The 274,439-nt window shown below is 36.0% G+C and overlaps 4 protein-coding genes, 1 non-coding gene and 2 pseudogenes across 21 annotated transcripts; 5 read left to right on the forward strand and 2 right to left on the reverse strand.

Annotated features, from left to right (window-relative positions):
- Positions 1-579: 579 nt before the first annotated feature.
- LOC113196603 (protein nucleotidyltransferase YdiU-like) lies at positions 580-43,561 on the reverse strand. Its single transcript, XM_077802467.1, is given in 18 exon segments — positions 580-846; positions 4,495-4,574; positions 10,516-10,559; positions 11,969-12,048; positions 17,504-17,596; positions 17,685-17,766; positions 17,872-17,916; positions 22,096-22,225; positions 22,992-23,075; positions 24,989-25,061; positions 25,786-25,833; positions 25,835-25,856; positions 31,416-31,514; positions 31,604-31,660; positions 31,740-31,804; positions 36,121-36,249; positions 36,871-36,989; positions 43,298-43,561. Coding segments are annotated over 18 exon segments (1,620 nt in total). The 5' UTR covers positions 43,545-43,561; the 3' UTR covers positions 580-723.
- Positions 43,562-43,873: 312 nt separating this feature from the next.
- Pdss1 (decaprenyl diphosphate synthase subunit 1) lies at positions 43,874-78,469 on the forward strand. The gene is made up of 11 exons (XM_026408592.2): positions 43,874-44,068; positions 47,709-47,773; positions 48,074-48,194; positions 50,523-50,653; positions 57,221-57,362; positions 59,989-60,100; positions 60,198-60,307; positions 69,085-69,165; positions 69,302-69,415; positions 74,849-74,929; positions 78,324-78,469. The coding sequence occupies exons 1-11, from the start codon at positions 43,940-43,942 to the stop codon at positions 78,462-78,464; spliced, it is 1,227 nt and encodes a 408-aa protein (XP_026264377.2). The 5' UTR covers positions 43,874-43,939; the 3' UTR covers positions 78,465-78,469.
- LOC113196611 (small nucleolar RNA SNORA42/SNORA80 family) lies at positions 48,859-48,993 on the forward strand. The gene has a single exon (XR_003302572.1). It is a non-coding gene; the product is annotated as a small nucleolar RNA SNORA42/SNORA80 family (small nucleolar RNA).
- Positions 78,470-80,509: 2,040 nt separating the features above from the next.
- Positions 80,510-188,117, reverse strand: Abi1 (abl interactor 1). Of its 13 annotated transcripts, none has more exons than XM_026408579.2 (12): positions 187,895-188,117; positions 151,703-151,870; positions 109,951-110,127; positions 105,056-105,070; positions 104,243-104,343; positions 102,626-102,766; positions 97,566-97,666; positions 96,440-96,520; positions 91,788-91,961; positions 88,711-88,797; positions 84,795-84,980; positions 80,510-80,685 (listed from the first exon to the last, which is right to left on the reverse strand). In XM_026408579.2, the coding sequence occupies exons 1-12, from the start codon at positions 188,009-188,011 to the stop codon at positions 80,510-80,512; spliced, it is 1,524 nt and encodes a 507-aa protein (XP_026264364.1). In that variant the 5' UTR covers positions 188,012-188,117. The 13 variants fall into 13 exon arrangements, with proteins under 13 accessions (XP_026264364.1, XP_026264363.1, XP_026264365.1 ...); XM_026408578.2 differs by having other exon boundaries at positions 91,788-91,964; XM_026408580.2 differs by lacking the exon at positions 105,056-105,070 and having other exon boundaries at positions 91,788-91,964.
- A 17,485-nt stretch (positions 188,118-205,602) lies between these two features.
- LOC113196609 (small nucleolar RNA U3) lies at positions 205,603-205,780 on the forward strand (annotated as a pseudogene).
- A 14,537-nt stretch (positions 205,781-220,317) lies between these two features.
- LOC113196586 (myelin protein zero-like protein 1 pseudogene) lies at positions 220,318-221,020 on the forward strand (annotated as a pseudogene).
- A 3,384-nt stretch (positions 221,021-224,404) lies between these two features.
- On the forward strand, positions 224,405-269,714 carry Acbd5 (acyl-CoA binding domain containing 5). Of its 5 annotated transcripts, XM_077802437.1 has the most exons (14): positions 225,482-225,678; positions 225,870-226,041; positions 231,143-231,263; positions 232,864-232,936; positions 238,576-238,690; positions 238,790-238,822; positions 242,305-242,436; positions 244,450-244,650; positions 245,884-245,990; positions 251,127-251,394; positions 258,706-258,905; positions 264,174-264,218; positions 264,531-264,640; positions 267,836-269,714. In XM_077802437.1, the coding sequence occupies exons 1-14, from the start codon at positions 225,664-225,666 to the stop codon at positions 267,846-267,848; spliced, it is 1,605 nt and encodes a 534-aa protein (XP_077658563.1). In that variant the 5' UTR covers positions 225,482-225,663; the 3' UTR covers positions 267,849-269,714. The 5 variants fall into 5 exon arrangements, with proteins under 5 accessions (XP_077658560.1, XP_077658563.1, XP_077658559.1 ...); XM_077802434.1 differs by lacking the exons at positions 225,482-225,678; positions 238,790-238,822 and adding an exon at positions 224,405-224,482; XM_077802433.1 differs by lacking the exon at positions 238,790-238,822.
- Positions 269,715-274,439: the final 4,725 nt, after the last annotated feature.

The following is a 274,439-nucleotide window of genomic DNA, read 5'->3' on the forward strand; positions in this document are numbered from 1 at the left end:
AATAATTGGGCCTTAGAAACTTTTAAATTTCTTCATTTTTGTATTGGTTCATATTAGTTATACATAATGTTAGGATTCATTTTGACATAATTATAAATGCATGGAATATAATTTGGTTCAATTAAGTCCCCAATACTTACCTTTCCCTTCCCTCTCCTCCCTCTCCCTGTTCCCTTTCCTCTCCTCTACTGATCTTTCTGCTGTTTATATATATATATCTTGAACCCAGTGGCTATATAGGTGAGGGAAGATTGGTCATGCACTTATAATTAGTAAGATGGTTAAATATAAATTGGAGTCATAAAAATATTTTCTCTACTTCAGGAAATGTTTCCATAACAGAAAAAAAATCTAGGAGTACAATTAAACTACATGCTTATCAATGTACCCCAAAATGCATAATACTTAGTAAGTACTAGATGAATACCTACAAACCATTTTGATTAAAATACTGTCATAAGATTTCTTAGTCATTGAGGTTAACTCATTGTTTTGCTAAAAACATTTTGTTCTTCCATTAAGTTATTGATTAGAACAAAAATGATCACAGAGATGTTTCAAGAATAAGGTCCAATTTATTTGGTTAAAAATATTTTTGCATATAATCATTATTATTAAACATGGGATTGTCCTCAAAATGTAGATGATAATTAAGAATTTACTGAATAGATTATTCCATGTTAAGTTCAATAATAGAAGTATTTTTAATTGATTTTTCCCAAATTAAGATGAGCAACTGACTCTGAGATCTTTAGCCCAAGAAGGAGTTGGTAAGGCGTAGCCTGCTTTCTCAGCTGCGAAATGCTTCTGGAAAGGACGCCGAAGTACTTGATGGAGAAGACGGACCTAGTTAAACAATTCAAGTAGGTAAAACAGATTTTCTTACTCAGGACCCTTGTTAATTTTCTAAATTTCGAAAGTGGCAAGGTACATTTTAAATGTATTTGCAAATCTTTATATATTTTATCTTTTATCAAAACCTCAACTATAATTATTTATTTATTATTCCACAGAATTTTTTTAAGTACTACTTTAGACCAAAATGATATATATATATATCTCCATAAAGACTACAAATATATCCCAGTAATTTCAAGATTCCTTCACAGCATTGAGGATTATAATTTTCTAAAATATTTTGAAAAATAAAAGGTTGTTAATGATTTGCAAACTTTCCAAATCAAGGGCATAGATTCCAACTCATGTTGCTTCCTCGTGTGGAATTTTGCCCTATGAAAATAAACGGAGGCTCTAAGACACATCTTTCAACAAAGTCCAAAACCACAATGTATATTTTCGGTGATTTTGTGACTTCCTTAGGTATTATGAAGGAAATGCCTCATTCTGATAGAAAAAGGTGATTGAAGCTGAATGTGGTGGTGTGCAGTTATAGTCCTAGCTATTAAGGAGGCTGAGACAGGAAGGTCACTTGAGCTCACAAGCTTGAGCCACGCTGGGCAACATAGTTGAGACTTGTCTCAAACTAAACAAATGAACTAACTAAAAAGGTGGATGATTATCTACACTAAGACAGTAAAGCCAAAAGGCCATATTATTATATTACTAATTTTTTTTTTTTTGAGATAGGGTCTTGCTATGTTGCCAGGCTGGCCTCAAAGCCCTGGGCTCAAGCAACCATCCTGCCTCAGCTTACTAGACGGGACTACAGGCAGGTGCCACTATCCTAATTTTTATTTTTTAATTAATTTTTTTATTGTGCATTATAATTATACAAATAGTGGGACTGACTATGACATATTATTACATGTATATAATATAATTTGGTCAGTTTCGTTTCCCAGTACCTCCCTTCTCCCTCTTCTCCTCTTTCCCCCTGATCCCCTTCCTCTACTCTACTGTTCTCCCTTCTAATTTCATGAGTTCCTCCAACTTTGTTTTCCTTTTTTCTCTCTAGCCTCCACATATGACAGAAAAGACTTAATGAGTCTTTACTCATTTCACTTAACATAATACTCTCAAGTTCCAACATTTTCCTACAAATGACATAATTTCCTTCTTCTTTATGACTGAATAAAACTCCATTACATACATAACCATATTTTCTTTATCCATTATCTGTTGGCAGGCTCTATAATCTGGATATTGTGAATCGTGCTGCTATAAACACAGTTATGTGTACATCGCTATACTATGCTGACTTCAATTCTTTGGGATAAATAACGGGGAGTGGTATAGTTGGGTCACATGATGGTTCCGTTCCATGGAACCACCATGCTGATTTCCATCGTGGTTATACTAATTCACAATTCCACAACAGTATATAAATGTTCCTTTTCCCCCACATCCTCACCAGCATTTATTACTATTTATATTCTTGATGATTTCCATTCTTACTGGAGATGAAATCTCAGTGTAGGTTTGGTTTGCATTACCTTAATGCCTAAGAATGTCGAACATTTTTTCACTTATTTCTTGGCTATGTGTATTATTGTTTAAATAGGAAGACTGCCTCATAATAAACATAATGCTCTTAGAGCCCCTCCTGGAACTTTCCCCCAAATATTTACTAACCATGTCCTTTTACTGAAGTTAGCTGCATATCTATCAATCTCACCTACTAGTTTAAAAACATCCCAGCTAGATTTTTACACTTCTTTCCAGTGCCTTGCATTGAGTGGATTCTCAAGAAATATTTGATGAAAGAAGAAGAAAACCAGTTGCAGATATAAAGGGCTACATGTACAAAGGTTTAACAAAATCTTTTCCCTCTCCTGAGAAGGAAATGAGAATTTGACCTTTAGTTTAGTTTCTAGGTCTGTTCCCCTGCTAACCTGATATATGGTATATGAATAGTATCACCATACAATATTGACTATGTTGACAATTGCTTAAGGACTGGTAGAACTGGAAATACCTGATATAGTGCTTTGGGCTTTCCTAAGTGTGGTACCTGTAGGTATAGTCTGTTGTGCAGACTTTGGAAACTCTATCAAGTTGTGATGAGAGACTGGTTTCTGTGCAGTATGAATCTTTTAAGCCAGGGATACCCCTGAATCTTCCCACTGTGGCTCTTGTCTCCTTGCACCCAGGATTCACTGTTGGGCCTTACTGCTGGTGTGTACTGCTGTAAAAACTCCTGAACACAAGGAACCTGATGTTGCCCTCTTGGAAGCTATGTACCTGTCCTATATCATTCTGTGGTGATGGCGGCCAAGTGTGATCTATAATAGTCACATCAATCTGGGGATATAGCTCAGTGGTAGTGTGCTTGCCTAGCATGTACAAGGTCCTGAGTTCAATCCCCTACACCAGGAAAATAAATAAAAGTCATTGAACTTAAGAAATCCTATCCTTCCACTCCACCCAGTAGGCAATGTATTATTACTCAAATATAATTTGGAGGAAGAGAAAGAATATAAGCTAGGGAAAGAAGGAGAAACAGGCCAACAAAACAACTTCAGTTTCCCCAGCTCAGATAAATTTATCAAGTGATAAATGCTGAGTTATTTCCTTCTCTTTGTTTTCCTTAGTGCCATAAAAAGATTACATTTAAAAATATTCCATTTTCTGAAATGAAAACCTAAAATTGTCAGGCTAGTTAGACTACTGAAATAAAAAGTTAGTGCAAGTTCTGAATTAGAAATAGCAAAAATAGTTTCCCTTACATGCCAACTCTTATCAGTTGATAGTGACTACACAGCATGCTGTGAGTACATCTTAGGCTGTGATAAGTTTAGAGAAAAAGAGGGCCATGACCATCAATATTATCTGTTTCAGGTATAGGATGGTCATTGACAACTTCAGTGCCAGGGCTATTTTTGGCCTAAAAGAATACATTATGTGTAATGTATCTTTAAACAATTAATTATGAAAGATTTGAGGTGGAGAAGATATACAGAATAATATAACAAGCACCTGTGTATCCTCTATTCAGTTTCATAAACCAAATACTTCCAATATGGTTGAAGCCATATTGCATGTTACTAGTATGTTTTTGCATGTTTTTCTACTGTATTTAAATGATAACACAATGTAAAATTATTCTGCTTCCTGCTTATTATGTTTCACATTATATGTAAGATTCGTTCATGCCGATATGTGTAGCTCTAGCTGATTAATTTAAAATGGACTCAGGTTGGCAGTGCCATGGTAGAAGCACAGGATAATTCTAACCTGATAGGACCAAATGCTAACTATGCCCTCTGAAATGACATACCCTCAACTACATTTCAGAGATTGAAACTCAAAAATGCCCAAACAAAAACAATAAACAGCAGAATCAGTCCCTCAGAAGTTCAAATATTATACATATGAATTTTTAAAATGAAAATGAATAATTAAAAATGTGAACACATTAAAGTAGAAATAAGAGAAAAATGATTCTCTGATATACAAGAAAAATGGGCAGAGTGAAATGTGGGAAGCTGGTGTTGGTAATGGTATGGTTGAGAATGTTTATAAAAAAAAAATAAATGTTTAAATATGTCACATTTAAAATTAATAAAAATAAACCAGGGAAGTCAATCATCTTACCTCTGAAAAATCATTTCTTTCTGCTTTCTGTACTGCAGATTCAGCCATCCAGTTCTTCAGCACATACCTAGGGTTCACAGCTTAACCCAGAGGAGAAAGTAATCTTAGAACAATAAATTACTGAGTGAACAAAGGCCACGTTAAATCACCAGTGAAATTAGTTAATCTTTTAAAAGTTTACTGGCTCAAAAGAGAAGTGTCAGTGTCAGACAATATTGAATGTTTCTAAATATTGTTGAATATTTATTATGATATATAAAAACATTTTAGCATCATGATCATTATCTGTTTTATTTAGTTTCATCATTAATTTGTTTTTTTCCACCATTGTAAGCTTATTAAGCATTCCATAAAGCTAAAGGAAAGTAGATAGTTCATTTGAATTAGGCCTAGCTGCCCATATGGAAAGTGAAAGAATAAAACAGTTTCTGCCTTTAGCATCTGTAGGCATAAGAACTGCAGTCTGACTCAGTTGCACTGAGTGGATTATGCCGAGGAGCAAACAGGAAAGGTCACGTGATAAAACCCTTTATATACCTGTATTTTTTTTACAATAATGTGCATTTTTTTCATATTAAAAAAGTATTTCAGGGGCTGGGGTTGTGGCTCAGTGGTAGAGTGCTCGCCTAGTGTGTGCAAGGCCTTGGGTTTGATCCTCGGCACCACATAAAAATAAATAAACAAAACAAAGGTATTGTGTCCAACTACAACTAAAAAAAATGAATATTTTTTTTAAAAAGTATGTCAATAATAGTACATTTTGAAAAATTCTAGGAACCATGTCTTTATTTGAGATGAGCATTTTCTAAAAAGATTTATCAACTGGATCGGGAGGAGGCATGCTCTTTCCATTGGCCTAACAGATCTTCTGAGAATTCTGAAGAGATCAGTTACATGATTCCCAGCTTCAGTTTCCAAATTACTGGAATGAAGAGAACATACCTATTCCATTTCAACTTTTAAAGATCTGTCATTATAATAGATAATCTAAAAAGTAAGGATCCTTTGATCCAGTAATTCTACTTCTTTGGAATACAGTCTAAGGAAACATATTTAAACATAAAAGGAATTATTTGTATTAAAGGAATACTAAAATCTACTGAAATATTTAATAATATGGGAATAGGTTAAGTAAACATTACATATGTTTTCAAAGTAATATTATGCAGTCATAAAACATATATAGTATATAGCTGGGAACATAACTCAGTGGTAGAGTGATTGCTTAGCATTTCCAAGGCCTTGGATTCAATCCTGAGCACTACAAAAATGCAAAAAAAAACAAAGGCTGAATGTTCTCTCTAATATGCAGATGTTGACTTATAATAAGAGGTGAGGGATAGGGAAGAATAGAAGTACTTTGGATTAGACAAAGGGGAATGAAGGGAAGGGAGAGGGATGGAAATATAAAAGACAGTAGAATGAATCAGACATAACTTTCCTATGTGGATATATGACTACACAACCAATGTAAATCCACATCATGTACAACCAGAAAAATGGGAAGTTATACTCCACATATGTGTAATATGGCAAAATACATTCTACTGTTACATCTAACTAATAAGAACAAATAAAGATATTTAAAAATGAATGAAATAGCAAGAAAATATGCTTAATTTATTTTTAGTGAAAAAAATTATACGATAGGGGCTAGGGATATAGCTTAGGAGGAGAGCATATGCTTGGAATGTTTAAGGCCCTAAATTCGATAGAAAGAAGGAATAAAAGAGGCAAAGAAAGAATATTACCCCATATTATGACACTATTATATTTTCTCCTAATCACAACACACAGAGTCGGGGGCAATGGCACATACCTGCAATCCCATTGGCTTCGGAGGCTGAGGCAGGAAGATCACAAGTTCAAAGTCAGCCTCAGCAATTTAGGGAGAACCTAAGCAACTTTAGTAAAACCCTGTCTCAAAATCAAAAATTTAATAAAGGGGATGGGATGAACTTAGTGGTTAAGTGTCCCAGATTCAATCCCCAGTACCAAAAAAGAAAAAAAAAACCAACACATAAAAAAAGATATTAGAGGCAAATGCATCACAATGTAAGTAGTAATTGTATTTAGATGAAGGGAATATAGGGTTCTTTTAAAATTCTTCTGCAAGATTTCATTTTCATACAGAATTCCTTTATAATAAAAACACATATATACAAATAGTGTATTTGCAGTCTTTATAGAAATGGGTAACTGATATGTAAAGTGAATTGTGGATACATTCAGCTTAGGCTGAGAGGGAGAGTACAGTCACCCAGTTAAGAGTCACAAATATGACAAATGCTTTATAGGAACCTAGCAAGGAAGTACTATTAAAAGACGCTAGGAATTGCAGCTGCAAGCAGAAATACTCAGGATAAAATTTAAGATGTCAGATTTTTGATAGGTAGGTTCACCCAGTTAAATCTATGCAAACATTCCAAAATGTAAAAAATCTGAAATCTGAAAAAAGCATTTTGAATAAGGGACGTTCTACCTATATAAGAGTCTTTGAGTAGTTACTTGATTCTGTACAATCTTATCTGGTTTGGAAACTTCTGTTTGAAGTTATTTCTTTTGGCAATAAAATTTTAAGCAGTGCTTAATGAGAATTATATCCCAACAAAGTCCAACCAGAGTTTATATAATGAGATAAGCACTGATTCACTAGATCACTGCTCTTTGAGGGCAGAAATCTAATTCATCCTGGAGACTTCAGCTTTAAATAATGTGACAAGTGCAAAAAGGTACATAATTGGGCTTAGTAATGAGTGCTGGATAAATCCATTTGGTGCTGGAGAAGAATTACAACCAAACAAATTTTAATGTAGATAATGCCAATGTAGGTATTTCATGGCTTTAAGAAAATATTCTTGGCAATATAAACTAAATCATACAATGCCAGAGCTAGTTAGGTAACATATTTTAAATAAATGGATATCATTTGGGGATATCAGCTACTTTCCTCTGAAAGTCTGACAATCTTAATTTTTTCCATTACAACTGTAGAATAGACTATTCATCATCAATCTTTACAGTCACAAAAGACTAAAACTATTCCTAATCAATCTTAAGTCCCATAAAATTAAACATTATCAGAAGTATCACCTTTGAACAACAACAAAAAACCCCAGTGGTTGTCCTGAGTGTCACAGGAAGCTAAAAAAAAAAAAACTCTTTTTTTTAATGTTTTGAAATTATTCTAAGTGGCAACATATTTCTAGTCTTCTGGTTTCTAGAAAATACTGTACTCGCCAGGTACAGTGGCACATACCTAAATCCCAGTGGCTAGGGAGGCTGAGGCAGGAGGATCACAAGTTCAAAGCCAGCCTCAGCAACTAAGCAAGGCCCTAAGCAATTTAGTGAGACCCTGTCTCCAAATAAAAAATAAAAAGGGCCAGGGTTGTGGCTCAGTTCTCAAGTTCCCTTGGGTTCAATCCCTGACACCAAAACAAATAAACAAACCAAAAAATACATTATATTCATCCCAGGGTTGCCTACACTCCTGTGACAAAGATAGTTAATGTGCTCTGTAATAATGCAGTAGTTGAGTACTTACTATATGCCACTAATTTAATTTCTGCAATAATCTAAATGCTTTGTATAGGTGAGGAAACAAAAGTTATGTCAGGATAAGTGGAAAATGCTTAAAAACTAGATCATAATGATAGCACAGCTTTTTTAATTTTGGGGGAAAATCATTATAATTTCAAACGGGCAAATTTTATGGTTATCAAGTTATAACTGAATAAAGAGTTAAAAATTATATACCAGAATATATACAAAGGCTTTAAAATCAGTTACTACAGTGAGGCAGCCACATCAATGTTTATAGCAGCTCAATTCACAAGAGCTAAGCTATGGAACCAAGCTAGGTGCCCTTCAACAGATGAATGCACAAAGAAATTATGGTATATATATATACATAGTGTACTATTACTCGGCCATAAAGAAGAATTTTATAACATTTGTCAGTAAATGGACAGATCTGGAAACTTCTATGCTAAGTGAATAAGCCAGTCTGGAAAAGCCAAAGGTCAAATGTTTTCTCTGATATGTGTAAGCTAACCCACAATAAGGGGCAGGGAGAAGAGAAGTTCAGTAGATTAGACAATGGGGAATGGAGGGAAGGGAGGGGAATAGAAAAAAGAAAGAGTGGAATGAATCTAACATAATTTTCATGTGTACATAAATGAGAACATCACAGTGAATCCCACCACCATATACATCCATAAGAATGGAATCTTAACTAGAATAAGATATACTCCATGCTTGTATAATTATATCAAAATGGATTCTACTGTCATGTACAACTAAAAAGAACCAATAAATAAGAAATAATTACACACCAGAGAGAAAAAGCAGTGAGGTGTCCAGTGACAGGCTGACACCGTCTAGCGGGCCTATTTCCGGAGCCCACACTATACTGCTCCTCTGAGGACAATAAATCCAGGCCAGGAATGTGCTCAGAAGGGAACTGAGGACTCAGATTTCACTGACCTGTACATTCCTTTAAGATGTTTATTTCTTCATGCCCATATTATTCTTTAATTCTATATCCCTGGTAGACATTGTTACATAAATTCGTGCAACCAATTTTTTAGATATTTCAATATATAGATCAGTTAAATATAATATATGGGAGTGTAACTTAAAAATAAATAAACTGCTTATTATGCCACTGTCTTTTGTGGAAATTGATTTTTCTCACTTTCTTGAGAGCATACTGTTTAACATTTATTATTTCTCTAAAATAACAGAAGCAAAACTGCAACCTTGAGCTTACAAAATTTCTTTTCATTTTACCATCTCATCCACTCTGTTATAACCAAACAAATCTAAATATGACAGACTGCCACATTATTTTTCTTTCAATTTCTTCTTTCTCTTAACTGCTGAGATTATTGATATTCTGGGCTGGCCTATGAGTTCTGAATGATTGTCCAAAGGGACCTAAGTGATATTATGGTTTATATATTAGGTGTTCCCCAAAAGCTCATATGTGAAATAATATAAGAAAGTTTAGAGGTGAAATGACTGGGATGTAAGAGGTTTAACATAATCAGTGCAGCAATCCCCTGATAAGGAATAATTTGGTGGTAACGATAGGTAGGTAGGGTGTGACCGGACGAGGTGGGTACCTGGGGGTGTGCCTTTGGGATTTATAATTTTCTCCTTGTTGACCAGATCTCTTTTTCTCTGCTTCCTGTTATGTATCCCTAGCTCCGTTCCTCTACCACACACTTGTGCCATGATGTTCTGCCTCACCTCAGGTCCCAAAGAATGAAGCTGGCGATTTATGGACTAAGCTTTCTGAAACCATGAGTCCCCAAACAAACTTTTTTTCTTCTAATTATTCTTGTAAGGTTTTTTGGGCCACAGCAACGAAAAAGCTGACTAAAATAAGTGACCAGCAACGAAATCCAGATGATACACATTAGCTCCTGATACAAGTCTCAAGGCAGTGTTAGGTTCTTCTGTCATGATTTCTTTCATCTTGCTAGATCCTGCATTACAAAATGAACTAACTTTCATTTTTTTCCATCTCAAGCCAGGTATGAAGTTACATGGTAAACTGAAAATCAACACATAAAAGATATCTATTTTTAAAGCTATCATTTATTAGATGTGTGTTATGTCCAGACACAAGATACTTTCTACATATTATTGCTCATCCTTATAAAATATCCCCCATTTTACTACAGTTAAGACCTTGAGAGTTAGAGAGTTAAATACCTTTCAGATCAGGTAGCAAAAACTGGCAGAGATGAGATTTATCTGCCTTATTCCAAATCCACGTACTTTCCACCAGATCCCAAACCACTTACTTGTCTATTATCTTTTAAAACAACATTATTTAATATTAGTATGAAAACTTACTGATAACAGAGCTATCATACTCTTAAAGACATCTGCTAAAATTAGGGAGACCCATATGTGACACTTAAATCCAACTAAAATGCTTTTTGATTTTTCTATAAATGTTGCTTTCGTGTGATAATCCTTAAAATCAAGAAAATCAAAAGGATTGCTTACTTATCATTCTTTTTCTTCTTTCAGAATCTGAGTCATTCATGTTACTAAAAATGAACAGAAGACAAAATTAACCATTATCTCCCCAAATTATATTCTTTTTATAAACAGGAGGAAATAGAAGCTGGGGATACAGCTCAGTTGGCAGAGTGCTTGCCTTGCATGCACAAGGCCTGGGTTCAACCCCCAGCACCACCACCAAAAAAAAAAAAAAAAAAAACAGGAGGAAATTATTTGACAACATAAATAGTGAGGCGAAACTCAAAAATCACATTGAATCAGTGTGTGAAAGGATGATAGGAAGGGAAGAAAAGATACTACAATATACAACCAATACAAATATATTTGTATTGGTGGACTAGGGATGTAAATCAGTGGTTGAGTGCTTGCCTTCATGTGTGAGGGTCTGAGTTCGATCCCCAGAACCACAAAAAAAGAAAAAGGAAACAATATTCGAACCAAGTTTGAATAAACACTACAAAATACTACCTTTTTTGGTAGTTTTAGATAACACCAAACCTTCTTTTATTTTATCCAATGAAAACCTAACATTTTGCCAAGTGTGGTGGTGCATGTCAGTAATCCCAGCAACTCAGCAGGCTGAGGCAAGAAGATCTCAAGTTTGAGGCCAGCCTTGGTAATTTAGCAAGTCCCTGAGCAATTTAGCAAGACCCTCCCTCAAAATAAAAAATTAAAAAAGGAGCTGGGGATGTAGACTCAGTGGTTAAGTACCCCTGGATTCAATCCCTGGTGCCCCTACCACCCCCCAACAAAACCATTTTGTCTAAAAAAAACTACATTAATACTTTTCCTTGTCTTGAACATAAGTTTTCTGAACATAATTTAACTTTTTCTTGATTACATAGGGTTTCCTTTTGAGGGTTCCTTTTATAAATAGCTAGCAAGGGCCATTAAGTGGCAAAGTCCTATTCTGTCCTGAACATCTTGTGGTTTTCCTGGCTCTTCCTTCTCCCCGTACCTGCTACTACCTTCAACTCCTTTACTCTTTCGTGTTGGCTGCTTCTAATTCATTATGAGGCATGATGTGACAATAAATAGACACTGGACAGAAGCCTACAGACCCTCCTCCATGGCTCAGGGTGTGAGCTGTGTAATCAGAGTTGAATGACTAGGTGAATGCTCTCTGCTCAGGTGAGGTGTTAACCCTAGGTGCTTCGGCCAGGATAAAAAGAAACACTGAAGGCCGAGATTGTGGCTCAGTGGTAGAGTGCTTGCCTAGCATGCATGAGGCACTGGGTTCGATCCCTGGCAACATATAAAAAAATTAAAAAATTAAAAAATAAATAAAACAAATAAAATAAAGGTACTGTATCCATCTACAATAACAACAAAGAAACGCTGAAAAATGAAACTGAAGGGAGGAACCTGATAGGTTAACAATGATAAAATATGAAAATATCACATACTTTTTGGGGAAGTGATTAGATGACTTTACCTCTTCAGTCTCAAAATGTATTTGGACACCCACGTAGGAAAGAGTTCATGCTTTGAAATTGTCTTCAGTGCCCAGAATTGCTAAAGGAAATATGTCAATATATTGGTTATTATATTAATATTTGCTCAGTTTGTTTTAATTTCATGTTTATTTACATTGTTTATGTCCTTTAATAATAACTCACCCAGATTTTTATAAAGAATGCTATTTCTAGTGGGATTCTCACAAAAAATTTTTTTTCCTTATTTAAATTTAACTCTAAAATTCTACTTCATAGAAATCGAGGTAATGGCATGATTTAAGAGGAGAGCAACTAAAAACAGAGCAGGGAGGAAGAGCATGAGAAAAAGATTAACATTAAACAGGAACAAGAGGTGGGAGGCAAAGGGAGAGAGAAGGGAAATTGCATGGAAATGGAAGGAGACCCTCATTGTTATACAAAATTACATATAAGAGGATGTGAGGGGAAAGGGAAAAAAATCAAGGGAGAGAAATGAATTACAGTCGATGGGGTAGAGAGAGAAGATGGGAGGGGAGGGGACGGGGGATAGTAGAGGATAGGAAAGGTAGCAGAACACAACAGTCACTAGTATGGCAAAATGTAAAAACTTGGATGTGTAACCGATGTGATTCTGCAATCTGTATACGGGGTAAAAATGGGAGTTCATAACTCACTTGAATCAAATGTATGAAATATGATATGTCAAGAGCTTTGTAATGTTTTGAACAACCAATAAAAAAAATGGACGAAGTTCTTATAAATAGAGATAAGAGATTACATGCTGAATACTTACATTAAACAAGTCTTTTTTTACATAGGGAAGTCTTTTATTGTATAAAAATCTTAATCTGCAACCGCATTTTATTTAGTTATCCATTAATTTACTTAAAAAATATTTATGAAATGATGGCTATGTGCTGGGAACTACAGTTAATGCAGGATATAAAAATTAGTAGGACACCGTTTCTAACTTTAAGAAAATAAGTATATAGTTGGGCATCGTGGCACAACCCTATAATCCTAACAGCTCAGGAGGCTAAGGCAGGAGGATTGCAAGTTCAAGTCAGCCTTGGCAACTTAAACTTGGAATGGAACCACCATTTGACTCAGCTATCCCACTCCTTGGTCTATAGCAAAGAACTTAAAATCAGCATACTATAGTAATGCAGCCACATCAATGTTCATAGCAGCTCAATTAACAACAGTTAAATTGTGAAAGCAACCTAGATGCCCTTCAATAGGTGAATGGAAAAAGAAACTGTGGTATATGTACACAATGGAATATTACTCAGCACTGAAAGAGAATAATATTATGGCATTTGCAGGTAAATGAATGGAGTTGGAGAATATCATGCAAAGAGAAGTAAGCCAATCCCCCAAAACCAAAAGCCAAATGTTCTCCCTGATAAGTGGATGCTGATCCATAATGGTAGTGGGGGGGGGCATGAGAAAAATGGAGGAACTTTGATGGGGCAAAGGGGAAGAAGTGATGGGGAGGGGGAATGGGGGCAGGAAAGATGGTGGAACGAGAGGACATCATTACCCTAGGTACATGAATGACTGCACATATGGTGCAACACTACATCATGCACAACCAGGAAATGAAAAGTTGTGCTGCAATTGTGTACAATGAATCAAAATACATTCTGCTGTCATATATACTTAATTAAAATTAATTAATTAAATATAATATCAGGGAAATACACCTTGAAGAAAATCACAATATTTTCTTTTCCAACATTTATTTTGATCTTTTTCTTTAATAAATTTTTCCCTCTTAAAAATAGAGGCAGTTGGGGCTAGGGTTGTGGCTCAGAAATAGAGTGCTTGCCTAACATGTGAGAGGCACTGGGTTTGATCCTCAGCACCACATTAATAAGTTAATAAATAAATGAATTAAATAAAGATATAAAAAATAAAAGCAATTGAGCTGGGCGGGGTGGTGCATGCATATAATCTCAGTAGCTCAGGAGGCTGAGGCAGGAGGATCAGAAGTTCAAAGCCAGCCTTAGCAAAACTGAGGACTAAGCAACTCAGTGAGACGCTGTCTCCAAATAAAATACAAAAAAATAGGATTGACGATGTGGGTCAGAGATTCAGTGCCCCTGAATTCAATCCCTAGTACCAAAAAAATTTTTAAAAAAAAGGCAGTTGGCCCTCCTTATCTGCAGATTCCATATCCATGGAATCAATCAACTGCAGATCAAAATATTCAGAAAAAAAATAGGTCTGTACTCAACATGTGCCAACTTCCTGTTCTTGTCTTTATTCCCTAAACAATACAGAATCATAACTATTTGCAAGTATTAACATTATATTAGGTACTGAAAGCAACCTAGAGATTACTTAAAATTATGTGTGAGAGGACTGGGGTTGTGGCTCAGTGGCAGAGCGCTTGCCTAGCATGTATGAGGCACTAGGTTCGATTCTCAGCTCCACATAAAAATAAATAAATAAAATAAAGGTCCATCAGCAACTAAAAAAAAAAAAAATGCTCCATCATTTTATAGGACAAACTTGAGTATCCACAGATTGTGGTATCCATTGGGGTCCTGAAACTAGTTCTCCACAGTTACAGAGGGATAATGGCATATTTCTGATGAAAATACAAAATATTAAAGCCTATAACAATTTGATAAGATCTAGCAAAATTACAAATGCATATGTCCTAATCCTAGATCTGATTCCTGGAAATTCCCTACATCTGTACCAAATGAAATACCCTATATTCACTGTAATAGCAGAAGTTTGGAACCAACTGAAATCCCAATGTAGAGAACTGGTTAGATAAAATATGGTACTTCAACAGACTGTTTTTGCACTACAAGAAGAATAAAAATTATTCTATTTATTGATGTAGAAAGGTCTTCAGGATATATTATATTATTAAAACCTATATTATATAAATAGGCTCTTTTTATATGAAAAAATACAATATACTTTCATTTGCACCAAGAAATGCTAGAAGGACATATAAGAAATTAATAAAAATGGTTTCTCCCAGGAGTAGCGTGAGGAGAATGTGTGGGTGGAGACAAGAGTTTTTAATTAGGTGACTACACTTCATCAAGGAGGAGGAGGGGAAGGGTTGAGGATTGAGACTGATGGCCTGTGTTACTGATGAGGCACTGGGACCTGGAAATGCTCAAGTGTATTCAGCTACTAGGTGAAGACATCTAGACTCAAATTCCACAGGACCCTAATACTACATCCTCTGACTTATACTGCCTTTCTTTTGGTGACTATGACTGGACGTAGGGCCCCAAAGAAAAGTTGTCTGCCCTTGGCTTCCTCCCTGGACTCCACATCTGCATTTAATTCAAGACACAGTGATGGGAGAAGGAGCTGTTGGTACAAATGAGCTAGCAGACCCAGTAAGGGCTTACTCGCTGCTCAGAGCACACTTCACCATGAAATTCTGCAGCCAAAACATCATACAAAGTGCTCTTAGCATGAAAATGCCTTCAGATGAGCTTCCTCGGGCATGAGGAATTCAATCCTGCTGTTTTTCTATTAACAGAAAATAAGTTAAAGACTAATGAAAATTTTACCATTATTACTATATTGAGCTACTCCCTCAAATGACAAGGACTTTAGGATTTTGTTTTCACTTCTGATACAAAATTAGTAGTTTCTGTTCCCTAGGTTTAATAAACCACAATATCTAGCAACTTCTAGATTCTGAAAGTGTCTTTATGAAAAATCACTTTAAAATCCACCAGATTTCTTAAATGTACTATTGCCATATAGACAAATACCAATAAATAGGGCAGAAAGGCCAAGTGGTAAGTACCCACCCCCAAGAGAATCGAAGCTGGAGGAACGACAGGCATATTTACAGTATTCACAAGTTGTTTTCTTTCACCAATCCTTGCCAATAGGCAAAAAACATTTAGTGAGTGCACACTATTTGCTAAAGTCTTTCCTACATTTGAAAGACAGAACTGATTAAATTTTGGTCTCTTCATAACCAAAGAAGTATCCAGTGGAAATGCATCATTACAAGACCAGTGTGAAAAGTGCCAAGATCAAAACAGGCAGCAAGCTGTTCAGGGAGCTACGAGGAAGGACATCTAAGTCATACTGGGCTGTCAATGAAGGTTTACTGAAAGAAGTAAAGTAACACAACTAAAATTTTCTAGATACATGAAAATGTTTGAATTGTTCTAAAAGTCCATAAGAGTTAAGAGTGGTTTCATGAAGAAAAACTGAAAGCAGGAAAAGTTCTGATGGGCTTTACTGACTCCATGCTACCTAGATCAAAAATGACTATGGAAGCCAGTAGGTAGGAATGGAAGATGCTGCCCCACCCAAGGTTGCTGGCGTTGGAGGGGCAGTCTTATCTCCTTATTGGTAACAATGTATCTCACCTCCCTAATAAGCACTCAGTAAATGATAGCTACTATTATTAATAATTTTTCATTATTTTATAAAGTATTTATTATGATGCCTAACCCTAAAGCTCTCAACAATAGTGGGCACTCAGTATTTGCTGAATAAATGCATGAGTAGGCTGATTTCAACACAAAGTTATAAAAAGATAACATTAACTATACAGAGAATGTCATAAAATGTAATGGAACCAATCTAGGTGCCCTTCAACAAATAAATAGGTAAAGAAATTTAAATTATAAAAATAAAATTGGGCTTTAATCTCAAAAATAATCTAAAAAATGGTTACAATCTAAAAGACTTGAGACTTATAAATAGATCTATGGTTCTAAAATTCCACAACAAATAGGAATCTTCTGATAATACCCATACCATTCCATAAATCCAATGTACTAGCACTGAAATGAAAAGGCAACACATTCTTAACACTGAATTAAGTGCAGCCACTTTGGAAATAGTTTAGCAGTTTATTAAAAAGTTAAATTTAAATCTATTAAACAATCCAGCAATTCTACTCCTAAAGTCTACCCAAGATAAATAAAAACATATATCTACAAAAACTTGTATATCATTATTTATAGTAGCATTTATTCATAATGGCCCAAAAATGGAAACAACAAAAATGTCTATCAACTAGTAAATGGATATGAAAAATGTGGTATACCCACATATGGATAAAGCCATACAGTCAATAAAGAGAAAAGAACTACTGATGTACATTACGACATGGATGAACCTTGAAACTACACTCAGTGAAGAAGCTGGACACAAAAGATCCCATATTGTGTGGTTCCAGGTGTATGAAATATCTAGAAAGCAGATACCTTTAGAGACAGAAAACAGGTTAGCAATTGCTTGGAAGTAGAAACAAGATTGACTGCAGAAGAACACAAGGGATCTTTGTAGAATGATAAAACCGTTCTAAAACTGTTTTGTAACTGCATTTAATTCAAGACACAGTGATGGGAGAAGGAGTTACAATTGTTATAATTAAATTGTTACAATTACACAAATCTGTTAATTTTTAAAAAGAACTGAATTATACAGTTTATGAGTGGGACTCTGTGATATATAAATTGTATGTCAATAAACCTGGTAAAGAAAACTGAATTAAGAAAGAAGCCACTGTCACAAGTTAATACCTGAGGAATGTTGAGTTCCTGTAACTGGCTCTCAGTAATCTCACTGAGCTGCAGAAATGTCATTGTAAAGTCAGCTTCTGTCTTTTCCATGAGCTGATGAAAGTTAATACATTTAGCAATCTCAATACTTCAAAAATATTCTGCAGAGTAATGCAAATGTTAACAAAGGTGATAAACTCACATGTAAGAGAAATGCAATTAACTCATCATCACCCTCCTTTTCTCCAAGTAATCCCAGTTTGGCTTTGAACAATTTTCTAAACCTACAAAGAGAAACGTCAATTCAATTTGTTATTAAAATCCTCGCTATTTTAACAACTGTCAAACTAACCAAGATGTTTTAATATCTGTATTCAAGACTCACAAACCTTGCATAATAATGAGCAGGGTACTGATGGAGAATCTGAGCAGCACTGGGTGAGGAGTAAAAAGGAAAGAGTTAAACTTTGATTTAAAATTAACATTCTCAAATTATTTTTTACAAGAATAAAGAGTGCAATGAATCAAAATGCATTCTGCTGTCATATATACCACATTAGAATAAATTAATTAATTTAAAAAAATTGTAAAAGAGTAAAGAGAACCTTCACATATATTCAGTAACATGGAGATTACATGCTACTAATTATAGCTTAGCAGTTTAATTATATATTAAAGCTCAAAGAAATTATCACTATAAATATAATGTCTCAAAGATTTGGATATAGTATAGGTCAAATTATGTCATAAACAATTTGCTTAAGGATAAATGTGGATATGTATCTATAATACCAACAGAGTAACAGACTTTCTTGGTGAATTTAAAAAATCATCTTAGAACCAAATTAATTACAAATACCTCACCCAATTTGATAACATTTTATTTTTCTGAAAGTCTAATAGTAAAATGTTTTATGGAAATATAAACTTAAAGGTTCTTCACCTTAAGCTCATCTTTAAATAAATTGGCTCTTAACATGCCAAAGTGTATCTTACATTATCCAAAAGCTTAATGCATTCTGAAGTCCCACTCCCTTTACCTTTCTAACCTCATCTCCTGTAACCTCCCCCTGCTTATTTTGTGCAGCCACACTGGCATCTTGCTGTTCCTTAAGCACACACATATACTTCCACCTAAGGACCTTTGCACAGGCTGTCCCCTTGCCCTTAGTGTCCTACCCCACATATTTTCATGGTTTGTTCCTACAACTCCTTCAAGTCTTTGCTCAAGTGCTGACTATCCTTTAAAAATTCTAAATGCCTCCTTCCCTGTACTCACCACCCCTCACTTCATTTTCCTCCATAGTGCTCCTCTCCTAATATACTATATAATTATTTTATTTTTTGACTGTCTACCCTCCAAAAGTAAGCTCTAGTGGGCTTTTTTTTCCTGCTGTTTTATTCATTGCTATCTGCCTTAGCATTTAGTGTCAGGAACACTTTGAATGCCTAAGACTCAATAAATATTAGTTGAATCAATGAACTCTGCAGAGCAAATCAGATATAAAATTGATGGGACACAGGGTGGCAGTGAGTGCTTAATGTCCATCATTTTACACCACTTCAATTTTTAACTATATGACTGTATGACCAATATTTTTATTAAATTAAGGAAATCATAGAAGACCTGTAAAACATTTATCTTCTTTATAGTAATATTTCTGCTACCTATGGTTAATAAAATCACTATATGCCTTGACTTCTGTTTGGAATCGTGTATTGGAAAAGGTAAATTTTAGATTTTGTAGGGATAAAGGTGGTGGGAAGAAAAACATATTTTAGAGCTGGGAATATAGCTCAGTGGTAGAGTACTTTCCTAACCTGGGCAAGGCTCTGGGTTCAATCCCAGTACTGCACTTAATTTTCTTAACTTCCAGCAAATACATTTGAGACATAGAAATCATTAAATTGTTGTCCTTGCTCTTAAGGTGCTCAATGTCCAGTGAATAAATCAATAAATATCTAAACATTCTCCTTTATTAATGTTCTCAGATTACCATTCATGCATACTCACATACATACATGATATTTCCATTTGAATAATTGTGAACATTGCAAATTTGTCTAATCATTATTTACTCTTGCTTTAAACAGACAAACATGTTCCTTTTTTAGTATAAATTCAGAATGAGAAACCACACAATTGATAGATGGAGATTAAAATTTCACCTTATTACCCAAAAAGCTAGTCTGGAGAACATGGCTTAGGTCTGCAGATAAATATGAATGATAAAACACTGCTACATATAACTGAACCCATACTAGCTAATATACTGATGGCAATCATTTACCAGAGTAAAATTAAAATACTAAAGGTTACATAATTTAGTGAATGTATTGCCTATATTTCCTGTATGAGTGAAATACTTGGAAAGTAATTGAGGCAGAGATTTCAAGATGAAACCATAAAAAAAATGGTATTAAGCAGTGAAATGACTCTAAATGGAGGGATGAGAGGATGAGAGAATGCTAAAAACAGAGGAGGTACTGCTGGGTACAATGGCTCATGTCTGTAATCCCAGGCTGAGGAGGAGGATTATGGGTTCAAAGCTAGCCTCAGTAACTTAGCTCAGTAACTTAGTGAGACCCTGTTTCAAAATAAACAATAAAATGGGCTGGGGATGTGGCTAAGTGTTTAAGTATCCTGGGGCTCAGTTCCCAGTACTGGGGTGGGGGATAGATGAGGAATACTTTAAAGGAACCTAATAATCTAAAATTCAAAATATTAAACTCTAGAAGTCAGGTAACTGGAGGTAAAATGTGAAAACATTCTAAAAAATAAGTCTCATCCTATTGGGATGGAAAGGAAAGCAATGGGCATATAGAATCTTAGTATTTTAAGACTTTTAGAATCAGAAAATATGCTGGAAAATATTTGGAAACTTGTTTTCATATAATAATAGAGAAAGGGGCAGAAAAAGAAAGTAATTAGCAGTAGAGAAAAAAATTGTTTTTTTTTTCCTTCAGTAGAGTTTCCAAACCAACAGGGGAATGAATATTTCAAATTAAAAAAAATAAGAAGAAGAAAAGAGAGGTTGGGGGTTGTGACAGTAAAATAATGATAAAGCACAATGAAAGGTAGAAGATATTTTTTGGGGAAAAAAAAGGTAAGTAAAAACCTGTATGTACCAATAATAAATAATAAATATGCAAATTTCAAACAATGTTTTAAAACTTGATTAAAAAAAATACAATTAGCCAGGCATGGTAGTGCATGCTTGTAATCCCAATGGCTGGGGAGGCTGAGGCAGGAGGATCACAAGTTCAAAGCCAGCCTCAGCAACATAGTAAGGGCCTAAGCAACTTAGCCAGACCCTGTCTCAAAATAAACAATAAAAAAAGCTGGGGATGTGGCTCACTGATTAAGTACCTCTGGGTTCAATCCCTGGTACTAAAAAAAGAAAAAAATTGCAATTAAAGTAGTTGTTCTGAATTTTTGTTGTTATTGTTGTGTTTTGTATTTTGCTGCAGTGCTAGGTACCAAATGCAAAGCCTCACACATGCTAGGCAACATTCTACCACTGAATCACATTCCCAGCCTAAAGAAGAAGCTCTTAATATGCATCTCTTAAGAATCAAACTTTTCTAATACATAAAATAGGGTCATAAAGGACTTGAATAACACAATTAACACCCTCATTTTGATATATTAAACCCTTTAACTATGGAATATACATTTTTACATGTGTTTGTTAAACATGTCCCAAAATATTTTATTGGCCCACAAATAATAGAGATTTTACCAAACACATTCTTTGGTGATAAAAATATGAACAAGAGATGAAATTGTAACTCAGGGCTTGAGTACTTGTCTAATATGCTTAAGGCCCTGGGTTCAATTCCCAGTACTATTTAAAAAAAAAAAAGCACAAATAAAAATATATATATATATTTTTTTAAAGAGAGAGTGAGAGAGGAGGGAGAGAGAGAGAGAGAGAGAGAGAATTTTTATCATTTATTTTTTAGTTCTCGGCGGACACAACATCTTTGTTGGTATGTGGTGCTGAGGATCGAACCCGGGACGCACGCATGCCAGGCGAGCGCGCTACCGCTTGAGCCACATCCCCAGCCCACAAATAAAAATATTGACAAAATAATTCTAACTAATTAGAAATTAAGAAACATAGTGATAAATCACCCTTGGATCAAACAGAAAATAAACTAAGGTTTCATAACATCTCAAAAGCAATACACAACAAAAACTTTATCCTAATAATTATGGAAAAAAGTCCAAATTGTCCTAGAGAAAATTACATAACTTGATCCAAGCAACACAGCGCATACACAGCTGTAATTCAGATATTCAGGAAGCTAAAGCAGAAGAATCACAATTTTGAGGCCAGCCTGAGCAACTTAGCAAGAGCCTATCTCCAGATGAAAACATAAAGCCATGGATGTAGCTCAGTGGTAGAGAGGCCCTATGTTCAATCCCTAGTGCCACAAAAATAAATACATAAATTTTTATCATAAATATTATACAAAGGGTATGTATACACCTTTATTATTAAATAATAAAATATTATTTAAAATGTTAATTTCTTGTTTTTCAAAAAGTTATCATTATACAATATATTTTCACATAGATTTAATTAATAGATTTAGGATTTACTCACATCTGCTTTTGCCCAAGATCCAATAATGGGTTTAGAGCTTGCAACAACTTGTCTAAATTAAACGTTCCAATACTGGCTTGATTTCCTATTTTATACCTTCTTTCATCATCTGATGTGTTTGGTACAAAATCTGTTTAAAACAGATTTCACAGTTTAACAATGGGGATAATTATAAATAAATAGCTTCTTTCTGTTTAAAGGTTACATTTAAACTTAATAAATTTACATTTATTAGATAAAAATTTTTCTGACATTAGATATTTAATTCAAAAGTATTTATTACCTATTTACACTAAAAGTTTTAAAAATATGAATATTTGCCTAATATAGGAATACATTTCTAACCTATAAGAATGTATAGTTTATCACATATCTATTTCCTTTTTTGATGGGGAAAAGAGAGGGTACTGGGGATAGAACCCAGAGCCTTATTCAAGACAGCAAGTGCTCTACCACTGAGCAACATCCCCAGCCCACGTGTATATTTCAAACTCTAACTCAAGGTGCATATCCTCCACAAAGCCCTCTCTGAACCATCCAGTTGTTAGTGGATTACTGCTACCTGCATTTTATATATTAGTGAAGTGAGAAGTTTCCAAATGCTCAGAGACACTAAGGTCCAGACACCAAAGCTTAAGCCCAGGTCTGCCTGACAACATATTCCCTGAAACACTTTATATCATCTCCGCTAATATATAATTCAGAGAAGCAGAAACCACCAAAGGATTCACTGTATCATTAATGGTACCCAAAAGATCTACTAGGCATAAAACTAACCATTTTATGAATGAACCCAATTCTTTCTACTACTTCATCATTGTATTATTTATAACCATTTAAAGTAAACCTATGGTTTAAAAAAATTAAATACATACACATATGTAAATCATACATACCTGGATTATAGGCCTCCATAAAACCAAATGGACCATAGTCAATTGTAATGGATAACAAACTGAAGTTATCAGTATTACAAACACCTAAAACAATAACAGAAAATTCTGAAAAAGCAATATTAAAATAATAACCTTTTATTTTCACTCTATCAAATTATCCAGAATATAAAAGGTCACAGGAATGCCATGTTTTCCAGAGATGAAACAAAATTAGGTTACAACTGAATTTAACTGGTAACATTAAATAACTTAATATGTTTAGACCCGCTGGGTATTATATGCTTGTAATCCCAGCTACTCAAGAGGCTAGGGCAGAAGAATCACAAGTTCAAGGTCAGGTTCAGCAACTTAGAGAGACCCTCTCTTAAAATTAAAAAATAATAATAATAATTTAAAAGGGAGGCTGAGAATGTAGGAATATGGTTTGATGGTCAAATGTCCCTGAGTTCAATCTCCAGTACCTCAAAACAAACAAACAACAACATGCATACACACACAAAAAATCTATATTTTAAAATTAAATTTAGCCTATTATTTTATAGTCCCCCCAAAAGCCTTCAAATATTATAGGAACAAAACTCCAGAAATGGAACTTCATCTTTTATTTATCCTCAATTCTAGCATTTGTTTAAAAGCACATATTGATATAAGGAGAGTAACTAAGAACAGAGTAGGGAAGAAGAGCATGAGAAGATGACTAACATTAAACAGGGATGAGAGGTGGGAGGGAAAGGGAGAGAGAAGGGAAATTGCTTGGAAATGGAAGGAGACCCTCAGGGTTATACAAAACTACATACAAGAGGAAGTGAGGGGAAAGGGAAAAATAATACAAGGGAGAGAAATGAATTACAGTAGAGGGGGTAGAGAGAGAAGAGGGGAGGGGAGGAGAGGGGGGGATAGTAGAGGATAGCAAAGGCAGCAGAATACAACAGACATGAGTATGTCAATATGTAAATCAGTGGAAGTGTAACTGATGTGATTCTGCAAGCTGTATAAGGGGTAAAATGGGAGTTCATAACCCACTTGAATCAAAGTGTGAAATATGATATATCAAGAACTATGTAATGTTTTGAACAACCAATAATAAAAAAAATAAAAGCACATATTATTTGAAATTAGACTAATAAAGGAATATGATAAATTAGTTTTCAAAGGTTACAAAAAGAAAAAAGAAACTAAGACGTGTCCCCTATGATAGTCATGAGCTGCAGAAGATTGGCAGCATGGGGAGCCTTGCCCTTTTTTTGTTGTGGTTTTTTGGGGTGTTGTTTGTTTTCGCTGGAGACATCTATATAGCTTAGAAAAAAGGTCTGGAAGAACTGATTTGGAATGTTTAACAGTGATTACCTTGAAGAATAAAACTCACAGTTACTTCTCTGTACTTTATCATAAGTATTTATAATTTAAAATTTTAAAATAGCCTTAAAGAGCTTTAAACATAATACATACATATTGATACACATCATAATTTAAATTTTTAGAAAAGCCTTAAAGAACTCTAGGCATAATCCATACTGATACACATTATAACTTTGAGGTTGGAAAGCTTTACAAGTAACTTTGTCCTAGTTTGTGATTACTGTTCCATTCAAAATTATTTTAAACATGAAAAAAATCTTTCTCTGTTGCTTGCTAAAAGCAAGTAAACGTTAAGCTCATCCACAAGAATTTTTTCTTCTTCTTTATTTTTATTTTTACTTATTTATTTGTTTGTTTGTTTTTTGTTACCAGGGATTGAACCAGAGTAGTGGGGAGGAGTGGGTACTAGGCACTGAGCCATATTCCCAGCCTTTTTTAAATTTTAATTTCAGACAGGGTCTAAGTAAGTTGCTTAGGGCCTTTCTAGGTTGCTAAGGCTGGCCTTGAACTTGCAGTTATCCTGTCTCGGTCTCCTGAGCTGCTGGAACACAGGAATATTTTTAACTATATAAAAATACAATTTTTACTTAAAAATTTAATTCTACTTTCCCATCAGAAGAATGCAATAGATAACTTACCATGAGCAAAGCCAACAAACATCCATAAGGCAATAAGTTGTGCTGTCTCAAATACCACAGTAGAAAAAAAATCCTAAAATAAAATTCAGGAGTTTTTCAGGTTTCTATAGCATATGGCATAATCTTTTATGATACTTAAGATAATGTACATCTTCAAGGAGAACATGGGAAGAATTCAAACATGGATCAGAAGGTAATTGAAGAACAGAAATACATACATATAATTAAAACAGAAGAAAGTAAAATTATTCATCCAGAAATAATATATTTAAGAGCCTCAGATATTATGTTTAACATTCTCCATGAGCAAGAAGAAAAGTTAAGTAGAATTTATAAGAAAGTTCAATTAAAGCATTGGGAGTTACTAAATTTTGCAATGTCACCAAGAAAAATAACAGAATTCCCTATTCTGTAACTGCTGAAAGAATGAAAAGGGCTATGAAGATCAAAAACCTTCCAAAAGAATAGGAAATCATGTTTTCTTATTATGTATAGGGTTTGCTTTTTAACTATTACTATAGAAATATCTATATACCTAATGTGTGAGGGAAGAAAATATGTGATCAAATTATAAATGCCACTCAAAAAAAATAACATACATAGTCAGGATGTAGACACACCTGCTCTTTTCTAGGCAGCTTTCAAACAAAACAACTATCTTGTCTATAATGTGGTTCATCTTCTTTTCCTCTAACAAAATGTTCAAAGTGATCTATACTTCCTTTCCCAGCTTTACTTTTGTAAGTTATAATATCTAACATTGGTGGGCCAATGCGGGAAAAAGAAGTCAAACTTACCACATATCTATTAGGTTCTTTGACATCTATTGAGGGGAAAATGTTCCTGTATAATGAAATCTAATAGTGTCCTGGGGAGAAAGATATAGTGTCAATCTTCCTTATAATACAGTACTGCATATCCAAGCACCTAAATCCACTCTCAGCATTTATGAATTCATTATATCAACCTTAAATTTTAAAAACTTTAAGCTTTTACTCAAAACTGGCAAAAGAAAAATATTTCTTCAATATTTAGCACTCCTGCACCTCCTCCTTCCACCATGATGTTCTGCCTCACCTTGGGCCCAGAGCAATGCACTTGGTCAACCATGGACTAAACCTTTGAAACCATGAGCCAAAATAAACTTCTCCTCCTCTAAATTTTTCATGACAGGTATTTTGGTCACAGCGATGAAAAGCTGACAAGCATGGAGAATCCAAGCAGTAGTGACCCCCAAAAGTAAATAGATGGTTAGAAACAATGCCCAGTGAAAATAGACAACTCTATTCAACAGCAGGAAGACCATAAACTCAGTAAACATTTGTTAAAAAAAAGAGAGAGAGAGAGACTCAAAACAATCATAATAAATGCTGATGACTCATTTCCTTCTTTTTTTTTTTCTGGATTTCCTACACCAATAACTACAATATTGGATCTACATTCCAAATGATACAAAGGGTCTAGCAAAATTTTTCTTCTGCATTTATAATGATTTTTTAAAACGTATTTGTATTAACATGGAAACAGAATTCCTCTTAAAGGAGGAAATATTTTTGTCTGAAGTAACATCTAGCTAAGTTTGCTTTAATAAGATGGAGTTTTGTGTACACAGACACAGTAGGCACCAAGATAAAAGAGAATGATGGAAGCTGAAACAACTTCTCCTCTGGCTCCCCAACAGAAATATTCAGAAAGATGCACCCTGTCCTAAAGACTCTGTGTAAATCTGGACTGTTGCTTGTCTGTGCTGTTGGAGGGCTGAACTTCATTGTGTGAAGGAACAGATGTGAGAGAGGTGCACCCAGGAATCCTAGCATTGGAGGAGAGCTATGGATTTATGGAGGCTGCAGAATTGGGGAGTTTCAGTTACTTGCCCCATGGCTCTAGGTGGCATGAAGACCCTCAGCTATAACCCAGGTTGCATATTACATAAAAAAATACCTTGAGAAAAGGGACTACTGGTTGTTATCCTTCTTCTTTTTTTATGTTTTTTAACTTCCTAGAAACCTCACAAGGTATTTGGCACATAGCAAGTGTTAAAAATAGTTATTAACTGAGGGCTGAGCGTGTAGCTCAGTGGTAGTGTTTGCCTAGCAGACATGGGACTCTGAGTTTGACATGCAGCAACACACACACACACACACACACACACATTGTTAATTGAAGTTCTTGGCTTTACTTATAAGAAAATACTTAATTTCTCAGCACATAAATTAGCATTTCCCCAATATTTTTGTACCATTTTTTAAAATGTAATTTTCTTAGCTTTAGCAACAACATGGATAAACTTGGAAGACATTAAGTGAAACAAGGCAGGCACAGAAAAACAAATCATCACATTTTCATGTGGAATCTAAAGAAGTGGACTTAATAGAAGTAGAGAACAGAATGGCAGTTACCAGGGGCAGGGACTGGGGGAAATGGGGAGATGCTAGTCAAAGGGTACAGAGTTTTTGTAATAACATAAATAAGTTCTGTGGACCTCATGTACAGACCAAGGTTAATAATAATATAATGTACACCTGAAATTTGGAGTAGATCTTAAGTATTTTCATCACACACATACAAACAAAGTAACTGTGAGGAGATGAATATATTAATGAGCTTGGTTGTGGTAATCATTTCACAATGTATACATATGTCAAAACATCACACTGTATACCTTAAATATGTACATTTTTATAGTTAATTACTGCTCAATAAAATAAAAAGCAATTTTCTAACCTCAATAAATCCAGTTCACCATAATGAGCCAAAATTTCTAATGATCCGATTCTAAACCATGATTTCGCAGCACGCAGCACTACTGCACCTTAAAAAGAAACATTTATTTTAGCTGAAAACTATATTAAGGGCTGGGGTTGTAGTTCAGTGGTAGAGTGATTGTCTAGCATGTGTGAGATCCTAGGTTTGATCCTCAGCACTACATAAAGATAAATAAATAAAATAAAGGTAGTGTGTCCATTTACAACTTAAAAATATATATTTAAAAAAACTATGTTAAGCTATGTCAATAATAGCAAAATGTTTGCCTGAAAATTAAATGTTAATAAAAGAAAGAAGAAAACCACTTAATTTACCAAAAAAGTAACTAATGTCTACTGCATGAATGGTCTCCAGTTTTTCTCAGAATGCTTAGATCCACTAAGCTTTTAGAAACAGCATAGCTAAAGGCTGAGAAGTGGTTGTTATCTGCAAACTACAGATTCTCCACTGACTCATCAATTGTGGCCCTTTCCCTGTATCTCATCCTGAAGTAAGGAATTAATACATTATTTATTTTGCTTAGGTCATTATAAGTGCCTCCCAGACCTGTAATTAATTGAGAATTAACTCTAACAAAGAATCTTACATATGTTCTATCTTAAAAATATACTGAAAAAAATAAATCTATGCATTTGGTCTTTTTAGCCTTCTATTGCCTTCTTCTATTTTGATTATGGATGTTAGTAATAAAATTGGTAGACAGAATCCATGTTTCTTTCTTATAAGAAATGCTGTAGTTTACATGGTTAGCTGTCAAGGTGAAGTCTATGCTAGAGTGAAGCAAGCCCTGTTCTGTTGTGCTGTCCTCCCTTCAGTAGACTACCAGGCTCACTGCTACCTCTTTGGTCTTTGGCCTTTGCCTGTGCTGGTCTCCCCTCTTCCACATACCCGACTCCTTCTTCTCTCCTTACTAAACTCCTACCTAACTTTATGCTCAGGATCAATTCCCACTTCCTCTATAAAGCTCAACTGATCCCCCTTTTATTGACCTCTCTCTTTTTTATTATAATTTGTTCCATGAGTTTAAGCCTTTTCTCTACAAAGACTCTTGAGTTTCTTAAGACCAGGGACTATGGCATACTTATTAATTTTGTACCCACTAGAGTTTAGTCCAGTGGTAAACACAGAAAGCGTAGTTTTTCTGGGTTGAATGCCTTATCAAGGGTCAACACTTATTCACTATACTAATCTGGACATTTATTTTCATGTGCTTTTTTAACAAAAACTATGTAAAAACCTCTAGGAAAAACTCAAAAAATTACTCTGTCTCCTTAATGATAGTCATTGAATCACTGAATTTAGCACTAGAAGTATCATTAAATCTAACCTCTTAATTTTAGGTGAAGAAACTAAGGGGCAGAATGTTTAAGTAACTTGCCTAAGTCACAAAGCTAGTTTCTGTAGAGCCAGTTCCAGTTTTCATATATCCTTTTTCTTGTCCAGTATACTAATCTTGCTATGTAACAGTGGTTCCTGGGCAAATATTAGGATAAAAGTACTATCAAAGTATCTGTATTTGGGGGGGTGTGGGTACTGGGGATTGAACTTAAGGACACTCAATTACTGAGCCACATCCCCAGCCCTATTTTGTATTTTATTTAGAGACAGGGTCTCAATGAGTTGCTCAGCACCTCTCTACTGCTGAGGCTGGCTTTGAACTCGCAATCCTCCTGCCCCTGCCTCCTGAGCAGCTGGGATCACAGGCCTGCACCACCTCGCCCAGCAAAGTATCTGTATTTATGTAAAGACTTAAATATGGAAATTATCTTAATGGACTAATAGAAGAAATTCTTGGGATCATTTGAAACCATTAAGATTGTGGCTCAAAATTCAAATAAACAATGTACATAAGTCACAGCCACAAAAGTAAATAGCACTGTACTAATCATTCTAAAAGTCTGTGGTTTGAATTTCATATCCAATCCTCATGAACAAGAAGATAAAAACAGGGAGCTGGAGTTGTGGCTCAGTGGTAGAGCCTAGTGTATGTGAGGCCTGGGTTCAATTCTCAGCACTTCATATAAATAAATGAATAAAATAGAAGTCTGTCAACATGTAAAAATATATTTTTAAAAAAGACAACAATACTTGCTAGCAGCCTATGTACAATAGTATCATTTTGTTCCAATGACATAAAAAGAGAGAGAAAGATGCTGCAAGATAAATAATCCTTAATTCCTTTATGCATGAATACTTTTATGGGACTGTTTTTTTAGGAAGATCTTATAAAAATGTATTGCAGGGGTTGGGGTTGTAGCTCAGTGGCAGGACGCTTACCTAACATATGTGAGGCACTGGGTTTAATCCTCAGCACCACATAAAAATAAAATAAAGATATTATGTCTACCTATAACTAAAAAGTAAATTTTTAAAAAATAAAAGTATTGTGTCCATCCACAACTAAAAAAAATTTTAAAAATGTATTGCAATAGTCTGAAAGTTTGTATCCTACTAAAATTCAGATGTGAAATCTAATCACCAAGGAGGTGGGGTTTTGGAAGGCTATTAAGTCATGGGGGCTCAGTCCTCATGAATGGGATTCATGCCTCTATAAAAGAGCCTCCAGAGATCTGCCTTCCCTTTCTATCATTTGAAGACATAGTAAGAAAGTGCCATGAAGCAGAGAACCCTCATCAGTCACAGAGTCTGCTAGAAAATTCATCTTGAACTTCCAGGTCTCCAAAACTGTGTGTAATAAAATTTCTATTGTTTAATGAATTACCCAGTCTAAAATGTTTTGTTATAGCACCACAGACCAAAATATGCATCATGCACTAAGTACAAAGTACATAAAATGTACTCCTAGTGAATCACTATGAACATCAGAAAGACAAACACAGTGATATCCATAAGACCCACTAAAGCACAACGGAGTGTCAGTAGTTCTTGATAGCTTCACTTTTAAGCTCTTAAATGTTAATTGTTAATTTTTAGGTCTCCTCTCTTCCCCAAAGATTCAGTCAAATCTCTCTCAGTCTCTTTGGCCTCTCTAAATATGCAGTCTACCTCTACAGCATACTTTCTCACTCCCCTCTCTAGTTTTTATTTCTAAACTACTAAATGCAAAGTAAAAAGAAAATTCAGCTTATTGATAGAGAACATAAAATCAGAGAAATCAGGCTCCATGGAAAGATCTGTGGGGCTCTCCTGGGAATGAAATGTAAGAACCTTCCTGTATTGGCTTTGTAACATTTTTCCCAGCTATTCCTAAACATTTTTTGTTCACTTCCCAGATGTTTGCCTCAGAAATGAATGGGTTGGTGATATAAGGATACAGGAAAGGCTACTCTATTCTGATACTGCAATGCTGAAATTATATCTTGAGGAACCATGGGTTGTTTTTAAGGTGACCACAAAGATGTCTAATAACTGTTGATCTTAAAGAACTTAGTTCAGTTTTCTGTAAGTATTCTAAAAACAATTACCTCGTTCTTTCGTAATATTTCCATTGTAGAACTGATCTCGCCATACTTCATCATCACTTACAACCAGGCTGAAACAAACAGAATCCAAACATTCATCTGCAATCAAGAAATAACTTAAGTGACAAGAAACTATAAGAGATCATATTCTCAGAGATTTATCTGCTCTATTTTCCTAACACATTTCTGGAGATAATATGATGCAGTCCTGAAAGTTACTTGAAGGAAAAAGGAATTACCTTACAGCCCTGCTAGTTGGAATTCCAAGGTAGTGCATAGCCTCACTACACAGAAATTCTCTCACTGAGGAACGAAGTACTGCTCTACCATCACCATTTCTATAGGAAATACAATTTAAAAGAATTTCATTTTTAATTAAGACAACATAATTCTTACTTAGATGTCTAAACATATTACCAAACTATACCGGGAATATGGGGTCTTTCCTGAGCCTTTTAACTGGAGCTCCCATTTTTCACCCTGTCTTCAAAAAAAATTTACATATTAGAAGATTTAGGTTCAAATATAATAAATAAGCTATTATATAAGAAAAAATGTGGTACCTGTTTGTGTAAGTTCCAATAAGGTGAGCTCTTCCATCTCCAAGCTGATCTGCCCACATCCCAAACTAAAAGAGGGAAAGGAAAATTATTCATGCATATTATCTTTAAAGCTTTGATAATAATTTTTATAGTCAAAGTCATTTAAGGTGTTCTATTTCTAGAAATAATAACTTAAAATTACAACTGCAATAATGGTGAAAATAAATTCAATCAATAAAACAAGTGAAATTCACTTTAAAAAATACAAATTTAAACCAATTCATTCTTATGTAAGTGTATAAAGCACCAATTTAAAAAACAATAAATTAATAGAGGGAAGACCAATAAAGTAGAGGAAGGGATTCAGGGGAAGGGAGGAAGAAAGGGAAAGGGAAAATATTGGGGATTGAAATGAAACAAATTATATTATATGCACATATGAATATGTCAAAATGAATTCCACTATTATATGTAACTATAACACATTAATAAAAACATTAAAAAAACATAATTATTTTATTATCTAGAACTCAGATTAAATTTGTTAGTGTAGAACACTTAGAACTGATTTATTTAGTTAGAGAATATAAACTAGGGTTGCACATGTAGCTCAGTGGTAGAGCATGTACAAGGCCCTGGGTTCAATCCCCAGGACCAAAAATATATATATCTGAGTGTGTGTGTGTGTGTGTGTGTGTGTGTGTGTGTGTGTCTATGACAAAGAGAGAAAGAGAGAACTAGGAGCAATTTATTAACAGACTATACCTATATTATATGTCTACAATACAAAATCATGATTATACTTGTACTAAAAAATTGCTCTGAACTTGGATGATTACTTTTCTCAAATTTTTTTGTTAAAATTTATATATGGTTGTTCAGCCCATGACTGACCTTACATTTCTGTAAAATGGGATAACCCTTGTCATGTTGCTGCTAGAATGAACACTAATATATGAGAAGTAACTTGTACAATGTCTGACATTTGCCAGTGTCCATAAGACAGTAATAATTATTATGGCCAACAATCATTTGCTAATATAGACAACATTCCATTTTCAACATGGATGTTACTCCACAACACAAGAGTCATCTCTGACTTTGCAGACTAACAAGGTGGTCCTATAAGCTCCCGTAACTCCTATACTTGCCCAAATCACTACCTTGATGTTCCTGAAGTTTATTACTTATCTATCATCTTCCATAAACTACTGCCATTTGAGGAAAAGGGACAGATTTCATTCACCATTATAGTTCCCAGCACACACAGGAAGTTCTAAAAACAGCTATGGAATATTCAAATGATACTTAAAGTTCCAGAATTGAGAAAAATTCATCCACTATTTTGTCATCCTCACCAGGAAGAGACCACCACAAATTTTGAGTATCCATAAGACTACAAGTCTGAGAGGTGCTCTCACCATCATCTGGAAAGGTTCCAAAGTGAACAATACTTAAGTATATTCCACTCCATGAGTGAAAAGGACAAAGAATGATTAATTCAGTGCTAGGAAGGAAATCAGGATACCAGGAAGTTAGTTTTCCATCATTAAAAGAGAAATAAATTTAAACTAAAGTTCAGAGTGGCAAAGACATTCTTATAAACAAATATCTATAACATCAACATGAAATTGATAAAAGTTTTAATTTACTAGTCTACCTATTATACTACAAAAAAGAAAAACCCACAAAAAGAATGCTTTAATGAAATTCCACAGAGCTTGAGTTTTGTTTTTGTACTTTGGCAGTATATGTAAGCAATGGTATAAAACAATTTCAAATAAATTTAATCCATACAAGATTACTTTTTGAGCCTTGACATTCCTGCATTTGAGTGCTAGAAAAGACCAAAGGATTGTTTAGTACAGAAGTTTCTCAACTGAGAAACACAGTTTAGTAAAACGTTGTTATTCCTTGAAAACAAAATAACAAACCCTGTAGTATGTCTACAAAATGGTATGTTCAATAAAACTTGGCAGATTTCTTTGCTGGCTCATTTCTCCCAGCTTCTGGAATGATCTTTCAAGATCAACAAACTGAGGTGCAAGTTTATCACAGATGACCCTTAAAAATCCTCTCTAATTCTGGGCTGGGGTTGTGGCTCAGCAGTAGAGTGCTTGCCTACTACCTGTGAGTCCTGGTTTCGATCCTCAGCACTACATAAAAATAAATAAATAAAATAAAGGTGTGTCAAATTATAACTAAAAAATAAATCTAAAAAAATCCTTTCTAATTCTAATGGTTTCAGTTACCTTGCTTCTTAGTTTATGAGCCTTTAAAGAAGAAAGGAATTCATTAACCCAACAAACCAGAGCTTGATCTCATAACTACTGTTCTGTAAGTTCATATGTAAGCACTTTTCATAATTTCCTAATTTAATCCTTATACTATTACTGTTATACATTAGTGCTGATTCCAAAAATTATTCCCTAATTAAAATCATCATTACAAAAATAGCCCCTAAATAAACAGGCAACATTTCATTGTGTTTAGCCTACAGAAAAAGACAGAAATTTCAACAACTAGTCCTGCATTTTTTTATCTGTTCTTATTTAGACACCATGCCCTGAACTTCTCTCAACATCTTGCTTCATTGTTACAGTGTGCCTTAATTATTTCCTTATTGCTACAGCATCTATTACACCCTCCAATGAATCTTTATTTCCTTATTTATTGTCTTTCTAGCAGTTCTACTACTCTGATTTACAGCTACTCTCGCAAAATTATAATGTTTGTCCTCCTGAGACTTTTATACTGACACATTGTGCTACTTGGCTTTGCTTAAATCCCTTGCCAATATTGCACCGAGTTCTCTAGTAAAAATTCATGTGAATTTTATATTTGTGCTGACCCAGTTTTCTCAATTCCATTTTTTAAAGCTTCGTTTTTTAAGTTTTTCTGTTTGTTTGTTTTTTTGATGCTAGGAATCAGACCCAGGGCCTGGCAAATGCTAGGCAACCTACCACTGAACTATCCTCCACCCCCTATTTAAAAAGATCAGGCTCTAACTTCTCTCCCATAATCTCCCCTTTTAAAATACTTTATTTTTCAGAGCAATTTTAGTCTGACAGCAAAATTAGGAAAGTACAGGGATTTTCCATACACCTCTTCCCCATTCCATGTGTATCCTCTCTATTATCAACATACTCCACCACAACAATACGCATTGGCATCTCACTATTGTCCAAAGTCCATAGTTTAGAATTCATTCTTGGTGCCATATTTTCCATGGGTTTGGACAAATGTGTAATGATGTGTAGCCACCATTTATAATATCACAAATAATAATTCAATTGATTTAACAGTCCTTCATGCTCTGCTTATTCATCCCTTCCTCCTCCTAACCTGTCAACCACTGATCTTTTTACTATCTCCATAATTTTGCCTTTTCCAGAGTGTCATAAAGTTGGAATCATACAGAGCATAACCTTTTCAGATGGGCTTTGTTCACTTAGTAATATGCATTTTAATGACTTTTAATTAATAGCTCATTTTGTTTTAATGCAGAATACTATTTCATTGTCAGGACACACCATAGGTTATTTATCCATTCATCTACTAAAGGAAAACTTAGTTGCTTCCAAGTTTAAGCAATTATGAATAGAGCTACTATGCAATGTATGTGCATGTTTCTGTGTGGACATAAAGTTAAACGCATTTCAACTCAAATGCCAAGGAGTATAACTGCTGTATCATATGGTAGAAGTAAGTTTAGCTTTTTAAAGAAATTACTAAGCTATCTTCTAAAGTCACTGTACTATTTTGCATTCCCACAGCAATGAATGAGAGTTTCTATTGTTTCACATCCTCACTAGCATTTTTTTTCCATTCTAATATCTCTTTCTGATTTGCAATTCCCTAATGATATGACATTGAATATCTTTTTATATACTTGTTTGCTCTCTCTTTATATTCTTTGGTTATATATTCAGATTTTTCACTTCTGACATATGCATCTTTTAAAATTTTTTATTTTTCTTTATTTTTTTAACTTGTAGTTGAACACAACACCTTTATTTCACTTGTTTATTATTATTATTTTTTTATGTGGTGCTGAGGATCGAACCCAGGGTCTTGCACGTGCGAGGCGAGCGCTCTACCACTGAGCCACAACCCCAGCCCTAATTTTTTAATTTTTAATTGTGGACACAACACCTTTATTTTATTTATTTATTTTTATGTGGTGCTAAAGATCAAACCCAGTGCCTCCTATGTTCTAAGCAAGCAATCTACCACTGAGCCCAACCCCAGCCCCAACATATGCATCTTATGATGACATTCTTCTACAAACATCTTGTTGAACCCTCAATATCATAATATTAGAGAAAATAATTTAAAATAATTTATAGCATTTCAACCAAATGTTTCTATTTACATACAGGAAATGATGTTGTACTCTTACCTGGTGGCCACCATATCGGTGAGCCAATGGAACAGATCCAGATACTATCTTTCCACCACTAACAAGCTGGATAAAATCATCCGTTTCTGATACAGATACATCAAGATCCAAAATATCTTCTAGAACTTCCTGAGGCAGAGGAAAAACGTCTTCTTACAAACCTAAGTAATCTTTGAATAATTTTTAAGAGACCTAATAGAAGAAAATTACAAGAATAGACTTCTTCCAAAAATACATTACATTTTTATAAGAGATATACCAGACTTTCTATGATTATTTATGATATTTGCAGAAAATTAGTTCTATGAGATAGTTCTAAAATTTTCATGGATTTCCTGTGATGCATCAAAAAATAATATTTTTCCTAGCACGTATTCTTTCAAAGAACTAGAAAAAAGTAAATGCCCTATTTTTATATCAAATACATTTGTATCATGAGAGAACAATTTAGAATTTGTTATTAGAGATAATTTCTAAAAGTTATGTAAAATAAAAATTTAACTCATTTTCCTCTTTTCCACAAACGCATATCTTTCTTGTAAGATAACTTCAGGATGAAGCTGAATACTATGCTCCAGGAACAAGTATTGAAAAGTGAGCTCTAAGAATGATATTTTCCAGGTGTCTGAGCTTTAAATATAAAAAGTTATCAATAGATTAACAATAAAAACTCAGAACAATTTTTATACTTTGTTAGACAAATGTTTTAATGAGCTAAGTATTTGTGGTAAGAAAAAAATTAAGCCTAACCTTTGAGACTGCTGCAAGAAGTACTCTTGATTTGAAGGGAGTAGGGAAGGCAATTGAAAAAATACAGTTTTTCACTTTACGAACATAATTTTCCTGAACAGGATCAACTGGCAACACAGCTGTCAAAACAAAACAAAACCCTTTTTATTGTTCTCATTTGTTGCATACACAGCATAAATATTCTTTTGAAAAACTATGGTTCTTCAAAATGCCTACCTAAACTACTATTTTCTTCATATTTTTATTCAGAAGACTATTTTCTCATTTTCAACATTATCCAATATTCATATTATGTACAGGGCGAGCATCCCTAATCTGAAGATCCAAAATCCTAAACTTTCTGAGCACCTACATGATGCCACAAGATGATTCCAGATCTGATTTCATGTGACAGTCACAATTAAATGCAGGCACACTAAAAATATTTATAGAATTGTCTCAGACAACATGTATGAGGGCATATGAAATATAAATGAATTTTGCATTTAGATTTGGGTCCCGTCCCAAAGGTATTTCATCATGAACATGCAAACATTCCAAGAGCTGAAAAAAAAAATACAAAATCTGAACTACTCCTAGTTCCAAACATTTCAGATAAGGGATACTCAACCTATATATGGATCTGTCCAAGAAGATGGGAAGTGGAAAATGTTTAAAACAAGACACATATTCTGTCTATAAAGATTTTCATTTTGGGAGACAAGAAGGATATACAACATGTTTATAAGTAATAGAAATAAATAAAATGAAGGTGAGTGGCATTACTACATTAGTCAACTCAAAAGAACCAAAATATATTATACACTTAATCATATGAATTCTGTCCTTAGGAAACTCAAAATAATCAAAACAAACACATATATACATAAATAACTCTAAGATCAGGAAACACATGGTTTACTAAATGTACAAACTTGTTCTGGATCCCACTACAAACCCTGAAACATTTGATTCATGCCTGCTCAGAAGGATAAAAGTTTAAAATTGCTCCTAAAACCAACTGACAAACTGTTTCGTAAAGTTCATGCGATAAAGCACATGTACTACACTAAGAATCTGTGAAAGAAGAGAGTTTTGAACTTGCTTTGGATACTCAAGAATATATTTATTCTTGTTTTAGAAAAATTCTTAAATTCTTCATCTGTTTTCCTAATCCAAAGCAATTAAAACAAAAAATAGAAGAAGAGAGTTAGCATGTTAATAAAGTCATAAGGAAAGTGGGTACAGCTCAGTGGTACATTACTTGTCTAGCATGTAGTAGGCCCTGGATTCAATCTCCAGTACCACAATGAAATCAATCAGTCAATCAATCAATTAATCAATCAGACTAAGGGGCACAAAAATCAATGTTTCCAGATAGAGCTTATAGTCAAAATGTGTCACCAAATTATTTAATAAACAAATAGGAATCTAATAAAAATTCTAGTAGGAGTTTTTTTTTTAAAAAAAAAAAAAGCAGATAAATTGCAAACCTGGAAAAAGAAACAGGAGAGATGTTTTTAAGTAAGAGAAATTAATTTGCTTATCATATTAAATATTCTAGGGCTGGGGCCATAGCTCAGTAGTAGAGTGCTTGCCTCGCACGTGTGGGTTCAATCCTCAGCACCACATAGAAATAAATAAATAAAGGTATTGTGTCCATCTACAACTAAAAAAAATTTTCAAAAATTCTAAAAGTACTTTTGTCTAAAAAATAAAAACAAAAATCAATGGAACTGAAATTAAAAGCACAAAAACAACCCAAAGTTATAACCGAATTTCCTGTATAAAGAAAATGTTATAATAGAATTTCCTATATAGAAATTTTTTAAAAAGTGAATAGAATAAAAAAGGATTTCCTATATAGAGAAAATGATATTTCAAATCAGTAGAGAAGAGTGGTATAAGAACAATTTGCTCAACTGTTTGGAATAACTCCAATTTATTCCATCCAAGCCTAGCTTAAGTACATGCTGCTTGTAACAACAATAAGAGTAATAATGTTTCTGTCTTACAGGAGCAATAAAGTCAGGAAAATAGGGCCCAGAGTTAGTTCTTTATATTTTTTCTTTAAGTACATGTTGACTCATGGGGGAACACATGGGTAGTCAACCAAAAAATAGTTGATTTGGAGATGAGATGTAGCTCAATCCCCAACATGCACAATAAAAACAGATAATCTCAGAAAACCTGACAATCAAGAGTAGAAAATTCAACAGTCTATTTTCTTCTTTCAGAAGAGCCTGAGTGTAAATTGACTAAATTATATAATTAATGCACTCTCCTTTATGATGCATTAACATATTAATAAAGCATGAACAACATAGAATGATTTTTTAGCAGTTATGATATGTACCAAATAGAGCACATTTTGACAAGGTGACCACTGGCCTCAGAACAGTGAAGTCTGATCTTGAAAGACCCTAGCCCAGTTAGTCCAGTTACCTAAGGCCAAGATATGAAATCAAGATACCGGGTTTGTCATAAACAGGCTCAGGCGCTGGATGTGCGGATGTGCTTTCCATATAACCGGTTGAGAAAGGACAGAGCACCCACATCCTGAGGCATGAATGAATAAACAGGAACAGATAAGCAGGAACAGAAAGAATAGAATGCAGACCTGTGGTTTTTGGAATGCAGATCTGTACCCCTTAGGTGGCCTTATATGCTAGATTTAAACAAACCAATAAGAAACCTGTTGCTTCCCGCGCGCGCGAAACCTGTCCCAAACCCTATAAAAATCTCTGTATCCCCAAGAAACAATCTATAAAAACCTTTAAAACAGACCAGATAAGAAAAATCTCTCCAGGTTTTGAACTTCCATTTAATTATGACTCCTATCAGTGGCACCTTAGATTTCCCATGAGTGGACCAGATATTCTCACATAGGGTCTCAGTGTGACTGACTTTACTGCATTTAGGTGGGGTAATCCTTACAGTGAAGAGAAAAAATGAGGAAATTTCCCCAAAGCAAAAAACGCTCTGGCAGCTGCTGGGAATTCCTCAGTTTTCCCTTGCACTTACAGGATTGATTAGCTTCTCTAGTTTGGTTTGACCTTAGGCACTAGGCATATCTCTTAACCTTCCAGTAAAGTCAGTTTTTAATTTGCCTTAGGTCTTAAAGGGGGAAGGGGTGGAGACAGACAGGACAACAGAAACAAAAACATAAAACACAGAATTTGCAGCGCGGCCACAGAATTTGCAGCGCGTCGTGGATTGCTACTAAAGGCTCAGGCGGATCTCGGATCCGTCAGCTACAAAATACTTTACCAAATACTTCACCAAATACTTTACTACAGGCAATCCACTCAGAACCCAGAAAGGGGCTGGGGACGTCTCCCGACCATGGGGGATGGACCCGGAGGGTTATTGGTGGCTGGATCTACTTGTTCTTCTTCTTCCTCCGAGGAAACCTGGATGGAATCAGGAGCCGGTATGGGTTGGGGCTGATAGGGTAGGGGTGGGGCTTTGGAAGGAGATCGTGGAGCAGGCTTAGGCGGAGAGAAAGGGGCGACCCAAAGGGGGGGTCAGAGGCCAAATTTTCCCAGGTAACGATGTAGGGTCAGAGTGTCCCTGAGGACCTTGGATGAAAACCTGGGACTTCACCTGTAATATAAGATCAGGTTAAATGTACCTTCCTTTGGCCAACCCACATTGAGTGTTGGCCATTCTGCAGTACAAAGCGTTACCCATTTTTTCTTCTTGACTTCTACTGAAAGGTTATCTGCCCGATTCTGGACGTCTCGCCAATGATCGAGGGTGAGACTCAAAGGGGTCGTGATTGATTGCCCCATGCTAGTTTTAGATGAGGAGATAGAATACAGAGACAGAAACAATAACACAACAATCACAATAATACTACAATCAGACCGAATAGAAAGAGCGCTGCCAGATCAGATGGCTTCGGTGCTGCCCCACGGTTGCCTACAAATACAGATGGCTTCGGTGCTGCCCCACCGTTGCCTACAGATACAGATGGCTTCGGTGCTGCCCCACCGTTGCCTACAGATACAGATGGCTTCGGTGCTGCCCCACCGTTGCCTACAGGTACAGATGGCTTCGGTACTGCCCCACCGTTGCCTACAAAAATCCCTGGGACGTCTCCCGGGGTGGCAGGGGAGAAGTCTGAGTTCGTCAACTCCTTCTCAAGCTGCCCAGAATACAGAGCGACTACCCGTAATCATACAGATGCAGCACATAGAAACAAAGTATCAGCCAAGAGTTACAAACATTACAGACATAGAAGTGACACCCAGACAACACGACAAACACGACATGAGCTGGCCAGCTTACCTCCCAGTGATGCTGGTGGTCCTCGGGCAGGGATCCGGACGGGGTGGGGGAGGGGTATCTCGGTGGGACCTCCAATGAAAAGCACCCCGTTTATGAAAGACCCCCGTATCCCTGTCCAAGGAGAATCACACGAAACACTGGCTGCAAAAGCACGAGGTGGTTTATTGGGACACAGGCGCCTGCAGGTGCCAGTTCACCAAAGCTCCGGCTGAGGTTCTACTGGGCACCCGCAGGCGCCTGTGTCCCAATAAACCACCTCGTGCTTTTGCAGCCAGTGTTTCGTGTGATTCTCCTTGGACAGGGAAACGGGGGTCTTTCATAAACGGGGTGCTTTTCAATCTCTCACTCTGTGACACTTAAATGGAGTAATCTGTCATACTAAAAATCTCAGAGAAGGGCTGGGAATGGTACAGCACTTGCCTACCATGCAGAGGCTCTGGGTTTAGACCTGGCACAGAGGAAAACAATCTGCTAATCTTTCAGTGTAACTGTTTGAACTTTTTCTCTCAATAAATACTCTTGCTAGAATCATGTTGATAGTCCATTGATCTTTTATCTAATAACATCTGGAAGAGATATTTTATGCAGTACTATATATCAAAACATCGTAACAGCTGGGCAACGTGGTACCTGCCTATAATCCCAGCAGCTTGGGATGCTAAGGCAGGAGGATCTCAAAGTCAGCCTCAGCAATTTAGTGACGCATGAAGCAACTCAGGGAGACCCTGTCTCTAAACAAAATACAAGAGAGGGCTGGGAATGTGGCTCAGTGATTAAGTCTCCCTGAGTTCAATCCCTGGTACCAAACCAAACCAAACAACAAAAAAAATGGTAACACACAGTATTATGTTTATAATCCCTTCTTTGTATAAAACCTCCCTTAGGTAATGTTTTGAACAGTGCCATTAATATGGCAAGAAAATGTCTTGAAGTGTAGCCAACGCTCCAACGTTGAAATGACAACTTTGAAAATATTTCCAATGACCCACTTCATCCATTTTTATCCATAAGTACTGGTAGTTTCATTTGCCTCAGTTAAAAAAAAAAAAAAACAACGAAATTATTTCTAGACTCTGAACAAGATAAGTCTGTTCTTTAGCAGTTACCTACCTGCACAGCTCAGTTTTTGACCACCTAAACTGATGGTTGGCTTAGTTGGGCCAAAAGAACTACCAGAACTACCTTTGAATTCTACATGTCCTATTCGTGGATGGTTGTTCCTCAAGAGTTGAGCCATACAATAATGTTGGAAGCCTTAATGAATTATAACTGTTTTCCTTACTTAGCCTTGCCGTATCACAACATCTTAATAGCAGGATTTATAATCTGGCCAAGCAATCTCTAAATGCAAATGGCCTGGCAGAATTGTGGAGTACTATACTTGCCAACAGTGGTTTAATTTCTCTGCAACTTTCCTTATCTGTAAAAAAGGGCAAATGATAGTATATTAATAAAGGATTTCTAAGTACAATAAAAGTATGTAAGACTACACTTGACTTTGGCAAATTATGCCTGTTGGATGTTTAACATAAACCTAATCTCCATCAAGATAAACCATATGTGCATATTAACAATTTTTACTTGTAAAGCACTTTACATGGTTTTATATATTATTCTTCAAGACTGGGGGGAAAATGAGACAAAATTGGTTTATTTTGATAAGTTCTTTTCTATAATATTTTTACTCAGTATTTTTTTTAACTTTTTAAGATAAATATAAAATTAATGTGCTCAGCTCTAGGGCTACCTCATTCTTTAATGCAAGTGTTTTTCAGAATAAGAAAAAAAAATTCATATCAGAGAGTTGCAATCATCTATTTTACTGGTCTATTTCTTCCCAACAGTGAACTTTCTGAGGAAAGCGTTTCTTTTCAGTATCCCGGATGCTTACACTTTCTCTTTTGACTCTGTGTATGAATGTTTAATCGTATCAGATTTCTGTTATTAACATGCTGTCTCAACACCAGAACAGATGTGACAATAGAGCTAAGGAAAGAAGATCTTTAGTGCACCAGTCCTGTGCATTCTCAGTACTTCCTGAGCTGGATACAAGTAAATTTTGACATTACCAAATATGTTTTAAAAGTATGCAGCCTCAGTACCCCCAAGCGCGGGACTCGATATATCCAGATGTGAGCAAGATGTCAAACTATACCTATTAGGTTTTCAGAGGAGAGAGTCCAAAAGTCGAGAGAGAGGGCCAATTTAGTTTCTCTTTCACAGTAGCTCTGAACGTGGTTGGACTTGTTACTGGAAAGTGGCAGAAGGTGGACACTTCCTTCTGCGGCAGATTGTAAAAGACAGCCCACGACAGCGTGGCAGGTCACCCTCAAGAGAAGCAGAAGGGGGAACTGTGGTCTCCGGGTTAGGCCACAGAACCAGAACCCTGTGCTCTGAATCATTTCTGCCAAAATACGCAGAGCGAGACTTTCGTGGCTGCCGAGTCCGGCGCACTGTGCTATTTCTTGCCAACAGCTGGGCCACCAAAGGTACACTTTGGAGTGACCGGCCGTCCCCCGAGCGACTCCGGGGAAGGGGTGGGGACAGAGCGTTCATCCCGCAGGAGGCCAGGTTTGGTGGCCCCAGGGCTGGCCGCCGCCTCCCCGGGACACCGGGCGTTCCCCGCGGGCTGCCGGGCCGCCGACAGCCGGAAAAACGAGCCCGGGAGGAGCGGGAGGCGGAGGCCGGGCGGGGCCCAAGCGCTTCCTGTACCAGGTTTCCGGCTCCGGGTCCCCGGAGGAGGGCCGCGGGGCCAGAGGCGGAGCTGCCGCCCGGCCGCGACTTTCAGACTCGGACCATGGCCTCACGCTGGTGGCGGTGGCGGCGCGGCTGCTCCTGGAGACCGGCGACGCGGAGCCCTGGGCCCGGTTCCCCCGGCCATGCGGGGCCGCCCGGGCTGCGCGCCGCTTCCGACGCCCTCGCGCAGGTGAGGACGGGAGGCGCGTGTCCCGATCGGGCGCAGAGGTCACGGCGCCAATGACAGCGGCGCTGCGGAATGAATGGGAGCGAGGAGCACGTGCGCCGAGGCCGGGGGCCCGGGGTCGTCCAAGGGTGGGACACCGGGGTAGCGGGCGTCCCTGGTGGGACCGAGCTGCGCGTTCTCCTGAGGTAGGGGTGTCCCGAGACCCGGGAGCTGTGACAACCGGTTGGTGGGGGAGTGGGGATCAAGTTGTGAGGAGCCTGGCCCCCCCGGGAGACTCAGGAGCGATCAAATTGTCTCGTGGTGTGGACGAAGAGGAAATTCCTGGAGGACATTGCCCTTAATCCCTTTGCACCTTAGAACCGGCTCCAAGAGGACAGACCTTTTTAAAGCAAAAGGGATTCCTATCTCATTCTCCAAGATAGAGGATCAAATTGACCTAGGAGTAGTTGCATGGAAAGGGTCTTAGGGAGCAGGCAGGTTTGATGCTCTCTGGGCCTGGACTTAAGTGGTTCCATACGTAAGGGCTTCGCAGTAAGGGCTTTCAGGAAGCGCATATCTGCATGGAGCTAGAAGGACTTCAGAAGGAGGGAGAACTTGGAGTCTTTGAAATCTCATGGCAGCTTCTTGAAGTAAAGCCAGAGTCTCAGCAATAAGATGATTCCTTGAGGGTGTCTCCTGCTCCCTTGGGTCCAATTTCTTTTTTCATGTATTTAGTCAGTTTAGGAGTTATAAACCTGTTCTAATGGCTCTGTCAATCACTTTGTAGTGACCCATTCTCAGGGTGCCACCACTTAGGCCCATACTGTAAGCATATCTAGGCACTGACTCGTTTTTAGAGACTTCTCCAGTCACCCAGTAACTGTGTTCACCTTGCATCTGCAAAGTCCCCACCACTTTTTTTTTTTTTTTAAGAGAGAGAAGGGAGAAAGAGAGCGTTTTTTAGTATTTATTTTTCAGTTTTCGGTGGACACAACATCCATATTTTTTTATTTTTATGTGGTGCTGAAGATTAAACCCAGCGCCCCGCGCATGCCAAGTGAGCGCATTACCGCTTGAGCCACATCCCCAGTCCCCCCACCACTTTTTATTTGAATTTAGGATTCAGTTTGTATTCACATTTCGTACATTTCATTTATCCATGTACTCATCAAACACCATTTATTTACTAGCATGAAATATGTAGCATTCACAAATGTCTACTTTGTACCAAAGTGGATGCATATCACACATTATCTAAAAATGTTTGGAAAAGGAAGGCAACTGGGCTTGAACACAACCTAGACAGTTAAAAAAGGAATACTAAATATGGGGTGTAGAAAATGGGAGAAGACTCTTAGGGGAAGGTAAGTGCTGTCTTAGTTGGACTTCAGATTTTTCTAGCTCTGAAGACCATGACCTTATTTGAAGATAGATGTATACACCATGTAATGCCACTAGACAGGATCTCACTAAGTTGCTGAGGCCAACCCTGAATTTGATCTCCTTGCCTCAGCCTTCTGAATAGCTGGGATTGTAGACATGTGCCACCATGCCTGGCTAATACTTCTTTCTTTGAAGTTTACCTTTTAAGTTTACCATTTGCTCCATGGCTTCCATATTTACCTCCTAGGCCACAAGGAGGGACAGTGCTGATGATGCCAACCTAAGTATTTCTGGTTCATGTGAAAATAATATTTCTCACTATAAATTAACAGATTAGCATTCAGGTGTCTACTTCAGGCATGTGTACTTTGGTTATTTCAAGTCTTTCAGGGCCTAATGGACCTCAGGGACAGAGCAACAATAATTAAGCCACATTTGGCTTTTCAACACAGTGCTGTTACTTCTTAATGTTTGTATATTCTCCTTACTCTCCACAAGTATTATTAACAAATCTTGCAATGGGATACAAGCCAGTGTGCATTTGAGCATGCCAAATCACTTGTCAATGTGTCTTTGATTCTCATCAATCATTTTCTCTTATTTTAAAATGTGAATTCATGAGAGTAAAGGTTGACTTTCAGGGAGAGTAAGTGATTGAGAGGGAATGGAAAAGAATCGTCATTAGTACTAGCAGTGTGCTTCAGCAGTAGTTTTGCAGCTTCCTTTTAATACCTTATTGCTCTTCTGAGAACTTTAAATCTCCCTTTGGAAAATATTGCTGTACGGTACTCCTAAAGTAGAACACAGCTTGATGGAATAAATGCAGTATTAAACGTTTCTTGTGGAGCTAGGGATGTAGCTCAGTGGTAGAGGGCTTGCTTAGCATACACGAGGCCCTGGGTTTCATCCCAGTATCATAAAACATTTAAAAATAAATATGTTGTGTACTAGATTCTGAGCTAAGTGCTATACATACACTGTACTCTCTAATCTCAGCATCTCTCCATGGGTAGTTTTTAATTAGAAAAGTGTCACAAAGTAGCATGGCCAGGAAATTTGGGATCAAGCTCTGTCCCCCAAACACTATGCTATTAACAACTGTTAGGAATTAACTATAATTTTAATCCTTAACCCTGAGTTAGTCTCAAATTGAATAGTTGGTCCTCCTCCTCTTCTTTTTTTCTTTTGGGTACTGAACATTGAACCCAGGTTTTTTTTTCCCCCCTCTAAAAAAATTCCCAGTTCTTTTTATGTTTTGAAACAGGTTCTCACTAAGTAACCGAGACTGACCTCAAACTTTTAATACTCTTGCCTCAGCCTCCTGAGTTGCTGGGATTACAAGTGTGTACCACCTAGCCCATCCTCCTCTTTAAGAAGTTCTATTTATAAGTATCATAATAAAGTAATTGAAGTTGTATGAATTAATTACCCAGGAAGACTGAACAAAATAAGTTGAGTAAAGGTCTTGCTAAGTTGTCCACATTGACCTCGAACTTAAAATCTTCCTACCTTAGCCTCCTGCTGGGATTACTGGCATTTGCCTTCACACACAGCAAATGAGTAATTTTTAAAGTGCTAAAATCCCTGAATTCAAGACTAAAAACTCCATATCCTTAAGTCCCTCGTGCTTATCACAATATTTCTAGCCTATAACAGTAGTGCTCAGTAATTATTAGAAGTAATATTTGTTACTACCTCTTAATTTTTTTAGATCTCTGATTAAGTTAATACTGAATGTGCTGCTTGAGGTGATTGTTAACTCCACCACCACAGAACTATATCTGCAACTCATTTTTTTTAACATTATTTATCCAGAAGCATCATTTTCAAAATATATTATAACTTAAAATAGGCAATTTGTATAAATGTAAATACCTTCCTTAATATTGAAATCTTTCACCTTTTTGCCATCTCAGGTGATGCTTTTTGGGACCTTTAAGAATTTAAAGTACTGCTTTTGTAATAAGGAAAGGAAACTTTTAAAATTGTCCTTTTTCTAAAGTTTCCATTTACCTATAAATGGATGATTAAAAGATATAGATTGGGGCTGGGGTTATGGTTTAGTGGTAGAGCACCTGTCTAGCATGTGTTAGGCTCTGGGTTTGAATCTCAGCACTACATATAAATAAATAAAATAAAGGTCCATTGGCAAATAGAAATTTTTAAAAAAGATATAGATTATATTTATTATGAATTATTGGGGGACGGTTATTATCCAGTGCTATAAACAAGTTTTTCAGGATATGATTTTTACAAGTTTCTTGTCACTTTTATTTTCTAGATGCCGTGTTTTAATCTTCTGAAGAGTTTAACATCTGCCTTTCCAAGTGTATATACTATGTCACGGTAAGTTTATAATTTGTATTGAACTACTAAAAATACTATGTTGCCATTAAATTTCTGTACTTAATTATGGTTGACTAAGACAACAAATTTAATGATAGTTAAGTACTTTACATGATTTCTGCTTTTCAAAAAATAGAAATATAATAAAATTTGAACTCAACCTAGAACACAATGAATATAGCTTAGTTATTCTTTGATATTGTCAGTTCTCATGGTCCTGTTTATAAAAATGATCTATTGCCAGACATGCATATAATACTTAGTTTGAAGTGAAGTTGTGTGCATTTTTCCTTTTCCCAGGTTTCATCACATGACACCAGCAGTGAGCTGTTGTAGTAAAACACAGAGTGGTGAGAAATACACTGATCCCTTTAAACTTGGTTGGAGGGACTTGAAAGGTCTGTATGAGGACATTAGAAAGGTAAGTTTTTTTGATTATGCTATGAAGTATGTTTTAGTTTACTGGAACTTAGTAGTTTTACAATTTTGAAAACAGAGCAGGTCTTCATATATGTATGATGCCATTGCAAACTTTTTACTTGCATACATCAGGCTTCAAATATTACTTGAGCAAAAACCATATTGCAACCCAGTTCTGGGCAATATGGAGGATGCAGGGGCTGGGGATGTGGCTCAAGCGGTAGCGCACTCTCCTGGCATGCGTGGGGCGCTGGGTTCGATCCTCAGCACCACATAAAAATAAAATAAAGATGTTGTATCCATCGAAAACTAAAAAAATAAATATAAAAAAATTCTCTCTCTCTCTCTCTCTCTCTCTCTCTCTCTCTCTCTCAAAAAAAATATGGAGGGTGCAATACATGTTATTGTTCAGAAAGGCATTATTGCAGAGTTCAGAGTTTAGAAACTAAAAAAAAAAAAATGGTACAGGGAGCATAAAGTTGTGTAGTGAATTATCTAACCTTTCCTTTTCATATCTATCACCTCTCAGTGATTCCTATGACTATCTTTCCTAATTCTGAATATCATCATTAACTACCCTAAATATTGCTTTCTTCATTTAACTCTTTTTCCTATAAACTTTTCATGGATCCTGACCTCAGGTGAATTCTAAGATTCTGTCCAGTGCATGGATTTTAATTTATGGTAGGCCTGTCCTTCTGGGCCTCTCATAGTGTCCCATGCCAGAGTAAACCATGGCCCAAACCATTGCCTGGCCTCTGTGTCCATAGGCTGCTGGCACTGAAGTGGGTCAGACAATAGGAAAATAAAATAAATTAAATGCTGCTGAGAAATCTTCACATGCCCCTTGTCAGCTTCCTGGCCCAAAGTTCTCCACTTTTCCTTCAAACTTCCAACCATAGGTTCTCACAGTCTTCCAGCAGCTATCCCTTTTTTTCCCCTTGCAGTGCTGGAATTTAAAAAAAAAAAAAAAAAAAAAGTATCCATGACTGAGTCTAACTTAACATTTTTTAAACTCTTCTTTTCGCTCACAAACTGTTTTGTCTCCTTGTGTCCCTGGTCACTGATAATACCACCTAGGAACGTAGGAAAGATTCTCAAGTTGTTCCTTTTCTTCCCCCACTTGCCCTTTTAGTTTGTCTCTTACCTTCAGTCCCCACTGCCTTAGGTCAGCTCACCCCTATATCTCATGTCCTTTCTTGCTGTGTTTTCCCTATCTCAGCCTGAGCCAGAGGCTCCCCGTGTTTTTCCCAGGGTGATCTTGCTTACCTTGATGACGGCACTCATCACATTGTAAGGTGTTGATGACTATTACTGGTTTACTTCTCTCCATCTAGAACCTGGGTTCCTTGTTGGCAAGGCTGTCTTGCTTATCTTTGTGACCTCTGCCTTTATTACAGTGTTTGGCACTGAATCAGTAATCTAATGAATTAGTGACAGGCCTACAGTATTGCCTTCCCCTGGGTCCACTGTTTCCAAGAGATAAGCTCTGATTCAGTCTAGTGCACCCTTGAGCAGGACAGATACACACCCATGGAAGACCTGTAAGGCCTTCTCTCCTCTTTACAAATCAAAACCCTACTAGTCCTAATCCAAGTCAAAGCTTACCTCCTCCATGAAATATTTGAGTTTTCAACCCTCATTAATCTCTTTTTCTCTGAACTTTTAATGTATTTCATGCACAGCATTGCTGAGGTTACTTCTGTGTTGTCTATTACATGGTTCATATTTTTTAAATGTCTCCCTAACACAATGTTAAGCTGCTTGTAGTTAGGCAAACTATGCCTAATACTTCCTTTATGAACCTTTGAAATATCTTCTGCTAAATATAGGCCCAACCAGACTTACTGACCTCTGCTTCTTCTTGCCCATCATCTTGTCTGTTTTCCTTTTCTTGATATGCAGCATCCGCATGCCCCTTACCTGCTTCATAGGCTCCCACACCCCCCTGACATTCTCTTCTTCCTCCATCTTCCAAGCTACCTACCAGCCCCTGTTTCTTTCTCTGTCCACCTGTTACTAGCCCAAAGTTCCTGGGCCACTCAGTGCTCCCTCTAATCTGCTGCTGCATCCTGGTATCTGATATTATCCCTGAGGCAGTTAGCAGTGCAGGAGACCACTTGGGGCTGAGCCAGGCATCGTTTGTGTTCTGGCCCACAGCTCATCCAGGTTTGTGTCCATACAGTGTCAAAGACTTGTCCAGCTGAGTGTTCACTTTCTTAATTGAAGGAGACATACTGAAATTGAACCAAAGTTTTGTAAAAATAGATCCTGTTGACTTTGTTGTACAATTAAAATGTCTTATTGATGCAAAGAATCTTTATTTCAGGAACTGCTCATATCTACAACAGAACTTAAGGAAATGTCTGAGTACTACTTTGATGGAAAAGGAAAAGCCTTTCGACCAATTATTGTGGTGCTAATGGCCCGAGCGTGTAATAGTCATTATAATAACTCCCGGTGAGTTCCATACTTTCGCACCCTATCATTGTGTTATATTTGGGATTTTTCATTCCCCAGGTTACCATTTTGTTCGCATTTTAAAAGTAACATATATCTAGCTAGATGTGGTAGTGCACACATATAATCCCAGTGACTTGGGAGGCTAAAGTGGGAAGATTGCAAGTGCAAGGTCAGCCTTAGCAATTTAGCAAGGCCCTAAACAGCTTAGCAAGACTCTGTCTTGAGATAAAAAGGGGCCGGGGATATAGTTTAGTGGTAAAGCACCCCTGTGTTCAATCCCCAGTACCACAAACAAAAGCATATATCTAAGAATTTGTTCTGTTATGTATAGATTCTGACTTTGAATCACTGATGTCACTCTGGACATCTTCCTTTTGCAGACTTCTTCATGTCCTTTGAAGAATAACTTAAAGTTACAAATAAAAATCCAAAACCATATTTGTTTTTCTCACTGGGAAGTAAAGAATACCGGGATGTGTATTTAATCATTATACATGTGGATGGTTAGTCCAAAGGTTGATTGTTCTGAAGTTGAGCAGGCCATTATTATGGGCAGTGGATGCACACACCCAGGGTTGCTGCTTCCTGTAACTTTTTAAATCGTGCAGAAGAGAAATCTTCAAAGAAGACGTATTGATTTATTTTCAAATAGCTGCACCATTTTAACATTACAGGAAATCTTAAAAGGAAAAACCATTTCCCCATTGCTTTGTGCAGCCCTGTTGCTCATTCTGCTTCCCTTTCTTCTTGCATTCAGTTATTCGATATATATAATTTTGTGTTCTGCTCTGCTTTCTTGCCATTGTTTTTAAACTCTTTACCTTATTGCTGAAGTATCTTCATGTAACCGATCAATGGCAATTCCAGTAGACCATAATGTACTGATAAGCATCCCTAGAGTTGAACAGTTACTTCTAAGGAATTCCTAAGAGTTGTCAGCACTAACTTTAATGCTGATGCTGTAAGTATGAGCACCAGATGTTTCTTAGCAAATGCAGGTGCCACCTCTGCCTGCAGTCTTGTGTCCTACAGCCATGCCTCTTTATGTCCAGCACAATCACAGTGCTCAGAATCACCTTAAGATTTTAAAAGAGATTTTAAGATTTTAAAATCTTAAGATTTTCAAAGAGCTCACAAAGTATTTTGAGCATGCAGTAAAACCTTTTAGCTGTTATCTAGACCACTTTGACTTTACCTAGAAGGCAGAACAGCAGAAATGATCCCCTTGAACCAAACTTAAAACACATCTCATGTGGTTTTAGAGCAAAGTTTCTCAGCCCCATGACATCCTGGGGCCAATCATTCTTTGTTGGTGGGAAGAGATTTAGACTGTCTGGTGCATTATAGGATGTTTAACACTATCCCTAGTCTGTACCTACTAAAGGCCCCCCAGTTGATAGTAACCAAAAATGTCTTTAGCATTGCCAAATGTCCCATGGAGTGCAAAAATCCCCCCTGGTTGAGAACCACTAGTCTAGGGAAAGTATATTTATATTTTAAATTCTCAGACTAATATATAATACATAGGCAATGTCTAGCATGGGGACAAGTCACAATCCCAGCCTGCATTTGGGTGATCTAGTACTCTGCTAGTATTACTCTCCAAGTTGCAACTTCTTGAGAATACTTCTTTCCCAGAGACTTTTCTGAATTGGGCCCTTAATGAACTAAATATGTGGCTATTGTTTCTATGCCACTTGAAGAAAAAACGGGCAGCAACATCTGAAGAGCTGGGCCATTTGTGATTTTACTTGCTCATAAAGGTCCAGAACAGCATAGAAAAACAACATTTTAAGATTCAGGAGCGGGGGCTGGTGTTGTGGCTCAGCGGTAGAGTGCTCGCCTGGAGTGTGCAAGGCCCTGGGTTCTATTCTCAGCACCACATAAAAATAAATAAATAAAAATAAAGGCATTATGTACAACTAAAAGAAATTTAAAAAAAAAAAAAAGGTTTAGGAGCAGGACCATACACTGCCTCCATTTTAGCCAGTGCCACCAGAGTATCCTTTCATCCCAGTGACACTCTGTGTATTCTTGTGCCTCACATGCTTGCTTCTTGGTGATGGCACAATGGAGAGAGACCCTCTTTATCATTTGACAGTCAAAGTTTAACAGCTGTTTATGAACCTTATCAGACATCTTATTTCTAAAGTGTGTATTAAATCACTTAGTAACATGGTGAGGATTTTAGAAGACAGAACAGGAATCTTAAGAAGTAGTGAAGGAAGGGAAAACCACCTATTGATTTTTCTGCCTTTATTAAGCTTTTCAGCTATCTATTAAATGTTCTCTGCTGGATGACTTAACTGGGAAAATTTTAAACCTGAGGTCTATAGGAGTTGTGGGGGTCGGTGAACCCTTGAAATTGTGTACGATTTATTTATTTATTTATCTATCTATTTATTTTGGTTCTGAGGATTGGACCAAGGGCGCTTAACCATTGAACCATACCCTCAGCCCTTTTATATATTTTATTTAGAGACAGGATCTTGCTGAGTTGCTTAGGGCCTCACTAAGTTACTGAGGCTGGCTTTGAACTCACTGTCCTCTTGCCTCAGCCTCCCAAGCTGATTACAGGCATGTGCCACCATGCCCAGCTAAAATTTTTTGTGTATTTGCATTTATCTGGGGAAGGGTATCCATGGCTTACTGTATACTCTTGAAGGATAATATGGCCCTGAAAAGATTAAGATCCAGTTTTTTTCTCCCTATATCCTGATAATCACCATACATAGGAAGGTAAAGTGGGAATACAGACTCAGGTTTCAAATGTCCAATAAATAGAGATGCGGTAGATTCTAATATGTTCCTCCTCTATTGCCCTTCACTGAAATGCTCTTTGACCCAGTTGTTACACCAGGTGCTGTTAATGCCTATTTGCCTTCATTTCTCAGCCTTGTCAAGAAGTGCTATTGTCCTTTCTGGAGGCAGCTCATGTCTAGGGATTGATAGATAAAGGACCATTCCAGTTGCAGAGCTCCTTCTGGGCTAAGTCTGTTGGGTCTGCCTTGCCTTCCTGTTCTGCCCTCCTTCCCCTGGGTGTTGATCCCAAAGGCTCTTCTAGTAAACATCCAGTTCATTAACTTGTTTGCTTTTTTGGCGGTACTGGGGACCAAATCCAGGACATCACACATGCTAGGCAATTGCTCTACCTCTGAGCTATATCCCCAGCCTACATCCTGTAAATTAGGCTCCATCTCAGAATGCGTCCCAGATAATTTAACTTGTAATAGAATTCAACACAACCTAAACCAACACTTAGGTCAGCACTTAGGTTTTCAAAGAATTTTGAGCTTTATCGGGGATTGGGCAACATACTGAGACCCCTACCTCAAAAAAAAAAAAAAAGATGTGGGAGGGGCTTTATATTAAATACATTTTTCTAAAATTGCTCTGCTGTATTTATAGCACAATATGGTGTCTACATCTTTCTCCCAAACCTCTCCTGGTAGCCTTGTTGAAGTGACCTACTACCATCATTGGCACCATCCATTCCTGTGTGAAACTTCCAGCACTGGAAAGTAAAGGCCACTGTTAATGATGAGGAATACCTGGGGAAAAGTATGGGTTTGACCAAGGATAACAGCCCACAAGTGTGAGCTCACAGGCATCCCTCCTACATCCTGTGCCACCCCTTAGATTATGGGCACTGTGATGTTGGTGCCAATAACATCCCCCCACACACACACTTTAGGTTTGCTTGTAATTTAAGACTTCACATTATATAATAGTATGAATGGGGAGTGGTTTTAGTCATACCTATCTGGTCACTGTGGTACATTCCTGTAGTCCCTGCCACTCCAGAGGCTGAAGCAAGAGGACTGTTTGAGCCCAGCAGTTCTAGGTCAGCATCGTAGTAAGATGCTGGGCAACATAGTGAGATTGTGTATCTCACAAATAATTAAATAAAAGTAAAGTCACATGTAAGCTGGATAAAGGGTGTGAGGAGGGTCATTATAGTCATCCATCTTTTGTATGTTTGAAATTCTTCATTTAGAAAATTATTTTAATCTAATGAAGGGGAAAAGCATTCCGAGGGGCTTGCTCAATCATAGCACACAGGACAAAGCCAGCTTTCAAAACTAAGGGCTTCTTTTTCTCATGATACCTTGCCTGTCACCTCTCCAGGGAGCTGGGAAAGTGTGGCAGTTATTTCACAGTAGGAAGTAGGAATGGTGCCCAGCTTTTCAAAGGCATGACTCGGTTTGGCACTTCAAAGATTTCATCTTAAAGATAGTGTGAGCTTTTTCTGTAATCTGTAAATTTCAGTCATCTGTCCCCATAGGATGCTGCATTAAGGATAAGCAGTGGCAGTATTTTGCAATTACAAGCTGGCACACATTAAAGCCTAATTGTGTAGGAAAAAAATACATCAGACTCATAAAGCATCTAAAATCTGGTGTAGAGGCTATGTCGAAGTGCCAAATAGCCTTCTAAGCAAGAATTCTGATTTCATTAGTCAGTAATTAAGCCATGCAAAATGACATTTTTGTATGCATAGCCAGTCTGGAATTTCAGAATATTAATAAGTCTTTGTTTTAATATCTTCAAATGACAAAACAAAACAAGCTAGCCTCTGAATGAGCCCTTCCATTTCATTGTAACCTCCCAGCGGGAGCCCTGTCGGCTGATAGAACTTGTGATAATGGAAGTGGTGCCCAACTTAGGAATGCTGAGAAAAGCTAGAGGCCTTGACAGTTTCTTTAAGGTAAGTTCCATCCTTAGTTGATAAGAAAAGTATATTTTATTAGACTGAAACCTAGTTGAGAAAATATTCTTTTAAAATAGCCTTATATTTAAAACCAACTATAAGAGTCTATCTTTCCCTGTGCTTTCAAGTCAAAGAAGACAAGGCCTAGTGACTTTACCTGAAAAACAGCATAGGTTCCTAATATGAAGTCTGAGTGTCTCACTGAGGAATTTAGTGCAAGCTCCTGAAAGCCATCTGAACCTCTGTTTTCTCATTTACCAAAGTAGTTTATTGTTGCAGTGCTGGAGGATCGTACCTAGGGTCTCGAACAGGCATTACTGAGCCACACCCCCTAGCCCAATGAAGTAGCTTTATATGATGATTTGTCTCCATCCTCTGTTGCTTTTTTTATTCTTAGTTGTTGATGGACACAATACCTTTAATTTATTTATTTTTTATGTGGTGCTGAGATTTGAACCCAGTGCTCACATGTGCTAGGCAAGCGCTCTACCACTGAGCTATAGCCCTATCCCTTCGTTGCTTTTTTTGTTTTACTTTTTCCATCTTGGAAGAATCTGTCATGATCTGGAAGTATTAAGTGTTGTGTTGTGGCTTGTGAAATATTAATAAATGATGAGCATCATGTAAAATTGATTTTCAAGCTGAAAGCATTTGAAAGGTTGTGAGGCTTAGTTCTAAGGCCTCGGGTAAGAGAACCCAGCAAGGAGTCATCTTAAAATTCTATTTAAAGAAAGAGCAGAAGATAGTCACATGCTTTCTTAGTGTCTATTGTTGATTCCTGCATCTTTTCTGTAATTACACTGCATTTTTAATTATATTCTGCAAGATATAAAGAATGAGCACTCTCTTATACAGATGTTCAGATTAAATTTTTAAATAAAAGGGTCATTTCAGTAGGACACTCCATTTCCTTCCCTCATTAGATATAACCTAGCTGCGCATGGTCGAGAATGCCTGTAATCCCACTAACTTAAGGAGACTTTGTCTCAAAATAAAAAATCAAAATAGGGCTATAGCTCAATGGTAAACACTGTAGGTTCAATCCCCAGCACCTCCCCACCCACAAGGTCGAGTAAACAGAATGAGTGAAACGTGGTTAGTGTGTGTTTAAGTCAGGCATATGTATGAGACTGAAAATGAGTTAGCTATTTCTTTAGTTTGATTTTTTTTTTTTTTTAATGCCCATAGATGGAGATAGTGAGCCAGGCACAGTAGCACATGCCTATAGTCCCAGCTGCTCTAGAGGCTGAGGCGAGGCTGAGGCAGGAGAAGCACTACAGCCTAGGCCTGGGCTCCTAGCAAGACAAAAGTGCTAAAAATTCATATTTAATGAATTAGAAGACAATCTAAAACATTCTATCTTGGTTATTGATGTTGTCATACTGACCATTTAATTTAAGACTATTAAGAGCTTTAAACATAGTGACAGTTGATTCTTTAAGACACTTTAAAAATATTTCTTATGTTTTTTCACCTTGCAACCCTGAAATTTAATTGTAACCTAAGTATAACTTGGACAACTGACCAAGTCCACTGCTAAAGGACTTAAAGATGATTGTTCACCCCAGTGGCCAGACTTTTGAGATGTTTATCCTTTTTTTATTAACTATGCAAATTCTACTCCTTAATGTAGAGTCCATAAATTAGAGTCTTGGCAGGATCTTTTGTGCATTTTTAAAATGTTCTCCAAGTGATGGAAATGGCTCTGTAGGGAAGCCATCATTTTTATACAGTTTCTCTTAGAGAAATAAAATTCTTTGTCCTAGATCCGATGTCCAGTTTTCACAAGATGATTGCTGAGAAGGTTCTAGGCGGCGCCTCTGTTAAAAAAAGCATTGCTTTCTGTTAACTAGAGATATGCAAGCCAGCCAGCGCTCCATAGCCTTAATTGCAGAAATGATCCACACTGCTAGTCTGGTTCACGATGACGTTATTGATGATGCAAGTTCTCGAAGAGGAAAACACACAGTTAATAAGATCTGGGGTGAAAAGAAGGTATGGCTTTTAAAATTCCTTCTTACCAAATCACGTGCTTTTTGGATTAGATTTGTTTTTCAGATATGTCTCTAATTCCAAAGTAAAACATGCTTGTTCAAATACGGTCTTAAAAATTTCAAAAAAGTATTCATGTCACTTTTGTATATAGATACTTCATAAACAAGAGAAAATGCCATAGAAAATAAACTTAGTATTTCTGGTTCCTCACCATTTCATATAGCATTTCTTTTGGTTGTAAGGAAAGGGATATTCATGGGTTTCCAAAAAGTGAATTTCATAACGAATCATACTTTTTTTTTAATATTTATTTTTTAGTTGTAGTTGGACACAATACCTTAATTTTATTTATTTTTATGTAGTGCTGAGGATCGAACCCGGGGCCTCGCATCTGCTAGGCACATGCTCTACCGCTGAGCCACAAGCCCAGCCCAGGAATCATACATTTTACTTTTGGATTCAAATTACTCAGACTCTGTCCAATTCTTTAAACATTTATTGATTGACTACTGTATACAAGAGTGTTAAGGCAAATAAATAAAACTAAAAAAGAAAAAAAAATCTTAGATACTATTCTACCATAAAAATCTTAATCTTTTTAAATACAGTCAATACAATAGGGTTTGGTTCATATGAGTATGTATTTTTAAAATGTAATTCCATATTAGTTTATTAGCACATTAGGGACTTCAGTTTGAGGATATATAAATTATAGGTTGAACAATGGGAATAAAGTTTTAAAAAGGAACAAATAAGGATGCACAGGCCTTTTAAATTAAAAGGTTTTTATCCTGTTGACTGAAGTCTAAACATGAGAATGCTGGCAAAAAGAAGATGGAGTTTTGTTTTGGAGAGGACACGGGTAACTTCATGACTCATTCCTGCCATCAGCTGTGTCTGTTTTCAGGCAGGGCCAGTCCTGAGCCTTATTTGTTTGGAGCTGTTGGGCAGGGAAGGACCATCAAGGGAACAAATTATGGTCTTCTCCTTGTGTGGCTGCCACTGCTGATGGGGGCTTCTGAGTGCAGGTAAAAGGAGGTGTTTCCTGCCATCCTCTGCCTCTCTCTGCTACTAGAGGGGCCTGCTCAGCAGGAGTCTGCCTGCTAGTCAACTTTTTCCTGCTTCTGAGCCACATGACTGTATTATTGCTACAAGAATCCATTCACCTGAGCCGTTGTTACCCCTGGTTCCATTTAATTCTTCAAACCTAGCTATCTAGATCCTTGTGGTTCTAGTTTCTAGTTTCTGTTATAACTTTTGGGCCTCTAGGATCCTTAGGGCCAGAAAGGAAAGAGGTAAAGACCCAGGAATCTCAGGCGTCAAGTTGCTAATGCTGTGGCGGGTAAATGGGTGGGTATAAGTGTGTACATATATGTCATGATGTGTCAAATTACTTTATAAGTGTATACTTACATGGTGCTAGCTTATGTGATATGTGTATTATATAAAAATGGTGATTAATTAGTAAACATACACTGAATGTTACATGTCTCTCTTTTAGATACAAGAGAACAGACAATAAATACCTAAAATGGTTATGTTGAAAATTCTATGGATTAAAATTTCTGTGAGCTCTAGCATTTATGACTAATTCCAGTAGGACTTAATAACACTTAAGCCATATCTTTAAATATGTAAATTAATGTGAGTACATGATTACAGCATGTTATTCAACTACATATAATTTGTGGTTATTTGCTAATACTTTGTGGACATCTCATGATCTAAAGTTTGAGAAAGTATTGATTACCTAATAATCAGTGAAAACAATATTTAATTGGGCTGGGAGTATAGCTATGTGGCAGAGAACTTGACTAGGAGGTGCCAGGACCTGTGGTTGATGCCCAACACTAAAAGAATTTGGGGTGTGACCTATGAATGAAGGGCAGTGTAAAATACTGCAAAGAGTATTGAACTTGGAGCAAAATATCCTTAGTTTAATTCTCATTGGGAAAAAAAACATGCTGGGATGCTAAGTACTAGCAGAAATGTTCCTTGTCTGGGTCCTCCAGGAGTGAAATGAACAGGACAACGCTGCTTGGGGTGCAGAGTTCAATGGTTGTGCTTACTTAGTCAGAGGCATCTGATCAGACTGCCATAGCAGAGAAGACTTCTTGGAGGTGGTATTTGAGCTAATTTTGCAAATTGAGTTTGCAAAGTGAAAAAGGGGAGTGTGTGTGTGTGTGTGTGTGTGTGTGTGTGTGTGTGTGGCTGAGGATCAAACCTAGGGACTGGAGTATGCTAGCCAAGTGCTATATCACTGAGTAACACCCCAGCCCCCAAAGAACTTTTTGAGCAAAAGGAACATTAAGTGAAAAGGCAGAATGACGTGGTTTGAGGGAAGAGCAAATGATCCAGTATAGCTAAAATGAAGGCAGCTGCATTTTGGTGGCCTCTGGGGAATGAAGTAAGAAGGTAAATTCCATTCCCTTTCCATGACTAAGGTAATATGTGAGTCAGCTCAGGTCAGACAGTGGCCCAAATCTGTAACTGATTATTATGTAATCCTGCTGAGAAAGGAGGAAACTTACTCTTTCCTATTCTGCATTCATCCTCTTGACAAGACAGCTTCGTCATTGACTCCATTGCTCTCATCTTTTTATTTGAGTTTTTCCTCTTTTTCTAGGCTGTTCTTGCTGGAGATTTAATTCTTTCTGCAGCATCTATAGCTCTGGCACGGATCGGAAATACAACTGTTATATCTATTTTAACCCAAGTTATTGAAGATTTGGTGCGTGGTATGTTGATTTTAACTCTTTTTTTTTAATTTATTCAATCCTGGTATTTAGCAGGCAGTAAAACCATATCTCAAGAGACCTTTTTCCTTCTTTTCAGGTGAATTTCTCCAACTAGGGTCAAAAGAAAATGAGAATGAAAGATTTGCCCACTATCTTGAAAAGACCTTCAAGAAGACCGCAAGTCTGATAGCCAACAGTTGTAAAGCAGTATGTACGTTCTGTCTCTTTTCAAGTTAAAAAAGTCTCATAGCTCTTTCTTGGAGCTAATTGTAGAAAATATATCACTGGAAAACTGTGGCAAAGTGCTTGCCTAGCATGCACAATGCCCTGGGTTACACACACACACACACAACTTCTACTATGGGCTATGGTTTTTAATTTTTGCTTTTTTTTTTTAATATTTTTTAGTTGTCAATGCACCTTTATTTTGTTTGTTTATATTTGGTGCTGAGAGTCGAACCCAGTGCTTCACACATGCTAGGCAAGTGCTCTACACTGAGCCACAACCCCAACCCCATTGCTATCTTCTTTTGATATGCAGCCATTAACTATTCTTTTTATCTTGCCTCCTAAGAATTGAATCAAAATAAGCTTTATATTATATCCCCAATTTATTGTTCAAACTGTAACATTCTGAACAATTTATGGCAATTTTTTTCACATTTGTTGTCACATTATTTCTGACATTTTTACCTTTAGAAAGTTATGAAGTGTGTTCTACATATTTTTTTAATAGATAGTAGATCTTTCCAATATTATTATATGAAATATAAATAAGCCTTATTTCTTCAGACTATAAATTGATGACTTTTTTGTTTTGTTTTGTTTTGTTTAGTACCAGGGATTGAACTTGGGGGCACTCAACCACTGAGCCACATCCCCAGCCCTATTTTGTATTTTATCTAGAGACAGGGTCTCACTGAGTTGCTTAGCCCCCTTGCTTTTGCAGAGGCTGGCTTTGAACTCGTGATCCTCCTGCCTCAACCTCCGAGCTGCAGGGATTACAGGCGTATGCCATCACACCTGGCTACACTGATGATATCTTAACATTAGTTAACATCTTTAATCCATAGCCTAAAAGGTGTAGTATTCATTGTTAAGCACACCAATGAAAACCAATGTCTCCATACAATTTCATCTGAGCGTCTCTCAGCCTAAGGGATACAGAGATAAGTAATCATCCCATGTGATTACTGCAACAAGAAAAGAAGACCTCTGAGGGTCAAATGGAAATTGCTTTCGTGACATGCTTTTAACATGACTACAATTAAAGAGAGCTTTTTCTCAGAGTTCTCCAGTGAATAAGTCCCTTGCTAATACCATCTCTGTTTGATAAGTGTCAAGAAATGTGTAATTGTGAGCCGGGAAAGAATGAGGACACCACTCTCTTCCTAAAAAAGATCTAATTGAAACCCTAAGGAATGTGAATTATGTAGAACATGCTGGCCACAATCTCAGCCATATTTGTCTTTTTATTGAAAGGGCTATTATGTTCTTATTTCTAAGAAATTACAAGTGTGGAGTTTTTTATTTTTTAAGAGATGAAAATATGATAGATACCGAATGTTAAATAAAAGAATTGCCTATTTAAAATGGGTGCTTTAAAGCTGTTACATTAATCCTTCATTGATTATTCCACCCCAGATGACCAAAATCTGCATCAGGACCCATCATAAGACACTCTAGTATGTTAAGTGAGAAGTTCATTGATAATTCCTAAGTTTGAGACTGCAGTTTAGAGGCATGAGCAGGTGGGGGGGCTATTGGAATTAGAATTGCACAAAGTGGACAACCGCAGGCACAAAGGAGCAGTACTGCCTGGGGCCAGAACTGGGACTGATTCACTCAGTGCCAGAATCCGAGGAGATGTATCTAAGTTATTTAAGTTATTAAGGAAAGATTTAATTATGGTCACTATCCTCTGCTTAAGAAGCCAAAGATAATGCACAGGTATTCTTTTATAAATAGTACCGAATTCTTCAAAGATTTTTAGCAAGTAAATAATGAACGTATGAACATGACTCAACCTTTTATTAAAAACAAAATACTCTTAAGCCCTCCACTAGGAGTCATGCTGGCATCGCCCCAGAACCATCTATTTTTCCATGTAATTTTTTCCTAAACCCCAGAGCTGTTAGAATAATAAAACAAAATCATAGTGTGTTCTCTGAATAAAAGCTTCTATATTTAAGTGCCCATGGGTGGAAATATTCCAGTGGTGTTATGTATTGAAAATTGCTATTTTTATGTACTCTTGGTATTTAAAATGCAAAGACGTGAGCTCCGAAGAAATGCATACAAAGCAAATTAAACAGGCCAAAAGAGGGAATCAGAATGTAAAGATTGGTATTATTATAGAAGAACTAGCGGGTTTCCAAAATGTTTTAGGAATTGGAAAGAAATTTACCAGCTTCTAATTCATTCTACCAAGGACACCATTTTTCCCCTACCATCTTACCCCAAGCCACCTTATCCTTTTTAACCAACCACTTTATTATAAACAGGAATAATATGGAAATCTAAGAGAGGACTATCTAGGGAGATTGTTTTTGTGACTGATGTTAATTCTAAAAATAGAATTAATTAATCTTATGTTCAAAAAAATGACTGGGCATTTATTTAGACAGTCGTGCAAAATACATTGTATAGCTTACCAGTAAAAATGATGACTTGTCCAGAATATTGTTTGGAATGAGAGCTGACAAGTCGTGTTGTCTGGCCAGTGTTCTTCAGCTAGACAGTGGTTAAGCTGGGACTTGAACCTAGAACTAGGTAATCCTGCTTTGTTGTTTTTCTTTTTTCTTTTTCTTCTTTTTTTTCCCCTGGTTTGGTTTGGTTTGGCTTTGTAGTACTGGGGATTGAACTAGGACCTCGTACATACAGGTGCTCCACCAGTGAGCTATATCCTTGGCCCTTTTTCCTGGGTTTCTTTTCTCTCCAGCAATATGTGTGTCCTGGAATCATTGGGGTTTCTTCTTGCTTTATTTTCAAAGCTCTAGAGTGCTACCACAGAATTTTGTGTTCTGGATCATATTAGCAGAATGCTGAGTTTTTGTTACTGTATATGAATAGACCTTAGTCAGATTTTGTGAATTGTCCAAATACAAAATAACAAAAGGGAAAAAATCTTTTCCCCCAGGATCCATTCCAGGATCTCACGTTGCCTTCAGTTGTCATGAGATCTTAGTCTCTGTTGTCTAAAGCAGTTTCTTAGGCTTCATGTTGTGTTATTACCTTGATGTTCTGAAGAACACAGGCTAATTATGTTGTTGAGCCTCTCAAGGTGTGTTTGTCTGATGCGTCTCAAGATTAGATTCAGGTTGTGAATGTGGCAGGAGTACAACAAGCAGTGCTGTCCTCTCAGTTTATCACCTCAGGAGATGCCTGATGTCTCTAGCTCCTAACTACTGAGGTGCACTTTGATCACTTGGAGAGGGTGCTATCTGCCAGGAGTCTTTACTTTAAAGTTAATATTTTGCCCTATTTTTAAGGAGGCATTTTCATATTATGTAAATATTGTTTCTCATCAAACTCTCACCTGCTGGTTTTAGCATCTTCTAATGATTCTTTCCTGAGGCAGTTATTACTATGGTGGTTGCCAAATGGTGGTTTTCCTGTCGTTCCTTCCAAGTCACTCTTCTACAGTAGTGTTAGTCTTCTGTTACAGGTAGCTCTTGTCTGGATGAGTCTTAGGTTGTTATTCTACGGATTATATATAACCCTTTATCAAGGTTTAAAGCTTAATTGTCCCATATTTGGCCACGGGGGGGGGGGCGGGGGGAGGCGCTTTAATCTTGCTTCTACATCTTTTAATATGTTTCCAACATTCTTTTGGCACTTCCTTAATTTATGGCAGGAGATATTCCAGGCGCATCTTGTGCTTTCCAGCCCTGGCTTCCGTGGAGCCCAAATTCTTTTTGGTGGAGATGATATTTAGAAATCAGAATTTGGGACTGTGTGTCACTGTTTCTAGGCCCTGTCGGTGGAATAGCTGGGACATACCTGTGTATGTGTTGTGTATGTATGTAGTGTTACGGTTTAAATCTGGATTCTCCCCCAAAGGCTCATGTGTTGAATGCTTTGTCCCTTGCTGATGGTATCATTGGGTGGAAACCTTGGGAGATGGGGTGTGTTTGGAAGAGGTGGGTCACTTGGGGCACACCTTTGAAGGGTATGCTTTGTCCCTGGACCCTTCGGTCTCACTGCTTCCTGGATGCCCTGAGGTGAGCACTTCTGATCCACTGTGTACTCTCCACCATGATGTTCTGCCTCACCAAAGTGACCATGGACTGGAACCTCTGAAACTATGAGCCAAAATAAATCTTTCTTCCTCTGCGGTTGATTTTCTCAGGTATTCCTTTATAGTGACAAACAACTGACTAACACATATGGATATGTACATTTCTGTATCCACCCAGATTTCTTTGAAACCTTTAGGTATCCTACTGGTGGCTCCAAATCCACCTCATCCCTCAGGATTCATGATTTATTCTAGCATTCCATTTTTCCATATTTGTAACTCTTCCCCAACTGTGAGAAACTTGGTTCCCATTCTCCACAATGTATTTATATGCTCAATCCTACAGTATCCATAGGACTTTCAAAATCAAAATGTGAAAAACAAGCCCAGTGGCTAGCATTTAGTGTTTTGTTTACAGATCCTTTTGTTTTTAGCTTGAGGATAAATCAAAGCACTGTTTAAAAGTTATCTCTCCCAGCAGTGTGGTGGCACCTGTAATGCCTGTAATCCCAGTGGTTCGGGAAGATGACGTAGGAGGATCACAAGCCCAAGACCTGTCTCAAAAATTAAAAAATGAAAGGAGCTGAAGATATGGCTCAGTGGTTAGGCATGCTGGGTTCAGTCACTGGTATCAAAATAATAGTAATAATAATTCCTCTCTCCTTTCTGGTGTGGTTATTATTTGAAAATTTGGATCATTTTAATTCCATGTTAGGGGTTCCTTCCCGTTGTTACTGATTTTGTTTGTTTTGTGTGAGGGTCTTGTTACTCTTGTTATTTTGAGTATATGAGACATTAACATTGCTCCAAAAGTCAGAACTTACAAAAAGCCAGCTCCCCTTTCTTTTTCTTTTATGCCATCGTCACTCCCCCATCTGCTGCACCCAGCTTGTGGGTGACTAGTCTCATTATTTTCTGATTCCTCCTTCCTGTGTTTCATTTTGCACAAGCGAACAAACACATGTCTATCTTTTCTTTCTCTTTCTTACAACAAAGAATGCACGGGTCTCTGTGTTTGTTTTGCTTTTGCACCTTGCTTTATTCACTTAATAATATATTCTGAACTGATACCATGATGATTATAGAATCTGCCTCATTTAAAAACAGCTGCAACTGTATCTATTGTGTGGATGTACCATAGTTTATTCAGCTACTTTCCTATGTTTGGGCATTCAGGTCTCTGGTATTTTATCATTATTAATAACATTACAATGACTAACCTTATGTAAGAGTATTTTTGTATTGTGAGAGGTATGTGTTTTGGGTTAATTTAGGGACAGTTGCATTTGTGGCTTTGTTAGACACATAAGCAAATTCCCTGTACAGGCTATAACAGTGTGCATTTCTGTCAGAGTTGATGAGGGTGTCTTACTTCTTTCCCACAGCCTTCCTAACTGAATACGGCATTAGACTTTTTAGTTGTTCCCAATCCAATATATGAGGAATGGTATCATGGTGATTAATTTGTATTTCTTCTAAGTGAAGCTGCACATCATTTCATATGGTTAAGGGTCGTTATTATTTCTTTAATTTTGGAGAATTATCTGTCCCTATCTTTTGCCTATTTGATCTTTTATCCCCTCAGTTCTTAAGAGCTCTTTATAAGTTATTAGTTATTTTTCTGTGATGTTATATGTATTTTCTCTGAATATTTTCAGTTGGTTTTGACGGTATCCTCTTTTGATATTTTCTGTGATAGTAGAGTTTCAGTTCTGTCTGCTGTTTTTAACAAATAAGATTCAATGTGTACATTCCTATCCAAATATTTCTCTTAATCCATGGTGAAGAAACAGACTCTTCAAAGATAGAAATCCTTGCCAGGTGCAGAGGCACATGCCTGTAATCACAGGGGCTCAAGAGGCTGAGGAAGGAGGATTGCAAGTTCCAGACCAGACTTGGCAACTTGAGCAAGACCCTGGGTCAAAATAAAAAGGGCTGGGCATATGGCTCAGTGGTAAAGTGCCCCTGGGTTCCATCCCCAGTACACCAAAAAAAGATAAGAGATCCTTATTAAATATCAAATATTTTGCCCTCTCCAATATGAACAGTATTTCCCAATTTTTCTGAGAATCTGATGCAAGGTGTGGCCCTTCCCCAGAAAGAAGCATATATACACACACAGCACAACATGGCTGTGGCATCTGCTTCGACCAAAACAATCAGTGAAGCTCTACTTTCTTTGACTTACTCATTCTCCATTTTCTACCCACTTTCAGAAACGTGAGCATCTCTGATGCTGAGCAGTGTCCTTTTACATTAGCTTACCTCCTTGCCACACATGTGTTGTGCTTTGTTGTATGATTTTCCTATTTGTAGTTGTTTTCGGTTAGATTGCCACAGATCCCAACAGTTCTTAACCTAGTTAAGGGAACAGGACTCTGAGGAGGTCTTTGTGCTACAGGAGTTGAAATGTGAACAGAAATGTTGACCCTTCACTGTGTGTGAGGTAGAAGCTGCCCGCTAGTGAGGAGCTCATGGCTGTTTGGGCAGATGTGAGTGGGGAGGGGACATGGCAGGCAGACTTCATGGCTTTATGCTGACTTGGGGCATGTTCCTTGACCTCTTTGAGCTTCTGTTGTTCTGTCTGTTGGAAGCAGTATTACAAAAGGATATAAAAAAAAAAATGGTATCTGAGGCCAGATGCTTGGATTTAGATTCTGATTCCAGCATGTCTTTGAATGTAACTCCTGTTCCCTTGGCATCTCAGTTCCTCAGACCTCACAGTGACTTCCTGTGCAGTGAATCTTAGAATGGTGTCTGGTACAGAGCGAGTGATCAGAATTTGTCAGTTTTTCTCATCATCAGCCACGTAATAGTATTTATGGGATGTTGTGAGCTTTAACCAAGATGATACAAGGTGCTAACAATATATGCTCCGTGTTAATCCATTAACAATAACATTAGAAGTAGAAGACCTTTTTAAAAAATCTTCCATTTTTTCAGTTTGTATTTCTGAGGGGCTTTATGTTAAGAAGACAGCATTAATGTAGCTACAGGAGTGTGCTTCATTGTCAGTTATTTCTGCCCAGTTCAGCATATCCCAAGCTGCCCAAATCTTGCCATGCTCTCATTCTTTAAGCCAATTTGATGGATATCTGAGCTTCCTTCAAAGTTTCTAAATTGTTTCCTATGTCTCATAGAGAGTCTTTAATTAAAACTTGGAGCCCCAGATAGGTCTATTGAAAGCAGTTACAAGCTTATTATTCATTCAAATAAATGAAAAACTGACCCTTTATGGTGTGGGCAGTTTATCCTGCACTTTCAGCTAAGCATTCTAGTCACAGACTTAACATTGTCAAAAAACATTCTCCAGGCTCAGGAAGTTATATGATCTAACTTTAAAAAGCAGAAGTGAGTGGACCCTGCCCAGGCTGCTGGTTCTGGATCCAGTGGACAAGGGGGATGAGGGGTAGATTATAAACACAAATTGAGTTCTAACCAGATGCCAAGCAAAATTACTGAGGCTTAGGTGCAACATCACATTTACTTCTCAGCACCCCTGTGAGGAGTGCTTTTAATACCTACATTTTACAGAGAAAGGAACTGAAACATAGAAAGCTTAAATAGTATGCCATAGTCACATGGTTGGGGTAAGGGGCATAAATCAAACCCTGCTGGCAAACTGCAGAGAGTGCCCCACTGTACCATGCTGATGCCTGAGCAAAATGGGTTCTCAAGCACAGAGGTAGGGACTAAAGGTTGGGGACAGGATTATTTATCACCAGTGATCATTACATGAAGACCTCCATCTGACTTTCTCATTGAGAGTCAATGTAGACATTTCCTCTCCAGTAAAGCAAAATGAGCACCCCCTTCCCTCTTTGTATTTTTACCCAGTCTTTGTTTTCTGAAAATGTGGCCAAGCCTGCTTAGCATGCTTAACAGAGCAGTGGGAAGTACACTCAAGCAGCTGGCTAGTTATCTTTTGAGTATTAAAAAAGACTTTTGAAGCTCTTTTTCTCCAGAACCCCACTAACAAGGGGATAAAACACTTGTTACACAATTATATTAGTTCTTGCAAGAGAAATATAGGAAGAGTAGAACCAAGGACAATCCTTCTGATAATGAAAGAATAGAATCTGAATGTCTGAAGCACAAGGCTCGAGACTGTTGCAGACAGAGCAAGAAACAACTGCATTCAGAAGTAAGTGGAATAACCAAAATTTATTAAAAGAAAAGAGTACAGATGGGGAAATACACATCATGTGAATGATTTGATGAGATATCTCCCCCTAAAATGAAGGGTAATCTGTAGAGGTTCTTTAAAGCCAACAGTATATTGGGCCAGTGTGCTGAGTGCTGGAAGCCAGTATTTCACATAATGGAATCTGTTTCTTTTTCACATCACAAAGGTTTACTTAGCCTGATAGCAGAACTGTCTCCTAATAGCTCAGTTTTTCCCAGGCAATGAGAAAGACTTTATTCTGTTGCAAAGAAAGGGGGAAGGGTAAGGTTGTTTTCTTAGTATTTAAGTAAACAGAGGGTGGGCTAGCTCAGTGATAAGAGTGGTTGCTTAGCATACATAAGGCTCAGGGTTCTATCCCTAGCACCACCAAAAAAAAAAAAAAAAAGGTAAGAAAAAGAACATTTATTTTGTACTTGTTTTGTATCCTTTTGGGATTCCTGGTTCTACATAATCTAGCCTCACAACTTCTTATTTAAGAGAATCTTCATCTGACTCTTTGATCTAGGGTTTGGCCTTGTTTCTGGCTGCCAGCAGCTTATCTGAGAATCTTTGTTTCAGGTCTCTGTCCTAGGATGCCCTGACCCAGTGGTGCATGAGATTGCCTATCAATATGGAAAAAATGTGGGAATAGCTTTTCAGGTTGGTGTGTTTCTTATTTAAAAGAATGGCAATGTGTTGGGACAGCAAGTACTCTCCCCCCAGTGTAAAATCCCTACAGAGTAGCAGTGATGTGGGCACTGTGGTGCTGTTTACATTGCCTTTTTCTTCTCTCTAGCTTATTGATGATGTATTGGATTTCACCTCCTGTTCTGATCAGATGGGCAAACCAACATCTGCTGATCTGAAACTTGGGTTGGCCACTGGCCCAGTCTTGTTTGCTTGTCAGCAGGTAAGTTTTACACACTCCCTTTGATACACTGTTATGTAGCTTTACAGAGCCAATGTCTCTGGTCACATCTGATGGAAAGGCTGAGATAAGGAGTAGCTAAGGAGACAGATAAGAGACCACAGATCTGGGTTTGATCCTGGTTTTAGAACTGAGATACTGGAGCCAGTCATTTTTACTTCTGAGCCTTATCTGTAAAATATAAAAGATTACACACTTCTTCCCCAGGTTGTTTCGAGGATTAACTGAGAGAATACTTACTATCTTGTAAATTGTTAGGTACCATAGGTATTTTATTTATTGTAGTATTAGGATTTATTTCATATATTGGGCACTGGCTAGGTGACTGGTTCCCACATCTTGATTGTAGGACTGGGCTTTGGGTGTGCCTCAGGGCCCATTAAAAAGGGGCCTGTAAGCCTGAGAAATTCTTCAGTTCCAGAAGTTTAATGGGACTGTTCACTGCTATGAGGCATCAGAGCCTCAGCCTTTGCCTCAGAATGTCAAGAAGTCAATAGAATCCACTAGAATCACAGTTCCTTCTTTCTCCAGATTGAGGGATGTAAGGAAGTAAGTAAAGCTGCCTTCATATTCTCCTTAATATGGATGAAAGATGCTGCTGTGACTCGCAAGGCAAGACATTTCCACCAGGAACCATGTTTTGGTTCCTGGCGGCACTGCTTTCGGCTGTGCCAAGTGTTATCTGAAATAAGTGGGACACTGGCTGGTGCTTGGACCATTTTTTAAATAGATTTTCACTTAGAGGCATTGGGTATTTAGCAAAGCAATAAGATATTCATCACCATTTCATTAAATTAAATACTACCTTTTTGATTTAAAATTTATAAAGGTAAATCATGTCTTTTGTAGAACTCGTTGATTCCATTTTGATCTAGAGAAGAGCGATCATCTTGCAGCTATTATCTAGCAGAGCTGCTGCCAGAGTGATTCAATCCCAAGGGAGGCTGATATCCTGGGTGCTTGATCAGGTTGCCTTGGGCAACAGCAGTCAATCAAAGAATAAAGGCTGTGAACAGAGATGTTGGGGCATTTGATAGAAACACCATTATTACCAGGCTTCGTTCTCTTGAAAAAATTTGAGGCTGAAGTGAGAAGTGTGCTATAAACGGGTCCTTTCTCTCACTGAGACTAACCAGTTTCAACCTCAGGGAGATTATTAATATGTATGCCAAATTCTGCCAAAAATTTATAAAACTCCCTTTGACACATTAAAGCAGGAGTGAGGAACATTTCCTGTTTTGCCATAATCCCACACAAAAAATACTCATTAGCCGTGTAAATGTGAGGGTAAGCCTGAGGTTAGAAAAAATTAGTCACTGGCTACCAGGACTGGTAAAACTACATACAGTCTCCTCAGACAGTGGCTGGTAAACATGGGTGAAGAAGGACACGGCAGAAGTAGGCTGACACAGCTAGTTTGGCAAAGATTCAGTTGGGCCCTGAGATTATCAAGATAACTAAGAGCATGCCTTTCCTTATAAAAAGCCTCCAATCTGCTACAATGTTGTGGTTGCTATATTTTTAGAAATCTCAACAGTTACACTTTTCATAAGCCCCATCATACTAACAGTTGAGTTCTACTAAAACCTTAAGATGACTGGTTCAAGAAGAGACTGGCCTTTTCTGATTGTTTCACTGTGAACATATTTCAAAAGAAATTAATTTTCTCTACACAAGGAAATAATGGCTAATTTTGCCTTTAGATATAATGGTGCAAAGTGGGGAGCAGTTTGAATGAACTCCTCCTACATATTGATCTGTCGATAATGTGTGATAAAAAATAGTGGGTTTGGTGGGAGTTAGGGGCAAAGAAAAGGAACAAACAGAGTTTCGAAGCCCCAAACCATGATTTTATGTGTGTCTCAGTGGGAAATCCCAGGGTCATGAGGCATCCACTCATTGTCACCAGACAGCACTTTCCTCATCTGCCCATAAGGCAGCTGGGAAAGAGAGTTAAAAAGGCACATTGTAGCCTTAAAAAAGGGAACACATGATGAAGCCAAGCAGGAAGTAACTCTGCATAAGACTCATTTCATAAATAGATTGGTTTTTGTCTGGTGGTACAAGGGCCAGAAGTTAGTCAAATGTGTATTCATAGTTAGTTAAACATGTAATTGTTTTCAAATAAAACAGCAAAGTTAGGCTATACTAATGGATTACAGTGTCAAAAAGGGATTCTTAGCAAGAAATTTGTCAGAAAAATTATGGGAGCCATGCCCAGTGGCACATCCCAATGGTTTGGGAGGCTGAGCGAGGAGGATCGCAAGTTCAAAGCCAGCTTCAGTAAGACACTGTCTCAAAATTTAAAAGGGCTGGGGATGTGGCTCAGTGGTTAAGCACTTCTGGGTTCAATTCCCAGTACTCCCACCTTCACCCCCAAATTTATGGGGCTTATCATTTTGAAATTTTGGTTAAAACAAGTTTCAAACATAACATGAGGAAGTACAGTATCTTCATTTAATGAAAATGCATTCTTTTTAGTTTATAAAGGACTCTTTCATACATTATATCTAATCCTCTTTGTGGTAGATATGGTGATGTCTGTTCTACAAATAAGAAATTGACGCTCAAGCCTGGCCAAAATCAAACATCTGGTCAGTGGCACAAAAGGCAATTGAACATGGCCAAGTTTTCTAGGACCAGCATTCATTTTACTACATCGTGAATTATTATTACCACTGATAATGTTGCCAGAAGTTATTACCTGATGAGCTTGTGTAATACCCAATAGGTCTCCCCACAGAGCAGATAACCAGTGTGCCCGGCATTGAAAATGCAGTGATAATGCTCTGAAGTCTACTTTTTCTTATTTGTGATTAACATGCCCATTTAGTAGAGTAGTTCTAAGGTGTTTGTAATCCTTCTCCATAGGTAGGTGAATTTTTGTTTGTAGATTAGTCTTTGACCTTAACCATTTACAAACATCTGCTGAGTCTCATTGGTATAGCACAAGCAATATTGGGCAACTGCCTTTTTAAGGCATGCTGGGTTATCTTGAAATTAGAATTTGCTGGATTCTGCAATTGTCAGAAATTCCCTGGGTTTGGGATTCTAATATTCTTGGTATCTCTCTAAAGATGTTTTCTGATAATAGTTGATACAGGGGATTTAACAAGTTTAGGGGGTTGTAGCTCAGTGGTAGAGCCCTCATCTGGCACGTGCAAGACTCTGGTCTGTTTTCAGCACCACCAAAAAAAAAAAAGAAAGAAAGAAAACTTTCAGTATTACTGGACAACAAAAACCTTGTTAAATTTCTCAAGAATATATTGATTAGACCCTCATCTTCAGAAATAAGATGGAAGTGTTTTCTTCAGTGAGACTACATTAGTTTGCAAGATCTTTTTGAAAACTTTCTTTTCTTCTGTTTCTCTTACTTGATGTCACCTAAATGTCAGCATGTAGCTGTACTTTCAGCTGGCATCACCATCCCCTGCACCAGCTGCACAGGCTTTTGCTGTTGTGGTGACTAGTTGGTGCCTTAGAGTTACCCAAGTTCTGTTTGGGTAAACACTCCAATTTACTGATCACCTTTGTAGGTTCATTTATGGGCAGATTTCACAGTTGGACTCATCCACAGGTTTTCCTACTCTTAAAAACAGCCTAAACAAACAAAAATTTTCTTATGTTTTCATTAAATCTGCAGACAGGCAGCTGTTCTTCCTGTTTCTCATTTCTTCTCCACACACACACTTTAAGGGGGATGGGGAGTAGTGCCTAAAAGAAGTTTGATATTTGCATGTTAAAACAAACAGTCACATTCAATGCAAATATTTTTAGTATAAAAAAAGCATCAGAGAAACCACCAATCAGCACATTTTACCACTTGCTATGTTGCAGATAAAGTTTATACACTGTAAACAAGGTAAAATTACTCGAAGCCTAGTGTCTCAATCAACATTATAAAGATAAAGCATTCTAGCTGCCCAGTTTGGGGATGTGCTATTGAAGAATGTAAACAAATGCCTGCCTCATTTGGCTTTTTACAACTAATATTGAGGCTTTTCCTGAATTGTTTCCAGTAAAGCTTAAATTATTTTATTTTTAAAAGACAAATAACTAAAGCAAATTGTTGGTTTTAAGAACTAGCCAGTTGTTGGCTCCTTAGTTTCTAGAAGCATGTTAGCAGCCTCTACACTTTTAGAACTTTGTTCTAATGCATACTTCACTGTTAGAAAAAAATCTTCCTCATGTGTCATCATTTGATTGAGTTTTTTCTATGTGTGCCCTTTTTTCTTCCAGGATTACTAATATCAGGGTGATGGTTGCAGGACAATTTATTTCATCCTTCAAGTTCACTGCCAGGGAAAAACTGGCAACTGCTGTAAGCACTGACGTGTCTAAGACCAAACACATCTTACCTCTTATTCCATGGAATGACAGACTGTTAGAAATCAAGGATTTCAGATCACAAGATAGATGAGCAAGCCAAGATAGGAGATTAAGGAACTCATTCAGCTGTGGCACCTGGTGGCAGACCAGGACTAGTGTTTAGGAAGTGAAGTGATATTTCTCCTGGTTTCCTTATTATTCCTGGAGGCAATTCTCCAAAATAACTGCTAAGTACTATAGAATACAGTTTATATCTTCAGAATCTTTTGTGCCTCCCTGCTTTTTTCCTCTAATTACCATCAGCTTTATTCTGACCTTTTTCATAGTTCACTACAGTAACCTGATTAAGATCTAATTATTAAGGTTCTCAACCTGGGCTGCACATTAAACATGCCTAGGCCTAAGCTAAACCCTAAGCCAATAAACTGAATGAAAATCTTTGGGAATGGGATTCAGGCAATGGTATTTTAATTTCCTCCAAAGACTCCAATATGCAGTCAGCACTGAGCACCACTGCTCAGAGCCACTCCACACACTGCTTAGGGCAGAGCTCGATACCCTCTGCTCAGAAACCTCAGCAGCTTTCATTTCCACTTAGTTGAGTACTAGAATGCCTAATTCCTACTCTCATCCTAGGCCAGTGCTTCTCAAAATGTCAGCATGGACCAGCAGCATTAGTTAGCATCATCTGGAAATTTGTCTGAAACGCATGTTCAGGCTCTACACTACTGAATTGGAAACTGAGGAAGAGCCACAACAGGCAGTACAGGTGATTCTGCTGCAGTCTGAAGTTTCAGAATCATCAGAGAAGTCAATGAGATTATTTTAGAGATGTACTTTGTTGCTTCTACCTCTCACTCAGCAGTAGACTAATGACCAATGGCTCTTCTTCTCATGTGCACCTACATAGCTCCTGGGCATGGACATGGCCCCCTTGTTCAGCTTCTTTAATGCTACAACTTACTGCTCCCCTACATCACAGAATTTGATCACCTTTGTTTTTTATTATTTCCTGTTGTTACAAACGAGTGTTAGAACACTTGATTCTTCAAGAACAATAAATACATTTTCTTTCTTTATGGTTAGTTCCCAGAAATGAATGCAATGATAATGAGACGGTTCAGTTTGCCAGGAGATGTGGACAGAGCTCGACAGTACGTATTACAGGTAAGATTATTTTTACAAGAAAAAAGGCAGCAGCATATACAATGTGGCACAGCCCTGCACCAAACAAATCATGTAACACTAATGAAAAGTTACATTTCAGATACAAGACCAAGTTTAAGTTTTGATTTAATAGAAACTGGGAAGAAAACACTTGTTGTTCATTATTTTCATCTTTCTTCTATAATACTACTCGAATATTTTAATTGGTCACAAGTTCAGCGTGCACATTAAGTTTTTACAAGTTACCCAAGTAATTCTACTGTGCAGTCATGGTTGAACCCTGATGGTTGAAAACTACTCTTCCCCACACCTGTCACACTGCTATGCTCCAAGGTATCCAGACTGGCCTCCAACCTAGTCCAAACCCTCATCCCTACAGCTAGACTACAGTAGTCCACTCACAAGTGGCCCATGCTATCTAGTTGTTGGGTAACTAAAGAAATACTCATTTAAAAAAATTTTTATCGGGCTGAGGCTGTGGCTCAGCGGTAGCACACTTGCCTAGCATGTGTGAGGGACTGGATTCAATTCTCAGCACCATGTAAAATAAATAAAGGACTATCAACAACTAAAAAAAAAAAAAATTTTTTTTTTAAATTTTAAAAATAAATTTTAATCAACACAGGCAAACTTTAGACTTATGTTTTCTTTTAAAGTAAGAAACATTTAACTGTGTTCAGGGGCTAGAGGCTTGTTTCAAATATACTGCCATGTATCTTCGGCATTATTCTGTAGAAACCAGATCTTTTTGCATATTTTCAATTTGGGTGACTGTCTTTTGAGAATGAGCTTTGCACATTCAATCATTTGGAGGCCGCAGATCTAGTAAACAAGGTAGAGTAAGCATAACAATTACTAAAAAAAAAGTGGTCTGAAGTTCAAATTACTCTCTCTCAGATTCTTAAATGTTCAAAAGCAGAAAACCCTTCCAAAAAGGATATATTTCTCTTTAACTAATGCATAATAATGTTATGTTCTACAATTTGCAAAGAGGGTGGTTTGGCAGTTATTTAAAAACTCAGTATAAGAGGGAGCTATAGCTGATAAAGAAACCTGAGAGAGGTTCTGGCTTCAGAAATAATTATAGTCACCCCTCTATGTCCCTGGGATACTAGATACAAGACACCCTGCCCCAACCTCAGATATGCAAAAGCCCCTTATTTAAAAAAAGAAAAAAAGGCAGCTTTCACATATAACTTATACATTCTTTCATATACTTACTTAAATCATCTCTAGATGTAAATGATATGTGTATTGTTTTTATACTAAAGCACCTTACTTTTGCTGAGGCTGGCTTTGAACTCACAATCCTCCTGCCTCAACCTCCCAAGCTGCTGGGGTTACATGCGTGTACCACCATGCCCCACTTGCTGTGCCTTTTTATACAGAAGCCTGCCTACTTTTTCTTCCTGAAGCATTCCTAGCCAGAAATGCACTTAGACAAAACTCCACAGGAATGTTCTCTAAGCAAATTGCCCAAAGGCCTCAATTATAGTTCCCTCTACACTCAGAGAGCTTTTAGACCCATTCCTTCGTTAAATATGAATAGACAACTCAGAATTACTGAGGAGTTGATTGAATCTTGCTAAGCCAGAAAGACCAAGATGAATAGAAATAAAGACTCAGGAAAAATATAAATAGGATGACCCAAAAAGTACTTCATTTATAAAACAAAAAAAAGCAAAACATGTTTTAAAAATGAGTTAGAACAAGCTCTAAGAAATTTAAAATGATTTTGGAAAACTCCAAAGAACGGGTGCAAAGTAATACTAAGGAAATCTAATAGTTACAGGAAAAATAAGAAAGAAAATTAGTATGATTATCTAGCAAACATTTCAGAAAGAGAATCAAATAACAAAGAAGTGTTCTACAAAAGGAAAAGATACCAAAACTGGCTTAGTCAACAGAAAAAATAGTGGATGATGCAAGGCAATGGAACAAGGCCTTTCAAGTGATGAAGAAACATTTCACACCTACCTAGACTCAGTTAATTCATCTGTTAAATCTTTTTTTTTTTTTTTAAGAGAGAGTGAGAGGAGAGAGAGAGAGAATTTTTTTTTTTTAATATTTATTTTTTAGTTCTCGGCGGACACAACATCTTTGTTGGTATGTGGTGCTGAGGATCGAACCCGGGCCGCAGGCATGCTAGGCGAGCGCGCTACCGCTTGAGCCACATCCCCAGCCCCATCTGTTAAATCTTAAGGCAAACTAAAGTTATCACACATAAGGATGCAAAAGTTGACTTCCCATTCACTCTTTTCTGGGTAGGTCATTTGCATCTGGCAAGGCTTCTGTACAAAAAGGCACAGCAAACTGAAATGTGTCATATTTTGAGCAACTGGTAGAGAAAATCAGGCCTTTCAATCATGATGTTAGGAATACTTAAGTGGAAAAGGGATCGTTAACTAAGAAGATGGAAATAAAATTAGTCATGACTTAATTTCACAGTAAACATTTTTGCATCATAGAAATAGTATTTTAATTGTGTCCGCTTTTAGAAAGCACCAACAGTAAAAAGACTACAGAATAGAATGTAAACCTCTGTCTGAAGTGCAGTGATGTAGTTAAGAGAAGACAGGAACACTGGTATCCTCAAAGGTAACCAACAGAAGTAAACACAGCAATATAATGACCAAATTAAGAGACATTGTATGTGTGGGCCAAATGTCTGTCTTTGTTAACAGAAAGGCAACAAAATTGGTAACCAAGAAATGAGAATACTGACAGATTGATGTCTCACTCTGGAGGGTACCTGAATTCTCACTTGAATATATATTCCTTGCTTCATCCCAAAGGCATCTCTCGGTATTGCCTCCATTCTCCTCATTTTTTAAAAAAATTATTTCTTACTGGGGATTTAACCACTGAGCCACATCCCTTGCTATTTATTATGTTTTCTTTAGAGACAAGGTCTCACCGGGTTGGCGAGATTTGCTAAATTGCTAAGGCTGGCTTTAAAGTTGCAATCCTCCTGCCTCAGCCCCCTAAAGCTACTGGGATTACAGGCTTTGTGCCACCATGCCCATCTCTCCTTAGATTTTTTTTTCATTTAAAATTTTGTGTGTAGGTATCATATAGGTAAGATGTTTAAAAAACCTCTAATAATTAAGTAAAAAAATAGGAAGAAATAAATGGCTACTTGATATTAATGAGCCAGATACTTTGCTAATAGACTAAAAATGTGCTCCAGTCTGAGAAAAGAAGAAGTAAGTAGGGGAAGCTAGAATTATGAGTTGGAAAGAAAACATATGAGAAATGTAATGTGGTTATTAACTATGACTGATCCTTGGTTCATTTGACCTCAAAAGTATGTTTTAATTCATCATAGCAGAAACCTAAGACCTGATCCAGTCAATGACATCTGTTCTCCTTTTGTTTTGTTCTGTATCTGTAGAGTGATGGTGTGCAACAAACAACCTACCTCGCCCAGCGATACTGCCACGAAGCAATAAGAGAGATCAGTAAACTTCGACCATCCCCAGAAAGAGATGCCCTCATTCAACTTTCAGAAATTGTACTTACAAGAGATAAATGACAACTCTTTCTGTTCTATCTGGCAGCTATTTTACCAGACTGTGCCTAAAGAATTTTGTGGAATACACTTTGTTTGCTTCATATGCAAATAACCAAAAATCATTTTAAAAAATAATTCTGATCTTATTGATGGGTATTTTTTTTTATTGGCAAAGTTTTCCAGAAATCTTTTTAAATGTAATTAATTTAACTGCCTGAATCTGTCATAGAGTCCTTTAAATTCTGAGGTATCTTGATGACTATTTGTGGTATTGTTTACACTGTTAATATCCACATGTGAAGCCATTACACAAATAAATAATCAATGTTAAAATTCAAACGGTTTGTCCTGTTTCACCATAGGAGTAGAGGTCAAAAAATTGTGAAGTCAGGTCTGAAATCCACATTATTTATATTTTAACAGTATCCAAAATTTCATATAGGAGAATGGTTTATTATAAAAGATTGTACATAAAATTTAGACAACAGGTTATATACAAATTAAGAGAACATTCCACTTGAAAAAAGAAAAGTAGAAGGTAGCTAGTTGGTCGTTGATGATACTTTGAAATTAACAAAGGCAAAATGCATATGAAACAGTCACATTGAATTGGTAGTAATAATGGTCTTTAATTTTCAGAAATAAAATGTTTTGCACTAGTCTCACCATTCACTATGCTGATAAGTCTGTAACGCCCAGTACATAACTGTAATTTGAACTTCAAATAAATCCTCAATACACAGAAACCCACACTGAGTGCTCTACTTTAATATTCTAAGCAATACAGAATTATACACAAGATAAGAAAACATCCCTCTAACTTTCCCTTAAATTAAGAGGAGACGCACAAAGTGCATGTGTTGCATTTCAATACAAATCTGTTGGTTAAGTATATCTCTGTTCACTGATTAATACATGACCCATCTTCTTTCCCAATTATTTTAAAATCTTATGTTTCTTTCTAGTGCCAGGTAATGGATTAAATAGTACCTATTCACAAATTAATCGCATACACTTTTACAATATGTAAAAGATATTTATAATTTCCTTTCATTGAACCAGTGTACTAGAATAGTCCACTGTAAAACTGAAGGACTAATATGGCAATCTTTAAGACTTTTACCTATAGAAGGATGTGCACACTTTGACACATTTTCTTAGATTCAAAAGTTACTTTAAAAAAGTAATTCAGTAGATTGACTTGTAAATAATTACCTCAGATTTTAAATCTGCAAACATCCGTCACATTACCATTGGGACAGACTGAGATAAGGCTAAAAATTTTTTTCCAAGTTAATATGTTGAGAAAATAGAACCATAATTCTGCAATAAATTGGTTTTGTATTTTTTTTTAAAGCAAACCAGTGAAGGAAAGGACAAAAACCTTTGGTTCACTTATGTATTTATGAATGGAAAAAAAATTTATAATGCAAATTCACTCATTAAAAAACTTAGGTACAAATTACAACATTACAGATAACCCCTTTTGTTTTGTTTCACATATAGACCTTAGAGACCCACCTAGAATGAGTATACTAGGTAGGTAAGTATTACACAAATTGGAAGCATCTTGGAATTTTTAAGTACATTTCAATACATAAATTTTATGCATGCTTTACACTTTTTAAAAATGAGAATCTAAACAAAAAGTATGACCAGCACCAGCATTTAAGTTTTCTGATTTTAATATTAGTTTGACATAGTATTATTAGTAACCATGCTGCACTGAAACATGTAATGGTACAATCTGAATCATCATTTGTTAAATATACCCCAATTCCCCAGAATATTTAAGCTGGTCATAAAATTAACAATGTGTAAGTAAGTACATAAGCATAATCAATTATAGGCAGCCTCTTGTATAAACTGTTGTTTAGCAATACAAAAACTGCCTCAAAGATTTATGCTTACAGGTAGACATTCAAATATACCAATAAAACAGCATGTCCTGAAAATATGGGCACATTTTTAAAACATTAAGACAATTCTGTTAACCATAAGAGTCCCACAGTATGACTGAATAATAAGAACCTACTTTAAAAGAAAAAAAAAGGAAAAAGAAATAATTAATCAGCATAGTGCATGATTGATTCAACATAGTTCCCAGGGAAGAGACCAGTCACTCGATTGCAGACTCCTTCATACCAGCCATCATCATTCTTCTTTATAACATAAATGATTGCACCCTCCATAAATGACAGCTCATCATCCTTGTCTTTTGTATAATCATATATTGCAACAACTATGGAGAAAACAGATGCAATACTACATAAGTATACTGCACCCAACATTTAGCTTGAATTTTGATGCCAATTAAGTCTATAATGTAGCAAACAAACTATTTTTATGAAGATTTTAAATTGTGATATGTATCATTATAGATAGGTCAATGGTTAGTTACCCAAGTGCCTATATCAATGACTTCATCTTGAAGCTAAACTGCCGATCTGATTAGATTAAAGAAGACAACAGGTTCTACCATCTCTATTACTCAGGAGGCTGAGCAGAAGGATCAAAAAAGTTCGAGGTCGCCTCAGCAATTTGGTAAGACTGTCTCAAAAACTAAAAAAAAAAAAAAAAAAGCTGGGTCCATGGTGCACACCTGTAATCACAGCCACTCAGGAGGCTGAGGCAGGAAGATCACAAGTTCAAAGCCAGGCTCAGCAGAAGCAGAGCGCTAAGCAACTCAAGGAGACCCTGTCTCTAAAAACTAAATTTAAAATAAAGGGGGGGGGGCTTAGAATGTGGTTCAGTGGTCGAGTGCCCCAGAGTTCAATCCCTTGTACACCACATAAATAAATAAATAAATAAAAGAATGGGAATGTAGATCAAGTGGTAAAGCACCTCTGCATTAAGGCCCAGTGCTGGAGCCCCGCCCCCCCCAAAAAGGAAGAAAAATCTCTGAATTTTAGGATTAAGTATTTTAATTCACCCATTCAAGTATCTATCAAGTGCCTACACCACATGCAAAGATCCATTTTCAAAATAATTACTGGATAAAGCTGCAAAGCCACTCAGTAAACCAGGTAACAAACCAAGTTTTCTAAATTTAAAAATACTACATTATTATTGTCATTTATTGTTATTGAGAGGTTAAATCTCATCCTAGGATCCACAGTAAGTTACGGGAGTATACCTATACATTTTTATTAATTGGAGCATTCTAATAATGCATTATACCTACACTTACCTTAAAGGTAAGAAGGACTATTTTATTTTTCTTTTTTTCTTGGTACCAGGGATTGAACCCTGTGCTAAACCAGTAAGTCACATCCCCAGCCCTTTTTTAAAATATTTTATTTTGAGACAGGGTCTCACTTAGTTGCTGAGGCTGGCTTTGAACTTGTGATCTACTGGCCTCAGCCACCAGAGACACTGGGATTACAGGCATGCACTAGAAGGACTATTAAGGTGGCAAATGTAGTTTTTGAAAAAATAAATAAATAAATAAAACTTGTTTTTAAAAAATCTTACAATTTTGTGGTATCCGAAATTCAGTTTAAAACATTCTCTTCCACTCCCAACTATTCAAGTTCAAAAAAAATTTATTTTTGCAAACAGTGTTATACAAATGAATAGCAAACAAAAAATATTAGTTTTCCATACTACTGGTTTATGAATTTAAATATTACCTTCAGTCTACCTTTATTCTAAAATTATACATAATCTTCTAACATGAATAATATCTGATATGTATTTTTTTCATTGACTTACCTCATTTTTATTTGCTGTCATTTTTTTTCTTAAAGTAAGCATTTTTTATAAAGATACTTAAAATACTCTGGAATTCATTTTCCCCTAAGAAAGACTGCATCTCCCTATAATTATTCTGAATTAGTAACTTTTATGGAAGAGATCTGAAGTACTGTTCCATAGCCATCATTTGCTATGTTAAAACAGGCATTTTTAATTTTGCAAAACATTGTATTAAGTAGACTCAATAAGTTCATTTCTCTCCTTTTAATTCTGTAACAGAATCACAGCATTGTGATTTTGAGTTTAATGGCATACAAGTTTCAAAAATATACAAAATAAATAGTATTAATTATCTTAGAATTATTTTTGGCTACATAACAACCTAACAGGACCAAGTAATTGTTAGAGACAAACCATAAGAAAATGGAATAAAAATCAATTTAATAATTAATACAATTATTTATTGTTTGAAATTAATAATATTCCTTTCTTTAGATCTAGATCCAAAGTGGCTTAGATTCTGAGTATTATAGATCATGTTTACCCTGATAATGACAAAGGCCTGAACAAAAATTTTACTTCACTGTGTTCTTAGATCCACTGAGGCAAAAAGATGATAAAGGTACTAAACCAAATTATATTTCTGTTTCCTAGGTTGCCCTTTTTAAATAAAACCTAGTGCCACCCAGCCCTCCTCCCCAGTGCATACTCCCTCATATAATTTCTTATCCTGCTAAAATATTTAACCATTAACAATTTGATTAGCCAGGTACAGTGGCCCAGGAGGCTGAGGCAGGAGGATTTTAAGTTCAAAGCCAGCATCAACAACCTAGCAAGGCCCTAAGCAACTCTGTAGGACCCTGTATCTAAATAAAATATTAAAAAAAGGGCTGAAGATGTGGCTCAGTGGTTAAATGCCCCTACAATCCCTGATGCCAAAAAAACAAAAAAACAATTTGATGTCCATTCTGCTCTAGAATCTAATCCATATTAAAGGCCAAATTCTTCTCTCCATATGTACTATAGGGTTCGTTGGAACTCAAAGGTCTATTAGTCTAACATACACAATATATACATGTACATTGGTACATTTAATGTATAAAGGTATATGGGTACATTTTAGGCTGAAGTTAATAAGAATAGGGTTTTTGGAAAAGTTATGAAATTAACTGTTTTTCAAAATTTCAGGATTCCTTCATTTTTGTAATTACAAAGATAACATGATGGGTTTAAGTATAACCCTACTAAATCTCAACTTTTGATTTAGACCAGGGGTCCACAAACATTTGCCCATGGACAAATTCAAGCTACTGCTCTCCCCCCCGCCCCCCCAAAAATAAAGTTTTATCACAACAAAGGCAGATCGACTCACATATTATCTATGCCTGCTTTTGTGCTGCCAAAAGGCTGAGTTTTAAGAATAGCATATTAAAATATTTACTATTTGGCCTTGCTTTAAGGAAAAAAAAAGTAACCCCTGGCTTAAGACTCATTATTTCAATGTGTGAAGAAATTCTTTAATCCTGCTCTAATATCAAATATATTAATCAATATATTATCCCAAATTTGTCAGTTTATGTAAATATAACAGTCCCATATACATAAAGTTAAATTTACTTACCAAAGTAAGAAAATATGACTAAAAACATCATCCAAACCTAAAGTTTAAAAACCTATCTCTATTTGAAGGTAATGGATCTCCAAATACGAAGAACATTGAAGACTTCCTTAAAATATGTAAACTATTTATTGTTTAAATATATTAAAAAAAAATATTTTGCTTTTGCCATAGGTTTTAAACACTGGCAAGCAAGAATGTCACTGGTCTCAGAGCTACCTAAAGTTATTTGCTTTAAATCAGTTAATAAAGTAAATGGAAGGCAATATTTTTCAAAGACAACCAAAATTGATCAACTAAATTATAAGCATTTTAAAAACTCTAAAAAAACAAACTCTAGAAACCTGACTTTTTTCTTTCCCATCCACATTTCTTTAATAAATAATCACAATGAATATCAGGCACAGTAGGTTAATCTGGACTTTAGAAGTTCATGAAAACAATCCTAGTGATTTATCTTCTACACGAAATCACATAAAGGAATCTTAAGTTAGGCTTTTTCTCATGATAGTGCCAATAAATTTTTAAATATTCAGATGTGAAATCTATTTAAATTAAGAGCTTGTAAAACTTCTTAAATTTTTACCAATTATATATGATTTTAGTTAGTCAATTAGCTCCTTTTTGTGCCTTATTTGTTTTATCTATAAAATGTAGACAGGCTAGTTCATCTGCAAATGAAAGCATGTTTTTTGTAACTTTTTATTTATTTTTTTAATGTGGTGCTAAGAATCGAACCCAGTGCCTCACTCGTGCTAGGCAAGTGCTCTACCACTGAGCCACAACCCCAACCCCTTGAAAGCATATTTTAATTTAAAATATGAAGAATGAACCCTCATTTTATTTTGGGAAATAACACAAAGTAAAGGCAGTAAGGTTTAAGTAAATCATCTTGGTGAGTAATGAAGTTCAAATTGAGAAACACTGGACAAGGTGGTACCAAAAAAAAAAAAAAAAATTCTAAAATTAAAAAAGTTCTAAAATTCTGTAATTAGGTTATTGTCCTGTGCACCAATTCCATATTGATAGTACCATACCTTTCTCAATATAATTCTTGGGGGCCCAGGCAGGATCCCCATCTGCATATGGATCATTATACTGAACTACTGCAGCTTCTTCATCTTCATAGTCCACTGGAGGAGGTGGGGGCGGGGGTGGAGAGTCATCAAACATGGGAATGTCATCTGGTGGAGGTGGTGGAGGTGGAGTTGGACTATCAGCAACTAAAAAGATTCAGATAATTAATTTGAAGAAAGTATTCTAAATGAAATTTATAAATTAACAATTAAAGAAAGCTTATTCATTCATATATAGCATGCACTATAGTAACATGCAATGATTAGAAATAAAAGCTTGGTATGTTAAGTTTATGCTACTCTTAAGAATAATTTTGCAATATTAAAATGAGCTATAAGGTATCAAAAAGTACTGCAAATTAATGAATGCAAGAGGTTGTTAGATCACAATGTCACTTTTTATAAAGATTATAGGATAAAGAAGTTTCCTTATTCCAAGGCTTAGGTCAACACCAATGTTGCTCTAAAATTAAGCTTATTCCTCTGTCATTTAGATTATAATAAAATGCTGATAACATTATAACAGTGGCTTAATAATAACTTTTGATCATGCTCATTCGTGCCCCTGATTTGGATTTTCAATAGCATCAGTGCCCTAGAAGTTAAATCTCAAGTGGGCATATTTTTATTTATTTGCATATTTTACTTCCTTCAAGGGGGAGAAACGCAAAAGTTGGTAGTTTCAGGTCTGCTGTGTTTCTAGGTTTTCCACTATTTAAATTTTAATATAAAAAGCTAAATTAAAAATAATTCAACAAGTAGATAATCACATTCTTTTAAAAAAATGTTTATACTCATTATCAATTTCTAATGTAGAAAGGAAGCTAACATTTTCCATTATTGCTAATAAAACATAAGCATGAGATGAGGGAAAGATCAGATCCTAAAGATCCAATTTTCTAAGAATACAACCACAATTAAGACTTAAACATAAAGTGTTGAGGGAAAATGTAATAAAAGAAAACAAGGAACTAATATCAAACAAAACAATAAAAATGACTCATACCTCAAATTCTATATGGCCTTGGTGGGTGGGTGGGTGGGTGGGTGTGTGTGTGTGTGTGTGTGTGTGTGTGTGTGTGTGTGTGTGTGCGCGCGCGCTTTCCACTTCACTACAGTGAAGAGGAAGTGGAAAGTGTCAAATTAGAACTGTATTCACTGAACCAATGAGATACCAAGTAACAAATGCTTCCAATATTAAGGAATTCAAACCTGGAACACAACTAATGCTTAAATTTCTGACCCACAAATTTCCATAAGAGTTCAAAAGAAAAATTAAAATATTTTTATGAACTCTAATACAGGTTTTAAAGTTTACCTGATTTGTAATAAATGTGATGAAAGTATAACCAAAAGGTCCATATCTGAAACATTTGCAGATAATAGTTCTACTTGCATCATCACTTCAACTGTGATTTCTATTTTATCCTCTTAGAGGATGAAAAGGGCTTTAAAAAAATAACTCGTGGGTGGTGATACTTACTCTAATAGCTATCAAAAGGGTCTACAATTCATTTTTCCACCACATGAATAGATCCATTTTCTTTGCCCATTCCTCCTCCATAAAGCTTTCTAATATTGAGAAGAGGAAAATAGGTATGAACCCATCCTGACATCAGATAGCCATAGTTCATATCCTTAATTTGGCTTAATGTGCAAATTACATATGCCTGCCTAACTCTCTTAATAGCCACCTCTCTTGATTCATACGCAACTTACTAACATAATGTTTTTACTCAAAAGTCGAACTGTTCTAAATATATATTGACTTATCTTCAAATTATGGCAGAAGTCTGGTGGACTTAATTCTCTGAATTATGCTAAATTTGCACCATGCTTTATACTAAATATGCAAAAAGGCTTTCTGATGTTAATCATAAAGAGATATAAACATAATGCTGACTTAGAAGCTCATGTCTTAAACCAATACTTATCGCTACGTGCATTCATTATCACCCACTTTTGAGTCCCAAAGAAACCAGGTATTTAAGAAAACAAGAAATCTATATTTCGTAAAACATCTCAAGTGCTGATACACAGTTTATTCTTACATTTTTAAACTTGCTTTTATAGAAAAAAGATACCAAATGAAATTTGGGAATCTATAACACAAGAATAACTCACTGAGTCAAGTTCATGTCTGGTAAAAAAGAACTAAAAAAGTAGTACTAATGGCCTCTTAAGCAGATCATGCATGCTTAATATAACGTACATTAATGCTAAATTTCTATTTTTAAAAATTACTAAAGAGTGAGTCTATGATCTCTGGACCCAAAAAACTGATATTCACTATGGCTATTTACCACCTATTAATTCTTAGCAATATGGCAGCTCAAAAAGATGAACTGGTTTAGTTTGTAAATTCCTGCAGGCTGTTTTTAAACTGCTGTAGCATTAAAGACCAGTAGTTTACCATTCACTTACTTTTAAAAGTTGTCAAACTTTTAAGAGTTTTCAACAGAATAATAAAGACAGTTTACACACACTCAGAAATTTTAACATTTTAGGCTATAATATTTTATAATAAACCCAGTAGATTATATATTTCTTGAAGGAAGGGACTTTGTCTTAAACGATTTGTATTCTTCCCAGAGCCTATGGAACACTGAATAAACAAATATTTCACTGGTGGAGGGGAGAAAATAGGGAAGGAAAATAGACTGAGCAAATGTTGAAATGGAATTTGCCACAATATATTCTCCTGAACGATGGGCTAGTCATTTGTTTAAACCATTCTGAAACACATTTTCATAGTGACAGTCCCAAAAGAAGTAAATTAGAAGTAGATCAATTTCCATCTTATTTTCAACAGCTTTTTGGCATAATGTAATTCAATAGTAGTGGTTATTTTTCATTTTCCCATAGAACATTCACTGTGATCGTGTAGTTAGGATTATATATCTTCTACAAATTCAAAAATAATCAGGCAGTAATATAAACTAGTGTGTCCTGATTGAAGCCATATATTAAAAACAACAAAAATCATTAAACCTGATCTTCATTCAGCGATGACCTAAAAAATTGGCAGATTTACATATTCAGAAATAATCCTCATGGGCCCACATGTAGTCCAAATGGAAAGCAGGCTCTATAATCATTATCACTCACCTTTAAATGAATAGCAGGAATATAATTTACTTTTTCCTGAAGATTCATTTTTAACAATGAACTTTATATATATATATATGTTTAAAATCATTCTATGTACAAAGATGTTAGGCCAAACTTTCTGTAAAATATTTTTGTAATTAGACCAGGTGTGGTGGCACACCTGTATTCCAGAAGCCTGAAAGGGTGAGGTAGGAAGACCTCAAGTTCAAAGCCAGCTTCAGTAACTTAGTAAAGTGGCCCTAAGCAAATCAGTGAGACCCTACCTCAAAATAATTTAAAAGGGCTGGGGATATGGCTCAGTTGGTAAGTGCCCTTTGGTTCAATCCCTAGCACCAAAAAAAAAAAAAAAAAAAGTAATTAAAAAGGAAAATAATTTGTCCCAATTTCATAATAGATGTAATCTCACAGTACATCATGATAAATCTGTTAGAATACAAAATGTTTTCTAATTTCAATAACTACTAGAAGTTTCTGTACAATTTGTATTTTTGTGTAATTACTCTTTCCTTAAGAATAGGCAAAGATTAGATCTCGTGTTTTAGATCATATAAAAACTTAAGTAAATTGCAGTTTTGAAACTTATATGGGTCAGTAATCATGCACAAGAGAAGAAACTGAAGACCGTGCTCTTCAGTTTCGATCATATCTGCACCTATTTTCAAGATAAGATTAGCTTCTCAATAAAAGGAAAATGATGACTCATCAGCCATGCATGCTATAAGAGACAGCCTCTATTCTTTGATAGCTCAGTTTTTTCCAAACTTACTGTTTTCCTGCACCCTGGCCACGAAGCCTGTGAGAGGTATCTGTGGAGTCAATTGAGGCATAGGGGGAGGAGGTGGAGCAATAGAAACTGGTAGCAACAACACAGTATGGGGGAAATAAAACAGATAAAGGAAAGAAAAGGAAACAAACAAAAAGCAGAAGTCAGTTACAAGGACCACAAACATAAGTATGCAAAGAACAGTTTGCAAATGAAACAAAACAAAACAAAAGCAAAACAAAAACCTGCAGAACCTTCTTCAAGTTCATGTCCCAAAAATAAACCTAAAGAAGCCATGTTGTGCTTAGCCAATTGGTTAAATGTACAAAAGAACAAACATACCTAATTCAGTTCTAATGTTATAGAGTTTGGGGAAATTTTTAATTTACCATTACATTCACTTTAATGCAATGAAGTTTTCAAAGTCTAAGGAGAGACTTCTAAAATAGATAATGATTACCTACAAAAGTTTCCAGAATATTGCTTTTCCTATACCTATAAAACAGGTCTATTTAACATTAAGATAATGTTGTAAATTAGAAGTCAAATAAATAAAATGAATGTATTCTGTAATAGCTGTTGACTGCATAGATAAATATATTAATTTAGATTTTCTTTAAAGATAGTTTTTACTATACATCTAAATATACACACAGGTCTCCAGGAAAAACTCTCGTTTGGAAAACAAGGTTATTTTTTTTTAGTTGGCAATTTTATTTTTTAAAGATATCATTACTAAATTTACTAAGGAATTAGTCTTCCATATACCATATTGATTCAGAGTTTCAGGAAACAAGGTATCTCAAAAGGGTAACCTTTTTATCAATGTTCTGAAGAAGGAAACCTCATCTCCAGTAAGTTAAAATGTACAACTATTTATATTAAATAAATTTTTCACAAATCATTGGCTAGCTTGAAACATACTCAAACTTCTTTCAGAGAAAGGACATAATTTATGGGAAATTGATACCAACTGCTCATGTGGACAGCAAATGTATGAAAAACTCTAATAACATAAGTTAGGAAAAAACATTCAAATTTTTACTATTTTGTCTCATTTTAATAAGAAAGTAACTTCCAAAGATGATTCAGAAAAATTCAATAAGACTAGATGGCAAAATTCAATTTATTGGTGGTTACCAATAAATGACAATAAATTGACAAGAAGAACAATTTATTGGTTTCTCAAGATAATTTCATTAAAAGGTTGTTTCAATTAATCTAATAATATAAATTTTGTTGGTAAGTATAAAAATTTGAAAGAGGTTCAGGGTTCAAAGAAGCAACAACTTAACAAAGCAATATATTTACAGTAATATTCATTGTATAGCCCAAAATAACATTCAATTCACTAAGAAAGTGGTCCTCTTTCATTCTGATACTCTGTATATAAAAGGCTGTTAAATAAATAAAAGGTTAGAGGTTTTAAATTAAAAAAATAAATAAAAAAGCTTCCACAAGCCTGAATGATTTTTAGAAACAACCCTTAGTGTCTAGCCATGCTGGTTAGTATGTAAAGGAAAAAGAAAAGCTATGCTGTGAAGATACTTGTCATTAGCACCACATTTAGACAAAAAGAAAAATATGCACATCAAAACACTAAAAACATTTACATACTACTAAAACACCAACAGTAACTCATAGGATAACCAGACAAAACATGATATATTTAAAATTTCAGGTCAAATTTGCTTGCTAATATTCAAAAGAAGACAATTACTAATGAAAGTGTCTTATTCGAAAATAATTTTCAAATATTACTAAAATAAAACTATACAAACATGTTATAAGGTAAAATACCTATTTGCAGAGTAACTTAAATGTCTAGGAGGGAAAAAGGAAAATGATAAAGATGGGATCTAAAAAGGCAGAACATGAAAATTAAAGTTCATGAAACAAGTGAATTATGAATTTGTGGAATATTCAGACACTATCTTTTCATAACAAAAGAAAACGAGGGAAACTGTGAGGTAAAATTCTGATTGGTAGTTCAATATTTGGGGCAGCTTGAATGAAAATTTTAGTCTGGAAAAAGACTATATAAGTTTGAAATTATCTTAGAATTTCAACATTTCTGCCAAAGTTCTTTTCAATTTCTAGGAGTTTATGTTACATAATAATTAATCTTAATCTCTAAAATTTAAACAAAAAAATGAGTAAAAAAATTTTTCCTAGCTCCACTTTAAAATACATATTTAGGACATGCATTATAAATAAAAAGTACTTAAACCATGCTTCTATGGAAATATGGAGCATTCAACACTTTTTAAGTAAAATAATATAGTATGCTGGTCTAGAAGGTAGCTACAAAATCTACAGTCTATGCTTCGTAACCACAACTTTGAGCCAATAACAAACACTGGGCAACCAGCTCATCTGAGACTTTGCTTTGCATTTTTGCTATTTTTCCTTTTTGAATTAAGCATCTAAATATGGAAAGTGAAATGAATGACTACCCTAAGCTATTCAAACTTTCTAACATCATATCCTAAAAACCATTTCCTAATCTTATCAGCTTTAAATATTGTCTGTGATTAGTATTAAGATGTGCAATTCAAAGGCAAACAAAAGGCAATCAAAAGAAAACCCTTCCTTCCCACAGTTAGAATTATTCAAAGATGGAGTAGTTAAGAAGAAATCACAAATGTTTTATAACTTCAGTATAAGTTAATGGCCTTAAAAGTGATAGCCAGCAATTTAATTTTATTCTTTTAAAGGAAAATTTCTCACAATGTGTCTTTAATTTTACTATTCTGAACTACTGCAAGCATGCCAATAAAAATTAATTCATTTATTTCAATGATATTTTTGTTCTCCAGTTCTATTTACACTGTAGTGATAAAAACAGAATATTGAAGCACTCAATTTTAGTACAGACTCGATACTTAAGTCTGAATTTTGGAGGAGAAAGTGATAAGTAATTACTCTTAAAATGGTAGGATTCAAGGACTAAAGCAAAAGTAAACATGAAATAGCATGGTTTCTCAATTGTTGTCTATCACTGGCAAAGCATAAGTTGCAAATAATTTCCTTCAAAAGGAGCTCCACTGTTGCTGAATGCCTGCAAAGCACAAGCTTACTTGAATTTTGAGAATAAAGTGGACCTCCATTAACATGAGGCTGAGCAGAAAATTGAGCAGTCACAGAGGGAGTCCGTCTGTATCCACCAGAAGATGTCGAAGAAGTGGTAGAGTTGTGTCGAGAAATCTGCCTGGTCATTGTGCCATACTGGGAACCAGGAGCTGAGCCCGGGGCTGCTGAAAAGCATTAGTCAAAGGCAACCAACAAAGAAACTTGAGCATTATGATCACCTCAGATGTCAGAACAAAGAGGGGGGGAATTCTCAATAAGAAATACTTATTTCTTTGTAAAGCTCAAAGCACAAAATAAAGGGAAAAGTAAAGATAAAAATCAAATAACTACTCTGAAGTTAAGAACAAGTAAAGACAGTTCCTGTGTAGAAAGCTACAAAAGTAAAAAATGCAACATTCTAAACCTTTCAAATAAGGTGCATTTTAGAATACAGTTGGCTCTCTGTATGTATGAGTTCCATATCTCTGGATCCAATCAACCTCGGATGGAAGATATTCAGAAAAAAAAAATGCATCCATAATGACCATGTACGAACATTTTTTCTTGCCATTATTCCCTAGACAATACAGTGTAAGTATTCATAGCACTAACACTGCATTAGATCTAATAAGTAATCTAGAGATGATTTAAAGTATACTAAGAATGTGTGAAAGTTATATGCAAATACAATGCGATCTTATATAAGGAACTTGGGCATTGAGGATTCTGGTATCTTTGGGAGATCCTGAACCCATGGAAATAAAGGCCAACTTGATATAACTTTTATATACAAACTGTCTCTCCATAAAATTAATAGCAAAAGGGCTGGGGATGTGGCTCAAGCGGTAGCGCACTCGCCTGGCATGCGTGCGGCCCGGGTTCGATCCTCAGCACCACATACCAACAAAGATGTTGTGTCCACCGAGAACTAAAAAATAAATATTAAAAAATTCTCTCTCTCTCTCTCTCCTCTCTCACTCTCTCTTTAAAAAAAATTAATAGCAAAAGATACTATGAGGTAGAAAGCATCATCTTTAGATGTGAATGTATTCATATCTGATTTACAAATTTCTTCCTTTTCATTGCCAAAATTTTCAAAATTTTGATTAATAATATATAAGAATCTATCTGGTCAGGTCTAAGTTAAATGATAAAATTTAAACTGCTAAGCATAACTTCTACATTTACTACTATTTTCATTTGAATTATTATTGTTCTAGCAGATAATATTACCAATACATACTCTCATTTTTGAGAGAAGCACAATTTTTAGTTTTAAAACACATATAAAATCAGATTTGTATGCCAAGCACAGTACTATACACCTGTAATCCCAGCAGCTCCAGAGGCTGAGACAGAAGGATTACAAGTTCAAGGTCAGCCTCAGCAAGTTATTGAAACCCTAAGTTAACTTAGTGAGACCCTGTCTCTAAATAAAAAATTAAAGAATTAAATTTTTTATGTAGCTCAGCGGTAGAGTACTCGCCTAGCAAATAGGAGGCCCTGGGATTGATCCACAGCGCCACATAAAAAATAAAATAAAGGTATGTGTCCAATTACAACTAAAAAATAATTGTTTTCTAAAAAATTAAAGAAAGGGCTAAGGATGTGGATCTGTGGCAAAGCACCCTTGGGGTTCAATCCCCAGTATTCAGGGGAGGAAAAAACAAATCAGATTTTTTATGGAAGATTAACATACTTATCACAGCCTTTCCATATTTAGGAGACTTTTCCCTCTGTGCAATGCCCAAAGCAAACCTGTAATTTTAACTACACTTTTCAAAGTCAACTTCAGGAAAAATATTATCCTCTTTGCCCTACCCAAATGCTCAATGAACCATGACAGAGTAATTAAAAAGTATCTTAGATTATCTTGATTCAGTACTCTAATTTAATCTCTTTTAGAGATCCTACAAAGTAGTAGAAATACACAGGAGAGGTTGTTTATTTCATAAGAGCTGATATTTTTGCAACTCTCAAGCCATAGGTGGTCATTAATTATCTGAATCATCCACGGATGCATTTTCTAAATAGAAACACATTTTTAAAATAATAATCTATTTAGGAAGCCTTTGTGAATGAGTAATATTGAACAGACAGGTGGTTCTATTACTAAAGTAAACTTTTAGTAATTTCTACATAAATCTCTGTAAAATGATTTCTATGTTCGACTTGTATAAAAAAATATAAAATATCTAATCTATTTTTCTTGGTGAGTCAAAACTGAAAAACAATTATTGAGCAGTTTCAACTGTCTATTTTAGAATTTATTTAATATTTTACTGTGAAATAAATCATTATGTCAAAGGGTATGACTGATATATATATATACATATTTATGTTACATATTAATTGTATATAAAGAGTACATATGTGTATAGACGAATTTTTTTTAAAAAAATAAGACAAACACCTGGCTAAAGAAATAGAATATTAACAAAATCACTAAAGCTTTCCGTGTGCCCCTCTCCTGGATTCCCAACCCCACAAGGCATGTGTTAAACATTCCCTTTTTTTTCTATGCAGTTTCATATATGTATATATAATCTTAAGCAATAAACATAAAAGAGTTTTTACAAATTTATAATTTTTTTGCAATGGAATGAATCTATACATATAACTGAAGTACTCTTTCCTCTGAATACTATTTTTCATCCATGTAGGTAAGCATACCAATGTGTCTGTCATTCATTTCTGTTACTCTATTCGTATGTGAATACACTATTTATTGATTCTGTTATTAAACATTTGGTTGCCATAATAAAATAAAGGTATGTATCCATACAACTTATGCCATTACTATTACCATTACTACAAAAATTCCTAAATATGATTCCTGAATTTCCCTAGGACAACTGTTCTCAAACTTCAACAATAATCAGAATTTCACTTTAAGAGCTTGTTATACAGATTGCTGGATCCCACCTTCAGAGTTTTTGACTAAATATGAAATGGAATGAGATCTAAGAACTTACATTTCTAACTAGTTTCTGGATATAGATAATTGGTGTCTAACTCTGCTCAAAGACAGTGGTTTTCGATTTCTGGTCTTAGGGTTGCCCTAAAAAACTAGAAAACCTCAAAAAGCTTTTGTGGATATGGGTTATAAGTATAGATAATTACTATATTAGAAATTTTTCTGATAAATTTTTGAAACACATGAACAGCCTAAGCAATTTAGCAAGACCCTACTTCAAAATCAAATGTAAAAAGAGCTGGGGAGGGGGCTCAGTGATAAAGCACCCCTGGGTTCAATCTTTAGTACTCAAAAAAAAAAAAAAAATAGGACAGAAAATGAATCTAAAATATTGTTTAATTTGTTATTCCATAATGACGAATTTAATAAATAATTATAATATGACTAACTTATTTTATTTTATTCTATCATGTAGCAATGACTTTATTATACTTTATGTAGCCCCTGGAAAAGTCCACTGTATACTTCCAATAGAATGTTAATGAAAAAGACAAACAATGAATATGGTAATAACCTCAAAAACTCTTAAGAAAGGATCATGGCAACTCTCAGGGGTCACTTAACCATATTTTGGGAAATAATGCTCCAGTGTAAATATCTAGAAATGAAATTGATAAATCTAGGGTAGCAACATGTCCAACTTGACCAGGTTTAACAAAAAATTATTTTATAAAGTAAGTATATATCAACTAAAATACCCACCAGCAATGTACATTTCAACTATGACACATCCTTACCAACATTAATACCAGTGGACTTGTACATTTTTTACCTATCCAGTGGTTATAATACAGTGTCTCAATTTGGTTTTATTTTCCCTGATTAATAATTAGGTTGAAGGTATTTTATTTTTACACAGAATTCCTGTCAACAATTTCTTTTATCAAGCTCTTTTCTTATTGCCTACTTTCTTCCTTTTTCCTTTTATATATGTGCAAATGTTTTGAAAAGATGTTGCCACACAGCTATATTTTACCTAAACTGAAACTTACATCTCATTATTTGAAATACTTCATTATCCATTTCTACCCAGATTACTACTAAAGTGTATTTCTATGCTGAACAGTTTTTATACTGAGTATATGTGTGCAACTACTTATATGTTCAATCTAATCCCTCCCCAACTTGGAACAATTAAATGCATTTTATTGAGAAGATCATTTCATGGCATTCTTAGCTATCATATAAACAAGGTTATATCAGAGTTTTTCAAACTGTAGTCCACAGAAAATCATCAGAGCATCCCACATCAAAACATTTTCCTTTCAATTTTCTTCCTCCCGTCACTACCTTCACCCCAATCCTTTGGTATATATACCAAACCAATCTTCACTCTTGGGGAGAGGGAATTCTATTGTGGACTTTTAGAAATTTCTTTTTAACAATCGTTGTTATAATTCTACAAAAATCTATAAATGACAAATAAAAACCAAATTAAATTGGTTATAAACAACACGTAGAAATGTCTAATATTAGAAAAAGGTTACTATATATTTGTTTACTATGTAAGTTCAGAGGCTTTTTCCTGAAGAAATTAGTGTAAATTAGATTTCATACTTTAGCCTTTGTATTAACAACTATAATCTATTAACTATAATAGCTACCAGTCTATTAGCTAAAAAGGAGTTTATTATGAAATTTTACAAAGTAAGTTCAATGGCTCCAGTGGTTATGCAATCTCACCTATCACAGTGCTCACTGGGAGAACTGGTGGCAGAGGTGGTGCTGGTGGAACTCCAGAAGGAGGAGGGACAGAAATGTTTTCTAATAAAATAGTTTATAATTCAGGTCAGAGTGCAAGAAAAGAGAACTAAACATTCTATAGCAGAAAAACACAATGTATTGGAAAGAAAAAAGAGACACTTATACATAAGTTTGCTCAAATAAGTCTTTTACTATGTAAAAAGGCCACTGAATTTATAACTGTATTAACTGTAAAACATGCCTGTTAAAAGTACCTGTTGCTCCTTCAAAAGTATATTTGAGAAGCTAAGATTTTTTTCCCCAAAATATTTCTCATTATCATATTTACTTTTAAAATGTACACTTTAACACTATCAAAAGTCTCCATTTCATTTTCTAAATTTCAGGAGGCTGATTTAATGTTTCCCAAGGATATCTTAAATTTGTGTATTTTCTAAAAAGGAAAAGAACTTTTCCTATTTTAACCTCACTTTATATTCACTGCATTTCACAGAAATATATAGTGAAAGTTATAATAGAACAAGCATCAGAGTTAAAATACACAAGGCAACATAAAATCTCTTGGAAACAAGTGACCTTTATATACTGATCCTTTGGCTGAAATATCATACAATATTGATTTGCTCTTGAAATAATATCATTCTTGATTACTGACAAAGACAAGATAAAGCAAAATGGTCAAAAAGTTACTTAATGAAGCTATTTAATACATAAGAAATAGCTGGTAAAATCCTAATGACTTTGTGGAAATGAATCTAAAAGCCAGGTGTGGTGGCGCACGCCTGTAATCCCAGAATCTCAGGAAGCTGAAGTAGGAGAACCACAAGTCAGAGGCAAGCATCAGCAATTTAGCAAGACCCTACTTCAAAATCAAAAGTAAAAAGGGCTGGGGAGGGGGCTCAATGGTAAAGCACCCCTGGGTTCAATCCCTAGTACTCAAAAAGAAAAAAAAAAAATAGGACAAGAAAATGAATCTAAAATATTGTTAAATTTGTTATTCCATAATCATGAATGCAAGAAATAATTCTAACATTACTAATTTATTTTAACCTTTCATAATAAAATTCAGAAATATTACCACATATTAAAGTAATAAATGACATACCTGGTCCAATAGTGGGTGGTGAAGGTGTAGGCACAGCAATGGGAATGCCAATACTACTGCTTCCACTATTTTCTCGACTTCCACTTCCTCCACTACTTCCACTGCAAACAAGAAAAAAAAGCCTGAAAGCAGCAATTCTACAGATTAAAAATAAGAATCCCCCACTCCCCTGCCAAAACCCAACAACAACAAAGGTTAACCAACAGTGGCTGTGCATGCCTGCAGTACCAGCTACTCAGAAGGCCAAAGCAGGAGTATCACCTTGAGAACAGGAATTCAAATCCAGCATGGGCAACACAGTGAGAGACATTTAAAAAAAAAAAAAAGTAATTATCAACCCACTAAAAGCTTCTTTTATGATTGTGTGTGTAAACTTTAAAACTGTTTATTATAAAACATCACTCTTACACTTGAAGTGAGTGGCTCTTGTGTTTCACTCTAGTTCTCAACATCTGAAACCAATGCAGTAACACACTACCTGGAACCTTCTCTGTTGAGAAAGGTATGGTCAATAAAAATCTCACAGTACAGGGAGTTGACAAGTGTATTTAAAACATGCAGTTAGCAATGTGGAAAAGAACCACACTATCATGGAATTCATAGTGAAGCATAAAGAAACATATTTTTCAAACAGTGTAATATAGGGTTAGGAATGTGGCTTGGTGGTAGGGCATTTTCCTAACATGCATGAGGCCTTGGATTCAGATCCCTAGCACTGGGGAAGGAAAAAATAATAATAATTATGGACACTAACAAAGAGAATGTATAAGATACTAGCAAACAAAATAAGAGTAATTAATCATGGTCTGAAATTTATATTAAAAACTCTATTCACCTCCTAAAGAATTAATTGCTTCTATAGCAGGAAAAGTCTAAAAGAATATCTAATTTTTGTGTTCACTTTTTTTTTTTTTTTTTTTTGGTACCAGGGATTGAAACCAGGGGATTGACCACTGAGCCACTTCTCCAGCCTTTTTTCTTTTTTATTTTGAAACAGGGTCTCGCCAAGTTGCTGAGGCTGGCTTTGAACTCGCAATCTTCCTGCCTCGGCCTCTCAAGCCACTGGGATTATAAGTGTATACCACTGCGCTGTGTTTACTTTTTAAACAACTATCTTCTTCCCTACTAGTCTAGACTCAAAAAGATGGTATTAGAGAAATAATTGGTAACTTGACCTTAATTTTTAAAAAAATCTGATAAAATAGAAATTTTATTAGAAAGTAAGCATAATATCAACAGAAAAAAATAGTAAAGTTCAGCATAAATATTCTGGAATAACTGTTGTTGGTAAACTCTAATCAATCCCCTTGTATTCTACTTACTAAGGATATACTGTCCTTTTAGCTGTGAGACATACATGTGTGAAAACATGTTTATATACACATGTAGCCTTTGGCTCTGGATTTTATTTGCTTAATTTTGAGACACATTCCCACTAGATTGCCTAGAATAGCCCTGAATTCCTTGTGTTAAGCAACCCTCCTACCTTACCTTCCCAAGTACTTGGCGCAAGCCACAATACCCAGTTCATGTTGTATTTAAAAACGAACATTTGCACAATAAGCCCACAAGCCCAAAAGAGCAAAGATTTGCAGTGCTTGGATAAGATTTTTATTTTCTTCTCCAATATGATAAATCTATCTTTACATTATTACATTTTAATGGGGAGGGGAGCCACTGAGCCAGGAGAAGTGGTCCACACCTACAATACCAGTGATCAAGGAGCTGAGGTCACAAATTCAAGGCAAGCCTCAGAAACTTTGCCCCTCAGCAATTTAAACCCTGTCTCAAAATAAAAAAATAAAATAAAGAAGATTGGAGATGCAATCAGTGGTAAAGTGCTCCTTAGTTCTACCCCATTACCAAAAGAAAAAAAAATACCATTGATATAATAAAACAGCTTAAATGTGAGGACCTTCCAAAACTCCCCCAAGACAGATGATCAATACTAAGCTTTGTACCATCACTGCATCACAGGCATAAATATATTTTTGCATTTATTATGATCTACAATTGCTGTCTTAAATACCTTTTTTATAAATATGGGTTGGTAAGTTATGGATTAGGCTAAAACTGGCCCACTTCCATTTATTTATTTATCTATTTATCTATTTATTTATTTTGTACCAGGGATTGAACTTGGGGCTACCCGACCACTGAGCCACATCCCCAGCCCTATTTTGTATTTTATTTAGAGACAGGGTCTCACTAAGTTGCTTATTAGCACCTTGCTATTGCCAAGGCTGGCTTTGAACCTGCGATTCTCCTATCTCAGTCTGCTGAGCTGCTGCGATTACAGGCCTGGGCAACCGCGCCCAACCCACTTCCTGATTTTTGCCTGGTAGATAAAAACATTTTTTACATTTTAAAAAGGAGTTTGGAAAAAAATCAATTCAAATTTCAATGACATAAATAAAGCCTTACTGGAACACAGCGATGCTCATTTATATACTCGTTTATGGCTACTTTTGCACTACAATGACAAAACTGAGTAACTGCAATAGAGATCATGGGGCCCTCAAATAGTAAAATACTAGCAATCTGGCTATTAATAGAAAAAGTATGTTGACCCCTGTTCTAACAGAATGAGCGCCTGAAAAACAAGAACAAAAACACCCTATCACTTATTGGTATATGCTTAGTATCTAATAAAGTAATTCTTAGTATTCCCTTGTTGAATACAATTAAACTATTACTATTTCCACTAGAAGGGAAAACCATACTTTGATCAAGTAACTCAATAACAAACACAAAAAGAGAATAATTTTGGTCCTCACTGAATTTGACCTGGCATGGTATATGCAGTATCATCACAATAATGCATTTACCATAAGAGCAACAGCAACAATTAGCAATTATCTAGCATTTATCAATTTCATGTGCCCTACTTTGTTGAATCCTCACAAATAATTTTGGTAGTAAGTTAGCTCTAATTCACCAACCTAAAAGTCAAGGCAAAGAGAGGTTCCTTGCCCAAGTTACTGAGAGGTAAAATTGAAGAAATAGTTCAATTTGAATTAATCAATCAAGTTGGCTACTTAATACATACCTTACAGAACATATATTACACTCCCTAAGTTTTTAAAACACCCAATGGGGTATTTGATTTCTACATTTTTTTAATACTACATATAATAACATACTCTTAAAAACATCAACTCTCTTAGAAATTCTTTTTCAGAAATAAGTGAAATCATCTTTCTTCAACTTCTTTAAAATTTAAATCATGCTATGTAACTTCTGTGGTATTTAAGCTTTTGTTGCCATGTGGGATTTTGGGGGAGGTGAAATATGGGGGTATGCTGAACCCAAGGCTTCAAGAAATGCTAAGCATGCACTCTACCACTGAACTACGCCCCCAGCCCTACATCGTGCTTTTTAAAAAACTTTTATCTGTTCTTTTTAGTTATATATGACAGAAGAATGTATTTTGACATACATATATGGAGCATAACTTACTCTAATTAGGATCTAATTACTGTGGTTGTACACAATGAGTGTCACTGGCCGAATATTCATATGTGAACATAGGAAAGTTATGTCCGATTCACTCACTTTCCTATTTCTATCCCCCTCCCTTCTTTTCATTCCCTTTTGTCTAAACCAATGAACTTCTATTCTTCCATCCTCTGCCCCACCCAGTTATTATGCATTAGCATCCACATATCAGAGAGAACATTCAGTCTTTAGTTTTTTGGACTGACTTATTTCAACTTAGCATCATAGTTTCCAGTTCCATCCATTTACCAGCAAATGCCATAATCATTCTTCTTTATGGCTGAGTAATATTCCATTGTTAATATATACCATGTTTTCTTTATCCATTCATCTGGGTTTTTTTAATATTTATTTTTTAGTTTTAGGTGGACACAATATCTTTATTTTATTTTTATGTGGTGCTGAGAATCGAACCCAGGGCCTCATGCATGCTAGGCGAGTGGCACTACCACTTGAGCCACATCCCCAGCCCCCATTCATCTATTGAAGGGCACTTAGTTTGATTCCACAGCTTGGCTATTGTGAATTGAACTGCTATACACTGATGTGCCTGTGTCACTACAATATGCTGATTTTAAGTCCTTTGGGAGTGGCATAACTGGATCAATCAAATGCTGGTTCCATTCCAAGTTTTCTGAAGAATCTCCATACTGCCTTCCAGAGTGGTTGCACCAATTTGTAGTCCCACCTGCAATGTCTGAATGTACCTTCTCCCCTACATCCTTACCAACATTTATTGTTACTTGTATTCTTGATAATTGCCATTCTGACTGAAGTGAGATGGAATCTTGGTGTCGTTTTAATTTGCATTTATCCAACTGCTAGAGATGTTGAACATTTTTTCATATATTTGTTGACCATTTCTATTTCTTCTTCTGTGAAGTCGTACTTCTTCGGTTCCTTTACCATTTATTGACTGGGTTTTGTTTGTTTGTTAAGTTTTTTGAGTTCTTTGTATATCCTAGATATTAATGCTCTATCTAAGCTGCCAGAGGCAAAGATTTTCTCCCATTCTGTACCTTCCTTGTGTTTTGTTTTGTTATTTTTTAACTTTTTTAGGGAGGCACAATACCATTATTTTATTCATTTGTTTTTATATGGTGCTGAGGATCAAACCCAGTGCCTCACTCAAGCTAGGCAAACACTCCACCACTGAGCCATAACCTCGGCCCCTTCCCTCATGCTTTTTTGAAAGACCACTTTAAAAAAACATTCTTTAGCTTTAATTCAAATATACAACTCTATCTTTGTCAAATGGGAGAAATATTAACAATTTGTTAATAGTAAAAACATATATTGAAAAAAGAAAAGCACCCTAGGTGAGTAACTCAGTGGTAGAGTACTTGCCTAGCATATGCAAAGCGTCAGGATCAATCTCCAATACCACAAAAAAATTAAAAATCTAAAATTCAGGAATTATAACACCAATTTGTAGAAGCACATATATTATCATCACTCTTGACTTTCACATTCAATATTAACATTAGAGTAGTACTTCACCTTAGCACCTTTTACATTATCAATAACACTCAAATGTTCAAATGCTGAACCTGAAGGTTTACCTGTGTGTCCTTGGTCTCTGATTTAAAGAAGCTGTCCTGCCTGGACTATGCTGACTTCCAAGTCTTGCAGGACTGGTCATATAATCATTAGGAACTGTTGGGGGTTTAACAGGTTCCAGGGTTTTATAAGGAGTATTTCGTCTAAAGAAGAAGAAAACAAAGAAATAAATGAATAAGAGAGATAAAATAATATCCCTTCTAACAAATCTGTGACTGTCGCTTTGTGAATAAGTATAACAGATTTTTTTTAAAAAAATTAATAAAAAGCTTATAAAAAAATAATTCTTAGCTGGGGCATATGAATTTTTGTTACTATTACAAAAAAACTAAAATTTGCTACTTTAACATAGGAAAACTAAAGGAAAGGGTAATTTAAAGTTTTTTATTTCTAAAAATAATGGTTACAATTTTTATGCTCAATAATATAAAACTTTGAAATGTACTTTATTCCCACTTCAGTCACCCACAAGTCCTGTCCTTTACATAGGAAGCTAAAATATTTCCTTTGTAATGTTTCCAAACCTCAACATGAGAAGTATATGTGGAGAAGTACATTTTGACTCTAACTGCAGTCACTGATATCTAAATAAATGATCTTTACTTTTGTAATAACTTCATTTTTTTAAGAGACAAAGAGTTTAAAGACTGAAAATAGAAATTAAGCTCCAAGTAAAGAATGAAAATAGAAATTAAGCTCCAATTCTTGGTCAACTTCTCTACCAAAACCAAAAAATCTAATATAATATCTCCTGTATTAAGGTCAATAATTTTTCAGAAATGTCTTAGAAAGCCAGGTGTGGTGGCACACACCTATACTCTCAGCAACTAAGGAGGCAGGTGCATCATAAGTTTGAGGCCAGCCTTAGCAACTTAGTGAGGCACTAGGCAACTTAGCAAGACTATTTTAAAAAGGTGCACAGCCATTCTGCTGTCATTTATTTTTAAAAAATCAATTTAAAAATTTAAAGAAAAAAAAAGAAAAGTGTGCAGGGCAGTGGGTAGCTTAGTCATTTAAAAAATAAAACTGTCTTGGTAAGTATTCTGTATATTTAGTGCCATGAGCACTGGGAAGAAAGAAACCATCCTTACTTTTTCTATTTCTCCAAAGAGACTTCTCATAAAGCTACTCTAGTGTAAAGGGGCTCAAGATTACCAGCCAATGCACATGCAGAAGTACTCCAAGTAAAAAGTACCTAAGTCTCAGGTGCCATGTAATAAGGGAAACAGAGGAGCTACAGACTACTAAGTAAAACTACACAAAGTAGACCACTTATTAGTTAAATAAATACTATAAATATAAGCAAAGACAACCATTTATATGCAAAATTCACTCTATCTGAAATAAACTAAAGTTAGATTTATATTTAATTTAAAAAAATGAAAGACAAAAAATAAATTTATACATCCACAAAAGAACTAACTTTTCTAGTACAGACTTCAACAAGGAATATTATTAAGCAGGGAGATTCATTTTGGATTCTATTAAGGGAAATAAGAATCAAAAGCAATTTATAAAAGATAGTGTCACATAAAATGTGTCCCAAGACAAAGATCCATACATTTAAGAAACATCTTTTAACACAGAAATTCTTTTGTAAAATGCAGTTGAATTCTTACCCCAACGTTCCCCGGCCTGACATGGGAGGACTTGGTGGTTTCTGAGTAGGAGGATTTGTTCTAGACAGTGTGCCAGTTCTTGCAGGCTGGTTATTTCCATGCTAAAATGTGGAAAGAAAAGCATTTATTTTTATATCAAATTGTTCTCTTGATGTTTTAACACCATGTATTATTTTTTTTAATATCAGAATGTGAAGTAAGGATTCCCAGACAGATTTAATAAAGACTTTGGTACATTTTAATAACTCAGGAACCACCTGCACTCAGTCTTTCCTATTATTTTATGCCATTTACATCAATTTATGTTAAAATACAGGTATGATTATTGAATTTTATATATTATTTTATTGTTAAACATGTTTGTGGAAATCAAACTTATCTGTACTCAAATACTTAATTGCTTTGAATTTCTGAAATGTATGCATAAACATGAACTCACTGTCAATTTGTTAAGATACCCATCTGAAAAATTATCTAATAATTCAGTAACAAAGTCACATATGATGTCTGGGAAACCTCCTAATTGTAAGTCAATGAAAGCAAGGCAGCTATCAAAAAAAAAATGAGCAAAGCAATAAATGTTAGCAAAATTAATGTTCCTATGTAAATGCAAATGTCAACATATCTTTGATATATTAACACAGCCAAGCTAAGTGTTGCTGATTTGAACCGAGTTTGAGTATATTTAATCTACATAAATCCTATAGGGAAAAGCAGACAGACATAAGAAGAGTTTTCAAATTTTAGTGGCTCTGCAGTCTCTATCAATATAGAGGAAATACTGTGGATCAAGTGATAAGTAGTGTCTCTTACCTTGGCTTTTAGCCACTTTACGTTGGCATAAAAAGGGGGGAAAAAGTAGAAATTAATTCTAGATGTTATATTTGATAGGACAGGTTTACATTTATAGTTATTCAATTTTTGTTATTAAGCTTAAATCCAGCCACATTTCAAATATTTTGTTAAAAAAAGTTATCTATAATTACTAGGAAAATACTTATGCATTTCATATAGTTTTCAAAAGAAAGAAATCTGTAAGGAAACCACAACTTAATTATGTCAAGCTCATATGAGCCCAATAATTTCTTAGATCAAAATTTTATCCTATGGAACTAATTCAACTGATTAGTTCATAAGATGAAGTTTAATCACAATAATTCATTAGATGTAAACCTATTTTAATACATCATTCTACAAGTCTTAAGACCATTGGGTAGTGAGTGTTCATGTGTAAGCATTACTTCAATGGTAGTATATTATAAAAAGTGCTAGACTGTTATGTGTAACTATGGTGCACTAATCAAAGCAATTCAAAACCACAGGTTGCTTCCAAATTCAGTAATGGACCCAATTCAGTAAAGCAAACGGGGTCTGGAAAACCCTCTCATTTCTAGCTTATAAAGTCAAATCCTGAGTAAGCCAACACTAACAGAAAGTTGTTTTGTTGCTCTTAGTCCTGAGTTTTCTTCTGAACCAGTTTAACCAGAATTCAAAATGCAAAAAAGTATGCTTTGATTCTAAGGACTACTTCTTTGAAAGATTACTAGCTTACATGTATCAAACAATGTGTATAGCTCTAAAACACTACTACTTATACTATGCCATTAAGGAAAAAAAACTTCAGTTTCTAGAATCTTACTTTTTATAGACTTTTTGGGGTTTCAAGTTTTTGTCCTTAACATGTACCACTTTTCAGGTGACTCTAAGGAAATCATCCAATAGAAGAATTTACTTAGATATGTTCTCATTTATAGAAACTGTGCCAGAAATTTGGTATTCTTTAATGTTTGCATAAAATAATAGGGCTCACAATGAGTGAAAAACAATGTCTGGAACCCTACCTAACCACTTCATTTCACACCTGGATTTAGGAAAATAAATGTGACTACTATTAGGATCTTGATAAGATACACAGATATATATATCTCTTATAATGCATATGCATTACAATACAGTAATCATTATCTTTAACCAAAAATATTCTAAATATGATCACACATCTCTTCTCATTTATTTCAAGTAAACAGGAAACCAAAAACATTAACATCCAAGGGTAAGCTTGTCACAAGGGAAAGAAAAAAAAGAGAACTGGATTGGGAATGAAAAAACTAATTGAACTCTGCTTCTATGCAATAGTGTAATCTTTAACATTTTATGGAGCTCAGCCTCCTCTATTAAGTGTGTTATAAGTAGATAGAAAATCTGAGGCTGTAGGAAATAACCTAATTCAAAATATTTTGATTGTGAATAACCTGAAATAATGTAAGTTAAATATCTCCTTAAATATACCCAAAACATATCCAAATTAAGACCTTTCTTATTTCCCTAAGATTTCTACTTCATTTTCTTAACAGTTAAATTTTTTTATATACCTTTATTTTATTTATTTATTTTTATGTGGTGCTGAGGATCAAACCCAGGGCCTCGCACATGCTGGGTGAGTGCTCTACCACTTAGCACAACCCCAGCCCAACAGTTACATTTATGAAAAAGTAATTTTACCATTTCCCTGGAATCACAGGTTAAAAACTCTCTGGTTCCTCTCTTTTTCTATCCCTAAATAGATCAGAGATTTACATATGACAGCTATTAAAGGTATGTAAAGCCAATTCTTTCTTTGAAATGACTAATTAGCTCAACTCATTTTTAAAAATAACATCCCTATGGAAATATTATAAAGCTTTGGCAACTACACTGTTAAATGAACTGGGAGGCCATTATGCTTTAAAAAAAAACTGGTGTTCTAGGTTCTGACAAAGCAAACCAAAACCAACTCAAAATAATCAGAAAATTGACAACTAATCTCTAGAGATTTTACCAATCCGAAATTGCCAAATAACCTCTAACTAACAAAACATTTTCGTTGTCTTACTTCCGTGAATTTCTTCTCACATGCCCTTTGGTCTGGAATTACCAAATTTTAATGTTTATCATTTAATACCACCAATAAAATCCAACAACTACTGTATCACATTGTCTTTTTGAAGCATAAAAATAAGTACAGGGTGTGACTCTATTTCATGCACAACCAGAGAAATTAAAAATTCTGCTCCATTTGTGTACAATGAATTGAAGAATTTTCTATCATCATGTATAAGTGATTAGAACCAATAAATAAATAAATAAATAAGCAAGCAAGCACAGGAACACTAATATATATGGAAAGTCCTTGTAAACTTATGAACTAGGCCATAAATTTGTTATTTTGTTTATCAATAATAACATAAACTTCTCTGCTAAGTGTCCCAGCCTTTGCCTATCTATTACTCTGAACTTTGTGCTCACTTATAGTTCATCATCTTTCATTCCCTTTATGCACATATTCTGGTAGTTTCACTATACTGGGATTCTTTTATCCATATCTTACATTGTTTCCAAAACAAAATCAAGCCAGATTTAAATTCCTATTAAGTTTGTGTATACCATCTATTTTGCCACATAAAATGCATTAACTAAATAAACACTATTTAAATGAAGCCCAAGTGTATGAAATACAAATTCCAAACACTTAAATTTATAACAAAAAATAGTAAAATATGAAACAACATTAATTTTGAAGTGTGGAAGTTTCAAGCATAAAACCTGGTATAGGATTATTAATCTACTTAGATGCAATTTTTAAAATTCTGTATATATTTTGAAAAATGCTAAAACATCAAAGTTAAAAGCCAAACAGCAATATGAAGAAATAATATTTGACAATTTATGAGAGACAAATTTCCATAACAGAAAAAGAACTTTTACAAGTCAATACGAAATCAAATTGCTAAAGAGAAAAATAGGCAAATAATAATAAAATAGCTTTAGAGCTCGTAGTATTTCCTTATACTTAAAATACTAATTTTATGATAGCTTCAACTTCTCCTTCTCATAATTTTGGCCCTGATATTTGTTCATTAACTATTCTCCAAATTTCTTAATTTCATACACCTCTACAGTCCTATAGAAATTTTAAGAGCAAAATGATCTTTTACAGAAATCACAAAACTAGGAAAATAAAACAGTAATGAGACCAAAAGGGGAAATAACTGTTTGTGTGTGTATACCACAGAAACAAATATGGGCAAATACACAATATCACAGCTTCTAAGGTATAGGATTTTCACATACTCCTACCAGTATCCAAAAGTATATTAAATATAGACAGTCCAACAAATGACTGTACTCAGTCACAGATTTATACACTTAAAAATAGTTAATGGTAAATTTTGTGTTACATGTACCTTACCACAAGAAACAACTTTAAAACAAATCTCTCAAAATATCTTATAGCTAGAAAGCATCCTGCCAAAATTCACATCCATGCCATTTCAGCATATTATGCTATGTTTACATGGACTACCTGCACACCTGATGCCATAGTTAAGTTTTCTCACCCAAAACTTTGTTTTAAAATTAGGACTCACCTTATATTCTGCTAAGTAATGCATTTTAAATACACAATTAGTGGAAGGATGAGATAAAGGAGGTTATTCACTTCTAATGAGACAGAATTTTTTTAGTTTTAGTAGGAAGAAAAATCAAGATGAGACAAAAGAAAGCAAAGTGAGTGAATGAGTGAGTATGTGTATGTGTGTATACAGGTAAACATATAACTATGCATAGAGTACGTGTGTGTCTATTTTAATCCCAAGATGGGTAATAATACAAAATAAGGTTTTCCTAGACTCTCAAAACGCAATTCTGCCTCTTTTATAACCACAGTCACATATCTGGAAAAAGGTACAAGGAACAAGCAGTCTCCTCTACATTTGGAAGTATTCCAACTTTACATATAATTCCTACTAATGAAAATGAAGAGAAGATTTCAAAAGTCTTAGATAAGAGTAAAATGTGACCACTACTGTTGGCTATAGTTCTTTCTGGATCAGGAACCCCAGAAAATTGAGGAATGCAACAGATCTAGCAATAGCCAGAACAACAAGGTAGAAAAGTTCCACTTTCACTCATTAAAAATCATTATAAAATATTCTAAAGACCAGAAACAAAATCAAATAATGGTCCTCAAACAAAGGGACTATCATATTTCAGAGAAATAATTTGTCTTAAGCAGAGATGGCTAAAGAATATGGGTCATTCCAGATGCTTGCAAAATGACACATGAATATCCAAAACTGAAAAACTATAGGTATCCATCAAGATCAGCTAATTCTGCCATGCTTATTTCTCTCCTAAAAGTCTGTTGTGGTTTGTTGTTGTTTTTTTGATTTTGGGGTTTTTTTCAGGGAGGGAAAGGAGCAACACAATATAATGAAGAAAATTTCATGAATTTTTCAATTTTTTATAAATTGCTAGAACTATATCAACGTACATATGTGCACAAATATGCATACATATTTAGGATTAAAAAGACAAAATAATGTATAATTTATTTGCTAAATCAATTTTGGAAAGCACTTAATTTTTTATTTTTAAATATTATTCAGTAGTAAAAGCATTTACAATACAAATTTATAACAGTAGTCTAGGACTCAAATGATTTACTTAATGAACAGCTTTTTCAAGTTTTCTTATCTTTCTGAATATAGCCTCTTTCAAAGGTAAAATTCTGTTCCAAGCTTAGTAAAATACACAATTAATATTAAATACATATAAAATTATAATGTTAGTTACTAAAGAGAATCTATCAATTAAGAAAATTATCTTATCACCATATCTCCTATCCAAAATTAATTCAAGTTATGTACTTTGTACTTTAAAATGCTTACCTTCACACCATGGCCAACATCATCAAGAACTGTGTAGTCAATAGGTTTTCGAATATATCTTACAGGGCGCTCCATATTTGCAGGTGCTATTATTTTGTGAGTTCTTGATGTATTCTTATTTGTGGTCAAAATACCGATCTCTCTTCGAGCCACTTTCTCTTTATGAATATCCACAGTCTGTATTTTAAATTTGAACAAAGCAAGAAAGTGTTATGTGGAGTAAATAACATTCATGAGAGTCCATCTATATTGGGCCACATATAGATTGGACCATGGGACTGACTGTACCACATATCTATTTTCTATCTTTACTATCTTTATCTTCAAAATTAAACAAATAAATTTCCTCAAGTCTCAAAGCAAGGTATACTTACAGGTGATTAAAACACCAATTTAATAAATTTGACACTAAAACAACTTGTCAGAAAAGCAATATCTTAAGGAGTTCTGCACTGAGTATCTTACACTTTACCACTTTACACAGCAGGGATGCAGATCAGAAAAAGAAATTGTTAATTATAACACAACGAAGGTAAGCACTATAGTGACATATGCACAGATTACTAGAAATTACAGAAAAGTGTTCAGAGCAACATACTTAGAGTGAAAAGAATTCACTTAGTCTTTACATGATAAATATATTTTATTAAACATATGAATAGGAGTAAGGGACAAACATGGAAATTATTAAAAGGCAGAAGGACTGAACACAGCAGACAAAAACATGAGAGGAAAAAATAAAAGGCAAAGGTTATAAACTATTAACAAGAAGCCTTCTACTTACTTAGTACAGACTACCTACTAATGGCCTATGACGTTTTTAAAAAAAAAAAATTATTTTGGGGGAGCTAGAAATGTAGCTCATTAAAAAATATTTGGGGGGGGTCTTGGGAATATAGCTAAACGGTAGAATACTTGCCTACTACATGCAAGGGCCTGGGTTCCATCCCCTGTACCATAAAGTAATAATAACAACAACAATAATAAAATTTTACGTATTTTTATTTAGTTATTTTATGTTTTTTTATTTAGTTGTGAACATTTAAAAACTGGATAACAGAGTGATTCCAAGAAATAATCATTCAACTGCTTAACAATTTAAACACTGTCTAACAATAATGAGATACTGATGACAAATTTAAATTAACATGATCATATCTCCATTTTAAAAGATCCCTCTAGGGCTGGGATTGTGGCTCAGTGGTAGAGCGCTCACCTAGCACGTGCAAAGCCCTGGGTTCGATCCTTAGCACCACATAAAAATAAATAAATAAAATAAAGATATTGTGTCCAACTACAACTAAAAAATAAATATTTTTAAAAAAAGATCCCTCTGACACAAATGTTGAGGATAGAAAGAATAAGACAATCGACAGTAAGGCCAGTTGATAGGCAACTATCGTTGACTAAAAGACTAGTTAGGAGGTAACTATAGTTGATTAGATGAGAAAATGCTAGAATTCTGAACTGAATTAAAGCAGGAAAAGAGGAAAGAAGAGATACTGTCAGGAGAAAGAAAGCTTAATGTTATGCCTATAACAGATCCATTATGATTCTATTTCCTAGCCAGGTACCCTGACGCATGCCTGTAATCCCAGCAGCTTGGAAGGCTAAGGCAGGAGGATCCTGACTTCAAAGCCAGCCTCAGCAACAGCTTGGCACTAAGCAACTCAGTGAGCTCGAGGATGTAGCTCAGTGGTCAAATGCCTCTGAGTTCAATCCCTGGTACCAAAAAAGAAAATAGAAAAAAAAAGATTCTGTCTTATTTCACCAGAATTTTTAAATTGGTTAGGAAAGAACCTATATTCAAAAATGCTAGCCCAACTCCAAAATAATTCCATATATTGTAAGAAGATGTACTACCTCCCTCTGTTCTGGTTGACTACACATAGAACATATAACAAACAGTGTCTTCTTAGAAAGCAAAAGGCAAGTTTGCTTATTGTCCAATATAATAAAGATAATACAGGCATTCAAGGCAATGGTAAGAGTGGCCCCTTGGGCTAGGAATGTGGCTCAGTAGTAGAGAACCTGCCTAGCATGCTCAAGACCCTAGGGTCAACCCCAGCTGTGTGTGTGTGTGTGTGTGTGTGTGTGTGTGTGTGTGTGCGTGCGCGCACACAAACACACACACACAGCGTGGCCCCTTACACTGGGAGTCCTTTTCCTGTAATGCATCCAAATTTGTGTGCAAGCATCACCTGTCTCTCTTTGACATATCCTGCAGAAACTGGGGCTTTACAAAAATGCTGACTCCTTGGCTATTGCAATTGCCATGAGTATTGATGTCCTTTGTCTCTGATTCAGGAGTCCTATGTCTTCCAGCAGAATCCATAGAACTGTGGAAGCTATTAGCTTACAAGGGTAAAATCTTATCGACTTTTCACAATTTTTAACTGTTCTGGCAATGAAGATGGAATATTAACAAAGTTTTTCTAGCAATAGAAGTAAGGCCAGTTAACATGAACTGAGAAAAGTCCAAGAGAATGTAAGTGAATGGTCCTTTACTTTGCTGTTAATGAAGCTGAACTGAAGAGATATTTCAGGCTGAGTATCAAAAGTAGGTAGATTCAAAGACAAGGCCTAATAATGTACTGGTTATTGCCAACTATCCTCCAGATGGAAGAGCTTCCTCTCACCAGGCTGACAGCCTCAGGAGGTCTGTCCCATGAACAAGAACTAATATCTGTCTGGTGAGGGGGGAAAACATAAGGTTCTGTCCTTTTCAGACAACTGTTAGAGATGAGTATCTGTACTGAGTGTGTAAAGGAGGAAAATTTGCAGCTACTGTGAACAGAACCAATCAAATCTTTGGCTAACATGCTTGGAAGACAAAGAGTAAGGCATATAATGCTTATTTTCCTTAAGGCTAGTTTCTGGGCTGAGGACTTTAAGATCCCTCCCAGCCCACTGCCAACAAAGAACACAAATCACCCTGAAGGGGGAATTTTGTGACCTTTATACAGACTTAAAAAAAAAAAAAAAAGGACAATTAAAAGTGAAGTCCACCAAAAATAACATCTGTAAAAATAACAAGTTCCAATTAGAAACAGTCCAAGTGGACCAAGGTGAATGAGAGTGCCTTAGATCTGTAGCCTATCATTTTAATCTTATTATAATAGCAAAATTCCCCCCACCTCATGGGGTTCACTTTGGGTACCCTGGATAAAACAGTGTGCAGTAGGCATTTAAAAATCTGATGCAGGGGCTAGGGCTGGGGCTCAGTAGTAGAGCGCTTGCCTAGCATATAAATAAATAAAATAAAGGTATAAAAAACAATAACAACAATAAATTTTTAAAAAAAAATCTCTCGCTCTCCCTCTCTCTCTTACTCTCCCCTCTCTCTCCCCCCTCCTCTCTCTCTCCCCCTCTCTCTTTTCTCTCTCTCTCTCCCCCCCTCCCCTTCTCTTCTGTGACTGTCCTGCTAATAAAATCTTGGACAGGTAAAAAAAAAAAAAAGAAAGAAAGAAAGAAAGAAACTAAGAGCCAAGAAACACAACGAAAACCTCAGATTCCCAGGACCCCTGCCAGTTAACAAAAAGATTACCATTTGGAGTAAGTAAACTCAAACCCAATGACCAACAAGATGAGAAAAGCCCAGGGAGCTAGTCTCATTATATGGAAATGGCATATTCAAGAATGCAATCAACCTAACCCTACAGTATCTCAGCTCTACATGAAAAAGTAACTGGCACCCCCCTTTCTGGAAAACTTAATTCTATGCTGCCACATAAAACAAAGCTTCTGGTTCAATTAGGCCTTTGATTCAGAGGTTCCTTAAATGCCTGGGCCAAGGTCACTGATGATTCAACTATGTTAAAACCCTATGTGCCCAGTGGACTTCTGTATTGTTCAACCTTGGTGCCAACCATGCAGAACTCAAAATGTGTGAGGCTGCTTGGTTCGGCAGGCAAAACTCAAAGATGTTCTCTTTTCTGGCCAATATTTCCTTTGAAAATATTGTTTTATTCTTACTGACCCCTTGACTGTTACCAATAGACAAGCTATTTGGTCTGCTACTTGGAAAACTATAAAAGATTACCCATAAAATATGGAGATCAACTTTGTTGTAGATTGAACCATAAGGGTCACTAATATAATACTCATAGTAAAGGACCATTGACTCATACACCAACTGGTATCAAGCTACCAGATTTAAGTCTGCATGTCCATAATGTCACCACTGATTGCTGCCAATTGATCACCATACCAAAGCAATGACACATCATCATAGACACATTTCATAGAGTAGAAAACAGTGTAAAAGACTATATTCCTGATACTGGAACTAATCTCAGACTTGTGAATCTCAGAAAATGAGTCATTTTATATACTACTGACAGACTACCTAAATAAGACCTTTGACATTTCTCTTTTGGCTATCAGTGGTGCCTCACTGTTGGTGACATTTGCAGGGTCTGATAATGCTATCCCAACCCAATCAGCTGACTCTAGCCACGACAATGTAACACTTGACTGTGTCATGATTTTTATTTTTTATGTCATTCATTATCTGATAATGGCATGCTTACTGGAGGGAGGGGGGGGGAGAGATACCAGGGATTGAACTCAGGGGCATAACAAGGATTGAACTCAGGGGCACTCAATCACTGAGCCACATTCCTAGACCTATTTGGTATCTTATATAGAGACAGGGTCTCACTGAGTTGTTTAGCACCAAGCTGTTGCAGAGGCTGGCTTTGAACTCTCGATCCTCCTGCCTCAGGCCTCCAAAGCCACTGGGAGCCACTGGGATTTACAGGCATGCATGCGTAACCATGCACAGTATAGTTTGCTTTTAATCACAAGAGTTACTCCACAGGGCTGGGGACGTGGCTCAAGCGGTAGTGCGCTCTCCTGGCATGTGTGCAGACAGGGTTTGATCCTCAGCACCACATACAAACAAAGATGTTGTGTCCGCCAAAACCTAAAAAATAAATATTAAAAAATTCTCTCTCTCTCTTTAAAAAAAAAAAAGAGTTACTCAACAATGGGCTGTTACTCAACAGTTATCTGATACCTTTCATATTTTCTACCAGCCACAAGCATCTTCCTTTCTTTTTTCTTTTTTTTTGGAGTGGTGCTGGGGACTGAACCCAGGGCCTTAAGCATGTAAGGCAACCACTCTACCAACAGAGCTATATCCCCAGCCTCCACAAGCATCTTATATTGCTAAGCAATAAAACAGCCTCCTCAAAAATAAAGTTAAAAAAAAAAAAACTCACCACCAACAACAAAAGAAATAAAAACCCAAAGAAAAAGTGGGTAAAAGAGGGCTGGGTGTGGCTCAAGGGTAGAGTACATGCTTAGCATGCACAAAGCACTGGGTTGAATTCCCAGGAACACAATGGGGGCAAGGGTAGACACTTCAATAGACATCTCTTCTTAAAAAAAAAAAATGGGAAAGATAATGGCCATTTAGTTAAGATAATGGCCATTTGGTTAAGTACACTGCTCACCAAGTTTCCCTATGGTGACCCGTGTGGGCCAACGTAAAAGACAGAAGAGGGTCTCCATAAATTTAATAGAAATGTCCTGTCCCTCTTATACCTGACTGCTCCAGGAAAAAAAAAAAAAAAGTATGAGTATGTCCATAATGACTGAAGAAAAAGATAAAGTTAGCTACTGGAATGAGATACCAATGATATCTGTGGCAGTAGAAAGAATATGTCAACCCTGGCACCTATTGGAGAAACATTTAGCTCTTAGGAGATAAAGAAAAAGAAGGGATATTTGTGAACTCTGTCTTTCAGAATCACTACTGGAGTTGTCTTCACAAAGGAAAATTTCCTGATACAGCTCCCACAAACTGCGTAAACATTCTAAATTTAACTGCAGGTCCAACATACACCTGGTCGAACATGCTCTGATCACCATTCTCTTTAATCTCATAGCAGAGGTTGGAAGCAGCAGCAGATGGTCCAAGATTCTTTGTCTCTCACATAAAACACCTGTCAAGACCTCTATCCCCATTCCTATAGCTATCATTCAGACATTCCAAGGGGCAGATGAATACCACCTGGCTATTAGCACAGATAAATGGGACAGATTGGATAGACTGGACCAATTGCTTTCAGGTACTGAGAAGCCTAAGGCTAAAAGCCACAGCGGAGAAACTGTCATCCTGAAACTCTTGACTTAAGTAGTGTGTGTGTGGGGGGGGGGGGAGGGTGATCTGGACAACTACACACAATTGTAAACAACATATTCTTTATAGAAGTAAAAGCCTGATGAGGAATATGTAGCCTTGAGAGTACTTTTTGTGTAGAAGTCAAGAACTTGCCTTCTTCCAAAAATGTGGTGACTTGCAACTTAGAAGTAGTCACAGTTGACCTTCAAGTGTTTAAGGAAGTACCAAAAAGAGGATAATGTAATTCAAAGACAACTGTGGTCTCTCCAAAATTAGGCTATTCTTGATTGGAAGGGAGGCTCCTACTAGAAAAACTGATGAGTTAATTATCTTTAAACACAAGAAATCAGTTTCCTTCTGTTTTTAACACTTTAATCCTAAACCATTATCCTCTTTCAACTTGGCTACTACAATATTCTTCTAACTGGTCCACTTGAATCCTATATGGCCTTTTTCCAATCAGCTCTGTTATAATTATGTGATCTTTACCCCCACCTCCCAAAAGAAAAAGGCCAGAAAGAAAGCAAAATAAAAAGAAAGTTGTATCTCACTTGCCTAAATTCTATTGAAAAGCATTCCACATGATCCTCGGTCTTCAAGAGAAAAATAAATTCAAAAATGGCTCAAGTTCTTTTCCTATATTTCTCAAACATCATGGAGTCCACAACTCTCCTTCTTTTCACATCTTTTTCTCATCCTTCTTACTTTCTTCAAGTACTTAAAGAAATATTCAGTACACTGTTTCAAATTGCTTGAAAAATTCTCTTATGGTTACACTCCCTCCTCATTTTTCCAATTTTGAATCACAAAAGTCGAAATTATAGCCCATCCAGTAATGTACAACCTTCCATATGGCAGGGTAAGCAAATAACGTGCGGAGGAGGAGGAGAACAGGTCTGGAACATTTGTATAACAACAGCATACATATGTTCACCAAGTGACAGCTTTTACAGTAAAACTAATTCTTTCTCATATTTGAATTTCCTTAATTTCACACTTTTTTCTTTAGATAACAAAAGAAGCAATTCGATGCAAAGAAAAATAGTTTTTAATCTTATTATACTAGAGACAAAATCAGTAACCCTAGTTGAAAGAAAAAAGAAGGCTCAAGGTGAGCACCCTAGAGAAGTCTGTAGATCCACTGGGTTTTTTGTTGTTGTTGTTGTTGTTTGTTTTGGTTTGGTTTGGTATGAACCTAGAGCCTTGCACATGTTTATCAAGTGCTCTCTATACCAGCCTAACCCATTGTTTTTTTAAAAAGCATGTAAACCAGGCATGGTGACAAATGCCTGTACCCAGCAAGAGGAAGCTGAGACTGCAAGTTCAAAGCCAGCCTCAGCAACCTAGTAAGGCTCCAAGCAACTTAGTTAGACCCTGTCAGAAAACTGGGGGGAGAGAGGGATGTAATGTGGCTCAGTGGTTAAGTGACCCAGGGTTCAATCCCTGGCAGCAATAAAAAATTCAAATTAACATGTAAGCTTGAAATCATAAAACCTAAGACTGAATACTGGCTCTTTCACTTATTATAAAATTTTATACAAGTTTTAACTTATTAAGACTTCATTTTGCTAGGGCTGGAAATACAGCTCAGTTGTACGGTATTTGCCCTTGTCCTTGGTTTGATCTCCAGCACAAAAGAAAGGAAGAGAAAAAGCGAAAAGGAGAAAAATTAATTCCTGGAGCAGCATCCACAGACTCCACTAATGAAATGTCATTTTAGCCAGCTACATTTGGCAGGTTAAGGAAGCAGATCAGGGAAAAGAGGAAAATTCAAGCACAGCTAACAGCATAAGCAAAGAGGCAGGAAGATATGAAGATAACAAAGAATGAATAAAAATAAGCTGGGCATCTGTTCTTTAAGTTTAATAAAGTTAATGATAAGACTGTAGAAATTAGGAAACAAAACTTGATATTTTAACTGATACAAAAAACAAAAATTGTTTTCACAGAGTTTCATATTTCCATACATGTATATAACTGGGGAAAAAAATCCTTTCTTCAAGTTTTTTAAAATGTGCAATACACTTTTTATTCACACGCTACTGTTCAATAACACTCTAGAACTTGTTGCTCCTACCTAACTGTAACTTAGTACTCACTGATCAACTGCCAATTTTTTTTTAAAGGGTCAAGCAGGACCTTTATAAATATGAGATAACTAGAAATTGAATAAATAAAATAAATTGTGTGATGAAGTTCTAATGGAGTGAGAAAATATTCCAAAAGCAATTCTATTTAGATAAGAAAACATTATGTTCTAAAACAAATGTGGATATAAAATGAATAGATGACTTTCAAATTATATTTTAAGATTTGGTTATTTTGGGGCTGGGGATGTGGCTCAAGCGGTAGCGCGCTCGCCTGGCATGCGTGCGGCCCAGGTTCGATCCTCAGCACCACATACCAACAAAGATGTTGTGTCCGCCGAGAACTAAAAAATAAATATTAAAAAAAAAAAAAAAAGATTTGGTTATTTAAAACTACTACGTAGAGAGATGTTGTTTTAATTGTGTTCTCTTTGCCTTGTCCTTTTGTTGGGGAAAAAACAAGATAGATGCTTCTTTTAAAGGTCTTCCAGAAAAAACTTCCTATTTTCCAAAAGATGGAAAGGCAGACAGGAAAGAAGTACGGCACAGCAACACTACTTAATGTTTCACATATTTTCTATAATATTATATTAGGATGCCTACTATCCTCAACAACTGTCACTGTCACTGTAGGTAAAGAACCCTAAATATAAGTAAAATACAATAAATTTTGCCAAGGGAAAAAAAACTACAGGAAAAAAAATTAAAATACTTTTGCCTTGAATAGAAAAAGAAGAGTAGAAAAAGCATAAAAGAATCCTGAATAAGCTACACAGAGAAAGCCTTCAGCCAACAAAAAGACAAGCTTTGTTAACTGCTTATTTGGACCAGACTCTAGAAATGGCCCCATGCCCAAATTCTGTTACAGAGCTTTGTTCGATGAGCTCAAAACAAGGTCCCAATCAACTCTGAAGTTAACTTGATTCAGAATGACCTATATACATATACTATAAAATAGATTTGTTTAGAAGAGTTGCAAATCAGACTGGTGGGAAAGCATACTATAAAACACTTGAATCAGAATTGTTTTGAAATATTTTATCCTTAGAAAAACAAGATCTGACACTTTGGGCCATGCTAATTTTTCAGTATTGATCAATAACATTTTCTGCCTCCTGCCCACCTTTTTTTTTTTTGGTATGGGGAATTGAACTCGGGGAGACTCCACCCCTGAGCCACATTCCCAGCCCTATTTTGTATTTTATTTAGAGACAGGGTCTCACTGAGTTGTGTAGCGCCTTGCCAATGCCGAGATTCTCCTGCCTCAGCCTCCTGAGCCATTGGGCTCCCCACCTATTTAAGAACATAAATAAGATAAAGTATAGAACACTTGCATGGTAAATACCCCTTTTTTGCAGTGCTAGGGATCAAAGCCAGGCCCTTGAACATGCTAGGCACTCTACCAGTGATATATTCCTCTAATCCAATGATAACCATTTTATTAATATTTTTATTAGTTACACATGGACACAATATCTTTATTTTGTTTACTTATTTTTATGTGGTGCTAAGGATCGAACCTAGTGCCTCACATGTGTATGGAAAGCTCTCTGCCACTGAGCCACAACTCCAGCCCCAATCATAACCATTTTTTATTCAAACTAGGATATAAGCTAAATACAAACTTTTAAGACAACATTAAATCAGTTTATCTTCTAAAAATAAGGTCATACATTTGTAGTTATGTCTCATCGTATTACTTTATCTAATAGTTAACTCTGTGTATGTGTGTGTTACTAGGGATGAGGCACTCTACCTCTGAGATACATCCCAGCCCTGTTATTTGTTATTTTGACACAGGGTCCCACTAAGTTGTTACAGCTGGCTTCAAACTTGGAACCCGGTCTCAGCCTCCAGAGTTGCTGAGATTACAGGTGTGAGCAAAAATTAATTTTATTTTAATATTTCATGAATGTTTCTCTCTCCTTAAAAATGTAATTCATTTTAACTTCTCTAGAAATATTAGGCATATACTCTAACAACTAAATGAATAGGCTCAAGAACCAAATAGCACAGATTTAAAAGTTGTTAGCCATCTATCTTGGGGGAGGGGGCAGTTTCTTCACCATACAGATGAGATTTTTTTTAATATTTATTTTTTTAGTTATAGGTGAACACAATATCTTTATTTTGTTTCTATGTGGTGCTGAGAATCAAACCCAGTGCCTCACGCATGCCAGGCAAGCGCGCTGAGCCACATCCCCAGCCCCAGATGAGATTGTAAAACAAACAAAAAGTCCTTTTATTTCCATTCTGTCCTTTTTCCTTTCCTTCATTTCCTATTTCTTTTTTCTCCCCTTTTCCTTTCCTTCATTTCCTATTTCTTTTTTCCCCCCTTTTCCTTTCTATTCTGGTCTTTTTTTTTTCCCCTTCCTCTTCCCTTTCCTTTCCATATGTCCCTGTGAACTATGGCAAGAATTAGGCTGTTATCTCCACAGAAAAAAAGTGTGTTCCTCCAGGCAAGCTCAGGCCCAACTTCTATGGTGATGTGAAAAGTGTCCTTGGGCTCTGAAGACTAAGAGATGATGTAACCCCAGCTCTGGTCCTGTCACTGTGAGACTCAGCACCTTACCTGCACAAAGGAGGCTAGTGATATATAGTATTGGACCCTCTATGATGCTAGGCACAGGAGAAAGCTGCAGTTCCTAGTTAGCCACATGATCACCTACACACCAGCAGACTCTGCTGCTAAGCTGTGATGCTCAGAGGTGAGGGCCACTGTGAGGGGCCTAGGGAACCTTTGATCCATGTCCTGAGGGGGTCTGACCACAGAAAAAGGGAGGAAAGAACAGCTAAGAACCCTGCAGGGATGTCCCATCCTGGCAGGATCTCAGCTATGGGATGAGACAGAAAATTCTCAAAATTTACCCAGAACATCATCCTGGGGCAGAACAGAAGTAGATATTAAGGCCCAAAGAAATCAAGTAATTTGTAAGAATTCAAACCCAGACCACCCAATTCTAGGGTCTCACCCACTACCCTGCATCAAGGACTAGGTACCTATTCCAGTCCCACTGACTTCCTGAACCATGCTCTTTCCCACATCTGCCACATGGGGCTGGTGAGTAGACACAGGGCTCTGCCAGAGCTGACTGTCCACTCTTAGAAACAGGCTTAAACCTGCTCTGGCAATGGGAAGTCTGCTCAGAAGCAGAGGAAGAACCTCGGTCATACCCTGCCCTCCCTCTACCTCCTGGACAAGCCATGTGCCCAGTTTCTTTCCTCAACAGATATTTCTTGAGCATCTAGTATGTGTCAGACACTGTACTGGGAGCTGGAGAAACAGATGAAGAATTCAGACATGGCCCTGCTTTAACAGAGGAACAAACAACAAGATCCTTTCACTTAGTGGTAGCTAATGACCCTGAATAAGTAAAACAGGGCTGGGATGGTGGGATGGTAAATTTGAGTGGGAAGGAACCAGCTCTAAAACTGTCTTTTCAAGAGGGGTCCAGGCTATGGGGCAATAAAAATGGTGGCCTTGATGGGTGTGGCCCATGATGGAAGCATGTGAGCCAGAGGGAAGAGAGAGGTGAGGCTGTGAAGAAAGGTCACAATGGGGTCTGCTAGTTCTCACCATCCTGCCCTGGGCAGAGGTCCTTCTTATCAGAGAACAGACTCCCAGAGTCAATAAACCAGAGGGTTCCTCCTACAATGATGGGTTCAGACTTCCCCAAGTTCATCAGTGACTACAGAGACAGGGATTGAAACCAGGGTCTCCAGGCTCCCAGCTTACCACCCTTAATTCTACCACACCTTCCTTAACTCTCAAACCACCCGTATCTCCAGGTAGTTTTCTTGTAAAAAACCAGGAAGCCATCTACAGGGAAACCCTGGAGGACTTCAGCTCAGAAAAGATAAGATGAAGTTGTCAGTCCCTCTTCTCTACCCTTTAGTCAACTGGACAACGCTGAGTAAAAACTCAGCTTTCCCATTTATGAACTGGGAGCCACCAGCACAACACTGCCAAGTTGCCCTAAAGATAAAATAAAGCCTCTTCATAAAGTACCACAGAAGGTGCTTGATATGTTATCACTAAGATGAAAATTAGCTAATGCCCTCTGTGTTCCAGCTCCATAATGATCCTGGGAGGTTATGAATGAATATTCAAGCCTGTCCAAAAGATTTTACTCCACCATCCTGTGAAGCTGTTGGAAATGGTTTGCTCTGGAATATTATCCGGGTGTATTTATGATATATTTGTGGGAACTACAAAGTGCATTATATTTTTTACTTTTACCATTTAAAGTCAATGGATTAGAGAATGAGAAATCTGTAGTGACACAAGCTGAAATATATGATTATTTGGAACATAAAAAGCAAACAAAAACCAATATCAATCTCACACCAGTATTTTAAGGATTATGAGTTAATGTAAGGGATTTGCAACAATGTCTCTATGTAGAAAGAACTCAATAAATGTTAGCTTTTATTATTATTATTCTGTTCCTCAATCCATATTCAAGTACTTACCTGAGATTACTTGGTATGAAACCATTAAAAGCTTATAGCCAATAATAAATAAAACTAGTAGCAATTTTAGAAATTAGAAAATATTAAGTTGCCCCACTTACATTATAAACACAGCAGGTATTATCAAAAAAAGAAGAATCAAATCCAACACTGAAAGGATTTGGATTATACTCAATAGTAGTCCACTCTGAGCCTTCTTAGTTTTTTCTTCATCACAGGACTATTTCTCATTTTATAATTCTTTGAAATAATGACCGAAATTAGGTATATTTATACTGAGGATATTTAAAAAGCACAAATACGAACATGAGAATTGATTACACACTGATGTCTCTCCTTCCTGAGACTTTCGTATATTTTATATATACCTTTTCAGAAGAATAAGGGAAATAATCAATGGACAAGAATTTTCAATAAATCTTTGGATATGAGAAAGCAAATGGAGACAAGACTGTAGTAACTGATCAGAACAAAAAAAAAAATAGCACTTTAAACACCTATATGTCACAAAGCAATTTATCCTAAAAGAAAAAAAAAAGCCCTGACAGACTCAAACTTCAAAAATACCAGATTCTACAGATTATAAAATTGAGAAAAAGTTAAAACCACAATGAGAAGCCAGGTGCAGTGGGGCACTCCTGTAATCCCAGCAACTAAGGAGGCTGAAGCAGGACAGTGGCAAGTTAGAGGGCAGCCTCAGCAACTTAGTGAGACCCTTTCTCAAAATAAAAATAATCAGGGCTGGGGATGTAGCTCAGTGGTTTAGTGCTTCCCCAGCGTGTATGAGGACCTGGGCTCAATCCCTAGCATCAAAAATAAATAAATAAATAGCCACAATGGCATACCATTTCATACTAACTAGGATGACTATAATAATAAAAATTTTTAAAAAGATAAAACACAGCTGGGCACACTGGCACACAGCTGTATTCCCAGTGGCTTGGCAGACTAAGGCAGGAAGATCCCAAGTTCCAGACCAGCCTCAGCAATTTAGCAAGAGCCTAATCAACTTAGTGAGACCCTACCTTAAAACAAAAAATAAAAAGGACTGGGTATGTAGCTGGGTGGTAAAGTACCTCTGGGTTCAATCTCCAGTACCAAAAAAGGAAAAACACGTTTGTAAGAACAGAGAAAAACTGTAACCTTCATATATTGTTCTGCAGGAATGTAAAATGGTATACAGAGGCACTTTGGGAAAGAGCTGGTAGTTTCCTCACAAAGTTATTCTATGATCTATCAATCCCTTGTCTAGGTATACAACCAATATAACTAAAAACAAAAATTTGTCCACATCTGTTCATAACAGCATTCATAACAGGCAAAAAACAGAAACAATCCAAATGTCTACTAATGAATAGATAAATAAAATGTGGTCTACCAATATAACAAAATACTATTTGGCAATAAAAAGAAATGAGGTAATAATTTTTAACATAAATGGCCCATGAGAACATTAAACTAAATAAACATAAGTCATCACAAAGGACCATATAGTATATGATCCCATTTATATGAAACATCCACAACACGCAAATTATAAAAAAAAAAAAAAGTAGATTAACAGTTTCATAGGGTAAGTGAAGGAAATGCAGAGAATTGGGAGTGACAGCTAAGAGTACAGGGTATCTTTTGGGAAATATAAAATTGTTCTAAAACTGATTGGTGGTAAATGTACTGAATAAATAAATATATATATATATATATAGTGAATATACTGAAAAATAATGAACTATATACTTTAAATGGATAAATTACATGATATGTTAATCATATCTCCATAAAATTTTACTTTAAAAGTAAGGCATATGGTAGTAAAGTACTTGCCTTGCATGTGCAAGGCCCAGGAATCAATCCACAATGTGGAAAAGGGAGAGGAGGAGAAGCAGCAAAAAAATTGAGTATCTGAACACAGTCCATCTTAGTCTGTACCATGTTCACAGAATGCTAGCACTCCCTCATAAATGTGACTTTCATGGAGGAAATTAAAAGATTTTCCACTGTAAAAATACAATATCTACATATAAACAATGAAATACTTCATTTGCAACAACATGGATGGGAATGGAGATCATTATATGAAGTAAAATAAGGCAAGCACAGAAAGATAAATACCACATGATCTCATTCATATAAAGAATATAAAAAAATCATAGAAGTTGAGAGCAGAATTTTGATTGCCAGAGGCTGAGAAGCAGGGAGCAGGGAATGGAGAGGTTGATCAAGGGGTACTAAGTGACAGATAGGAGTTAGAAGTTCTGTTATGCTATTGCAGGGTGACTGTAGATAATGAAGATGTGTGGTATGTTTTAGAAAGTTAGAAAAAAGAATTCTGAATGTTTTCACCATAAAAATTATAAATGCTGAAGGAGATATGTTTACCCTGATTTCAACAATACATAATATGTATGTATTGAAACAACACACAGTACATGTTTATGGTTTTCTTTACCAGTTCAAATGATTTACATTTTTTTCAAAAGGGACCAGAAAAAAAAAAACGAAATAGAAGTAACACAAGAGACTAACATATACTGAAAACTGGAGGTGCCCCTGCTCACAGTCTCATCACCCTGATAGGTATTAAGTCTCTGACATACACTTAAAAAATTTCAACTTAAGCTTGTATTGTTTTTGTTTTTTTTTTTTTTTGCAGCACTGAGATTAAATCAAAGGGTGTTTTACTACAGAGTTATATCCCCAGTCCTTTTTATTTATTTATATATGACAGCAGAATGCATTACAATTCTTATTACACATATAGAGCACAATTTTTCATATCTCTGGTTGTATACATAGTATATTAACACCAATTCGTGTCTTCATACATGTACTTTGGATAATAATGATCATCACATTCCACCATCATTTATAAAGCCATGCTCCCTCTCTTCCCCTCCCATCCCTCTGCCCTATCTAGATAGAGTTTGTCTAATCATCCCATGCTCCCTCTCCCTATCCCACTATGAATCAGCCTCCTTATTCAAAGAAAACATATAGCATTTTGTTTTGGGGGATTGATTAACTTCACTTAGCATTATCTTCTCTAACTCCATCCATTTATCTGCAGATGACATGATTTTATTCTCTTTTATTGCTGAGTAATATTCCACTGTGTATATATGCCACATTTTTATCCATTCATCTACTGAAGGGCATCTAGGTTGGTTCCACAGTTTAGCTATTGTAAATTGTGTTGCCATAAACATTAATGTGGCTGTGTCCCTGCAGTATGCTGTTTTTAAGTCCTCTGGGTATAGACCGAGGAGAGGGATAGCTGGGTCAAATGGTGGTTCCATTCCCAATTTTCCAAGAAATCTCCATACTGCTTTCCATATTGGCTGCACCATTTTGCAGTCCTACCAGCAGTGTATGCGTGTACCTTTTTCCCCACATCCTCACCAACACAATGTTGTTTGTCTTCATAATAGCTGCCATTCTGAATGGAGTGAGATGAAATCTTAGAGTGGTTTTATTTTGAGACAGGATCTCACCAAATTGTCCAGGCTAGCCTCGAATTTGCAATCCTCCTGTCTCAGCTTTAAAAAAGAAAAAGAACTTGGAAGAATAAAAACCAATCCAATAATAAAATAAGAATTCAGTTTATTTTTAAAAAATAAACCTAAGGACAAGAGAACTCTTGAAATTTAAAAAATGTAAAAATTAAACAACAGGCATGCTGGAATGGGAAATTCGGAAAGTTTAAAGATGAAAAGTAAGAAGAATACTAAAATCTTAAACATCTAGAAAAAATATAACAGAAGATAAATCATCAAAGAGAGAACATTCTATCCCAGAAATATCTCCACACACTGAAAGAGCCCTCCAAGTATCAGCACAATATACTTTTTTTGGGGGGGAGGGGAGGTGCTGGGGATTGAACCTAGGGCCTTGTGCATGGGAGGCAAGCACTCTACCAAATGAGCTATGTTCCCAGCCCCAGCACAATATACTTTTAAAAGACCAATACCAAGTTACATTCCTGATAAATTTCAAAACACAATAGCTAAATAAAGTACACATTCCAAAAATCTCCAGAGAGAAAAAAACAAGCTCCATACAAAGGATCTGGAATCAGAAATACCAGACATCTCAGAGACAATACTGGAAGATACAAGAAATGAACTTATTACCTTTAAAGATCCTAGGGAAAATAATTTTCAATATAAAACTAAGGATAATGAAACACAGTGATAACGGATTCTCAAACAAGACTGATTCAAATCATGCCATTTAAGAATAGCTGAACAGACCAGGTATGGGGGTGCATGTCTGTAATTTCAGTGATTTAGGAAACTGAGGCAGGTTAAAGACCAACAGCCTCAGGAACTTAGTGAAACCTTACCTCAAAATAAAAATAAATAGAGTGGGGGAATAACTCTGTGACAGAGCAAGCCTGGGTTCAATCCCCAGTCCAACAACAACAAAAAGGGAGGGAGGGAGGGAGGGAGGAAGGAAGGAAGGAAGGAAGGAAGGAAGGAAGGAAGGAAGGAAGGAAAAAACAAAGGTAACAAACTTCAAGTCTTATTAAACTCAAATACACTGGAATGTCCACTGAGGCAATATGGCATGCTGGGAACCTGAAAGCTTGCCCACTATAAAATACCTAAATAGGCTTGATTTTTTAAAAAGCTATGATAGCATCTTTTTAAAATTCATGGTACAATGAAAAAAAGGAGAAAATCCTGGAAGAGTAGGAAAAAGGAAGAACTAAAACTCAGAGCAAAAAACAAGGGGCTTGGAGTCTTATGCCACATGGGGACAAAATAACAATACCTTTGGGCTTCCTGAGAGTGGAAAGTTAGAACTCATATATTAAAAGGGACTTGGCAGCCAGGCAAAGTGGCACGCGTGCGCCTGTAATCCTAGCAGCTTGGGAGGCTGGGGCAGGAGGATCTCCAGTTCAAAGCCAGCCTCTGCAATAGGGAGGCACTAAGAAACTTGGTGAGACCGTGTCTCTAAATAAAATGCCACCTAGGGCTGGAGATGTGGCTCATTGTTTGAGTGCCCCTGAATTCAATCCCCAGTACCTGCCTCCCAAAAGGGACTTGGGCAGATATAATCAAGGATCTTGAGATGGGAGGATTATCCAGGATTACTGGGGTGGGCAAAATGAAAACACAAGGGTCTCTTCTCTTAAAAGTAAAAGAGTAAGGCAGGAGAGTCAGTACTGATTAGAGTGATGTAATATGAAAAAGATTCAACTGGCCACTATTGACATGAAAATGGGGGAAGAGGCCATGAACCAAAAAATACAGGCCTCCAGAAACTTTAAAAAAAAAAGGCAAAGGAATAGATTTTTGCCCCTAGAATGTCTAAAGCATCAAAGCCCTAACCACATTAATTTTAACCCAGTAAAACGCCTTTCAGACTCTCCTCCAGAACTGTGAGATAACAAAGATGTGTTTGTAATCAATAACAAATTTATGAATTTGTTATTGCAGCAGTTTAAAACATTCATGGAAACTGCTGGTATTATCTCATGAAGTGTAATTTGTTTCCATTAAGTTTTCAGACTTAAAAGCGATAAATAGTCCTGAACTGATGGTATTCTTAGAACAATTGGTAACACAAGACCACCTTCAACTTAGTTTATGATGTGTATCCCACAGGCTGCATAAAAACCACAAAGAGCTCAAAATATAAAAGGAAATAATTAACCATAATCAAGAGTAAGCATACATATGCACGCACACACATAATAAGGCCTCCGAAGAAATGTGACTCCAAAAAAAGGTAGGAGAAAAAGAAATAGAATAGATAACATGAGTAGAAAATACAAACTACTAGCAGTTCATTTATATTTAAATATACCAATAATTACGTTGAATGTAAATACAATAAATACTCCATTAAAAGAAATATTTTTTGAATCCAGTTATATGCTTAGAACAGACAACTCTCAAAAAAAAAAACCTGCAAGAATGGAATAGATATATTCTGTAAACTAATACTAACATTAATAATAGCAATATAAATGATAATCAAAAAGAATTCTGAAAGACAAGTGGTCCTTTAATCCATAATTATTTGATATTTTATCAAAAAAAATTAAATCAATATAAATATTCAATGAAGCTTTATAACTTACATTCACTCTTCAAAAAAAAAAATCAAAAGCATTAAAAAAGCTACTTAGGGGGGCTGGGGATGTAGCTCAAGCAGTAGCATGCTCGCCTGGCATGCGTGCGGCCCAGGTTCGATCCTCAGCACCACATACAAAGATGTTGTGTCTGTCGAAAACTAAAAAATAAATATTAAAAAATTCTCTCTCTCTCTCTCAAAAAAAAAAAAAAAAAAAAAGCTACTTAGGGCTGGGGATGTGGCTCAAGCAGTAACGCGCTCGCCTGGCATGTGTGAGGCGCTGGGTTCGATCCTCAGCACCACATAAAATAAAATAAAGATGTTGTGTCCGCTGAAAACTGAAAAATAAATATTAAAAAAAATTCTCTCTCTCTTAAAAAAAAAAAAAAAAACTACTTAAACAACCAGCTAGTTGAGGGGAAAGGGTTGTTGGAAAAAAAGACACTTGCAATTGCATAAAACTGCAGGTGGCTAAAAAGGAAACCAGCTAAAGAGGGAAACAATCTAAAAATAGGCTTAGAATAGTGATTCTGACTGCCTCATTTGGATATTCAAATTATTTCAAGGCTAAAAACCAAAAGAAGAAATGTATTTTTAACCAAGAGGATTATTTTAGAAATAAGTTGTCATAATTAATATATTTATTTATGCCTTAGACATTTTCAAGAACTGCTGGCAATTCAGAAGTCAAAGAATTTTTCAATCTGAAATAATCTTAATGACAAATTATAGCAAAAAAAATTGTTCCTGACTAGTTGGGAAAAAAGTCCTATGATATTATATTTTGTTGGTCTCTAAGAAAATATTTTTAGGGATGTTATGTCTTGATGTACATGCCAAGTTTTTTCTTTTTTAATAGGTTTCCTCTAGCTTTAAAGATCATCATAGATTCAAGCCTAAAAACGAAACAAACAAACAAAAAAACATGTTAAAAGAGAATCTAAGCAACAAAGTTAAAAAAAAAAACTGACAATGCCAGTGTTTTTTAAACAGGAAACTATTATCTTTAAAAAGTCATCTTTAACATATCATCTGAATCTAATCCTGAAGAAATAATAAACATATCCATATCAGGAGACATTCTACAAAATAAGTGGCCTATACATTTTCAAAAGTAGCCAGGTCAGGTGAAGCAAAAGGAAGACTAAAAAACTGTTGCATACTGAATAAGGAGACATGATACCTAAATGCTTCTAAACTGGATTCTTCTCCTATGAAAGTACTGAAACAACTGACAAACTTGAAGGAATCTGAGGATTAGATGGTAGCAATAATCAATGTTCATTACCAACTCTTTATATGAAGTTGACCACTGTGTTGAGGTTACGTGAACAGAATGTATCTAATTTTTAAAAATACACATCATAGTATTCAGGTATTAATGGGAGCATCATACCAACAAATTATTCTCAAACTGTTCAAAGCAAAAAGCTTTGGCCTGTTCTTGCAACTTCTAAGCATGCAAACTCAAAACTGCTCCCCTGGAAAGTGTTTTAAGTCATAAAGTATTATTTTTATTATTAAGTCGTAAGTATAGAGCTTTCTTTTTCTTTTATATTTATTTTTTGGTTGTAATTAGACACAACACCTTTTTTTATTTATTCATTTTTATATGTGCTTAGGATTGCTGATGATGGAATCCAAGGCCTCACACGAGCTAAGTGAGCACTCTACTGCTGAGCAACAACTCCAGCCCCAGAACTTTCTTTTTTTTTTTTTTTTTTTTTTTTTTTGGTATCAGGGACTGAACTCAGGGGTGCTTAACCACTGAGCAACATCCCCAACCTTTGTTTGTATTTTATTTAGCAACTCAGCAAGTTGCTTGGGGCCTTGCTAAATTGCTCGGGCTAGCTTTGAACTAGCTACCCTCCTTCATCATCCTCCCCAGCGACTGGCCAGTGAGTATAGACCTTTCCAAGCACAAATTCATGAGTATTTAGTGAACAATGTCACCTCAATGTGAGGAGGAACACAATAAAGTAAAATTTCTAAAAAGAGGACATACTGATTTTTCATCAACTGCAATTAGTAAAGGATGTCCCTTTTCAAAACTATGACTCTAAACTGATTCTCCAAAAATATGCTATGGTCTTCCCCTTTAACTTCATTTCCTTTCATTGGTTGAATAAATATTATCTATGCACATATGCTATATGCTGGGAACATAGCAATGTCTGTTACAAACCCCCTACAATTGGCAGATATTGAATAACTGGACAAAGAACTACATAATTCAAATGATAAATGCTATGAAGGAAAATTATAGGATAGTATAAAGACAATTAACAGAGTACTCTAATAATATGCAGGCAGGGCACAAAGGGAAATTAGAAAAATCACTCTTAAACAAAAGTTAGGCTAAAATCTAAGGAATGAGTGAAAGCTAGGTGGAAAAAGTCTTTTACAATAAATGCCACGACACTGACATAAGATAATTTCTCTGTCAGCTCATAACCCTAATTTCAAATCAACTCCCTCATAGAATCACAATGTATAATAAGAAACAAACAGCACTTTCTGCCTAAGGAGGGAAGAGAGCACTTTCCAGTTTCACCAGCTGGACCTCTTACTTAAGGGGAAAAAACAGGCATTTGTTTGATAGAAAGTAGTATTACAAATAATATATGGTGGAATATATCAGCCATACTTCCAATCAGAGAGCAATAAAATATTCAAATCAGAATCATTCACAGATCATTTGGACAAAGGAACTAAAAACAAAGGACTAGTGAAAGATGGGGGATAAAATGGAAGATTGAGGAACTAGTGCTAACAACAGGAACCAAACATCTAAATCCAAAGTGTTAAGGGGTAGAAGAAATTACTGGAATTTGGAAGAAAAAGTCAGATCAAGAAGGCCACCTTGGGCTGGGGATGTGGCTCAGCGGTAGCGAGCTCGCCTGGCGTGCGTGCGGCCCGGGTTCGATCCTCAGCACCATATACCAACAAAGATGTTGTGTCCGCCGAGAACTAAAAAAAAATAAATATTAAAAAAAATTCTCTCTCTCTCTCCTCTCTCACTCTCTTAAAAAAAAAAAAAAAAAAAAAAAAAAGAAGGCCACCTTGAGGGAAGTTGTGATCTCTCTTGTAACTTCACAGGGAAGAAATGAAGAATATAAACACTCTGAGGCTTTCCTTCCTTCCTGATTCTGATCTGCCTGTGTTACACATTGGCTGAACTCTTAAACCCAAAATCACAGATGCTCACTGACATAATCCATCAAGTAAGTTTCCCATGGTAAAGACCAAGGGAGAGAAAGAATAGATCAAGATGATCAAACAGAAGTTATCTCTCATGTAGGGTATACACAAAAGTAACTAAGAAAGATTCAGCCTTCTGGGACTTAGGAAAAGGTTCCCATGTGGCAGAGATGATTAAACTGAAGCCTAAAGAATGTGAGGGAGTTAGTCAGAGCCAACAGGGAACATAGATAATCCAAGCCTTCAAAGAGAAGAGCCACCACAAAGATACTCTGCTGGAACCAGTATATTAGGATGCTTGAAACACAGGCTATGAAGCAGAAAGGGAAGTGGATTGATATGACCTCACAATGTACAAGTGATGTGAGTTTTTAAAAATTATAACAGACACAGCATTTTTGTTCTTGTTTTTCATGGTAAAAGTCAATTCACTCTTTTATTTCTTGGTTGAATAGCTCTTAACTGGTCATTTCACAAGAATGGCAAGATAGAATGGGAGTGTAAAGAACAATGCAAACACTGCTAATTACTTAATTACAAAATTAAAACTACTTCATCTACTGTTTGTTTTTGCTTTTTGTTTTTGTTTCTTGTGGTGCTAGGGACTTAATCCAGGGCCTTAGGTACGTTAGGTAAGCACTCTTCTATGAGCTACATCCCCAGACTCATCTATTGATTAGATTCCCTACACTTTGACTTTTCCAGGGAACAGGAAGGCAGGAATACTTTTTGTAACCACATTAAGCAATCTACTTTGAACCAAATAATTGATAATTCAAATTTTACACTAGGGTACATCCATTTTGCTTTGAAATGAATAACATTCTAAAATCAAAATCAATGCCAGGCATGGAGGTTCAAAGCCAGTGATTTGGGAGACTGAGACAGGAAGGAGCACAAGTTCAAGGCCAGACTCAGCAACTTAGCGAGGCTCTCACCAACTTAGTGAAATTCTTTTTCAAAATAAAGGAAAAGAATTGGAACTAGAACTCAGTGGTAAAGCACTCCTGGGTTCAATCCCCAGAACTAAAAAAAAAAAAAAAAAAAATCAAAATTAACACCTATGCCCTATTTGCAAAAGACTAAAGATCTTAGGATCCACTCCCTAAGAGACCCTGTAGAAGGCACTAGGGGATAGTACACATAAAACAAATCAGTATTAAACTTGACATCATTAAACTTACCTCTAAAGAAGGACATACGTTAAATAAATAAGCATATAAACATAATTAGAAATTTATTATGTGCAACAAACATAAGCAACAAGGATGAGGTTTTAAAATACTATCAGACTTAGAACAAAGATATAATTGATGATTTCTAAAAAAATTAAAGCCCAGAAATGGAATGAAAATAAAGTCAAATCACAATGGACTGAGATATGCATATCTGGAGGAAGAAGATGCCATGAGGTAGGGTTAGAAATGCAAGAGAGAAATGGTAGTATCTCAAAAGACAGGAAAGCTCATGAATGTGTTTAAACAAAGCCTGGGGCACAAGAGAGGTTAAACAGAAGTTAGTGTACAACTAAGAGAGGCTAACTGTAAGAGATATAGGAATGATACATTTAATAATGATGCCAGCACTTTATCTTCAGGTGCTAGGCTAAAGGTTTTCCATGCAATTCTTCCCTGAATTCCAAGGTCAGCATTATTGATCCAATTTTGCATATGAGAAAACTCAGATCTAATTTAACAAACTCACATATAGTTTGAACAAATCACACAGTGGCAGAACTAGGATCCAAACACAAATCTTTTGATTCTAAAGCATACCATAGCATAATGCCTTATTTATTCAACAAATACTATTTAAACTACTTTTTTAAGTGCCAGCTACTATGTACTGAAGATACAAAGATAAATAAAATATGGTTCTTACCTATAAAGAATTAGAATCAGTTATATCCAAAATTAAGTTAAAGGGTATAGCCCAAAAGAGAGAGCCAGTTACCCTGAGCTGACCAGTGAAGACTCCAGATGGTACTTTTGTTAAGCAGGAGATAGACCAAGTTAATTCCAGATAAGACATACATTATGGAAAATGTCAAGATGTTGAGCACAGCAGAAATATGAGTTTGAAGAAACCAGTTCAAAGAGCCTTTTAAACCACACTAAGGAATCTGAACTTTAAGTTATACAAAAGGAAAGAACTATTTCCAGACTTTGATACAGATTAGAATACTGTTAAGACTCAGAAACAAATTAGGAGGTCTGAGCTGCAATCTGGTGAATGGTTTATGGACAGCCAAAAGAATCTGAAATTTAGAAAGAAGACTCCCTAACTAGCTTTTAAAACCCAACTTGCGAGAAAAACCCAGTCTTTTAAAAAAAAAAAAAAGGTAGCTTTTATTGTGAGATGAGAATAATCCCTTGTTATACAATTAACTAAAGTACAACAAAGGAATGGGTTAGTGCAAACTTTGTAATGAACAGGGAGGAGACTGGAGGTTTGCTTCCTCAACTCCACAATACGCTATTTAAGATTGAAAGTAGACTTGTGTGATTCATCTCTCCAAAAAACATGTTGAACAGAAGTATAATAGCCTGGTGTTTACCTTGAATGCAAGGAACAGAGTCTCCAATTTCTAAGATAATATCTTTCCTTAACTCAGGGCTCAATCAAATCAGTCTGCCATCTGATGTTGTAGGAAGACTGATACTTGCTTTATTTCTGCTAAGCATGTTGCTCTGACTCAGGAGCTGTGTCATTCCAGCACCAAGCAGATAAAAGAACCAGTTGAGAAGCAAATGAATACCATCTGCCTCTTTAATGTAATGCAAGCATCACTCATCATTAATAAAATAAAATCACAGGGACATGAAATATAATTTAGAATTGTAGACTTATTTTTCCAAACTAGCCTCCAGGTACATATGTCATTCCCAACATTATATTCTATTCATTGGGGGAAAGTGGCGAATGTCTTGTCTAATGCCATTACTTCAGACTGGAATTTGTACTCCCATGTCAACATGACAGAGGCACAGTCTTTAAATTTAAATTTTTTTTTTTTAGTTTTTTAAAATGTTCTGTATTTGCACAGGCTTTAACAGTCAATTCAAATATCATTCTTTCAGTGCCATCCAAACTATATGCCCACAGCACTTTTGTCTCTATCACAGTGTCTATTAACTAATTCGCTGTATTGTATTTAATAATACGCATACCAATCTCTCCTAAATGTAATTTTTAATTATAATTTTATAACTTTATTTTTTTATATATTTATTTTTTAGGTATACATGGACACAACACAATGCCTTTATTTTTATATGGTACTGAGGATCGAACCTGGGTCCCGCCCATGCTAGGCGAGCACTCTACCACTGAGCCACAATCCCAGCCCATAACTTTATTTTTTTAATTTATTTTTTACATGGTGCTGAAGATCGAACCCAGTACCTCACCCATGCTAGGCAAAAGCTCTACCACTGAGCTACAGCCCCAGCCCCCCAAATGTAACTTTTTAATGAATATTTATGGAAATGCTTAGTCTATACCAGCTAGGATACTACTAGGTCCTAGAATTTGAAAAATTCAACAATGATATGCCTAGTGTATACAAGGCCCTAGGTTCAATCCCTAGTACTGGTGGCAAGGCAGGGGCATGATACAATCTCTGTCTTTTCAAAAGCCTGTCAAGTACAGGAAAAACACCAACACACAATAAATGTAGCCTAAGAAAGCATAAAAAGTTATAAAACCAGCTCATTCAATCTTCATTCCAACCTCCCTACAGTGTTCCCCAAGAATACCTTTACACTGTGCACAAGCTAACAAGTTAAAGAGCTAAAATCAACATTGTTCAATTATTCTTACCACTAGGCCTCTGAATATAATTTCTGATGTAGCAATAAAATACTTTTATGGAATACAGAAAATGAAAATGAGATGTAAATCTATTACTATCCCTGCATATTATTTTCTTTTTCTTTTTTTTTATTTTTTCAAAGAACCAACTTTTAGTTTTGTCAATTTTTTCAATTGTTTCTTTTGTTTCAATTTCATTAATTTCAGCTCTGATTTTAATTATTTATTGTCTTCTACTTCTTTTGCTGTTGTTTTGCTCTTCTTTTTCTAGGATTTTGAGATGAAGTATGAGATCATTTATTTGTAGGTTTTTTCTTTTTTTGAGGAATGAACTCCAAGCAATGAATTTTCCTCTTAGAACTGCTTTCAATGTGTCCCATAGATTCCGATATGTTGTGTCTGTGTTTTCATTTAGCTCTAGGAAGTTTTTAATTTCCTCCTTGATGTCTTCTAAAACCCATTGATCATTCAGCAACCTATTGTTCATTCTCCAAGTGATGCTTGATTTTTTCCTTCCTTCTTTTATCATTGATTTTCAGTTTCATTCCATTATGATCAGATAAGATGCATGGTATTATCTGTACCCCTTTATATTGTCTAAGAGTTGCCCTGTGACATAATATATGGTCTATTTTTGAGAAGGTTCCATGTGCTGCTGAGAAAAAAGTGTAACTACTTGATGTTGGGTGGTATAGTCTATATATGTCAATTAAGTCTAGGTTGTTAATTGCGTTATTGAGTTCTATAGTTTCCTTATTTAACTTTTGTTTGGAAGATCTGTCCAGTGGTGAGAGAGGTGTGTTGAAGTCTCCCATGATTATTGTATGGTGGTCTATTAGACTCTTGAACTTGAGAAGAGTTTGCTTGATGAACACAGCTGCACCATTATTTGGGGCATATATATTTATGATTGTTATGTCTTGTTGGTGTATGGTTCCCTTGAGCAGTATGAAGTGTCCTTCTTTATCCCTTTTGATTAACTTTGGCTTGAAATCTATTTTATTAGATATGAGTATGGACACTCCTGCTTGTTTCCGTGGTCCATATGAGTGATATGATTTTTCCCAACCTTTCACCTTCAGTCTATGAATATCTTTTCCTATCAGATGCGTCTCCTGTAGGCAGCATATTGTTGGGTCTTGTTTTGTGATCCATTCTACTAGCCTGTGTCTCTTAATTGGTGAGTTTAAGCCATTAACATTTAGGGTTATTATTGAGATATGGTTTGTTCTTCTATCCATATTTGTTTATTGATGTTACTAAACCTGATTTGTTATCCTCTTTGACTACTTTCCCCCCTTTACTGTCCTACCTCCCACTGTTGGTTTTCAATGTTATTTTCCATTTCCTCTTCCTGTAATGTTTTGCCAAGGATTTTTTGAAGAGATGGTTTTCTAGCTGCGAATTCTTTTAACTTTTGTTTATCGTGGAAGGTTTTAATTTCATCTTCTATCCTGAAGCTTAACTTCGCCGGATACACGATTCTTGGTTGGAACCCATTTTCTTTCAGTGTTTGAAATATGTTATTCCAGAATCTTCTAGCTTCCAGAGTCTGTGTTGAGAGATCAGCTGTTATCCTGATTGGTTTACCCCTAAATGTAATCTGCTTTCTTTCTCTTGCAGCTTTTAAAATTCTCTCCTTATTCTGTATGTTGGACATCTTCATTATAATGTGTCAAGGTGTGGATCTCTTATGATTTTGCACATTCGGCATCCTGTAGGCTTCTAGGATTTGGGATTCTGTCTCATTCTTCAAGTCTGGGAAGTTTTCTTGTATTATTTCACTGAATAGACTGTTTATTCCTTTGGTATGGAGCTCTGTGCCTTCCCATATCCCAATGACTCTTAAATTTGGTCTTTTAATATTGTCCCATAATTCTTGGATGTTCTGCTCATGGTTTCTTAGCAGACTTGCTGAGCTGTCTATGTTCTTTTCCAGTTGAAATACTTTGTCTTCATTGTCTGATGTTCTCTCTTCTAAGTGATCTACTCTGCTGGTAGTATTCTCAATTGAGTTTTTAAGTTGGTTTATTGTTTCCTGCATTTCTAGGATTTCTATTTGCTTGTTTTTTATTACCTCTATCTCCCTGTGAAATTGATCTTTTACTTCCTGGATTTGTTTGTCAATGTGATCTTTCATTGTCTGATTTTGCTGCCTCATGTCTTCCTTGAGACTCCAGATCATCTGAAGCATATATATCCTGAACTCTTTATCTGACATTCCATCTGTTGCAGCTATTACCTCTTCAAAAGTTGAGTTGACCTGCATTGCTTGTGGTCCTTTCTTTCCTTGTCTTTTCATACGGCTCGCGTTTCTTTCTGCTTGGTGCAACTGTTGTTGAAATTTACCCCCTATTTATTTATATTGCTCTTGTATAGTTGGGAAGTCTCCCTTGCAGGGCAGGTAGTGGCTGTGCTCCTCCTCTAATTAGGGTGGTCTGTCTACCACGCTGATCGGTCGCAGGTCTGCCCCCCCTGCGGGCACGGGTGGCGGCTCTGTTCTGCCCCCACTCCAATTGTGGTAACGTAACTTCCACGCCCTGGGGTCGTTGGTCCTGATCTGGATGTGAGTGGCGGCTCTGCTGGGTCCCCACTCCAATTGGTGTGACGTGTCTACCACGCTGGCAGGCCTCTAGGCCGGTGGGTCGCAGTTCTGCACAGCCCCCACTCCCAATGGGGGTACCTGTCTACCTCTCCAACGGGTCGCTGGGCCCCCTCCGGACCCGTGCGGTGACCCTGCTCCACCCCCACTCCAACCAGTGTGACGCGACTGCCTCGGTGTTACGTGTCCACCACGCTGGCAAGCTACCTGGCCTGTCTTGCCAGTGGGCCGCAGGTCTGCCTGCCCTGCTTGCTCAGATGGCTGCTCTGCACAGCCCCTACTCCAAATGAGGTTACTTGGCTACCGCGCCGCGGGGTCGCTGGTCCTATTCTAGGCGTGGGCGGCTACTCTCTTCAGCCCCAGCTGCATTTGGGGTGTCATGATACCACGCCGGTGGGTCACTTGGCCTGCTCTGGGCGCAGGTGGAAGCTCCACTCTGCCCCCACAGCACCCAGCAGGACCCTGACTGAGAAGCAGTCACCGCTGGTTCCCTAGCCTTGGGCCGAAGCAGCTTAGGTAGCCAGAACCCCGCCTCTCCGATCCCGATACATTCTCCGCTGGGAGCTGGCTCCAGCGAGCGACCCCCCGGGTTCCCCAGCCCCAGGCCAAAACTGTTCTGGGAGTCAGAACCCAGTTGCCCCAAGCTCAGCGCACGCTCCACTTGGAGCTGGCCTCCACCAGCAGTCTCCGCAGTTTCCTCAGTCCTGGGCCAGGTTAGCCCAGGGAACCAGAATCCAGCTGCTCAGTGCCCGGCGCACGCCTTGCCAGGCACGAGCCTCTAGGAGGATTCTCCACAAGATCCCCAGTCCCGAGCCTGAGCAAGAAATCTGTCTGCTAGATGCAGGCAAATACCAGCCTGAAATCACCTGTTCCGTATCTGAATGAGCTGAGATCAGTAGAACATGGGGATGATTACATCATCTCTCTGAAATGGCGGCTGCTGTCCTCCTCTGTGGTCCGACGGTGTCTGGAACCAAACTGGACCGCTTCTCTCCTCTGTCTCAAAGCCGGAACTCAGCACTAAGTGCTGCCAATGTACCACTGGTGGGAGCCCCCCCGAATCCATATGCTGCTCCCCTGCTCCGGCACCTTGCCGCTCCCCAGCACGCGCCCCAGACTCCAGCAGCGGGGCGATTGTCTATCAGGCTATGCGACCCTCTGTGCGGAGAAATGGAGCTCCCACAGCAGAACCTCGCACGATGGAAATCTGTCCACTAGATTCTGGAGCACCTCAATTTCACTGGAAATTCCCAACAAGATAGCCTTCAGCCGTTTCACATTGTCTTTCTCCCGCTCAGTGACGCGGCGCACTGGGGTGATGCACTCCCTTCGCCGCCCTAAAAACACTCTGGTGGGAGCCGTAGCCGGGAGTTCCGTGCGGTGGGTCCCGCGCCACTCCTGATTCCCCCCGTGCGTGCAGGGCTGTTCGAAGTGCCCGGCGGTCAGGGCTCGTTTGTCGTGTGGGCGGGGCCCTTTGCAGAGCCCGGTGGGCGGGAGCTGTTCACAGGAGCGGGGTGGGGGTGGGGGGTCGTGGTTTGTAGCTCCGAACCGGCTGGGGGTGGGGTGGGGGGGTGGGGGTGTTGTTTGTAGCGCCAAACCGCCAGAGGCAGTTCACAGACTCAGGCCTGCGGGGCCCAGTCCAGCCGCCACTTCGGCCGGTGGGATTGTGTCCCTGATCCGCGCTCCGAACCGGCTGGGGGGGGGTGGGGTGGTGGGAGTGTGGTTCCTAGCGCCGAACCGCCAGAGGCAGTTCACAGACACAGGCCTGCGGGGCCCAGTCCGTATGTTCGCTGCAGTTCAGCGGCGGCCGGCGGGATTGTGTCCCTGGTCCGCATTGCCGAGACTCACTCGCCTGAGACAGACTGACCCCTCACACAGACTTACTAGTTATCGGCAGGTCTCCTATCAGTGGAATATTGTTAGAAGTTCCTCAGCAGGACCCATGCAAGTGTATTTGTGTCTCTCTGATCCCGTTAAGGCAGAGGTATAGAAAATGCTGCCTGCTCGCCGGCCGCCATGTTGGAACCCCCCTTTCTTTTTTTTAAAATATTTTTTTAGTTTATTTTTTAGGAATTGACACAATTCCTTTATTTTACCTATTTATTTTTATAGGGTGCTGAGGATCAAACCCAGCACCCCGCACATGAGAGGTGAGCACTCTACCGCTGAGCCTGAGCCACAGCCACGGCCACAGCCACAGCCACAGCCACAGCCACAGCCCTGGCACATTATTTTCTACTGGTAAGCTACTAAGTAGAGAAATAAGATTTTTCCCCTCAAAGTATAGCCTTCAAAAGTATATTCTTCAATTCTTTGAATAAGCAGCAGCACTGGATATAACCACTGGATTCCAAGTTCCAATGCCCCGATAGATAAGCTTTCTGAGTATCAAGAGGCAGAGGCAGTTCAGGCACCAACACTCGCAGAAACCTTGGTTTGAAATCTCTGAATCAGTTTTTTTTTCCAACATTTATTTTTTAGTTGTAGGTGGACACAATACCTTTATTTTATTTTTTATGTGGTGCTGAGGATTGACCCAGTACCTCACACGTGCTAGGCAAGCGCTCTTTCTCTGAGCCACAAACCAGGCCCTGAACCAGGTTCTTAAAGTCAGTAATTCTAGTGGCATCATCAGTGCTAATGGTTTCCACAGTGGATCAGTATGAGTTCTAGGATCTATTCATGAAAACCTAATTCATACTTTAAATGGCTAGAATGGTTTCTGTTTCTGGGACTTTGAATCACCTATTTAAATACACTAAGTAACACCTTACAGGGAAAAAAGAAACAACAAAAGAAAGTGAGAAATACCAGTGTAAGAAAGACTAGTCAACTGTGATGTATAGGTTAGACCTTAAGATATGTGAGAAAATAATGAAGAATGAGACTAGATTCAATATCTTGAAATCTTTCTATGACCATAAAACATTTTAAGTTCCTGAATCTAGGACTGGTCAAACAAAGGAATAGTTATTTATCTAACATGCATATCATCTCAACTTTGATTTTCAATACCTTTCTAATTTGGGCAGGGGTGGGGGGTGTCTGGGAATTGAACCCAGAGCCTTGTGCATGACAGGCAAGCACTCTACCATCTGAGCTATATCCCCAGCCCCCACAACACCTTTCGCTTGAGTATTTGTCATCTTTTCTTGTTTTTTTCACAGGAACATTAATTTTAGGTTACATTCTACGTATGGTAAGTAATATCTTAAATAAATTCTAGACCTTGTTATAGTCTTCTGGAAAGTATAGTAAACTTACATTGATTTCAAACTTTCTCTTCTAAGATGGGTAGCAACTAACATCTGCTTCTCATCAAAGAGGATAATGTTTTCTAGTCTTTTCCAGCTTCTACTGACTACCATCAATCCTTGACTGATGCTCATCATTCCCATCTCTACTACTGTTTTTATATCACTTTCTGATCTTTATGTCAGATCCTCCTCTACCTCCCTTTTATCAGGACATCTGTTATTACATTTATGGATCACTATATAATCCAGGATAATATCCTCAGTTTAAAATCTTTCATTTTTATCTATAAAACCCCTTCTGCCATACAAGGTAACATCCACATTTCCGAAGATTAGGACCTGGATATTTCTGAAGGCTATTAGTCAGTCTATCACAGCATAGTTCATCTTAGAAAGATCAGATGTGTACATAAATCAGAGTACTGAACAAGTACAGTTAAGTTAACCAATCAAGTTAGCACTATTGAATGCTGCTAGCCATTGGACACAAATTCAACATATTGTGTTTTTTTGGTTTTTTTGTTTTGTTTTGTTTTGTTTTTGGATGACATTCATCAATCCACATTATATCTTTTTGCCAATAGTGAAAATTCTGGTAAAAAGTTTATATCCATAGTAGCTGACAAAAAGTATAAAAGTGATGATGCTAAAGATAAAGGTGCTGAATGAGTTTGTCAGGACAGTCATAACAAAGTATGATAGATGTGATGACTGAACAGAAATTTATTTTCTCAGAATTCTAGAGGCTGAAGTCCAAGATCAACATGTCAATGGGGTTAAATTTGACTGACATCCTCTCTCCTTGGCTTACAGGTGGCCATTTTCTCCTCATTTTATAAGGATATCAGTCATACTGGATTAGGACTCCCACCCAAATAACCTCATTTTAACCTGTCTCTTTTGAAGACTCTATTTCCACAGTCACTTCTGAGATACTAGGAGTTAGGCCTTCAACAAATGAGTTTGAGGGACAGAGGACAACTTGAAGAGTAGCACACTTGATTTTAAAATTCTTGAAACACCTTTAGTAAATTGGTTAAGGAAACCTAACATAAATATCAGCAATCCACTGGGGGTAAGGAGAAGTGCCTTACTTGATGTTATAGACAAGGGTACCAAAAATATCACAGACCAAAGACATTTGATAAGAACAGACCAAAAACTCAACAAAGAGGCAAATAAAACTATCAGTAGAAACTTATTATCAATTTGGAAGTTTTTTTTAAAATGTTAACATGTAGACTTGTGGTATAACTAAGTAGTAGTACATGCTTAGTATGAATGAAGCCCTAGGTTCAAACACCAGCACCACCAAAACAAACAAACAAACATTAAGGCCAGTACATGAAATTGGAAATACATATCCATAGGGACTAAACTGCAATAACTACATATAGCAATGGTTCTCAACTGTGGTCTAAAGACTCCTGGAGTCCCCAAATAGTTCTCAACTTTTCCAACTATCTGTGTGAAGCCAAACTTTCTTTTCCTAGTTCAACCAAAACAATAAATCACAACAGAATGAATACAGAAACAGATCTGAGAATCTAGTTTTCTTCTAATAACAAAAGATATGTGTAGAAATTATAAAACAATGCTTCACAAAAATCTTTGGTTTTGATAAGTTATTTTTCATTAAAATGTTAACTGTATTAACTTATAATGCATTTATCTTATTGTTAAATGAGCTAGCAAATTTTTGTGTTAATTTTTGATAGGTATTGAACTGTCTACCCACATAATCCAAAGCCCTTTCAGATGCTCAAAAATGTAACATGTAAAAGGATCCTAAGAAAAATACATTTGAGAACCCAGAATATTGATACGGTTAATTAGTTCTTTCAATCTAGGAGCCTTGCCCCTAGCTTGCTACACAGTGCTCATAAATGACTAGGTTTGCCTACATAAAACTAAATGGTCCCCTAAGAGTTGCACCTAATTCAAGAGCTCATTATGTAAGGTATTTACTCACCCATACAAAAATAGAGGATGGACATTCCTATATATATGAGAATGCATTTACAATTAGAAGGCACTGTGGTACAGAAAAGAAAACCAGTAAGTCATTTTTAAGTTAAGATGCCCAGCTTTTGATTTCGAAAGGCATCCTAGCTCTGTACAACTTTATGCAAATCTTTTATTTTTCTGAGTGTCAGTGTTATGAACCATAAAAAAATTAAAGGCTAAACAAAATGATCTAATATTGTCAGCTGCAGTAATACCAGCACTCTGAAGGTTGAGGCAGAAGGATGTCAAGTTCAAGGACAATCTAAGAAACCTAGTGAAACTCTTCCCCAACATAAAAAAAACAAACGAGCTGGGAACATAACTCAATGGTCAAGTGTCCCTGGGTTCAATCCCTAACATGGCAGAAACAAACAAAATAAACAAAAAAGACCTAATTTCTTTATGGTTCTAAATTCCAAATTTGTGAAAAACTCAAAATTCCAAATGGAAAAGGAAATCAAAATGGATAGTAATAATCATTCTACAGAGCAAAGATTAATTGTGATAAAGTTAAAAAGTGGGTAATTTGGAAAATTTTTAATATTGACAGATTTACTCTTAATATTACTGTCTATATTTTAGATTAGAAAGCAAATTTTTAACTAAAAGCATACCTCCTTGCATGCAAGGCAAGACAGAAATAAATTTCTCATAAAGCCCTGAGAGTCAAAAAAAATTTCTTTCAGTACAATGAGTTCATTCAAGTAATAACTGAAGAACAATAATTTGGAGTAGCAAGGAAATAGTCTTTCTACTTCTCCAATAAAGAATAATATGCCCAGGGCTGGGATGTAGCTCATGAGAGAGTGCTTGCCTGGTATACACAAGACCCAGGAATCAATTCCTAGCACCACAAAAGAATATACTGTCCTCCTCCAAAAGCTTATCTCTAACTGAATTAAACCAACTAGATTTAAATTATGTTTAAGAGTCCCAAGTATTTCAAAATAAGTTACAAATGAAATACTTCATTTCTTCCCTTTGAACTTTTTCCCATGACTCTCAGTAAATCAACTGATAGGAGCTAAATTTTTAAATCTATTGAAAACCTCTCCAGTTATAAGAATTAAAATAGCTTCCACATTATGAGAAATGAATTTGTTTTTTAAGCTTTTTAAATTTTTTTTAAATTATACATGGACGCAGTATCTTTATTTTGTTTATTTTTATGTGGTGCCAAGGATGGAACCCAATGCCCCACATGTGCGAGGCAAGCACTTTACCACTGAGCCACAATCCCAGCCCCAAATTTGGTAAGCTTTAATAGTCTCAGCAAAATACAGAGAACACGTATAATTAAAGGGAGAAAATAATTTTATGTTTTGTTACTTAAAAACATGTACAGGCAGTCCTTACTTGGCACAGTTCTGATAGACATGAATTTTAGTCAACCACATTTTAGTTAAATAACACCAATTCCCTAACAACATAGTTCAAATTTCAGTTAACACAAGAATTGTAATTCCATAAAGTACAAACATTGCTAGTAGTTATTCAGCACACAAATCACCACATAAATATCAGATGAGCATCGTGACTAGTGACCAATCATGTCACTATTTTGAAGTTCATTTAGTGAAATTATACCTTTATTATTTGGTTCATCAAATAATGCAAAGTATGTAATTCCCCCAATGATAAACCACTGTGTGATATCTTACAAAAAGAGGAACTGGCCAACAAAGATGAAATTGCAGCAAAAACATGAAAAGTAATAATGCTACAAAGTGAAATTCAAAAAGAGAATGTAAATGGCTTGTAAAAGTAGTTGAATGTAAGAATGTTGACATTGTTGCCACTTGAGACACTCTATAAATACTGAGGAACATTGTGAAGGTGAACATGACATAAATGAACAAAGCAGTTGAGATAAAAAGGTGATGCTATTACAGACGAAGTGATATTTCATATTAATGAAACTCTCGGGGATACTTCACAATATTGAAAAACCAAAGGACAAAATATTGAGAGCTGACCCACATTTCGAAAGTAGTACAACCATTCACAAGGCACAGAAAAGATGTTTGCTTCATAACAAAACTTAACTATACTATTAGAAGGCAGCATGCCTGGTCACTTTTTATAATCTCCAACAACCACGTAAACTAACAACTGCTGGTACACTGAATATACAGTGATTCTCTGGTTATAATCAATGTACAAGTTATTAACTGCCATTCGTGCTGCCCACCTATAATTCCACAGTTTGGGAGTTGAGATAGAAGGATCACAAGTTCAAACCAGCCTCAGCAACTTAGCAAAACCCTAGGCAACTCAGCTGAGACCCTGTCTCTAAATAAAATATTAAAAGCACTGGAGATGTAGCTCAGTGGTTAAACATCCATGGGTTCAATCTCTGGTAACCAAAAAAACAAAAAACAAAAAACAAAAACATTAGGTTCTACTATAATTTTCCCCAAGTATCTTTCACAGAAGGATTTATTTTAATAAGTAAAATATTTACTATAAACCAATCATTTGCCAGTGGTCATCCTAAAGACCCAGGATGGACCACTTTATAATAATAGATTCTGTTCTATATAGAGTATTATTTTAGCAAAATTCCAATCTATATCCATTTTGTTCTAAAATCCACAAAGGAAATAAAATATCACAAAACCTGAAAACAATATAGAAGCTGCTGAAAAAATTAAACAAAGAATTACTTATGAACTAGCGATTCCACTTCTGAGTATATACTCAAAGGAATTAAAAGCAGAGTTTTCAAGATACTTGTACCCAGGTTCATAATTGCATTATTCACAATAGTCAAAAAGTAGAAAGAATTCAAGTGTCCATGGATATATAAACAAATGAACAAAATGTGATATATATATATATGTTATATATATCATGATATATTGAGAGAGAGAGATTGGAATGTTATTCATCTTTAAAAAGGAAGGAAATTTTGATACTCACTGCAACATGGATAATGAACCTTGAGGACATTATGCTAAGTGAAAACAAGCATGTCATAAGTATTCTATGATTCTACTTACGTGAGGTACCTAGAGTAGTCAAATTCATAGAGATGGAAAGTATAATTGTGTTTGTCAAGGATTGTTGGCATCCAGGTACAGAGTTTTAGTTGAGGAGATAAAAAATAGTTCTGGAGATGGATGGTGGTGATGGCTGCACAACAATGTATATACACTTAATGCCACTGAACTGTAACACTTAAAAATGGTGAAAATGATAAATTTTATGTTCTGTATGTTTTAGCTATAATAATAAAAGGGAAAAGGAAAAAACAGCAAAAAAATATTTTTAAGACATATGAAACAAAAATAATTCCCTACCACCAAACATTACATCTTAAAGGATAAGAGAGGAATAAAGGCCACCAAAACTTTGAGCTATAAAATAATTTCCAATAGTTAAAAGGACTTAAATCATATATTTTCCAATAAGAAATGGTATCTATGGTTAAATATAATTATTTTCCTAATGTTAAATCTCTTTGAAACTGATTTCTTAAAAGCATAAAAATAAGAACAAAGCATTATGGGGTTTTAAGACATACCTAGAAGGAAAATGCATGACACCAACAACACAAAGGTAGGAGAGAAACAGAATGAAAAACTGTTGCAAGGTCTTAAACAGACTATTTCAAGAGACTACCTTCATTTGGTAAGTTAAAGATATTTATCATGAAGACTAAATGGAAGCAGAAACAAACAAGGTGAGGGGATCTTAATGAAAAAGCGATCAGAGGATATAACAAGTCTAGGGATGTTATCTAATAAAATCATATATATAGATAACAAGAAATGATAAAAATCAAAGAGAAACACCCCAATCCAAAATTTCAGTTGCCAATGTCATCTTATTTTCCTCAATAATTAATAGAACAAGTAGAAGCAATAAAGATATAGAAGAACTGAACAACATTCAACCAACTGACCTAAAGAGTTTTAAGAGACAATACACACAATTACATCAAAATATGCATTGTTTTCAAATGCATACAAAACACTTACCAAAATAGACCATATTCTTTGGTACAGAACAATTCTTAGTAAATTGATAGGATAAAATCATATAAAGTATTATTCACAATAGCCAAGATATGGAATCAATTTAAGTGTCCATAAATGGATGAATGAATTAAAAAAAAGGGGGGGGACTAGAGAATACCATGCTAAGTGAAATAAGCCAATCTCAAAATCCAAATGTTTTCTCTGATAAGTGGATGCAGGGGGATAGGGAAGAATTAAGGAACTCTGGTTTGTGCAGAGGGGAGGGAGGTGGGGGTGCTGCGAGTATGGGAAGTATGGAGAAATAGACATTATAAACCTATATGCATGTATGATTATACTACTGGAGTGACTCTGCACCATGTACAGCCAGAGGAATGAGCAGTTGTGCTCCATTTGTGTACAATATATCAAAATACATTATACTGTAAAAATAAATAAATAGGGTGTGTGTGTGTGTGTGTGTGTGTGTGTGCCTGCATGTGTGCGTGAACATACTATATATGCGCACATGCGATAAGTGTTGAATACTATTCATCCTTAAAAAAAAGAAATATGTTTTCTTCTCTCAAAGAGAAAGGAAATCTTGCCTGGCGCAGTGGCACATGCCTATAATCCCAGCAACTCTGGAGGCTGAGGCACAGGAAGATCTCAAATTCAAAGCCAGCCTCAGTAGATAAGTGAGGCACTTAGCAGCTCAGCAAGACCCTATCTCTAAATAAAATGGTGGAGGCATGCAGGCTGGGGATTGGCTCAGTAGTTAAGTGCTAAATTAATAAATAAATAAATAGAGAGAAGGAGGAAATCTTGAGCTCTGCAACAATGGATAAACCTTAAAGGATATTATGATACTCAAAATAGGCGAGGCACAGAAAGATAAATACTGAATAAGTTTACTTTTTGAGATATGAAATTTTAAAATGTCAAGCTTGCAGAAGTAGAATGAGGGGTAAAGAAAAACAGAAACTTGATCAAAGGGTATAAAGCTTCAGTTATGCAGAATGAATAAATTTTGGAGATGTAATCCACACCATGGTGACTATAGTCAAAAATATGGTATTGTTGACGGGTGCAGTGGTACACGCCTTATAATCCCAGCAGCTGGGGAGGCTAGGCAGGAGGATCTTTAGTTCAAAGCCAGCCTACACAGCCTCAGCAACAGTGAGGTGGCACTAAGCAACTCAGTGAGACCCTGTATCTAAATAAAATACAAAATAAGGCTGAGGATGTGACTCAGTGGTTGAGTGTCCCTTAGTTCAATCCACTGTACCAAAAATATTACAATATTGTTTACTTGAAATTTGCTAGGACAGGGCAGTAGATCTTAAACACCCTCACCATACCAAAAAATGGAAAACTATGTGAGGTGATGAATATGTTAATTAACTTGATAGTGGTAATAATTATGCAACATATATATATATATCAAATATGTATGTATATCTAAACATTATATTGCACACGCTACTATACCTTAATAAAGTTGGTAAAAAAAACTAATTATCTACTGAAGAAATGTTAAAAAACACAAAGCATAATTTTCTGATTACATGGATTTAAATTAGAAACCAACAGCAGAAATATCCTTGCAAAATCCCTACATATCTGGAAACTAAATAACACCTTTCCAAATAGCCCCTGTGACAGAAAGAAATAAAAAAGCAGAATTAATCCCAAGGTAAATAAATGAAATAAAAAAGATCAGAATGAGGGGGCTGGGTATATAGCTCAGTTGGTAGAGTGCTTGCCTTGCATGCACAAGGCAGTCAGTTCAATCCCCAGCACCACCAAAAAAAAAAAAAAAAAAAATCAGAATGAAAATCAATGCTATAGAAAAAACAATACAGAAAATTAATAAAACCAAAGCTGTTTTTTAGAACAAAGAAATTAGTAAACCATTCATATTAACAAATTAAAAAAAGACATTGATTACTAATATCAAGAATGAGTAATAGTACATCACTACTGATTCTACAGATATTAAAAGGATAGAGGATTGTTCAAAATAGCTTTAGATCCAACAAATTAAGTAAAATGGCTAAATTCCTGGAAAGATGGAAAGCTTACTCAAGAAGCAGATAGCTAGAAAATGTATGTACTAAAAATACATTTTCTGTATCTATTAAAGAAATTAAATTTATAATAGTTTAAAAACCTTCCCACTGAGAAAACTATAGGTCCACATGGAATACTTCCCAACACAGCCTGTAAAACCAGCATTATGCTAATACCAAACCATCACAAAATAAACAAAACTAGAACAAATAATCCTCAAGAGCACAGAAGCAAAAACTCCTAACAAATTTATAACAAATTAAATTAAGCCTAACAAGCTGTGAAATTGGTAATACATTATAGTCAGCCAGGCTTTACCCCAGAAAAAAAACAACAGTTTAACATTAAAATTACAAAATGAAAAACAAAAACAATGTGATTCACCATATTAACAGACATTTTAGAAGTATGGTCATTTCAATAGATGCCCAAAAATAATTTGACAAAATCCATTATCTATTATGATAAGAACATTATCTGTTCCTAATAAGAGAAACCTATGACTCTATGGTATAATCACTCTAGAAAACACTTTAGTAGTTTCTTATAAACAGATACCTACTATATGAACTACGTATTCAGAAATATTTAATCAAGGAAAAAAAAAAAAAAACACTTGACCATACAGAGCTCTATATACAAATGTTCACAGAAGTTTTATTTGTAAAAACCAAAATATGAAAATATACCAGATTTCAAATAACATGTAAATATGGAAAATGTGCAACAGAAACCACTGAGCAATAAAAAGAAGCAAAATCTTTTTATACACTACATGGATGAATTTCAAAGTAACCATGTATGTGAAAAAAGCTTTTGCAAAAAAGGGGGGGATGGTGGTACATATTATATGATTCTGTTTATATAAAATTCTACAAAATGTAAACTAATCTATATTGACAGAAAGTCTGAGGACAGGGTAAAGGGGGGGATGGAGGGAAGAATTAAAAAAGAACACCTGTTTATTATCTTAATTGTGTTGATGGTCTCATGGACATCTGTGTATGTCAAAATAGATCAAAAACTATAAAATTTAATTGTGCACAATTTATTTTACCTCTAGCTATTTGAAGAGTGGGAACAGTTGCACAACAATGTAAATGTACTTGTTGCCACTGAAGTGCACATTTAAAAATGAGTTAAATGCCAAGCATGGTGGCACATGCCTATAATTCCAGCTACTTGGGAGGCTGAGGCAAGAGGATCACAAGTTCAGCCTGGACAACTCAGCAAGACCTTGTCTCAAAATAAAAAGGGTTGGGGATGTAGTTCAGTGGCACTTGCCAATCATGTGCAAGGTCCTGGGTTCAATCCTCAGTACCAGAAAAACAAAACAAAAAAGATTTAATTGGTCATTTTAATGTTTATTTTAGTACAATTTTTTAAAGGCCTCGTAAAAACAGTAAGTTACTGAATTTAAAACTGATGCTAAATTCGATAATGATTACAGTCAGTAATAAGACAAAGAATTCATATTTCCAGTCTGTCTACCATATTCACCACGTTTTGTCTGTAATGAACTACAATTTACAACAGTAGTTCCATAGTAGAACTGAAAAGACTCCTATCACTTAGTGATGTCTTAACATCCTAACATAATGCATAATGCATAAATCATGTGTTCTATGGTGATATTAAAGTAAACATATCTACTGTGCTGCCAGTCATCTAAGAGGACAGCATATATAATTATGTACATATTATACTTCATGGTGATATGTAACAACTATGTTATTAGTCTGTGTACTTACTATACTCTTTATCAGTATGTTAGAGTGTATTACTTTATTTAAAAAAAAATTAATGCATAATAGTATGCCATACCCAGCAACAGCCTCATACAACTTGTGTTTGCTGCTCTTGATGGCATCAAGAAGCTACGTCAACTGATTGATTCAGACCACCTAGGTGTATAAAGGTATACTCTACAATGTTCACAGAATAAATCACCTACTGACAGATTTCTTGTAATACATAACTGTCATTAAGCAATGTACAGTGGTACTTCTTAGATATAAGTTGTCATTTGATGAAATGTAAATATAAATGTGTTTACAAACCGTTACCTGTGAGATATGATTGATGGAAGACTCCATTCTCCGAAGCTGAGAGGCCTGGATGTCCAATAATTGGAGTACATTGTTGGCCAATGCATTTATTTGATAAGCAACACTAGCTAGAGATTGAGTTGTATATGCTTTGGTCTCTTCTAAAGCTTTTCTCTTGTCTGTAGCCTGAAACAAGAACAAAAACAATCAATATTTACTTAGATTAATATTCATTATGCATTTATTCTATAGAAAGACAAAATTATAATTTTAATTTTAAAAAGCCTAATTCAATCAAAAAATTACTGCACCAATATTATTATAGTCTCGGGATACTGAATTAAGCTGAATGACAGAAAAATAATTTTTTTAAATACTGACCTTGTAATCTAAATTCACTTACTAGCTTTTGTCACTTTTTTTGTGATTCCTTAGGATATTCTGTACGATCATGCTGTCTTTAAATAAAAACAATTTTATTTATTATTCTCAATCTGTATATCTTCAGTGTCTTTTTATTGCTCTACTACACTGACTGGGGATTTTAATATAATATTGAATAAAAGTAGCTGCTCCCAACAGAGGAAACACATTGTCTTTTACCATTAAAACACAGAATAAAGGTTTTCCACAGATGCTCTTTTTGAGAATATGGAAGTAAGTCTTGGTTATTTTCACTATTATAGAGTTTCATCTGCCTATTTTTTACTTTTTCAGTGTACAGGTTATACACATCGTTTTCTCTCAGAAAACAATGCCTGCTTTAAACTAAAGTCTGTTGTTCCTTTCCTCTCAGGCATAAAGTTACATTTTATTTCTCCACTTCCTTTACTATATGATCATGTAAATAAGTAGCACTAATGAAATGTCAGTGGAAATGATGCCACTTCAAGGCCTGATCATAAAAACCTCCCATGCATGTTCCACAGCAATAAAGTAAAATGTTTGTATCAAAACAATAAAGTTGTGTTTAGCAGAAACCAAGATTTATAATGCCTCTATTTTTAAATTTGAAGTAATTAAAATTAGATAAAATTTTAAAATTTATTTTCTCAGTCTTGCCATACTTTAACTGCTAAATAGCCACATGTAGACTGAAATTACCTTATTGGGAGATACAGTTCTAGTCATAGTTAATTTCCTCTAAAAACTATCATTTGAAAGTTAAATCTACACACAAATTACCATTGCCAACTTACTTTGATTTTGTAAGTTTAGTATCCAAGAACTGGTCTTCCTCCCCTAGATATTTTCACTACATAAATACCAAACGTTAGTATCTTCCAAAGGTCACACAAAACTGATTATAACATAGGAGACAAGGGCTGCAGATATAGCTCAGTTGCTAGCATGTACAAGGCACGGGGTTCAATCCCCAACACCAGGCACATCAATGTTCATAGCAGTACAATTCACAACAGCTTAACTGTGGAACCAACCTAGATGCCCTTCAATAGATGAATGGATAAGAAAAATGTGACATATATACACAATGGAATATTACTCAGCAATAAAAGAGAATAAAATCATGGTATTTGCAGATAAACGGATGGAATTAGAAAAAAATAATGCTAAATGAAGTTAGCCAATCCCAAAAAAACAAATGCCGAATGTTTTTTTTTTTTTAATATAAGGAAGCTGATTCATAGTGGGATAGGAAGAAGGAGCATGGGAGGAATAGACAAACTGTAGATAGGGCAGAGGGATTGGAGGGAGAGGGAGGGGGCATAGGGTAATTAATGATGGTGGAATGTGATGATCATTATTATCCAAAGTACAGGTATGAAGACACTAATTGGTGTAAATATACTATGTATATACAACCAGAGATATGAAAAGTTGTGCTCTATATATGTAATATGAATTGTAATGCATTCTGCTATCATATAACAATAAAAATAAATAAATAAAATAATAATTTTAAAAATCATCTTTAAAAGAAAAGTTAATTGTTTTAAATAGTTAACCTTAAAAAAATAAACAAGTAACCAAAGCTAAACCTGAAATACCTTAGATAATTAACTTTCTGAACATCTCATCTCATACATATAAACTTACTCTCTTCTTTTTCCTCTTTTTCATTTTACTAAATGAAAATCTGAGCTGGAGTGGAGCATCTTCTAAAGTAAAATTTACTTTTCTAAGTCATTTTCTCACCGCAGAAGGTGACACACAGGCAAAGTAATCTCTTCTTTTTCACTACCTGAAATAGAAATTACTAGCTATAATCAATCTCTCTCTCTCACCTACACATTTAATTGCCTTTCCTCTCACTTTCTCATCCTTCATCTATTACAAAAGGAAAAATCTTTAAAAACCTTCCTCCTTCTCTTTATTATATGTAAATGCCTGATCCCTCAAAGAAAAAGAGAACATCCTTGTCATGACTATCCCTAAAAAGTCAATTTAGGGAGACGGATGAGGCTCAGTGTTGGGATGTTTGCCTGACATGCATGAGACCCTGGGTTTGATCCCCAACACAGTAAAAAAAAAAGGTAGGGGGAGAGAAAGTAACAAAATTTAAATGAAAACAAATGCTATATACTTTTCAATTTTTTCTTGTTTCTGATTTTGAATGCATTAATTGTTGATATAATAGAAATAAGAGAAAAAAACAAATGAAAATGGAAATATTTATCATGGTCCTATCACTCAAATATATCAGCTAAAATTTTCTTCAAGTCATTCCACTACATGTATGTATGCATGCATGTAAAAAATATACCATAATTATATATCTTGCTTTTTTCATTTAACAATATACCATAAACCTTTCCCCACATAATATTCTTCCCTAGCATCTTTTTCAAAAAGTAATTTTCAATGACATCATGATTTATGATGGTAACCAGCGAGTGCCTACACTCACTTTAGTTCCTCTTTTAACCAAATTTTTCATTTGATGATTTTGGGGAGTGGAGGCGGGGGGGGGTGGGGTAGGGGACGTTGCTAGTCACTGAACTCAGGAGCACTTGACCACTGAGCCATATCCCCAGCCCTATTGTATATTTTATTTAGAGAAATGGTCTCAATGAATTGTTTAGCACTTCACTTTTGCTGAGATTAGCTTTGAACTCTCAATCCTCCTGCCTAAGCCTTCCAAACCAGTAGGATTACAGGTGTACACCCACTAGCTCTCATTTGATTTTAACTAAATAATCAATGATTTGGGCACAGTTAAAAATAAGTTCAAGTACAACTTCCTCTAAATTACCAAACAAGAGATAGCAATATTTCAAGATGTAGGACGTGAGAAGGAAATATATACAATTAATTATAAATATCTCCTAGTATAAATGATAACCCTATATGCTGTCCTTTAACGTCAGTAAACATCCTAGTTTTATGAATTCACATTTTACTTGGTTTTATAATGTTTGCAAAGGTTTATATCTAAAAGCCATTAAAATTTTAGTTTTTTGATTTTTAATGAACCCAGAATTCCTTTTAAACTCCACTTTAATACAGATATTTTTATATTACAGAAAATACCAATAGTCATTTTGTTCTAGCTCTTATCTTAAATCTTACTTTTTGAAATATTAGAACTGTCGATTTATTAAAAATACTTACTGATTTATAAGTTTAACAAAACTAACCATTTTCTTTCAACTTGTTACCACTGTTTTTTAGCTGCAAAACTTAAGTTTCAAGCATAACCTACTAGATAACTTTAAGAATATCATTTCTAAGTTAGAGTCCTATTGTACTAAAAGATGTCATATGTAAAAAAACAAAATCTTTATATGACACATACTATAGTATTGGCCTGCATAATAACATTTTGGAGTAACAGTATAACTTAAAATTTTCTCTTTCATTCTTACTTTGAATCCTTCCTTAAATGTTTACCTAGGGTACCAGAATATATTTTGCTTTCTTTGGAAACAATAATTTCTGTCCTAACCACAAACTATCTAATGATGCTGCTTAGGTAATAAAACAGGGGCCCAGTATACATTTAAAATTTAAAAGAAAAAAAAAGTTTCTGCCATCTTGTTTCCATGTCTTTAACTTACTATTTTTTCTAAAAATGTCATGTCTGTCATATATTTTATCATCTCGATTCCAAACCTACACTCAAGTTTCTCCAAATTCCAAAAGACTATATCTGTTTTATTTAATTCTGTATGATCCAAGAGCCAAATATTGTTCACTGCTCTTAATAATCTGCCTATTTCATCTCCTTAAAAATAGAACATCCTCAAACCGACCTGTCCCACCCCTCCTTTCAAAACACAGACATTATTTTAGAAATATAGCCAGGTGTCTTGCAGGATTTATCTGATGTTTCCTAATGGTTAGGTTCAGATTAAACATAGTGGCCAGAATACAGTAATACTATGAATTCCCACTACAGGTGATACAGCTTTTAAAATGACAGTATTTTTTTAACATTTATTTTTTAGTTATAAGTGGACACACAATACCTTTATTTTATTTTTTATGTGATGTTAAGGATCAAACCCAGTGCCTCACGCATGCTAGATGAGCACTCTACCTCTGAGCCACAACCCCAGCCCAACACTTATTTTTATTATTCTCTGCCAAGCTGCCAACACCAATTCTGCACATTCTGATGCTTGTACTTTCTTGAATTTGCCAGAAGATGTAAAACAAAACAAAACAAAAACAAAAATAAAAATCTAAGACAAAAACTAGAACTCTATTTTTCTTCAAATGGTCTTTAAATGTTTATTGGTAGAGGTTCCAAAAATCCAGCTGAGCCACCAATTAAACAAGCAAATTTGCACAAACACAAAGCATGGTAACTATTTCATAACTACTGCCTCACCAAAAAAGCTTATTTATGGCTATCATTAATTATAAAATACATCCCAATTTCAGAGCTATTAAGTAAGGTAAAGAGAAGGAAATTCTTAGAATTGATGAAATACAGTATATAAGAAACACACTTCTTGGCCTAACAGACTTTTTTAAAAGTATATTAATACAAATGAGAAAAATTAAAATTTCAAGTATTAGTATCTGCAAGAGGAAGATTTTTAAACACTATAAATTACAGAAAAACATCTACTTTGCTAAAGACCAATATAAGGTCTTTATTGGTTTCAGACCTGAAAAACCTCCCAGGAAAATTTCCTGGTCAATTTTGTGGGGAAGGATCAGAAGAATATACAGGCCAAGTGCTGGGACACTACTGACAACAAACCTATTAAGCACAAATCATAGGGGTTATAGTATACGTAAATTCAAATGCTCAAGTACCACTGAAAGAATCTAAATTTTCTCCAACAGAATTCTCATTCTAATAAAGGTGAAAATAAAAAGAAATCCTATCAGGTAATGGCAAATATTCAACCAAAACAATAAATTTTTTGCATACAATTCATGTTGAGACCTTATGTCGTAAACTTTAACACAACACATTGCCATCCCCTCCCACTTAAGCAACAGCCAACTAACTGCCTAGCAGCTCTTTCATTCACAGCAGCATCTAAAGGAAGTCTCTGCTGCCTGCTGTGTCTGATGGACAGGAATGGGAGTTGAGGCACACTCTTTTCTGTTTTGGAAACTAACAAAAAATAATTAACTGCTAATACATTTATTATATAAAATTTCAAACTCAACTACAATGTAGGGTATAGTTTTAAAACCTTCACAGTTAGTTTATATCCTCAGGGCATTTCCAATAAGAATATCTTAGGCAAATACATTCACTTAATACTGGGGAGTGCAAGCAAACAATATGTTTCACACATTTTTTAAATATGCATTGGTTTTCCACTTCTAAGAATTTATCCCAAAAGAAATAAAGACCAAAGTATGTTCAAACCACTTTTGTTTATAACAACAACAAAACAAAACAAAACAAAAAACTAGAACCAATCTAAATGCCTAATGACCAGGATTTTTAAAATGCATATATTAGAATACCATGCAGAGGGGCTGGGGATGTTGCTCAAGCGGTAGTGCGCTCGCCTGGCATGCATGCGGCCGGGGTTCGATCCTCAGCACCACATACAAAACAAAGATGTTGTATCCGCCGATAACTAAAAAATAAATATTAAAATTCTCTCTCTCTCCCTCCTCTCTCACTCTCTCTTTAAAAAAAAAAAAAAAGGAATACCATGCAGACAATAAAAATTATAGAGATCATCCTTACTGGACTTTTATTGCTTCCCCAACTATTCTTATAATTGTAAGGTTAAAACACTATAATAAATTCTTTTTTAAAACACAATATATATTTTTAGTTGTAGATAAAAACAATACCTTTATTTATTTAAAGTACTCTACCACTGAGCTACAATCCTAGCCCCTAATAAACTCTTTGTTCCATAAGTTACAGTGGTTCTGCTTCCCAATTTGAATACTGAGTTGATACGTCTTCCTTGTTGTAGCACAGTAACTGGGTCAAACTTGGTGAGTGGAATCCCATATTGCTAGTAAGCACATGCAAAACCTCCATACCCATAATCATCACATCTTTTTTATAAACTCACTATGCAAAGAGAGCTGAGAAATAGCTGAAATCCAGAGATACCATTTTGTCTAACTGATCATCAAGATGCTCCTCTTGTGAGGAGACATTCAGTAAAGGAAAAAACTGAATATTACTCTGCACCCATTCAGAATATATTTCCACATATTTAATCCCTATAATTCTATCCATACTCCTACCAAGTTCATAATAAGTCAATCTATTAGTTCCTGTCATGAATCACAGTAGACCCACATCTTTAACCTTTTCTCTTATAGATAAAATAAATAACTAGAGTGAACTAATGAAATCTTCACTGACTGGGAGAATTTCCCTTCACCATTGTCCTTTAGTCACCCCTGAGAGTGACTATGATGCTATAAATGTCTAAGCTATGCCTAAATTTTTTCTTCCTCAGTCAACTTGAACTCTTCATGAGGCCAGAGGTGTGACATTAAGTGAAGAATCAAATTAACAAGAGTATGAACCAAATAAAGTGTATAGATTTTAATAATAAAAGCAGTTTATAAAATTATTATGTACTTGCTGGGTGCAGTGGCACAAGCCTCTAAATGTCACATGCCAGTGATTTGGGAGGCTGAGGCAAGAGAATCTCAAGTTCAAGTACAGACCCAACAATTTAGCAAGATCCTTTGTCCAAAAAAAAAAAAAAGGAAGGACCGGGGATGGGCTTAGTGACAGAATGCCTTTGGATTCAATATCCACAAAAAACCACTATGTACTTGATTTTTTAAAAAACACGTATATATGCATACAAACAAAAAGTCTAAAAGGAAATACTTATTGGTTAGCAGTTATTTCTGGGTGATGAGAAATGGTAATTTTTATTGTTCATTATATTTTTCTGCATCCAATTATTCACAATAATTATTACTTCAAGAATTGGAAAAATTTTATTTTTACTAAGAATTTTTGATTACATAGGGAATTTTCTTGATCTCTCTTCAAAAGAAAAAGAATTCCAAAACAGGTATTTTTGTACACAGTATAATCTTTTGTTTGGTATGATTAGTATCTATACAAACTAATACACTAAATAACAAAAGCAGATACATTGGCATGTTCACTTCAATTTCAAGTAACTTGTGGGTTTTTTTGTTTATTGAGATATTTATTAGTTGTAGGTAGACACAATATCTTATTTCATTTTTATGTGGTGCCAAGGTTTGAATACCAGTGCCTCACATGTGCCAGGCAAGCGCCCTACCACAGAGACACAGCATCAGCCCCTTGTGTTATTACAATCTTTTTCTTTTTGTGGCATTTCCAAATGTTCAACAATTACATGTAACATTTTTACTGTAACCATCTTATAGACACCAAAAGACTAATAAGGCAATTAATACACTTTATTACCACCCCACCAAGGCTAAGGAGGCAAATGTAAAGAACTTGACTCCTTTGACACTAACATGAAAAATTAACCAATCCAGAAACAATTCCACTTTGGATTTTTCTTTTATTAAGAAATTATAAATGTTCCTTGCTGTTTAAGCCTAATTGTGTTTTACTGCTTACAGTCAATGCATCCTAAATGATTCAGCTTTTATAAGGATGGGGATGAGAGGAGATTAACTTTCAGAAAAAGATCCTGGCTGAACTTGAAAGTAACAATTTATAGTTATACCCCTAGTCACACAGGCAAAAGATCTCTTAGGGTAATTTAGTAATTAGTAATAGTTTCCAAATTATTGAAGCTATCTTCTAAAATACTATGCTAAATTTATAGCTAAGTGATACACAATCTTAATTACCTAAGAAATCATTTTAGTTTGCTGTTTCCATAAGGCAAATTATATTTTAATATGCATCACTAAGCTCTGATGACCATTAACAAGACTGGGTGGCTGAAATAACAATATTTTTTCTCACAGTTCTGGAGGCTGGGCCCCAAGTCCACAATCAAGGTTCCATCAGTGTTCTGTTTCTGGTAAGGGATGTCTCCCTGGCTTGCAGACAGCCAACTTCTCAATGTATCTTCACATAGCAAGAGAGATCAATCTCTGGTGTCTATTCCTCTTTTATAAAGATACCAGGTCTAGGACTCCACACTTATGACCTCATTCAATCTTAATTACCTCCTTAAAGGCCTTATCTTCTATAAAGTCACATAAGGAGTCAGGGCTTCAACTCATGAATAGGAGGGGGAAGGACATCCATAGCATAATCCTTCTCTTCAAACAGGAAATGTTGCCATCTTACAAATATCCAAAATTGCTAGGCACAATGGTGCAGGTCTATAATCTCAGCTACTCTGAAGGCTGAGAGTAAAGGATCACAAGCTGGGAAACTTAGTGAGACCCTGTCTCAAAAATTAAAGAGAGACAGGGATATAGCTCAGAGGTAGAGCACCCCTGGGCCAACCTCCAATACTACAGAAAGAAGAAAAAAAGAAAAAAGTACACACTTGATAAACTTTTAACAGCTATGTATTATTTGGTTTTCCAAGCATTCTCATAAATCTTGGTTTCACAAATGAAGGCACTAAATACAGCACTGAGAAAACTAATTTTTTCCTAAGATTCCCTAACTAATAAATGAAGGAGCTAGAACTAGAATGCAGGTCTGAATCATAGTCCAATGATCTTTACACAAATCTTATTATGCATTTGAGTATGAAACTTTGCCTCAGCTAATATTCTAGAAGAACAGCAGAATCAGCTTGGAGGCAAAGAAAGGCAAGGGCAAGAATTAGAAGACATGGTTCCTACCAGAATGAATGAACATGCTTGGAGATGAAAATGAACATCAGATTGGAGATGAGTGAGTCCAAGTAGAAGCAGGTTCATGAGAAATACAAAGCAAGTCTAGAGAAATCCTGCTCTTGAAAGCATAAGAAATTTGGACTTCATCCTGAAGTTAATAAGGAAACACTGAAACAAATTCAGGAAGAAAAGACAGGACTAGTTTTAAGCTTTAGAAACATTTACTTCAGCTATGCTTTTGTAAACTGGACTGGGTAAGTGAAAAGAGGATACAAAAATGGAAGTAGAGATTCTGTTGCAGAAGTACTCTAAGCCAGGCATAAGAAATATATCTTTATTTTAAATATTCCACTTAGCTTAATAATGAGAATAAAGAAAATATGGAAAGTTTAAAGTGAAAGACTGTTTCCAAAGACCACACAATGCCTCTAGGATCTGTAATTCTAAGAGTGAATGAAGTATAATTCAAATGTAGCAGAGTGAACCACTAAAGTACTGCCTTTAAGATAAGCCACTCCAAATCATTAACTAGTTTATGTACCACATGAATTTCAATTTACCAGAAGGGTAAAGGGAGGAGAATGAGGAAGTTGACTTGCTCAGGATTGCTGAAAATGTCTTTTTTTTTTTCTTCCTCTGAAAATGTCTTTGATCCATGAAACAATTGGTGTTCTATACAGGAGAGTAGAAGAAACAAACATTTAACACTGTTCTAAATCATCCTCACTGAAATAGTAAATTGACACCTTTGATCCATACCAAAACTAATGGCACTTTGCTAGAAAATTACTTAAGATATCTTTTTACAAAATATTAGATAAGGTATTAGTTAACATGGTCACACCACCATGGTGCACACCGGTAATCCCAGCAACTCAGGAGGATGAGGCAGTAAGTTCAAAGCCAAAATCATCAATTTAGCGAGGCCTTAAGGAACTTATTAGCAAGACCCTTAAAACTTGGGAGGCTACAGCAGAAGGATTTTGAGTTCAAAGCCAGCCTCAGCAAAAGCAAGGTACTACACAACTCAATGAAACCCTGTATATAAATTTAAAAAGATACAAAATAGGGCTGGGGATGTGGCTCAGTAGTCCAATGCACCCAAATTCAATCCCCAGTAAAAAAGGGAGGGGGGGTTTGCTGGGAATGTGGCTCAGTGATTAAGCACCACTGGGTTCAATCCTTGGTACAAAAATTAAGGTTACAATCAGAAAAATTATAAATGAGCAATTATAGAAGATGTTAAAGACCATTTTAATAGAGAAAAATGGAAACAATGAAATGAAACCAAGCAGACTTCCTAGAAATGAAAGACACAATCAATCAAATTAAAAACTCAACTGAAGGCATCACTAACAGATTAGATTGTATGGAAAATAGAATCTTAACCCTTAAAGAGGGACTGAAGACAGGCTATATGATCTTGAGTACACAGAAGGCAATAAAGGAAAAAAAATTATACAACATGACCAGAATATACAAGAACTCTGGGGCAACTTTTAAAAAACCAAACTTGAGAAACAGTGGGATGGAAGAGAACATGAAGATACAAACTAAAGCACAAAGAACATTTTCAATGAGTTAAAGAAAATGTCTCCCATTTCAAAAATAAGACAGACATCCACATACAGGAAGCTTATAGACTGCAAACAAGACCTAGTCAAATAAGCAGCTCACAAAAATATATCATAATCAAAATGCCTAACATAGAAAATAAGGAAATAATCCTAAAAGACACAAAAGAGAAATACCAGGTCATACTTAAAGGCAAACCAATAAGGCTCACTTCTTTTTTTTTTCTTAGCTCAGACCCTAAAATGAAGGACATCCTGGAATGAGATATTCTAAGCCCAAAAAAAAAAAAAAAAAAAAAACCAACTACCAGTGAAGGTTACTATACCCAGCAAAGCTCAGTATCAAATTAGAGAAGGAAATAAAAACTTTCCAAGGGTCTGGGGATATAGCTCAGTTGGTAGAGTGCTTGCCTAGGTTGAGTCCTGGGTTCAATCCCCAGCACCACCAAAAAAACAAACTTTCTAAATAAAGAATAAGCTAAAAGAATTCATAAGCACCAAAGTCAGCAATACAAAGAATACTCCAAGATAAACTTCACATAAAGAAACTAAAAAACAATTCTGAAAGCTCTAAAACATAAGAAGTTCAGCAGAATAATCCCCTAAATGAGAATTAAGACAGAATAAAATATAGCAAAACCACACACACACACACACACACACACACACACACACACACACACAAATGGTAACAAACCACAAACACATACATATATTAACACTGAATGTTAATCTCTACTCCCTAATTAAAAAATACAGATTAGCAGATCAAAAAACAAGACTGAACTATATGCTGTTTATAAGAGACTCATAGGCAAAGACCCACAGGCTGAAGTTAAAAGGAGATAGCAAACAAAATTCCATGTATGTGGTTCAAGAAAAGCAGATTTTTTATATGCCAAAGCAGATTTTAAGCAAAAATTAATAAGAAGAGGAAAACAAAAAAGGCCACTACATCCTAAGGAACACTTCAACAAGAAGATAGAACAATAGTAAATATTTATGTTCCAAATGTCAAAGCACCAAATTACATGGTAAAAACACTCTATGACATTAAATACCACATAGACACCAACACAATAATACTGGGAGGTTTTAATACACCCTTATCACCAACAGAGAAGTCATCAAAACATAAAATCAAAGATATCTCCAACCTGTTTTCTCTGATATAAGGAGGCTGACTCAGTTGGGTAGGGAGGGGAAACATGGAAGGAACAGATGAATTCTAGATGGGGTGGAGGGGTGGGAGGGCAAGGGAGGGGGCACGGGATTAGCAAGGATGGTAGAATGTGATGGACATCATTATCCAAAGTACATGTATGAAGACACGAATTGGTGTCAACATACTTTATATACAACCAGAGATATGAAAAGTTGTGCTGTATATGTGTAATAAGAATTGTAATGCATTCCACTGTCATTTATTTTTTTAAAAATCAATAAAAAAATATTTACAAAAAATATATCTCCAACCTAAACAACACTGTAAATTAAATGGACCTAATGGACACCTACAGAATATTCCACCCCAAAACAGCTGAATTTAACTTCTTCTTAACTGGGCATGGATATTTTCCAAAATAGATCATATTATAAGCCACAAAGCAAATCTTAAACAAATACCACAAAAGTGATATAATTCCATCAGATCATAACAGCATGAGCTAGAAATCAACAGCAAGAAAAACAGAAAACTCACGGAGATTGAACAATACTCTTTTTTTATTTTTATTTTTTTAGTTGTAGGTGGACACAATGCCTTTATTTTTATTTATTTACTTATTTTTATATGGTCCTGAGGATTGAATCCAGTGCCTCAACCAGGCTAGGTGAGCAATCTACCACTGAGCCACAATATCAGCTCCCTCCAATTCTGTCTCAAAGAATAAATCAAAGAATAAATGGGACTAGAAATCAAGAAATTCTTAGAAACGAATGAGAACAGAAAAAAAAACATATCAAAATTTCTAGGATAGTACAGACAGCAGTTCAAGAGTAAAATTAGAGATCCCAAATAAATAAACTTATGTTCTACCTCAAAGATTTAGAAAAAGGACAAACGAACCCCAAATGGAAATGGAAATGAATCATGCTATGTGAAATCAGCCAAACTCAGAAACTCAAAGGTCAAATGTTTTCTCTCACATGCAGAAACTAGAATAAAACAAACAAAACAGGGAGGGAAGGATACGATAATATACAGAACCAATCAAATATAAATTAATAGATGAACAAAAGGAAGTCAAGTAGAGGAAAGAGAATTTGAGAGTGGGAGGGAGGAAAATAGGGAAAAGGAGGATCACAAACAAATCTATTTCCATGCATGTATGTATTTGCTGGGATGAACCCAACTACTATGTGTAACAATGAAGCTCTAAAAAATAAGAAGTATTTGGTCCGACCATTGATTCTGCCTATTTCCTCACTTAAACCAGTTTACAATACAGTTTCAAAGAAGTCAGTCTTGGCTACCTCTAACCTAGTGATTCATTAATCATTTTCCAAATCAAGACAAAAATTCATGAAACTATCTAGCTACTTTTATCCTAATCTCTTGATCTGTTCTGAAAAAATTAGAAGAACCAATCAGAACTCATCACAGCTAAACTAAAGGAAAACTATTGGTACTAACCCTTACCAAGTCCTCCTTAAAGCAGCTTTTCTGCCCATTCTAAAAGATCTCTGCTCCAGATTTTATGTAGATAAGGTCTAGAGAACCTGGGGCTGACCTATGTCAATGGTATCAACAGTGGGGATCTGCCCTGCAAGGAGAACGCAGTCCTGGCCCTGGCCCAGAGAGAAAATTCAGCTGCAGTATAAAAGGCACTTGCCCACTATGACCAGCTGATGGGCCAGAAGGTGCAGCTGCCCACAGAGATCCTCCAGGAGCTGCTGGAAATGCACAGGGCCAGTGAAAGAAAGGCCATAGAAATCCTCACAAAGAACTGGTTCCAGGATGAGGACCAAAGTTTCCAGAAGGAATTACAGACCCTACTAGATGCAAAGCAGAAAGACATTTGTAAGCAGAATGAAGAAGCCTCTTCAGATTGCTCAGCTTTCTTCAGGATATTTCAGGTCCTCTGGAAGAAGCAGTGAAGCAAGGGCTTTATTCTAAACCAAGAGGCCATGATCTCTACCTTCAGAAGACTGAGAAGCTAAAGACAAAGTTCCATCAGCAGCCCAGGAAAGGAACACAGGCTGAGGAAGCTCTGCAAAAGAATTTAAAGTCCAAAGAGTCTGTGAGTAACTCTGTTCTACAGACAGACCTGGCTCTCACAGCCAAGGAAAACGAGATGAAAGAGGCACGTGCAATAAAAGAGGCTGCCAAGGCTGAAGCAGAAAGTGTGGAGATGATTCGTAGACATATGCAGCAAATGATGAAAGAGAAGAAGTGACTCCATCAGCAGCAAATAAGACTATAGAGATAGAAAGAGCAAACTGTTTGGCACAGCAACAGTTGGAGCAGGAACATCATCTGCAGGAAGAAGCCAAAAAGCTCAGGTTGATCCATCAAGCTGAAATGTCAAGGTTTCAAGATCAGATCCAGCATATCCATGGAACAATGTCTGAGCCACAAGCTGCTTGATGTATCATACTCTAAAGTGCATCAAAGCTTCCTTTTCTTATTTCTTTTCACCAAAGACACAAAGGAACAAGAAACTAAAGAACTTGGGACAATCAACATTTAAATAATCCCAAAGCCAGGCTGGGGATGTGGCTCAAGCGGTAGCGCGCTCGCCTGGCATGCGAGCGGCCCGGGTTCGATCCTCAGCACCACATACCAAAGATGTTGTGTTCGCCGAGAACTAAAAAAATAAATAAATATTAAAAAAAAAAGAAAAATAAATATTAAAAAAAAAACTCTCTTTCACTCTCTTTAAAAAAATAAATAATAAAATAATCCCAAAGTCTTCTCTAGATATTGCAAGTCACCCAGGTGTCTAGGTATTGCAAGTTACCACATGGGCTCAGTCAAATGGAACAGTACCCTGTTCAGTATCAATACTACTTATGGTCATGTGCTGGATGCCATCACAGGGAGGCACCAATGGTAACATGGAACAATCCACAGTTCTTACCTACAGGGTAGGAGACTGTTACACTATGGACAATGGTGCAAATCATCAGCACTCTCAGTTGACCTTCTGCATAGAGAAATTCCAAGTTCAAAGGAAACAATGTTAACATAAATGGAGATCTTTAGAGGATGAAAGGAAATACTATTATGGAAATTGTATCATAGGCTTAAGGACTAAAGAAAAAGCCTTTTCATTAATCCTCACTAATTCATAACTTATAATAGGTAACAACTTACATGTGACTTAATATTTTTGCATTACATATTTATAATCCTTTAGAGCTTGTAAATAGGAATCATAAGTAATAATGTGTAATGAGCCCAAGTTCTGATGGTGCTCATAGAATGAGTTTGGAAGGGTTCCTTCCTTTTTATTTCATGCAATACTTTGAGAAGTATTGGCTTTAATTTTTCTTTGAAGGTCTCGTAGAACTCGGCTGAGAATCTGTCTGGTCCTGGGCTTTTTTAATTGGTTGGCTTTTGATGGTATTTTCTATTTCATTACTTAAAATTGATCTGTTTAAATCATGTATGACCTCCTCATTCAGTTTGGGTAGGTCATATGTCACTACAAATTTGTCAATATCTTTGATATTTTCTATTTTATTGGAGTATAAATTTTCAAAATAGTTTCTAATTATCTTCTGTATTTCAGATGTGCCATTGTGATATTTCCTTTTTCATCACATATTTTAGTAATTTGAATTTTTCTCTCTTTTTCTCTTTGTTAGCATGGCTAAGGTTTATCTATTTTATTTATTTTTTCAAAGAACCAACCTTTGGTTTGGTCAATTTTTTCAGTTGCTTCCTTTGTTTCAATTTTATTGATTTCAGCTCTGATTTTAATTATTTCTTGTTTATACTGTTTTTGGTGTTGATTTGTTCTTTTTCTAGGACTTTGAGATGTGACATTAAGTCATTTATTTGTTGACTTTTTATAATTTTAATGAATGAGCTCAATGCAATAAACTTTCCTCTTAGTAAAAACAAAAAAAATATATATATATAAGAACCAGCCTGGCATGGTAGCACATTCTTGTAATCCCAGAGACTTGGGAGGCTGAGGCTCTCAGCAACTTGGCAAGACCCTACCTCAAAATAAAAACTACAAAAAAGCTAGAGATGTAGCTCAATAGTAAAGCAACTCCTAGGTTAAATCCTCAAATCTTCAGTACCATTAAAAAAAAAATCAATTAACAAATCTTTATTGTAACCAACTGCATTTACTAAAATACGGTTATTCCCAAAACTCTGAGACATTAACACAGGGACATTTTATTCACACAAGTACATTACAAAATAAAGAAAGAGACCAAATAGAGAAAAACTTTTTATTAAATTATCACAGGGGCTGGGGTTGTGGCTCAGTGGTAGAGCACTTGCCTAGCATGTATGAGGCACTGGGTTTAATTCTCAGCACCACATGTAAACATATGAATAAAATAAAAGTCCATCAATGTCTTAAAAAAATTTTAATAATCACATACTGAATTCCAAACAAACATAATTTAATCACTTAGAAATCTAAATACCAATTAATACCACAGCATTAAAAACAAACTCATCTCACGTTAGCTCAAATACAGTTACACTCCTTCACTGACCAACACGATAATGTAGCACAGAATTAAAGTTCAGGCTCTATTAAAAAAAAAAAGTCTAATATTTCCTCTTCTGTTTTTGCAAAAAAAAATTTATTAGAACACAGTATCACCCATTTGTATTATAATATTTTGTATTAGCTTTTGGAGGGCTGGGGAATCAGTGGTAGTATGCTTGCCTACCATGCACTGAGGTTCTGAGTTCAATCCACACCACTGCCACAAGAAAGAAAAAAGTTTACCTACCATCTATGGCTTTCATAATGCAATGACAGAGTGAGTAGTTGTGACAGACCATTCGGCATGGAAGGCCTAAAATATTTACTATCTGCCCACTCCTGCTTAGAACAGTGATTCTCAACTAGGTGGACATCAGCACCACCTAGTGAGCTTTTGTTTATTTTTATATGAACTACATATATTATTTCTTAAATAAATCTCATTGTTTATTTAAGGTATATGACACAACATTAAGAGATACACATCAATACCAAAATGGTTATTCAAGTGAAGCGAAGTAGCCATCACTGCTATGAATTTTTCTTCAAAGGTTATCATATGCTGGAAGCTTGGTCTCTTAATATGGCAATGTGGAAAGCTGGTGGAACCTTTAAGAGATGTAATTAGATCTTTAGGAGGGTTTGTTTTTTAATCACAGGAGTGAGTAAGGTCCTCACTCTCACAGGATGGTACGTTTCTATAAGAGCAGACTACTATAAAACAAGTATTTTCATCCCTCACTCTTTGGCTTTCTCTCTATGTTCTCTCCTGCATGTACTACCAGTAGGTGAAGTCATCCACAGTGTTATGACAAGAGTCAGAAGGCCCTCATCAGAGGCCAACCAGATAGAGCCACTTTTAAAAGTCCAAGCTAAATTAACTGCCTTCCTTTATACCCAGTTCTCAGGTTTTTGTTATTGTAACACAAAATGACTGAAACAATATCAGATACTTTTGTTTGTGTGCTTGCTTCTGTGGCAAAAGCAGTTAAAAATGATTCATTTAACAGGAATCTCAAATACAGTACTATTTTATTAACTATAATCCTTGTATTATAAATTAGAACTCTGGACTTTTTCATTTTACATGGATACTACTTTTTAATCTTTGACTTAACATTTCCCTAATTCCACCCACTCACCTGCCCTTGATGATCACTGTTTTTCTCTTTCTATGAATATTTGATTCTTTTCTTTTAATTCCACATGTGCTAATGGTTTGGATAAGCATCCCCTAAAGGCTCATATATTAAAGGTTTGGTCATCAGCCTGTAGAGCTATTTGGAAGCCGGTAGAACCTTTAAGAGGTATGGTCTGTGTTTTAGCCAGATTTTTCACTGCTGTGACTAAAAGACTTGACAGGAACAATTTTAATTTTAGAGGAGGAAAAGTTTATTGGGTGCTCAAGATTTCACAAGTCTCAGTCCACAGACAATCAACTCTATTCCCTGAGGCTTGAGGTGAGGCAGAACATCATGGTGGAAGAGTGGCAGAAGGAAGCAGCTCACATGATGATGATCAGAAGGCAGAGATTAAACTCTGCCCACCAAATATATAACCCAAAGGCACATTTCCCAATGACTTGCCTCTTCCTGCCACACTCTACCCACTTTCAGTTATCACTCAATTAATCCCTCTCAGGGGATTAATTCATTGACTGTTTAAAGTTAAAGCTCTCATAACTAAATCATTTTACCTCTATTCTTGCACTGCTTCACACATGAGCTTTTGGGGGACACACCTCACATCCAAACCACAATAGTCTGGTACAAGGAAATTAGGTTGGCTGGAGGCATGCCCTTGAAGGAGATACTGGAACCCCAGCCTCTCCTCTCCCTGACAACTACCATGAGGTGAGGGGCTTCTTCCATCACAAGTTCCCACCACAATATGATGCCGCCACAGGCACAAAAATAACAGGCCAACTAACAATGGACTGAAACCTCCTAAAATGTGAGCCAAAATTAACATTTCTTCTCTTTATCTCAGATATTCTTAGTGATAGAAAGCTAACTAACAATTTGTGAGCTCATGCAATATTTTTATTTCTCTGTTCACCTTAGTTCACTAAGTATATCTTTCAGGATCCTCCTGTTTAAGTTTGAATAATGTTCAACTGCATATACCACTGTTTCTTTTCCCATTCATCCATGGATAGAAACTTAGGTTGTTTCCAGATTTTGGCTATTTGAAATAAAGCTGTAATGAATATAACAGTACAGAAATCTTTATTAGATGGTGATTTCATTTCCTTTGAGTATATGCCCGGAAGAGGTATTATTGGGTCACAGAGTAGTTGTATTTTACCTTCTTTAAGAACCTCAATACAGTTTTTCATAATGATTGTACACATACCCACCCACAGTGTGCAGGTGTTTGTTCATTTTTTCCACATCCTTACCACCATTTGATATTCTTTTGACTTTTTTATAATAGCTATCCTAATGGGTGTGAGGTAATATTGTAATAGTTTTGATTTGCATTTTCTTGATTAATGATATTGAGTACCTTTTCATATCCTGTTAGCCATTTTTATGTATCTATGCCTTTTGTCTATTCAGATCCTTTGCCCACTTCTAAATCAGGTTATTCGTTTTCTACTATTAAGTTCTACAAGTACAATATTCTAAAATACAACACACACACACACACACACACACACACACACACACACACACCAGGGGGGTGGAACTCAGCTGGACATCAGCACCACTTGATGAGCTTTCAAAAAATTCTAGGCATGGGCTGGGGTTCTGGCTCGGTGGTAGAGTGCTTGCCTCACATGTGTGAGACACTGGGTTCGATTCTCAGCACCACACACAAATAAATGAATAAAATAAAAGTCCATCAACAGCTAAACAAAATTCTAGGCAGGCATGATTACATGCACCTGTGGTCCCAGCTATTCAGGAGGCAGAGACTAGGCTTGAGCCTAGTCGTTCAGGGCAAAAGATGGCAAGACCCTGTCAAAAGGAAAGATAGGCAGAAGGGAGGGAAAACAATTCCAGAGCCTGGGACCCAATCTAACTCTTCCCCTGATTTCATTTGTCTGGGGTAGGACGATTAGCTAATACTAGTATAAACAATATAAAACAAAACAGAAAAAAAAAAACACAGATTAAAAAATCAGGATAACCAGGATAGGGACATAGCTCAGTGGTAGAGCACTTGCCTAGCATATGCAAGGCCCCAGATTCAATCCACAGCACTGAAAAAAATAAAATCAAGATATCTAATAGTATAAAACAAAGGTAATGGACTGCAATTGTGGCTCAGCGGTAAAGCGCTTGCCTAGCATGTGCAAGGCCCTGGGTTCAATCCTCAGCAACACATAAAAATAAATAAAATAAAGATATTGTGTCCAACTACAACTAAATAATAAATAAATAAATAATAAAACAAAGGTGAGAGGTTAACACAGACCACAGAGACCAAAGAACACTACTTAATAAAGTAAAGCCATAAGTTTGGCTCTGATCTCTATGAATCCACAAATAATAAGGAACAAGATTATTGTATGATTCACAGTATCCATGAGATCAAAACATTTTCAGAAAGCAAACATTTTCCTAAGACTTCTGACTGTAAAAGGAACAATTTATTGCAATTCTTCTCAGTGATATAAATGTATCTTATGTTTGTTCTATAGTACACTGTACCTCTTCCCCACCAAATAAAACCCCAAGAGTGATGGAACTTTTACAGATAGTACCATACTGCTTTTCTTCTCTTTTTTTCTTAGGCTGGGGGATGAGGGGCCTAGAAGAGTAAGAATACATAGAAGAAAACACACAACTCAATTGGATACAAGTGACTCTATATGCAATGATATATTAATAAACACAACAAACCCACTAATGCAAAGCAGTCCCCAAATTATGACAATTAGCTCATATAAAAAGTGGTTTATTCAGATCTATAACTCATTTCTCCTATATTTACCCACTTATTGCATGGTTTCTGTTGATTATGCCAAATGTGTCTAAACAAAGGAACATAGTATGTCAGGATACAGCAAAAACACGATTTCATCTTACTAATGTTAAATTTAAAACATGATTTCTCTCTATTTTTAAATGTGGGAAACACTGAGCAGGTCAGGTATATTTCTGATTGAGACTTCATCTCTTCCACCATCTTCCCTTGTAGTTGACTCTACTCACAGCTCTGTGAAAAATGCCTTGCTCTCTTGCTGGTCCTAATACATAAACCCCATGCCTCCCAACCTCTCTTTCCCAGCAATCCTTTAAATTCAAGACTTGGCTAAATCTGTTCTTTCAGAAGTTTTCCTGAGACACCCCCAAACACTACACACAAGTTCCTTAGAATTCTAAAATTCAGCCAGGAGCAGTGGTGCACACCTGTAATCCCAGCAGCTCAGAAGGGTGAGACAGGAGGATCACAAGCTTAAAGCCAGCCTCAGCAATAGCAAGGCACTAAGCAACTCAGTGAGACCCTGTCTCTAAATAAAATACAAAAAAGGGCTGGGGATGTGGCTCAGTGGTTTGAGTTCCCCTAAATATAATCCCTGGTACCAAAAAAAAAAAAAATCTAATAAAAGTTCCTTTCAAAGAGCAGTAGTTTTCAATCCACATACATCATATATTTTGAAATTATTTGTAAAAAAAAAATGTGTTAAAATCTAAATGGGGCTGGGGCTGTAGCTCAGAAGTAGAGCACTCGTCTTATATGTGTAAGGCCCTGGGTTCAATCCTCAGCACCACATAAATAAAATAAAGATACTGTGTCCACCTACAACTAAAAAAAACAAAAAAAAATTAAAGTCTAAATGTAAGAAAATGCCAATACATAGGTTATGACAGAAATGAAAATATTTGAAAAAGAAACTTGTACCTCAACCTCATGTCATAATAGTATATAGCCAGAGACCCGGGAGTCTCTTTCTTCTCCTTCCTCCCTCTCCCTACTTCTGCCCACACAGCCAGCTAGCAGTCAAGTCTTATTCCTATTTTCCAACCCACTGTTATGCCAATCAATACCACTGTGGAGGAGTAAAAGCTGGAAAGTGTCAGGAACCAACTCTGTACTAATGGCTGAAAAAGAAAGGGTCTCTAAGATTCACTTCTGTGACTGCAAATTACCTTCTGTAGGCTTTATGGTGAAAGAACAGACACAGGAAAAATAAGCCATCTTTGAGTTTGTCTGTGGAGAACTCATATATCTTTCACCAAAGTTAACAGACTCTTACTTTCCTTTTAAATTTCACTATAGCTGTCTCAACTCTACAAACATTCTTCAGATTTGGACAAATGTAACAGTCCTCTATAGGTCCAGAATGCATACAGTCTCTCCCTTCCCCATCTATCATGCCCCAATGCAAGATGGATCTTCCTAAACCACCCCATCCTCTCTTCACAAATTGCAAGGATATAAAATAAGCACCTGTAAGGAGAGAGGATAAATAAAGTACAGGAAGAAGAAAGGAGAATTTCAGGGTTTTTTTGTTTTGTTTTGTTTCGGTTCCCAGAATTGAACCCAGGGGCACCTAACCACTTAAGACTCATCCCCAGTCCTTTTTATAGTTTCTTTAGAGACAGGGTCTCAGTAAGTTGCTTGGGCTTGCTTTGAACTCATAACAATCTTGCCTCAGCCTATTGAGCTGCTAAGATTACAACAGTGTGCAGATCCTACGCACCTGGTAAGATCTGTTTTTAATGTAACTGTACTACTTGAAACTTTTATAGGAACATATTAATTATCTAGATATTTCTTTTAAAAAGCTGCTTGACATTTTCTCTTTCCATAAGCAAAATTCTGAATGCCAAAACTAAAATTATAAACCTTTAAAAAAATACCTCTTTATTTTTCTTCTATAGAGAATATTCCTTCATTCAAATATAAATACTACAGAAGAGTTTCCTTTTTCTTAGATTAGGCTTTATAATCCATAATAGAATGATTTCTGCATGACTATATCATATATAATATCTACATTACACCATCCCATCACAGTACCTAGCAGAGCCTTCCACAGAGTAGGCCATTGAAAACTATTTGTCGAATGAATCCTCCTTTACTTCAGTTCAACAAATTCCAAAAGAATTGAACACTTTTCTTTCTTTTCTTTTTGTAAGGCTTGTTGAATTGAGTAACTTTACTTTTAAACAATTCCAAGTGCCATGTAGCATTTCTGAGAAGAAAATGTAAAGCCAGCTTAGGATTCTCTGAGGTGTATGTTTGTTTTATTGGTTGTCCAAGAGACTGAACTCTAGGTCTCACACATGCTAGGCAAGGCACCCTATTACTGAACCGCACCTCCATCCCAACACTTCTCTTTCTAGGAAAAAATAAAACAAAACAAGGAGTCACAGCCTACCTTGACGATTCCAGGCAATAGGGATTTCATAATCTATCACTACTTGCTACCATCACCTCTATACGAGCTTCCCCATCTCTTATCTTCTCTTCTTCTTTTTTCCTTATTCTTTCTTTTTCCCCCTTGTTCTGAACCCAGGGTACTCTACCACTAAGCTATATCCCCAGTTCTTTTTATTTTTTATCTTGAGATGAGGTCCTTCTAAATTGCTGAGACTGTCCTTGAACTTCCCATTCTCCTGCCCCAGCCTCCTAATTCAATGAGATTACAGGCCTACACCACTACATTCAGCTCCCCAATCTCTTCTTGAGCTCTTGCCAATCTGTAACTTAAACCTCCTCCTAATCTGTTCTTCACTCTGAACAACAGCAATCTTTTTAAAGAGGAAAAATGATGTTATCCCATTGCTTATAACTTTGAATGCCTTCTCATCGACCTCAGGAAAAAAAAAAAGAAAATGACCAAAATCCTTAACAGAGTCAACAAGGCTTCCAGTTTGATCTGGTTCCTACTTATCTCCTCACATAGCACCATTTCTTCACTCTAAATACACACAAGCCTATAAACTGTTCAAAATCACCGTTTTCACTCATCTTTGGGTCTGTTCACATGTTCTTCTCTTTATAATGGACCCTGTTTTCCCTCCCCCAAAATTTTCTTGCTTAATACATATTTATTTACCTTTCAGAATTCCAACTTTACTTCTTTGACACACCACGCTATATGGGCTTACCTGATATACACGCTTATGCCAACAAGTACTTTCCCTAATTTATTATAGTTGGTGATTTACTTGATTCATGAGGAAGGCAGACAAAAACTCCTTGAGAGAGAGATTAAATCCAATTGACAAAACACATCTAACACATAATAAGATGTAAAATAGGATGCTGAGTCAGGTATGGTAGTGTAATTGCAATTCCAGCTACTCGGAAGGCTGAGCCCAGAGGAAAACTTGAGACCAGATGCTTAAGGCCAGCCTGGTCAGCATAGTGAGACCTCATCTCAAAAATAAAAGTTGCTGAGTAACTGATTAGAAATAATACATCTGGGGGCTGGGGATGTGGCTCAAGCGGTAGCGCGCTCGCCTGGCATGCGTGCGGCCCGGGTTCGATCCTCAGCACCACATACCAACAAAGATGTTGTGTCCGCCGAGAACTAAGAAATAAATAAATATTGAAAATTTAAAAAAAAAAAGAAATAATACATCTGTCAAAGAGTCATCCTTGACTTCTCTTTCCTTCACATACTTTGTTCAATCCACCATCATGCCCTGTTCATTTATGCCTTTAAAAATTCACCTTTTCTGGGGCTGAGACTGACTGTAGCTCAGTGGTAAAGTGCTTGCTTCATATGTGTGAGGCACTGGGTTCAACCCTCAGCACCACATAAAAATAAAGATACTGTGTGTTCATTTACAACTAAATAAATATTTAACAAAAAAAAATCCACTTTTTCTAATTCTTCATTATTATACCCTCTACATATATCCTCCCTGCTGACTGATTCTGTTCTTGCTTCCTCTTCAACCTGTTTTTCATTCAGTAGCCTCAATGATCTTTGGGGAAAAAAAAAAAAAATCAAGTATTCCATCAAGTACTCCAATGATAACCCCATCACACCTTGAACAAAATCCAAAACCTTCCATGGCCACACAATATGTGAACTGGCCCCTGATAAGCTCTCCACTCTATCATGTACTCTTCTTGTTCTCATTAACTACTCTCTAGTCATTTTATCCTTAAAAAAGTTTTTCCCCATCTTAGAGCCTTCACACTTCCTTTTCCTAAGATCTTCACATAGAAGATGCTTTCTCGGCCCTCCAAATCTCAGTTCAAAAGTTACATCCAGGGGCTGGGAGGTGGCTCAGTGGTAGAGCACTTGCCTAGCACGTGTGAGGCACTGGGTTCAATTCTCAGCACCACATATAAATTAATGAATAAAATAAAGGTTCATTAAAATAAAAAGTTACATCCACAGACTACTACTTCCTAACCTCTCTAAAGGAAATCTTCCTTCCGAACCCCTATTTTCTACCTCCCATCTTGACCCACTTACTTTTTTAGGCAAAACTTCTTCCAATCTGAAACAACATTATTTTTTGGTGAATACTGTTCAGTTCCTTCCTCTCTGTAATGAAAAGACCCTAAGGGCAGGACTTTGCCTTTCTCACTGGTCTATCTCTGGGACCTAGAATAGTATCTGATACACAGCAGGTTCTGAAAAGGATTTTTATCAAATGAAGAATTAATGCATGAATTATTAATATAGTAACCTTTCATTTGAACCACAAGAGAAACCTAACAAGTAACATTCAGATCAAGAGGACTTAGTTTTTTAGTCAAGAACAATATTTGCGAAGGCAGAAAAGAATGAGATTTCTTTGAAACTGGCAAGTTGAGGCCAGTGGGATGAATGCACACTAAAAAGACAAAAGTTATATTAATAGGGTCTCAGACAAAACTATATTACACACGTCTCTTAGAGACTTATATGGCTTAGTCTATTATAGAAAAATACCACGGACAGGATAATTTGTAAACAAAAGAAATTTATTTCACACAGTTCTAGAAACCAAAAGGTTCAAGATCAAGGTGTGGGCATTTGGCAACTCCTGAGGGTTTCTTCCTTGGTATTGTATACTGTAGAAACTGAAGGGCAATAAGGTTAAACAGGCCCTCAAGCTCTTTTATAAGGACACTTAATCCCATTAATGAGGTGGTAACCCTTAAAACAAGGACATCTGAAAAGGTCCCACCTCTCAGTATCTCTACCATAAGGACTAAAGCACAACATGAATTGTGGTGAGACACTATCATTCAAACCATCATTCAGAGCCCTACACTTATGGGGAATCACTGAAGGATTTCTTTTTAATTTTTTTTTATAATTTTTTTAATATATATATATATTTTTTTTTTTAGTTCTCGGCAGACACAACATCTTTGTTTGTATGTGGTGCTGAGGATCGAACCCTGACCGCGCACATGCCAGGTGAGCGCGCTACCGCTTGAGCCACATCCCCAGCCCTCACTAAAGGATTTTTTAAGCAGGGAAGTAAAATGATGGATATCTATTTTGAAAAAAAACTTCAGCACTACACAGGAGTTCAGTGTGGGAAATGGATCAGAAGGAGATGTGGTGATATAAAGAGGACAGTTAGGAAACTCTACAGCTGCCTAAACAACAGATAATGCTTTGTAATGGGTGGTACAGTGGAATGGAATAGGCAAATTTTAGAGTCATTTAAGAAGAAGAAAACAACAAGAGCTATAATATATGAATTAATGGTAATAAATTAGTGGGGAGAGGATGAAAAAATAGAGAAGTACAATGGAGGAATCGAGAATGATGTGTAAGTTTCCAGTAGGTGAGTGAGTAGCTAGATAGGAAATAAAAGATGTGCGGGGAGGTGATGAGTACAATTTCTAGCATCTTCAGTCTAGGGCACCCGAGTTCAAATAAAAAGGTGTCATAAGCAGGTGTTTGGACATATGGATCTAAACTTAAGTGTAAGACAGATATATCCTCGAGATTCAAATGGGAATAAGTAAAACAATTTAAGGTGACATGTAAAGAAAAAAGCCCATATAAAACTACTTTAATACTTACAGGAAAACAAAGGGCAAGGAAATAAAGGTATCAAAGAAGCTCAATAATTAACTTTTCAAAATAAGAGGGAACATGGCACAATGGGGTATGTCTATAATTTCAGTTATGTGAGACTGAGGCAGGAGGATAACTGAAGAATGTTGAATGCCTAACTATGTGAAATGATGCTGAGAAGACAAGCAAGATGAGAATTTAAAAAGTATTCTATGAATTTTGCAACACAGAAGATACTGAGCATAATTTTATGAAGCAATGGAGATGACAAACCAAATAAAGCAAGCTAAAGAGTGAAAGCAAAATGAGGAAAGGAAGGAGGGAAGATATTGACAATAGTTTTAATACAACTGGTTAAGTCAACTAGATGGGCATATGAAGTCAAAAGAGTTTCCCAATATGGGAAAGACTTGAAATGTTTCAATTTGGACTGCAAAAATTCAGTAGAGAAAAGATGTAAGAAGTGTAAGGTTTCTCACAGGGCACAGTGGCATGTGCCTATAATCCCAGCAATCTGAGAGTCTGAGGCAGCAATATCACAAGCTCAAGGCCAGCCTCAACAACTGAGCAAGACCCTCACAACTTAGAACCTGTCTCAAAACAAAAAATAAAAAGAAGTGGGGGTATAGCTAAGTGGTAAAGCTCCCCTTCCTTAAAAAAAAAGAAAGAAAAATAAAGTGTAAGGTTTCTGGAAAGGTTAAGAGAGGATGGAACCCAGCGCAAAGAAAAAAAAGATTGACCCTTGCTAGGAGGAAGGACACCTTTTCTCCATTATAACAAGGAAGTAGAATAGGATAAGCAAGAATGCTTTATTTACATAGGTTTGGAGATTTATTGATAGGGAATTATAAGTCTTATAAAGTCTGTTTTCTCTATAAAATAAAAGACAAGAGGGCTGGGTTGTGGCTCAACAATAGAGGGCTCACCGAAAGGCCCTGGGTTGGATCCTCAGTACCACATAAAAATAAACAAATAAGATAAAGATATTTTGTCCAACTACAACTAAAAAAAATAAAAAATAAAAGACTTAAAAAAGAAAAGAGATATCAAAAGGGAAGAAAATTTTCAAATAGTTTATGATAAGTGAAAAAATAGTCTGACAAAAAATAATGGCATTACTAGGCTATAAGCTAAAAGCCCACTCCTGGGTGGCAACCAAAATGTTAAAATGGCACCCATACACACTCTCTACTACTTTTATCTTAAAATAAGTATTTATTATAAACCTTAGGCTGTTAATATTAGAAACTAAGAAGTTTCTTTTTCTATATGGTAGAATATATATATTTATGGTATATGAATGAAGAGCACTAAAATAAGATATAAAGTTTCCTTCCACTTAAAGCTATACTTGAAATGTTCCTACCAGTATTCTTTAGTCAATATAAAAACTCAATTCCACAAACAGTTCCTGTGTAAGAAATGTGCTAAGTACAGATGCATATAAAATTTAGAATACATTTAATAACAAATACACATTATCTTCCTTGGGATGTTTTGTTTATTTTGCTTTCAGATTTTCTTCACAAACACTGATTAACTACCAACCATTTCTGAGAAAGTTTTTATTTTATTAATGGAGAATGTTAGTAGATTTAAAATTAAAATACTTATTTGAGTCTATGCACTGGTAGCACTAGAAAATAATCTCCACATCTAAATAGACATTTACGGTTAAAATAATCAACTTGGACCAACTACAGCTGTGCAGTGGTGCACACCTATAATCCCAGTGGCTTGGGAGGCTGTGGCAGGAGGATTGTGAGTTCAAAGCTAGCCTCAGCAAACATGAGGTGCTAAACAACTGAGTCAGGTCTTGTCTCTAAATAAAATACAAAATAGGGCTGGGGACTGTGGATCAGTAGTCAAGTGCCCCCGAGTTCAATCCCAATACCCCCAAAAATAAATAAATAAAATTTAAAAATTACAATCAACACAAGACATTAAAAAAATATGGCCTCTTTCAAAACTTTTTAAATGCTCTCAGATTAGCACTTAGGTGTGAACATTACTTTTCATAACACTATTTTTATGTATTATATAGAATTATATTTTCGTAAGCTGTTTGGTTCAATCTTTTCTCCAATATTAGCACTATCATTCTTCCTTTTTTTTTTTTCTTTTGGTGTGTGTAGTCCTGGAGATTGAACCCAGGGATGCTTTACCATTGAGCTACATCCCCAGCACTTTCTTACTGTTTTATTTTAAGACAGTCTCACTAAGTTGTCCAGACTGGCCCTGTATTTATATTCCTCCTGTTTCAGCCAACTAAACAGTTTAGATTACAGGCATGTGTCATTAGTGCCTGGGTACACTCTTCCTTTCTGAATGATATGCTGAGAGCCACAGCCCAGTAGAAATGGCCCCTGGCATTTTGCCAGAAGTAATGGTTGAAACACGAGCCATTAAGATGATGATATTAAGTTAAGCTGTCTATAACTGCTGTGACTGGATGGATGCTGAATTAAACAGGCTGTGTATTCAATTGTATATTAGACCTTTACTGTCCGCCTTGGGGGCTGGCTTTGGAGTTCCCCCTGAGTTCTCTCGGGGTTGAGTGTGAAGTCCGGTGATGTTCTGGGAGAGTTGGGGGGGGGGTAGTTCAGGTTGGTGTGTGGTGTGTCCCGGTGAAGGCCGCCTGGGTGGTGTTTGGGGGAGTTCAGAAATAAAATTTGTTCCTGCTTGAGTGGCTCATGATTTGTGCCCAGCCAGACTGCGGAATGATACACTGACTGTTAACTCACAAATGTCTAATTATTGCAAGATAATTTAATATAAATAGCCAGACCTTGTTGTTGTTTGACTTCATAGTGGCTGCCAGTCTTACTGGAGTGAGATGGTATCTTAGGGTGGTTTTGATTTGCATTTCTCTGACTGCTAGAGATGGTGAGCATTTTTTCATGTACTTGTTGATTGATTGTATATTCTCCTCAGAGAAGTGTCTGTTCAGGTCCTTGGCCCATTTGTTGATTGGGTTATTTGTTATCTTATTGTCTAATTTTTTGAGTTCTTTGTATACTCTGGATATTAGGGCTCTATCTGAAGTGTGAGGAGTAAAAATTTGTTCCCAGGAGGTAGGCTCCCTATTTACCAACAAGTGCTGGCGAGGATGTGGAGAAAAGGGTACTCTTGTACATTGCTGGTGGGACTGCAAATTGGTGCGGCCAATTTGGAAAGCAGTTTGGAGATTCCTGGGAAAGCTGGGAATGGAACCACCATTTGACCCTGCTATTGCCCTTCTCGGACTATTCCCTGAAGACCTTAAAAGAGCATGCTACAGGGATGCTGCCACATCGATGTTCATAGCAGCACAATTCACAATAGCTAGACTGTGGAACCAACCCAGATGCCCTTCAATAGATGAATGGATAAAAAAAATGTGGCATCTATACACAATGGAGTACTATGCAGCAATAAAAAATGACAAAATCATAGAATTTGCAGGGAAATGGATGGCACTAGAGCAGATTATGCTTAGTGAAGCTAGTCAATCCCTAAAAAACAAATACCAAATGTCTTCTTTGATATAATGAGAGCAACTATGAACAGAGCAGGGAGGAAGAGCAGACAGAAAAGATTAACATTAAACAGAGACATGAGATGGGAGGGAAAGGGAGAGAAAAGGGAAATTGCATGGAAATGAAGGGAGACCCTCATTGCTATACAAAATTACATATAAGAGGTTGTGAGGGGAATGGGAAAATAAACAAAGAGAGAAATGAATTACAGTAGATGGGGTAGAGAGAGAAGATGGGAGGGGAGGGGAGGGGGGATAGTAGGGGATAGGAAAGGTAGCAGAATACAACAATTACTAATTTGGCATTATGTAAAATTGTGGATGTGTAACCGACGTGATTCTGCAATCTGCATTTGGGGTAAAATTGGGAGTTCATAACCCACTTCAACCTAATGTATGAAATATGATATGTCAAGAGCTTTGTAATGTTGTGAACAACCAATAAAAATAAAAATTAAAAAAAAAATAGCCAGACCTTCAGTTACCCAAATATCTCTTTTACACCACAAGGAATATATCTCAACTATCAGAAATGAACAGGAGAAAGCAGAAGCACCTAAGAGGAATTAGAAGTGTCAATTTCCTAACAACTTTCCAAAAGAATGAAACACACTGATGTGGAAGATTTAAACAAACTAAAGTACCATATGTAAAACTCTTATTGGTATTAAAGTTATAAAAGGAAAAAGAGAATATTAGTTTTATGCAAACTTCTAAATAATATATACCCTAAAAAATATTCAGTATTTGGTTTGGGGTTGTGACTCAGAGGTATAGTGCTCACCTAGCATGAGTGAGGCACTGGGTTTAATCCTCAGCATCACGTAAAAATATATTATGTACACCTACAACTAAAAAAATAAATGTTTAAAAAAATTATAAAAATAAATTCAGTATTCTTTGAGAGTATTTCTAGCAAGAATCGATAAGATATCCCATGGTATGGACTTTCTTATGAAGAAATATGCTGGGTCATATCCTGCTCTACCCAAGCCAGTTTGATGATTGACAACAGCATTAATAAACATGTTGAAACATCGTATGTGTCAATTTAACAATTACCTGAGGATCTTCTATAAAATTAACTAAACCCCTGTTTACTTCATTTACATATCCCATTGCACCTCTAACTTTGGTATTCACTGCTTTACTCAAACTCCAAAGAGCAATCCTAAGTATTCTAACTTGCCTGTGTGTCCTAATCTCCTCAATCATTTTGACCCCTTCCTCAAATCCAATGTGTATGGAAATCAGAACTATCAAAAATATTTTAAGGACTGGGGATATAGTTCAGTTGGTAGAGTGCCTGGCATGCACATGGCCCTGGGGTTCAATGCCCAGCGCGCGCACACATATACACACAAACATATAAACATATACATATGAAAAAATATATATTATATTATATATATATATAAACACACACGACTTTTTGTTAATTTCTAATTCTACAAATTTTCTTACCTAATTACAAATGAATCAGAATAGGGAAAAAACAAGCAGAGAGGCATAGAAAGAAAAAAAATCCATGGGGCTCAGTGAAAAACTAGCCTTCAATTCCTACAGTCAACACTTTCATCATTTGGAGATTTTACAAGTAAGTCTCCAAATTACAAACTTTGTTATATTTGCAACTTAAAGTTGTTAGGTTGGCAGACTTGACCAAGAATCTATTTACTCCATGACATTGCGGAACTAATCTGAGTTCTAGACTCATTTGTCTGGAAACAATGTGACATGAAAAAAGCATAATCTCTGGAGTCTGTCAGAATTAGACAGAAATCCTGTCTGCCAGTTACTAACCATATGACCAAACAAAATTTATTGAATTTTCCAAATTCTAAGTTCCTCATCTGTGGGAGAACACTCCTATCATGGAGAGTTTGTAAGGATTAGTATAAATATCTGCTGTGACAGATTAGGTACTCAATAAATAGTATCAATTACAGTTGGCCCTTCTTACCTATGGGTTCAGCCACCAAAGAGTAGACCAAACCCTGATCCAAAATAACCTGGGGAGGAGGGGGACCTATATCTGTACCAAACATGTACAGATTTTTTTTTCTTGTCATTATTCCCTGTACAGTATAATCACAAATCATTTACATTGTATTCTGTATTATAAATAATCAAGAAATGATTAAAAGTATATGGAAGGATGTGTAATGATTATATACAAATACTACATTGATTCATATAAGGGACTTAACATCCAGGAACTTTAGCATCCTAGGGAGTCCTACATCCAATCACTAATGGTCACTTACCTGCTTTCCAAAATTAAAGAAATGACTGATTATATTATTACCCCTGCTGTTCTCTATTATCCTCTTCATATTTTTTAAATCCCCTATATTACAATAAGCACACTATTTAGGATTTATTAAAAGGAATTTAGAATTTGGAAAACTGAAAATCTGGGTTTGATTCCAGGCACTGTTTCATAGAAGCTGTTAAACTTTAGGCTAGATATTCAATGTCTCTAAACCTAGATAATTGATTTGTCACCAAAAATTTAAAAAGAGGTGGGCACCTGATGTACACCTGTAATCCCAGTGGTTTGGGAGGCTGAGACAAACTTTCTCAAGTTCAAAGACAGCCTCAGCAAAAGTAAGGCACTGAGCAACTCAGTGAGACTCTATTTCTAAATAAATTACAAAATAAGGCTCTGTGGATGTGGCTCCGTGGTCGAGTGCTCCTGAGTTCAATCCCCAGTACTCCCCGAAAAAAAAAATTTTTTAAAGGAGACAAAGGGGCAACATTTCTCCCTCTCTCTCTTATACACACTTACACACACACACACACACACACACACACACACCATAGTCTTCAGCTACTAGGAAGGATGAAGCAGGAAATTCACTTAAGCCCAAGAGTATAAGATAAGGCTGGGCAAAAAAGATTTAGTTTCCAAACAGAAAAAGAAAGGGTGAAGGAGAAACATATAAGTGACAATTTATAAACTGACATACACTGTACAATAACTGAAAGGGAAGCTTTTACCAACTCCAAAATGGTCCTGCTCAAAAATTACCTGCATTCCAAAATTAAATGCACATAATTAAGTAAATGTCATGTGAGTTGAGTAAAGTAAGCAAAACTACCTAGCTCACAGTAATAATATGACTAATGATTAGAACATACTTGTTAACCCAGATGATGCTCTTGTTGGTGGAATTCCAGTCAGACATATTAAATTAAAAAGTTAAACTGTATGGAAGACATTTTGTTCTTATCCAATACAGCAATCTGCATCCTGGGAAGCTTTTCTTAAACAATTTCTATTCCACTTCATGTAGCTTTCTTTCCCTCCTATTCCCCAAAATAGTTTTCATAGCAAAGGGACTAAGAATTCTAAAGTGGAGCAAAGAAAATTAGCTAAATGTGTTCAGGTTAAGGAATAACTGTACTTGACATAATCTAACAGAAAAAAATCAATTTGATATCAAAAAGATGTAAATAGTGGCTGGGGTTATAGCTCAGTGGGGGGGGGAGTGCTTGCCTTGCACATGTGAGGCACTGAGTTTGATCCTCAGCACCACATAAAAATAAATAATAAAATAAAGGTACTGTGTGTCCACCTACAACCAAAAAATATATATATTGAAAAAAATATATGTAAATGGCAAAGACTTCTCTACTTATCTTCATAAAAATCTTCTACTTTTAATACTATTTTCCTCATAACTTTAAATCCCTGTCCTTTTTAAGAACAGTGGAATATTGAGAAATTCTACTATTAGTATTATAATTTAATAATTAAGAGTCAATGAAACCCAAAGACCCAAAATGCCCAATTAAAATGAATTCTCAAGACAAAAATCATCCAACCAATAATTTAACTGAGTATTTTTTTTAATTCTCAAAACATAAGTGATTATATACTTTCTCTAAAAGGAGGTATATTTGTCTATATTTATTTACAACCCAATCATAATCACAGAAAGGATATAGAAAGACTTCAGTAGACATCCAAATGGATATTTCTAATACTATTTGTTCCTCATTCACAGTACCAGTGTCAGCAGCACTACGTACCACAAGAACATCCACATCATTTTCTGAGCTTGTCTGAACCTGACCCTCTCCAAGCCCCTTAGGAAGGCAACTAGTGACATGGATCATAAAGCCCAAAGTTTAAAGGTAGTGCAGTAATCATTGCTGTGTGTGAATTTCATTTCCTTACTCCCCAGTCAGATCAGAATAATTCAGGTTTAGGATCACCAAAAAAAAGTCTGGGGCCACTGACAGTAATTCTTGGCACCATGTCAACATTTTTAGTGACACATGAGAAATAACTTCTATTAATCAAGGATATTATCATTTAAGTTTTAAAGTGCTTCTAAGTTACATGTTAACAGCAGGAGGAGAAAAGGAAAGGTGCCTGAGTGAGGGGGAAAAAAGTACTGCAGCCTACAACTATATGAAAAATAAACAGTCAACAGACAGGTTAAAACATGTTATAGTTACCAACAGTTGCCAACATGCAGCATTACCACACCATAAACTTGTCAGATTTCCCAATATGCAAAACAAGGAGGCACCCTTAATGAAGTACTTATCTGCTGACTTCTACAAAGAAATGACTTTTCTAAAATGAGTGCAATTTAACTTCCCATGTTTGCCCTTTCAGAACCTTTCAAACTTTCAGTAAATTAAGGTTCACCTCAACTGCAAGGCTTTTCAAGTTAAGTTGAATGGAGAATGGCACATTTCTAATACCAATAAACTAAAAGATCACTTTTCTATTTGCAAACTACATCCACATTTCTTCAAGACTGAAAAGACCAAATATAAAGTTTGCAAAAACAAGTAAAATAGTAGGCATAGCAGGCATTCAACAAGTTTACTTATCAGTAGAATTCCTAAAGTAAAAGCTTGAAAAAAGTCATGAAGAGAAATTCCTAGTAGTGTTACTGAAGATACGATGTCACTAATATGGAAACAGAAATATTCAAAATATTCTGAAAACAGGTTATCTTCCTCTAAAAATAAAGAGGAAATGCATTCGCCAACAGAAACTAGTTGTTCTTAAAAATGATAATCACATGGGAGGCACTTCTATAAATACTTTAGATCAAAACTGCAATAACCCCAACCTTTCAAACCAAGGTTGGTCTTTCCTTAAAAAACGAATTTTGGTGCCATTATAATGACACAAAGGATTCTGCTACTTTATTTGCTTCCACTGCAAACTGTTAGTTTACATAAAGATCTACAAATCAAACTACCACACAATTCACTTCCAGTCACAAAAATAAAAACAAGCATCTGTCATAGCTAAGGTTCCAAGAATTTTCTGATAAAATAACAATAACAGGTATTTTGCATTGTGGTTCAAAGAATAACTAAATATGTTTGGAAATCTATTTGGATTCATAATTCTATACATTTACTTCGATCAGAAAGAGAAACCTCAGAAAATAAGCAGCCGGAGAGGACACCTCTCTATTTTAAGTTACTCACGAAGCTAACAGCTCAAGAACTTTGGGGAGGAAGACAGAAGATTTAAGTCATTTATCCTAATAGTTAGGAATACTTGATGCTTTATAACGAGAATACATCATCGTAAGGCGGAAGTAAAAATGATGAGAAGGGGGGAAAACCCCGACTTGCAAAAGGACCAACAGACAGATTTACTAACCTTCAATTAAAGGAATTTTAAGATTAACTTCTCGCAAACGCCCTCCCTCACTCCCCACACCCGCTTCCTTCTCTCCTCGGGGAGGTCCGTGGAAAGTGACTCATGACAAATTTTCTTTAAAAAAAATAAATAAATAAAAGACACACCCTCCGGGCTGAACTGACATAATCGCCCCCACCGCACCCTCGGCGGATACACACCCCGCTTTTCCTCTGTCTTTGGCCGCTTCTCCCTGCCCTTTCCTCTCCCCTCTCCCGGTCCCAGAACCGTCTCGGGGCGCAGAGGCGGAGGGCGGCAGCTGGGGTCTCCAGGACGCACGCCCGTCGGACGGGAGGCGGCCGGGGGCCGAGCCCTCAGGGAGGCGGACGCCAGGGGGGCGCCGGACTGCGCCGCCGGCGGGTTCCCGGCTCCCTCGCCCATTTTCTCCCACCCCTCGGGTCGGCTTCCATCCCCACAGCCACTTCCTGTATCGCAGCCGCTCCCTCAGCCCGGCCACTTGCCCTCTGCCCAGCGGGGCTGGGGCTGGGGCTGGGGCTACGGCTAGGGCTAGGGCTGGAGTTGAGGCAGCGGCTGAGGTTAGGGCAGCTCCCCACCCCGCCCAGTGGGCTGGTCACTCGGGCGGCCGGCGGCGGGTCCTCGGCCGGGCCAGCGCCCGCTGCCCGCCCGCCCGCGCTCCTCACCTGTATGTAGTTGTTTTCACAGTAGTCCGCCACCCGGGTCAGGTTTTGGTAACTCTCTATCAGAGCCCTCTTGCCAGATGGAATCTCCTCCTCTAGTAACATCTGCAGCTCTGCCATTTTCCACCCCTCTGCATAGCTTCCTCTCGCGTTAAAGAGACAGAGGCAGCAAGGTCCGCCGAGGCTCGGAGCACCTCACAGCCCGGATACAAACCGCCTACCCGCCCTCCCGCCTGGTATTGTGGGACAGCACCTCCTCCTCTTCCTCCTCACTCTCTCCACCCCCCTCCACCCACTTCGCGCAGCCGCCTGAACCTTGTTCTCTCGCGAGCTTTCCTTCCTCCCGCCCCCCCTTCAAAGCGGGACTTTTTTTTTCTTGTGGCAAGGCCTTCTGGGAATTGTAGTCTCTTGTAGGCTAGCGTACCATCGCAAGCGCGTGCGTTGAGGGGACCTCCGAAAACGAACGCGGAGGAGCGTAAAGAACGTGAACCCACCCAGGGCGGTGGTTTTAAGTCCGAAGATTCCTTGCAGCTCCGGATGGTGGCGCCACAGGGTGATTCTAGAGGGCTTTGAAACTTGGAAGAACTTGGTCAACTAATAAATGTCAGTGAATCAGAGATACCCATTCAGATAAGGATTGAAAAGAGAAACTCAAAATCTTTATCTTCTGAGAGAGATGTGACTTAGGTTTTCCTTTTCTAAACTTATGCCCCCATCAGTTCATTTAGGAAACATTTGAAGATTGCCAGCTGTGTACCAATGTGCTAGACAATGGGGGTACAAGTTAAACAAGGATATTCTGTACCCTTAAAGACAATTTTAAAATAAACACACATTTACAAAATAAACACATAATTTTCAGTACTTTCCTGTCCTAATATATTCTTTATTATATTTCTTATGTTTTTTATCTCTGACCTTTCTTTGCATATATATTCCTACTTTTTAAAGACACGTACACATTTTCTCTAAGTTGTGCATATTAGTTTTTGTTTTTCTTTGATATCAACACTTGCTTTGGAAGAGGCTCAAAAGGTCTTTTATTGCAAGCTTTCATTTCCATGGGACCATTAAATTCTTTTGATATAATCGGCTATGAGAAGTGTACTTCAAAGATGGAAAGAACACTTAAATGTCACTTAAAAACCCATGTTTTCATTTCTCACCATGAAGTCACTTAGAATCACAACTATATTACGATATTACTCCACAAAATTTTAAACATTGCCTTCGACAAATATTTCGAGAATTTTGCCTTTACTAGAGACCATAAAATATATTACCTCTAGAAGGAAAAACTTAGATCTCCCATAACTCCATATCTATTGATAGCTTACCCTAGCCAACAGATTATATATCAAGGATTCAATGGTTCATAAATCAAAACTGGATTACTTTCCATAATATCTGGAAGAGGCATAATAGTCTTTCTTTAGTATCTATCATTAAACAAACATGATTTAATCCAAGTTATAATAATTTGATATGTTCTTGATTTCTACATGGGTCAAATTTAACAGTGGAAATCACTAAGCTTGCAAATATCCATATATCAATACAGTTCAACAACAATGGGAGAGAAATTAGGAAAATGATACTGCTGTACTATTTTCAAAGTACTGTTAGATTTCTTTAATATTCACACCTCTGAGATAATCTAAATATAATTCTCTTACAGGGAAATTTAAATTTAGCTTAAGAGACTTAACTAGGAGCACTGAAAACAGTAATCAAGTTTGCTAAGACTTTCACCTATCCTCAGTGTAACGCAGCTATGTATAAAAATTTGTAATTCAAAGTCAATTTCGAAGAAGCAATCACTCATTGAGTTAAGTATGTTAATCCATGTATTGTCAGTGATTGAGTTAAGTATATTAATCCATGTATTGTCATTTTTTAAAAACTGGTTTCCTTGATAATTATAGTCTGTAATCAAGCAGTATTTATTTAAAACCAAATTGATTTTAAGCTTGGCACAGTGTACACCTATAGTCCCAACTATTAGTGTACTTGAGCCCAGAAATTCAAGACCAGCCTGGACAACACAATGAAGAAAATGAACACACACACACACACACACACACACACACACACACAAAATGGTGTCTGTAGAGATAAAACCATAAAACACAACACCATACTCTAACAAATGTCTTTCATCCGTTTTTTTTTTTTTAACTCAATTCACAATAAAAACTATTGTTGTAGGGACAGATGAAGCATGGCACCAAAGACAGCAGGAAACAGTTTTGTTTTTGTTTTGCTACAGCCAGGTTCAGAGGGCACAGCTTTTGCTGTAATCAATTAATCCCCTGAACCCTGAGTTTAGGTAGTTTCAGAATTTTATACCCAGCATGTAAAGGGAAGGGCACAGAAGTTCACAGTCTGCAGAAGTTCACATAAAAACAGCTTTTTATTTCACTGTTCTGGGCAAGTTAACCCTTCAAGGACAACACCTGAGAAGGGGAGAGCTTCTTCTCCCCTTGCTTTCCTCCCCCTGCCAGCTGTTACCCTGGAGCCCAGTTGATAACTTCTCTTATCTTAGAAATATAGACGTCTCTGTGAAGCTCCAGCTCAAGGCCAGTGGCCTCGTTTACACATTTCTACAAACTACTATACTGAATACAGGTTTGGGAAAAACAAGTGAAGGGGCGTTCAGCACCTAGAGTGCTAATTTCTTCCTGGCCAGTAGCCAAGTGAAATAGAGCAACAGGAAAATAGGAAGTTTAACTACATTGAACTTTTTTGTAGAGACTCTTTTTTGCTTATAGACTTAAAATCAATTATGGTGAAGATTTCTGGAGAAGCTTAGTTAAGATTTTTTTGTGGAGGAGAGGGTGCCACTACAATAGTATGCTATGACACACATACATAAATTCAGATAAAAGTTTCACAAAACTAGATATATGCTCTTAACATTTCTTAACATTCTATTTCATTTTTTAACAGAAATTTGAATACCTAATGAGGAAAAAGAAAGTTCATTTTGAGTTCCAAACATTGATAGAAAAGAAGATAAACAAGTTTAAAAAAAAAAAAAAAAACTTAGATGCCTATAATCCCAGCAGCTAAGGGGGAGGGGCAGGGGGGTGGTAGGCATGAGGTAGGATCTAGCAACAGGGGCTTAGCAACTTAATGATACTCCGTCTCTAAATAAAATAGAAAATAGGGCTGGGAATGTGGCTCAGTGGTTGAGTGTCCCTGAGTTCAATCCCCAGTACCAAAAAAATTTTAAAAATATAAAAATAAATAAGAAAAGGAAGAAAGCTCACATTATAGATCTGAAGCCAGGCAGTATTGGGTACATTCAGAAGGCCAGCCAGACCATGGAAGTTATTAGAAAAGAAAGATGATCAAAACTCAGTCATATAAGAACATATAGACTTCATTCTGCTTATAGACACTTCAAGAAACTAGTCGGCCTATAGATGCTTGTGAGTCCCACCCAAATTGTAAATCTCTTGGGAATCCTTCACTTCATAGACTTGGCTCTTCATATCGAAGTCCTTCAAACTGTTTAGTGGTGAGTAAATGAAACAATCTACATGATCCATGAATGTTTTTTCCCCTGACTATAACCAAAGCCCCCACCCACTTTTTCATAAAAAAAAAATACTTGTGCCCGAATAAAGCATTAATATTGATGATGACAGCCCCTGACATCACTTCCTCCTGGACAAGAAAAGTTCACATACATAGGTGCACATAGAGTTCATATGATAGACCTATCTCTAAAAAGCTAGTGAGGAGAAAGTAAAAAAATCAGAGATATAATCTCATTTGTTACCCTATTTTCTCTTTATTTTCTTGAGTCTATTTCTGTAAAAGAGGCTCAGTTTTTCAGCAGCATCTCCCCCACCATCCCAGGAAGGCAGAAAGGCAGACTTAATTCTGGTAAATGGTATTTAATTTTTAATACTAAAAAGGACCATTAAATTGATTTCATGGTGAAAAATATTAGGGAGCTATATCATCAGAGCACTGAGGAAAAATAACTCTCAACCTAGAATTTAAACTTAACTAAATATGAATGAAAGAATGATCATAGCCAGGAGCAGTGGGGCATACCTGTAATCCCACCAGCTCAGAAGGCTGAGACAGGAGGATCTCAAGTTCAAAGTCAGTCTCAGCAAAGGTGAGGTACTAAGCAAGTCAGTGAGACCCTGTCTCTAAATAAAATACAAAATTTTAGTGGGGATGTGGCTCAGTGGTTGAGTGTCCCTGAGTTCAATCCCCAGTACAAAAAAGGATGATCATAGTTCAAATGCTTGGACCATGATTATACTGATTTTTTTAAGTACATGGAAAGTGGAATACAAGACAATGAAAATGAAATACAGTGGCAAATTTGAGTTTGTTATGGTTTGGATCTAGAGTGTCTTCCAAAGGCTCATGTGTTGACAACTATTCCCCAGTACAGCAACATTCAAATGAGGGACTCTTGGGAAGTGATTGTATTGTGAGGGTTCTAACCTCAATGGATTAATGCACTGATGAATTCAAATTTTGATGGCATTATGGGGAAGTGGTAGAAATTGTAGGAGGGGGCCACATTAAAAGAAGTAGGCCACTGGGGGGTGTACCCTGGAAGGGTATTTCTTTCCCCAGGCCCCTTTCTCCCACTCCCTCTGTGTTCCTGGCTGCCATGAGGTGAGTTCCTTTCCTTTTGCCAGTTCATTCTGCCATAATGTTCTGCCTTGTCTCGGGCCCAAATCAAGAAGCCAATCAACCATGAACTAAAACCTCTGAAACTATGAGCTAAATAAATCATCTCTCCTCTAAGTTGTTTTACTCAGCAATTTTATCACAGCAATAAAAAACTAACACAGATTACCTGTGATTTAACAAAATCACAGTTTTTTCAAGTAAAACATCTGAGATTTTTCATGTGGTATTTATTTTGTTTATTTAATTTATTTATTTATTTATTTAGGTACTGGGGATTGATCCCAAGGGCACTTTGCCACTGAACTACATACCCAGCCTTTTTTTATGTTTTATTTCAAGGGAGAGGTTGTTGAGATTGGTCTTGAACTCACCATCCTCCAGTCTCAGCCTCCTGAGTCACCAGGATACAGGCTATGCCACCTGCCTGGCTTATATGGTTTTTTGTTTGTTTGTTTGGTTTGGTTTGGTTTGGTACTAGGGATTAAAACCAGGAGTGCTTAATCACTGAGCCACATCTACAGTCCTTCTTTTTTTTTTTTTTTTTTTTTTTGAGACAAGGTCTAGCTAAATTGCTTAATGCTTTGATTAGTTAGGCTGGCTTTGAACTTGTGATTCTTCTGCCTTAGCCTCCGGTGCTACTGGGATTACAGGCTTGCATCACCATGCCTGGTTCATGTGTGGCATTTTAACAGAAAAAATCCAACTATATATTGCTTAGAAGAGACACCTATAATGGTGAAAAAAATATTTACCAGTCTAATATAACCTTAAAAAACTGTCATTGCAATAATATCAAGTTATTTAGAATCAATGCCTCAAAATATAAAGAGGGACATTCAATTACAATAAAGAAATAATTTCTAAATAAAATATACATATCATAACTTCTTTTTTTTTTGTTTGTATTCTTTTTTTTTTATTGGTCGTTCATAACATTACATAGTTCTTAATACATCATATTACACGGTTTGATTCACGTGGATTATGAACTCCCCCTTTTACCCCGTATACAAATTGCTGTATCACATCAGTTTCCCTTCCATTGATTGACATATTGCCTTTCTAGTGTCTGATGTATTCTGATGTCTGTCCTATTCTCTACTATCCCCCCTCCCCTCCCCTCCCCTCCCCTCCCCTCCCCTCCCCTTTTCTCTCTCTACCCCTTCTACTGTAAATCATTTCTTCCATTTGTATTATCTTGTCTTACCCCTCCTTTCCTTTTGTATGACATTTTGTATATCCATGAGGATCGCCTTCCATTTCCATGCAATTTCCCTTCTCACTCCCTTTCCCTCCCACCTCTCATCCCTGTTTAATGTAAATCTTCTTCTCAAGCTCTTCGTCCCTACCCTGTCCTTGTTTACTCCCCTTATATCAAAGGAGTCATTTGGTATTTGTTTTTTAAAGATTGACTAGCTTCACTTAGCATAATCTGCTCTAATGCCATCCATTTCCCTCCAAATTCTATGATTTTGTCATTTTTTAATGCAGAATAATACTCCATAGTATATAAATGCCACATTTTTTTTATCCATTCATCTATTGAAGGGCATCTAGGCTGGTTCCACAGTCTTGCTATCGTGAATTGAGCTGCTATGAACATCGATGTAGCAGTGTCCCTGTAGCATGCTCTTGTTAGGGCTTTAGGGAATAGACCGAGAAGGGGAATAGCTGGGTCAAATGGTGGTTCCATTCCCAGCTTTCCGAGAAATCTCCATACTGCTTTCCAAATTGGCTGCACCAATTTGCAGTCCCACCAGCAATGAACAAGAGTGCCCTTTTCCCCACATCCTCTCCAGCACTTATTGTTGTTTGACTTCCTAATGGCTGCCAGTCTTACTGGAGTGAGATGGTATCTTAGGGTAGTTTTGATTTGCATTTCTCTGACTGCTAGCGATGGTGAGCATTTTTTCATGTACGTGTTGATTGATTGTATGTCCTCCTCTGAGAAGTGTCTGTTCAGGTCCTTGGCCCATTTATTGATTGGGTTATTTGTTATCTTATTGTCTAATTTTTTGAGTTCTTTGTATATTCTGGTTATTAGGGCTCTATCTGAAGTGTGTGGAGTAAAGATTTGTTCCCAGGATGTAGGCTCCCTGTTTATCTCTCTTATTGTTTCTTTTGCTGAGAAAAAACTTTTTAGTTTGAGTAAGTCCCATTTGTTGATTCTATTTGTTAACTCTAGCGCTATGGGTGTCCTATTGAGGAATTTGGAGCCCGATCCCACAGCGTGTAGATCATAACCAACTTTTTCTTCTATCAGATGCCATGTCTCTGATTTAATATCAAGCTCCTTGATCCATTTTGAGTTAACTTTTGTGCACGGCGAGAGATAGGGATTCAGATTCATTTTGGTGCAAATGGATTTCCAGTTTTCCCAGCACCATTTGTTGAAGATGCTATCCTTCCTCCATTGCATGCTTTTAGCCCCTTTATCAAAAATAAGATAGTTGTAGTTTTGTGGATTGGTTACTGTGTCCTCTATTCTGTACCATTGGTCCACCCGCCTGTTTTGGTACCAGTACCATGCTGTTTTTGTTACTATTGCTCTGTAGTATAGTTTGAAGTCTGGTATCGCTATACCACCTGATTCACACTTCCTGCTTAATATTGTTTTTGCTATTCTGGGTCTTTTATTATTCCATATGAATTTCATGATTCTTTTATCGATTTCTATAAGATATGCTGTTGGGATTTTGATTGGCATTGCATTGAACTTATATAGGACTTTTGGTAATATCGCCATTTTGATGATGTTAGTTCTGCCTATCCATGAGCAGGGTATATTTTTCCATCTTCTAAGGTCTTCTTCTATGTCTTTCTTTAGGGTTCTGTAATTTTCATTGTATAAATCTTTCACCTCTTTTGTTAGGTTGATTCCCAAGTATTTTATTTTTTGGGGGGATATTGTGAATGGAGTAGTTGTCCTCATTTCCGTTTCAGAGGATTTGTCGCTCATATACAGGAATGCCTTTGATTTATGCGTGTTGATCTTATATCCTGCCACTTTGCTGAATTCATTTATTAGCTCTAATAGCTTCTTTGTGGACCCTTTTGGGTCTGCTAGGTATAGAATCATATCATCTGCAAATAGTGATAATTTAAGTTCTTCTTTTCCTATTTTTATGCCTTTAATTTCTTTCGTCTGCCTAATTGCTCTGGCCAGTGTTTCGAGGACTATGTTGAACAGAAGTGGCGAGAGAGGGCATCCCTGTCTTGTACCAGATCTTAGAGGGAATGCTTTCAATTTTTCTCCATTCAGAATGATGCTGGCCTGTGGCTTATCATAGATTGCTTTTACAATGTTGAGGTATGATCCAGTTATCCCTAATTTTTCTAGAGTTTTGAACATAAAGGGATGCTGTACTTTGTCGAAAGCTTTTTCTGCATCTATTGAGATGATCATATGGTTCTTGTTTTTAAGTCTATTGATGTGGTGGATAACATTTATTGATTTCCGTATATTGAACCAACCTTGCATACCAGGGATGAATCCTACTTGATCATGGTGTATAATTTTTTTGATATGTATTTGAATCCGATTCGCCAGAATTTTATTGAGGATTTTTGCATCAAGGTTCATTAGAGATATTGGTCTGTAGTTTTCTTTCTTTGAAGTGTCTTTGTCTGGTTTCGGAATCAGGGTGATGTTGGCCTCGTAGAATGAATTTGGAAGTTCTCCCTCTTTTTCTATTTCCTGAAATAGCTTGAAAAGTATTGGTGTTAGTTCCTCTTTAAAGGTTTTGTAAAACTCTGCTGTATACCCATCCGGTCCTGGGCTTTTCTTAGTTGGTAGTCTTTTGATGGTTTCTTCTATTTCCTCTATTGTTATTGGTCTGTTTAGGTTGTCTATATCCTCCTGGCTCAATCTGGGCAGATCATAAGACTCAAGGAATTTATCTATGCCTTCACTATCTTCTATTTTATTGGAGTATAAGGATTCAAAGAACTTTCTTATTATCTTCTGTATTTCTGAAGTGTCTGTTGTGATATTGCCTTTTTCATCCCGTATGCTAGTAATTTGGGTTCTCTCTCTTCTTCTCTTCGTTAGCATGGCTAAGGGTCTGTCAATTTTATTTATTTTTTCAAAGAACCAGCTTTTAGTTTTGTCAATTTTTTCAATTGTTTCTTTTGTTTCAATTTCATTAATTTCAGCTCTGATTTTAATTATTTCTTGCCTTCTACTTCTTTTGCTGTTGTTTTGCTCTTCTTTTTCTAGGATTTTGAGATGAAGTATGAGATCATTTATTTGTTGGTTTTTTCTTTTTTTGAGGAATGAACTCCAAGCAATGAATTTTCCTCTTAGAACTGCTTTCAATGTGTCCCATAGATTCCGATATGTTGTGTCTGTGTTTTCATTTAACTCTAGGAATTTTTTAATTTCCTCCTTGATGTCTTCTAAAACCCATTAATCACTCAGCAACCTATTGTTCATTCTCCAGGTGATGCTTGATTTTTCCTTTCTTCTTTTATCATTGATTTTCAGTTTCATTCCATTATGATCAGACAAGATGCATGGTATTATCTCTACCTCTTTGTATTGTCTAAGAGTTGCCCTGTGACATAGTATATGGTCTATTTTTGAGAAGGTTCCATGTGCTGCTGAGAAAAAAGTGTAGCAACTTGATTTTGGGTGGTATAGTCTATATATGTCAATTAAGTCTAGGTTGTTAATTGTGTTATTGAGTTCTATAGTTTCCTTATTTAACTTTTGTTTGGAAGATCTGTCCAGTGGTGAGAGAGGTGTGTTGAAGTCTCCCATGATTATTGTATGGTGGTCTATTAGACTCTTGAACTTGAGAAGAGTTTGCTTGATAAACACGGCTGCACCATTATTTGGGGCATATATATTTATGATTGTTATGTCTTGTTGGTGTATGGTTCCCTTGAGCAGTATGAAGTGTCCTTCTTTATCCCTTTTGATTAGCTTTGGCTTGAAATCTATTTTATTAGATATGAGTATGGACACTCCTGCTTGTTTCCGTGGTCCATATGAGTGATATGATTTTTCCCAACCTTTCACCTTCAGTCTATGTACATCTTTTCCTATCAAATGCATCTCCTGTAGACAGCATATTGTTGGGTCTTGTTTTGTGATCCATTCTACTAGCCTGTGTCTCTTAATTGGTGAGTTTAAGCCATTAACATTTAGGGTTATTATTGAGATATGGTTTGTTCTTCTATCCATATTTGTTTATTGATGTTACTATACCTGATTTGTTATCCTCTTTGACTACTTTCCCCCCTTTACTGTCCTACCTCCCATTGTTGGTTATCAATGTTATTTTCCATTTCCTCTTCCTGTAATGTTTTGCCAAGGATTTTTTGAAGAGATGGTTTTCTAGCTGCGAATTCTTTTAACTTTTGTTTATCGTGGAAGGTTTTCATTTCATCTTCTAATCTGAAGCTTAATTTCGCCGGATACACGATTCTTGGTTGGAATCCATTTTCTTTCAGTGTTTGAAATATGTTATTCCAGGATCTTCTAGCTTTTAGAGTCTGTGTTGAGAGATCAGCTGTTATCCTGATTGGTTTACCCCTAAATGTAATCTGCTTCCTTTCCCTTGTAGCTTTTAAAATTCTCTCCTTATTCTGTATGTTGGACATCTTCATTATAATGTGTCTAGGTGTGGATCTCTTATGATTTTGCACATTCGGCGTCCTGTAGGCTTCTAGGATTTGGGATTCTGTCTCATTCTTCAAGTCTGGGAAGTTTTCTTGTATTATTTCACTGAATAAATTGCTTAATCCTTTGGTTTGGAGCTCTGTGCCTTCCTGTATCCCAATGACTCTTAAGTTTGGTCTTTTGATATTATCCCATAGTTCTTGAATGTTCTGCTCATGGTTTCTTAGTAGACTTGCTGAGCTATCTATGTTCTTTTCAAGTTGAAATATTCTGTCTTCATTGTCTGATGTTCTATCTTCTAAGTGATCAACTCTGCTGGTAGTATTCTCAATTGAGTTTTTAAGTTGGTTTATTGATTCCTGCATCTCTAGTATTTCTATTTGTTTGTTTTTTATTACCTCTATCTCCCTGTGAAATTGATCTTTTATTTCCTGGATTTGTTTGTCAATATGATCTTTCATTGTCTGATTTTGCTGTCTCATGTCTTCCTTGAGACTCCAGATCATCTGAAGCATGTATGTCCTGAGCTCTCTATCTGACATTCCATCTGTTGCAGCTATTACCTCTTCTAAAGTTGAGTTGACCTGCATTGCCTGTGGTCCTTTCTTTCCTTGTCGTTTCATACTGCTGGTGTTTCTTTCTGCTTGGTGAAATTGTTGTGTCTTTGATATTTTCCCCTCTATTTAATTATATTGCTCTTGTATAGTTGAAAAGTCACCCTTTCAGGGCAGGTAGTGGCTGTGATCCTCCTCCAATTAGTGTGATATGCTCGTGCTGAAGTCATGGCGGATTCACTCCATCTAGGCCCTTTTCTTGACACGGTGCTGAATCCTTGTCGACAGATGTCCTTTGATGATCTTTACTTCTTCTTTTAAGAAGCAGCAACATACGCTGCGGCGGCGGTGGCGCGGAGCACAGAGCGGCTCACTCATTCCCAGCCGCCATCTTCCCAGAGCCCCCCCAAAAAAAGCATATCATAACTTCTTAGCAGTAAACATCACAGTATCTCAATGTATAAATAAAAACTTTAAAAAATTAATGCACCATGTTATAAAAGGACGGTTTTTAATACATCCCCATCAGAGAACAATGACACAAGCAGAAAAGTTAAGATATAAAATGTTTGAGCCTTAAAATTAACAGACACAAAAAATCGACTTTAGAAATGAAATAAATAACTAGGTAGGGTGGTTCACATCCATAATCCTAGCTACTCTGGAGGCTGACACAGGAGGATAACAAGTTCAATATCAGTCTGTACAATGTATTAAGATCCTGTCTCAAAATAAAAACTGAAAAGGACTGTGGGAGGCCAACCTTATGGGTGACTGAGTTACACTTCCCAGCTGGGTGCTGAGGCGCTCAGTCACAGAAATGGGTGTGTCTTGCTACAGCCCCACGGGTGAAGCTATGCTCACCTGTTCCTTTGTAATATAACCCCTTGTCCTGTTTAGGATAGAATCTTCCATGGAAGTGCCTTGTGTGTGTCACCTGCTGACAGTGGACATCATGAAGATAGACTCAGCCCCTGAAACCTGACCCCTTGCCCCATTTGAATAGCTTCTCCTCAATAAAAGGGGTCAGCGCGTGCGCTCTCTCTCTCTCTCTCTCTCTCTCTCTCTGTGGACCCTTAAGGTCAGAGGAGCCGTCACAGCAACCCCAAAGAAAAAGGTATTTGTGTCTCTTGTGTGGTTATTTCATGCAGCCCAGTTAGCCCAGTTTAACTAGAGTGACCCCTGAGCCTTTTAGTCGTGGGAACAGAAACCCAGCAAAGGAACAGGGATGTAGCTCATCATCCTTGAGTTCAATCCCCAGCCCCTCTTCCCCTCCACCCCATCAAAATAAAGAAAGAAGGGAAGGAAGGAAAGAATAAAGAAAGAAAGAAAATAATGGAAAAGGGAACATAATATAAGTTACAATGATGAAAAGAAGAGATTTTCAGGCTTCCAGCAGCAACTTCATTGAAATGATAACTAGTAATTCTACCTGTATCTCCCTTGGTTTAACTGGTTGGGAGGAAGAGAATACAGACAAATTTTGTTCCTCTACAAATTTGTGCAATGATGTGGGTTTCAAACTATCTTCTAAAGCACATTTTAGTTTTTTTTGGATTTGTTTTGTTTTGTTTTTGTTTTTGTTTTTGTTTTAAGGTACTGGGGATTAAAACCAATGGTGCTCTATCACTTAGCTTCATCCCCAGCCCTTTAATTAATTTATTTACTTTGGAACACGGTCTCACTAAATTGCTCAGACTGGCCTCAAATTTATGATTCTCCTGCTTCAGTTTCCCTCAACCCCCAAGTAGCTGGGATTACAGGAGTGTGACACCATACCTGGCTAAGAAACATTTTAGTTTGATATTCAAAATCCCTTGCCTCTTTAAAATGGGTCAAGACCAAATGAAAGAAACAAAACTATAAAATTTCTAAACTAAAACCTGGAAGAAAACCTGAATACACTTGGGTTAAGCAACAATTAAATAGGTTATGAAAACACAAAATGCAAAATAAAAACGATGAATTGGATTTCTGCAAAAATTAAAGAATTTCTTCTTTAAAAGATACTGTTAGGGAAAAGAAATGGCTTGCTCACTGGTACAGCATTTGTCTAGCATGTACCTGGTCCCAGGTTTGATCCCCAGCACTGAATGAAAAAAGAAAAAAAAAAAGGAAAGGAAATTCAAAATGAAATGGCAGCTTTCTTTTCCAGTTTCTGAAGCATTAGGCACCATGATCAGCAAAGCAAAGTCTCTATCAATACTCTATGAAATGGTGTAGCAAATCCTGCACTAGAATCAGGAAAAGGGCCAGAATTTTTTGCAGTCAGCTGCAGATCTCCTTGAAGATCTTGACCCTTAGGAGACAATTGCTTCCTATGCACCTATAAACTTAAGTTTACTCTCTACCCCAAGTTCTCTGTGTATGTCCCATGAGAACAACAGCACTGTGAGAAGGCCAAGGCTGGGTAGGAGGACGAAGTGGAGGAAGAGTAGGAGAAGGAGGGTGCAAAAGAAGTATCTTGATAGAGTTGTATTCATAGTACATAAAGAACTCCTACAACTCAATAAGATGACAAATAAAATGGTTTATTAAAACAAGCCAAAAGATGTGAACAAATACCTAAAAGGATGCTCAATGCTGATTATTTGTCATTAATTAAATACACATAAAACTGCAAAATATCATTACACACACAGTTGGGTAGCTAAAAACAAAATTGATGCTGGGCATGCTGGCCTGTAATCCCAGCAGTTCAGGAGGCTAAAACAGGAAGATTGCGAGTTCAAAGCCAGCCTTAATAAAAGTGAGGCACTAAGCAACTTAATGAGAACCTGTCTCTAAATAAAATACAAAATAGGGCTGGAGATGTGGCTCAGTGCCCCCCCCCCCGAGTTCAATCCCTAGTATCCCCCCAAAACAAACAAAAAACAAAATTGATAACACCAGTGTTAAGCAACTGTGTGTGGAGCAACTGTGACTCTCATATAATGCCACTGAGAACTCAAAATGTTAAGATCATTTTGGAAAAGTGCTTATGTAGTTATTTGAAAAGGAAAATTCACCCTTATCCTATGATCCTGCAATTCTACTCCTATGTATTTACTCAAGAAAACCTAAAACATATTCACATGAGGACTTACACGCAAATATTCATAGCAGCTTTATTCAAAATAGCCAAAACCTCAAACCCTATATCTATAAACTAACTGTAATAAGTTCATATAGTAGAATATCACTGAGCACTAAAAAGGAATAAACTGATTCATTTAACAATATGAACAAATTTCAAAAGCATTGTGCTAAGAAGCTAGGTACACAAAAAGACTACATACTTTATGATTCCAGTGATAGGAAATTTTAGAAGAGACAAAATTATTTCAGTGATTGAAATAAGATCAAATTCTGCTAGAGGAGTGATGGTGAGAGGTAACTCCAAAGAGATACAAATGAACTTTTAGAAGTGATGAGAAGTTCTAGATCATGACTGTAGGGGGTTTTACATAATTACACACATTTGTCAAACTACCTTGAATTGTACACTTAAAATCTGTGAGTTTTATTGTAACTAAATTGTATCTCAGGGAAGCTGACCAAAGAAAGTACAGGCAGAAGGGGGGAAAAAACCCCACTGCTTCGAATATTAAAAAGCAAGGGAAAAATTATATATTTTTGTTGCTTTTGACATATGATGAAAAGTTACCCAATCCAAAAGATATGGGATAGTTTGCTTTCCCAAGTAATAAAGGTGAAGGTGTTCAAATGGTCAAGAAATACCATTAAGAATTATAGATGAGTTGGGCTTGGCACTGCACACTTGTAATCCCAATGATTTAGTAGGCTGAGGCAAAAGGATGGAAAGTTCCAGTCCAGCCTCAACAATTTAGCAAGGCTTTGTCTCAAAATAAAAATTAAAAAGGGCTTGAGGATATGGCTCAGTGGTTAAGTGCCCCCTGGGCTCAATCCCCAGTACCAAAAAAAAAAAGAATTGTAAATGAGTCAGGCATGGTAATACATGCTTGTAATTCCAGTGACTCAGGAAAATGAGGCAGAATCACACGTTCTAGGCTACCCTGGACTATTTACTGAGTCCCTGTCTTAAAAAAAATATATAAGAGTTGGGGGCATAGCTCAAGGGTGGGGCATCCTGAGGTTCAATCCTCAGTACCACCCCCTAAAAAGAAAGAGAATTGTAGATAGACATTGTGACATTAAATTAAGACTATCATACTAACTTTCAAAAATCAATTTCTCCCCTGTGTATATTTTTTCCAGCATCCTCCATACTGTGTACTTTCATGCTCTTTCTGTGGCTTTTATTTAAATGAATTACAATGAAATGCCATTCAAAAAAATTTCAACAGAACAAAGAATAATAGTGTTCACTTTAAACAAAATGATCCAGGCCGGAAGTGGTAGTGCAAGCCTATAATCCCAGTGGCCCTAAAGGCTTGACAGAATGATCTTAAGTTCAAAGCCAGTCTCAGCAATTTAGTGAAGTGCTAAGTGACTCAGCAAGATCCTGTCTCTAAATAAAACATTTTAAAAAGGGTTGGGAATGTGGCTCAGTGGTTAAGTGCCCCTGGGTTCAATCCCTGGTACACACACACACACACACACACACACACACACACAGCCAAAATGATCTATTTCTAGAACTCAAACTGTAAATCAGAACTTGTACTTTCATTTCATGGACATCTGCTCAGGCTAATCAATTTGGTTATGAAAAACAGTTTGTAACCACAAATTCTGGATATACACATGGGAAGAAATTGAAATTGTATGTACTGTACTCTAAAATCAGACTGCAGACAATTATAGAAACCATACTTCAGAAAGATTAGGAGATATTCCAGTCAAAATAATAATTTAGATGATCTTAATATGTAATTGTTGATCCTGTTATCTTGCACACCAGGAGCGAAACTGCATACTTAGAGAACTTTAGCCTTCTCTCTAGGTGTGTTGATACATGCCTATAATCCCAGGGACTCAGGAGGCTGAGACAGGAGGATCATAATTCAAGTCCAACCTCAACAATTTAGGGAGACCCTGTCTCAAAATAAAAGATTGAAAAGGCCTGGGGAATGTAGTTCAGCAGTATAGTGTCCCTGTACAGAGTGTTCAATCTCAGTACCCAAAAAAAAAAAGGGGGGGGGATGCAAAATGCCTGGAGTTGTACCCGCCCTTCCCCCCACCCCCCACCTTTCCCCCACCCCGCAAATAAAAAGTCTTTACAGATTTTTTTCTCTAGAAGTTGCAGTATTTGAAATATGGATTGGGTGAATTAACCTCTTGTTGATCTTGGACTGCAGAATCAACTTGCCCTCCTCTTTCTTTCTTTCTTGACTTCTTGATAAAATACTGCAGGCTCATTGGGAACAATCAAAGCAGTTTCTGGAGCAGTTGACCCAGCAATAACAAGTACCTTGTTCTCTGAACCTGGAACTAGTTTAATGGCCTTCCCTGAACTTTGACAGATAACTCTTTCAGAGGCTTTACAAATCCTTTACTGTTTGAAATATCTAGAGTTATTTCTCCTTTCCCGACTGAACTTTGACTAACACATTGAACAAAACATACTTAAAAGTTCTAAGGGTGTAGGCATTGTGCTGCATGCCTTGCAATCCCTGGGATTTGGGAGGATGAGGTAGGAGGATTGCAAGTTTGAAAGCAATTTCAGCAATTAAGAGAGACCCTGTCTCAAAATAAACATAAATAAGAGCTAAGGGTGTAGCTCAGTGGCAAAACATTTACCTAGCATGTTCAAGGCCCTTGATTCAATCTCCAGTACCACAAATAATAGTATTAATAATAATAATAATAATATAGAATAGGGCATAGCTCACTGGTAGAGCAACTGCCTAGCATGCACAAGGTCCTAGGTTTAATTTAAAGTACTAAAAAAAAGTTCTAAGGATAAATGACAATCCATGTAGTTAGCTGGAAGTTTCTTATAAAAAACAACTCAAACGAGTATAAGAGGCAAGGGGAAAGATTCTTTTAAAAATAATTTTGTTATAAATATTCAGTCTTACTTATGCATAGAACTCACAGATAGAAATGCAATCACTAAGAAAATTCTAGAGCAAATCATTTGGAAGGTGAGTGGGCACTTAGGCAGTATTCTTAATTAATGTTGCTTCTATGCTAAAAGTGCTCTGCTACTCATTCTAAATGGTAAAGAGCATGACAAACTTGGTTCCCATGTTTTTCATTGGCTCTAGTCAAGAAACTCAATCTGAGATTGAAATTCCTCAGTTCCACACCCATGGTCAAAAGGAGAATCTGACTAGTCTATCTTGAGTTTCATTTTCTTTCCACTCTTCACCTTCAGCAGTACAGGCATGTTCAAACAACAGAATCAGGAGGCTATTTGAATCACCCTGAGGTTTGCGTGGGAAGTTTCAGAGAGTAGATAATCAAAAGAAAACAGTGTCAGGTATGCAGTCCAACTGGGAGAATTTTTACAACTGTGAAGATTACATACACACAGAGCACTTTGCTTTAGAATCTAAGCTATGTGTCTCAAACTGCAAGTCCAAATGTGGACTGCATTCATTCAGAGGAAGAGGTGCTTTTTTTTGTTGTTGTTTTGTTTTGTTTTGTTTTTGTTTTTATGTAGTGCCAGGGCTTGAACTCAGTGCCTCACACATGGTAGGCAAGTGCTCTACCACTGAGCCACAATTGCAGCCCCTTTTTAATTAAAAAAAAAAATTTTTTTTTAGTTATACATGGGAACAACACCTTTATTTTATTTATTCTTATGTGGTGCTGGAAATTGAACCCAGTTCCTCACACATGCAAGGCAAGTGCTCTACCACTGAGGGTATGCTCTGTGATAGAATGCTTGCCTTCCATATGGGAGGCCCTGGGTTTGATCCCCAGCACTGCAAAGAAAAATTTAAAAATAAAGTTAGCAAAAAGACTTTCAGAGGTCATTTCTATTCTTTATTACTAGAGAAGTTTCTCTGAACGGATACATCACTGGAAGCTACCAGGAGAAGCCATAATGTTTTATTGGTGTTGTTTCCCTACAACTGCCATTTGCCATTGACAACTGTTTTTTTCCTCCTTTGGGAGAGAAGGGGTGGAGAATGCAGTTATAATGGAAAGTAAATAAACAACACCAAAGTGCTTTATTGGCTTTTAGGAAGCAGCTCTTGTAATACTCTTTAATTTTTTTTACCCATTATTGGAAATTGAACCCAGGGTCTCATGTGTGCTAGGCAAGCACTGTACCATTAAGCCACATCCCAATGCTTCTAATTTTTATTATTTATTTATTTTGGTACTAGAGATGGAACCCAGGGGCACTTAACCACTAAGCCATATTCCTAGCCCTTTAAAAAAAATTTTTTTTTTTTTTTTTGAGACAGGGTCTTGCTCTGTTGATTAGAGCTTCACTTAGTTGCTGAAGCCGGACTTGAACTTGTGATCCTCTTGCCTCAGCTTTTCAAGCCACTAGGATTACAGCTGTGTACCACCACACCTGGCTTGTAGATAGTTCTGAGTCATTAAGTTTGAATTCTCTAATTTGGTTCTTCTACTTCAAGATTGTTTTCACTGTTCTTCCCATCCATTTCCAAACCAACATTGGCATTGGCTTGACAAGTTCTGTAGAAAGCCATCTGGTACTTTGTTAATCTTATTAATGGTCTCTTGTATGTGATTGCACTGATCTGTAAATCAATTTGAGGATTATTGCCATATTTACAATATTATCTTCTGGTTGATGAACACAGAATGTCTATTTATTTAGTCCTTTTATTTCACTCAGCAATGTTTTGTCACTTTCAGCGTTAATATTTATGATTCTTTTGTTAAATTTACCCCCAAGTATTTTATTGTTTTTGATGCTATTATAAAATTAATTGGTTTCTTAATTTTATTTTCAGATGTTTTCATTGCAAGAGCATAGAAATATCATTGATTCTTTAATATTGATCTTGTATTCTTAAGCCTTGCTAAACTGAAATATTAACTCCAATAGTTTGTGTGTGTGTGTGTGTGTGTGTGTGTGTGTGTGTGTGTGTACACACTTGGGATTTTTAAATATACAAAACTATGTCATATGTGAACATAGTTTTACTTCTTTCTTTTCAATTTGGATACCTTTCAATTTTTTCCCCCGAATTCCCATGTGTAGAATGAATGTTGAGAGAGATGGCAGGAGCAAATATCATCCTCATCCTGATGTTTCTGATTTAGAAGAAAGCGTTCAGTCTTTTGCTGTTATCTATGTTACTGGATGTGGGTTTTTCCAGATGCCTTTTATTGGCTTGAGGAAGTTCCCTTCTATACCTAGTCTGTTGAATACTTTTATCATAAAAGCATGTTAGATTTGGTCAATTTTTTTTCTTTTACCCATCAATTAAGACAAAAAACTTTTCTATCCTTTTATTGTATTAATATAATACATCATATTGATTAATTTTCATATGTTGAACCAACTTTACATTTCTGGGGTAAATCAAACTTGATCATGTTTTACAATTCTTTTTAATATACTGCTAGATTTGCTAGTACCTTATTGAGGATTTTTGCACATGTATACAATATAGCTCTATATTTTTCTTGTGATATCTTTGTCTGTTTTTCTTATCAGGGTAACACTGGCCTTAGAAATATGTCCCCTTCTGTTCTGTTTTTTGGTGAGTTTGTGAAAAATTGGTGTTAGTTCTTTAAATTTTTATTTGGGGATATAACTCAGTGGTAAAGTGTTTGCCTAACATGTACAAGGTCCTGGGTCCAATCCAGGAAAGAAAACAAACAAACAAACCCCTCTGCTTTAAATGTTCACCACTGAAGCCATCTAAGCCTGTATTCCTCTTGAGGAGGAGGTTTTTGACTTCTAATTCGATTTCTTGTTAAAATCTGTCCAGGTTTTCCATTTCCTCAGTTTTGGTAGTTTTTGTCTTTTTAGCAATCTGTCCATTTCATGCAGGTTATCTGATTTGTTGGCTTATTGTTGTTCATAGAGTTCTATTATTTTTATTTCTGTAATGTTATTAGTAATGCCAACAGTTTTATTCCTGAGTTTGGTAATTTGAGTCTTAGTTTTTCTTGGTTACTCTAGCTAAAGCTTTATCAATTTCATTTTTCAAAAAACCAACTTAGTTTTTATTAATTTTTCCTATCGTTTCAATTCTTCAGTAGATTAGAAAGAATAGTTAGTCTTCTTTCATCTGTCTTTTTTTTTGGGGGGGGGTATCAGGGAATGAACCCAGGGGTGCTTAACCACTGAGTCACATCCCCAGCCCTTTTGTCTATTTTATTTAAAGACAGGGTCTCGCTGAGTTGCTAAGTGCCTCCTAATCTGCTGTGCTGTCTTTGAACTCATGGTCTTCCTGCCTCAGCCTCCAGAATTGCTGGCATTATGGGCATACACCACCAGCTCGGATCATCTCTCTTAATATAGTTATTTGGTGTTTTAAATTTGCATCTGAGCACACTTTGCATCCCATAGTTTTGGTACATTGTGTTTTCATTTGCATTTGTATCCAAGTATTTTTAAATTTCTGCTGTGATATTTTTTTCTTCTACCCATTGGTCATTTAAAAGTGTGTTGTTTAAGTTCTGCATGCTTGTGAATTTTCCACATTTTATTTATTTATTTATTTATTTATTTATTTATTTATAGATGAGTCCTCACTGTTTTGCACATGCTGGTTGCAAACTCTGGGCTCAAGTGATCCTCCTGCTTCAGCCTTCAAGTATGTGGGACCACAGGTACATATCACCACACTTGGCTTAATTTCTACTTTCATCCCACTGGATTGGAGATTTTTAAAAATGATTTCAATTCTTTTAAATTTATTGACTTTTTTTACAGCCTGCCATACTCTATCACAGAGAATGTTTCAAGTGAACTTGAATAGATGTGTATTCTGTTGTTGTTTGGTGGCTTGTTCTATAGGTGTCTGTTACGTCTAGTTAGTTTATAGCATTGTTAAAGTCTTTTTCTACTTTTTGTCTTTTTTTATTCACTATTGAAAATGTATATTGAAGTTTACAGCTATTATTTTTAAATTCTCCATTTCTTCCATCAAATCTGACAGTTTTTAATCTTATGTATTTAGTAGTTCTGCTGATAGATATATATTATACACACTCATACTAATAATCAGTATGATCCCTAGTGGATTGTTCTTTTATCACTATAAAATTTTCTTTCTTGTCTCTGGTAACAATTTTTTAAAAGACCGATTTTGTCTGGGGTTGGGGTTGGGGTTGTGGCTCAGTGGTAGAGCATTTGCCTAGCATATGTGAGACCCTGAATTCGACCCTAATGTATCTCTTGTAGTTTAATGTATAGTTAGAGCATATCTTTTTCTTTTTAACTATTTGCTAATCTATGCCTCCTAGTTAAAATGTTTGATCCAGTTACTTTTAAGTATAGATAAAATAAAATTTATTTTTTGCCATATTTTTTTTCTACATAGCGTATGTCTTTTTTTTTATTCCACTGACTTTTTTCAGGTCAAATAGATATTTTCTATTATAACATTTTACTTCATTTAACATGTCTCTTTCTGTATATTTTTTTGTGTTTTTTTTCTTGTGGTTGTCCTGAGAATTACAATTAACATTTAAAACAAACTCATTCCAATGAATACCAAATAACCTTCAATATCATACAAAAAATCTGCTCTAATATAATTCCATTCCCTCTTCCACTTTGTGCTATTATTATCACAAATTATATTTTTAAGCATTATAAGCCCATCAATGCAGATTTATAATCTCTTGGTAGTTGACCTTTAAATAATTATAGAAGAAAAAAGTTAGAAATGCATACTGTTTATACTATCTAGGTATGCCATCTAGGTTTGTGTAAATACACTCTATGATGATGTTCACATGACAAAATTGCTAAATGTCACATTGCTCAGAATTCATCCTTCTTATAGAATGAAACATGACTATAATTGTCATTGATTAGTTTTGTCAAATCCCATGAGGATAGGGCTACAAGTAGGGCTACTGACATCCGGTGAGCTCCAACTTAGGTCAAATGAAGACAAGTCTTGAAAATGTAAAGTTTCCAGGGAGCTTTCATTCAGGACAATTAGTGATAATTCTTGAGACAGGGCTTTTGAGGCACTTTAAACTTGTTTTTTCCCCTCACATGACCTCTATGCTGTTGTTTTTCACAGATAACATGGTTGTAAGTTTGTTTTCAAGGGTACTGCAGAGCTGGGAGAGAGGGATGGAAAAAAGGCAAGTTAAAAACATTGCAGGACTTGTTCTTACTGAGATTTGGTTGCTTTTCTTCAATCAGTATTGCTCAGAGTATCATAAACCTTGATTGATTCCAAAGTTTTAAAAAATGTGACTTTTGGGGCTGGGGATGTGGCTCAATCAGTAGCGCGCTCGCCTGGCATTCGTGCGGCCCGGGTTCTAGCCTCAGCACCACATACAAACAAGGATGTTGTGTCCACTGAAAACTGAAAAATAAATATTAAAAAAAATGTGACTTTTACAATATTTGCCAATGTTATTATTACTTTTATGGAACAGTAGGTCTTTGAAGATTTTCTACACCTCTCCTCTGGAAGTGCCTCCTCTCATTTGTTTTAAATCTAAGCTATCAACCAGTTATGTGACCCAAGGCTTCATTTTTATAACTTTCCTGGCTTCTTTGTCTTGGGAGTAATAAATGATATAGTTCAGATAATATCATATAATACTTAGCAGTACCAGTTTCAAATGAGTTTTCACCAAATGTAAGCACTTCTGCTGTAAACTGTGGTCTTTTCCACAAAGCTTTTCCTCCCTACTGGTTCCACCAGTAGTGTAGTACCTTAAACTCTACAAGTGATAACAGAAGCACATGCCTGTAATACTAGTGACTCAGGAGGTGTAGGCAGAAAGATCACAAGTTTGATTAATAATGTTATTATGTTCATTAGCAGTTATTTTTTCTTGCTGAGTTGTTGAGAGCCTCAGTGAAAGCGGCCCCAGCAACCAGCTGATTGGCTCCTCTGCCTTGATGCTCATTGGGCTGTTTCCCCGCCCTTTCAGACCACGGAGCTGCTCATTGGGGGACTCTTTTGGCTCTGCCCATGCAACCCAGCCAATCTGCCTCAAGAGCGGTTGAGGTGCTGGGCGAGAGAGCTGGTGGTGGCAGTTGGGCTCTGAGGGAATTCCTGAAGAGCTCCCATGGTGTGGCATGTGCCTTCAAAAAATAAAGTTTGTTCCTGCTTAATAAGTGGCTCGTGAATTGTGCCCAGCCAGACTGCAGCATTGTGTACATTAGCAGTTATTTTTTCTTGCTGAGTAGTTTTCATTGCATGAATGTACCATGATTTGTTTATACATTCAGCAACTTTTTGAGGTCCTGACTCAAAATAAAAAAAATAAATAAAAAGGACTGGGAATGTAGATCAGTGGTAAAGCACACTTGGGTTCAATTTTAGTCCCAATAAATAAATAAATAAGAATTTTAGACTCAGCTATTCCACTCTTTTTTTTTAATATTTATTTTTTAGTTATTGGCGGACAAACATCTTTGTTTTTTTGTATGTGGTGCTGAGGATCCAACCGGGCCCCACGCATGCCAGGCGAGCGCGCTACCGCTTGAGCCACATCCCCAGCCCCTATTCCACTCTTTACCAGTTTTACATACTTGTTGATTTTCAGAGATACCAATGAGAAATAACATGACATATTTGCAAGGATTCAATTGTAACCATAAAGAATACCAGTATTTTTCAAATGTGACTCTCTCTAATAATAATCATAAAATCGATAAAATGGAGGTTGGGAGTGTTAAGAGTGTATGCTTGGCAATGTCCAAGGTCCTGAGTTCATTCCCCAGCTCCACAGAAATAAATAAACAAAGTTTAAAAGTTAAAAAAAAATCAATAAAATAGGTCATGATTAGGATTTATAAGAGATAGTATTAGAGTGCATAATACATATTATTTTAAAATAAAACATTAAAACTGTTTGGCTTAACAAAACTAAAATTATTATGATATTTAATTATTAATTTTAAATAAAACATGTATATGAGTATTTGATTGTGATAGAAAACATATTTTACTCTGAAACACAGTGCAAAAATTTCTAAATTTGCGAAACCTGGACCATGCACTGTCAAGTCAATACAAATGTTCATACATGATGGTCACTGTGACATCATCTCAAGTGTCAGGTCAATGTAGTTGATCTGAGAGTTTAAGGTCAGTGTTAGATCACTTGCCTAGCATGCCCAAAACCCTGGATTTGATCCCCAACACTTTTTGTGTATATCTATATTACTCTTTATAGATATTATACCCACTTTAAGCAAGCAGTGAATGTATTTTGATTCCCTGATCTTTTCACAGATCTTATTTATTTAGTCAAATGTGTAATTCAGTTTTCAAAAGGGTAAAAAAAGTATGTATTGAAAAGACTTGGTCTCCAACAATACCAGAGGCAACAAATGTTATTGCTATCTTAACAGGATTCATGATTAATTCCATGCACATATAAAAAATTTTTAATAAATTCTAAGTCTTGTGCCTTCTTGCTTCTTTATTTAATCATATGTCTTGGAGGTCATTCCAAATCATCTATTAAATCTTTCCCCATTATTATTTATAGCATTCCACTGAATGGATGGGTCATAAACAACTGATCCCATTTGGAGGGACATGTAAATTGATTTCAGTCTTTGGCTATTATCACAATACTACAATGAAGTTATTACTTTTCCATAAGGAATCTAGACTGTGTGTTATTAAAACATATTTAAAAGCAACTATAATTAAATTGACTTAATAATGGCAGGCAAATAGATAGATAAAAGAAAAAAAGAATATGAAATCCAGAAACAGGCCCCCAACTATACTAGAACCAGTTTTTTTTTTTTTTTTTTTTTAGGGCAATTCTATTTACTCTGTTTGGAACACACTGGTCTATTGCAGGGAGGGACGACATTCAGTCTCTGAAGAAAAACAGTTCAGCCTTTTAGTTCTGACTAATCCTGGCTGAAAATAGTTCACTGGATTTGGCTTCATTGAAATAAATATAAAGGCTTGAGTTATCCATGAAAATATGACTTGAATTACAAAATTAATTTTTATGTAATAGGATTTCTTCCCTTTCCCACTGTTTTCAGTCTTTCCAAAGGAATGTAACTTTATAAAGTTGACTTTTGCTATTATTATAAAATATACATAACATAGGATTGATAATTTTTTTTTCAATTTTTTTGTTGTTGTTAGACAAAATACCTTTATTTTATTTATGTGGTACTGAGTATGGAACCCAGTACCTTGCATGTGTTAGGCAAACACTCTACTGCTGAGCTACAACCCCAGCCCAGAATTGATGATTTTAACCAATATTAGTGTCCTCTTCAGTGGCAGTGACTTTGTTCACATTGTTGTGCAACCATCACCACCATTCATTTCTAGAAAATTTTCATCTTCTCAAAGTGAATTTTTATCCATAAAAAAAAAAACTTCCTTTACTCTGCTTCTCTCAACTCCAGACAACCTCTATTCTTCCTTCTGTCTTCATGAGTCCAACTACTCCACCTCATGTAAATGGAATCGTGAATCTGGCTTTGTGACTGCCTTATTCTACTTAGAATAATGTCTTCAAGGTTCATCATGTTGGAGCACATATTAGAATTTTCTTTCCTTTCAAGGCTGAATAATATTCCATTGTACATTTATGCTATATTTTCTTTATTCATTTATCTGTTATTGGACTCTTGGGTCACTCTATATTTTGGTTATTGTAAACATGGCTGTGTGAACATCACTGAACAAGTATTTCTTGGAATCCATGCTGTTTATTCTTTTTGAAAATACCCAGAAATAGAACTTCTAGATTATATGGAAATTCTATTTTAGTTTTTTTAAGGAACCATCATACTCTCTTTCATAGTGACTACCCTATTTGATGTTGCTACAAGCAATGTACAAAGATTTTAATTTCTCTACATCCTCATCAACACTTGTTATTTTGTGTTTAAAAAAAAAATGATAGAGGTAAGTGATCTCTTACTGTTTCTTTTTTCCAGTATTAAGAACTGAACTCAAGGCTTTATACATTGGGCCAGGGCAAAGTGCTCTACCACTATATCCCCAGTATTGTGTCATGAGCAGTCTATGGGCTGTGTGTGTGGACTATAGTGCATAGTAGCCAAATGAGGGGATAGATCTGGCCCTGCAAACTCCCTGTCAGGGACTCATCGCATGATGCAGGTGAGCCTCCTCACAAGCTCTGCCTAAGATCGCACACAGCACCTGGGATGAGTGTGACCTGCCAATATATCAGTCAATCTGCTGAACACGGGAGACATCTTAAAGCAAGACTCTGCCCTTGAAACCTTATCCCTGCCTTTGATGTCCCCTTTATAAAGTAAACCAAACTCAGGCCCTCTCTCCTTCCAGTGTGGAAGCAGGACCCTTAAGTTCGAAGGGCCATCCCGCCCACAATTTAAAAACTACTCTCTTGTGTTGTGTGATTTTTCGACACCTTCTCCTTAGCTTAATGTTGCAGCCAGCTTGTTTAAACCCAGTTTGTCTTGACTGCACAAGTACTGTATTATTTTTTCCTTGAGGCAGGGTCTTGCTAAATTGCCCCAGGCTGGCCTCAACCTGTCATCCTCTTGCCTCAGCTCCTGGGTAACTGAGACTATAGATATATGCTACCTCACCCTGTGTCAGAATTTTGTGTCAAGCATATCACTTGGGACATACTAGGAGTTAAAGAAATCTTTGTAAAGGAAGGAACATCTACACAAATCCTTTTAAAAAGGTATTTTAATGCTTATTCCTTTGTTTCTTAAAATCCATAAATGTTTTATCTTACCTATCTTAAAGTCATATATAAAAGTGGATCTACTTTTAATTAAAATATTTCTAGAAATATATGATTTTTAAAATTTTTTTTAGTTATACATGGGCACAATATCTTTATTTTGTTTATTATTTTTATGTGGTGCTGAGGATCAAACCCAGGGCCTCGCATGTAAGAGACAAGTGCTCCACCGCTAAGCCACAACCCCAGTCCCTGGAAACATATGATTAAGAATGCCTCACAGTAGGTACTATACTGGAAATATGGAAAGGCATTAATTAATGTCTCAAGATATCATATTTTAGGTAGAATTACAGGTTCACATAATTGGAAGGCACTCTGGGAAGTGATTTAGTCTATCACATCATTAATATATATTAACAAGAATTATCACATTTAAACCAGCACAGCCATGAAAAGAAAAAAAAAAAAAGCTGCTTTTTTTTTTTTTTTTTTTGACGTAAGCTTTCGTTATGTTGCCCAGCTGGCCTTGTACTCCTGGGCTCAAGGGATCCTTCTGGCCTCAGTCTCCTCAGTAGCTGAGACTACAAACATGAGCCAGGCATGAGCTGGACATGAGTTCTGGATCAAAGATGATCCTAATCAAAGATGGTGGATTAGAAGAAGGGTACACTTTCCTGTTGCTCTGTAGCTCCAGATTCAAGCAGCAGGAATACTCCTTCTCAGCAATGTATATAACAGTGGGAATTAGTATAGTGAGATTCAATATTGGATAATTACAGACTCATAAAGACCCCCAAATTTGGGTACCTGGAACAGAGGAGGAAAATGAGTACATTGGCACCTAGCAAATGGTGGCAGCAGCACCAGTTCACCATAGAGGACAGGTAACAAACAAAGAGAGGAACATAGCTGACTGAAGAGTAAGGCAGTCTGAACTTAGCTGAACCAGAGGCTGCACAATGAGCTGGTGTTTGATGAGTGCTCTGGGTTTCTAACTGTTAAGTGGAGAGCTGAGGCAGGGAGCCATGTAGAGAAGGATAGGCTGCAGTCTGCTGCTGTGGGAGCCCAGAAGATCACTGTAAATATTGCCAGGAAATGCACCTACCTTGTGGCAGAATGTGACTGAAACAAACATAGAGACTACTGTACTCAGGGGTTCCAGGTCAGAAGTATAGAGCTGAGTGTTAACTTGCTCATGTGAACAGAAGAGGGTCAGGAAATTGAGTAAATAGGCATGATTATACTTGGGGACTGAGCCTAGGAAGGCCATATTTGTAGGCGATAGAGTGTGCAAGATCTGTGGAGTGTAGATTACCCCACTCTATGAACAGAATTCTTTAGCAGCCCTAAGATCCAAATACCCAACACAGATTGGTGTCTGCTGGGTCCTTAGGGGTTGGCTGATTTAAACTCTCCTGAGCAGATATCACCTACAGCAGATACTGCTTGACAAAGCTCCAAAGGTTCAGTGAGAGCTAAACCCCAGCTGCTGTAACTTCCCACATAGAACTTTCCATTAGCTCTGCTTGGGAGGGCATCGAACTAGTCTGTTCAGAAGAAACTCCAACTGACAAGACTTCACATTCCATCCTATTTACTCTGGTAAGAATGGAAGCTGAGAGCTATTTCAACCACCTTAGGTTCCAGGTCATTGCAGTTGGCAGCTTGATGAGCAATACAAAAAGAGGACGAGTTTAACAATTTTCAGCATTTGCTGTGTCAAAGGGATACATAGCCCAAGAAGAAATGGAAAGAAGGATAGTTCAACATAGGCAGAGAACATTCTCCTCATCAACAATTTTGACCACCTGGGTGGTGACAATTCTTTCATTTTCCTTAAGAACTTTTTTTCCTTTGGTGTTCTTGCTGTGCTCTTCTTAGTTCCTGGATATACATACAAACATACATATGCATATATACTACATACATATGTTACTCTATATACATTCAAATATATATATTTCTTTTTTATCACGTTTTAATTCATTAGTTATTTTGCTTTATCTTTTGAGGGGTAGGGTTTTTTGTTTGGTTTAGTTTTGATGCTGTTGTGTTCTCTTTGTTTCTTTTACTTTTTCTTCTCCTTCTAATAGCTAGATTCTCTTGGTCTCTATTTTGTTCCTTTTATTTCTTTTTCTCCTTCTTCTTTATAGACATCACTTGGACTTCTGCTTTCTGTTCACATTTTGAATATTCTAAAACTTTGTTTTGTTTTCATGAATCACTTTCTTTTAATGAATTGCATTTTTACCATCTTTTAGAAAAATATAGTTTATATAATCCCTGCTCCAATCATTCATGTTGTTGTGGTTATTAGTAGTGCAGATGGCGTAGTTGACATCTGTTTACTTTAAGGCCAGATCTAGTTTATAGTTGTTTTTTGTTGTTGCTATTGTCAATTGTTGACCTGCCATTCCTGTTTTAGTGGAATTAGTGTGGTAAATGTCACAGAGGGTATTTATTTTAATGCTGTATATTTTTCACTGCTATTGTTTATCTTCCCCTTTTCTATGAGATACTGGGAATCTGAGCTACATCCACAACCCAGCCAAGATATAGCATACCCTGCTCCACATACAAACTAACCTTGATCAAACTTCAGCAAAACTTAACATAAAGAATAGGGGAGAGTCAGGCATGGTGGCACACATCTGTAATCCTAGCAGCTGGGAGGCTGAGGAAGAGGACTAGAGTTCAAAGCTAACCTCAGCAACAGCGAGGCACTAATCAACTCAGTGACACCCCATTTCTAAATAAAATACAAAACAGGGCAGGGGATGTGGTTAAGTGGTCAAGTGCCCCTAAGTTCAAGCCCTGGTTTCTGCCCCCCATGAAATAAAAGAATAGGGGAAAAAGAAAACAAAAAACAAAAACCTAAACCAATGATCAGTCCCAAGCATGAACAGCTAAAGGGTAGACCTCGGGTCCCACCCATGGACATCCACACCTACTGCAAAAACAGAGAACCAAGGTGTAGTGGTGCATGCCTGTAATTCCAGTGACTTGGAAGGCTGAGGCAAGAGAATTGTGAGGCCAGCCTGGATGGGGATAAAGCTCAGTTATAGAGCACCTCTGGGTTTAACTGCCAGCGCTCCAAAAAACCAAACCAAACAAAAAGAAATAACACAAAGATTTTTGACATCACACCTATGAGGGAATCTCAACCCATATCTTTTTAGAATATTCAGTTGTTAAGGCTAGAAGAGCAATCACAAAGGGTGCATCCCATACATTCTGCTGTATACAATACAACAGCCATACTTATAAGAAGAACCCTACTCTTGTAAGACCTAAAGAGAAAGTGAGATCATCAAGCTCTGACGCAATACACTCTGTATCAAAGTACACTCATCATCACTAAAGAACTAGCAGTGAAAGTATACGATAAAACACACAAGGAATATATTGAATAATTCACAACAATCTGCTATCCCAGAAAACTTCACCAAGAGGAAGCTGTGATCTCAAAAGGCCCATTCAATCCATTCCAACATACACAAATGTCAACACAGTAATACAAGAATGAAAAAAACAAGATAACATGATACCTACTAAGGTTTATAATTCACCAGCATCTGACTCCAAAGACATTGAAGTGGATGAAATATCAGATGAAGAATTTAAAAGACTGGTTATAAAAATGATTAATGAATTTCAAGAAAACAACATCACTTAAGCATGGCAGTTCAGGATTTAAACAAGAAATTCAATAGAGAGATAAAAACATTGAAAAAGAACCAAACAGAAATCTTGAAAATGAAGAGCTTAATAAATCAAATAAAAATCAGTTGAAAGTTGAAAGTTTTTCCAATAGAGCAGAGTATGAGAAGATAGCAGCTCAAAGCTGGAAAACAAAGTGGCCAGACTGGAATAGTAACACTGTATTAAAGAAAAGAAAATAAGTAACTATGATTAGAATATACAGAACTCTTACAATTAAAAGACCAAATTTAAGAATAATTGGAATTGAAGAGGGTTGTCATATGCCTTCTAATGGTATGAATAACCTCTTTATGGAAATAGTAATATTTTCCAAATTTTAGCAATGAGATGGACGTGCACACACACACAGGATGCATTCAAAACTCCAAAGCGACAAGATCAAAAAGATCCTCTCCACAACATGTTATCATTATACAGAATTATAAAAATGATTAATGAAATACAAGAGAAACAGAAACATAACTGAGTGATTTAAAGATTTCAGTATAGGCTATTGATGAGAAGTTGAATAGGGAGATAGAAATTATGAAAAAGAAACACAAGCAGGTTCAAACAGAATTTTAAAAACATTAAAACAAAATATTAGAGATAAGCCAATCACTATTACTTTGGATTTGTGAGTGGAAATTCTAAAATCAAGAAGGGCTTGATAGTATGTGTTCCAAGCCATGAAAAAATAATTGTCAATAAAGATTGCTCATATCCAGGGCTGGAGATGTGGCTCAAGCGGTAGCGCGCTCGCCTGGCATGCATGCGGCCCGGGTTGGATCCTCAGCACCACATACAAACAAAGATGTTGTGTCCGCCAATAACTAAAATAAATAAATAAATATTAAAAATTCTCTCTCCCTCTCCCTCCCTCCCTCTCTCTCTCTCTCTCTCTCTCTCTCACTCTCTCTTTAAAAAAAAAAGATTGCTCATATCCAGCAAAGCTATTCTTAAACTTGGAAGAAGAAATAAAAACCTTCCAAGATAAGCAGAAACTAGAAGAAGGAGGAGGAGGAGGAGGAGGAGGAGGAGGAGGAGGAGGAGGAGGAGAAGACGACAACGATGTCTACAGTATCTAAAACCTCCAATGTTCATGAACAGGCAGAATTAATATTGTTAAAATTATCATATTACCAAAAATGGTCTTAAGATTTAACATAATCCCTATCAAAATACCAGATATTCTACACAGAGTTAGATTTTTTATAAGTCCTAAAATTCATATGGAAGAATAAAAGACACAGAATAGCCCAGCAATTCCAAGCCAACAAAAAAGCAATGCTGGAGGCATCACAATACTGGATTTGAAAATATACTACAGAACTATAGTAACAAAAACTGCATGGTTCTGGCATAAAATCATAAAGATAGATCAAGGGTTAAGAGTAGAAGTCCCAGAGACAAATCACAAAGATACAATCATCTGATCCTTGACAAAGACACTAAAAACATATGTTGAAGAAGAGCCAATCTTTTAAACATGTTGCTGAGAACACTGTATACCCACATGTAGAATAATGAAAGTAGACCTCTATCTCTCATCCTGCACTAAAGTCAACTCAAAATGGATTAAAGACAACCTAGGAATTAGACCAGAAACTTTGTAATTGCAAGGAGAAAATGTAGGGTCAACATTCCAAGATATAGGTAGATGTTGGCAATGACTTCCTCAGTAAGATTCCTAAAGCTCAGGAAATAAAACCAGGAATTAATAAACGATCAGACATAAAAAAAAATCTTCTATGCAGAAAAGGAAACAAGAGTGGGAAGAGGGAGTACCTATAGAATAGAAGAAAATCTTTCCTAGCTACTACTCTGACATAGAATTAATATCCACAATACATAAAGAGCTCGAAAAAAAATGCCTCCAAAAAACCAAGTAACCCAATCAACATACAGGCACATGAACTACAGACACTTTTCAAGAGAAGAAATATAAATGGCTAACAAATATATGAAAAAAACATTTTCAACAACTATCATTTAGGAAAATGCAACTCAAACTACCATGAAGGCTGGGGTTATGGCTTAGAGGAGAGTGCTTGCCTAACATGCGTGAAGCACTGGGTTCGATCCTCAGCACCACATAAAAGTAAAATAAAGATATTGTGTCTACCTGTAACTAAAAAATAAATATTAAAAAAACTACCATGAGATTTCATCATACTCCTGTTAAAATGATGGCCATCAAGAATACAAACAAGGTAGAGGTACAGAGTAGCAGCAGTGAGACAGCTGTAGTGGGGAGCTGGTCCAGTGCCCATAGGGGCAGCTGCAGCAGTGGCAGGACCATAGCAGTGCCAGTAGGAGCTGGCACAGGAATAACAGCTTCAGGCCACAGGCCCTGGCCATAGCTACTGCTGACCCTGATACTTGTGCTATCAAATGCAGGAGTGTCAGCTTTGGCAGCATACATACCAAAAGAAATCTTTGTGTCAAACAGGACACAAGGGAAGCTGATGTGCAATTTCAAGACTGTTAACACCAGCATCGGGTTGATCTTTATCTCCTGAAGTTTCCAGCCCAAGGGGGCCTAAACTAGTGTGTTGTTTTTCTGCTACTCCCAAGGTGAAGTGTACCTTGGGAACTATCCACCATTTAAGGGCTGGAGACCTTCATAAGAAAAGTGCATCAATCAACATAGAAAATATACAGTTTATACACAATGGCACCTATACCTGTGATGTCAAGAACACTCCCTTTGGTTGGCACATTAGGCTTTATGGTTGAAAAAGACAGTCTGTCCTTTTTCCAGTCTGGGTTGTGGTGGGTATAGTTTCTGCTGTGGTCATAGGTCTAACTCTGCTGGTCAGCGTGATCCTGGAAGTTCTCTATAGAAGGAAAAACTCCTAAATGGAACATTTTTACAGTATTTTGGGGGCTGTAAATTAGTACAACCACTATGGAAATCAATATGAAGTTTCCTCAAAAGACTAGGAATAGAACCACCATATATTCCAGCTATACCATGACTTTAGTATAACCAGAGTTACCCTAAAGAATCAAAGTCATTATACTATAGTGATTCATGCATACCCATGTTTATATAAGCAGAATTCACAATAGCCAAATTATGGACCCAGCCTAGGTGTCTGTTGATGGATATATGGATAAAGAAAATGTATATATACACAATGGAATTTTATTCAGCCATAAAGAAGAATGAAATTGTGTCACTGAAGAAAAATGGTTGGAACTTGATAGTATTATGTTAAATGAAATAAGACTCAGAAAGTCAAGGGTCATAAGTTTTTTTCTCATACATAAAGGTAGAGAGAAAAAAGGAAAGAAAAATGTTGGAAGGGGATCTCTTGAAAATAAAAAGAAAATGACTAGAAAAGAGGAAGGAAAACAGAAGGAGGCAGTGGAGGAGGGAAGGGGGGTTCTAGGGAATTATATTAACCAAATTATATTATTATATTGTGTGCATGTACACATATGTACCAACAAATTCCACTATTATGTACAATATAATGAACTAATTAAAATAAATAATAAAGTAAATAAAAACCCCTACAAATTTGTAGGTTATTGCCAGCATGCATTTCATTGCCTTCAATTCCCTACATCACAAAGGTACTAAGTTTCCAATCTTCATTACACAGACACACACACTCCACATGAATCTGTCATATTGCAGCTAAACTTCTTGGATTCCATATTTTTTCTTCCTTAATTTTATCAGCGAGGACTGTTCTAGTTTTACATAATGTGAATTCAACCTGAATGGTTTAAAAACAAAACAGAAATATGTATAAAGAATTTACTGCAGTGTGCAGTGGCACACACCTGTAATCCCAGCGGTTCAAGAGGTTGAGGCAGGAAGATTGCGGGTTTAAAGCCAGCCTCAGCAAAAATGAGGCACTATGCAACTCAGTGAGACTCTGTCTCTAAATAAAATACAAAATAGGGATATGGCTCAGTGGTCGAGTGCCCCTGAGTTTAATGCCCAGTACAAAAAAAAAAAAAAAAAAAACTTACTGGCTTGCTAAAAAGTCAAGAAAAACAGGTTCAGGAAGGGCTAGATCTAGGACTCAAAAAAACCAAAAAACAAAACAAAACAAAACAAAAAACACCTTCCCGAATTCAGCTTCTCTCTAGCTGTGGTTTCCTGCACAATAGATGATATTTTCAACCAGGTGCTCCCCTTTTAATGTAAAGGTGATTAGATGAAGCTGTATAGATAATGACCACCACAGAAAATAAGGTTCTTTTTTCCCACTGGTTCCCATAAAACCTCATGATTGCAGCCAGGTTTGTATGTTCCACAGCTGAATACATTAGACTAGCCAGGATAATACAATATAGTAATTGAATAGGTAGGTATATATAATACGTGAGATGACCATCCTGGTTTTCTTGGGACTGTCCTGGTTTTGCCTGTGAAGTCCTGTTTCACAGTAAACCTCTCAGTCCCAGGTAAATGAAGATGGTTGTTCACCCCAGCTTACATGTGTACCAAAAGGATGGGGTTGTTTCCAAACTTCAGCAGGTGAGAATGGTTGTAACAGCAGGGAATGAAAGCTAAACAGGTGGAAAACATCAACATGTACATGTAAACTAGAGAAGTATGCTGATCAACACGGTGGCCACATGTGCCTGCTGACCACTTGAGACTGTAGTAATCTATAGTTTAGTTTGAATGTAGCTCTGAATTAAAATATGCAGTAAATGCAAAAAATACAATGGATTTCAAAAACTGTGAATGAAAACAATGTAAAGCTTCTTAATAATTGTTTTTATATTGAAATGATCATGTTTAAAATATATTGAGCTAAATATTAAAATTAAAAACTTTATTTTTAACTGATACAAAAACATAATTGTATGTTTTTATGGGGTACTACTGTGATTTTTTTTGATACATGTACACATTGTAATGTTCAAACATCTATCTCCTTGAACATCGATCATTTCTTTATACTGAAAGCATTCAAACTTTTAGCTTTTTGAAATACACAGTACATTATCATTATCCATAGTCATCCTACAGGGCAGTATCAGAACTACTTACTCCTATCTAACTATGAGCAAACTCAAATCTCTTTTTAAAAATTTTTTTATTTCTATGTGGTGCTGAGGATGCCAGGCAAGCGCTCTACCACTGAGCCACAATCCCAGCCCACAAATCTCTTTTCTTTTCTCTACTTTCCAAGATCTGGTAACCACAATTCTACTCTTAACTTCTGAGATTGATTTTTTTTTTTTTTTATATTCCACATGAGTGAGATCATATGGTACTTGTTTTTCTGGGTCTGGTCCATGTTGTTATGAACAACAAGATTTTGTTCTTTAAGGCTGAAAAGTATTCTGCGGTGTACATGTACCTTATTTCCTTTATCTATTTAGTTGATGGATACTTAGGTAGTTTCCACTTCTTGGCAAAAACAAAAACAAGCAAAGAAAATAAACTAACAAAAAACAACAACAAAAACAACAAAATCCTACTTGAAAAAAATCATTACCTGAATAACTTCAATTTCCTTTATTCTACGCTATTGTTTGTAACTGGAAATCTATACAACCAGGAAATGGAAATTCAGTGTATCACTGGCAGAGCTCGCACATTCATAATTACCTAAAGAGCAACAATGAGTAGCTCATTACAAAATCCCAATGACGAGTTGTCAAAATGAAGTCTTAGAAGTAAACATCCAAAATATTTTAATTAATATGCATAACTAGCAACACATATATTATCATATTAAACACATAAAATCATTCCAGTTTGAATAAGTTAAAGTTGCTAACATCTTCCTTTGTTGTGCTGGGAAAAGGCCAAATTTGGGGATTATATGAATCTTGGCTCTGGTGCTTATTAAATCCTAGGGCCTTGGGCAGTTTCGCTAGTAAAAGCTTCCATTTCCTCATTCATAAATACCCTACAGCATTTTCGGAGTGTCTGGAGACTGTCAAAACACTAGCCACTCACTAAACGGAAGTCTTTATTACGGTACTCTTTGGCCTTCATATATGATCTCAACGTTAATAAGCACCAAGGTCAAGAAACTAAACCCGTCTCCCGACCACGTCCAGTCACATTAGGATACCTCTCCAACAAGCCACTTAGTCCCTTTTGCTAGAAGCGGATGTGGCCCCGCGAAGGATCACAAAGCGCGACCCAGCCGTGAGGAGGGATTTCCGCCAAACGCCGGGAGGGTGGGCCATACCCAGAAGCCCACCGGAACAGGCGGGAGGAACGCCGGCTCCCGGAAGCGCCGCGGAGGAAGGACTACATTTCCCATAAGTCGGCAGGGCAGGGCGAGGGGTGGGCGTCGGGGACATTACCGGACAGGCCTTGCCGGCAGTACTAAGGTAAATGCCGGCACCGCGGCTCGAAGAGAAAAGTCACTTAGGATCCGCGACTAGATTTGTGCTAGTAACCCCTCTAACCCATCCTGAACCGACAGAAACGATGCTCCCAGTGGGGCGACTTTTGAGATTTCCGAGTCGCACCCCTCCGCTCCGGCAACCCTAGACAACACACCCCTTACGGGTCTGGGGGCGCTTTCCCAATGCCCAAGGAAGCGGGGGAGCTGTGCTTGCTCCGGGAAGGCCCAGGGTATCTCTTTGTAGGTTTGACGGTTCGTGTAGGGTCCTCTAACGCCCCTCCCCCACGCCCAATCCCCTTTTAAGTCGGGCTGGAGAAGGGATGTGCTGGGCTTCCTGGGGCTCAAAGAAAGGGGTCTTGTAGGGGAAGGTGCCCCCCTTCCGACCCAGTCGAGTAGCGGACGACCTCCTTTGATTGCTTCTCGGACATCCTTGGCTGGGGCGGTGAAAGCTGTCATAAACTTGGGGGCCAAGCATCTCCATCCAAAGTCCCCATCCTGTACCTTTTGGAGTGGTATCTCGGTGCCGTTGGTGAGGCTAAGAGACTTGCGCTAGGTCACAGAATCCAAGTGGCAGAATGAAAGGTTCTCACCGAGCCTGTCTGGATCTAAAGCTCTTTGCTTCTGACCCATTACCTTCCTCAAGCCCTATCCTAAGAGAAGTCAGGAGCTGGGGACTGCACAATCTTTCGCGTTTGGTTTTCTTTTTCTTTTCTTGTTTTTGTCCGGAGAGACCCACGCGCGTCCTTAGGGCCCAGGGGCAGAACCCAACCCCGTGATCCCAGAGTATAGCGACCTCGTTTCCCACCCTCGTGAACAAAACCGAGCACAGAGTCTTCCCCTGACCAATCCGGGTCGGTGGTCCCTTGGACAGCAGTCTCTCCTTTCGCCTCTCCCAGGTCCTTTTCTGGGGACGCACGGGAGGCGCGCGTCTGCGCCACGAGGCGGGTGGGAGGGGTTTGCTGCGCGGCGGCGGCGGCGGCAGCAGCGGCGGCTGCGGCAGCTGGTGGGTCCTGCGGTGACTCCGGGGCGGGGCTGTGGGCAGGGTGCCGATTGAAAGATCTACTCCGCGGGAATGGGGGGTGTGGTTGTTCGGCCAGCGTCCTTCGAGTGGGAGAGTGGCTCCGCGACCACCGGTGGCCGGACCCCCTCTGCCTTCTGCTAGAGATGCTTTTCCTCTCGGTGAGTTAATTTTTTGTCGTCGCGGGCAGGGTTCTGGTTCTTAGTCACGCCCCGGGGAAGAGGAAGGAGCAAGGCCACCTCGATGTGTGTGTGGCCTGGATAGAACAGGGCAAAGGGGGAACTGACCAGCTGCACTCCTAGGCCTCCTCCCTTTGAGGCATGTTGATCCGCGGCTGCGCTGCATGTTCCAGTTTCATGCAGGCTCCTGGGAAAGCTGGTGCTGCTGCTGCTGCTGCCTGATTCCTGCCGACCGATCTTGGGACCGGGGCCCGCGCTGGCGGCTGGAGATGGCGGACACTAGATCGGTCCATGAAACCAGGTTTGAGGCGGCCGTGAAGGTGATCCAGAGTTTGCCGAAAAATGGTACGTGCACTGGGCCCCGCTGGAAAAGCCTTCCGAAGAGGCCCCAGGTCTCTAAACCTCACCTTCTTTAACCTTCTTTCTGGTTCAAGCCTGGCTTATTTAGCCTACTTTTTTCCTGTGTTGTAAAGGCATGTAATTGGTAGGGGAGGTATTGAATGTGAATTAACGACCTGCTGATCTTTGAAGCCACAGACAAATTTGTTATCCACGTTTTAAGTTCTTTAGATTGTTAAAAACGAAAGTCTTCTCATTTAATGACTGCGGATTTGTTAAAAAAAATTCTGGGATGGGATACCTGGTACCCTATACTCGAAAATCTACAATTCAAACCTTTTGAAAACTTTTGCTATGAAGTAAGGGAAAGGAAGAAGTAAAGGAAAGGAAAAAATAGCAATATTCATTTGTAAAACGATTTCTTTTTATTTTAATAAATATAGTACCTTTTTTTGCTGCTATTCGTTGTATTAGCATTTTGTTTTGTTTAACATATACTTATATTGGACCTTCTTTGCAGCTTGTGGGGAAAGATCTATTGTTCTCTTTCTTTTAGTATGTCATTTCTTTGTTTATCTTTGGTTTTCAGTAATTTGACTATGATGTGTTTAGATGTGTTTTTTCTTCTTATTTATCCTGTTTACAGTTTGTAAACTGTAAATTGTAATTTTATTTTTGGGCAGTGTTGGAAAGTTTTTCAGCCATTATTTATTTTTTTCCCCCCCTTTTCTAAATAGAGTGGCTTGGGGAGGGAGATTTTCACTTTGCAATTCATGTTCTTTGCATCATAAGGATTATTTTAAATCATAAACTAGTTTTTAAAAATGCTTTTAAGCACTATTACTGTACCAGAGTGGGAAACCTGACTATATAAACATATTACTAGAGTATTTAATATCATCTTCTTGGTTTTCATTAATCATATTTGGCTAAGTAATGAATCTTCAGTACAGTTCACTCAAAAATTCGCTAAGTGTAGATTCAGAAAGTTTTGTAGAGCTGGTACTTAGGCTGAATGATGCCCTGGGTTCAATCCCAGTGACACCCTTGGAAAAAAGAAAAAAGAAAGTTATGAAAACAAATGTACAGAAAAAATAATGTTCCCTTTTGTAATCCCCCCTCCCGCCCCCACTTTGTATTGAACTTAGGGAGGCTCTGAGGTATATCCCCAGCCCTTTAAAATTTTTTTATTTTGCATTGAATTTGTGATTCTCTGCCTTAGTCTCCTGATTCTTTTATACTTTCAAACATTCCATTGAAGGAGGTCATAGAGAGGATTGAAAGTTAAGCTAGAAGAAACAAAATATATAGAAATAACATAGGAATTTATTTAAGTATTGATATTTTAATGTTAGGTTAAGGGTGTTTATAAAAGGTATGATTCCAAGAGTTTTATATAAGTAGTACAAATTTTTTGAAAATTGAAAAAGCTAGACTTAATGTCTGCTGCCTACTTTTTTTTTTTAACATTTTAGTCAACTTACTAAAAAAAACTCATGTAAATTAATTAAAGAGTTTGTATTTACTTAACATTTTAGAAGGCATTACAAAGTTAAAATTAACAATAGTATTGGAGGTGTAGCTTAGTGACGAAGTTCAGACTTAGCATGCAGGATACCCTGAGTGTGATCCCCAGCATCTGTCCCCCACTGGCTCCCCACAAAGATCATGTTATTTTTCTGAAACTGAACTAATATTCATTGAACCACAAGTTTGTTATAACGAATTATTAAATATTTTTATTTTAAATTAATTTTTTTCAGGAGGGAAAGTTTATTTTGGTTCACAGGAATTATTAAATGTTTTTATAAAACACTGTTTTTAAAAATTGGTCTGCTCTGATCTATTTTACAAAAAGCAAAATCTTATAGTTTTGTTTTTATTGCTTAATATTTAATAGTAAATTCTTTTTTTTTTTTTTGGTAGTGGGGATTGAGCCCAAGGGTGCTTAATCACTGAGCCATATTCCCAGCACTTTTTATTTTTTATTTTGAAACAGGGTCTCCCTAAGTTGCTTAGAGCCTCACTAAATTGCTGAGACTGGCCCTGAACTTGAGATTCTTCTGTCTCTACCTCCTGAGCTGCTGGGATCACAGGTGTGCATCACCACTCCTGGCTTTTTAAAAACAATTTTATTTTGAGACAGGGTTTAGCTATGTTGGTTAGGGCCTTAAGGCGCTAAGTGCAATAATGACCTTGATTTTTAGAAATATAAATTCTTAGATAATATTTCAAATACATATATTAAGTATGTCATGTGAGTGCCTCAAAGACAAAGGATCAGATACATCATACTTTTTCTGCAATCTTACAGCGCAGAATATGTTCAATAATTTTTTTGTTTGTTTGGGTTTTTTTTTTTTTTTTTTGGTACCAGGGATTGAACCCAGGGCACTTGAGCTAAGGATCTTCCTAAGTTGCTTAGGGCCTCACTAAATTGCTGAGATTCGCTTTGAACTTGCATCCCTCCTGCTTCAGCCTAACAAGTTTCTAGGATTATAGGAGAGTGCCATTGCATCTGGCAAGTTTTTTTTTTTTTTTTAATGTAAAGTATGTGTCATTGAGCTAAGCCTGTAAACCTTTAAATCTTAACTTTGTGGGCTGGGGGTATAGCTCAGTTGATAGAATGCTTACCTCGAATGCACAAGGCCCTGGATTCAATCTCAAGCACCATACACACAAAATATCTTACTTTGTTGGCTTACTGAAGACATTAAGAGATGAGGTTTTTGAATTTTCAAATGTAGATTTGTGTTACTCATTGGTAACCATTTTTAACAATTTTTTCTGCATTTTTTCCTTTGTTGCATAAAAAACAACTATATCATTGAAACACTGTATCTAGTAGATACTCCCAAATGTGCCTGTATTATATAGATAATTATTATTGTGATTGGGGATTAATTATTCATTCTTTTTTTAAAAAAACATTTTTTATTTTTTTGGAAGTAGTTGGAAACAATACCTTTATTATTCATTCTTGATTAGACCTGAAACACCAGTTCTCAGTTTGTCAGTGTTGTAATTTCCATTTTTATAAATGACTAGCTTTTGATTCACATGTTATCTGTTTAGTATGAAGTCATGAAGTTTTCAAAATACCTTCTTACAGTTTTTGTTTGTATAATAATTTTTGCTTTGAAAGTAATATGCACTAATGTTAAAAATTTAAACAAATGCCAGGTGTGGTGGCATTTGCCTGTAATTCCACCTATTCAAGAGGTTGAGGCAGGAGGATCTCAAGTTCAAGGACAGCCTGGGCAACTTAATGAGATCCTGTTTCAAAGTAAAAGAAAATTGACTGAGGATGTAGCTCAGAGATAGATTGCTTGCTAAGCATGTTTAGTCCCTAATACTGAAAAAAAAAAAATTAACATAGGTAAGTAAAAAGGAAAATAAAATAATCTGTGTATCTACTATCCAGAGGTAGCTCCTTTTAACATTTTGATGTATAGCCTTTTGATGTACTTTTCATGTATGTAAATTCTTATTTTGTAAAAATAGATCACATTGTATATGCTGTTTTTAACCTATAGTTTATAGAAGATCATGAAATTTATCAGGCCGTTATTGGGGCTATCATTATAATATATTCTGTTACTTGTGTGTATCATAATTATCTAGTCAGTTATCTATTAACAAAAAAACTAGCATTCCAATTCTTCATTTTAAGAATATTGTAGCTGGGTGTGGTGGCACACACCTGTAATCCCATTTACTCTGGAGGCTGAAACAAGAGAATTACAAATTTGATTCCAGCCTTAGCAACTTAGTGAGACAGCATTTCAAAATAAAAAATAAGAAGCATGTATGAATACATGATGGTGTAACTCTAGTTTGTGTACAACCCGAGAGATGAAAAATTATGATCTATTTGTATAACATGAATTGTAATGCATTCTGCTGTTGTATATAAAAAATTAGAATAAATTTTAAAAAATAAGAAGGGCTGAGGATGCAGTTCAGTGGCAGAGAGCTCCTGAGATCAATTCACAGTGTGGGAAAAAGAATTATATTCCAACTTATGGTACTTGAGTATACACTTTGAAAATTTCAAATATAAAAGAGGTTATGAATATTGATAGATATGCTAGAAGCATATATGAAGACTTATCTTCAAAAAACTGATATAACCAAAATTACAAAGGTAGAAATTGAGAAATCTGTTTTATATTGCATTAGTTCTTTTTCCACTAAAGTACACACTGGTTGGCTTTGGCCAAAGTTCCTTATCCAGTGGGAAATTGAAATTTGGCCAAGAGGAGTTGGATTTTTTATTGTTGATACTTTATTAACCAAAGTATGTTTCTAACTTTTTTTCATTTATGCTAGTCAGCTTTGATTTTTCACAAGCTTTATTTTGCTTAATAACATTATTCTGTACTTCCATATTTAAATTATTTTTTATTTATTGATGGACACAAAACCTTTAATTTAATTTATTTATTTTTATGTGGTGCTGAGGATTGAACCCAGGGTCTTGCACGTGGTAGGCAAGCACTCTACCACTGAACTGCAACCCCAGCCCTATACTTCCATATATTTTATGTGATGTTTTCTGGTTATTTTTGGTTATTTTGGTTATACCCTTAGAGTGTTTATTCATTTTATTTATTTACTTACTTATTTACTTACTGACTGACTGACTGACTGACTTATTTATTTTTTGGTACAGATATTGAACCCAGAGATGCTTAAACATCTTGTTTTCTTGTCTTGCCCAAGATTTTCCTATTTGTGTAAGACTGATGAAGACACATCCCCGGCCCTTTTTAATTTTTATTTTGAGACAGTTTCACTAAGTTGCTTACGGCCTCGCTAAGTTGCTGAGGGTGGCTTTGAATTCAAAATCCTTCTGCCTCAGCCTCCCAAGCGTCTGAATCGTGTTTAGCATTGTTTAAGTTCAAAGTTTCAGTTTTTTTTTTTTTAATCAAAGGAGCAGATTAATTAATAAAACTGCCATAACTTTTGTGTCTAAGATAGAAAAAATTATCTGACTATTAAAATATCAGAGCACTATTAGTACTGCATGGCTAAGCTAATATACAACCATAGGTTATCAGTGTTATTCCCCAAGTAATTTGTATTTAATGTATGTTTCCAATAGGTTCATTCCAGCCAACAAATGAAATGATGCTCAAGTTCTATAGCTTCTATAAACAGGCAACTGAAGGACCCTGTAAGCTTTCAAGACCTGGATTCTGGGATCCTATTGGAAGATATAAATGGTAATTTCATTTATAGAGCCAAGAAAGGATTTCAATTTTAATAATTATCACACAGCTATTACTTATGTGGTTATATACTATTCAGTGCATAAAATATCCTAGGTGTACTGCATATAGTTTTTTCCCTCTAGGTGCTCTTCAATACAGTCTTACTTACACAAATAGGAAAATCTTGGGCAAGACAAGAAAACAGTAAACCAAGAGGTTAGGTGCATCAAAAACAAAGGATTTTCAGTTCACTTTCTTATAGTTTTTCTTTTTTAAAAAGCAACTCTTTTTTTTTTTTATTTTAAGAGAGAGGTGAGAGAGAGAGAGAGACAGACAGAGAGAATTTTTAATATTTATTTTTTAGTTTTTGGTGGACACAACATCTTTGTTTGTATGTGGTGCTGAGGATCGAACCCGGGCCGCACGCATGCCAGGTCAGCGCGCTACCACTTGAGCCACATCCCCAGCCCTTAAAGCAACTCTTGAACTAAGTAGTTTTTCCTTTTTTAAATCTCAAAGCAACTCTTGAACTAAGTACAAGAGATAAACTTTCCTGCCTCTTTTAGCTGCCAAGAAAAGTAATGACTTTTGTTCATCAACTGATACTGTTTGCTTTGAGCCTTTCAGATAATATGTAACTAGAAATATGACTCAGGTACTGCCATGTTAACTTTTTATCTCGGCTATTACTTCTGAGCCACTGCATTTGAGTATAAATTTGGTTTTTAATACAATTAAAGAATGATAAGTTATTGATGTTGTTATCATTTTCCCAGTCCACTTACATTTGATATTTTTAAAATACCATTGCACACTTTACGAATGTCTCACAAAAGTCCATTTTCAACTGTACCTTTTAACAAAGTATGTTAATTGATGAAGCATGTTTAAGAGCCACTAAAAGTACTAAATATGATACTTCCAGTAAGATATTTATGAATGATAATAAAGTAATAGGTTAAACGAAATAGCAATATGTTCTTTGTTTCAAGAAAATTTACTTATTTGCTTAACATTTTTTCCCTAGAATTGAACTTCAGTGAAGTTAAATTCCTTCTGGGAAAAATGTATAAAAAGAGAGATTTTCATATTAGGCAAATATTTCAAGGAATTTAAACACTTTCTTACCTTCATATTTTCATTTTTTTAGAAGTAAGGAACCATTTTTAGTTTTTGTTCTAGTGTATACATTACTTTTATTTCAATTAGTGGAAACTTTTAACCAAAACTTCTATTCATTTAAAACATAGCTGTGGCAGTAGACTTCTAAAATGTTCATTTCCACTACTGTTTTGTATAATTATATGTAAAAACTTTTAAAGAATTCTTAGGCAATATTTATGAGTAGCTTACAGTTTCTGTGATGTATTAATATCTGGATAGGTTATTTACTTATTGTTTTAATGCTATTTAATTTGCCATTTCTTTTTGTTTTGATAGTTCTCTTCCAGGTGACATATTTGGTAATGAGATTTTTTTGGAAACATAATAATGGCTTTAAGTAGAACCTATTTTAAATTAATTGACCATATAGTGTCAACTATAAGTTGTAATCTCTACAATTGAAAAATCAGTTTTTTTTTTAATTATTTGTATGTATTTTCATTGCTAGGGATGCTTGGAGTTCTTTGGGTGATATGACCAAGGAAGAAGCCATGATTGCATATGTTGAAGAAATGAAAAAGGTAGGGAAAATAATTTGTAGTTGAAAATAAAAATATTCAGAGCAGCTCTAATTTACTTTTTTTTTCTTTGAGAGAGAGAGAGAGAATTTTTTAATATTTATTTTTCAGTTTTCGGTGGACACAACATCTTTATTTATGTATTTATTTTTTATGTGGTGCTGAGGATTGAACCCAGCGGCGTGCGCATGCCAGGCGAGCACGCTACCGCTTGAACCACATCCCCAGCCCCTCTAATTTACTTTTATTAGACAAATTAGCTGCTTTGTTTTCAGGAACAAGGAGATTGTAGTACATTGCTATAGAATCTAGATTATTAAGTTTATTTGAACTTTATGTACTTTGTTAAAGTTCATCTTAACAGGAGTATTTTTTCCTTAAGATACTATATTGTGGGAATATTTTAGCTTTTTTTTTTTTTTTTTAAATCTTTCTTTCTCTGTAGTCAACTTCTGGAAAAAGTAACAGAAATAGGAATCTTGGAAAAATATATATAAATATTTGCCCAACAAATCTATGAAAATATTGGTGTCTCTTACTTGGGAGTCTTGTAAGTGCTGGTCTGTCTGAAAAGTATTTCAGGTGTGGAACATTGTATTTGGGAGAAAAAGTTAAGAAGACTCCCCAGCAATGTTCTCTTACAAGTTTTGACTGTTAAATTGATGCATTTTCATCAGTGGACTTACTAGTAACAAGCATTTTTCTGTGAATGCATAGTTCCTTTAAAGGCAGAAAAAGAAAACGATGCTTTTAGGATTCCTGTGGACTACGGAGGAGGGCATTCCTTTTTAACTAGCTCTTTTAAGTCTATCGAAGGCATTTTGTTTTGTTTTTGGTACTGGGGATTGGACTCAGGGACTCTTTAACACTGAGAGACATTCCCAAAGCTTTTTATTTTAAGATAGAGTCTTACTAAGTTGCTTAAGGCTTTGCTAAGTTGCTGAGGCTAGCTTTGAACTTGGAATCCTCCTGCTTCAGCCTCCTTAGTCGCTGTGATTACAGGCATGTGCCACCACATGAGACTAAGGCATTGTTTTGAGGAATACATTTATGACAAAAATCATGAATTTTATATTGGGCATGGGTCAGAAGTTGTGAAATCTAATTCTGTTTGAAAATCTCAAATAAATTATCTTTGAACATAAAGAAAATCTGTAAAAAAGGAATAGTTTTTTTGCCAAATGGCTCGATGGTATCAATCTCTAGTTGTTTCTCTTCTACACTGCTCAAGTGGTGCCCTTTGTTACATTTTCACAATTTTTATTTAGTGGACTTTATGGTAGAGGGCAGAGTTTAATTCTTTTGGCAGTTATCTGTATCATTAATACAATAAAAAAAGAACCTTTCAAATCAGAGAGAGAAAGAAAATTCAAAACCTTTTTGGTTTGGTTTGATAACTATTCCTTTTTCTTTTCTCTCTCTCTCTCTCTCTCTCTCTCTCTCTCTCTCTCTCTCTTTTTTAGATCAACAGCATGCCTTTATTTTATTTATATTTATGTGGTGCTAAGGATTGAACCTATTGCCTCACACAGACTAGGCAAGTGCTCTGCCACTGAAGCTACAGCCCCAGCCCCCTATTTCTTTCTCTTTACTTTAAGTGTCATTATAATTTTGAGGATATACTTCTATAGTATAAGGTTGAATTGCCACATTAAGCAAAATTTACATATTTTTCCTATCCAGTTTTACTAATTAATGTTGTCACAATTTAAAGTAAGAAGGGGATAAAACAATGTACATTCCTCCCTCATTTAAATTATAGTGCTGCCTTTTAGCTGTCTTAAAATACTTCTTCCATATATGAGTTTCTGTAATTATTTCTCTATTTTAAAAAAACAAACTATCTTCAATAGGCTTTAAAAATTTTATTTTCTATTACAAATAACAAAGTTTATAGTTAACTTTTAGAGTTAAATCTAAAATATTAAATACCTATAGATTGAAAATGTGATGTCTTAAATTACATTCAGAGTTCAGCTTATGAACATCAGTAGATAAAATTGCATCTTTCTAGGGGCTGGGGTTGTGGCTCAGCAGTGGAGTGCTCGCCTAGCATGTGCGAGGCCCTGTGTTTGATCCTCAGTACCACATAAAAAATAAAGGTATAAAAAAATTGCATGTTTCTAAATAATCTTGTGGAATAGAACACTATCCCAAAGATTTGATTATTGAATTTGTAACTTTTTCTAATAATTTACTAATTGAAGCAGTCATTAAATCATGTTTCATAGTTCATAAATCATTGTACCATTACTCTTTAGAATATAAATCTCATTTCATGGATTTCAGGAGCCTTATTAATTTGTGTTTTTTAATGGATCCTGTTTGGTAGAATATTGCTTATAAATTGGTAGAATATTGCTTATCATAATTTATAAAATTGTCCAGTAAAATATCACCAAAAAAGTTTCTGGAATCCAAAATTGTTTCAGCTTAGAGTGAATAAAGTAAGAAAGATGGTTTTAAGGAAAAATCCATTTCTTTGAAGTTTATTTTGATATATAATCAATGGGAAGTATAAAATCCTATTTTTTATACTATTTTTATAAAATCTTATGGGGATTTCCAGAATATTCATTCAACACTTGAATAATATACATTGTCTGTGGAATTTAAAGAGAAATCAGTGTACTTAATCCTGTCTGCACATTAGACTCACTGGTACAGATGCCCTTGCATGACTCCAGATTAATTGTGTCAGGATTTCTAAGAGGATTGGATATCTGCTGTAATAGAGGGAGGATTAGAGTGGGATCTTATAAAGGATAGAACCTGAAGTTACCATGGTTGAGGGTCTAGTCTAGAGCTACACAAGTCTAGAGCACTGACTTTCTCTGAGTTTTGAGTTGACTTGTATTTTTAAGATTTGACTCATGATAAACATCTTTTAGAGACTGAGGGAAAAAGTAGGATTCCAATTTCTTTACTTTGTGTGGGTGATAGACTTTTCTAATCATTGGCATACTTGGGATTGATATCTGTGAGTCTCCTCAGAAGGTCAGAAGCACTGGAGAGACTAAATTTGTGATTACTAAGATTATTGAACAGAGATTGAGCAATGGGACTTGGGTAACTTTAAAAGATATGTTCATTGTAGACAAGAAAAACCTGAGGAATTTTTTTCTTTGCTTAATAAAGCATATATGTATCTTTCCAGGTATATTTTTATCACCTAAAAATGATGTCTCTTTGAGGAAAAGTGCTGGATATATCTAGAAAAATTACTGTGCTTTGAATGCTGTTCTTCTACAGTCCATGCAGCTTACCAAACGTTAAAAGTCTGCACTTGGGGAGCTGGGGTTGTAGCTCAGTGGTAGAGCACTTACCTAGCATGTGTGAGGGACCAGGTTCAATTCTCAGCACCACATTTAAATAAATAAAATAAAGATCCATCAACAACTTAAAAAAATATTTTTTAAAAAAGAAGAAGTCTACGCTTGAACTAATTTTATTAACTTAAAACTTGAACTCTCTGTGGATGAGTACTACCTCTTCTAGACTGAGATTTGCCTGTGTCTCCTTTTTTGACCTTGGGTGTGTGTCTCTGTTTCTATCTCTTGTATGTATATGTGTACACCTCTCTCTTCCCGTACGTCTCCTGTATGCCTGAACACATGCATGTGTGTACCTTTTTTTGTATTTCAGCATTGTTGAAAGGGAGAGAATTTTTTTGGTTGTTGATTTCTGGTTTCTTCATCAGAAACTTAAATTCTAGGTAGGTCTTGTGGTGGCCACTTTTGTCATTTCTACTGAAGTTCTGCCTTACTGAAAGAATACTGTTTATATTTGTTCAGTGTTGGTACATACTCCATTTATTTAGTTCTGACATTTCAACTCCAAAGTTCACTCTTATTTTATGGGGCATGGGGGAACCTAAACACTGAACTGAGTAGCTCAGGACAAATTAGAGTTTAAGGAGGGAGGTTTTTTTGTTTTGGTGGTTTGTACATTACTTTAATGAGAGAACTAATAGAGATCTGTTCTGGAGGAAGATCAAAGGAGGTGTTGAATGAGGTTCAGGATAGGGTATCTGGTTGCCTTACTAGATTCTGCTAAATCAATATTCATGTTGTGGCAATATGAGGTAGTGAAAAAAGTGCTGAATTGTTTTCAGTTTCATCTCTGGCATATTATCTCTGGCATATTAGCTGTGATTTGGTTACTTCAAAATAAACACTACCCCATAGTTTCAGTTAACTTGAATCTAATTCTTAAAATTATTACCATAACCTAAATATATATATAGTAAGTTATAAAATTTTCCCTCATGACTGCTCTCAGTCTCAGAACAAGTATTTTCTTAGCAAAAAGAAATTTTCTGAATAAACCATTTTTCACTCCTTAACATTGATAGGAACAACAAATAGATAACTTACTATGAGCTATAAAATCAAAAGATAATCTCTAAAACTAGTTATTGTTACTGTTGTTCATTTGGTATAGTCTGTCCCAAAAACTTACCTTCCATATCGGAACACACTGAGGGTGGTGATGTTATGGGTATTATCTCAGCTTAAAATAATATCAGACTTGTTTATAATCATAGATTACTGATGATCTACTCTGTATCTGGTTTTAAAATAAAAGCATGTTATTTGAATAAGAATTTTAGAGTTTTAAACCAGACTGTTAAATACCTTTTATATGCTAGACACTAAAAACAGGAGTGAACAAAACTAGATGAAGGTCCTTTTGTATTGAGCTTATAGTCTATTGTGAAATCAGGCAGTAAATGAACAGTAAAGCAAGGAGAGTGACTAATGAGTCTAGACCTGCTGTGAGTTTAAAAAATATAAATACATGCTATTTAAAAAATACATCTAAACAGCCAGGTAGGGTAGTGCAGGCATATATAATCTCAGCAATTTGGGAGGCTGAGACAAGAAGATTGTTAAGTTTGAGCAACTTAACAAGACCTGTCTCAAAATAAAAATTAGAAAAAAAAAAAAAAAGGAAAAAGAGTCTGGGAGTTTAGCTCAGTGGTAGAGCGCCCCTCGGTTCAATTCCCAGTAACACCCCCCAAAATCCCATTATTATGTATAATTATAATGCATGAACAAAAATAAATAAATAAGGAGCTGGGGTTGTGGCTTAGCAGTAGAGCACTCGCTTAGCACGTGTGGGGCACTGGGTTCGATCCTCAGCACCACATAATTTTAAAATAAAGGTATTGTGTCCAACTACAACTAAAAAATAAATAAGAATACTTTTTATTTTTTTTAAATTTTTTTAAAGAGAGAGAGGGGGGGAGAGAGAGAGAGAGAGAGAGAGAGAGAGAGAGAGAGAGAGAGAATTTTAACATTTTATTTTATTTTTTCTTAGTTCTCGGCGGACACAACATCTTTGTTGGTATGTGGTGCTGCTGAGGATCGAACCCGGGCCGCACGCATGCTAGGCGAGCGCGCTACCGCTTCAGCCACATCCCCAGCCCAAGAATACTTTTTAGATCTTTAATACACTTACAACTTTTCTAGGAGTATGTATATATTAGGCATATAATTAATATAGATTCTTAAGAGAATTTATTAATGAACTTCAGATTTCCAAATTATTAATAAATTGGAAACCATAAGCTATTTAATATTAATTCAGGACAAATTAATAGTTTGTAATTTTACAATATTTGTCTCTTTTGATTACAGATTCTTGAAACTATGCCAATGACTGAAAAAGTTGAAGAATTGCTACATGTCATAGGTCCATTTTATGAAATTGTAGAAGACAAAAAGAGTGGAAGGAGTTCTGATTTAACCTCAGGTTGGACTATTTTACCTATTTTTAAAATTTGGCCAGTTATAGATTATACATGCATTGATATTTATATGTCTAATTTTTATTTTTACTTTCACATGCCAGTCCGACTGGAGAAAATCTCTAAATATTTAGAAGGTAGGAATAATGAAATCCATATAAAAATTTTGTTTGATATGTACAAACCAAAAGCATTCTGCACAAATTTGTAGAACTTATTGTAGGTTGGGCATTTTTTTCCAAGAAAACACATTGTATAAAGTTCTAAAATACTATAAATCCTTAGGTTCTTAACCTTAACTGTTGTTAAAACATGCTAGGTGGTTCACTTAGTATGAACAAAAGTATGTTTTGATGAATCATTTTCTGTTTTACTGTATGAATTAGAATAACAGTTCCATGGAGTAAAGTATTTTCTATCTAATTTTAAAATGGGTATGTTTACAGTATGGCTTAACTATAGCATAACAAGCAAAAACAAGACTCAGTGAATTCACGTAACTCTTTTAAGAAATATGCATTTTTTCAGTAAAGGATCGATAGATTATGTTTTGCCTACCAGAAGGAGTTTAAAAAAATGCTAGATCTACTGGCATTAACAGTAACCATTTGCTCTTTAAATTTTTTTAGAAAGCAGAATGATGATATGAAACCACAAGAGTAAATTTAGGTGAGAATTGTGTATGCTTTAATTAAAAATTAGCCTGGATTCCTGTTCATAAGGCATCTTTTAATAATTAACAGATTTGTAGTGTTTCAGAACAGTAATTTTCCTGTGCTCTTAAAAGGCCTTAAAGTTTGTGTCTTTCATGGCAATAAGCCATGTATAACTGACAGTCTGCTTGTTTGTTGTGCATAATCCTGAATCACACCATTCTATATTATTTTGCAGAGGAACCAAATATTAATAATTCTCTTTATACTTTATGCTTATTAAGCTGAGGAAAAAAACTTAAATGTTTTCTGTATCAAGCATACTGTTAGAATGCAGGTGGAAATTTTGACCTATTTCAGTAGTGTCTAATCTACTGGCCAGAAGCATTCTTGAATAATAAAGTACAAAACAAGGAAGAGTAAATGATAGTTATAAGTGCGCAGGACTAATTACTTTCCTTTAATTTATTAATCTCCAAAGCTTTGAAAACCTAAGGTTGTTTTGTAACTCATTTGGTATAAAAGCCTGACCTCATATGAACTCATTGTGGAATAGAACCTTATCTGAAATGACATGAGGGTATTTTGATTCTTTATATGATTCAGTGTGACTAACATATTTTCCTGAAAAAATGATTATATTGTTATATAAAAATAATAATTATGTTATTATTTTTAGTGATCTGTTTGAGATTCCACATAGGAAGTATTATATAACATACTATGTCATGTATATTTGCAAAATTAAAAAATTTCTGAATCCAAATAAGGAATTGTGACCTACACTGTAATGTATTTAACTTGGACCATTCTGATGGCTATTTAGATGATTTTCTCTTTTTGATCTTCAGAAGCTTTTGAGAGTAACTAACTAGGTACATGATATTTTACATATTGAAAGTATGTTTGTAAGAAACAATATTAGAAGTGAGATAAGAAGTGTTTGTAATCTTGTAAGAATTGCCAAATTTCAGGCCAATTGCAATCTTGACTCCTTTTTTTTTTCCCAAACAAAGCATCCTCTTTAAAGTAGACATTTAAACCCAGTGGAACAGATATATCAGTTTCACATGGTCTTTTTCAGAATGTACATATGTAATAAGTTTCAAAATGTGAAAGTATAAGTTCTCCATTTGTTTGTCTTGTACCTTATTTTAGGAGTTTACTAACATTAAATATGATCCTAATTTTTCCAAAGTCTTTTATCAGATTGAGGAAATACCCTTGTATTCTTAGTTTCTCTAGCACTTTTACCATGAAGAGAATAGGATTTGTTCAGTTTTTTTCTTCATGTATTGTGATAATCATGTGACTTTTGTCCTTTAATCTGTTAATATGGTATATTGCATTAATTGGTTTTTGGATGTTGAGTTGGCCTCAAGAGTAATTTCCTTTACTTTTTGTAGTTCATCACAGAACTGTAATGAGACTGCTATTACTGCTGTGAAGTAGTTCTGTTACAACTATCCATTTAATGGGGGTTTAGGTGATTCGTATTTACATTTTATTGAAGATATTCATGGGTGGGTAGTTTCTTGGCTATTTAAATTTGTTGTTCTTCCTTTTTCTGGTTGTCAGAGAGATTTAGAAACTATGCTGTTTCCATGCCTAGCATGTACAAGGTCTTAGGTTTGACTCCCAGCACTGGGGGGGAAAAAAAAAAGTACATAATACAATACTTCAGGCTTGGGATGCAGTTTAGTGGTAGAATACTGTTTACTTAGCATGTGCAAGGTCCTAGGTTTGGTCCCGGCACCATAAAAAGAAACAAACAAAAAATATATGCTGCTGCTGCCATGATTTTGTAATAATAGAGTTAAATTTTTGTTCTGTTGTTCCTTTAATTAGGTAGGCTTAAATAAAAATATAGGCCTGATTGTTTAAGGTGTATGATGTTTTGGAATTTAATATACTATTTGGGATGCAGAGAAGCACCCAAAATGCATTCATTTCACAGAAAATAAAGCCCAAAAGTGTATGAAGGAAAATTACTTCTTTTGGCCTTCTAAGAAGACTTTAGTCTCTTTAAAAAAAGAGTTGATGAAAATGGTGTTCTGTGTTCCTCAAAATGTGGTCCGAAAACATTGGCAACACATGGGAACTTTATAGAAATGCAGAATTTTAGAGTCCCTCAGACCTACTGATTCAGAATATGTATCTTAAGTAGATTTTAGTTGATTATGCATGTTATAGTTTGAGAAGAAGTTTTGATACATTTACACTGAGGGCTTAACTTTGGCCAAGACAACAATTTGCTGCTTTGAGATCACATTACATTAATTGATGCTTTAAGGAAATTCTTGTGTGTTATAATTAATACATAAGAATGTGAGTTGTGTACCTGAAATCCTCAAGATAATAAGGGGAAAAATTGTTTAAATCGAATTGAATTACAGGTTTTTTTTTTTTTTTTTGTACTGGTGGTTGAACCCAGGTACACTCCACCACTAAGTTACATCAGCAGCCCTTTTTATTTTATTTCGAGACAGGGTCTCCTCAAGTTGCTGTGGCTGTCCTCAAATTTGCGATCTTCTTCAATCTCCAGAGTAACTGGGATTATAGTTGTTATGTTATAACTGTGCCCAGCTTCCAACTAAAATATTGATGAGATTGTTGGTAGGGTCAAAAATAGCATACTAATGTTTTCAGGTGCTATAGTATCTCTTTATTTAATATGTTTGAAGAAGACTGTTTATCTCTAACTTTACTGTTTTGATTGATGTTAACTTAAAAGTAATTTATTATCTCCTTGCCCATAAAGGAATTAAGATAGCTTTATCATTTTTGTTTTAAACTTAATAATGGAAGGAATTTGCCTATATAAGTTTGTATTTGGAGTAAAAAAGAATACTGTTAATTATCTATAAAATTCTACTATTCTAATTCAAAATTATTTTATTAGTTATAAAGTACAGAATTATCATATATTACCACATTAATGATTAAGTGGTCATTTCATGTTTTAGATCTTGGTAATGTTCTAACTTCTACTCCAAATGCTAAGACTGTTAATGGTAAAGCTGAAAGCAGTGATAGTGGAGCAGAGTCCGAGGAAGAAGAGGCCCAAGAAGTAAAAGGAGCAGAACAAATGGATAATGGTAAGCTTTGGATAATGGGCCAATAATTTTGCACTAATAAGATGAAAAGATACAAAGACTTGAGCTGATATGGTACTGTACAAGGTTAGTGCATCTGGTGGGATGTGAGTTGTTGACCTTATATTCAGGTTTGTGGTGGACCAAAGGCCCTATTTCAGAGTATTAAGTTAGTGTTTCCAACATGGACATGGTTATATTACCAAGGACCAGAAGCAAGTTAAACTCTCACTATCTTATCAAAAATAAAATAGAGGGGGCTGGGGATGTGGCTCAAGCGGTAGCGCGCTTGCCTGGCATGCGTGCGGCCTGGGTTCGATCCTCAGCACCACATACCAACAAAGATTTTGTGTCTGCCGAAAACTAAAAAAACAAATATTAAAAAATTCTCTGTCTCTCCTCTCTCTCTCTCTCTGTCTCTCTCTTTCTAAAAATAAAATAAAATAAAATAGAGGGGCTGGGGTTGTGGCTCAGTGTAAAGCACTTGCCTAGCACATGTGAGACACTGAGTTCAATTCCTAGCACTACATGAAAAAAATTAAATAAACAAAATCAAGATATTGTGTCCATCTACAACTAAAAATATTTTTAAAATAAATAAATAAAAATTCAGAGAAATAGACTAGCTTTTAATTTTTATTTTTTTAATTAAAAAACAATTTTTTTTTTTTGGTGGTGCACAGGATTGAACCCAAGGCCTTGCACATGCTAGGGAAACACTCTACCACTAAACCACTGAGCTACAGGGGCTGGGGATGTGGCTCAAGCGGTAGCGTGCTCGCCTGGCATGTGTGCGGCCCGGGTTCGATCCTCAGCACCACATACCAACAAAGATGTTGTGTCCACCGAGAACTAAAAAATAAATATTAAAAAAAAAATTCTCTCTCTCTCTCTCTCTCTCTCTCTCTCCTCTCTCACTCTCTCTTAAAAAAAAAAAAAAAAAAAAAAAAAAAAAAAAAAAACCACTGAGCTACACTCCCAGCCTCTAGTCATAAGTTTTTTTGGTTTTGATACTAGGTATTGACCCCAGGGGTATTACATTCCCAGTCCTTTTGTTATTTTTATTTTGAGACAGGGTCTTGCTAAATTGCTGAGGCTGGCCTGGAACTTTGAATCCTCCTGCCTCAGCCTCTTGAGTTGCTAGGATTACAGATGTGCACCATTGTGCTTGGCTCCAGGAATCCATTTTTCTTTCTTTCTTTTTTTTTTTTTTTAATATTTATATATTTAGGGCTGGGGATGTGGCTCAAGCGGTAGCGTGTTCGCCTGGCATGCGCAAGGTGCTGGGTTCAATCCTCAGCACCACATAAAAATAAAGATGTTGTGTCCACTGAAAACTAAAAAATAAATATTAAAAAATTCTCTCTCTCAAAAAAAATTATACACACACTCACATACACATATTTAGTTGTAGTTGGACACAATACCTTTATTTTACTTATTTATTTTTATGTGGTGCTGAGGATCAAACCCAGGGCCTTGCACGTGCTAGACAAGAGCTCTACACTGAGCCGCAACCCCAGCCTCCATCCAGGCGTCAGTTTTGATGAAGACAAGCACTAGAATTACAGGAGCTGCATTCATGGAGCCTTGTCTGTGATTCATGAGAAGACTATTTTAGAAGGGGAATATAGAAAGACAGTAAAACAAACCACACAACTTTGTTTTGCTTTTACTTTTCAGTCTTTGAGGTTTTTTAAAAAATTATAATTGCTCCTGCTGGATCTTTTCTCTAGAGCAGTTTGTCTATGCCTGGTAGAGTATAAGGACTTTGAAAGATTATTTTTAGAAGATTTACAGGTAATTGAAAACTTTTGAAGCTAATACAATTTTTGAGTAAACCCTCAACATATAATAAGCTCCTTTTCAAGGAGTTCCCCATCTCTGTGATCCAAGTAGGAAACCCTTCAAAAGGATTATGATAGATTGGGGAAATGAGTAGCAGATATTAGAACATAATATCAGAAGTTGACCTACTGTGAACTTTTTATTAATCTCTCCATTTTCTCATGAAAGCTAAGCAGATGATGAAGAAATCAGATTATAAGGATTTAGAGATTATTGTCACGAATGGCTATGATAAAGACAGCTTTGTTCAGGAGATACAGAATGACATTCATGCCAACTCTTCTCCAAATGACCAAAGTGCTGATGACGTAAAACCTGTAGATAAAAACTTGGAGCAAACTGAAAAAGTTGCTGCCTGCATTCACCAAGGTATTGTTCCCAAATACTTTTTTGTCTAACATTTATCCTATAATTAAAATTTTCTTTTAATAATTTTAATATATTTAGAAATAGTTTCAAATTTTAAAATATTTCTTAATATCTTTTAGGGTTGATTAATGTTACAAGGTTTTATAGCTTTGAAAGACAGAGAAGTAGAGCCAGAAATTTTATATTTGTATTGAAACTTTTTTGAATGCTAACCATATGATATTTCAGAATATATTTTAAACTAAAACTTCCAAATTTTTATTTTTTTTCCCGATTATTTCTCTTAACCTCTGATTATATGGTGCCTTTGTTCTGAAGTCAATAAGTTTAATTTATAGTTTTTTCATGTTCTAGGACTCTCAGGGTGAGCCTGTATTTGCATAGGGTGAATTATTAACAGTGGTGCAGTTTAGTCCAGAAACCAAGAAATGTCTTTTCTTGGCGTAACAACCAAACTTGCATAGTTGCATCTCTAATTTAGGCCTTATAGGCTGACTTCATAGATTTTCTTTTCTTTTCTTTTTGGTACTAGGGCTTGAACTCAGAAGTATTTTACCATGAATAATATCCCCAGTCCTTTTTAAATTTTTTTTTTTTTTTTCATTTTGAGATTAGGGTCTGCTCAGTTGCTTAGGATCTCACTAAGTTTCTGAGGCTGGCCTCAAACTTGTGATCCTCCTGCCTCAGCCTCCCAGTTCACTGGAATTATAGGCATGTGCCACTGAGCTTGGTGGTTATTAGGTTTTCTAAGGTTTCAACAGGACAGTGTTTTCATAGAATTCAGTTGTAAAATACTTTGTAATCTTTTCAAATAAGAACTATTAACTAACCCCAGTGCTGTGGCCCACACCTGTAATCCCATTTGCTCAGGAGGTTGAAGCAGGATTTCAAGTTTAAAGCCAGCCTCAGCAACTTAGTGAGGCCTTACGCAATTTAATGAGACCCTGTTTGAAAATATAAAATAAAATGAGGTGGGGGTGTGACTTAGTCATTGAGCTCCCCAGGGTTCAATCCCTGGAACTAAAAAACAACAACAACAATAACAACAACAAAAAACAAACAAACAAAAAAGGAACTATTAACTAAATTTAAATTTAAAAAAGGGTATGACTTGTTAAATCATGTGTGTCACTCAGTATGCACATAATATAGAGCTGGTGAAGTTTGAAAATGGAATGTGTTTTTCTTCTGTTAGAATATAATTATACTACTTTTGTATTTGTTCATATTTAGATATAAATGATGATCATGTTGAAGATGTTTCAGGAATTCAGCATTTGACAAGTGATTCAGACAGTGAAGTTTACTGTGATTCTATGGAGCAATTTGGACAAGAAGAGGTAAAAATGACATTTTCTGATTGGTAAGTTTTCAAAGTGGTATATCAGAATTCAATGCATAACTTCTGTCAATAGCAGATGTACATGCTGTTCATCACTTTGAAAACATACCTCTAGAATGTTTAAGCATTTACATTTTTACTTTTTCTAAACTTTTATGTATAAGATTGTAGAATATTCAAAGAAAATCCATTTTTTCTGTTTAAATATTTTATTATTATTTATAACATATGTATGTTTTATAAGTATTATGGCAGAGGTGGGATGGAGATCCAGAGGGTAAACTGTTTGTTTAATCATGTTTTAAACATTGATTAATAAAGAAAATTTAATAGTTTTCAATCAAATAAGCCTATTCTTTACATTAACTCTAATTCTGCTCTAAAAATTTTAGTGAAAATCATCTTTAAATTTTAGTTAAGATTCTGTATTAAAAGAGAAAATCTTGGGGAAAAAAAACCCCCACAAAGTCCATGTTTTGTTTTGTTCTTTTTGAAAACTATTTCTGATGATGTTGAGGATGCTTGCGACAACTGGAATTCCGTTTGGCAGTTTTACATCCGCTCCCCATTTCTCTTATACCCCTGTTGTGATAGTGTAGTATAGAAAACATTGAGCTTTTATCTCTAATATAACAATTTTTATGTCCCTCCCTTTTTTTCATTTCATTAGACAATTGAATCTACTCTTAGTTTTCTCAAATTTTTAAACACATGAATAAAGAATTTACTAACTATGGTTAAACATAAATGAGTAGTACAGACTGGAAAAATAATAAGAAGCCCAAACTGAGAATAAGCTTAATTATGAAATTTGAAAGTAAGTGTTAAGAACCTAGATTCCTTTTTATTTTCTCTTAAAATTTATATTGTTTGGAGAATGTTGGTGAAAAGGGTCTGGATAGGGTGGAATCTCAGTAAATATCTGACTACTAAATTCTAGGTTTGCTCCTGTTTTCTCTATAAATCCATAGTAGACTGAGTTATTTCTTGGGGCTCTCTGATCTCTCTTGCTCTTACCTCACTGGCCTTTGTTAATACCACTGTTATGTCAGAATTTTACTCCCCATCCATCCTGGCCTTCTTTAATATACTTTTTTCTTCTAATATACGTTAAGTCTCTTCCCCTTTTCATGTCCAGCACTAGCAACTGTGCATTCATTTGGCCTGGAAAGTTCCTTCTTTCCATGTAGTAGATTAACTCCTGTATATTCTTTTCACCCTACATAGGTGTTCCTTCCTAAAGGAACCCTCTTAGATAGGTACAGCTCCATCTCATTACCACCCTTACCAAGTCTGTTTTAATTATAGATTGTCATCCACAAATGTCTTAGGTGGAATCTTTTAAAATAATATTTATGTAATCTTTATTATCAGTTTTGAAATCCTTAAAATCCAGGTCTTTTCGAGTATTTTTTTAATACCTTTATTTTATTTACTTATTTAAAATTTTTTTTTAGTTGTAGATGGATACAATATCTTTTTTTTTTTTTTTTTAAAGAGAGTGAGAGAGGAGAGAGAGAGAGAATTTCTAATATTTATTTTTTAGTTCTCGGCGGACACAACATCTTTGTTGGTATGTGGTGCTGAGGATCGAACCCGGGCCGCACACATACCAGGCGAGCGCGCTACCGCTTGAGCCACATCCCCAGCCCCGATACAATATCTTTTTAAAAAAATTTTTTTAGTTGTAGTTGGACACAATATCTTTATTTTATTTATTTATTTTTATGTGGTGTTGAGGATCGAACCTGGGACCTCGCAGTGCTAGGTGAGTGCTTTACTGCTGAGCCACAATCCCAGACCGGTCACAATATTTTTATTTTTATTTTTTATTTATTTTTTTAATGTGGTGCTGGGGATTGAACACAAGGTCTCACGTGTGACAGGCAAGAGCTCTACCACTGACCAACAACCCCAGCTCCTTTTCAAGTTTTTTTTTTTTGTGTGTGTGTGTGTATGTGTGTGGTGCTGGGAATTGAACACAGGGACTTGTGTGTTTGAAGCAAGCACTCTACCAACTGAGCTGTATCCCCAGCCCTTTTCAAGTTATTTTTGTGGACCATTAATATCATGTTTTTCTTTTTTTGTTGTTTGACTATTACAATTTAAACATTTTCTTTTTCTCTTCTCACTGTATTTCTGTTATAAAAGTATTTATTGAATTCTGTTAATAGCCTCTTCAAGGTGTCAGTTAAGTTTAACACCCAGACCACCACACAGAGTAAGCAATGTACATACCAAAAATCTTTGGTATATTTATTTTGTTGCAATATTTTTTTAAAAAAATAGTCTGATATGATATTTAGAATTTTCTTAAAAATAATTCACTGGAAATAGAGGTCATAGGTGAAACAAGATTGGCCCTGAAGGGGTAATTGTTGAAATTTGGTGATTGACATTTTCCATAATAAAAAGGCTAAAATAATTTTGGAATATTTTTTCCTGATGTTTGCCTTTGAGAATTTTTCCTTTTTCTATTAGAATGTTGACTTTGATTGTGTTCTACATTATCACTTCACCAGGAGTTTCCTTTGCTCTACTTCGTTATGATTTGCAGTATTACTTATTCTTAAGATTTATTATTTGTTTTCTTCCCAAACTTCATCTCATCTTCAATCTCTTCCATTGAGGTATTTAGCCTGTCTGTTAAGGTAAATAAAATCTTGTTTTATTAGCCTGGCACTGTGGCACACACCTGTAATCCCAGGGGCTTTTTTTTTTTTTGGTACTGGAGATTGAACTCAGGGGCACTTGACCAATGAGCCACATCACCAGCCCTATTTTTTTAATATTATTTTTTAGTTATAGGTGGACACAATATCTTTATATTTATATGGTGCTGAGGATTGAACCCAGTGCCTCACACATGCTTGGGCAAGTGCTCTACCTCTGAGCCACAACCCAGGCTCCCCAGCCCTATTTTGTATTTATTTCGAGACAGGGTCTCACTGAGTTGCTCAGTGCCTTGCCATTGCTGAGGATGGCTTTGATTTTGCGATTATCCTGACTCAGGCTCCCGAGCCACTGGGATTACAGGTGTGCACCACTGTGCCTGGCTGTTTCTCAAAATTTTAACAGGGAGCCTATTATAGCATAGATTCCTGGGCCATTATCAATCCCAGAGTCTCTGATTTAGTAAGTGGGATCCATGAATTTGCATGTCTAACAAGCTCAAATTGCTGCTGCTGCTGCTGGTAGTCTGCAGACCATACTCTTAGTAGCATCAAAAACATGAAAGATACTAGAGTTCTACCAGAATTGGTAGTATGGGTGGGGGACTGATATTCCTACTCCCTTGCTTTCATTGCATAATTTTGTTTCTCATTATACTTAGAAGATAGAAGAATAGGTTATTGTTCCTTATACCTGACACTTCTTTAACTTACTATTAGCTTCTCTTATTTAATCCTTGCCACTTTTCTTCCTACCTCAGTGGATAACATGTTCTTCCCATTTAAGGCCAGTTTCTCTGATTTGCTTGTGTCTTTTATTTTTTTCCACATTGAAGACCTTCATTTTTTCTACTCTCTCTAGACTATCCCCAACAATTGTGTCTCTTCTGATTCTTTCTTCTCATGCTAAACACATGTTCATATCCCTTCTATCTTTGAAAGGAAATGCTTTCCTTTTTTTAATTTTAATTTTTAGTTGTAAATGGACACAATACCTTTGTTTATTTAGTTTCTTTTTTTTTTCTTATGTGGTGCTGGGGATTGAACCCAGCGCCTCATGCATGTTAGGCAAGTGCTCTACCACAACCCCACAACCCCAGCCCAGAAAATGCTTTCTTAATCTCATAAAACCTCTAAGTGTTATCGACCTCCTTTACTTTATGGCCAGACATTTTTGGGGTGTGTTCATTAATTGCATCATTCACCTCAGTCAGGTTTCTATCATACATGCCAACTTGTCTCTGTTCACTAATTTCCTGTCATTTGACTATCATTTAAAAACATTAACTATTCTCCCCTGGAAAATATTCCATTATACCATTCCTTTAAAAGGGTTTCTCTTTTACTTGTTAGGTTCCATGTAGTCTTCTTCTTTTGAGTTTTTCTTTTTCTGTTGATCTCTTAAATTTAGTGTTCCTCAGTCATGTAGTTCTAGTTACCACTTCCTCAATTTCAACCATTTCTCACAGGCTGATTATTCTCAAGTGATAAATCCAATGTTTTTCTGAATTCCAACTGCCCTGTTAGATATCTTGCCTGGGGACCTCAATTTTTTCTTATCTGTAATAGTACCATTTTCTCTTTCTGTTCTCCTGAAACCTCTTTATCCTCAGTATTTCACCTTGGTGAGTCAACAAATCATCTAGTCTCTAGAGACTTTTCTTTCCCTTATTCCCCTTATTCAGTCTTCAAGTCTTGTTGATTCTATAGTGTTAAATGTTCTCAAGTCTGGGCTGGGGTTGTAACTCAGTGGTAGAGCACTTGCCTAGCACATGTGAGGCACTGGGTTCGATCATCAGTACCATATAAAAATAAATAATAAAATAAAGATATTGTGTCCATCTCCAACTAAAAAATATTTAAAAAATTTTAAGTTCTCAAATCATCCTGTATTCCAACTAATTTATTAGTTCATGATGTTATTATTATGACACCTTTGACTTGGCATATATCATTTGTTCTTCAAGTCATAATTGATCTAATTTCTTTCAAGGAGTCTGTTCTTGAAACAAACCAGTGTGGGTTTGTTACCCATTCTCTGAGCTCCTATAGCATTCTTTGCAAGTCTTTTCGTAAAACTTATTAAACAGTGTTGTTATAACCTTCTCTGATTCCCTAAGATTGTAAGCTGTGTACAGGCAGGGATCCTACCTATTTCTTCAGAGTATCCCTAAAGTTAATAATTATGGTGAGAATAGAAATTTACATGTTTCTTGGATGAGTGATTGATTCATAAGAACAGTACACTGTGAAAATGTCATGGACAAAATCATTCCTATCTTTTTTTTTTTTTTTTTAAATGGCATGTAGGAAGTTGGTGATGAATTGAAGAAATTTTTTAGATTAGGAATATTTCCAATAAAACATGAAATAACATTTTAGACGGTATTTCTAGTGCCATGAAAACTTTATGGTATATAACGATTTATAGTTTTTAATGAAGTGTCATTTTAAATTTGTAGTCTTTAGACAGTTTTACATCAAACAATGGACCATTTCAGTATTACTTGGGTAGTGATTGCAATCAGCCCTTGGAAAATTCTGGTTTTCCTGAAGATGTCCAAGTATCTCCTGGAAGTGGCAACATTGGGAATATGCAGGTGGTAACAGTTGAAGGAAAAGGTGAAGTAAAGCATGGAGGAGAAGATGGCAGAAGTAACAGTGGAGCACCACACCGTGAGAAGCGAGGTGGAGAAAATGAGGAATTCTCTAATGTCAGAAGAGGGAGAGGTGTGTATTCTCTTTTCTTTTTCTTCACTATAAACTAATTGGTAAAATGGGAAAGTTCTAAACAAAAGAAGCATTAGTATGTTCAGTATGCAAAGGTTATCGTAAAGCTGAAAGTTAATAACATCTTTAGTTTTTCTTTGTCTAGTTTTTCCCTTTGACTCTGGGCATAATGTGTCATCGCTGAAAGCATCAGAGAAAACATTTCTGTTTCTAAAATTTTAATGAAATTTTTTTGTAACCAAATTTATGTTCTATTTCCCCCTGAACAATCACTTTTCCAGCTGTGCTGATGCTTCTTCCCCAGGTAGAAATCTGAGTTCTTTATCTTTTCCACATTTCTCCACTTAGGACAAAAGAGATCATTTAAAGCTGACAAGTTAAATAACAGGTATGAAAGAACATTTAACAATGCAAAGATAAATCTTTAGAATAGTGATGTCATCAGGTAACAGAATAGAGTTGAATGGAGAAGAAAGAAAGTAGAGCGCTCACCTAGCATGTGTGAGGCCCTGGGTTTGATTCTCAGCACCACATAAAGATAAATACCATCTACCCCTAAAAAATATTTTAAAAAATTGTTCTGGTAAGAAATAAATAGATGTTGTGGAAAAAGAACTAAAGATATTATAGAAACTTATGGTTTAGGACTAGGATTGTAGGTCAATGGTAAACATGTACTTTGTATGCATGAGGTCTTGTGTTTAATCCTTGCCACAAAAAAAAAAAATGGAAAAGAAAATAAATAATAGTTTTAAAATAACCACTTGAACAAAATACAAATGCTCATTAATTTACAGTGGAGCTACGTCCCACTAAGCCCATTGTGAAAACATAACTTAATACTTTTAACTTATTGAGCAGTGTAGCTTTGCCCAGCCTGCAGTGTACTCAGAACACTTACATTAGCCTATAGATGGGCAAAATCATCTAATGTAAAGCCTACTTTATAAAAAAGCATTGATTATCTCATGTACTTCATTGGATCCGATACTGAAAGTGAAAAACAAGTGACTTTATGGGTACATTTTTACACCATCATGATGTTGAAAAATCATAAGTAGAATCTATGCATTCAGTAGAAACCTTCAAATTTAGAATTTTTATCTTTTCCTAGGCTAGCACTATGTGGTAAAGTACTTTTTAAAGATGCTGAGCAACAGTTGCAAGCCTTAACCCCCAGTCATTCATGCAGTCAAGAAGATAAATAATGGATCCTCTGTGCTGTGCTGCTAAGCTATGATGTTTGGTAGATTAGACATATTAAATGCATTTTCAACTTACAAGACTTTCAAATTATAAAAATTTTAACTTACAAGACTTTCAACTTACAATGGGTTTAGTGAGATATAACCCTAATATAAGTGAAGGAGTACTTATACAAACCTTCCTAATTTATCAGAAAAAAAAATGGCATACATTTTTTTAAAAAGTAACAAAAGAAAATTACATAGTAAAATAATTTTTAACGTGCCCCCCAACAATGTGTGATAAAAAAGATCTTAGAGCAAATTTATTTGAAATAGCAATAAAAGTAAACAGGCTAAAAGTTAGGGATATAGCTCAGTGCTAGTGTGCTTGCCCTAGTATGCTTGTGAGGCCCTGAGTTTAATCCTCAACTCTGCAAAATGTAAAGTAAACAGGCTGTACTCACCTGTTTAAAGTAGGTATTCCTTGGTTGGCAAAGAAAACATAACTTTAATGTTATAGTCTACAAGAGGTAGACTATTCTTTTTTATTTTTAGTTGGACACAATATCTTTATTTTTATGTGGTGCTGAGGATCAAACCCAGTGCCTTACACGTGTGAGGTGAGTGCTCTACCACTGACCTACAGCCCCAGCCCAAGAGGTAGACTATTCTAAAAAGTAGAATATAAAAGGATATTGCAATGGTATCTCATGAATGCAAATTTAAAGGCAAGGTTTTAAATTTTGATATCAGGGAAGATTATTGTCAGGCCAAAAAGCATCAAGACAAAGAAGGCCAAAATGGGTGTGGTAGTACATGGCTGCGGTCCCAGCCATACAGGAGGTTGAGGCAGGAGAATCACTTGAGTCCAGAAGTTTGAGGCCAGGCTGGACAACAGAAAGACCCGGTCTCAAAAACTTGCACAAGAATAAAGACATCCTTTTATGATGTTTAAGTGTGATATAAAGAGGTAGAATTATGTACTTATTTATTTACTTACTTATTTGTAGCGGGGATTAAACCCATCGTGGCTTTATCACTGAGCTATATGCCCAGCCCTTTTTCTTTTTTATTTTGAGGCAGGTCTCACTAAGTTGTTTAGGGCCTCACTAGTTTGTTGAGGCCAGCCTGGAGCTTGGCATTTTCCTTCCTCAGCCTCCTGAGTGGCTGGGATAACAGGCATGTACCACTGCGTCCGGCCAATTACGCAACTCTTTACATTAAAAAAAAAAAAAAGTATGCATTTGGAAAGTAAAATCCTGAGGTTGGACAGATTTATAGGTTTTTATGTTGGACCAAATGTAGAAAGGGCAGGACTGTCAATGATAGTCTGTCTTTCTTTTTGTTTTGATAGCAAACCACAGTTTTCATTTTTCATTGATGACAGAGACCTCTTTTTATTTACTTATTTACTTTTATTTGAGATGGAGGTCTCATATACCTTCCCTTGAACTCCTAGGCTCAAGTGATCTTCCTGTCTCAATCTCCCCGATAACTGGAACTATAGATGCAAGCCACTGTGCTTGAACCAAGGCTTTTCATTTTTTATGACTGTTTTTCTTTTTTCACTATTTAAATCTTTTCTCTGAACAATATTTTCTTTTTTAATGTGTGTGTGGGGGGGTACTGGGGTTTGAAGCTGGGGGTGCTCTACCACTGAGCTATATCCTTAGCCCCTCTTTTTAATTTATTATTATTATTATTATTATTAGGTACTAGGGATTGAAGCCAGGGGTGCTTAATCACCCAGCTACATCTACAGCCCTTTTAGTTTTTATTTTTGAGAGAGAGAAAGAGAGAGAGAGAGATAGAGAATTTTTTTTAATATTTATTTTTTAGTTCTCGGCGGACACAACATCTTTGTTGGTATGTGGTGCTGAGGATCGAACCCAGGCCGCACGCATGCCAGGCGAGTGCGCTACCGCTTGAGCCACATCCCCAGCCCCTAAATTATTATTATTATTATTATTTTTTTTTAAAAAAGAGGGGAGAGAGAGAGAGAATTTTTTAATATTTGTTTTTCAGTTGTTCGGTGGACACAACATCTTTATTTTATTTTTATGTGGTGCTGAGGATCGAACCCAGCACCCCGTGCATGGCAGGCAAGCAGGTTACCACTTGAGCCACATCCCCAGCCCAAAATTTTATTTATTTGTTTATTTGCTTGTTTGTTTGTTTGTTTTTGGTACCCAGGATTGAACCCAGGGGGTACTCAACCACTGAGCAACACCCCCAGCCCTTTTTCTTTCTTACTTTTTTTTTTAAATTAACACTTTAAAAAAATTATTATTATTATTTTGTTTTTAGTTGTAGATGGACATATTGCCCTTATTTTGTTTGTTTATTTTTATGGGTTGCTGAGGATAGAACCTAGTGCCTCACACGTGCCAGGCAAGTGCTCTATCACTGAGCCACAACCCCAGCCCACTCTATTTTTAAAAAATAGAGACAGGGTCCCACTGAGTTGCTTAGGGCCTCCTTAAGTTGCTGAGCCTGGCTTTGAACTTGCGATCCTTCTGCTTCAGCCTCCCAAGTCACTGGCATTAATAGGCATGTGCCACTGTGCCTGGCCTCTTAGCCCCTTTTCAAATTTTATTTTGAGATAGGATCTCACTAAATTTCCCATGCTGGCTTTGAATTTATAATCCTCTTGCCTCAGCTCCTGAGTAACTGGGATTACAGGCTGGTGTCACTGTGCCTTGTTTTCCTTTTTTTTTTTTTTTAATATTTTTTTAGTTGTAAATGGACAGATTATTTATTTGTTATTTATTTTTATGTGGTGCTGAGGATCCAATCCAGGGCCTCACACCTGGGAGGCAAGTGATCTACCACTGAGCTACAGCCCCAGCCCCTTTTTTCCTTTTAATGTGTTTGTGAGGCATATTATTCCTGTTCAAGAATCACTTATTTGTCATCTTTGTATAAAGTCTAAACTTAGCTTGTGAATTACACTTATGAAAGTTAAATCCAACCTGTTCTTTGTGATCCTTGCCTTTATCACCTTCTTCCTTTTTAAATTTTTTTTTAGAGAGAGAGAGAGAGAGAGAGAGAGAGAGAGAGAATTTTTAATATTCATTTTTTAGTTCTTGGCAGATACAACATCTTTGTTTATATGTGGTGCTGAGGATCGAACCCGGGCCACACGCATGCCAGGCGAGCGTGCTACCGCTTGAACCACATCCCCAGCCCCCCTTTTTAAATTTTGAATCACTTCTTTTAAGCATCTATTTTGAATAAGCAAAGGAAATGTTTCCACTCTGATGTCTATACCTTGCTCCTTCAATCACTTCGTCTTTCTATATGCCTTTCCTATCATGGGATTTTGCCTCTTCTTTTTAAATATTTGACTACCCCTTTATTCATATTTCAATTTAAGAAATGGTACTTTTAATAAGCACCTAGTAATTTATATTTAACTTTATTTATTTATTTATTTATTTATTCATTCATTTATTTATTTATTTGCAGTACTGGGTATTGAACCAAGGCCTCATACATGCTAGGCAAGTGCTCAACCATTGAGCTATATCACTAGCCGTACATTTTTTTTTTTTTTTAAAGAGAGAGAGAGAGAGAGAGAGAGACAGAATTTTAATATTTATTTATTTATTTATTTTAGTTTTCGGCAGACAACATCTTTGTATGTGGTGCTGAGAATCAAACCTGGGCCGCATGCATGCCAGGCGAGCATGCTACCGCTTGAGCCACATCCCCAGCCCCATTAGCCATACATTAACTTTAATTTAATAGTGTGCATAGTGGCACACTATTCTCAGTGGCTTGGGAGGCTAAGGCAGGAGGATTGAAAATTCAAAGCCAGGCTCAACAACTTAGTAAGGACTTGAACAACTTAGTGAGACCCTATCTCAAAAAATTAAAAAAGGCCTTGGGTTATAGCTCAATAGTTATGTGCCCCTGGGTTCAAGCCCCAGTATCAAAAAAAAAAAAAAAAAAAAGTAGTTTACTACCCTTGTATCACCTTGTATCATTTTACTCATTCCCTTTCTCATTGTTCATTATTTGTTGAAAGTGGGCTCTTGGGATTATTAGGAAGTGTATGCATGTTCATAACACTCTGACTAAATGAATGAAAAGAATATGAAAATATCTAAATATATGACACAGTCCTGAAACTAGTTAAGTAACTTAGTCTTATACCATAAACTTTGCAAAGTATCAGCAGAGTAGCAAACAATTAAGAAGAAAATGAAGGATCTGATTTGGAATGTATGGGAAATTCTACCCCATCCTCTGAAAAAAAGCAGTTCAATGAGGAGGAAGGCAAGTTGATGAAATTTGGGAAAAATCTCTTCAATATATTGGGATGTAAACTATAAACGATAGTGGTTTGAATAAAAGAATTTATAGTGCCCTCTTAAAACCTCTTTGGATAAATAAATAGAATAACTGAGACTCCCCCCAACACCTGTGGTTGAGAAGAAGGTTGGAGAATGGAGAATAATCTGATCGAACTAATCATCTGTTATTCAGAAGGCATAAGAGAGAAATGAAAGGGGGATTGGATAACCTAGCACCTGGTTCACTGAACTTCATATATCTAGCCAGTTACTTCCACAGTGGACAAGCATATCATAGCCAGAGTTTGAAGAAACTGGGATTTGCTTTCGCATTTGATTTTCCCCTTCAAGAGGACTTTGGAAAAGCAAGGGGGAATAATTGCTCAGGGATAATTGTTTCTGACTGCCAAAAGCCCTTAAAGCTTCTGGTATGAGGAAAGATCTGAAATGCATACTCCATTTCTGCAAGGGTAGGGTAACATGGTTGTACTGTTAAACAGAGCAGCATAAAACTCAAGAACCTGTTATCCTTTTATTCAGGAATTATTATTCTTGGAATCTGTCAAAGTAATCAGTGGAAATTTGGATAAGAATTTATATTCAACGACATTTCTTGCAGTGTTATTTGTATTAGCAAAAATTTGAAAGCATCCTAACTATCCAAAAGTGGAGAATGAGTGAATTACTTCCTGGAAGTAATTCACTCATTCTCCACTTTTGGATAGTTAGGAAATTTATGCACTAATTTAAATGTCTTTGGAATAACATTTAATGATATAGACATATGTTCATAATATGCTTTAAAAAGACAAGTATAAGGGGTAATGCCAGTTTTGTAAATATCTGCATAGAAAAAAGAATGGAGGGGCTGTGGTTGTAGCTCAGTAGTAGAGTGCGTGCTTAGTACATATGAGGCACTGGGTTTGATCCTGAGCACCACATAAAAATAAAATTTAAAAAATAAATAAATAAATAAATAAGAAGAAAAGACATCCTTTTAAAAAAATTTTTTATTTTACTTAGTTGTATATGATAGCAGAATGCATTTCAATTCATCGTGCACAAGTGGAGTGCAGCATTTCAATTCTCTGATTGTAAATGGTGTAGAGACACACCATTCCTGCAATCATACATGTACCTAGGGTAATGATGTCCATCTCATTCCACTATCTTTCCTATCCTCATAATCCCTCTCCACCCTCTCCTTTGCCCAGTCCAAAGTTCAAGAAAGGACAAATCTTACAAAAAAGAATGGACAGTTGCTAGCAAAATCTCATTAGTAGTTAGGTTTTAATATGTATTAAAAGTGTACAATTTATAATAAGAAAAACACATTTAAATCTTTTGTGAGACAATGTAATGAAACCAAAAGGGAAACATAACATTTATTTAATATAACTTTTAGTACTCTAGAGAAGCAATCTTCAATTTTTTTCAGTTTTTTTAACCTTTGTTCAAGAATTTTTTATCATGGACTCTGCACATGTATCTTGTTTGTGAATTATATGAATATAGTCACATATTAATATATTATATGTAAAACATAAGCAAGAAAATTTTTAAATAGGTCAGAATAAATATGTTTATTTTGTGTTTTATATAAAACATGATGTTTTATATTTTTTATTTTATATGTTTATTTCTTTTATCCTAAGAGTTATTTTGTCTATTTCCTGATTGTTTCTATTCTACTTTAGAGATTTAGATCTTAAAGAAATAACAGAGGAAAATGAATAAAACATACTATTTCTATTTTTATTTAAATACAAGCAAAATTTTAAAAAAAGTTTTATTTAAAACTAACTTATTTTGCTCTCTTACAATAGGACATAGGATGCCACATTGGAGCGAAGGAACCAAAGGTGGGCAAGTGGGAAGTGGAGGTGACGGAGAACGCTGGGGCTCAGACAGAGGATCACGAGGCAGCCTCAATGAGCAGATTGCTCTAGTGCTCATGAGATTGCAGGAGGACATGCAGAATGTCCTTCAGAGACTTCAAAAACTGGAAACACTAACCGCTTCACAGGTAAGCTTCTGACTGTATTTTTTTAGTTGTTGATAGGCCTTTATAATTTTATTTATTTATATGTGGTGCTGAGAATCAAACCCAGTGCCTCACATATGCCAGGCAAGTGCACTACTGCCCAGCCACTGCCCCAGCCCAATTACTTCATTGCTTTTTTTTTTTTTTTAATATTTATTTTTTAGTTGAAGTTGGACACAGTATCTTATTTATTTATATGTGGTGCTGAGGATCAAACCCAGGGCTTCACACTTGCTAGGCAAATGCTCTACCGCTGAGCCACAACCCAAGCCCACTTCATTGCTTTTAAGTACAACAAATAAAAAACTAAATGAAGTGTTCTTCTGTTTGTAGATCCTGCAAAGCAGTGAATAATCTGTTTTTCAGATTTATACAAATCATACATTTTCACAATTTACCCAAATTTTAGTGATTTTTCTAAAAACTAAGAAGGATCTACTGAATACTACTTGGTATTAGAAGAATAATTGCTACTTCCATTGCAGTAGGCTTCCATTGCAAGATAAACACACTGAATGTAGATACATAAACAAACTGATACCCACAGGCTTTCTAATTAACCATTGTAAGAAAAAAAAATATATACATATATACATATATACACACACTTTTTTTTTTTGTATTGGGTATTGAACCCAGGAGTACTTTACTGCTGAGCTACATCCTCAGCTCTTTTTATTTTTTTTAATTTGAGACAGTCTCTCTGCTAAATTGTGGAGTCTGACCTCAAGCTTTTGATGGCCCCTGCTTCATATAGCATCCTGAATTGCTGTGATTATAAGCCTGTGCCATCCTGCCCAGCTCATTGTGAATATCTTATCCTTTACCAAATCAGTAACTTACTCAGTGTATCATAAGGTTTCTCAATGGTATGTATCCCAAAGATTCTCAATTATGTTTTTTTATCAGTTAGACTGTGAATCCCTAGATTTTCTATGAACCTGCTAAAATACTATGCAAATTTTATTTGATTTTTGAGGAGGAAGGATTTGTCTTTTTCAGATTCTCAACAGGATCTGTGATAAAAAAGTTTAAAAATAGTGTCTCATGTGTATGATCTAGTGTTTCAGAGTCTCTTTCACATTAAAAAAACAAATAGGGTTCGGGTTGGAGCTCAGTGGTAGAGCACTTGCCTAGCATGTGTAAGACACTGGGTTTGATCCTCAGCCCCACATAAAAATAAATGAATAAAAATAAAGGTGCTGTGTCCATCTACAACTAAAAAAAAAAAATCTTTAAAAAAATAATAAATGTTTAAGATGAGAAAATTAAACCCAGTTTATTTTTTTATTTGTTTTTTAAAAATACTTATTTTAGTTGTCAATGGACATTTAGTTTTATTTATTTACATATATGCAGTGCTGAGAATAGAATCCAGTGAGTGCCTAACATATGCTAGACAAATTTTGTACCACTGAGCTACAACCCCAGCCTCAGTTTATTTTTAAAAATACAAAAAATAAAAAGAAAATTAAATTTGGAAAAGGAAAAAGGAATACTGCCTTAAATAAATAACATGACATTCTTATTTATATAGGTATATGTAAGTTGTTTATCAAATAAATTTTTATTTGTATCTTTCATTAGTAAGAAATTATAGTATTTTGTATATACTTGAGAAATAAAGTACATTTAAAGTCCATGCTCCCGGTACACTATTCCTTGGATAGATAATATAGAGTTATCTTAAGAGAAACCAAAAAGAGGTACCCATACAGAAAAGCCTCTGTTGTGTAGTTATTATTGAACATTATTGTTCCAGTCTGTTTTGTTCTCGTTCTGTGATTTTATTTTTGTTTTTAAATTGTTTTTCATTTTGCAATTTTATTTTTAAAAGGAATATTTTGTATATATGTAATGTCTTTAATGATACTGAAATATTGCTGAAATTCTTTTGATATTATTTATAAGTTTTACTTTTTCATTGTTGTCTTTACAAACCCTTTTTTTATAAAAAGATTTGGGGTCCTGGAATTGTAGCTCAGTGATAGAACTTGTGCTTATCATATTGGAAGTCGTGGGTTCAGTCCCTGTCTTTGAGGGAAAAAAACAAAGATTTTGATATGATAAAGAACTTTTTAAAAATGTGCATAATTTACTTGGATGACTCATGAGTAGTAAATTGAAGATAGAATAGTAGTAGATCGTAGAACTGAAGGAGACTTAGTTTAACAAACTTATTTAACAGAAAAAGAAACTAAAGTATTGGGGGGCTATATTAATTAGTGGCAGAGCAAAGTCATAGTAAGCAGTAATTACTGTCATTATGAAATGATAATGATGATAATAAAAAGATGATGATAAGACAACTTGGTTCCTCCCCTCAGGAGGCTCACAACCTTAAAGAGGACCTAATTTAAGTAATTTTCTGTTTTCATATTTCCTTTGCAATGGTTACTACAGGTTGAGTATCCCTTCTTCAAAATGCTTGGGACCCCAAGTATTTCAGATTTCAGAGTTTTTTTTTGTAGTTTGGAATATGACCATAGACTTTTATCAGATGAGCATCCATAGTTTGGAAATCCAAAATTGGAAATGCTCCAAAATCCACAACTTTTTCGAGTGTTGTGTTGTCATTCAAAAAGGTACTCAAAAAAGTATTGGATTTTTGAGCATTTTGGATTTTAGATTTTCATATTAGCAAAGTGCTACCTATGTTGTTTGAAGTTTTTCCTTTCAAAATGAATTTCAAAAAACAAGGGGTGGAAAGCTGGGCAGAGTGGTGCATGCCTGTAATCCCAGCGACTTGTGAGGCTGAGACAGGAAGATTGCGAATTTGAAGCCAGCCTCAGCAAAATCAAGGTGCTAAGCAACTGAGTGAGACCCTGTCTCCAAATAAAATACAAAATAGGGCTTGGGATGTGGCTCAGCAGTCACGTGCCCATGAGTTCATTTCAAAACAAAACAATTGGGATTGGGAAAGGGTAGGCTAGGGATGTAACTCAGTGGTAGAGTATTTGCCTCGGTCAGATCTCCAACACCTCAGAAGGAATAGAAAAGCCATCAGTAATCCTCTATTTTAATCTAGCAATAGAATAATAAAATATTAAACTGTGAATTTCTGACTAGAACTTACATAAAAGTTTCTTGATATATATGGATAAATATCTTTGAAGCAAAACCAAAACTATAATCTTAATTATATAAGTAATGCTGATTACTTTTTTTTTTTTTTTGGTATTGGGGATTAAACCCCAGTGTGTTCTACCACTGAGCTATATTCCCAGCCCTTCCTTTTTTTTTTTTAATTTTTAATTTTGAATAGAGTCTTGCCAAGTTGCTATGGCTGGCCTCAACTTTCTGTCTTCCTGCCTCAGCCTTCTGAGTCATTAGGATTACAGACAGGTGCCATTGTGCCCAGCTAGTGCTGGTTACTTCTTAGCTGTAAGCCAAGTTCTGTTAAACAGTTCCAGTTCAACTTTAGCGTTTAATAGGTGTTTCTACTGTAATGAAGAGTAGTTATTCTGTCTGTCACTTTGGAATTTGGTCACCTGGAGTTTCATTCCAATTCATGGTGACTAATATGACGTTGGATATAAGTTATTGGATACCTAGGAGCCCAGTTTTTTAATTCTACTCTTTATTACATTTAATCTGGAGAAGTGCCATAGGTACATTTCTTGGTTGAATATTATTATGCTTAAGAGTCATTACCTTGTCTTCATTCTTTTAGCACTTGAAGTGTTCAGCTTGAGTATACTACAACTTTAACTCACCAGTGTAACACTTTAATGGTCGATAGGGACTAATGCAACATCAAGAGGCATCTAATTTAGTTGCACCTGTAAGCCATATTCATACTAGGCTACTTGAAATCACATTATCCATAAGAATTTTTTAAAAACAAACTTTTAATATTTTTTTAGTTGTCAATAGACCTTTATTGTATTTATTTATATGTGGTGCTGAGAATCAAACCCAGGGCTTCACACGTGCTAGGCAAGCACTCTACCACTGAGCCCCAGCCCTAGCCCCAGCCAACCCATAAGAATTTAAAAGCCTGTTTTCCTTCTGCCCCACCTTGCTGCTATTCTATCTCACAGAACTTCATCACATTGGCCTTCTAGTTGTTCCTTGCAGTTTCCAGTAGGCTCTGTCTCACCCTGGGTCTTTGAACTTGCTTTTACTTTTACACAGAATGCTGTTCCTTCTGTTAGCCACAATTTTGAACCTTCCTCAAACAATTTATATAAAATGGCTTGTAAGTATGTTGCGGGTAGAACTCAGTAATAGAATGCTTGCTTATGTGCAATCTTCATCACTGCAAAAAAAGAAAAACAAAATTGCTTGCAGGCTTCAATTCTTCTGATATGTCTCATATATCTTCCCTGTTTTATTTTTTCCTTACTGCATTTTTCACCCCAGACATGCTGTAAATTTATTACTTTATTTGTTATTATCAGTATCCCTACATTGGGATATGTTTCATTAGGGCAAGGATTTGTCATTTTGCTTCTTCCTGTACCTTTAGTGCCCAGTAGAGTGACTAGTACATAATAGATCTCAGTAAGCCTTTCTTCAGGGAATGGATGATCTCATTAATCTTCGTTCCCTTTATCTAAAATTATAATAAATAGAGAAAACTGGAGTAATAAGCTTCTAATAACTCTGAGGAAACTTGATTTAGACTAAGTTTCCTGAATTAATTGAAAATGTTCTGTTTAATTCATATTGCTTCTCGGGCTCAGGGTATAGCTTACTGGTAGAGCACTTGTCAAGCACGTGTGAGCTCTTTTACAGAATTTCCCAGCACTAGGGAAAAAAAGAAATATATATCTATATTTATATCTGTACACACACACTTACTGCTTCTCACTTAATAATCTTTAATACTAACAGTTCATTTCTCATATATATCATATATATATTTTTTGCTATAACTTGTCAGGATTTCCCCAAACAAGTATCTGGATATTGTTTACAGTCTATTTTAATTAATAATCAAGGCTGCAGTTCTCAAATATGCTTGTAAATTGCTGGTTTGTATGGAAACAAAGGAAGTAGATAATGTAATAAGACCCTGAAAGAAGCAAGTGCTTAAATTGATTGAGGATTTTGGCGTTTTTTGTTTCTTTTTTGTTTTTTTGGTGCTGGGGATTGAATCCAGAGCCTTGTGCATGTGAGGCAAGATCTTTACCAACTGAGCTATATTCCTAGCCCTAGAATTTTTTTTTTTAAGGACAGGAAATAGAAAAATTACCATATTTTTTTCCTTTTGTCAAGCTGAGTCACTTTCATTTATATTCACAGGCAAAATCATCAACGTTGCAGACTAGTACTCAACCTTCCTCACAGGTAAGATGTTTTTTTCCTTCAAATCTAAGTAGCAGGGTTTTAAATGAGTTATAGTACATTTAGATTACATCTTGAGGTCTGTATAGCATTTAAGATGAATTTTATCCTTTAAAGCTTTGAAATTAAAAAATATTTGTTTTGTTTGTTTGAAATGTTCCTGAAAGTTTATTTACTGAGTTATGGCCTGAAACACAGAATATCACTTTCCCTTCATAAGGATTTTTATATTTTAAAAATTAAGAATTAAGTATGTTGTTAAGTTTATAATATAATATTTAATAGATTATTGACAAGTTTATTTTATTTTTCCAGAGACCATCTTGGTGGCCCTTTGAGATGTCTCCTGGTGCATTAACTTTTGCTATTATATGGCCTTTTATTGCCCAGTGGTTGGTGCATTTATATTATCAAAGAAGGAGAAGGTAATACTATAGTTTTATAATTTGAAATGATGCATAAATTCTTATAACTGATAGTCTTCAGCAACAACTAAGAGAATAGGTCCATTGTCATATTGAACATTCTATATTGATCCTGAGACTAAAGCTACCTTGGAAATGATATGTTGGCGATTGCTCGGTACTTATTAAGACTAGTTTTCCCTTGGGAACATCTGATAGATTTGTATACCTATGATCTGCTCAACAAGAAAATTACTATATGCTTCTTAAGTTTTATGGCTTTATGATGTTTGTTTTGGGCCCTTTGCTAATATAAATGACAGTGGAAAGGTAAACAGATAATACTTGCTTACTTTGTATACCTTTGACAGATGGGCATTAACATTTCAGAAAAATTTCAGCCTGCTGGTTGACTGTATCTAGAATTAAGAAGTAGTTTATTATGAGGGCCAAAATTCCAGTTTGGGATGATAGAAGATAACTCACATAGGTCTGAGAAATAGCTTGGAATTCCTGAATGTGCCCTGAATCTCTGTTCTGAGGTGAGAATCCTTGTGTTCCAGAAAATCTTCAATCCAAAAACTGGACACAAAAACTGAATTACTTTCTTGAGCAAATTGGCAAGGTAGACCATTACTTTGCCTTATTGATTGTGTCTTCCATGTTTCATCATCATCTCCCATTAAGTAATAATAGATGGGTAGAAAGCAATAGGGCACACTTGACACACATTTAAAAAAATCTGAGTTTAAATATTTATGGGTGTTTTTCCTTTACCAAAGAACCCAGTTATAATCTATCACAGTAGGTAGGTTGAAATGCATATGAAAAGTAAGTTGCTTTCTTTTTTTGGGGGGGGCACTATATCCAAGGCACTTAACCACTGAGCCACATCACCAGCCCTTTTTTAAACAATATATTTTATTTAGAGACAGTGTGTTGTTGAGTTGCTTGGGTCTCACTAAGTTGCTAAGGCTGGTTTTGAACTTGAAATCCTCCTGCCTCAGTCTCCCAAGCCGCTGGGATTACAGGAGTACACCAACAAGCCCAGACTAAGTTGATTTTTCAATAGTACTTTTACCTTTTAAGTCCATTCGTATATTTGTTGTTTGTTTGTTTAATGGATCTTTTTTTTTTTAAGTTGTAGATGGACACAATACTTTTATTTTCTTTGTTTATTTTTATATGGTGCCAGGGATTGAATCCAGTGCCTCATGCATGCTAGGCAAGCACTTTGCCACCGAGCCACAATCCCAGCCCATATTTGTTTTTTTAATTGTCAAAAAGATATAGATGTTGGGCTGAGGATAAAGCTCAGTGATAGAGCACTTGCCTAGCATCAGCAAGAGCCTGGGTTTGATCCCCAGCACCATAGAGGGGAAACAAAAGAACTATAGACTTTTAATTTAAATCTGTTTTTTGTTTTATACATTATAAATTTCTCCTATGATGTTTGGGTATAGTCCGGTTCAGTGTTTTAAATTCTAGTATCCTTGATATAGGAGGAAAAAAGAACCAAATCTTTTCTCAATAAGTAGTAATGCTCAACTTAAACTATAGGCACAGTGACACTAAAGGTAGGTATTTACATATTTTGTACTATTTCAAAATTATTTTTTTTACTGTGTTAGGGATTGAACCCAGGCCCTCACACATGCTGGGTAAGCTCTCTACCACCGAGCTACATCCCTGGACTTCAAAATTCCTTTTCATGTTTTCTTTGTAGAAGAAAACTGGAGGGTAGAGAAATTTAGGATAGGACCAAAATCAAATAAAATTCGATTAATAGTTATCTTTTGGGGCTGGGGTTGTGGCTTATTGGTAGAGTGCTTGCCTGGCATGTGAGAGGCCCTGGGTTCCATCCTCAGCACCACATTTAAAAACAAACAAACAAACAAATATATTGTGTCCATCTACAACTGAAAAAAATATTTAAAAAAAATAGTTATCTTACCACTTCATTAAATGTTTTAAAAAATGCCTGCACAGTGTCGCACACCTGTAATCCCAGTGGCTCGGGAGTCTGAGACAGGAGAATCATGAGTTCAAATCAGCTGCAGCTAACATTTGTGCTAGAACCTCACTCAGACAGTTTGTCTTTAGAACCACCCACATCTGTCTTTGTCCATCATTTCATTTATCCTCTTCCAGGGACCTGTTTTCTTCCTTCTGCAGGGAACTCTCCTGTTAGGTGAAAACTGATCTGATTATTGAAAATGTCACTCATGCCAAGAAGGTGTATATAAAAGAATTTATACAGAGCGTAAGAAGTGATCTGATTATTTATTTCTACAGAGAGGAATGACTAATATGAGAGTTTTAGACAGGCATCTTGAGTGCTCAGGAGGGTATGGAGGTTTTACAGCAGTGAAACATTTTGCAGAACTTAAATCATATGTGATTGTTGTGTCTTGTGCTAACAAGCCTACCCTCTCCCAGTCGCTCATTCACTCTGCTATCATTAAAACTATTGTGTTATATTTATCCAAGTTTGGGGGCTGTATGTTTCTCTCTCCATTGTCACTAAACTGAGCTCTTTTGAGCGATAAGAGACTGCCTTATTTATGTCTGAATCCCGGTGCCTGAATAGAGTCTGGAAAATAATAAATACAAATATGTGTTGAGTAAATGAATAGTCTGGGTTAATTAAGCTTTTGGTTTCACAGCTTTCCATTTTCATAAAATTATGAAATAATTCCCTTAAGTCTTGATTGCATAGTAGCCAATTGGAAAAGGATGAAATTCTAGAAGGGAAGAAAAAAAGAATGTAAATTTATTTATTGAAAACTTTTGGGCCAAGTGTGGTGGTGCATGCTTGTGATACCAGAGACTCAGGAGGCTGAGGCAGGAGGATTGCCAGTTTGGGATCAGCTTTAGCAACTTAGGAAGGCCTTAAGCAACTTAATGAGCCCTGTCTCAAAATAGAAAATAAAAAGGACTAGGGTTGTGACTCAGTGGTAAAGCACATCTGGGTTCACTCCCCAGTACCACAAATTAAATAAATAAAAACTTTTGATAATGTCAGTGCCTACAATTAGATCCTTCCTATTGGACTAAGTCACATGAAGTAGTTTCATGAGGATCATTTGTAATTTATGGTTTCATCTTGAAATTGAATGTTTTTATGTTATCATCCAAGAATTTTTGATATGGATGTGTTTCATATTGGGTTGCATTTATACTCACAGGAAACTGGTTTTTACTTTCTTTTTAAAGAAAACTGAACTGAAGAAAATGATATTTTACTTAAGAAGACTGCTGGGCCTGGATGACCTCAGAATGAAATGGATTGTGGAGTTCACAAGAAAATCTTAATTTGTGATGATTACATTTCTTTTTTGTTGTCCAGTAGTTTGGTTTGTGTACATATATACATACATATTTTTTGCACTACACAAATGATAACATTTTAAGGACTAATAGTGCTGATACTTGAATAATCAATCAGAACTAGTTTATAAGTAACATATATTATACCCTACTCTTGAACTTGAAGGACATTAAATTATTGTTTGGTAACATTTACCTGATTATCTTCCATAGAGAAATATAAGCTGCTTCCCAAGGTACAGGTCTGATAATAAGATCAGATTTATATAAGTGGGTATTTTTCATTTTCTAAGTTAAATATGAGAAAGAATGTAAACCAAGAATGAGTTTCAAATGAGGGTAAATGGATTTTATATTAGTTACTGAATTGCCATGCCAAGTAGTAGAAACTGCTGGAAGAATCTTCTCCACATTCACTTTGTGGGCTGCACATAATCTTTCTTGAGTAGTCACATCTCAGAGTTAATGTCAGGCATCATTATTAAAAATTATATCCCTTAGTTTTTACAAATGAGTTACAGATAGACATAACATGATGATGGAAATTATGAAAAATGGGCTTAATGTAATAGATTTAAAAGTATATTCTGAGCCTACAGATAACCTATAAGATTTTAATTCAATCATATACATATATTCCTTTGTAATTATTTTTCTTTGAGGATATCTAGTGTATGCTTCATAGGGTGCTTTGAAATATAAAATGAAAACTTATTTATACTGTTTTTACAAAGGTAAAAAAGGAAACACATTAATATCACTTTTCTGCAACTGGTAAACTATACAGACTGGACTCTTTAACCTCTTAGTGCCTCAGTTTTTCCTTGGGGGTATAATATTTGGATATACATACTTCATTAGGGGTATTGGAAGGTTTTACAAGCTAACAGGCCATATGCTTTTTATGAATAGGCATGCTCAACCAATGAAAATTTAAGTCCCTCTATCCCACATCTCACCTTTTAGACTAAAAGGAAGACTGTAATTTAGATCCTTGAAGATTGCATTTGGAAAATCATTCTTCCTGTATACCTTACAAAACTCTACATTTAGTTAGATGTACTTTGTGCTTTAAAGATTTCTATGAATCAGAGACTTTGTAGCAGATAATTTTGAAGAATTCTGTATTGCAAGATGTTGGGATTAGCATGTGTTCAGAGTGTTTTTAATAAGAGGGAAGAAATTAGTCCAACTTTAATATACAGAGTGGTTCTTTATTTGCCTGAAGAAAAAATATGAGAATACAGTTTGCTTTTCCCAAACTCATGTTCTTATTTCTTCTTTCGTATAACTTAATGTTTTTTTAGTTTTTAATCCATCTAGATTAAAACGTATCTAAAAGGATCTTCCTTTGCTTAAAAACAACAAAAAGAAACAACCTATCCTCTACTTATTTAGAAAAAAATGGAGAAAGTAACTGAATTATATGTAGAAATAAAGTTTAAACTTGTGGATCAGGGATTATTTAAAAAAATTAGATATCAAGTATGAAAATAAGAAAATGGTGGCTTTTTTCTTAGTATTTAAATAAAATGCAAATTAAGAATGTAGGAAGTTGGGATTCATTACAAGCAGTCAGGGATAATTAACTGCTAGGGATAACCATTTGTATCTTATTCCAAAGTCTTTATTTTATAGTTTGAAAAGCACTTTGCACACAATTCTTGTATATAAATTAATGATGTAATTATAGGGTATAGTGTTATTGCTTTGTTTAATAAGAAAAGAATCTCATTTTAAATTGACAGCTATGGTATTTTTTTAACGATCAACTTATTTTCTGTTTCTTTATTGTAAACTAAGTTAAAATAAAAGGTTAATGAGAAATGTTGTTACTGTTAGTGTATTGATTATATACTAAAGATTAAATGAGAATAAATAGAAGGAATTCATAAAATTACTTTTTAAATAAAGCCATGCTTATATATAATTTTATAAAAAATCAAGCTGGGATGACATTTAACTCATTTAATCATCTAGTTGATTAGAATTAGTGATCCAGTCAAAAATCTTAGTTTAGTTCATAACATCAAATAAATAGCTTCTCACAAAGGACTCGGTGAACCCCTAAAAATAGCCATCTTGAATATATACCATTGGTTGTAGGTGGAACATGGTGAGTTTGTGTTTTTATTGCATATATAACTTATAATTTCATGATAGTATAAAAGTGATGTTAACTACTTGTACCACTTAAGATATCAGTGTTCTGCTGTGGCTTGACCAAATGTTTTTTGTTTTCCTCTTAGAAGCTCAGAGGTAGTAAGTCTGGGGCTGGTACTTCCACAATGCCATTATGGATCTAGGGCTCACTTCCTGTCTTCTATTCTACCATATTTAGTGTGTAGCTTTTCTCTTTATTCCCAGATCTACAGTATAGGAGGACAAGTGAAGGGAAGAAGGCAATTTCCAGTTGTATTTTTCTATCTAATTAGGAAACAATTATCTTTATTGAAAGACTCATGTAGGAGACTTCTCATATCTAATCAGCTAGAACTGTATCCTCTGTCCCTTTCCTTCTTCCTTTGGAAGCTTTTCCTTTCCTACTGAAGGATTCTGTTGAGGCTGTTAAATGGAACACCGAGATATGCCCACTCCTTCCCACCCAAGCCACAGTAATGAGTATGTGACCCACACCTACCAGTTTATATCCCATTCTTCTAAGAAAAGTTATGATCTCAGGAATGGGTACAGGATCATCAGTGAGACAGTTGGAGTTAATCTTTGGGAATTACTTTGTGGAACTAGGAGAGAATATTCTTTCTCACCCCTTCTCTTTGCAATTTTTTTTTTTTGCAACCAATGAACATTATTACTTTTTTTTCTTTGCAAAATTTTTTAGATCTGTTTCAGGTCCACCACAAAACTGAGTGAAAAGTTCATTATTCCCCACCATTCTCCCAACACCCACATACAACCTCTCCAACCATCCCCATCCCCTGGTAGAGTGGCACATTTGTTACAATCGATGAATTAACGTGGAAAAATGATTACATTAGGGTTCATTCTTGGTGTACATTCAGTAGGTTTTTACAAATTTAAAATGATGTGAACTCACCTTCTAATAGAATACAGTCATTTCACTACCCTAAACATCATCTGTGCAAGGCCTATTCCTACCTCTCTGCTAACCCCGGGCAAACATTGATCTTTTTACTGTCTCAATAGTCTTGCATATTTTAGATGTCATGTATTTGGAATCACCATATGTAGACTTTTCAGGCTGGCTTCCTTTTACTCAGTAATATGCACTTATGTTTGTTTTGTGTTTATTCATGGCTTAATAGCTCATCTCTTTGTATCACTGAATAATATTCCATTGTAAGGAAGTACCACAATTTATCCATTCACCTACTATAGGCATCTTGATTGTTTCCAACTTACGAATAAAGCTATTATAAATATAACAGTTTGTGGGGCCTCAGGTGTGGCTGAGTGGTAGAGCACCTGCCTAGCCTGTGTGAGGCACTGGGTTCCATCCTCAGCACCACGTATAAATAAATAAACAAAAATGTATTGTATCCATCAACAACTAAAAATATATTAAAAAAATGTTTGTGCAGGTTTTTGTGTGAGCATATTTTCAACTCATTTGGGTAAATACCAAGGAGTTTGATTGCTGGATCATGTGTTAAGAGTACATTTAGTTTTTTAAGAAACTGCCAAATAATCTTCTAAAGTGGCTATACCATTTTGTTTACACTAGCAATGAATGAGAGTATTTCTGTCAGCATTTAGTGTTATCAGTGTTTTGGATTTTAGTCGATCTGATAGGAATGTTGTGGTTTCATATATTCTTTCTCTTTGAATTATAGTCTGCTAAGATTATATTACCCTAGGGTAATATGTCTCTTATCATTTGGAAGAGCCTTAGATAATAAGGCCAATACTGTTATAACATAGCTTAGAGACAGGAGGACATGGTCAAGTCCCTCTATCCATTTAACTCTATAAACAATACTAACTCTCTATAATTTGCTTATATTGATTAGTAAATTTGCTTTCTTATTTAAAGTACTTAAGAAGGTTTCTGATGCTTGCTACCACTATACAGGTAGCTCTTTTTTTAAAATATTTATTTTTTAGTTGTAGTTGGACACAATACCTTTATTTTATTTATTTTTATGTGGTGCTGAGGATCAAACCCAGGGCCTGGTACATGCTAGGTGAGCGCTCTACCACTGAGTCACAACCCCAGCCCATACAGGTAGTTTTTTTATTCTGAGGACTGAGTACAAGCTCTGGAGCCAGCCTGCCACTTTCTAGCTGTACAATCACGGGAAATTAATATGTGTTTTCAGTTTTCTCATTCATAAAATTGGTGTAATATCTCCTAGGGTGCCAGACACAGATTGGGACTTATGAAGATACCTTATAGAAGCTGCAGCATTTGGTCAAGGAAAGTACCAGCCTACCAGGATCCGCAGGGAAGAAAGTTAGGGAATCAGTATTCCTCCTTCATTCTTTTTCCCCTGGGATCTACTGCTGATGCCCTGTATTAGCCAAATCTACTGGAAGCCAGAGGAACATAGGAGTCTTTTGACATGGTTAGCATAGCAATTTCCTTGGGCACAAAGCGGACTTCAGAAGTATGGAGGTGGCTCTGGAAAGACAGGGAGATCTCCACCATAGCACTTTCTTTAATGTGCCTGATATCTCTCTTGTTTATCCTCTACACAGAGGAAAAACAACAAAACAAAACAAAAAAACCCCTACCATTTAGCAAGGGTCAAGAAGGGATAGAAGGTATGTGCAGTTGGATAGAGGATCTTAGGATCTGCTTAAGTGGAATCCAACTAATTCAACTACTACCTTTCATCCTTAGGGATGTACCTAGTACCAACTCTTATGTAGTGTAAGTTCAATTAATTTTTGCTTGTTTCTCATGACTCACAATGATGCAGTTAGTTACTGCATTACTTAAACTAATTACCCACTTATTTACCACCTTCCAAATTGTCATTGCTTTTTTTTTTTTTTTTTTTTTTTAAATTGCTTTCTTATTCTGTCAGTACCTGAGGGTTACAATGTTACTATAGCTGGATAGGGATAACCAGAAAACTCAGTGGCACAAAGCAGCCATTTGGTGTGCTCACGGATTCCATGAAAGGCATAGCAGGGTTCCATATCTGAGGAAACTCAGAAGAATTGGAAACTGGCAAAGTGTGTGGGGGTATCTGTGGGTAACTACTTATGCTTTTCCTCATGGTTGTTCCAGTATGGTTGCTATGGGGTAGCAAGACTTCCTATATGACAGCTCAGGCTCCCAAAGTGCATGTCCCAGGAGAAAGCCAGGGAGAAGCTTTTTTGCCATCTTAAACTTGGCCTTGGAAGCTACGTGGAGTCATTTCCGCCACTTGACTCACTGGATGCAATTCAATGCATTTTGCCTATCTTTATAGGAAGAATAATTAAACTCTACTTTTTGTGGCAATAGTGTAAAAGAAATTGCAGGCACCATTTTTTCTTGGAAGTCTCCAACTGATTTCTTGAATTCTTTGAGTGTCTCACAGACATTTCTACCCATCCCATTCCTCATTCTATTTTAGGGTACAATACCACAATTGACCCATTTGCTCAAGCCAGGAATTAGGTGTCAAACTTGGTTCCTTCCATTCATCTGTAAGTTTTGATAATTCTATATCTAAATATATCTTGAATCCAGGTAGGCTGGTACATTTTACTTAGTCTTCTTTCAAATATTATCCCACACAATATACTTCAACAGTGAAAGAATAACCCATCTATGTTGGCTTGGTATTAATTGAAAAACCTGGTGTAAACAGTATGTTTGAACATATCTTCTGGACTCTGAACATGTTTGCAATTGGCTAAAACTACGACAGTTCTTTTTGGCAAATGGAATAATTATTTGACCTAAATGTCCTTCAAAGACTTTGGAACAACATGGTAAGGTTTTCAAATAATTATCATTTAGTAAACCTTTTTTTGTGTGTGTGTGTTTGCTAAGTACTTTGTCTAGTTTTATTCTAATATGGAGAAGCCAAGATAAATAGGTAGCTTTTCAAACATTTTTTGCATTTTTTTTTTACATTTAGTGGGGCTAGGAAGAAAATTATTTTCTGTTAATTAAAATTATATAGTAGTTGTTGGTGAAGAAATTTTTTTCTTAACCATCATGAGCTCTAAGTTGGGATGGCTCTCCGTAACAAAAGACATTAACAATAAAAAAGTTTTTAATGTGTGTAGTGCATGTTATACAGGAGATACTTCAATGTAAAGTAACCCAAGGAGTGCTTAGAATTCTAATATAGGATCTTCAACAAAGAACAAATACATTTCTTTGCATGTATCTTGTAAATGACAGGACAAAGGAAAGTGATTTTAGGTTTCCAAACAGGGAAACTCTCAGAAGATAAATATAAAGGAGAAAAGAATGGAGTAAGGTTTGTTTATAGAGTCTTCTGGTACTACCTGTTGGCTAAGACTCTAGAGTTCTCTTCAGTGAAGTTGAATTTATAGCCTACCT

The sequence above is a fragment of the Urocitellus parryii genome, chromosome 9, assembly GCF_045843805.1.
Source record: "Urocitellus parryii isolate mUroPar1 chromosome 9, mUroPar1.hap1, whole genome shotgun sequence".
Taxonomy (NCBI): Eukaryota; Metazoa; Chordata; class Mammalia; order Rodentia; family Sciuridae; genus Urocitellus; species Urocitellus parryii.

Excerpts from the sequence above, each read along its gene's own strand:
- Pdss1 (XM_026408592.2), top strand. The coding sequence starts at position 43,940 with ATGGCCTCACGCTGGTGGCGGTGGCGGCGCGGCTGCTCCTGGAGACCG. Across the intron at positions 44,069-47,708 it reads CTTCCGACGCCCTCGCGCAG|ATGCCGTGTTTTAATCTTCT; the intron begins GTGAGGACGGGA and ends TTTATTTTCTAG. Across the intron at positions 69,166-69,301 it reads ATGTGGGAATAGCTTTTCAG|CTTATTGATGATGTATTGGA; the intron begins GTTGGTGTGTTT and ends TCTTCTCTCTAG.
- Abi1 (XM_026408578.2), bottom strand. The coding sequence starts at position 188,011 with ATGGCAGAGCTGCAGATGTTACTAGAGGAGGAGATTCCATCTGGCAAG. Across the intron at positions 96,521-97,565 it reads ACCACCCACTATTGGACCAG|AAAACATTTCTGTCCCTCCT; the intron begins GTATGTCATTTA and ends CTATTTTATTAG. Across the intron at positions 91,965-96,439 it reads CCCAGTGAGCACTGTGATAG|CAGCCCCGGGCTCAGCTCCT; the intron begins GTGAGATTGCAT and ends AATGCTTTTCAG.
- Acbd5 (XM_077802437.1), top strand. Across the intron at positions 226,042-231,142 it reads CCAGAGTTTGCCGAAAAATG|GTTCATTCCAGCCAACAAAT; the intron begins GTACGTGCACTG and ends TGTTTCCAATAG. Across the intron at positions 231,264-232,863 it reads CCTATTGGAAGATATAAATG|GGATGCTTGGAGTTCTTTGG; the intron begins GTAATTTCATTT and ends TTTCATTGCTAG.